Raw genomic sequence first — 243,793 nt, 5'->3', positions numbered from 1 at the left:
TGTCTCTTCAAAGGAGGTAGGCTACTGGGGTGGGGGCTGCTCTGTCCTTCTTCCAGCTCCCACAAGGGAACTTCCCCCTCTACTTAGGTAAGGCTCTGCAACTCCCAGTGGATGGAAAAACTTGCTAGGAAGGCTTTGGGGGTGGAAAAAATTATGTTATAAGAAAATTGCTCCATATGCAGCTTATATAAACATCTTTTAAGAAGTAATAAAGGCCTCTGACAAGAGGGATGCAGAAGAACCTTCTTAAAGGATATGGTTTTAAGCTAATTATCTGCCTGTTCTTTTGACCATTGACAAGATGTGCCATGTCCCTGGTGTCTCTTTCCCCTTAGGCAGGTCCATATAATTTCCTCAATGTATTGTGTCTACTTCCTTGTCAGGTGGGGGAATAATGGATCCTATGTTGGAGCCTGAATGCTGGGCAATGTCCCACAAAACAACAATGTCTGGAGACCGTAATGACTTTCTGATTCATGATTTCCCTATCTGGGAAAGATTCATTATTGACCTATCCATGATTTCCCTGTTTTGAAAGCTACACTCCCAAAACTTTACAGAGACCATGGCTGCTCTGATTTTTTTTTTTTTTTCAGTTTATTCAATTATTTAAGTGGGGCTTAAACTTTAACAAGATTTAGAACTCACTGACCCAAAGCAGTTTCCTGACCTTTGCTGCTAGAAATGTTAAAGCTCTTATGTTGTTTTTTTTGCTTTTTTGCTTTGTTGTGTGCTGAAAAATGACTTAATATTTCCATTGTTTTGGGTTAATAAAATAATTCTTGGTATTGTAATCATGGTAGGGATTAACTAGATACCTTTATCCTAAATTATTCTTTTTTATATTTGCATTTATAATGACCCTAATTGTTTTAATGAGTCATGTATGTGGTCTGTTTCTAGGTCTGAAATTTCATTGTGTTCAACAGCAGGGTGAATGGCACCTACAAAAGATGCTGTATGTGCCTTTGGAAAAAGTGGTAAACACTTGGAAAATGTGTAGAGATGTTTTCTAAGTATTGGAAATACAAATAAACATGTTTTCTTTTCTTTCCTTGATTTTGTAAAAGTAGAGCCATATGTTATCCATTTTCTGCCTCCTACAAATTAATTAGAGCATGACAGTGTTTCCTGACTAATGGAGCAAACACCTTCATTTAGGTTCTTATGTGGAAAGGTTTCTATCACTGTACAAATTTTTACATGGCAGCAATAGCAGTTGCTGCACTGTGATCAATAGAAGAAGCTGCATTAACATCAAAAAGTAATGCACAGTGCTAAAAAGACCTAATTGAGCATTAGAGGTTTTGTAAACACAAGCTCACTTACCTGGTGGTGCACTTCTGTTGTTACTGGAATGAGCTGTGGTGTTGGGTTTTGGGTTTTGTTGTTTGGTTGCTTTGTTTGTTTGTTTGTTTGTTTGAAATGAGGAATCATAATGCATTTTTCTCTTACTTTCTGTCCAGGATCTGCTAAAGTTTGCTCTGAGGGGCAGCCCTGATATACAGTCAGTCTTAATACCTGTGGATTCAGGTTAAAAAGATTGCAGAATATTTCTTTCCTTTACTACCTGCCTTTTTTAGTAGTCTTGAGCTTCTTGGGAAGGGAGGCTTTTGTCTTAGTTTCATAAATGGAGATCAGTTGCATTGGTCCTAAAGCTGGCAGTTCGGGGATGTTCTCAGTTGTGGCAGACTGATATTGTTTGGTTTGCAAAGGCCACACTGCATTTCCCTTATGTAAGGTAGTGACATGTGGTGCATTTTTGGAGGACATCTGGTGTATTTTGTTGTGTTTTTTTTCTTTTTTTTTTTTTTTTTTACTTTCCACAACGTTACCCAGTAGTTCGGCCTGGGACAATAGCCTTTGGAAAATGACTTTGTTTTTCTTTTACAGTAGCAAAATTTTCTTTTTAAATGTCTCTGTGAAATATTTTATTTATGCTTTTATGGTTGTATCTGTGGGACAGTGTAATGCTGTTCTCTGTGTTCTTAGCCAGCATAGGTGCTAACAGCTTCTAGTTCCAAAAGACACTGTCCCATGGAAATGGCCTCACGTAGCACCACGTTGTACACCTCTGAATTATGTCAGGTCCAAGAGAGTTGCCTGATACTTGAGCATCACTTCCTCCAAGGTCAGGATTGCTTGATTCCTTACTCAAGGTACTTATGCCCAAGGTGGGTAGAAAGCCTGCATGGCTTAGCAACGAGATCATGGCAAAGGAAGTTTACAAAATGTGGAAAAAGAGGCAAACCCTTAGGATAAATAAGTCATGCTAGTAGTCATGTAGGATGTTGTCAGGGTATGCAGGGATGTGACAAGGACAACAAGAGGAGCTCCTTTAAGTTCATTGGTGGCAAAATGAAGACTAGGTAAAATGAGAACTTCCTGCTTAATGAGGTGAGTGCCCTGGCAACAAAGGAGATAGGGCAGACAGAGTTACTGAATGCCTTTGCCTATGTCTTTACTACTAAGGCCAGCCCTTGTGAATCCCAGACCCTGGAGGGAAGGGAGAAAGTCTGGAGAAAAGAAGACCTTCCCTTGGTTGAGGAGAATCGGGTTAGAGGTTATTTAGGCAGACCTGGCAACCACAAATCTAGGGGCCCAAATGGGACACACCCACAAATCCATAGGCCACAATGGGATATACCCATGAGTACTGAGGGAATAGCAGATGTTACTGCTAAGCCACACTATTATCTTTCAAAGGTCATGGAGAGCTGAAGAGGTGTCTGAGGACTGGAGAAAAGCCAGTGTCACTCCAGTCTTCAAAAACAAGAAGGAGGACTCAGGAAGCTATATGTCAGTCAGCCTCACCTTTGTTATGGCCAGGAAAGGTGATGGAGCAGCTAATTATGGATGTAATCTCTAAACATGTAGAGGAGAAGATTATTAGGAATAGTCAGCATGGATCCACCAGAAGTCATGCTTGACTGCTCTGATACCCTTCTGCAAATGACTGGCTGGGTAGATGGGGGAGAGCAGTGGGTGTTTACCTTAACTTCAGCAAGGCTTTCCACACTGTCTCCTGTGACATCCTCATAGGCAAGCTGAGGAAGTGTGGGATGGGTTAGTGGACAGCGAGGTGGGTTGAGAACTGGCTGAATGGCAGAGCTCAGAGGGTTGTGAGCAGAGGTGCTGCTGATGCGAAAGTGGGGGGAATGTATGATACATCAGAGTGCTGTGCTGTCATTCAGTGAGACCTGGACAGGCTGGAGAGTTGGGTGGAGAGAAACTGAATTAAGTTCAACAAAGGCAAGTGCAGGGTCCTGCATCTGAGGGACAGCAACCTCAGGTATCATGACAGGCTGGGAACTGACCTGTTAGAAAATAGCTCTGTGGAGAAGGACCTGGGGGTCCCAGTGGACAGCTAGCTGTCCATGAGCCAGTATTCTCCTGGTGGCCAAGAAGTCCAATGGTATCCTGGGGTAGACATTTGCCAGCATGATGGGAGAGGTGATCCTGACCCTCTCCTTAGCCCTAGAGAGGCCAAATCTAAGTTCTGTGTCCAGTTCTGGACTCCCAGTTCAGGGAAGAGAAGAAACTACTGGAGCAGGTCCAGCAGAGGGCTGCAAAGATGGGTGAGGGACTGGAGCATCACTCTTACAAGGAAAGGCTGAAGGAGCTGGGCCAGTTTGCCTGAAGAAGAGATGACCAGAAGGGGATCTTATCAGTACTTATAAATATCCTAAGGGTGGGTTTCAAGGAAAGGGAATCAGGGTCTTTTCAGTGGTGCCCAGTGACAGGACAAGGGACAATGGGCACAAACTGAAACCCACTTTCCTATGAGAGTGACAGAGTCTGGAACAGGCTGCCCAGAGAGGTGGTAGTCTCCTCTGGATATATTAAAACCTCACCTGGATGTGAAGCTGTTTTAGCAGGGGGTTGGACTAGATGATCTCCAGAGGTTCCTTCCAACCTCGACCGTTCCATGTTTCTATACTCACACTTGGTTAGCCAACATGGTCTTTCAGCTGGCTCTGATTTTACAGTGTGTCTGGCAATACCCCAGCTTGCCTCATCCAATTTAGGATGATAGCTTATGACATTTGTCTTTCAAGAAACACAGTGATCTCTTCAGATACTGTTCTTTTTTTTTTTCCATACTCTTGGCTTCTGTTTCTCCCTCTTTGTGACTTTTTCAGATGTCTCTTTAATATCTCCTATTTAGCAGTTATTTTCAGCTACCCTCTTAACATATTAAAAGGGAATAAACCCATCTATATAGCAGAGAGAAAAGTTACATTTAATGCTCCTGACTGGTGTACTTGCTTTTTCCTCTAGCTACCTCACCTGGCACCCTCAATCACCGTGTGACACTGTTTTCTAGGACAAACCCTGACTGGGTTCCCTGAAACCTTTGATTAGTAAAAGAATAATCCAGGGAGAAGTGTGCAAAGTGCTCCTGTGAGAGAATCCTTTGGTGCTGTGTTTTTAGTGGTGCTGCCACAGAGGTTCCTTATGGAGGGTGGGAAATGCATCACAGAGGCTTTTGGCTGACTGAAAACCTTTTCACCTGATGGCAGTGAAGAGTACTGGGCTTTGATGTGCCATTTGACTCAGATCTGTCAAAGAGAAGTATAGTCAGAGAGAGTTTCTGTATCCCTTTCCAGTACAGCAAGTGGAAAGCAACTTCCACAGAGGTCTCAACCTTTTCTGCACTCTCTGGGAGATTAGGATTGTCAAATTGAACAGAAGACTCATAAACTAGTAGAGAATACAGTTAATTGGGAAGATTTATAGGCTTGTTAGCTGAAATGTTTCTTAATTTAAAATGTCATGTATTCCCTGAAGGGAGACATTACTTCTAGTTGAAGCCTTAATTGGAACGGACTAATTTTCAGTGCTGGGACTTCTACTAGTACTGAAAAAAATCCTTTAATCTTGAACAGAGAGAGAGCTATTTAAATCTCACAAGCTGTAAATGTGTCAAGAACACTGGTTTTAGCTTTCTCTCCTGAGGTCACAGAGGAGACTAAAAGGTGAATAACACTGGGCAGTTGTGAGAAGGTGTTCAAATTTTTTTTTTGCCTAGAGCTGACTTGAAAATGTGACAACTTTTCTTTGCCTCTTTCTTGATGATCCTCATGGTCTCATACTGAAATTGCTTCAAATAGGTATACCTTGATAGGTTGCAGTTCTAATGCTTACAGGCTGGGTAAAATTGAGATATCTTTCTGAAAATGGAACTGTCTACTTATATGAAGAATAATCACTATTATTATTATTTTTTAATGTTTTCAGATATCATCTAGGGTCAATGTCTGCAACCAGGTCATGCCAAGGGAAGTGCTCTATACAACTTTAACGCCCTGTGTTTGTTGGGATGGTATAATGTACTCTTGTCTTGTAGTTCTTCCAAGAAATTTTCAGATTCTTATATTATCTAACTTATTTTAGGCACTTGTTTCTGTCTGCTCTGTTGGGAAAGAGCACTAATTTTTATATGCAAATAGATGTATGATCCTGAAGTGCAGAGTCTAAAGTAGAAGCATTGGTACAACAGACAAAAAAAAAAAAAAATAAAAAAGAATAATTGTTGCCCATTACGCAGAGATTTTCAGCTGCAGAGATTTTGGAAAAACATCTAAAGCCACATGGATTAGTTTTAGGTAGTCCTGAAAAAGGCAGGGAGTTTGACTCTGATCTTTATGGGTCCCTTCAAACTCAAGAGGTTCTGTGATTGTGTGTTCAGGTGGACTGTATGCTTCCCTGTGCCCCTCAACATTTTGGGGGGGTTGGTGTAGTGGGGGTCTTTTGGGGATTTTATATTGCTTTGTTCTGGATGCACCTTATGAGCTGTCACTAAATTGTCTCAGTGATTTGCTCTCCCATGAGAATGAGTAGTCATTGGATATTATTTTTCTTTCCTTTCTCCAGAAACAAATAATTGTAAATTGGTTGTGGCTTCCTTGCCAGCAGCATGGGAGGACACCAGTTTCTCTGTTTAATTCTTTGAAATTAAGCAATAAGACACAACTTTGGAGATCTGAGTGCATGAGAATGTAAGGCGGCAGAAGACGATCAGTCAAGTATCACAGTTCTAAAAAAATCACTTTTTTTGACCTTCCTATGACTTGGAAGTGACAGACAGGGTTAAATGTGCTCTAGTCCTGCTAGCAGCTGCTGCCTGCCCAAAATGAGGGACCCAGGGAAGCTGTGACAAGCAGGGATCACCAGGGATGCAAAGAAGAATCTTGGATAGGAGCAAGGCAGAGAGTGGTGTTGTGAGATTTCCATGGCAACAAGGTGTCTGACTATGGGTCATCTGTGACTTCAGTGCAGAAATAACTCCTCAAGCCTTCTGTAAATAAATAAGTGCCTGGAGCTTGATCCTTCACTGGTATAAGTTCAGACTTGTGTGGTTGCTTTTGATAGATGACTCATGCTGTGAACATATAGCTTGTGGAAGAAGAAAAAAATAACTTATAGTTCCCTGGTGCTTTTTTTAATGCTTTTAGAAAGTCTGTCTCTTTTTAATGGAGACTTTTTTTTTTTAAATATAAACATAGGTTTCTGAGAATATAATAATTTGTAACATAGCAGTTTGGTTGTGAGATCTGCTGCATCTGTTATGAAAATCTTCCATAACTGACAGTCGATAAGAGCAAAGGTAGAAGCATATCAAATCCAGTGTTTTTGATTCAAAAATTCTGTCCTCTGGACAGCATTCCCAAAGTCAAATCCTATTTTGCATCATGTGTGATGTTTTAAAAAAATCCTGGACTCCACTGCTTAGAATTAGAATGAGTGTGTTTGAGCTAACTCCTGTGTTTTGAAATAGAGCTAGAAAAATGACTATAAAGTGGTGCTACAGTAAAAGCAAGCATAAAGCTGTAAGTATCTGATAAAAAACAAAATGTCAGAGGGAAGACAGAAAGGATCCTATCTGGTTCTCTTTTCTGTGCTAAGACTCAATGTAGATTTTAACTAACTTGTGACACCATCTTTTCATGGCAGATGTTTTCTAAGGTTCCCAGTGTCATAAATAGTATCCATTAGCATCATCCCTTTGGTTCCCTTAGCAACTGATACAATCAATTCAATGATAGTTTCATCGGCACAGAAAAGCATCAGCTACCAGAGTTATGGACAAAAAGCAGGTAGGCTGGAATCTATTTGTCTACAGACAAGCTTTATTTCTTTCTCTCCTCCTTTCTATTTTGAGTTGCAAGCCTTTAATCACAAATTAAGCACAAATCTCTTCAAACTATGCCGTGCTTGTGCATCAGTGATGGTTGATGCTGACTCTAAGGGATTCTCAAATCCACTCAGCCCAGCTGCAAGAAGCTTGATATTTCAGCTTTACAGCCTGAAAACCTTCTTCATTTTCAAATTTTGGATTGGGTGTGAATGTATCACTTTATTTTTTTTGAGTATTAATTAGAAATTTGCAACATGAAGGTCATGCTGGGACTTGTTTCACTGGGTAGAGGAAAGGGGCCTGATTGCTGCTGCTTTCTTCATTCCTTTCCAGTGCAAAGGGGTCGCATGCAGTTTGTGTTTTCTGTCACTCAGATCCACTCTGAAGGAGAAATTCAGAAAGCAAGTAGGAATTGCAAAAGGCTAGTGTTCATAAATTGTTCTGCAGACTCCACTTGTGGAGGAAGATGATATGGCTAGGAGGTGTATGACTTTCAAATCTATATTATGTGTATATATATATTTTCTAGATTAGCTTCTTCTGCTGAAGCTCTAGTCCAACTCTGTATGATTCTTTCTGCAGAAAGGCTTTCTTCTCTAATTTGCACTACATTTTCAGTACCAAGTATCAATAAGGAGGGAAGTAGTGCTATCATAGTGAGTTGTCAGAAAAGCTCTATACTGTTTAAAGAAAAAGTAATTTTTTTTCTCTTTATTTAATTTTTCTTCATTTCTTCAGCGTCTGACAACTGCATGTATTCTGAAGAAATGCAACACATAAGATGAAAACATGACTGTCAACTGCTACTCCTGAAACAGACAAAATTGTTCTTACTTTTGTTCATTTAGGTACTTTAAAAGAATTATTAAAAACAAAGTTAATATCAAGCCTCTTGAAGTCGGTGCAGAAGGTCCCTTAGGTTCCTGTGGGGACTTCCCAAGCTAACCATGGAACGTAAAAATTTATTAAACAATAAATTCACTGCATATTTTACTTGGTTCTAATGACTGCTGTTCCTAAACTTCCAATGGTTTCCGTATCAGTTCTACCAGTCCTGAAGCCCACTGTCATGAGTAAGATTTCTTGCAGGTTTCAGAGTTCAGTGTTGGAAAAAATCAGGTGGACGAGTCAGGCTTGCTCACTGTCATGAGTACTGGGAATAGTGCTCACCCCCTGAAGTAACGGGACACAGTAGGATGACTCACTGGCTTTTTTGGGATTCTGCTTTCCCCCAGACACTTTGTGATTCAGTTCCTATAGTTGCCATGAAGGAGCTGTGACAAGTTCAGACTGATGGCCACAGAGAACTATATTCCAACTTAACTGAGGCCACAAACCTTTTTAGAATGTAAGAATGTCTTCATAGTTTCATTAATGTAGGAGTTGGAAGCTGTTCAACAGTCTTCCAGCACCATTACCTTAGTTCAGGTGGAACTTTGATGTGGCACTTGCCTGTTGGGATTCCAGTAAGGATGTAAGCTCATTTGATGTGAGGTGGAGGATGAAAAAGGCATGGCCTCTTCAGCATTTTAGAGCTGTTGCTCGATATCTCATGTGAGTGCTGGCATTTGTCATCAGTTTTGGTTTGGCCATGTTGTAAGGTAGAAGTATTCAATGTGCATGCAGATATTTTTTTTCTCTCCCTCAGTGTAGCAGACTAACTAATTTGCATCTAGCTGGAGGCATGTGGGTCACCTGTCATGACTACGTGTCCCTCCTGGGCCTGTGTAAAAATTTTTCTTCCCCAGCCCCCCCCCAACCTTTTTTTCTTCCTCCCCCACTTTTTTTTTAACCACCTTGATGTTTTTGGCAGAACTCAGCACAACAGATCCGAGTTCACTCCTTCCTACTCGTCAGCACTGGGATGAGCAGCAGTTGCTCAGGGAATTGCATGTTATGGATTTGATGTTTGTATGTTCAATGAAGATGTGAAGTTGTGAAGATGTGAGATGTGAAGTGCAGTTGCAAACAGGTTAATAGTGTGAATGCTTGGCTGACAAATACAGATATCCACCATTAATTAACCTTCCCAGAATTAGATTTTTTGCTTTTGCAAAATCTCAGGATGTATTTGTAGAGCTGAAACTTAAAAGTGCTGTTCTTTACTCAGTTCACGGTGTTTGGTGGGGGATGTGGAGAGGATGCAGTTTCTGCACTAACTGGGCTATGAACACAGCATTTTAGATATGTGGAAACATTTGGAAATTTGTTCATGGACAGACTTCCAGGTAATTGAAAGACGCCAAATAATATTTGGCTGAGCCACTTTGTGAGTGATCTCTCAAAATTCAGGAAAACTGCCAAAACCTAGTAATTATTTTGAAGTGAGATGTACTTATCTCCATGAGCTTTAACCAAAACCAAGTTACCACCACTGACACTCTGGGATTCTGCACTGTCCCTCTTCCATGGTGACAGGAAAGTGCAGTTTATAGACAGTCGATGCAATAATATTGATGAAAACAGTCAATATATGATTTCCCTAGACATACAGATACCATAATGATGGTACAATTCAGTGGTTGCTCCTAACAAACTGTTAGGTATGAGTTAAAACAGGTCTTGACCTTCAGTGCAATCCATAATGCTCAGTTAATACTTTTTAATTGCTAATGCAAGTAGAGGGTGAAAATGTGAGCAGCACAAAGCAAGCAAGTCATTCTCTATTGACCAAGTGACATGGGGCTGTGTGTGTATATCTTTGTGAAAATAAAGGCTACAGAAAGAACTTACAACCAAATTAATTGAACTAATTTTTTTTTCATTCTTTTAAAGAAGTGCCTCATGAATCATAGATCACAATACTCAGGACTCAGGACTTCTGACAATTAGGACAAACCACATATTATGGGAGTCCTGCTATGTTTAGATATACCTAGTGGCCTGGAAAAGAATTCAAAGGATTCAAGCAGAAATGAAGTTTAAAGGACCTTCAGGGCAGGAGAAAGAGGAAATTTTCCAGAAATGATTGTGAAAACAAGCCAGGACAATTTCAAATGTGGTTGTCCCAAGTCAAAAGCACTTTTGGAAAACAGGAGGAAAAATTTCTGTTGGAGAATTGTTTGAACTCTTTGACTTTCATCATTAATGCTTGAAAATATCTTCTCTGTAGAAACTTTGTATAATATTTAATTTCCCTACATTATAAATATTTATTATACAAACAATTACACACCACATAAAACCAGGACATATATAATAAATTGGTCGTATCAAGGGAGTTATTTTCCCCTTTTCAGGTGTTTTTTTCTCAAGGAAATAAAGTGCAATAATATTATACCACATAAATGTTACTGAGAGTACGTTAGGTATGCAAGGGCTTCAAGAATTTAAAGAATACTTTCAAAGTGAAATCTTTACCCAGCAAATTGATCTGCAATCATAGTTACATGTGCTGTTACCAAAGTGCTGTGTTAAAGCATCGTATTTAAAATACCCACAGCATCAGAGATGTCATTGGCATTTCAGAGACAGACCAATGTTGATATTAGGTTTCTTGTCTTGTTCCACTCCACCAGCCTTTGTAAGCTACTTTGTATGGCACTACTTGTGTCAACCACCTCAATATAGATTTGGTATTAAAACAACATCAGCCTAAGTGCTTTGAGCAGTCATCCTTATCATGAGAGGATCTGTTAACTATCCCGTGAAATGGACTTGTTGGAAGCAAACAGCCTGGAATAGGGAATGAATTACTTGCTGCCATCAGCCCTTCTCTGAAAGTGTACTCAGATTGAATTCTAGTCTGGCAAAGTGTGATAGAAATATACAGCTTGCTCATGTAAAAGTGTTCACAGCCTGCAAACAGCTCTGGTGGGGAAGAGCAGAGCAATGATCCTGCAAACACCTCTTTCTTGTAAGGCATCTCCCATGTTCATCCATAAAACATTTTTACTAAAAAAAGTAAAAGAAGTGGAGTGCATTTAAAAATAACAGGAAACAACCCCTTTCTTTTCCCTAATAGGAAGCCATTACCTGGCAAAAATTGGAGTCTCTGCATTCCTACTGTGTCTCTGCATTCCTACTGTTAAGAGCCTGAAACACGTTCTGCTGCCAGGTGAATGAGCTGTGCCCAGATACCAGCAGACATATCTTGTTCCTGTGCTCTCCAGGAGTGGCTGACTTGCAGTAAGAGTGATGTGCTGGGATGTGTCTACTTTTAGCTTTCATGACTTCCTTTCTATTCATCCTGAGCCTGGGTAAAGATTTCCATGTACTACCCTGATGTGCTTGGGCAAGGAAAAACTTTTGATCTCTTCCTGCCTCCCTCCCCTCCTTGTGGAACATGGTCACTGACACTTTTACAAGCACAGAGAAAACAGAGCCAGGACAGTCCCTTGTTTCAACTTGTCTTGCTGTCAAAATGGGTTTTAAAATACCCTGTCAATTAATCTCACTGAAATGACTAGCGGAGATTCTGCTAAGTCTATCCTTGCATCTCTGTGGTTAATTCATTTCTGATTTAGAGACAGGCTAGTAGAAATGGTAGTGGAAAGTGCCCCTATCACTGCAACAGAAAAATTAAAATTGGGTGATGCCCCATATACTGCAAGCTAAGTAGCCTCCTGCTAAAAAGAAAATAGGATACTTTAAATTGCTATTTTATCCCTTGAAATCTGCATGCTGTATTAATAAGGTGATTTCATTGCTATCTATGCACTACTGGCCTGGTCTGGAGTTGATTGCTCAGCACCTATTTGACTGGCAGGAACTGAGCAGGGAGACTTTCCTTATATAATACTGGTAAAAAAGCTGAAATTGATGAAGCATTCAGGCTGCTAATCCAATATTTAGTCATTGCAAGATTCATCTGTTTTGGTTTCAGATACCCTGGTTTCCTATGATACTGCTGAATTTAGCATTCAGCTTAATTCCATTTTCATTCACCTTCAGCCCCCAGTGAAATATCATTGCCCTCCTACAGGTTCATTTGACAGCATGAAACAGCAAAATGATCCCTTTTCAAAATAAGTATTTTAATTTTGGATTGCTAATAACCATAGCACAGTCATGATGAGGTGATGTGGAAGTGGCTGTGGTCTCAGCAAGCCACAGAAACCATCAGTGTTTTATGAGTTTACCAGAGTGCTAACCTTTCTGCAGGAATTTCCTGCTTCCTTCTTAGAAGGGGATTTCAAAGAGGGCAGGTACATATATTTAGAAAGTGCCTGAGAATGAAATGTTCTTACTTGGCCTATATCAGGTTCATTCATGCTTGTGAACATCAGGGACTTGGTTTGCAGAATAACTTGAAGGAAATGAGGCATTTTCCAACAGAGGTTCCTAACAGCCCTTTCTGAAATGAATGGAGTGGCTGATGGCTCTCAGAGCTGCAGGTGGTGAGATACAGTGTGTTGTTTTAGCAAATGTAGTGATGGGGTTTGCCTTTTTTTTCTACCACAAATTATCATCACAGTGAAGTATTTTGTCAAGAAATACTTAACAAGTATCATAAATACTGTTTAATTTCCCCACCTTTTTAAAGAAGCTTGTATTTGTTGTGGCTGTAAAGACTGGCAACTAAACTGGCTGATATACATAGATTTTTTTTTGGCTAACAGAAGAAACTTTTTTTTATTGGCCATTCTTCATTAGCTTTCTCCACAACAGAACCTATGATGTGTCTACATAGAAACTTTCTCTGTGGGTAATACACACTTTTAGAAGAAAGAACTGCTAGACACTTCTCGGAAATTGCCTTTTTTAGTGTTTAATTAATTATCTAACCTCAAGTCAATATCAGAGCATTTGTTCAAGACTGGTAAACCTTATAGCTGCAAGCAGTTGCATAAGTGTACCCACTGAATGTACCCACTGAATGACAGCATCTGTTGGTTGCCCTTTGTTTTGTTTCCTGTACATCTGTGGTACTCAAGAGGCAAAGATGTCTCCTGAGGGCTATCTGACAGTGCACTGTCACAGGCATGCATAAACACATTTCCTCATGGCATTAGACACAACACCAGAGCATGAACAATGAAGACACTTCTAATAAGATAACATCAGATTTTCTTCTTTTTTTTTTTTTTTCTTTTTTTTTGGTGAGAGATGTGGGAGATGGTCTGTACTCTTCTGTTAACTTCTGGTATATTCTTGATAGAGAACTTTATATTATTTCCGTGAAATAATCTAGAAAACTCGGTTCCAAAAGGCTCTGATTCCACTGCACCACAGATTTGAGTTACAGTTGGCTTCCATATAATTCCTGAATGCATTACCTCTATTCATGCATTTGATATCAAGTTTGTAGCCAGGAAAGCAAACCAAGAAAAAGTACAACATGGTAAGCTGTATAGGAAGTGCCTTAATGTATGGGAGGGCCAAACCATATCCTGCTGGACAAAACTGTATTTAAGTGTTAATCTCTTTCCCCACCTGGAATTTGAGGTTAAGAAGACTGATCTCTTTTGTGAAGTATGTTAATATCTACTAATGAAACAAATAGGATAACACATGGGCTGCTATAAAACTTTGGAGTGAAATTCTGCCTCACATTAGAAATGTTTCTATTGTCTTACTTTCCTAAGTATTTCAGTTCTGCTGAGGCATAGGCATCTTTCAAAGAATAGATATGATAGATCATTAATTGCAAAATTGAATTTCACTGTTCCAAACTTATTTTTCCATTAGCTCAAGCCCCTAATAAACACCCAAAATGTGTTCTTGAACAAATGAGTTCTTGGAAATTTTCATGTTGCAGTCAGTGGACATGTACTTTATTTCAGAAAGGAACATCAAATTGCATCTCCTGAGGCTAAAAAAAAAAAAAAAAAAAAAAAAGCAGGAAAAAACCCTTTTAATTGTTTGTTTGGTGTTGCATTTTGGTCTTTTTTCATGATGTAAAAAATGCCCCTAAATATTCTTTAAGAAAATTTTTACTTTGTGTCAGAATAAACAGATCTCCTATATATTTGTAGGGATTTTGTTAGTTAGTTTGTTTGTTTGTTTGTTTTATTTGTGGGTTTTCTGTCTGTAGTTGGGAGTTTTTTAGTTGTTCTATTTTTCTAAGCCTACAAGAATTAGAGTAAATGATATTTCAACACACAGAAATCAGAATTGTTAATACTAGATACTCATAAACAAATAATATGAAAAGGGAGTCCTCTTGTTTCCATCAGAAATCTTGACTGACCTAAGCCATTATTTCTTTAGAGATATTAAAAATTAAGTGCACTCATAACATTATGTCTGTGAATTGTATCTGTTGAAATAATTTACAGGAGAACAGTCTTTTAGCAAGTATAGCTACAGAGAAATGTAGTTAGAGTAGATGAGAGTTAAGAATCTTGTCTACTAGAGCTGTTAGGGACAAAAAGAAATCAGATTAAACATATTTATAATAGGACTTTCATCAGTGCTTTTATAAAGCCACAGCAAACAATATAAGTGTGGCAATAAATCACAGCCTTTTCAGATTATTTATGCAGGAGCTCTGAGCAAATGCAAACCTTGAAATACCCATGGATATTTAAGAAACCAACATATTGACCTGCAAGTGTTGCTTCTATGTAACATTACATGTTACATTAGGCTTAAATTAATTGGCTTGCAAATGAGGACATTCAAGTAGATTTTGTAACTGCTCAGATAGGTTCTATGGTATGAAGACCATATTCAAAAGAGTCTTATTGAAAGGGGGACCAGAACTTGGGAGAAGAGGGTGACCCTGCCTATGGGAAAGGAAGCAAAATGGAAATCTACCATGGATATGTATCAAGGCTAATTAGAGGTTAGTTAATGTTAAAGTAGATGGGGGACTTGTTTTTCTTTTGTACATTAAATATGTACAAATACTGACTTAGGTCTTACTGCAACATTAGAACTTTGGGTGTTGTTGCTGATCTGGTTTTCTGTATCAAGATAAGTATGATGTTAAGAATAAGTCTCACCAATTTCCCAATTTGACCTACAAGAGTATTTGGAGGATATGTAAATTCTGATGCCCTTAATGAGATGTGTTTAGCCCCCCACCTCTGATAAATCAGGTCCAGAAGATTGCCTCATCTAACCACAGTCTGAACTGAACTTTAATCAGTCAATGCCTGATAAAAGTTGACAGTATGTTGGAAGGTTTTTCTTTGAGTTTTCGTGTTATTACTTAGTAAAGTGTTCATTTCTCTTTGCTGTTAAGCACTGGTAATAGTAGAAGACTTGAAGTTAAGAAACTGCTCCAATTATTTTTGGAGCATTCTGGGTCCATTATAAGTAGAGGATATAAGATTGTTAGATTCATTATAGCATAATATCTTTTCCCATCAGAAGCCCTGGAAAACAGGATTGTTCTGGCAGTGCACATCTTGCACTGAGAAACTGTCAGGATATAGAATAGGATTGTTTGGAAAATGGTACCTAATTTTAAAAAATGTAATATTTTTCCCCTAGGCACTTGTGAATAGTATCTCCAAGAACCAGATTCTTTTCTTAACCATTTTATTTCTCTTTTCTTTTTTTACTTTGGTGTTTTCTGCAAGGGCTGCTTTAGACAGAGTTCTGAATCATAAACAACTCTCTGATTTAATGTGTTCTTGCTATATAGGTTTCCAAAAGTGATTCATTTTTGTCAAGACCCCATATATTCTCCCTATCTCAGAGGGCTTGCATGCTAGATTTTTTTCTTTGTTCTGGTTTTTTATTTTTTGGGGTTTTTTTTGGTTTTGTTTCTTTGGGTTTTGTTTTTTTTCTTGATCTTTGGGGTTTTTTGAGAGGCTGGGGTAGGGGGAGGAACTTCATTAAGCTCTTGCTTCAGATGAATCAGGGAGAAAGAGAGAATCTTATAATGTTGCCTAACAAAATGGGATCTGGATGTTCCAACTCATTTTGAACCATTAATTAGCAGTAATTTGATGAGGATTAGTTGCCATAAACAGACTTTAGGATTTTCTTATTTATCTTTTCTTTGGGTAGTATCTTTTCAAACATATTAGTCAGAACTGATTTCTATTAAATGTACCCAGTTGTCCCAAACATTTGGCCCCATCCTAATCTATGACCATTATTACACTAACAAAATCATAATTAATTTTGGTTACTATCTCTATGGGATAACTGGTAAAATATTCTCATGCCCATTTAGTAAATGACAGCACAAAGATAGTAGCATAAATGTAGTACCAGCATAAATATGGTGATAACTGTGATGTGTGGGATACCTTGAATGGGTAGAGGATACCACTGAAGAGGTATATCTTGGCTTAAATCAGGTCTCTGCATGTTTAGTTCACAATGCCATGACTCTAACTTTACCTTCTGGATTTTGAATGTCTTACTAGGTAGAATTCGTTAGTCCTTTATATCCAAATGTGAAATATTTATGGGTTTTTTTTTGTTTTTTGTTTGGGGTTTTTTGGTGTGTGTGGTTTTGTTTTTTTGGTTTTTTTTGGTTTTTTTTGTGTATGTGGCTGTTTTGCTTTTATTTTTCTTAGGACAATTTTTTCCTTGTGACATAATCTTCCAAAGATTCTACCCTTTCCAGCTAGGAGGATGAAATGTTATGGGGTGGGGTGCTACTCTTAATAAACATTTTTAGGCTGCTGGCATGGAAACAGTTAATTATTCAAAACCAGAATTTCACAGAAGAAATTCAGATGGGATATTTTATTTAATAACCCACATTTTCATAGCTCTGACTTTTTTGGTGTTAAAGTAAGAAACAAGCGTAAAACAAGAAGCCAAGGTTTGAGAACAAGCAATGATAGTGCAGGATCATCCTTGGTACCTTATTTTTTTTTTTTTTTTTGTGCTGGGAACAATCTGTTCAGTTACCAGCATCAGGGTGGCTGTGATCTGACATGAAAGTAAAATTGGTGCTGCTGATATGACACCTCTGTGCTTCAGAGTTAGAGACATGCACAGCTTGGTGCTGAGCATATGCTGGTCTGCTTTTGTGACCTGAGCTAGAAGTTCTGCCCCTTGATCTGGTGGGTCCTCTAGAACAACTTGCTCCCAGAGAATCCCCAAAGACAGGGTATTGTGATGCAGCAGGATTAATCCAGTGTTTAAATGCAATTAAAAAAAAAAAAAGAAGTGGTCACTTGTGGTTTTTTACACCAAACTGGCTGCAGTAAGCCTGCTAAACAGAGAAAACTTAAGATTTGTATGCATGAGCAGTATCTGCCATTTAGCTTCCAGCCTGCAGAAAGGAGATAATGAGAATCCATGGCTGGGAGGGAAGATGGGAGAGCGAGGCCCCTTTTCATGGCTTACTGCAACTAGACTGTCAGGTAGAGGTAAAATTGCAGCTTGACTTCTTATCTTGGTGCTTTCTCCTTCCTCTGTCTCTTAGCAGCTCTGACACAGACCTCCAAGAAGGTCACAGAATGAAGAACTGGCCTTGGAGCAGGGCTTTGTTGTTTGGAATTTTTTTATTATTATATTTATTATTACAATGCCAATTTTATCCTCATATAATTCTTGCATGATTTAGGGGTGTGTGTATCAGAACAGTATGATAAAGTACAAGCTGTGGAACTACATGAGTGCTGTCTTCCTGGTAGCAGGCTTTGTCAGGGAGAGTTACAGTACACACGTAGATATGTCGTAGTTCAGGAATGGTATTGCCTAATTTAGTGTTCCTGCTGAAACCATTCCAAATTACACACCACTCTCTCACTCCCCACTTCCTCTCCCTCCTCTCTCTGGAGAGGAGAATTGGAGGCACAAAAGGTAAAAATCATGAGTTGCTGTAAGAACAATTTACTGGAAGCAGCAATGAGATAAGAACATGAGCAGCAACAGTGACAGTATTAATGACCAAAGTGTACAAAATGCAAATGCTCACCACAATACCATGCAGAACCCAACAATTCCTGACTGCTTCCATGTGCCCCCACCTGTGCTCCCAGAAAATGATAGCTGTGTTGAAATCCACTGGTTCTTAGCCATGCACCCTCCTGGCTACTGCAAAAGCCAATGGTCCTGGCTGAAACCAGGATATTATATTTCTGCAAATAGGTACATAAACTTGTCTGATCTACTAGGCTGTCTGAAATCATCATATCTAGTGTCACTTAAGGCCAGGTTACACTAGAAAAGGTTGGCTGGTAGACTTCTGTTCACAGAATGATAGAATATTCTTAGTTGGAAGGGACCCATAATGATCATCAAGTCCAACTCATACATGAATGGCCCATATGGAGATCAAACCTTTGATCTTGGTGTTATTAACACTATGCTATGACCAGTTGAGCTGATCTAGGGTGAACTTTCTCCTTTCCAGCCCAAACCATTATGCGAATCTATGATTCTGTAGCACAACTTGGACTTAAGAAACTCTGGGCTTCTCTTAACCAGAGCTTTAATGTCTTAAAAAAAAAATAAATCTATTTTCCACTATTTCCTAGTGATGAATGCTCAGAAATCTTTCTCAGAAATGCTCTGCACTGGGGTTGCTGAGCAGTGACCCCCACAGCTCAGCAATGACCACCCTCTCACTTTGGGGAGATAGAGGAGCTGATTTAGTTTCTTTTATGATTTAACCAGTAAAAACCTTTCAGTATGTGCAGCATAGGGGTAAAATCACCCACCCCCTCCCCCCCCCAAAAAAAAGTGAATACAGAATTTATGCTCACAATCAGGGAAGAGAACTCTGTTTGCTACAGTGCCAAGATCTGTAGTTGTTCTGTATTCCTGGGTGTATCCCAGGTGCAATGCTGTTGACTTTATGGTCCTGGTCTGGGAGCTGGCCTTTCTTTTTGGAACAGCTGTTTGTTTCCCTCACCTACATGAGAGCTGTAGGTGTGTAGAGAAAGTTTTGACTAGAACTGTGGAAACTAGAGAAGGAAAATGGGAAGATGTCTAAAGAGGGGGTTAAAAGGCTCAACCCCACTTCCCCCCCCACAACTTCTTGTCAGATTTTCCTTGAATTGTTTGTTTTTCTCATTGTCTTCAGCCAGAATGGAAAAAAAAGCCTCCAGTTGCAGGAAGAACTGGGGATTTCTAGGCATTTTATACCATCTGAGCTCATGATGCTGTTTTAATAGCCTATTGGAGATGAGTCAGCCAGCTCAGGCTGTATAAAATCATCAATTATTTATTTCTCAGTTTCGTGCATTGCTGGTCTGTGGAGATCATTAATGTCTGGATAAAAAATTACTGGAGAGAGATGGTGCCTTGCTCTCTTGCAACACCACTAAAATTTTCAAGTAAAGGCTGTAAACAAGGATGCTGCTATAGAGCAATTGCAATCTGAGTGTTTAAGGGACTATTCCTAATTTAGTAGTCTGTGTTCTTTCTCTCTGCTTACCTAGCCAAACAGTGATGCTTGCTGTTGCAGTTAAAAGACCTAAATTCATCCACATGTAAATTTTTGTGTTGCTTATTACGGTGCCTTGGTTTCCTTAATAATTCTTCCGCGCTGTTGCACAAAATCATGTTACTCAGCTATGACTCACTGGATATCTGTTCACGTGTCATTTTCCTATTAGAACTTAATTGAGATAAAATGGGGCATCCTCTCTTCTGTCCTCTGGTCTAGGCACTGTTGTGATTTGCAGTTTTTAAGAGATCCAGGTTTTTTTTTTCTAATTTGTTAGAGATTTTGAAGTTGCAGCTGTGATGTGTTTAAGTAGAGGTTTGTAAAAGTGTTACACTTTCATTTAGCTAACTGATGAAGTTGCAGAAACCAGTACTCTGTTTTCTGGGTGCAGTGAATCTTTCTACAGCATCCACAAAAGCCACAATGTAGATGATAGTAGGAGCAGAGAGTCTTCTTATGCTGAGAAAATTCAAGCCTAGATCCTCTAAAGTAAAATCCATATATGCAGGAAATATATGTAGCACCTGTCCTTGTGTTCTTATCTGCAGCTCTTTTTCTATGTACTTTCACTTTTAACAGAGCATCTCCTGTGTAAATACAGGTAGAAATTTGATTTTAATCTAGTTAAATGGGGAGCAATCTATTTAGTGATGCCCAGACTGTGCCAGATCTTGTCATTACAGCTAGATCTTCAGAAACATTGTCTGCAGTCCTTCACAGAACTGTTTTAACTTTAGTTCTTCCACCCCTACCAAAGATTTTAGTTTTTCAATAAAACTTATATTGTAGCAAGCAAAAATACAACAGTACCCAAAAATTATTCTCATGGTTTCAGAATGGTATAGAATTTAAAGCTATGCTTCAGTAATATCACCATATGGAACAAAAGGCAAATAAATAATTTTTAAAAATCCTAAATAGAGGATCTGGCTTATTTTCAACTATATCCAAGATGAGTAGTAGACAACTCAGCCATCAGAATGTATTTTATTAATTTTGGGACTAAATTCAGTTCGCATTGTATAGCATTAAAACGATACTTTACATATGCTGCTTGTGGTTGTTTGTCAAAAAGCAGCTGTCAAGAGGATGTTTTAGATAAGAGTACTATTTTACAGTACCCTGAGAAGTGTCTAAAAAGGGTTACGTGACTGATGGGTATGAAATATGAAGATATCTGAGTTGTAAACTGGTAATTCTAATGCCTGGAGTGATTTCTCAGGTACTCTTAGTCTGCTCCTAAAGGGAGAAGTCTCTGCTCTCCAGCAACTTTATAGCTTCAGTCAGGCTTTGCCGCTTTGCCAGGAATGCATCTTGGTATTGCCCTAGGTTGGTGAACTTTATAAGAGATTTCAACCTTACCTCTGGATTTTGACATTGGGAGTTTGACTTTCCAAATTTGATTTTGGATACTGTGAGGCTTTTTCACGTAGAATAAATCTCACTGTTCACTACCCCCCTTCCCCCACCCTCCTTAATTTACACTATTGAACCTAAAAGCAATTCATATTTGGCAGAAGCTGAAAGACAGTAATAAAAAACTGATCATCCTAAAATGAATGGAGTGACTTGTGAAAGTTAGAACAACAATGTCTTTCAACAAGAGCCAGAGGAGATATTTACTTTCTGTGTGTGTGCTTTTTCCCCTAGCTTCCACAGTGAAAAAAAGCTCATCAAAATGTGCATAATCAAGCACTTCCAATGAATCATCAAATGCCATGAAATGTCATAGTAAAATTTATTTTTGGGCCACTTGCTGAAAGCACTATGCCTACTGATTTCCATGGGTAGGCATGTGACAGGACAGAAACATGATATGGAACTGCAGAAAATGGATTACCACCTTGTGTGACTTCTGCTTCTCCTCACTTATATCTTCCAAGGCATTACTGTCCACCATGAAGAGGGTTGTATTGTTGTAACTTGTTCTTTCACTCTGCATCACTGACAGTCCAGGAAGGTAGAGAAAAATCCCAGAACTGGTCCTCTTAAACTGATTTGTAGGGAGAAGTTGACCATTAATACTTTTAATACTTTACTTACACTGATGTAAGATTGATGTTTCATGTCATGGTTCAGATGCATAGGTTGTTGCTGATAAGTCACAAAAGCATCACTTATTAGCAAAGCAAAATATTTTGTCAGTGACTTACAAAAAGCTTCCTGTCATTACTTGCTATAATGCTCCAAATGTCATATTTAAAATCAAAGTAATTTCAGTAGAATGTACTATGTATCTGATTTTAAGGTCTCTCCATTTAAGTCACATTTTTCTTGATAATAAGTAAGACTTACCCTATTACACAATTCCTTATTTGCTTTCCTTTTATTAGAAAAATAAAACAACGCTAAATGTAACTAAGCCAAAAGGTCAAAGATCAGGAGCACCAAGGAAGAATATAGAGGGGACAAACTATGATGATGGTTTGTTGGTCTAGCATGTACAAAATTGATTTTCATGTGGCTTTGCTGCTGGAATTCCTCATCTTGTTCTCTCTGTCCTTTTGTGCTTAAACTGGCTCTCAAAAACCTGTGTACTTGTACAGTGGCACATTTCTTGTGATCTCCAATGTTGTCAAGCTTTTTGTAGTGCTGTGTATTTAAAGAATGCAGTTTTCTATAAGTGCTGTAGTGTGGCAAAGAAACAGGCTGTGAAGGGAGAGTGGAAACCATGAGAGTGGAAAGCAGAAGAGTGACATTTTTCATTTTCATCATCTTTGACAGCTGCTTCATACTGAGAGCTAATAAGAGTACCAATGACAGTATTTCTAGCTAATCCAAGTATGGCAGCTGCTTTGGCGGGAATTCTGCATCACAATTGTTCTTCTGCAAGTTTTCCCACCTCAGACAGTCAGTAGACAAGTGATACAGAGGGAGGTGCCTTGTACCTTTCTTAATCTGACACCCTTACAAATGTAAAACAACACTTGTGTGTTCGAAGGAATCGTACACAACCCCAAAGCTTTCTGAGATCCAGGCCATGTATAGAAATGCCCAGGAAAAATGCCAGTGCCTTCAGTGTCCAAACCTCCCTGTGTCTGTGCCCTCTCTGACCATTAGTGCCTGACCCTGCTGCCTGAGGCAGAGGCTGTCAGAGGAGCTGACTGGGCAGCCTGGAGCCTGGTGGAGAGTGGCTGCATTTTATCTTCTCTGCCTTGCCTCTTGCTTCAGCTGCTGCAGCATTTCAAAAGGGCAGGCTTAATGAGCTCTGTGTGTGCATGTGGGGGGGTGATATTCAGACAAATCTTGATAATACGCTTGGATTAATTCAAGAGCTGAAGATAGCTGAAAAACCTTTTTTTTAAATTTTTTTTTCTTAAATCTAGGGTATTACTTTATTGCTTTACATTACCTGTAATAGCACATTTTATGTAAACACCTTTCAGCAGTACACAAAATAAAATAATTAACAGGGATTATATCTTTTCACTAACTTAAAATATGTGTTAGGCTTTCATGTAAAATCTGGTTTTCCTTCCCTCAGAGTGGGTATAAAAACAAACAAGCAAAACCCCCGGCATAAACCAGTCAATTTCCTGTTATAATCAGTTTGGGAACTGGGTATTTTCCTGAGATTTACAAGGTCAAAGGGAATTCAATTGTGCTAAGTATTTCTTTCCATGTAATGATAAAAAGTACATTAACCACCCTCACCAAAATCCAGTAGGAAATGAACTGTTACCTTCATTTTCTATTTCCTATTCCATCTTCCATTATTATCTTGCTTATTTCTTTGAAGTGTTGAAGTTTTCTCTCTTTTCAGTGGGCCAGATCCACAGAGGAATGGGAAAAAATGAGCTCACCTTGCTTTGTGAAATTATACTTTTTTTTTTTTTTTTACCCTGGGATGACTTCTTTTCAAGCCTGGTCTGACACAGATGTGTTTTTACTGCTCTTATACTGTGACTGGAACCATATAGTTCTGGATCTATATGTCGAAGCCTTGTTTATAGGGTCAATGTTTTTAGTGATTTTTTGTTTGAGGGTGGCTGGGTGTCTGTTTGTTTCTCTTGGATGGTGGGCAGTACTCTTCTGCTTCCAGTAGTAATAGAAAAGCAGAAGATGCCTCCTGCAATCTGAATGTCACCACAGTGGCCTTCATTTGTTTGCCTCTTGCTCAGTTTTCTCCCCCTCATTTCTGTTGGGTTTTTTGGCTTATTCTACTGGTCTTTTCGGTGCTGCTTCAGACAGAAACTTTTTATAATCTGAGCAAGCCTTCCATTTTTTGTTGTTTTAAAATACTAAATATTATGTAGATTGGAAAGAAAGCTGCAAAGATCTATCTTAAGGTACTTATAAGCTGTGGCGCGGTGTGATGTCAGCTTGCACATGCTGGCCAATTGGCAAGCTGCTGATTTTTGTCTCTGAGCAGTCATTGCCTTCTAAGCAATTATTGCCAATATAAATGCTGACCCTTGCTGCTCTCATTCTGCATGACCATGTATAATTCTACGTTTTCTTTGAGAGCTCTGCTGGAGAGAGGGATATGTGAACATAGAAATTGTGTTAAAGGCTCAGATGATGTTATTTCTGAAAAAGCTTGATGCTTTAGTGGAATTAAGTGTTGCCAATTATGAGAGAGTGACCTGAATTTTTTCTGGATTTTTTTCAGAGGTTCACTCATGCCCTGAATAATATGAGCATTTCTATACTTTTCCCCTGCTACTGAATGCAGTTTTATGTATTCTTATTAGGATGAAGTAGTTATATAACTTATCTGAAATCTTCTAACTCTTGACTTAATTTATATTTTTTATCACCATTTTTATAGACAAATTGCACAACTTTCCACCTTGAAAAAATCAGAGATACACAGTTGTTGTATTTCAGCAAGCTTATTCTTCATGCCTGCTTGAATCCTGTAATGCCTTCTTTTTGGTACTGCATCATGTCTGTTTTCTATCAATATTTAGAAAGCCATATTTTTTCTCCTTTATGTGTTTGTGGAGCATGTGTTCTTTTAGTGTTGAACTCCATACTCTGAAGAGAATTTGTGTAGAAACAACTTCAGCTGTAAGGGATAAACAATGTGTTTCTAGCTGATTGCAAGGCCAGGCACAAGATGTTGCATTCACCTTCAGTCAGTAGCTTAATGTGTGTCCTGGCAGTGTCTCAATCTGTCTATACCCAAATAACACAAGCATCTTTAATGTGTATTTATATTCAGTCCCTTGGGAGGGAGCTTTAAAGCACGTATTTTGATTAACAAAAAGGTGTATGTGCTATATGGGTCCTGTGGAAGGATGATTTAACTTTTGAACTCGAAGGAAACATTAGTACACCAGAAAAAGTGGGTCCAAAATCGACACATCTGGGTTTGAATCCCAACAAATAAGGCTGAATTAATGTATTCGAGTCTGCAAACTGATTCAGCACTCCACTCTCCAGCTGGTGGCAATGCTATATGGAAAAATTTAAGCCTACCTTCAAGCTGCTGTAAAAATCTGAGGATGGAGGTACCATGAGAGTTTAGTTGAGCTACATTGGCTGTTTTTAGAGCTCATAATATCTCATGGGTAGAATTGTTGAACAGAGTATCCATAGCAGAGATTGTGGCAACATGCATCTGGAAAAACAGGAGGTGGGGAGAGGGAGGAATGCATCCCTCAGTTCTGATTTTCTCCTCAGATTTGCAGTTACCTTTACTGTAGGGATGTTCTTTACTTCATAATAAAGTAGCATTCCAGAATGAAATGCAATGTGGATTTTTAAAAATTGACTGTAATGATCCATAGCTGCTGTCTTTGGGTAGAATACTTTCAGGTACAGTGAGAGACTCTATACCCTGTTTCGCATAGTTAAAAGGAAACAGCAAATTTCATGGCAGGTGCCTGTCAAGTTTCTCGTCCATATTTATTGAAATATCAGAACTCATTACAATTAACTCAGGTTATGGTTTTCAAGTAAATATTTACAGATAAATCATGGTATGGTTTTATGTTATGCCACTGAAGGGTAATGTGGTTGTCTGGTTTCTGTACTAGTGCCATCTGGTGACTAAAAGTTATGAAGCCTTCCCTCCTGAAGCTGGAAGGCTACAGGATGGGTTTGGCCAAGGACTGAATTTGAGAATCAGGAGAAACTCCTCAAGAATGTGCCTTGGATCTTTGCATGGGGGTTATTGTCCACTTCCAGTAAAAGCAGTGCTGAGACTGACACTTTAGAGAGGGTGTGAATTAATTTTAATGCTTGAATGATTAGCTGAACTACTGTAGTTCATAATTTGTCATAACTGAATAAGCTGGCTTTAAGGTAATTTGGCTGAAGCAGCAATACAGTTTTGGAATCAGTGGTCATCTCCTTGAATTTCAGCTTTTGCTGTCAGGCACCAGGTTCAAAGAATGGACTCCTTGCTACACATTTGCAGTATTTTTTTGCCATAGGAGACAACTCTAAGCCCTTTCAGACTCCTTCCTTCACTCATCAGTTATTAATGTACTGTCCTTTTAGACAATAGCACATAGATGTGTTGTGCTCACTAGATCTTTTCTAAAGTAATTTTAGGATTTCTAAGAGGAACAGGATTTTGAAGAAGAGCTCATTCCAGAACATGGTCCAGGAATGGTTTGAAATAGTTTTAAAACAGGAAGCAAACAAAATCTCCAGTTTCCCATCCTCAGTACTAAAATGCTGTCTTATATTTTTTAGTGTTTATCATGTTGCATGATAGTTTGGCTTATGGCACTTCAGCATGCCCAGTAATTGAACCTGTGATTCCTCAGTATTGTTCTTCTTGTCTCTTCCTGCATTTTCCTGCATAAAGTCAGGGGAGAAGATAAGGTACTTGGTAAAGTACAAGTCTAGCAGGAGATGAAGAACATTATACAGTGAGAGTGGAAACAATAACTTCTTCCTTCATTTCCAGTGGTGGAGTTTCATGCTAAACTCTTTGTCACAATGCTCAACAGATCTGGTGGTCAGTTCCCACACTCCTGAAATGCAAAATTTCCCCTTCAAAGGTGCAAAGAGAACTCACCCTTTGGTTAGTTTTACCAGTTTTGGGTCTGGGGTTGAAACTGCGTGCAAAAAACCAAATCAGCCTGTTCTCACAGCATAATTGAAACCCTGCAGGCTTTGCTGAACAAATGAGATTTATGGGGTATATTCCAACTGCTTTGTTAATCCCTGATTGTCAGGGAACATAACTGATTTTGACAGCTCCAGGAAAATAAAATATATGTGTGGAAGGTAGACTGGTAGATAGATAGATAGATAGATAGATAGATAGATAGATAGATAGATAGATAGATAGATAGATAGATAGATAGATAAATATTAGTGTATGTGATAAAATGATGATAACAACTACTATGAAACTTAACAATATATTGTAAGAAGTGTCATTTTTCTCCATTAAAATTTTGAGAATAGCAATTTCTTCCTGAAAAAATACTTGTGAGTTTATGGGTGTGTATTGTGCAAGTCGATACACTACTATGTCCATACACACACAGACTCCTAGAGGAGGCCCAGAGTTTCTTAGAATACTGACACCTGGCCTGAGGTGTCAGGTGCAGATTCTCACTGTTTTTTGTAAACTGCTTCTTCAAATCCCTCAAGCTAAAGAGTCTTGTTCTGCAAACTCTCAAAATCAGTGTGCATCTGTGGAAATTCATGGCCATGTATCCATAGGGTCTGTGCCTGAAGAGAAATTTTGAAGACCAGATATATAGAATCTTGTATGAGTAGTTATGTTTTGCTTCAGCGATATGGAATCAAAATGGAGCCTGGAAAAGGTGTTAAGAGGATACTCCCTTGCATACTGAGTTCAAAATTAGAAATGTTAATTTCCAGATCTAATTGACTGTAGCCTGGAATAATGCTATGGCTGCACTAAGTTTCCTGACTTTTAAATTAATTTTATGCTAAAATTCAAAAGGGGTTTCTATTAGTTTTGTATAATGTTTTTGGTAAATCTTAGAAAACTAATGAGAATGCCACTTACCCAAGAGTAACAGACTAAGTTTCTTAGTTACAAAACTTCTCTTCAGAAGTATGTCATCTTCCATAGACAAGACTTACTGGATTTAATCAAAAAGCATGATTTAAAAAATGCATTCAAGTGTGCTGCTTAAGGCATTACAATGGGACTTTTAATTGTACACTGTCTATCTCAGCTTAGTCTGATCTTAATTTCTTTGTCCTTCTGGCTTATTTGGATTGAAGAGAGACAGAGTCATCAGGGATTGAATTTTGGGGGTTATTAACTGTTGTGTTAGCTATACATGACATTTATTTTTCAAACATAGCTCAGTTCATCTTCATAGAGGCAAAGAAGATGTGAAAGTGTGGGGGAGAAAGGCTGTTGTTCCTCTAGAGGCAGCCACCCCTGAAGCAGCATTAATCATTCCCACTATCTCCCAGTGATGGCAAAAGCCATGGCTCCAGCTCTCCATGCCAGTCCTGATGGGCAGAAACCGTTCCAGGGCTTGTTCTTTTTCATCCTTCTGCTTCTTCCCTTAGACAGTAGCCCAGGGAGAAGATTAAAGCTGCTTCCGGAGCAGAGGAATTATTGTGGAGGCAAGCCTGTGCAGAAGCACGGTCCTTAAGATAAAGTCAGCTACAGCTAAATAAGGTTAATGAAGGGAAGAGGGAAGAAAAATGCATGTATAGCCTTACTGTGATGCCCGAGACCTCCCTCATACTCCCATACCCTGAGCATTTAGACCATGGAGACTCCAAATTCACAGGATTTTTTTAAATTGAAGTCATTAGGCAGAGGCTGGACTGTCTGAATTTGGGGTTTTGTGCATCTGTATCTGTTCCCTTCAAAAAATACAGTAATTTCTTGCCTGATGGCCAGAGTTGAAGGCAATGAATAGCACCAAGTACCTGTGACATTTTTGATTCACCTGCCAGCCTTTGGACAGGGATCAGTGTAAATGCTGCTGAAGTCCACAGCTGCTCCCTTTCTTAGTCATTGCATCTGGACCATGGTGTTCTCGAGTGTAGGTACCTGTTTGTACAAATACCAACTCTCCAAGCTAGTGTGTGAAAATGGTCGTGAGCAACACTTCCTCGTGTGTTTTGAAAGAGGAGGGGGAAAAATCAAATTGCTTTTATCCAGACTGTTTGAACCCTACTAGTGGGAAAAACCCAAGCGAACAAATTTTAAAAAAGGCAGCTTTCTCAGCATGGTTAACTTTTTAAAATGTCTTTGTCAGGCTGACAAATACCTGTGACTACCATAAGTATGAGTGCAAAGGAGTGACTCATTAGACCCCAACATCTTGTGGGTCAGAGTAGATGAGTTGTATTTTCAGAGCATTTTCTTAGAGCTGCCTTTTTTTCTTATATAGGCCTATCTAAGGCTTGAAAACTCATACATTGAATCAGAGGATGCTTTGTGTTCCAAGGGACCTTAAAGATCATCTAGAAAATTTTTGTTTTGTTTGTATTTATTTATTTCTAGTTTAGTGCTTGATATCTTCATTCAGACACGCTTGAACTTTACTTTTGTGTTGTAGGTGTGAATGGAGTTGCTGAAAATGACTGTCAGGAACAAGAGAGAGTGCTGCAACTATGAACTTTTCTTAGCTGGCAGATCTAATGAGGGGGGAAATTCTTTGCTCAGAGTTTGCCCAGCTGTTTGTAATTTATTTTCCATATCCCTCATGGTTCCAAAGGTTCTTTGGGAGGAAAGGAAGGTGCTTGGCTATGCAATCACACAGTTGTAGACTCAAGATCTGTATTTTAACCCAGCAAACTAGGAGGTAGGATGTGATTTCAAACCATATGTGGATAGGATGTTGCATACTGGAGTGACCATTCTTCTGACAGTCACTTTATACATAAAAATAATTTTCTTCTTGCACAAATGAAGAATGTGTCTTTTATACAGAATGTGTCTTCCTTTTGCTGTGGATCACCTTGTTCCTATCTTCAACTGCCTAAAAATAGATAAAGCACAGAACTCTTTACATAAAAAATGAGTTGCTCATGAAAGGAAATAGACTGAAGATATACAGAAAGCTGTACCTGATTACTGGTAGAGGCTAATTATGTATAAGGTGCTTTCCTTTTTTTTTTTTTTTCCTTTTCCCCTCTCCAACCCCTTCCCACTGCAGGATTTACAGTCGTTCTTACTGACCGTGGATGAATGCAGAGGATGTCCTTTCCATTGTGCATCTCTCAGTCACTACATTCAGCTGCCTGCTTTTATTAGGCTGTGTTTGCTGTGGCAATGTGGGACACAGCCTGTGTCTGTCAGATGAATTTCCTTCATGGTTCCCTGAGGAATCATCAGGCCACAGTGAGCATCTGTAACACGGCCCTCCCTGCTGTGCTGACTCACCCCCACTGCTTATCAATGGAGAGCTTCTATGACAGTTAAAGGGGCATGGGGAGCTTTGGCTATTTTTAAATATTTGCAGTATAAGTGAAATGTATAAATAAATCAACATTTATACAAAGAAAGATTGAGAGCAAGAGTTTTAACCCCAGTATTATATGTATGTCCCATTCTAGATTTATTCCTCCTTTTATCCATGCATAGCCAAATAATAAGAGGAGAAGCTCCAACAGACAGGAATGAAAGACAGACACTTTGTGCATATCTGACTTTGTGCAGATATGGAGAACCCTTTTCTATGGTGGAAATGCTGAAGTTTAATTCTTTAAAGGATTAAAGTTGTCTTTATCTTGCAGGCCAAGGGAGTAGAATTTCCTTCTTTGGTAAATATCTTTATCCCAATGCTTATTGGTGTTTCTCCTGTGTTACTAGGTGTAGGACTGCCTCTCACACCTGATATGATATTTTGACCCCAAATTCCTTTAAATCCAGAACACAGGAGACTTTTGTTTTTGGCTGAAGCCTTCAGTGGGTTTCAGCAAAATGTGTAGCTGGATAGGATCCGCCAGCATTTATGGATGGATAACTAGATCTGTAAGTCTACTGACAAATTCTGCATTCTCATAAAAGAGCAAGTTTCAGCTTAAATTCAGAAATATGTTGTTTGAAAGGGCTGTTTTTTAATCAGTTAAAAAAGTACAGTTTTATGATGATTAACTCCTAGATCTACTTCACAGCAATTTCAAAAGAGGCAGAATGTGGGCAGGTACCAATTACCTGTCACAATTAGTGTGCATCTTATTGTACATATTTAAGAAATTAATGACAGTAAGTGGTTAGAACTGTCTCATTACTACTAATTAATATGATAAGTCTTCAGTAGGCCATTGGCAAAATAAGAATACCAATTAAATGTGATGTCAATAATTATTAATTATAGGAGAACAGATATACTTGAAGTCCAGTAACAATAGTGGGAAGCTGTGCTTTCTTTCAGAGACATTTCAGTGCATCTACTACACTTGAGAAGCAAGTGTATATTTTATCTTAAATATTTATTTGATGGAAATCATGACTAAGAAGTGCATTCAGTCGTCCTTGAATAGCAGAAAATGTTGAAATTTTGTGGCTGCTCAATAACTTTCTCATCATTCTTCTTATATTTGCACCCTTTTAATGTTGTTTCCAATAAGATGGAATAGCACATATGGAGAGTTTATCTGCCTAAGTCTACTTAATACAGACTCAAGATAATGTTTCTCAGTGTATCTTCACTTATGATCTCATCTTAGTATTTATCTCCTCTTTCTCTAGAGTGACAGCTTTTCAGGGTGGAAGGTACACACAGTTCTTCATGTGGATTTCTGGTAGAGCATACCTGCAGATTACATAAACGGACCAAATATGACAAAATTACTACAGAAAAATTAAAAATCAGACTAAGAAGAAGGATGCTAGGGGGAAAAAAAATCTGCCTGATCTGCCTGATGCTTACTGTTGGCTCCAGTTTGCACTTGGTTAACCAAACCTGGTGGTTTGACTCTGCTTGACTCCATGGGACTCAGCAAGGTGTCAAGCTCCCCTACAGAGGAGGAGTGTCACAGGGTAAAATTTCCAGTGTTTGCTAGAGCACTTCAGCTAGGGCATGAAGCCTGAGGGAGCTCCAAAGGAAGGACATGGCCCTACAGGGCTAGGGACAGAGAGCTGCCCAGGGCCTCTTGCTGAAGTTAGGGCAGAAGGAGATGCTGTCCCTGCTTGCACAAGGTGTGCACTGATAGAAGACCTGTGTCACTACACTGAAGTCAGTCTGGGGAGGTCAGCTAGTGTGCACCATCAGGGAAGAAGCAAAAAGCAATTGAGAGGATCTTCAGAGACCCTGTGGAGATGAGAGCCTAAACTCCCAACTGCACAGAGGAGTGTGAACAGCCAGAAACCATTTGGTTTGATGGAGAAGACAGGAAGCTTAGTCCTTTTTTTTTTTTTTTTATCAGGAGCACAGCTGGTTGTTCCAGCTACAGGTCTACAAGTGCAGGGTGGTTCCCTTGTCCTACTAGCTAACAGAGGGCAGAAAGTCACATCTCAGTAAGTACTGAAGTCAGCTGAGATTGGGCCAGGAAAAGAGGCAAGCACTGCCAGTAGATTGAGGGAAGTGATTACCCCTCTCTTATCAGCATTTGTTAGGCAAAACCTAGAGTCCGATTTTCCTGCTGCACCTCAAATATAAGAAATATCTTGATGTCTTGACGAACTGGGGCAAGTTTAGCAGGTGGCCCTTAAGATGCTGTAGCACTTGTCCTGTGTAGCCTGTTAAACAGATGACTTCACAAGGACCTCATAGCAGCCTGTCAATATATCTGAGGAGCTCATCAAAAGGATGGACATGGGATCTTCTGTAGTGAGTCATAGAAGCAAAATAAAAAAGGATGTAAACTGTCTGGAGACCTCCTGCTGTCTCTTCTGATTTTAATTTCCACACAATTCATTTTCTGTGATCATAATGAGCTTCCCTTTACCACAGTGACCCATCCTTGATGTGCTGTGAACTTTTAACTGAGCCTTGTGCTGATGTACAGTGAGCAATGGTGGCTTTGACAGTGTATAGGTAACTGCTGGCTTAGGGCAAAGGAGGAAAAATGTCAAGGCAAGCAATGGAAGGGTGAACTATGATGTTACACAGAAAGAACTTTCAAAGTGTTCAGGATTCTGGAGTTAGAAATGGAGTAGATGAAAGCCATCCTACAAGGGAAGTGTTCACAAGATTCTAGGGATTGGAAGGGATTCACAAGGATCATCAAATGCAACTCTGAACTGAATGGCCTATATAGGGATTGAACCCACAACCTTGGCTTTATTAGCACCATGCTTTAACCAACTGAGATAATCCAAATGTTTCCTTTTGAGGAATAAATATTGCCAAGAAATCCTTTGGTCTCTGTGAGGGTCATAATAATATCAATTTTAATATGTGAGACTGCATTATTAGTATTCTGCTGGATGCAAGTGATTGAACATGTGAGAAATAACTGCAAATAATGTTTCCTGATGGAGGTGGAGAGGCTGCCTGTAAAGCTGCATTCTGGATGGCCTTCCAGATTTTATGAGAGTGTCATTTCACAGAATGGGGAGGCTTTGGGATTTTGTCAGCTTACTTTGTAATTTTGTTTTCATGCAAGAACTTTCCATTTAGCTTGGTAGCAGACTAACCACATCTCCACTTGGGTTTCTTACTGCATGTGGTCTTGAATGCTGCTGCTCAAATGCTGCTGTCTCTTGTATAGAAGAGGTTTCTGCTGTGAGGGCAGTCAAGGTGCTTTTTAGCATTTTATTAATTGTCAGTCAGGACAAAAGTCAGAGTTTTTCCAAGGGAGTCAATGTATCATTCCTCTTCTGTTTTAAATTACAGCATGAAGCCATTGTTATTGGAAGAGGATCATCACTCTCCTCCCAGCATCTCAAAAACTTTTTTTTACTGCTCTGACCTCAACTACCACCCTCCATTTGACAGATTTTAAATGATCAAGTGCTGCACACTTTGACTTCTGCTGTGCTGTCTAAAATCTGATGGCTGCAAATATTCCCAAACCCTTGCAAGACAGCTGAATAGTTCCATGCAAGTGGTTTCAAGTGAGAGAAACAGTGAAAACAAGACATGATTAATTTAAGGTACAAATTAGAGAAAAAGATGGATTATCTTTTATTCCTGTGGCTGCCCTTCTGTCTGTCTGAACCTTTGAATAGGTTCAGTTCAAACAATGATATCAAAGGTGGAAAAATATGGCATAGCAGCTGTATCTTTTGTGATCACTGTGGAACTTCTTTTGTAATGCAAATAGTGGGGTAGTATCAGGAAGCAAAGCTGGATGCACAGAATTTCAAGAAAGTCAAACTCAGCTGAAATTATATCTTAATGAAGACAGAAGCCACTGGACAGCAGGAGATGAACAGACTGAGACAGTATCTCAAAAATATTCTGCTGTTGCTGCTCTCTGGATCAGCTAGAAACCATACAATGTTTGCTGAAGTCTTTTGACTTTTTTCCTTACTTCCTCTCTTCTCTTATACACGCTTTTCTCCACCTTTAACTAATCTGGTATTTTGAATTTCATATCCAAACAACATTTGGGTATGATTTTGCATAATTTAAGAGATCACTTTTGGGGTAATGTATTACCAAATGTTGTTATTTTATCATTAGAAATTTATTTTCTTGACAGCTCAACCTCAAATACTTAGACTGAGCTTTAGACTGGGACTGAACTAGAAAGATGATGGCAAAAAACAAATTGGGTAAGATCTTGGGCATGGTGAGTTGTCTTTTCTCTTGGGCTTCTTTGTTTTGGTGATTTTCTTTGGTTGATTTGGTTTAGGTTGGTTTTATTTTTTCCCCCATACCAGAGATTTGTGTTTGGAAATTTTGTCTTAAAACTATATAAATGACATTTGATTTTTGTTTAAATAGTCTCAAATAGTTTCTTCAGAGATTATATATCTCTGAACAATTATATAGTATAGGATTAATCTATTCTATACAATTCTAGTGTATGTTTTTCTTCAACTCTTGTCTTATGAGTCTGCAATGACACCTCTTCATGGTGTTCTTCATTTAACCCTTCCTCCACTTTTTCCTTACAGCTCAATGCATTTTCCAATCATACTAGTTACTTAGGTAAACAACAACATATTTGGGAAAGGGCATTTTCATGTCAAGATTGTCAAATGCATTCTTTATGACAACATAAGATGTTTCTGTGCAGTAATTCTTCAGCAGCATTATTTTGCAGTAATTGTGCAGTAATTTGGATGGGCAGCATAATTATTTTAATTTTTTAAATAATATCTAATCACAGAAAATACCCAGTAATACAAAGTCAGAGACAGTGGTACAAGTGAAATGTGAAAGAGGCCTTGCTTGTCTCTTGGAATCTTTTTTCAGCTTTCTGGACAATAGTATTTGGACTTTATGGCTCTTTTAAAAAAAGAAAAAAATCATTAGGGAATTTAGCACCAGATGCAGTTACACAGGCCCAGCAATTATCTGGTCTTACGTTAATTCACTACCAGTGGGAGGAGAGGAGCTGGTAGCTTCTATACTCTTTAAATATCAGACTTACTCAAGAAAGTGGAATTGTGACTGTGACAACTGAGTCAGAAGAGGAACAGCCTCCTCTGGGTTTGAAGGGAGCCAAATCTACAGATGTTACCAGTCAACATGTACCAAGCACAGCTGCAAGGGTGGCAGTCAGGTTTTTATGTCCCTTTCCCTGTCCAGGGAAAGATGAGAGGAGCTTGTACTGAAGCCAGAGGAGAGGGAGGGTTGGTGAGTGACATGTGAACTTGTATTACTACAGGTATGGAGACACTGTATGTATTATCACTCTGTAGAGCTGGCTTAACAGGATTTATTTTCTGGAGGGGAAAGGGGAGAATGTTTTCAGCAAGTGATTTCCTGTCTGGGAAGGTGAATGTGTGAGAAGCATGTCTTGGTATGTTCAAGGCCATACCTGGAGAAGTGAGAGAGATGCTTAGTGACGGGACAGACTAGCAAAACATCTTTTCTGCTTGAGGAGAAAGAAGGGGATCAGCTTCTCCTAGCAGATGGCAAGCTTGAGATCTTGAAAAATGATGGGGAGTCTGGTAAAGACACAGGTGCAGCTAAAATTTGAGGAAACAGTTTGCATATTGATGCCCCTCACAACTCTATCCCAATTCACTGCAGATGGCTCTGATTTGAAACTGTTTTATGCTTTCCTTCTTTGTCATTTAACAGATACTCAGGATGAACTTGTAGGATAGTTACTTTAAGTAGAACTGTTCCTTCCCTGTTTTCAGCTCAGAGTGAGAGATCTGCCAGTCTGTTGTATGAATGCATCTGCAGCCTCTAAAGAGTGTTTGTCATGCTGTATGAGAACTGTACCAGAACAACCTTGGTACCACCAAGCTTCTCTGAGCAACTCTGCTCTGTGCCACACTTGTCACTCTACTCCATTTGGCACTCTGCTCCATAGTCACAGGTTGGCTTTGTCTCCCTGCATTTTTCCTGCCTTTCAATTCTCACTGTACCTGCTTGAGCTACAGACTGCAGACACAGCAATGCTACAGGCTACTTAATCCTTCCTGTTGCCTGCAGCACCAGAATTTTCCCTCACAGCTTTAAAAAAATCATATCTGTGTGTGTACAACCTAGACAAGTAATGTCTAGTGCTGGCAGAAGCTTGACCCCCCTGTCAGGACATGTGTGCACAGAATCTCTGGGTCAATTGTAAGCCACTCCTGGAGACATCCTTCTATGAGGACTTCATTATATTTAATGCAACTTTTTCTAGCACTACAGAGTATTTTCCCTTATTCATTAATTAAATACTTGCTGCCATCTGCCTTTCATCACTGGATTTCTTAATTTCCTAGTATTTGATTATAGAAGTCAATCTGTGTTCTGTTCTGTTGTGTGAATTATCTTCAAATTATTGTTAAGCCTTTCCTATGTCTATGTTTTTTTCTGCTTTCTCAGAAGGTTATTCTGTTTATAGGCTGAGTTCTTAGAAGTTGCTAATGCTCAGCTGACCTGAGCTTTCAGTATTTTGATTCTTATTAAAGTCAAGCCAACACTAAATGTCTAGCTACCTTGTCCAGTGATTCATTATGGTTTCCATTTTATAATGTAATCCAGAAGCCTTTAATCTATTTAGCTATCTGTACTGATAGCCAGTAAAAGATATCCCTGGTTTGCCTTTTTCTCAGTCTTTGCCTCTCTACATGGTCTCATTATGCTCACTGAATTGCAGTGCCGAGACTGTGAACGCTTTTGATCTTTGCATCCTATTATTTTGTGCTTGGGTGAAGCCATTTATGTATAATATAGGAGCACCTATTATGGATAAGCGGAAAAACAAATCTTGGACTTCTCGTAAATTTTTTATATAAATGAAGTAATTTAGAAGTTGTTTCCCATGTCCTCTAGAGAAGGATTTTTTCTCTAGATCTGTATCACATTTGTCCAAATCATGCCTGATGCTTCTGCCCATGTAGGGTGGGGGAGCCTCACTGGCACAGTGACACAAATCTTTGGCAGGTGGCTCTGACAAGGTTTCTTGGCGTGCTTGGTATTTGTTCCCCAATCCAAATTAGGATGGGGGCAAGGCAGCCCAGCTCAGGGTGAGCTATCCAAGACTGTAACCACCTCTTTGCAGTGAGACCATGAGAACTTTTTCTTCTTTCCATGCACTCCTGACCCATTCAGTTTTACAGTGTTCCCTGCTCTAAAATGAAAGACTCTTTTGAGTTTTCTTTTTCTTCCCATCATCAACCAAAAAAAAAAAAAATAATCACAAGAAAGTAAAATAGTATTAGGTAATGTGCTTGTCTAGTGGACTAAACTTCGTAAATAGTTAAGGGTGGCATAGTATTTTATTTAATTTCTACATCCAGTGTCATATGTTTATCATTTAACTGATGGACAAAAATAGCTTTACTAAATTCTCCGTGATGTTCTGTCTTTGATAAGTGTGGGAGTTTTTAATGAGGGTGAGTTCTCTTGTGAAGATATTTTTCTAATATTAGGCTAGGAAAAAATGGGATAATTATGTTAATATTAGCAATGAAAAATCAGTTTTTAAACAGCTTTAGAATACCTAGTGAGCTTGACTGCAGGGAAGCTGATGATGTTATCGTCTAAAACTTGAAAACTTCAAGTGCCTTACCTGTGGTCTGCACATCTAGTGCTAGCTTGAAATTCCTGAGTAGCTGATAGGACATAAGAGGTTGAATCCACTATAGTCCCTTTTCAACAGCACTGTACTCTAAGTGTTGGAATAAAATTGAAGATTAATATAGAAAGCAATAGTATTCTGCATGATATTAGCTAGTTATTGTTGTTATCAGATCTTTCTGTATCTGTTCTTTTGTTTTCTGTCCAGAAGCTCTTTCAACTTCTCCCAACTCAAAATGTTCTGTGAAGGGCAAAAGCTTTCATAACCTGGGCTCAACACTCCCCTCAGCAATGATTCACTGAGTAACTCTTGTGATGGGGTTTGGGGTTAAAAAAGCACTTAAACATTATTCATATGCTTGAATACTTTCCAAAACAAAAATGCTCATCATGAGCATCTGAACTGAGAAGATAATCTTTGGTTTGCTGTCGAGCTGTCAGCACTTCATCAGCACCCCGGGTGTGAGGGGTGTAGCTGGATGCACGGGGTACGTGCTGCTGGCTGGGGAAGGTGCAGCCTGGCAGCTGCCTCGTTTCACTCACTAGGCTCACAAATATTCTCTTTAGAGTTAACTTGAATGACGGCAGACATGGCAGACATAGAGAGCTTGGCCTTCTGCTTGCTTGCTGCTGGGAATTCACCGAGACAAAACTGAATTCAGTGGTGACTGATTTGCCCAACTGATCCTGCTGATCAGGCGAGAGGTGGAGGTGTTATCTCCACGCTGACAACACTGAAGCAAGAACCAAGTGTGTATAACTGGTTATTGGATTTGTATGGGTGCTGAATACAGTGCTTGACAAGATTAAAGTGCTCTGTTCCTGGAAAGCAGCTGCTCTTAGTGCAGATGTCAGAAAGCAGCCAATTGAACCTTTTCTTAGGGAGTAAGATCTGCAAACGTGGACAACAGTCAACTAGTAATGCACTTCACAGGCATTTACATATTTGTCATTGTGAATCATCGGTATTTGTGGCTTCCTGAAATGATAGAGGATTACTGGAGTCACTGTATCATTGCCAACCATTTTTAGGAATTCTACTGTAGATATACATATATTTAAATTCAATGTGTATATTATCTTCATCTGGTTCTGTTACTTTTTTCCTTCCTTTTTCCTTTTATTTTCTTCTTAAGGAAGAAGTATGAAGTTCCAAGAAAAGTAGAATGAGATCTGGGTTGTGGCAAATCACAGTCTTTTAATCAGTGGATGTCAGTCACTTCTGTATAATGTTCTCTGTTTTTAAAGCTCAGATTATTAAGTGCTAAAGTCTTCTTGACTGTCCTAACCTTACTTGGTGCATACTCTTCCTAGACTTCAAATAAATAACAGACTAAGAACACGGTCTACACACACATAATTAACCTCTGTCTGGTGTTAATTAACACTGGTGACTGAGCTATTGAAATACTATAGCTTATAGAATTCACATTAATCTGTTTACACTAATAGCTTTGACTTCTATACTCATAAGAGGGCAGAAGCAATTAAACCTTTGCATAAATAGTAACAATTTCTATGTGAGTACATAGAATAGATACATTAAACAGTAATGTAAAATAAAATATAACATTTATATACAAATTGTGTAATAGATGTGTTAATTCTGTGTGCCTTAAAAAATTCTCAGCCTTAGAAACTTTGGACAACATGACTTGTAACTGAATGGGTTTCACCTTTACTGTGGCATCCACAGATACCTATTCCTCATAATATTAGTGTCTCTTGCACAATATTCCTGATATATATTCAAAAGTACTAAAGGAAAAATGATTGATTGTTAAACATGTCAACATTAAGTCATTATTAAAAGTTGAAAAAAAAGAGGAGGGAGAGAAAAAACTACCCTATAGTGACATGTCTGGTTAAAGGTAGATGGAAACATGATCTGCTTTCAGAATAAAAATTAGAGCGCTCATAACCTTTCCAAATGAAATTACGTTCCTTGTTCTGGTATATTGCTCCCAACTTGACTCACAAAGGAATTTGAAGAAAGTCTTGGCAAACATTTTTAAGATGGCTGGGGAGGCATGATAGAAAATGGTGACTTGCTGTTGCTACTTTGACAGTAGGAGCTTAATATTAACCAAAATCCATGGCAGCTCTAGGCTGGGAATGGCTTAATGGCAGTACGAGTAGTTTTGCTGAAGGTCTCTTTGTTATTGCCATGTATGCACATACTGAAAAAATAGTCAGAATTAAATTTCAAGGGAGCTTTTAGCTCTGACTCTGCAGTTCTTTTTCCTTACTAAATGCACAGAGGAGAAGAGGTGGAAAGAAGTCTCCAGGCATTTGCGAAAAGTATCCTTTGGCTCATCCTCCTGTAGAGGATATCAGTGTTCAGAAGTATTGCTGTCTATGACTTTCATGGAGTTGTCCTTGAGCAATCCAAATGCAGCTTTCTGTTATTTGAAGTACTGCAGAAAAGTGTTTAAAGTATACTTTTAGACCCAAAAAATGTTATTCTACCAGGGCATATAGTCTTTTATTTGGTCTCTGTTTGTAAGTCACTTAAGGCATTAGTTTTTACTGGTGGCATCCAGAACATGCATCTACTCCTGTAACAGTAACTCCCCTGTGTGCAGTATAGTTCTTTTATTTAGGAGATGGAAAGAATGTAAGGGCATTACCATGGCAGAGAAAGCCCAGCCTTTCCTTTGATCATACGGGATGTGTTCATTCATCATGTGCTGCTGCTTGGGATAGATCTTGCTGGATCTTCAATGGATGCATGTTCGTGGCTGCCTCCCACATCTTTGTCCCTAAAAGGCTGCTTCCTTTGCGTGGTGAGGGGGGAACTAAAGTTTAATAACTTCTGTTTCCCAGATTTTGAAAACTGTGTGTTATTGCTCCAGGGAGTGAGCTTCTCCAGAGGCCAAGCCTGAAGAAACAGCAACTTGATTTGCAGCATAAATTGGAGAGAACTAGTTTTGTTCTCATGCCTCAGTGTACTTTTTTTTTTTTTTTTAATTTCACTTTTCCTCAGATTGTACATCTTCTACTCTGCAATTCTCTGTTCTGTTCTTTCATATGGCCTCATGCCTCCTTCTTACACAAACAGTTTATCTCACCCTTTAACATTAGAAAGAGGATACATATTGTTTGGGTATATTTGAGCATGTATGAAAACAATAGATGTCTGCAGAGACAGACTCTGTCATATGGGATAACTTCTTATCAGAGCATCACATTCACCCCCCAGCTTTTCTTGCCCACCCTTGTCTTCCCTTTCAGTGTCAATGCTACTGCTGGTGGTACTTGTCCACACATTTGTGATTAACTAAAACCTTTTGTTCTACTTTAAGGTTTTACCACAAGCCACTTCCATTGTAGTGGTGTAAAGGTTCTTTAATCTGGCATATTCTCTGAGCACACCATGTATGCTGAGAGCTAGTGGAATAACTCAGACTTTATTATTTTTCTTTCTTGTATCAGATATGATGTAAGCTTGTTTGACTTGCTTTGTCATGCCCAGGTCTAATTCAATGCCACTTTGAAGTCCTCCAGCTTCAGTACAGACTGTGGCTTCTGTTATTCAAATTCAAGTTGTGTGGTCATGTGTTAAAGTTGGAGCTTGGGAGTGATCTGCCTGCCAGGTCTGCTGTGATGGGGTTTCCCCTGAGCATGCTCATCCCTTTTTTTCACTTCCTTTTGCATTTTTGAGATAGGCTTCCAAGCTCTACAACACTTTGTCCCTGTTTTGCTCTTATCTGCTTTGTGTCTCCTCCAAAATGATTTGTTTTCCGGTAGCATGTAGTACTCTTCAAATTCCTGTAATTCTGCTGCATAGTTTTACCTCTTGCCTGACTTGAAAAGCTATTGAGATAAACAAGACAGAGCAAGCTTTATGCACCAGCTAGTATCAGAAATTAATTTATCTTGTTTTTGTTTTTCTTCCTGCTTAAGAACACAGCACTACTCTGAATCTGTTTCTGTTGTCCTGCATGCTTTCAGAGACCTCTGACTCCCATGAAGCATTTTACTGCTCAATTACTCTAATCAAGCTGTTTCCCTGGCTATGTCTAGACTCTGCAGCAGGGATATGCCTCAGAGTCTGCCTCTCAGAGTGAGACTGGTGACATGGCATGCAGCATGTCTCTTGCTTGGCATAGGAACAGGTGCTTTTCCCATCTTCAAAAATAAAGGAGCGGGGGGAGGAAGATACCACCCACTCTTCAAGGTGAGGGTAACTGAGGTTGTTGTTAATAGATCCCTTGGGGGGCAGATTAGAATGAACTGACACTGAATGACCAGTGTTTGTATGTATATATATATATTTATATATGTGTGTGTGTGTGTATATATATGTATATATATGTGTGTGTGTGTATGTATGTATATATATATATATATACAGAAAGAAGGAAAAGAATAGATAGCAGAGAGGAAAGATATCACCAAGTGGACCAAGTGAGGAGACGATGGTTGGGATTTTGATGACTGTTGGTTGAAATGATGCTTGCTGTCTCCATCCTTCTCAGGTGAGGGAGGCCCATGAAACACAGAATTCGATAGGTTAATATAGATTCAGGTTCAGGTGGGAATGCCTAGGTACCACCCCTGGGAGGGGCGTGTGTGTTTAACAGTGTTGCAATTGTGGCTCATGCACAGTTCTCTGACAGAAGGCCCCAGAAATGAGTCTGGGTGCACTTTGGAGGTTTTTGATGGCTTATGAAAACTTCTAAGTTGTCTGGCTACCTCCTAGGATGTGCAATGTACCCCCATCCTTCCTGCAACAGCCCCTGTGCTCCCTGGATCCTTTGCTGACCTAATTTGACTCACTGAAAGGGCAGAAAAATACCTCTATTTCCTTTTCCTCCCAGCTCAGTTGTAATTAAACCAATTACTTTATGGGAAGAGATGAGAGGATGAGTAATGCCCTATCACCATATCTCACATCCTCTGCAGAGGATTTAATTTCCAAAGAAGTGAAGAACAGTGAGAAAGCATATGCATATAATGCATATAGCAAAGGAAAAATTTTTTAGGTTATGAGACCAGTTTTCCAGGATTTATGGAATACCATAAAGCAGTTTAGCCTAAATTTCAAAACCTTTCTTACTTGTGTGTTTGCAGTGATAAAATTTTGTGGTCATGCACCTTATATTCTGAAGTCTCATTCAGTGCATGGAACAGGCTGGGTGAAAAAGAACCATGGTACTGCTGAACTACTCTTCCTACTGTAGCAGCTGTATCCTGACAGGAAAAATGTCAGTTAAAACACATGCTGTCCTTCCCAAATCTGAGTTTGTTTGTGCCTGAGTTTGCTGGAAAATTTAGCTAACCTTTATCACATTGTTTACCAGCTAAAAGTGGGTAAAGGCCTTATTTTACTGGCTGCTCATTGTGTTATTTTATATCTTTAATGGAAGAGATCTGCTGCTTAAATGTAACAATTAATTTTATTCCGATGGATCATAAAAAGCACTTTTGGGGAAATCTCAACTATAAGCCAAGTTTATAATTCAAGGGTATATTTTTTCAGACAAATGTAGATTCAGTGCTGTGTGCACACAGAAAATATTACCAATTTTTCTTACTTGCATATAATTTGCTAATGTATAATTGTGTTAATAAATTAATCATGTGTTAGAAATGATCAAAAGCAAACTTGACATTTGAAGGATAAAGGCCTTTTACAGATGTTTTGTATTTCTTATTTTTCATAAGATCATTTTCACATGAAAGTGGTATGTGTAAGTATTTCAAAATTCTTGAGTAAGGTTCATTCAATATCTCTGCTGTTTTTAATTTTTATGCAGTTTTTCAAAAGCAATGAACATTTGGCGTTGTGTTGTATTCAGGCTTGATTCTTCTGCTGTTCTCTTATATTCATGGTTTGGCTTTTAGGTGTCTGCCTTCAGGAATCCTGGCACAATGCCATATGTCTGTTTTTGCTGCTTCCCCACTGCTCCTGTGGACCCTTTTGCTGGCAGTGACAGAATCAGGCAGGGAGGTTGCATCACATCTGCCCTGTAGGTCTGGTCATTTCCATTGTCTGTAAATGCTTACTGGATGGGAGCTGCTCTGAGCCATGTGTTATGCTGATGTCTAGAGTAACTCTACCAGAGCACACCTTTAAAATTTAGGTGTAAAAGTTGCCTGAATTGAGAAGATGGGAAAGAGACAAGTTCTCTCTCTCTCTCTCCCTAACTCTCTGACTTGATGCTCTTTCTTATTCTTTACTCCTCACCAAAAAATTCTGGCCCTGTTCTTCCTATATCCAAAGCAACAGGAGGAGGAACAGGTCAGGCCTTGATCTCCCATGATCACCTCTTTGCTTTTCCCTCCCCAGCCTCCCAACAATGTGCTGTTGCTGTGCCTGAATCACCAGCAAAGTCACAATCTGATGTTTTAATTGAGTCAGGGATGGTGTGATTGTCACTGTCTGCTTCCAAACCATGGGGGATCGCTGGGGAGTTTATTACTTCTTTTTGTTAAGCAGAAGCTCCTGGTGCCAGAGACTCCATCGTTTCCTCACTGAGCTCCTGCAATGCATCCATGGATGTTGCATACTTCTATTTGAATGGGGCAGCAGGTGGTGAATTAAAGGATTCAGCTGCCAAGAAGAAAATGAATGTTTGAGGGTTTTTTTTTTCTTTTCCCTATTGCTTTGTGTTTGGTGAGGAGAGAAGATGCAGCAGGTGCTGCAACCACTACTGCTGCCTTGGGGCTCTTGTCCTGCTTCTGTTACTGCCTCTCTGCTGTTGCCTTGTTCCTGCTGCTAATACAGAAGGGTCTTGTGCTTTGCTAGGAAACAGTCTAACATATTTTTGGGGTTGGAGAGCTGACAGTATTTTGGAGCTGACTAAAAGGCAAGAAGGGTAGTAGCCTTCTCTTGTTTCTGTTTGGGTTTTTTTGGGTTTTTTGTCTTTCTTTTCACCCATATGTTTCCTCTTTTTGTTTTTGTTGTCACTAGACTGTCTCACGCTGTCCCTAGCCAAATTCATGTTAAGATTTATCCATAGTAATGCAACTGAGAAAGCATTCTTTATAGTTCTGCTTTCCCTCTGAATGAAAGTCCAATTGCTATTATCAATGGTGATGCTAAATTAAAAAATTAAATTCTATTTTTCACTTCCTCTTCAACGCATGTTTCTGCAATGTTCCCCAATATTCTAAGCAAACACTGTCTCTCTTTTCCTTTCTCCTCTCTGATTAAGCTAATTGTTAAATTTTTGAATTCCTTCCTATCCAAGCATCCCAGTCAGGTAAGAAGACCTTTTTTTTTAAGAACAGCTGTCCAATTATTTTGGCTGGTGATAGCTATAATTATATTCTGTGATCACAGAGACAAGTAAGTGCAATTAGGTTTCTGTTTTCATGGTATAAGTTCATCACCACAGAAATCAGGGAAGACTTCCTATGTGTAAGATGCTATGACATTGATTAGTGTAGTATTTTATTAAATATTTAAATGTTGCAATTCCTGTCCTGTTGTTATAGCTGGTGCACACATTTATGTTACATCATCAGATGCTATACATGTTTGTGTATATTCTCCAGCACCCTTCTGGAACCCTTTTATAAGCCACCAATCATTTTGGATTGGGATTTTAGGCTTTGCATTAATTGATATTTTTCTAACATTATCTTTCACAGGAAATGATGTCTGATTATTAGCTGGTTTAAGTCCATAGAGAAAAAAGAAATGATATGTGTGGATCTGGAGCAGAGAGATGGAAAATGCAGGAACTTACATATCCTTTGTACTGTACAAGCATAATTCTTCCCTTGTGCAAAGACAGTATGGACTTGACATAGCCCTGTAGGCTCCAAGAATATAATGCAGAATTTAGTCAAACCTTCAAATAACTCAGTAGTTCTGGGATTGTTCTAGATTTGCATATCAAAATCCCAGTGATAATCAGGTGATGGATTCAGCCTTTTGTGTCTATGGACAGCACTCAAAAGCACTTGGTCAAGTTATTTTTGAAATTGAAAAGTAATAACGCTATTTTTTCACTAGCTCTGTACTAAGCACACCATTGCACAACATAGCCTTTGCTTTACTTCCAATACTACACTAATTTGAGACTAAAATATCCTTTGAAACATCAGGGGAACTTTTCTAGTCTTCATCCAATGAAAAGAGAGAGGAAGGATTTCTGAGCCCTCTATTTTAAATGCAAGGCAGTCTAAAAAGAGGAAATATATACAAAATATTTAGTTTATTTTAGATTTGTTCATGTTTAGTGATTGAAGTTTTCAGTCTTTTAATAGAGTGTAAAATTAGCCCTGAGAAAAATAAGAACTCTGTTTTTTGGGTGGGTTGAAATGTCATGTGTTTTTTGGCATTGGTTTTACCAAGGTAATAGTTCTCTGTGTAGCTGAATTTGCCATTTGTGACAGCAAAATGAGGAACCTGAAACCCTGCCTCCAGAGATGCTCCAAGCTGGTGAGTCTGGGGAGTTCCTCCTGCTGCAGTGATACTGTTTCTTATCTATTCCGGGTATAATTCTTCAGAGCTTTAGCATGCTGGTGGTAGTGAAATTAATGGTTAATGACAAATTGTATGCATGAAGGATTTGTAAAGCCCTAGAGCATGATTAGACAGATTGTTAATTTTAAGAATACAAAGTGATCTCTTGATATAAACTTACCTTCCACTGAGAGTATCAGTGAAAGTAAAATACCTTTTGGCTTAATTGTAACCTGTTATACCCAGAGGAAATTAAAATTAAAAAAAAAGAAAAAGAAAAAGAAAAAGAAAAAGAAAAAGAAAAAGAAAAAGAAAAAGAAAAAGAAAAAGAAAAAGAAAAAGAAAAAGAAAAAGAAAAAGAAAAAGAAAAAGAAAAAGAAAAAGAAAAAGACATGATGAGAGTCCCTGGGGATCTGTGCCTGAATACTGAGGTCTGCTTCAGCATTGCTCTTTGCTTTGAGAAAGTGATAGATGCCAAGACATGGGGACAATGGCAAGAACTTGTCCTCCTTCCCTTGCTCTGAGCTACCTTGACCAACTTTGCTTTAGTGAACGGCAGGGACCTGTGAATGAAAGTTGGTATCTGGTTAGTGAGGATTCAGGGAAAGGGCTCCTGAACTTGGCTTAGCAGGTCTGCTCCTCAGCTGTGTGCACTTGTAGTCTCTAGTGGAGAAAGGGAATCGTTGATCCTCATCTTTCCTCCTGATGCTTGCATTTGTGCAAGTTATAGGGTGCTGCTGGTACCTGGAGACCCGTTTCTGTGGGCACTGGCTGTGGTGAAGGTCAGCTTGAGGGAACTCCTCCTGCGTGAAGAGAGAGCACAGAGCGAAACAGTGCTAAAGGCAGCCACAAAGAAATCACTTCATTGGAAAAGGACATTTTGATTGAAGAGTTTTCAATGGTCTCCAACAATACTGAGCTCATCCACACTTGTTGAGGATGGTATTTATCCTCAAGAATCAAAACCTAAAATGTATTTTAGCCATGTCAGTCCAAAGTATGGGGATCTATGACAAGTTCTTGGAAAAAATGTCTTTTATTGTAGGCTTAATATTTTTAAACAGTTTCTAGGGAGATTTTTTAATTTTATATTCTTATTGAGAGTGGAAAGATAAAGGTCTTTCAGGCTACTCAGCTGCAGACCTGTGACTAGGAGATATCAATGAAAGCTAATTCATTCAAACATGGTGGTGATGTGGGATAAATAAACAAGAGAATCATCCCACTACAGGAAGACTTGTTTGGTTTTGTAGTAAATATTCAGTGGTTTGTCCTGATTAAATCAGTTATTCTTCCTTATAAACAATAAGCTGGAGTTAGCCCTATGTTAAATAAACCAAACTACAGAGTCAAAGTGAAACAAATCAAATATAAAAGATCTAAAAAGGACTTTAGCCGCTTCTCACTAGCGGTAAGTTTATCATCAAGGAATAAAACTCCTTCAGAAATCACTTTTGATTGATTAAGACACAATTTAATGTGCTACTGTAGCAAAATATAAGAGCACAATAGATTGTAAGGAACAGATTGTTGTTCAGCTTGTTGGCAGTTCTGAAAAAGAGAAAAAATCATTTCAGAAATGAACATTTCAAGTTCATTGCAATTTTTTTCGGGTCCATCACCACTTCTTTTGATCTGACATAAATTTTTTGATTCTGATTTTTCTCTTGAGTACTTTTAAAAACAAAAACTGAGGTGCCTGATGTGAAGAAACTTATTTTTTGACTGCTTTTTTTTTATGGATGATTCAACAGAATGCTTGAATTGTTTAGCTTTCTCTATTCAGTTGTATGCATGTATTCTCTGCTCATTTGCTTCTGTGAAAGAAAAAGGTGAAGTCAAAGTGGAAGTGATATACTGGTGCTTCATAGCAAGTGTTCATGGAGGATTAATTTATTCTGTGCTGGCTGTGTAAAAAAAAAAAAGAAAGATATCAAACAAACAAGAAAAAAGTATTCTTGTTAGATTTTTTTCACTTGTATGAAGGCTGTTAAACAATGTCACATTAAAATACATTGAAAGGATCAAAGTGAGGAAGATAGAAAAAGATGACTACTGAAAGGACTCAAGGGTTTTAAGGCCAGAGGGATATCCTCTCCCTAGGACAGTGGTCACTAGTGTTAGGTTTGCAGGTCCACTCAAACTCAGGGAGTTCGGGGTTTGCTCCTGAAATGATTTGGGACAGCAGTCTTTTACCCATGAATGGAACAGCAGTGATCATATTTGTGTATATGTAACAAATCAGCTTATTTATACTGCTTTGGTTTTACTTCTGCTTAAAAACACCCCAAACAAACCATTAATTTTCTTGGCTTAAACCCTTTTTACTTACAGATGTTCAGATTCCCAGCTAGACTGCCCAGGTTAACTGTTCCTGAGCTGTGAGTGCCATGTATGTACTTGTAACAAATGGACTTTAGAGCTAGAAGGGTACACAAAATAATGTCAGTAACATTCACCAAAGTATCTATAACCTTTTGGAAAGAAAATTGTCTGTAGTTTGTAAGATACAAAATGCATTCCTACAGGGGGTTGTGAGAAGGACATGTTGATAACCAGTTCATGTGATTTTCCTGTTTTGCTCATGCCTGTAGCACTTGTGACTTATTAAGAGATGGTGAGTCATCTTTTTCCACATGGCCATAAATTACACCTTTGGATTGCTGTGCTCTGTTACAAGAGCCAGCTTAAATATGAACAGCTGTATGACTCTTTCACAGAGCCTACCTTAGAAGCAAAAATTGTCAGATTTAAGCACAGATTAGCATAAGTTATGTAAAAAGAAAAAAAAAAATGTGGAATTTGGTGAAAACTTTGGTGAGGCTAAGTGGTCTTTATATCACTTGACACATCCATTTGGATAAACTGAAATCTCAGTGAAATATCTGTCCAGGTTGCTCTGGGTATTCAAGACAGAGGAGGAGGAGAAAGTCATCTTCCAGAATGTCTGGGCTGAATAAAGAAGGAGAGGGAGGATTTGGTGGGTTTGTAATGGTCCTATCCCAAAATGGTGCTCATATGCTCATATTGGATGAGTAAGCCTGCATATGCACACTTAAACATATATACACACAGTCACACTTTATATATATATATAAATATACTTCAATTTATTCCATTAAAAAAGAAACCATTTTTATAGCATAGTCTCAATCAGGTTAATTATACTTCACTGTATTTAGAGTGTCAAGTGAAAAATTATGAAAGTCTTCTGATATGTCAAGTTACCAGTAGTGGATAATTTATTCAAAGGATTTGTGATTTCAGATGCTGGGGTTGGGAAGAGGAGGATTTTTTACTGGGATTCTAGAGACAATCTTGAGCAACACTTTTAGAAGAGGAGTAAAAAAGATCATCCCACTGGGTTTTCTCCACTATTCTTTCTTTAAATGTACCTGCAGATAGTTAATCATTGTTACATATTGTTTTAAAACAATATGTAATTCATGTACTGAAGGCTGGTTTTTTCAACTATATTCTGTGACATTTAATTTAAAAACAATTTCAGTATAATTATTACAGATGTTTAAAGTATATCCCTTGCAAAATTGAGAACAGATACAAGAAAATGAAGTTAAGTGCTGCTATTGCATTTTCCATTTGGTTGAAACTTAGCTGTGTGCATTACTCCCATGGGAGCACAGTAAATGGAGTGGAATTTTCATTTCATTTGTTATGAAAGACAGTCAGTTCCTCAAATACTTCTCAGTCTACAATGTCTTTTGTTTTACCAGTTGGAGCTACTTCATTGCTAGAAATAGTGTATTTCTTTAGTACTCTGCAATGCAAAAATCATACTTGAGGTCAAACACACCACTGCTGAAATTATTTTTCTCTTAAAATCCATTGTCATAATGAATCCTCTTTCTCCCACAGGATTATAAACAAAAGCTTGAAAACACTTGTGCCCTCAAAGTTGAGGAATTTCCTTACTTGTCTTTTGCCCTGACAGCCTCAATTCCGAAGACAACTTCTGTATTAGCAGGATGAGTATTTGTCCTCTTTGGTCAGGTTTTAGGTTGAAATTGTGAAGTTAAATGAGTGTCTTGGTCCATTGGGAAGAAATGCTGGCAGTTACAGAATTTATTACCTTTATTCTTCTAAGTGGTACATAGCCTTATTCCACATTCACATTCCAACTACCTTCGTGTGCTCTAATGGCTCAGATGAAGAGGCATTGTGTAGATGCTGTACCATTGCAAGAACAAAGCACTTGCCAGCGACAATATTATTCTGTACTAATGAAAAAGTTCTCAAAATTCAATGGGAAACCTTTATGAAAAGTTATTTTGTAACCACTCTTTTAACTGAGCAGAGGATTTTATCTCTTCCGTGGAAGGCCTCCAAAGATTTTTTAAAAGGAATGAATTCTGCATAAAATTCTTAACCCTTGGTTAATGCTTTTATCCCAATGGAACTTTATTGTCTTCAGTGGATTTATTTGTATTTATGTTATGATAGGGATAACTTCCTCAGAAACCTTTCATTTCTGTGCAAGGTGATTAGTTACCTCTTTGTTAAATCTGCAGGGCTTTTCCCTAAGGTGTGGAGAAAAGGAGGAAAGGACATTAGTAACTCTATTTCACACTTGCAGTATTAAGATATGATGCTCTGGAGAATATATGTTCTGCATGTCTTCTCTGCCTCAGAAAGGAATAACTTCTTCTGCCTGGCTGACTGTGACCTGTCAGGTACCTGCCTGGATCAACAACAACAAGAAAGGACTGATGGGTTTGGATAGATAGACAGACAGACAGACTGCAGTGATGTCATTTGACTGCCTTGAAATATAGACATTTTATTTCCATTTTGTGTAGAGATTTTCTGGATGCAACGTAAAAATTATTTGGCTGATGCCTCTTTGTGTTCTGGTATGTCAGTGGTCTTAGTTTTTAATGTGAGAATGAAAAAGATTGTGACCACAGGAAATGGATGCAACTTGATAGAGTCTCACACTATCCATCTGACAGACAGTGCAGGAGAGTTTTCTGTCTTGCAATGTGCTTCTTTGGCTCAGGTTTGTTTCTGATCAGTCACTAACCTCTCCCATCATTTTTCTTGTGAAGAATAATTTAACGAGCTGGAATCAGTGGGAGCAAAGGGAGGAAATAGGCTGGAAGGTTGGTTGCATCCCAGTGGCTCCTGTGTAGGATTCCTGAATAAAAAATTTGCCAACTACGTGCTTTTAATCTCTCCCTTTCTGCATTTGCTCTCTTTCCTATGCCTTAACCTCACTGGTGTCACCACAAGCCAGGCAAAATAACAAAACTTACTAGCACAGAGTGGTGTAGTTCTGGGTTTTGATAAAGAAAAGATGATGATGATGTGTACTCCTTTAGTGTCCTGGAAGCTACCTGCTGTCTCCTTTTCCTCACAGCTTTCGTGCTGTTCTTACATATGAGAAAGGATCCTTCATGGCATTGCAATGTGTTCTGCTGACCATTAGCAGCTAAGGTAAGCTGTGAGGAGGGGAGGGAAGGCGATGAAAAGCTTAAAAGGACATTTTTTTCTGGGACAGTTGCATCCACAAGTGAAGAAGATAAAGGGAGAACAAATGGCAGAGATTTTGTGGCCCAGGTGTGACAGTTATTGTTGAGGATGGGAAATACGCTTCTATTGGGAATCCATAAATTAACATGCTTCTCATTGAGAAACAGCACTCGTGATGGAGGCAATTGAGTCAGGAAACAGCACTTAATATGGATGCCTTGAGCAAGATGCCCTTTAAAAGAGGAACTTCTGAAGCCTGAGCCCAGGCACCTGTTACTGTAAACATCTTCCAGTGCTTTATTGCAAGGACTAATGACAGCATGGTAACATGATGCAAATACAAATCTTTGTGAAATAATTTTAAAATGTTTTGTTCTAATGTGGGAACTAGCAAAAATAGTAAGGTGTTAAGAAACTGTGGCCTCATAGGAAAGATGAAGAGAATGGGGTATGTTACCTAATAGCTCCTTAGCTTTTTCTAGCTATTTATATAGCCTATATAACAAGATGCAATGCTCAGTCTTTCTTGCTGCTTATGAGAGGGAGAAATTAACTTATGTTTATACAGTGGAAAGTCATAAGCTTCCATTTAGTTCTGATATTAGGAAAGAAGACTTTTTGTTAGCCTGATGAAACACTTGGGCTACATGGGGAGTGTTTGGTGGATGCCAAAAAAAATTAAGGATCGGCTCAGACAAATATTTTCTGTGTGTCGGATGCTCCCTCAGAGCAGGTGGTGGCTTGGGTCATGCTTGAAAGCTTTTCCATTTCACTGAGTCTTTCTTTGCCATCTTCTTTGCTAGCTTGAAGTGGTTAAATCATACTTACTTGACAGCTGTGGCTTTTACCTCCCATAACAATTTGGCTGAAGGCAGAATGGGCTGTGTAGAAAGTTTTATAGACAAGACATGAAATGAATTCAAACCACAAAACCTGAATAATCCAGCAGCATCTCAAGATCAAACTTCTCCATCTGAACTGCTGTTTTGTTTGGGATACACTACTGCCAGATAAAACATAATTAGTGACATTTTCCTCACAAAGTTAAGTAAAAAAACAGGGTCTGTGTAACATTTTTTTTTCCTTTCCAACAAAATTTAAATGAAATTTGGATTAGTCTTCATTTCTAGTCTTTCTCTGTATCCAACTAATTGGGCTATCTGACTTGTTTGCCAGATGGTGAAAAAGAGGCAGATTGTGTGCTTAAACTCATCTATTAAAAAAAAAAACAAACCCGTAGAAAGAGAAAGGACATTATCTGGTCACTCAAGAAGACAAAGTAATATAAAAAAATGCCACTTGCCTATTAGTTTTGAAAGGTGAGTGCCTCACAGCTTCCTGGCAGATGATGTTTGATAATGAGCTGTATCTAAGGTAATCTTGGAAAGATTATCCCCATGTATCAGATAGTTTGCACATTCAGTATTGTGCAGATCCCTGGGGCACGGAGTCCGACACCTGGAAATGCAGTGTGTGCATTGCCCATGCTGGCAGAAGAAGGGGTGGGAGAGGGGTTACAGGCAGGAATGGTGCGAAAAAGAACATAATAATAAATCTGTGCAGAAGCTTCAGGTAACTCAGCAGAGTTTAGATAAAAACTGAAGGAGGAAAATTGCCACTTCTCTGGAAGCAAAACAACATTTTGAAGAGGCTGCTGGGATATGGTCTGACACGAGTAAATTGCAAGCTGAGATAAATATGCCTGGAACTATCAAAAAAGAGTGCTGTACAACATGCAGAAGGTATGATTAGCCATCCATTACAATTCATGACAGTCCTGCTGGTGTAAGTACTGGAGCAGCAAGAAGGGCATGCTGCTTTTGCAGTCAGTCTTGTTATGGGGAACAAAATGAAAGCAAATGCTTAGTTAGTAATTTTAGCCTCTGTCCATGTTAAAAAATACAAGGGTTTCCTACAGTGTTGGCAATAAGGCAATACTTATTCAGGAAAACACAAGTGGCTTTTGTCCACAATGTTGAAAACAGCAAGAGAATATAGTTCACACCTTGATTCAAAATGCCTGTGCCCTGACAGGGCCAGATTAAACAGATGCACTTTTAGAGCAGCACATAAAGCTTGTACTGTTTACATAAAATATGACAATTTATTATAGAGAGCGTCATTTAGGCATAAGTATCTGGAAAATGATTTGGATTAAAGTGATGACTTCCACAGCTTTGTAATCAAAAGCAAATGGACTCACAAAAACAAACTGCAGAAAAGTCTTTTACTGTTTCATTATATGCCCAAAAGATCATGGCCCACTCTTCACCATAGTGTGGGTTACGGTGGAAGGAAAATCTTGGAAATTGTTGCTGCAAAAGTGAGTGCTGGAAAAAAAATTAATGGAGTAGAAAAAGCATCAACTGTCTTCTTAAGGGAAACTGAACCTTTTTTCAGCCTGAAATACATTTCTGCCCAGACATGATGCCAGCTAGACTGAGTGAATCATGGCCAGTTGTAGTGTTTTAAACGATCAGACCCTGAGATTCATGTCAGTACAAAAAGACCCAAATTCCACAGCACAGCAATGCTGGGAGCAGGTCTTTCAAACCTCTGGCAGGGGACCCAGAAGATAATTTAATTCCATTGCTCTACAAAGGCTCTCTTGTTTACTACCTCTTTTAAGTACCCAAATCTGTGCTTCAAGCAGGAACTTCAGTTGCTATGCACAGTCAGATTAAATAAATTTCTTTGCTGGGAGTACCAGCAGCTCAGCTAAATGGACAGCAGGACAAATCCAAGGTGAGGATCAAAGATGGCAGACTAGGAATCATATGACTTCAGGAAAAGAGCTGGGTTAATGGTGGGCCACAGATTGACTAGTTGTTACTGAAAGCATTAAATAAAGTTTAAATGTTTGGCAAATAAATCACTGTCTGGAAAATCCTCTTGTAGTGTATTGTTGTTTGTAGAGAATGAAAGGAATCTGAAATAATCTAGACCCAGTGCTTTCTCAGGTTATAAATCTGCTGCTGCCATACAAGGTTTGTCAGGTTCCCTCTGGTACAGTAACTAGATGCTTCAGTCTCTAGACAGAACAACTCAATTTTTATGTTAACAGCATGGGGATATTTGTTTTTCTATTTCATGCAGTAGTTAAATCTGAAGAAAAATGAAGATTATAATTTGTGTGGTAAATATAGTGTTTTTTCTCTTAATTTATGGAAAACCAGATTAATTTTTTTCCAATCTGATGCCTACAAATCTCAGGCTATGTATTCCTTTTGGTGCAGTCTCTTATCTTTTGCTTGACCCTTTGTGGTTGGAAAGTATTGTTTGGAAGAAACTTTAAGAACTTAAATTTCTTTTGCACTAGAAGAATGGTATCTTTGCAGCAGTGGGTAAAAAACCCAATTTCCAAAGGCTTAAGGGATTCTGAGGGTTTTGGGATCACTCCAGAATTTGTACAGTTAACCATCAGTGAAGTAGCAATCACTTCATTTTATACAGGTGCAGATGAGATGCATGTCCTTGCCTCTCAGGAGCTGATATAGGGAGCTATCGACTCTGGCAGAAATACTTTTACATCATCCAAGTGGCTGAGCGCCTTACCATGTTTATCCCATGTTTTAAATGTCTAATGTTTCACAAGTCTTCTTCAGTCTAGTTCATGGAGCTGAAACTGGAATAGCAGGATAAGTGAAATCCAAATATAGTCTCTTTTTGACCTTTCCAGTACATTTATATAAAGTACTGGAAAAGCAATGAGGACTGACACAGTTCTCTTGCTTTGTCATATGGCTGTCCTTAGTCATGTTAGCAGTCAGGCACTGTAGGTGCTACTGTAACCTGTTTTAACACTCTAATCCTGAAATAAGATTTGCCATATGTTGCCTTTCCTTTAAATAGAAACCATTCATAAATGTAAGGCATATTTTTCTCAGCTCACAAAATTCAGTGCTGGCTGATACTCATATCTATGGCCTTTCTGAGAAGTGTTGTCTTTATTTTCAGCAAAATTTTGCAACATTGCTGTTTACTTCCTAGGGCAGGATACAGACTTTTTTCTTCGGTGCCCTGTGCTCTGTTTAGTACAACTTTATATTTAGGAGAGTTGAGCTCTAAGGAACCTCATGTGGTAATTTCACCATCAAGCTGTGAGATCAAATTTTCTACTTTGCAAGACAGGGTCCTGCTTCCTCCTCTGTAATGGTGTTGCAAATGAGTTGCTGACTTTGTGGGCAATCCCCATGGTGGTCTCTAGTAGAGAGGATGAATTCTCTGGTAAGCACAGATTTCTCAGGGCGTCTATGCAATGGTTTTAACTGTAACTGTCTGGTTTTGTTGCAAATGCTACAGGATTCAAGTTATAAATAAAAAAAATCAGGTTTATTCTGTTATAATTGTCGCCATATAACAGGTGCCTGCCATGGGCCATGCAACCAGTGTGCATACCTTCACTTCAGTCTTTTAAAAGCCTGGGGAGTCCTGGAACTCCTTAGTTAGTCACCTGTGCAGATGAGGTAATGGACAAGTCTGGGATACTGAAATGGTTTTAGACACTAAAATGAAACTTAGTCAATTACTGAAATACTAGATGTATTTACAGTTAAGTATTTGAACTATATATTTGACCAATATTTGGGACTTTCCAAGTGGACATTTCAGACTTCCCTGAAGATTTTCCCTAGGTAGCTATTCCTGTGTTTTCACCAGTTTCTTTGTTGAAAGACAGTTATTAACATGCTGAGTGAAGAATCTAAGTGTCCCAGTGACACCAGGTGGCTCCTGATGCAAAACAGATCAAACTGTGTATTTACAAGATGCTTGTGAATCAGTAGAAGTTATTTCCACAGATGCAGAAGTGGTCATTTTTAGGTAGGTAAGATGTGTAGGGGGTGTTTTGAGAAAATAGCAGTTGATCATTCATGTACTGGAGGGGTTATCTAGGCCATGAAGCAGCTGGCTAGAAAGAATCTGTGAACCACAGTCTGGGGAGTCTCACCTTACGCAGGTGGAGGTGTCACTTGCAACAGACTCCAGTCACTGGGACTCCCATCACTGTCCAAAGCAACTGACCAGTAGCTTTGATAAATTCAAATCCCCAGTTGTGGGTTGCCCTATGCCACTAGTAAACTACTTTTTTCCCTTAATGAATCAGGCTATAGGAATATGAGTAATAGTTTATTTTTTTCAGTGTCCTTAAATTTCTGAAATTTGGATCAAATCCACAGTTGACAAATTTGGGATTATTTTTTCATCCTCTGTTCTTAAAGAAAATTTTAATCTGTTTTTCATCAGCTTCAAAGTAGCACTGAATTGTTTTAAGCTTCAGATGGTGAGTAATGTAAGAATCAACATTGTAGAAATATCTCAGAGAAGAGAAGCTATAATAAGAAGATATAATAGTCAGTTTGTTTATAGAAGTGCATGTTTAAGTATTCAAATATATGGGTGGCTTCATAAAAGGCATGAAGAATATAAATCCCATTCATAAGCATGATTATTGTGCTCACTGTTGCAGAGATAGACATGACTGCCTAGAGATAAAAGAGGAATTTTCATATGTACAATGAGTTTTGTATCTAGACTCTAAGGTATATGTTTCACAGTTTTTGTGAAGGGACTTCCTTATTTAATTTATTGCAATATTGCTAAATGCATCTCTGTCCACTTTTAAGATCTTCTATATCTTCCTTATATTCTCAGAGTTTAGCAAAGCTCTGCATTGTTTTAACTAAAGCCCTCCCATTCAAGCCGATTTAGGGGATGTTCTTATTTTGATTTAAACATTGTTTCCATTTGTCCCATTTTAAAATTATAGATACTAAACATTAATTATTTCTAATGACTCTAAACATGACAGAATTAGTCATTACAGTGGAGCTTGGCAAAGTTTTTGGAAGCAGCAATAAGGAAAGTTAGCCACCTGGATTTTAGATGGAGAAATCCTGGAGAATGTGCAATCACATGTTGCTACTCTTCTCATGTGATTTGCTATTCTTGCAGCAAAAAAAAAGAGACCTTTACATTTTTGGCTTTTGCTAACCTCAGATGAATTCACAAGGACAGGCAGAGAGACTCAGAAAACGCTTTTGCTTTCATTTTCAGAGCTATAAACTCCTCAGTGTCTTCAGCTAGAGTAGTCAAGGACTTTATGTAGGGGTAGGAGGTAAGGTCAGGACTGGGCTGGAAACTGTAAATCCTGTTTCTGTATATTTTCTTATTGTTCTTATAGTCAGTTGTTGAGACACTTTCAGTAATGTTCTGATAATAATACTTGTCTCCAGATTGTACACTTATCCTATTATGTTAAGCAAAGTCCTTATAACAAAGGCATTTGAAATAAATTGAAAAGAGATTAAGGTATTTTTAGAATGTTTTCCTATGTGAATTGTTTGTAGACAGACTCCCAGAAATCCTGCACAGCAATCATAAAGAAGAGGTGCACTAGAATTGATAGGTGTAGATCATATTTTTTTAATATTTTTTAGTATTTTTAACCATATCAAATGTCTGCTTATGATTAAAAACTAATCCTCATTTGCAAAATTCTATAAGATGTTTTTTCTCCATAATGTGATTATCTAACTTTTGAAAGAGTACAAATTGATAATCTAATCCAAAACATCTCCACAGTGGTTTAAATGTAAGAAATGGACATATTTCTTTCCTGAATTTGTTGGGTAGGCATGTAGAACATGCAGTTTTTGACCAGATGACTTTTTTATGGGAAAATATTCATATTAATAAAATATTTTTACAGGTGCTATGGCTGCTTCAGTGTTGGTTACTACCCAAGCCAAGAAGTCTTTTCTTATCTGGTAAAGATGGCATCTTTCCAAAGAATCCAGAAGCAAATCAATATCTTTTTGTGGAATTCTTTTATCATGAGGCTGGGATCAAAAACCTACTTCAAGTGCTACCTTTGTCATTGGAATAGGTTGCCTTCCTCTGCCCAGTCCTGCTGAACAATTTATTGGTAGTGTAAGCTGCATCATTTAATGTTCAGACTAGTCAGGAATTCACTCAGGGTGAGCCAAAAATGATCAGATCTGTGTAGCTGATGTCTCACATGGAATGTATTAGTTGCAACTTTTCAAATACAGGAATTTTTGTTAAGTGCTGTCACTTTTTAGTAGTTCCTTAGGGATTCTCATTGTGTAGTATAACCTTATCAACATACAGTGAAATTGCCTAACTCCATATAAAACACACGGACAAGGAAAAAAAACATCATTGTTCCTACATGTAGTTTTGCCTCTCCTAAAATATTTTTATTCCGATAGTGTGGAATCTCAAATCTCTTCTTTTTTAGTAATCTGCAAAGAGCTTATAAATATGAGGTAAAAGGAATTCAGAATAAGAAAATAGTAGTATTGCTCAGACCAAATTATCTGTTTTATATAGAAATTAATGCTGGATGCTTTGGGAAGAGTCTATAAACTGGACCAGTATATGATAATGACTCATTCATTGGTGTAGTCTACCAGTCTCACTTAAGCTCCAGTTCCAGATTTATTTCTGTTATATGTTTTACTATATCTGCTCTGATATCTGATAATCTTGAGAAGGAATGCATCCCCAACCCAATAATATTGCTTGCAATAGTCCATTAGGATTCAGGTTCAATATTTTTTAATCTTTTCCATCCAGTTGAAGTGGATTTTTTTTTTGGTTGGTTATTAATGAATATTTTAAAATAAGAGTCTAAGATGGAAGCATTCTTAAATATAAGGGCATCTGTTGGTGGATTCACTGTTTCCTCTGTGGTACTGTCATAGATCTGAGGTGTTTTTTGAGTCTTCAGTTTGACTATATGATTATCTTGCAGTGCATTGATTTATTGCTTGCAGCCCTGGGCAAAGCATTCCCCTAGATTTGGTCTTCATTCTATTATGCCAGCTCTATTTACTTATTTATTTTTAAATCATTAGTGTTTGCAAAGTTCTTGGAAGGATGAAGTGCTATGAACTGAAAGTGAGAGGCAAGCAAGGGCACTGTTGGTGGTGTGCAGATGCTCTGCTACACGTGAGAGAAGTGCTTATGTGTGTGGTTTGATTTAGTGGTGTCAGAATTGCTCTGAGTCTCATGCTGATTTGCCTTTGCATGTTTCTGCGTAGCTCAGCAAAAGCATCCTGGGAAGGGGGGAGTCCATAGCTTTATTACTCCATCAGTTAGAAAGACTAACTTTCTAAAATGCTGCTTCTACTAGCTATGTCTATGTCCAAAATGTGAGATTTCCATTGCTGGCAGTGCACAGAATTCCCACAGAAAGACTATCCCATGTGAGTGTCTTTTTCTAGTTACTTGATGTGACAGTTACATTTCCTTCATTATTCTTATAAAGGATTTTGGTAAATAACAATTATAAACTCATTAGTCTCATTATTCTAAATGGAGCAGATAAGTGCATATTTCTTCTGACAAGGATGCATGCAGTAAATGACTGATAGATGGAGTTTAGGAGAGGTTTTGGTTGAGATATTTCATAGTAATTAGTCTACTCAAGGAAATAATTTACTCAGTCGTATTGACGGGAAATTGGAAGCTTCCATTCTATTAATCTATTATGTAATACACTTAGACATGTTGATTGTGATATTTTGCTTCAAGTGTTTTCTCTAAGCATCTATGATTAAATTGTGCAGTAATGAGCTTAATGACAGCCATTGAAAGAGATGACCTTTTGCAGGCCAGTAAACAGAATGTTTTAACAATCTGGGTCTCTCAACTCTTGCAAAATTAGCAGAAACTGGCTCATGCAACCTGCATGAGTAAAGGGATGTGTAAAAAACAGGGGGAAAACAGTCTCTTGTGAAATATTAATCTCTCTTTTCTTGAACTGTGATGGATTTTAATGGCTTTGGGTAGGCCTGAAGGACAGTCTTCTCATATTTTGATAATTCTTCATCCTTTTGAAACACACCACAGCGTCACCTCTGGGAAGTGTAAAGTCATGTCTAGTCAAAGAATAGACACACAGTAAACAGGAGTGATAAAGGATTTTGCAAAATATCTAGTCAGTGGGGAGCCAGTTGTTGACAAGGATGGAAAATATTTTTTGAAGGGAAAACAGTAGAGAAACTATTTGAGCAAACAGGCATAGGGAGTGGTCAGCAGTAGATTTAACCCCATTTCCTTCCATTATATGTCATGTATGGAATACACATTCCTTTACCACATATTGTGAGCATGTCCCTGAAGGTCCAGTATGTAGATATATTGACCTTGCTTTTAAGGCCAAGCCTTTTGATTGATGATTTGGTTGATGTAAAATGGAAGTATTTATATAGTCTCTGCATGAATGCAAAATTTAGGCTTCAGTAATAAAAAAATTCTTGAATTTACATGCAGGCCTGCCATTTAATTTAATGGGATTACTGAATATTGTTTGTACTGGGAATGAAGTACATGAAGCAGAAACCAAGATGTGTATTTACACTGAGGCAAGTAGTTTTTTATCTTAGCTTTATTCATGGGTACAAGTGGAGGTAAATGTCTTTTCTATGGTTCAGTGAAACATTTGGGCTTCAGGATGATATGAAACGTGGAATCTGGATATGGCCTTGTCTTGGGTTTCAATGCAAAGATGTAACCAAAAGTATTTATTCTATTACCAGCTGTTAAAACCAGGTTGGGCAGTGTTCTTTATCTGTTCCATGACCCATTCTCCCTCCAGGGGGATATCTCCTGTTAATTGCCCATTGAGTCTCACTGCATGACTGATAAAATTACATCATTCCATTGGGAGATGTTCCACACAGGGGGAGGAGCCAAGCATTCCTACCTGGATATAATCTGTGACCTGGAACACCACAGTCAGCCTACCTCCACTGGATCCCAGAGGAAGACTGGACCATCTACACCAACACTGGACCTTCAGAGGAAAACTACACCCTTCTACAGGATCACTGCTTCAACAGAACCACATCTGTCAGTGCAGGAGGACTGCAGCCACCATTAAATCATACTGCTACCAACACCCTGACCAACAGGGTGTCAGGCTGTATTCTGACTCTGTCAGTGGGTTGTTCTTTTGCTGGTTTCTTTTGTTCTACTGCATTTTTATTTTAATCTCCTTATAAAGAACTGTTATTCCTATTCCCATTCTGCCTGAAAATGCCTTGATTTTCAGATTATAATAATTTGGAGGAGGGAGGGGTTGTTTTCTTTTTTTTCTTCTATTTCAAGGGGGGTTTCTGCCTTCCTTAGCAGACACCTGTCTTTTCAAACCAAGACAGGCCTGTAAATCTAGACTTGGTGCTTTACCCCATAGCTGACAGTCTAACAGAAACCCAGCCAGCCACCCAGTCTGACTCCATCCACTCATACTGGAGAATTCAGTGAATGATCCAGTCAGACTTTTGCTTCCTTTGGTGAGGCTGTTCATTAGTGTAGGACTGGAGCTGTAGTGGGCAATTATGCACTCAGTCTGTAAAGTGACTGAAAAGCTGAACATGTGAGAAGACTTTGCAAAATGGGGAAAAGAATATAAATAATTGAATGTAACCAAAATAAACTCCCCCTGGTTTTATTCCTGATAGATTGCTGTGTCCCAAATGAGGGAGAAAAGGGAGGGTCACTTGTTCCATGGGAGGTAGCCCAAGGGCAGGATATTGGGTGCTGGACATTGGGGAGCACTAGCCCCTGGGAGTGCCATGGAAAGTGTTCCAAATTGACTCCTTGGGGGCAGAGGGCAGGGAGAGAGAGCTGTGCCTACCTCTGGAAGAAGATGCTTAAGTTTACAGCCCTGTCTTGAATAACAGAGGGAAGTTCATGCCAAGCTTGGAATTTCTGGTGGAGGAGATTCCTGGAAAAAGAAGGCAACAAAAACTTAAGCTGCAGACAGAACCTGGATGTGCTGTCTGAGCACGAGCTGCTAAAGGCATGGCCGAAACACAGGCCCACAAACATGCTAATTTTTTATAAACAACTTGGTGCATTTGTCTTGCAGGCATGTGTTTTTGAGTGGCAATATTATGCAACATCACTTTACCCTAAGATAAATAAACTACCACTTTTTTTTTTCTAAAATTTTAATATTGCTGACCTCTGCAAGTGTATGTGCTTGTTTAAAAGGATTAGTTTTGTTCTTCCCATTCCAGCACTGGCTATGTAACTACATGTTTATACACACAGTTCCTTGATATGGAACAGATATTTTCAAGCTTTTAACAAACTGATGGAATGGTCTCCAAAGCCTTAATGGATTGTGAAAACCTAGATAACTCAAACTATAATTCATAGACTATGGACATTTCTCCTCGAGTAAGTTATTGAATAATGTTAAATATTCCTAGGGAGAAAAAAAATCAGCCTTTTATAACATGTGAGCAGACTGCATGTCCTTTGGTCTGAGAAACTTGTAAATTTTGTGTGCTGGGAAAATAATTCTAAATGAAAGAAAAAGAAGTATTTTTCATTAAAAATTGGAGTTTTTTTCCTTTTGAATTACATTTATAAAATTAGATATTTGAATTTTTAGTCAATTTTTTATACAGTTCTGTCTAGATCATTCTAGGAAACTAAAATCAGGGTTTTCAAAGTGCATCAGCTACAGAAAGTCTGCTTGCCTGTGAGCAAACTGGATTCAGTAATGAATAATCAATGTGCTTTGCAGGATCCTTAGAGTCATCATATCTTTGATTTGAGATAATCACGTCTGGCAGTGAAAGTCAGAATGCCAAAAAGGATTAAAACTGAACCCCCTTTTCTGCTTCTCTGCTCTGAGAAGATAAAGTGGGGAGGTCTTGCTCTCTGGACCCTGACAACTCCCAGTCTCTGGAATTCTTTCGGGGAATGCCGCTGGATGGCAGCATTTTTCCGTGCAACTCTGCAGAGAGGCAGGAGGGGAGAGGATCATTAAAGGGAAAAAGCGATTAAAGGGGAAAAAAAAATAAAGTGAGCTGGGAAGGAAGAAGGCACGTTGAAGGTTGCTACTTTGAAGACCAGCATGCATCTCTGCTTCAGTGTAACTTATGCAAATCTCCAGTATTTGCCTCTCTTATTTTAATTCCCTGGCAGATAGGATACATAAATTGAAATGAGGAATTCAAAGGAAGGATCTCACTTTTTTTTTTTTCCCCCTCCTTTGGTACTTTTCTACTGACAGGGATCTATTCTAAAGTGTGCAGCTGGCTCCTGTCTCTGAGAAGATGAGCAGTGTTTGTGAGTTTTCTCCATTCTCTTTATTAACTATCGGAGCCAGTACTTTTTTTTCTTCTATTTAGGCTTGTGCAGAGGCACCTATTTGCACAACCTCCAAACAGGCAACTGAGTTAATTTCCCTTAGCTCTTGGGCTTACCTTGTCAATGGTGCTATACCTTCTCTCCTACTCTTGGCACATATGGAAGGCATGATGGTCCTCTTCTTTCCTTCTCTGTGCTTTGGTAACAAATATCTTCACCTATGTCCTGCTTTCAGCATCCCCTTGGATATATTGCAAGCTGTTACCAAAGATGACCCAAACCCCTGACTTTGGGTCCGTGGTAGCAGTTCCTTTATGGCTGATTCCTGGTTTAGCTTCCAAAGCTGGCCCAGCTTCTGCCCATCTGTGTTTAGCTTTTCTGTAAGCTCCCCATCAGGTTATGAGTTGGAAGGCAGCATACAAACTAGGACAGGGCTCAAGCTAGTAAGCTTAGCAACGGATCAGGGAAATAGCTTGTCATAAACTCTGTAGCATTATATTCCACTGAAGATTTATGGAAAGAGATACATCTAACCTACTGTTGTGTGTGTTATATATATACATATACATGCACACATCTATCTGTCTGTCTAATCTATCTATCTATCTATCTATCTATCTATCTATCTATCTATCTATCTATCTATCTCAAAAACTATGGATCACACATGCTGACCCAGGCAATGGGAAAATAAGTAGCCTCATGAGGAGTTAGCAAAGTTTCATGCCTTTGAGGTTTTATATATATATGTATATATATGTATTTGATTTTTTTCTCTGTATCTTTTTGGAGTTAGGAAAATGACATTTGTATTAGTCCAGAGGGGGAAAAAGGCAACAGTCAGATCAGTTCTACTGGCCATGTCATGAAATGGAAATGTCTGTGCCTAATTATGGGTAAGTATTTCAGTATATATGATTTTCTCTAGCTTAAACCCGAGCTAACTTGCTCACACATGCTTGAACAGAATTCACGTGTTTCTCTTTGAAGAGCTAGAGCTCATGGTCAGTATTACAGAAAAAGCTCTTACACTGTTTTAAGGCTTGATGTTTTTCTTTTGCCATAGCTCCCCCCATTCCTCACCATGGCCTATGCTTGAAAAAAATTTGATACTAGATAATATGGTTTAATTTGGGAAAGGTTAGTGGTTTAGAGGAATGCCACTGTTCATTTCTCCAAGGGGTACTGGAAGGTCAGAGAGGGGAAATAAATTGTCCTTCCATGCAAAGATTTTAATTTGATTTTTATTAATTTTACTGTGTTCCTGTAAGTTAGCTTTACATAGCCAGTCGCTGATACTGCACACTACTGACTGGTGTCTGCCAAATGCTCACTCCTTTGCCATCTCAGAAAGGCTCTGTTTCTTCGTCATGGATACTTACCCTAATTTTAAACAAAGTTCTGCACATATTACTGGTTTCCAGGTTATGCTACTTTATCTCTTGTAGGGAGATCACTGTTAGCATTATTGCTAGCATTTAAGACTGTCAGCTTATATTCTTGAGCTCCTTTTGTTTTCTCCTTCTCATCCTCTGGCATTTGATCTCATTCCTTTTCTGCTCTCCTTGACCTTCCAAAGATATTCATGTTGAGCTGGCCAGATGTTATTCTGCTCTGACCTTATCTGTGCAGCTCTAGAATCACAAATAGCAGAGAAAGATTGTGCTGCAAATACCCTCCACAGAATATCAAGTCTTTTACTTGAACCTTAGCATGAGAGAAGGATGGGTAACATAAGAATATGGGTACCAGCTCTAAAAGGAAGAACAGTGCAATGCATTTCAGGTCTTTTAAAAGTGAAGAACAACCTGGAGGTCTTTTTTTTAAATTTTTAATAGAAATGTCCCTTGAGAGTAGGGCAACCTTTGAATGATGTGTCTGCTGTGCTGCCCAACAACGATAACTGAGAGCTGGATGACACTGTTGGTGGCCCTCAGCTCCTAAAGCACTGCTAGCCATACAAATATCATGTGCAAGGCTGTTCCTGTGCCACAGCTGCACCAACTGTTGCATGGCTTGGCTTGCTTTCTGAGATACCAGCCAGCTAATTTCTGAGGGAAGCAAAGAGAAGCTAACAAATCTGGGGCATTAAGACAGCTTAATAGGTCACTGGCTGTTGCACCCTTAGAGCAGGGTGGGCTGCTGGAGGCAAAATTAATGATATTTTGGCTGGGCCATTTATAGAAGTGTGGTTTGTGGTGAAAATAAAACACCAAATTAGTAATAAAAGTAAAAATGTAGAGTTAAAAACCTCTGCTTGTCTGTGAAAAGGTGGTCTGTGAGGTGAAAATAAAAAGTACCGATACATCCTTGTTGCTGTTGAGGTTGCTGTTGATGTTGAAAGATCAGAATTAAAAACCAGTATACTGGACGTTTTAAGAGAAAAAGAAATTATGTTCTGTGCATTATTTCTATCAGCCATGATGCCTTATAAAATAGGTAAATTTGCTCACAGTTGTTTAAAAATGGCTCCCCCTCTCCTCATCTTCCACCTGCTATTAGCTTCGCTTGCAAGGCTGCTGAGGAGAACTCCAAGTGTAAAAGCAAGTGACTTCCATAAGACTGTAGATTTTAATTATAGCAGCACAGTTTTAGGTCTCAGAGAGCTGTCCCTGGGAGGATGGTCTGTACACGCAGTCAATACTGTCTAGACACTGTACATTAAGTACAAGTGTGGTATGGTTAATATTTTTGAAGCAGACTCCGCTGTTAGTGATCTGCTTTCCACACCATGATTAAGACAGGGTTAGTGGCATGTATTTAATTCACCTGAGTGCTCCTTGCTGAACTGGATTATAATTGTCCAGTGTGGTGTCACATTCATAGCCTGACGGTGTACAACACTTTGGAGCAGGGCAAAACTCTGTCTGTGAGCGGGAGACACTGAGCAATGTCAGAGCCGACCAGTGTAATGCCTTGGCAATTTTGGGTCTATGGCACTGGATACTGTGTAATCTAGACCCTGGTTTGTCAGCCAGGAAAATCATGCATGGGATAATGTCCTCTGTTATGAGGCAGTATGGGGTAGTTCCCTTGCTTTTACCAGATTAATTATCAAGGTTAAGCTGTGTGTGTGTGCTGGTATTTAGGCAGAAACTGGTAAAGCACTTGTATTTCCTTTATTTTTTTGTTTGGTTTTGTTTTGTTTTTCTCAGTTTTGTGCAAGATAGAAGCAGAAGAGACAAATATTCTTAAATGGTAGAAAAATGTAAACAGGAAAGAAATCCAATATAGCCATAACTATACTTCCTATTTGTCTGGTTTTTACATATAAATATTTATCTACATCTAAGCATACACACCTTATAAAGGTTTTCTGGGATAGAAATCATATTTACTGATCTTTAACATATCTCCACTTCTGTTTTAATTAGACAGGTATGCTAGCAAACATCCTAACATGCAAACATTGCAACTAGGAGTCACAAAGTCATTAGCAGAGTAGAGATGAGAAATCTGAGCAGGAAGGCAGTGTCACAGAATTCACAGCTTTCTTCCCCTTATCCTTACTGCTTTATTTTAAATTAAAAACAAAACAAAAATCCAAAGCACAACAAAATAGATAATAAAAAAAAAACCAAACAAAAAAAAGTCCTGATAATTCTGATGAGGCTTGACTCATGACTTTGACTAAGCAAACTACACTGGAGCAAGGAGGAGCTTTTTTCATAGCATCTATATTCCAGGAGCCCAGGTATCCTTGTCTGCCAAGGACACTGCTCTCCCCTTGCAGCCACCTTGAGCCCAGTGGCTCCCAGAACCTTTCACAGTGTGCAGCAGAGGTGATGTTACAAAAACAATGACTTGTGTTCCTGCTCATAGTGCTAGATGGTGCTCTTTGCATCTAACACATTTTTCTAGCCTTTTTGAAAGCATAAACTCAGTCAAAAAAGTACTGAATTGACAGCTGACCTCTGGTTTTATGCAGAGGAAGAGGTGTCTTGTGTAACCCCTTTACAGTCCAGCTGTAGTCTGTGCTGGGGAGTAAATCAATACATGCACAGATGTAGTAGCAGAGCAGACACAAATTCTGACACTTATTTTCAATTTCTGTTTGCAGAAAATTCCTGAAATGGTCAATTTTCCCAGCCCTACTGGCCACCCTCCTTCACTCCCTTTCTGAAAAACTGAAGAAAGGGGTTTGGACCTTGCTGAGAAAGATTTGTTAGAAGAGAACACGTCTGTGGCCAGAAGCAGGTACAAGTGGGGGCTGCCCCTTGTACTGCTCTCCACGCAGAGATGCAGCAGCCAGCCACCGTGCAGCTCTTCAGAAGCTGTCCTGGAGGTAACACTATAAGATGAAATATCTTTCAGCCTCACTTGGTCTCCTAAGCCTGAAATAGCTGTCTGCAACTAGTGAGAGACAAATTACATGTTTTTCCAGTGCTGTCCTTTATAACAATTATGCCTCAACAGTGGGAGGAAAGGGGATAGTTGGAAGTAGGTTTAATCCCAAAGGGATGGTTCATTTCCTCTAACTACCACACTTGCCAGTAGCTCTGTTCTCCTTCCCCTGGCCTCCCTGCCTCCTCCTCCTCCCTCTTTCCCCTCACCCCATTCCCTGGCAAAGTTTCCTTTGCAGTCATGGCCTGCTCATGGCAAGGATTAATGGTTTATTGGAATTTGCACACCTTACAGTAGTGGGGCACATATTCCTATGAATTTTATTGCAATGCACCACAGTATATAATTTCATTAAGCTGCACATGTCATGGTTATTTGCCATTATTCCCAAGACCTTTATGTGCAGTTTTATCAGCCTCAAATGGCAACAAAATAAAAAATGAAATAAAATAGAATAATGCCTAAATACATGCAGAGAGGTCAAGGGACCCTCTATGCTGACTACAACAACAAATTTATCATCTCATTTATGTGTGGGCAGGGGAAGGGAGCAATTTCTTCACTGTATTTTAATTAACTGTGTTTCACTGCGTGGTAGTAAAGATAATAACCATAACATTAGTGCAACTACTACACTATCAAATGCTTGTCACAGCCTAATATTCTCCAACAATATAGCTTCACAATGGAAACATGCACAACAAAAGAGCAGCTTGTTTTGTTAATTTACTGGGGCTCTGTGTTTTTGGAAGGCCTGTATATATTTCTGCGAGACTGATTAAAATAAAAAGAAGTGTACATAGTGGAGAATAATATTTTTACTGGTGTGGGATTCATTTAACAAAAGTGTTCCTTCAGGAAAACAGAACCAAGATGCTAATGTTATACCTCATTTATTGCCAGCATATTCAGTGACATTTCATAATGTACATCTGTCAGCCAGAGATATAAATGAATGAGGTGAACCATGCAATTTACCCTCAGGAAGTTCCATTAGAGCCCCCAAAGTATAATATTTATGAGGTCAGAATCAATTAATCAGATAGCTGTATTTGCTTTTCAGCTCAGCATGCTCTTCTGCACCAAGCTGTTGCATTGAGAAAGTCTTTCCTATTTGATAAGAGGAGTCAGTTTGTATGTGCTGCATGTAGTCTGTTTTGCAAATCAATTGCTTTCCTCACGCAGCTTATACTCCATACAAATACAAACTGTAAATTAAGAGAATGAAAAGCAAGTCTCTCTCAAAATACATACCAGAATAGAAGACTTGTGTTTCCTACTCCTTGCTGTAGCCTCTTTCAAATATGTTGAAAATGAGAAAAAACTGGGAGTAGACGGTGTGCTTTAACCAAACAGGATTCCAGTAAACAAAGTCTTGTGGAGAAAGTAAAAAATAATTAATTTTTAAAACTCTAAAACTGCTGATTTGATCAAAGGAACTCACTCAACTTTATGAGGAAAACTCAGAATATTTTGAGATGCATTATCAAAATGGTTTTCCTTTTCAGCCATGTTCTGAATGCTCATTTCTTTAATTTCCACTTCTTGGTTTGATTGACCATTGGTTTGTCCCTGTGAGAATGTGTGTCCTATCATTTTTGTTATAAATTGCAGTCATTCCCTGGGCTATTTTCAGATGTGCTGGGAACTTTTCCTGGCACTCTGACACCTGTGGAGGAGCAGGCTCATGGCTGCCTGAGCTCCTGGGAGGTGCAGGCTGGTCACCACCCCAGGTGTAGACTCATGCTTCCTAAATGCAGCCTTTCTCGTAAAGAGATTTTTAAAAACTTAAGTGTAGTTTTGATCATATTGTGACTTTCTTTTTTTCCCCCTTCCCTCCCCCCCCCCTTTTATTTTTTGTAGACAACAGATGCAAAATATAATTTTTGGTTTTAAGATCTGTGTCTATATCTGTTACAAATGATGCCAAGATGTGATCCAGCATTTATTTGTTTCTTTGAAAATAAGTTTATTTAAGATGGTTCAAAAATTGCCTGTTATCTAATAGAATTACTTTTCCCTTAGAACATTTCTCAAGGATGAAAGTGAAAGCAGGAAGGGCACATCTGTAATCACTTGTAGAATTATTATGAGGAAAGAATTAACTGGGAAAAAGTCCTAGAACAGTGCTTTGTGTTCACAGTTTATGATTAATATCCATAACAACTAACATTTTGTATTTAAAGCTTCTCATTTTGTTGAGGTTGAATCATTTGTTGGGGGGTTGAATATCTCATACTTTAGAGTTGGTCTTTTGCTCTTGAAGAATGTGGATGGTAAGACAAAATGTTTTTTTTTCCTTCCAAAACTACTGTCAGAAAGTGCTGATACATCCCAAAACCAATAAATACCTCCCAGAGTGGGAGATCAGAGCAACAGAGGAAGGAGGGATGAGGTCCCTGTGTACTACATAACCCTGTGTTTGTAAGTACTCCAGAAATAAAGAGCAGTGCTCAACACCCATCAGAAAGCCAAGAGACCAGTTTGGAAGAGGAGCTCGATCCCAAACATTGTGGATCTAAGGTAAGTACACTCAATTCAGTTCTGGCCAAAGGGAGAATAGGAGGGAAGAAGTTTAACACTTTCAGTAGCTGAATGTGATGGAGAACTATCAGCCATAGAAGAGATCACTGAGCTTAACTTATCAGGAGCATAGAGAAAACAAGTTTGTATACTTGTTTTATAGACATTGGACCCAGTGACTTAAATGTTGCTACTTCCATTCCCAAGTGAGCCTCCCAACTATCCCTTAGGAAGTCTGTTTCTGGGCTCTTGGGCATTGGAATGAAACAAATGACAACAACCTGAGGCCAAAATCTGCCTGCCTGTGTGGCAGCAGAAAGCAGAGCTAGGTGTTCAGGCATTCTCCACTGTGGAAGACGTGACTGTCTTTATGAAACAGCTAGCTTATCAGGAAATGCAGTATTTTTATAAGCATGGTGTGTGCAGAGTCCGATTTGTATATATTTATTCTCAATACCTAGTTGTATCAAGGCACTGTGAACATCATTGTGTTTTTTGTTTGCTTGTTTTTATTGTCTCTGGGCTAGTGAGCATTATTGGTGGGATATCACTGACCAGCTGGAATTCATGATATTTTTCTGCTATGTGATTTTGATACTGAAGCCTTGTAAACAGAGGGCAAACACTTCTGGAACAAGAGTGAATACCCTTGTTTGCATATGAATGAGTATTTGTATGGACCCTTATTCTCAGCATTTATGCAAATGCAAACTCATACATGTGGAGGGGTGTGGAAAAGGGAACAAAAAGCCAGAATCAAAATGAGAGGGTGGATTCATGGAAATGCTTGTTTTCCATTATTTGTCCTGTTCCCTTCATCTTTTCTATTGCACAGGGTTTCAAAAATGGCTCACACCATATGCAAGAGTGTTTTTGGTATAAGGCTTTCTGATTTAAACAGATAGCAGAAGGAAAGAATAGCTCATCTGAATGGAGGAAATGTCAGGCAGTGTTTCCAGTCAATACTCCTAGTTTTCCTAATCTGCTGCCGTTGTAGGGCAACTAGGGGGACCAAGATCAGTGATGATTTTAGAAAAAGATGAGGAGGTAATAGCTTCTTTGTCATGGCAGGTTATTGCAGGCTACTCTATGTTAATAGATAAGGTAGTTTAGATTTTGTCCTCTTTTCCCGGAAGAGGCATAGTAAATAATTTTTTATCTGTGCTGGGAAACTCTTCTGCAAACAGCCAGGGCTATCTCATTTTGCTGCCCATTACAACAGTCCCTGTTGTCCCTACACCATCCTGCTGGGAGCTGCCTGGGATACTGCAGGCTGGCTAAGGTTCAGGCTACATGGTAGCAGTAGGGGGAAATGTGCTTGATAAACAGCTTTTTTGCAGATAACTGTTCTCCCAAAGTAGAGCATGAGTAACAGAATTATCAATTAGCAGAGGAATAAGAGAAGCTACAACTGATTATATCTGGTATTTACACAGTGATTTGTGGCAAGACCTGAAGTGAGGTAAAGTAAGGTGCTTCCTCTTAATTTAGTAGAGTTCATTCATCTCCCACAGGACCACATCTTGGAGACCCCTTTTAGGCTAGTTTATATGTGCCCTCCTTGGGTTTATGCACATTTATTATAGAAACATTTAATTTTTCTAATCCAGGCCTTCCTTTTAGAGTTCTGCTTTTAAAATTTTATCTGGTTTAAGTTTTCCTGTTAACATGTGTTGCAATTATTTACTGAGATACTGTGGGATTCCATCCAGTAAATGAAGTTATGCTTCCTCTGTTTAGATTTATTCCCCTTCACCATGTCAAAATCCCCTGTTAATATCCTGTGACTAGGGATCAGATGTCCATTACTCATGTGTGCCATGACCCCTTTTAACACTTAGAATTGCTGGTTCGAATTGCTGCCTGCGTTACAGCAAAAGTGACACAGTCACCTACCCAAATGTCTTCCAGAATCCCTCTTGCATACTGTGAGCAGCTCCTGGTGTCTCCTGCACATCCACTCAAGCTGTATCTTAAACTAATATTTGACTTATGAATGACAAAGAGGAGAGGCAAAAATGAAACCTCTGTAGAGGGGGTAGAAGAAAAAAATCTGAAGGAAAAAAATGGGAAAATCTGATCATGACACAGTCTTTAGACAAGACCTCAGAAAAGTTAAATGATTGTATTTTGGTTGACTAAGGATTTATGATCTTTGTGTAGAGGGAAATCTGAAGAAGACCTTGGAAGTTAGGTAAGAATAGCATTTCTGGTCATGTTTCACCCTGAAAAAAGAGAATGGTGCTGGAAAGTTTGTGGAGGTAAGAAAAATAAAACAACAGTTATTGCAAATGAACATATTTTTTGGCCATCTGGGATGGGAATGGTATCACAGAAAAGGAGTACCTGAAGATTGAAAATCAAATAGTGTATGACAGCAAGCTGAAAAGAGGAGTCAGGGAATTGTAAAGAATAATGAAGCAAAAGCAGGAAATCTAGTTACTACATGCAGGGAAGCAGACTGAACAAACCAACAAAAAAGATACTACTCAATGGTTCTTTCAAATGAGGGTTTCAAAAAACGTCCTTGCTACATCTAAGGCAGTGTACAGTGAACACTAGAGAGATGAACTTCAATGAATAAATAAAGCAAGATAAACTCGAAAACAGAAAGGTCTGCCGATACTATGTGGGGAAGATAATTAATCTGACTACTCAAAATTCAAACATAATTATAGTTTAAGGGAGTATATCACCTCTTAATGTTACTGAGGATGGTCTAGGGGTTCTAAAAAAACAAAAATGTGGAAAAGAACATATGGTCTATCCAAATTGATGAAGATGAGAGAAGGTGCCCATAGCTTTACTGTTCTCCATGTACTTTGGTAGAGAAGTCAAAAGGCAGAAGAATGCCTTTCCATTTCAGTGACCCTGGGAAAGGCACATGAAACTGCAGAGTGGAAATGAAAGAATTAATGAAAGAAAACACACCCAAATGTTGTTAGCACTGTGCTAAGAACTAGAGGGACATAGCTGGAGAACAATGCTGCGATAACATGGATGTGGGGCTTCTGTACTGCAGGCAATATGTACCTGGCACAGAGTGTACTTAGTCTACATGTACAATCTGCAGAAGACCATATGGATAAATGTACCTCTATTTATCTAAGATAATTCTGAGAGAAAATTACAAGGTAAGGTCTATGGAAGTTTGTGCAGGAGGTTTGTGTCTTTTTTAAGTTAAACTTATTGAAATCTGTCAAAAATCTGCTGAAATAAGATTAATATATTATATGGTGAAACGGAAGTAAATTTCTCCCTTATAATGATTTATTTGAATTGGGATGTAAACAGAGTGATGTGTTTTCTGTACAGGGAGGTGAGTTCAGATTGGCCTGTACTTTGAATTTTTTCCATGTTCTCTACTAATTTGCTAAAATGATGGCCTTATTCCAAACCAGCTTAATTCTGAGGAAATTCCACAGATGAAAAAGCTTATATTTGATTCAGTACTTATTTTTTTTTTAATAATTAAATATATATGAGAATTTCAGTTGTCAGGGATCAGAGCAAGATCATGAACAATGAGCTGATTTATTGCTTCAACTGCTCTTCCAATTTAAGATAATGTGAAAGGATCTTAGTAGCCTAATGAAGTTTTTTATAAAGACACAGTTTAAAGCCCATCAAAAAGAGCCATTATGTGATAGCTGGTTGAATGCATTTAGTGTTCTGTAAATATAATTGTTTGTTGAGCAATCAGCTGGATTTTCTGAGTGCTATCACCAACCACTTTTCCTTGAAATCATGTTTAATTGGTTTAATACATATTCTTATTCCAGATTATGTCTCTTCTAGTTTTTTTAATGTTTACAGCAGCAGAAACTCCACTGAAATCTAAAATGTCTCTGTATTTAATCTGATGCAACTAGCAGAATAGAACTGGGCTTAATATTGTGATATGTGCATCATCCAAGTTCTATACAACTTGCACCATTGTGTAATACATCAAAATTTGTCAGAATGTTGGTACTCTCTCTCACAGTATTTTAAAAGAGAAGTTGATATCTGAGCAATGATGCCTTAATTAAAAGGACAGTTAATTATTCATGACAAGGACAGGGGAATGCAAATGTTTTTTTGCATGTTTGGGTTCTCCTGAAATCGTAAGCTCTCTGTCTATAACACTCCTGACTGAATAATGCAGCTGATTAGTATCAACTCTTACTGGCCACTGAAACTTTTTAAAAAATGTGAACTGCTTAGGAAATTTTGCAGAATAAAGATATTTTGAGAGTTATTGTGTACTAGTCATTAACTGGTTTGGTTTTGATTTCTGGGTTCTTTACTTCTTATCATATTTTAAACCATTTCTTAAATAAACATATCATGCCCTGTACCAGAAACTTCTCCTTTAGCTTGACTTGTAATATATATTTCTATATGCTATTTCACAAACAGAATTTCTATATTTTCTTTCACAAACAGAAACAATTCCTTCGGCTTTCTAATACAAGTGGAGGTTTTAAGTAGATGGAGTTTAGACACTTGAAATCACTAGGACTCTAGGTGTGGATTCTGCCAAGCTGAATCTTCAAATGTTAATTTAAACAGATTATGGCTTTACCTTGAAGCTGAGGTGCAGTGTTTGTAGTCCCTGTCTCCAGTTCATGAATGGAGCCTGGTTCACTCTTCTTTTATTTATATTGAGGTGTGTGCCTTACCTAGGGCGACAACTCCCTGATTTCTAAAGTAACTGCATGAAGAACAAAGCAGATTTTTCTTTCTGCAGTCCAGTGGGATGAGACTGATATGCTTTTTGTGCAGCCTCCAAGAGCACCACCCACCTCCCTCAGGCCCTGGAGCCTGGGATGCCACAGCACGACACAGTTAAACTGAAATGGGACAGACAGTGTTGTGTGTGCTGCAGTGATACCAGTAACTGTGGGCCATTCTTGCTCTCTGTACCTTGAGAAAGCAACATGTTGCCCTGGTTTTTTGAGGAGGAGAGGCACACCTCACAGAAGCTGGGAGGTAATGGGTGTAGGAGGGATTTCCTGCAAGCTTTTAAATCTGGGCTGTGTGCTGAAGCCTGGGAAGAAAAGTAAATTGCCAGATGCTACACTTGTCACCGTCTTGTCCTTCTTACCATCTGACAGGAAGTCTTTGCAGCTCCTGCTTCCTTGATGACATGCTCCTTTGATTTGATCCAGCCTGTTTTAAGGGAGTAGGATATCTGGGAGGTGAGGTGTGCACACCTGTGAGCTGGATTTTAGAGAACCACACACAGCATTATAGGAATACATGTGTGCAGTGCCTTTGCCCCTTGAACAGCAGCTTTGACACGGGTTTGGTCATGCATTGGTTTTATCATCTAGATAGAATCACTTGCAAATATCAGTGTTGCTGTATTTATTCAGTGTAGTTTCTGAACCTTGCTTTCTGGAAATATCCTTTTACCCTCTTGAGCCCTGTAGTGGTTTAGATTTGCCAATTTGAGTTTCCTGGCCAACACACCAAATGTGGAGGGTTTAATGCTGGCTAAAATTACCAGTGCGCTTACTAATTTCTTGCTGTGAGATATGGATTAGGTGAAGGTCAAAAAAGGCTCAAAACTTAAAAGGTATAAAGAAAACTTTATTAACAGGACTAAAAGAAGTATCAGAATAAAACCTTCAGAACCCTTTCCCTCCTCCTGCCTGACTTCTTTCCCAAATGACAATGTAGAGACAAAACTTGGGGTTTTAAATTAGTTACCAACTCTGCAATAGTCTTTTATCAGTTGTAGGGAGAGGAACTTTCACATGCCATGCCATGGACACTTCTCCACAAGAAACAGTTCTCTCGTGGCTTTTCATTTCCACAAATAGCAGCTGCCCGAGAAAAGTTCTGCAATCGTGAAATCCCTCCCATTTTCACAGCCCGCCTCCAGCTGCATTTATGGACCATGTCAAATTATTGGGCATTATTTTAAGGATGAGCTGTTCAAAAACAAAGGTTCTCTTCATCTATCTCTGCGATCATCTTTATCTCTGGGAACTTCTTCTTCTCTCCCTGGGGGAAAAGGGTCTTCATCACTCTCTCTTTCTCTCTGTTCAAGCTTCTCATGGGATCACAGTCTCTTCAGAATCCATCTTGCTTCATCATGGATGCCTCTGCTCAAATCTAGTTTGAATATGCCATCCCCCAATAGTTTCTCATGAATTAAAATTGATATTTTAGTGTATCATAGTCTATCTCCATGCCCTACCAAAAGAACTTTCAGCCTCAATACTAGGCATCTCGTCATTCTTCCATCTGAGACTTGAATCCTTCTTCACTGACCTTGGTGTCTTCATGTTGTCTTCCTATGTGTCATCACTCTCCGTGGCAGCACTGGGGAAGAGCGGTAGGATCTCAGCAGCCAGGCCAGCCCTCAGAGGCAGCACAGTGCGGGCCGATGGCTTCCCCTCCCTCTGCCCGCCAGTTTCTGGTGAAACCCAGCGGCAGCAGAATTTCAGCCGAGCCAGGGACCGGCCTGGCCTGGCGGCACCGCCGGAAAGGGCTCGGCCCCCCTGGGAAGGAGCTGGGAAAGACCCGGAGGGCTTCCCGGGAGGGGCAGCGCTGCAGCAGAGCCCGGCCCAGCCCCGCCGGCCGTGTGGGCTGAGCAGGGGCCGGGCCCCAGCTACTTGTTCAAGGCCAGAAGCCAAGAGAGAGCTTTCCAGGGCTTGTCTGTTTTCAAAATGTGAATCTCACAGAGGTGTATCCATCTTCTAAATGGTTCAGTCAGTTGTCTGTTCTCAGAAGTAGCCAGCTATGGGTTTTTTCCAGGCACAGAGGAAGCTCTCAGCAGCTTCTCTCAGAAAAATAATTTCTGTGGGTGGTTTCTTCCTTCGTACTAAATATCAATTAATGCAAAAACACATATGATTTTAAGAGGAATATTATCCCAAATGGCTCCCTGTCTGAGAGAATTGTGGGGTCTGTTTTGGAGAGGCAAGGCCATAAATTCAAACATTCTTGCTGCTGCTATGAAGCAGATTAAAACTGAATAGAGTTTGAGGCATGATACTTGATTCAGAGGACTGTAGGTGGCATGTAGGTAAATCCATTCTTGTGCAGGGACAAGCTCTGCTGAGGCATACTGTGTGGAGACATGCTGTTGCTGTAAGCCAGCTCTGGAATTCATGGTCAGGAGGTGGTAGCACCTGACAGAAGCTTGCTGGACTTTAGGTGAGGCTGTCATCTCCACATCCTATGGCAGCTGGGGCTCATTGATCCTCCTGTGAATGTCTCAGGCTGGGTACGCAGTGCCCCATCTCCTCCTTCCACTTTCATGGCATTTAGGCTGAATTGGGTAGGTCCTGCTTAATCAGACATGGAGAAGGAAAGGCCTAGAAGCAAGCTTAATGGTGATCAAGCCTTACTGCAGAGGTTCATGGAAGCTTAACATTTAAAATAAGTTATATGGATGTCGTGAGTTTCTCCAGCCTTTCTAAACTTACCGGAATAAAGGTTTGTGCGGGCAGTGGAGGGGAGGGGGTCCTCATTCCTGGCTCAGTCAGCTGTAACGCAAACAAGAGATATTAATCACAGAGAAGCGATACTGGATGTGTTTCAGACACCTGTCTAGCCCATCCCTCACTAACCAGTTCATAAAACTTCTCAGTGATGGGGATTCCACATGTCAGACAGGAGTCTGTAGTCAGGCCCTGGACCATGTGCCATCCTTGCTACTTTACCTTCCCATCTTTTTGCATACCTTCTCATTTTGGCATGTCAGTATTTTTTGAAGATATTGTTGATCTTTCCCATTCACTTACAGGGCTATTTAATCTGTTTCTGATTTAGAAGGAAACCCAGTGTACATGTTTTTTACAGTGCACTTTAGTGGTCGAGATCATATAACTCTTTTGTAAGCAGAGAGAAAAAAAGAAAGAAACAGAATAACCTCACAATTCTTTTTTATTTCCTTGAAATGTGCCCTTAAAAGGATAATAATGCTCTTAATGCATATAGCCACCTTAAAAAAAAAAAAAGTAAAAAGAAAACACATTCTTTTTAATCCCTACTTTATCCTTGGAGTTGGATGATGAGTATTTCAAAGTGTGCTCTGTCAAAGCTTTTCTGACAAGTAGTGATATTTGCTGTGAATCTTAAACTTCAAAAGATAGGAGTATTTAGTAAATGAATTAATTTCAAAGGATTAGACTTTCACTGCAGATGTTTTTGTCTGCCTTATTTCCCTTGAATCTTATAATTGCATCTCTCTCCTGTACCTGCAACACATTAATAATCTTCCTTTGCTTTCATCACACTCCAGTAGCTTTGGTTTGTTTTTATCAGCTGCTTCTAATAGTTTTGATTTTCTTTACTTAAATCTGAAATGGAAGCATCAGTGGCAAAGTAATATAGTAAGTGATAATAACATTCAATGATGCCTTCAATCTCCTTTTTTCTCACCTCCCCCCCTCACTCTAATGACATTCACATGATAGCAAAAGTAAACAAAGAGCACATGTATACAAAAAAAGGAGAAACTTCTTTATATTTTGCTGAGCTTTTGTATTGCTGAAATGGTAAATGCTAAATTGATGCTGGTCTCTCTGTACAGGCCCATGGCATGATATGGAAGAGTCTGTGGATCAAGGGCTGCAATATCATGCTTGCAGTCTGTAGTCTAACTGCAGATATAGCTGAGACTATATTGACATTCTTGCAGGAGCCTGGAGAAGGTGGTAACTGGGAGCATGGTGTTGGAGTCTGGGATACAGAGTATGTGCCCTTGTTTCTGATGCTTAGTTTGAAGATCAAAAAAAACACTGAATTTCATATAAAATGAAATTCATGAGCATGTTTTCATGGTGTTACCTGAGAACAAATGTTAAAGTTAGATAGAAAAAACTGAAAATGTGCGTAGATTAGAAAATTTTCTTAAATAGCTTGGTGAAAAAGTTAGTTTAGAGAGCAGGAGACAAGATGGAAGATTTAGGGTGTTGTCTTTTGTCCCTTCTTTCTTCTTCGTGTTCTTCTCCTAGAGGTTATTGGGTGATAGTAAGTGATTGGACAGAAAATGCCGCAGTGTAGCACATAGGTGAAGGGTCATTGGGTCATTAAGAAAAATAATATACGTGTCTATTGTTAATTGGGTAAAAATAGGTATAAAGATAAAAGAACTGTGTATTTCGGGGCCATTTTGTGCATCAGACACGAAGTGTGCCACAAGGCCTTGTTTGTACCATCAGAAGAAAGAAATGTACCAGATTGCAAAGAATTAACCTTGTGCAGCCAGCCTAGAAAGACCTGTCAAGTTTTGTGATGACCTTTTAATAAACATGAGAAACAAGATTCTAATGAGCTTAGGAGTTTTCTTCAAATCATTGGAACTGAGATAAGCAGGGCACCCCACGAGGGAGGATCCCAAAAGATTTCAGTCCAAAGGAGGCTGAGAAATCCAGGAAGAGAAAGAAAAATTAAGAAGAAATGGAGCAGAATCAGAGAAACAGAAAAAAAGGATTTTTTAGAGAAAAGTTACACATGGGTCACATATTTCAGAGATTTTTTTCCTAGATTCTCATTCTGGAGAGGCCAGATGTACTCACCATCAGGCCACTTGCAGTGCCTCTCACAAACAAACGTGCTGCAGCAGGAGAGTGAAACCCCAGTGAAGGTCGGCTGTGTTTGTGCCAGAGTAAGTGGCACATCTGTGTCACAGAAAGAGCAGCGGCTCCCTTTACCAACGAGCACCTCAGATGGTTCATTGGGCCCGATATGGCCCCAGGACTCCAGGCCACTCCTGGGACCCGGATGGGTCCTTGATTTCTCCGTTGGTTTTGCTGTCATTGCCTTCAGTTTAGTTTCTTCTTTCTGTTCAGCTTTTGTGAGTTCTCTGGTGATTTCAGTGAGTGGGTGTCGCTGTTGGACACGATGTAGAAGTGTGGATTCATTCACAGCACACACCAGCACGAGTTGCTAAGAAAAGAGGCCTTTATTCTCCGAACTTTTCAGCTTTTATAGAGTCATACGCTACAGAGTTAACATGATTAGTCAAAGGAACACCACCTCTTGTCCCATTGGTGGGACAAGAGAAAAACACATTATCTGCAGTCATGCAGCACTGTTTTGAGAAAGCAAGATGATTTACAAATGTTGTCCTTGAGTGCAAGATCTCCCAAGAAACTTTCCGGTAGGAACAGATCAGCCACTGACAGGCTGTAATCATGTCCACAAGTGGGTTTCTTTTCCTTGAGAAAAGGGAACCTGCCTCCCATTTTCCAGCCATTGGGAGATATAAGAGTCATTTGATTGGAACACTGAATAAAGTGTGTTATCACAGAAACCTGGGACTGCTAGTTATAAGCAAGGATGTTACAACCCTTGATCTTATTAGTGGGTGTGTGTTATGGTTTAGGAATGGTGTTCCCATATTTAGTATTCCCATTAAAAAATCTACCCCTCTGCTACTGGATGTTCTTTGAAGCTTTGCTTTGGCAAGTGCTATTACCTGTCTCAGGAATGACAGAATAAAGGCAGACTTCTTTCTACAGACAATTCCAACACTCTTATTTATAAATGGTTCCAGTATTTATTCCTGCCATTTTTATTGCTGCAGTTCCTAGAAGCCTGAGTCATTAAAAAAAAATTTAAATTTAAAGAGAAGTATTTTTACATCTAATCCAAACCCACTGAAATCAATGTAAAAACTGCTAATGATTTGAGTGGGACTTTTATATCTTAAATCCACACTGAATCCAAGCTGAGAGTGGACATGATTTATGTATCCAGGCAGTGCCTTTATCAGCTACTTAAAATTGTGGAGAAGTGGAACATTTTCAGTTTGGGGGGTTCAGAAGAGAATGGAGTTAAATTGTAAATAGCAAATATTATAATCAACTTAACAATGCTCTGACAATGTTTCATAAAAAAAAAATTATGGCCAACACAGAATTTACTTTTTTCTATAGTTTTGTGATGGACTGAAATATTCTGCCTCTGAATGGATTGTTCTCTTTTATTTGGTTGGGTGTTTGTTTTTAAAGCAATACACAGTTTCAGTTCATTTTACGAGGACAGTGTGTTGGATGGTTAAAGTCAGTGTTGGTATAAACTACTTACAATATATCTGAATGGGTTTTAACACTGTTTAAGTAAGGGAGAGATTACTTATCTAAGATACAGGGTGTGCATTGTTCCTATTGCATTGTCAAAGAGTGGATTGGAAGTTTTTATGTGATATCTCAGATATTTTTTTGGCTTTCTCTGGAAAGTGGCCACTCCTCCTCAGAGAGAATAAAGACAAAAAATATATCCCTAAATATTTAACTTGAAGAGAGAGAAAGAGAAACAAAGGTCATTGGTCTTTGAAGACATGTGGAATAAAAAAGGCATGTCTCCTGTGTTGCTGTACAGACAATTTAATCTTGTGGATTTTTCAGTGTTAAATAATGGATGTTATAGTCTGTCGTGGCAGTTTTTATAAGGTTTGTGTGTTACTCAGTGGATTGACTTACACTATTTTTTAGATAATAAGTGGACAGAGAGGACTCATGGGAATATCAGTTTTCATCTTTTTAGTACGCAGCAGGAGGTCTGAAGATGAGCAGGAAGTGGAATGTTATTTTTATTATGATGCTGTTCTCCCAAATATATTGCAACATCAACCACCACAAAATTAAGAAAACTCATTGTGGATATTGATTTTTCTCCATGTTGCCTCTGACTAGGCTCAAACAATCTTTCAAGGCCATGTACAGGAATCTTTCAGAAACACTAGACTAATTTAAAATTCAAACGGGTTTCAAAAGAAGAATAAACACATTTGATTGGATAATCCTGTGCTTCTGAGAGTTCTGTTTTTCTCCCTCAGAACGCTGTAGTCATCCAGTCAGAGGGACAGTCCATACACACCATTAAATGCAGGGAGCTGGGCTGCCTCTGGGGTATTTATGAGTCCACCCATGCATCAGTGTGATGGATCTCCTTGGGCACTGTCTACAGGCAGTTTTCTGCAGTGCTCTAGCACTGTGCTTTGAAAGTCTGGTGCTGTATTGTTTGTAAATGAAGCCTTTTGTTCCATGAGATTTACAGACATGTTTGGGCAAATAAAACATCTAATTTGAGTGATCTAATTGCTGACTCTAAAATGCTGTTTGCACATTACACTGTTTAATTACTTCAGTCTAGTAGTTGTCTAGCAATGTCTCAATCTGTTATATCTGCCAGAATTAAAGGGGGGAAGAAGGAATTTATTTGGGTGTCATTCACTGTGCAACAATTGTACAAAGCCTTAAATGGAGAAGCAGTGTTTGTCCATTATAATACTTTTTGTTACAGTGCCACAATATCCTTAAATAATAGGGGAAAAAAAAAAATCCATGCAGCTTCTCTCCAAGGTTTTGTGGTTCTTGACAGCAGTAAAATGTAGTCTGAGAATGCAGTTCATTAAATAAATGCCAACAAAATACAAACTATCACAGTCACTACATTTTTCCAACACAGCTCTTAAGATGAAATGAAATTGTATGTGAGTATAAAGGGAAGAATAAATGCAATTAGCCACATTGTGTACTCTACTTAATTCAAATTGTGAGAGCACAACTTGTATTAGCTTTATATATAGCCCTATATAACTCACAATTCTTGGCAATCTGTGAGTTATGTACATTCATTACAAGGGATGAAAATGTAACAAGGCTGGCTGTCTTGTCAGGACATCACACTGCCTTCTAAATATGTGTAATCTGTTGTCCTCTTGCTAAAACTTGTCTAAGAAAAGTGCTGGACTGGGAGTGGAGTCTCTATATAAAGCTGCACATCACATTATTTTTAAATCAAGGACTACCTTGCCTTGTGGGAAAAAGTACAGATCATTACTGCAGTATTTTCACTTTTCTATCCTCTTGGTTATGAGTATTGGATGTTCATTTATTAATTGGATCATTTTTAATTGTTTACACTTGTGGGAACCTGTATCTTCTGGAAAGGTTTCATGAGGCATTGTACAGTGCCTCCAAGTACTGTGTTTAGTTAGGAGGGGAAGCACTGATTCTTTAAAGAATGCTTTCTTGGGGAGCAGTATCTCACACAGGCCATGAAGCTATGAAACAATATTTGCCTGGAGTGCCCTTTTGCTGTCTTCTGCTATTTAATGTGATCACCACTGCGAGAAGCACAAAGAGAGCCAAAGAGAAGTAGTTCTTTTTATAATTCTGAGTTGGGCCTTGGTGTCACACCCTTCTCCATACATCTGACTTCCTTGGGGACTGGATATATGGCTATAAATGCTGAGGGAACGCTGCTATTTATATATTTAAGAGTGTCATGTGGCATCGGTTTGTTTTGGAAGAACTGCATGTATAAGGTAAGCATTTGTCTGACCTTTCTGTCATTTCTCAAACCTTGACTTTCCTTCCCTCCTTCCCAAACCTCATCTGTTCACAGCTGAAATCCTAGTCTTTGCTACAAGTCACAGTCTGTGTGTTTGTTTCCGAGGGATCTTTCCTGTGTTGCAAGATGAGAACTAGCAGGATTGTAAGCACTGTAGTATATTCCCTGAAGCTTCTCTAAAATGTTTATGCCAGTGGCAAAGATCCTGTTTGACATTTCAGCACAATAAGGCTGAATGCAAGAGCTTCAGGCGACTGCTGTGCACTCTGCTGACATTCACTTGCCTGTAGTGGTTGGAGGAAAAGTCCCACTGCGCTTGGTTTCTGCTCCTAACTTGCCAGACACTAGTCTCTTGTCTTTGTCTTGTCTTTGTTAGGCTCTGCTCTTAAACTACTTCCTCACATCACTTAGGCTGCACCTCAGGTAGCAGACATATAGGCACATCTGAGTCAATGACCTGACTGCTGCTGGCCCTTTCTGTATAAATATAACTCCCTTCTAACTCTCCCCTGCATGAATCATCTCTTAACCTGTGTTTGGGGGGTATTTTGAGTTTGAGTTGGCTGGTCAGCCCATGGGAACGAAGTAATGTTTGAGTTGGCACTGTTAGCAGCTACTGGTGTGACCACTCCATTCCATATATTATCCATGTTCGTTCCTTCTAAGATGTTTTTGACAGCTGTGAATGGCCTTGGAGCTAAAAGTAAAATATGTGCTGGTCATGTTGCCTCTTCACTTCACCTCTAAATAATTTTTGAAAGCTATAGAAGTTTTTAATTGGCAGTGAAGCTGAAGAAATTAAAATCCCAAATCAGACCAAAACTTTTCAGATGTGTAAATACTGATGTCTTGATTCTTATTCTATTAAAGACTCTGAGTCTTTTTTGCAATATTAATTCTGATAAAGATGTAAATTCCAGTATTGATTTTGGACTTTGTTATTTTTTGTGTGCTTACATATTAGTAGGAATCTGTTTTATTTTCACACTCATAGACTCTTGGTGTTGCAGGGAATTGTGGTCAACTGTATTTATTTTTATTGCAGCATTAGGAATATTGGTTGGCTAAACATACTAAAATAATCCCCTATTGTACTTGAAATGAAAATTAGTTTTGAAGTTTCCTGTTTATGATATACTTTTGCTTTTCTATTGAGCATAATTTTAGTAATTCTCCCCTTTGTCACTTGAGATTTTAAGAAGAACTAAGATATTTTCCAGTCTGACTAGGTTAATTTTGAGGTCTCATATTAATTATTAGCAGTTCTGCTATAACTCTGGTGCTGCACAAAGAAAACAGGTATCAGAAACTCTTTATTTAAGTATTTTTAAGGGGGTACCAGTAATTATGAGTAGAACAGTCTGGACAAAATATGAACTACTTTGTCTTTATGTCTTACTGCCTTTTACCTTCCCCCCAACTATTTTTGAAACTTTAAAACTTGTTGGTCTTTTGATTTTATTCTTTGCTTCTTCTATTCTTTTAGGCCCAAAGAATCCAAGTTCTCTTCAGCAACCACTTTCATAAGCTGAGGATTTGGAGATTTGAGGTAGGTTCTGAAATTGCTTAGATATTTAGTCACATCCATCAAGACAATGAAAGTAACACTAGTAGGAGTGATAGTATTAATGATTTGTCATTCCATGTCGTAGATGAATCAAGTGTGAAAGTGTTTACAACGGATTTATGAAAAAGAAATACTGAACAAAAAAACACATTTCATTGCAAATATGCAAAAAAATTTCAAAAAAATTTAGTGTTTAGTTTTATTTTATTAGACACTGTGGAAACACATATCTCTTATATTTCCTATAAGTAGGTTGTCTTCCTGATTAAATTATTAGTATTGAGCAAACATAGGAGAGAAAGGGGAACAAGCAGTGACTGATAAAAGACAATTCACAGATGTTTATTTAGCTACTTCATGAGGCAGTTTCAATCTGCTGATATATTCTTTGAGAGTTTTGATTGGGTTGTGGGATTATGTGATAAAAAGGACAAAATTCAATAAGCACATTAAAAATAGAGAAGGTTTGATTTGATTTCCTTATTAGCTGTTTTGGTTGGGGGTTTTTGTTGTTGTTTGGGTTTATGACATATGGAATGATGGTGTCTTAGGAATGTTAGATCATAACTTTTTCAATTTTATAGATTTGATAGAATTTTCTATGAATTTAGTTTAACTACCATTACCTGCTGCTTAACATAAAGGTGGAAAAATACACATAGGCTGGGATAAATAAAATAAGTGTTCAAGTATTAATTCTGAAGTTGTGTAACTAATATATTCAGCTGCATAACTACCATACTGTGTTTCATAAGTGTTTTATTACATGGGTAAGGCAAATAATCCACAAGAACTCTCACTCACAAGAACTCAGGGCAGAGGTTACATTTATATCAGGGTTATATGATTTAGGGATTTGGGGATTGAATCTTTTCTATTGAAATCCAGTGCCTTTCTCAGTTTCCTTGAAAGCAGGTCCCAGGTGAACTTATTAAATACTGATACTGGTCATGCACAATGTAGGTTTTTCTGTGGAAAGACAAACCTGGTACTAATAATTGGGCATTTTATATGAAATTATAAATAAATGTGTCCGAGACTGAAATGTCTTGAAAAGGTCTTGTTTTTGACAGCTTGAAATATAATCTCTGTATGCATTTTAAAGTCAGGGAGCAAAAAAGATAGCAACTCTCACCTCTCAGAGCTTCCCTGTGCTGCTCTCTAATCTGTCAGGGGTGTGGTGGTATGAAAATTTACTGTGAGCTGAGGAAATATATGGGGTCAGTACTCCTCAATCAACAGTTGTGCTGTTTGCATATTCCTATTGTCCATCTTGAAGATTCATCAGGATAGGCTGGTATTATTAGAGGGACCTAAAAAGAGGTGAAGGAATGAAAAAGAGAGAGCCATCTAGTTTAGATTTTGAAATTAATACCAAAAAAGAGTTAAAATTTGGTGCTTAAAAATATACACAGCTATTGAATTCCTATATTGAATCGTAGTTGATATTTAGAATGGAAAGAATAATTTGGGGTCTCAAGAGTGAATTAGACTCCGTAAAAGATAATTTTGGGGAAAGAAATTATATTTATAATATTCAATTAGGAAAGATTTTTTTTTTCCCCCACTGATAAAATAGTGATTTCTGAAGTTTTCAATCCAATAACAGAGAAAATTAAAAGCAATTAAAAATTGGAAAATTTGGTGAATGACAGGAGGCTAAAATGCCTTGTGGACAGGACAGAAAGATTAATCTAAGTAATACTGTAATGTTTTTCCATTCTAGTGTATCCAACCACTTTTTTTATTTATCAATAAAAAGTATTTCTGTTAAAGCATAAATTCTCTTTTAGAGAAGAAATGTGAGGTGGACCACAGAGGTACACAGCTCCTGCAAACACCTATAGAATGTGTCTGGAAATAACTGTCCAAAAACTAACCAACCAACTGAACATTTGTTCATTGTGATATTTGTTCTTCTCAAATGAAGAGGGAAATGATTTTTAGAATAATGTTTAAGCTATTGATGTTTATTAAACTCTTTTTAGAATTACTCTATGTTTTAAAATACTTTCAGAAGGGATAAGCACTCATAGTTTCCATATACTATGGTCAAATTCACCATCCCTTTTGATTTTGTGCATTATAATGAGTACATTGTACAAATGAAGGCAGAATCTATTTTCCCAGACTCTGAGTCTTTAACTAAAAGTTTCTTTTACACCAGGATCAGCATTTGGATCCTGTTTAAGTGATATTATCTGACTCTGTGTAAGTCTTCCTTTTAGCTGATAAATTAACAATATAGCCATTTTCAATGTTTTGGGGATCTTTGTGCTTATTTTAGAGATATATCTTAAGGAAAACCCCATACTTAGGCCTTTTATGTACAGTACTACTGCAATTTCTTTCTTATTTCTCAGAGTTAAAAAAAAATACAACAGAATGAACATTCTAAACTTACCTATAGTGTACACTGCATGCTATAGGAACTGTGTTTATTTTTTTCTTTTATGGACTCATTTTATTAAATAACTATTACTACCTGCTTTTTATCCAGATTTTTCTTTAGTTTAGGAGGAAAAACTCAACAGAAATTCTTTTTTTTTTTTTCATTACTTCTGTCACTGGGAGGGTTTCTCCCTTAAGAGTGTGAGGCAATCATTTTAGAGATTGCTTGAAGTTTCAAGGAAATTTTGCCAAGTAGGGTCTGATGTCTTGCAACATGACCTAATTCTAATTATTTTTCTGCATTTGGGACACAGCCTTGGAGGGTGGAGTTGAATCCTGCAGTCATGGGTGTGAGGCATCCATCACCTCTGCAACACAGGTGCAGGAGAGAGGAGTGTTTGCCATGCAGGTTGCTGTGGTGGTGGTTGGCAAACCATTCAGCTTCTAAAGGTCCTGCTCCAGGATGTCTGTGTGCTTTCTCTTGTAGCTGCTCATGTCTGGACTGCTGTGCTCATGCTCCTGCCAGCTATTGATGCTCCTTTAATTGTCCTTACTTACACTTAGTAAAGTGGGTGAGTGAAATGGTTCTGGCTGTGAGAGCCAAGGTCTCACAAATTTCCTGGCCAGCAACACTGGTTTTTACACAGCTGGTTTGTATCCTCAGCTGGTCTGAGCTGCAGAGCTGAGGGAAGGGCTCAGCTTTGCTATCTTTAACCATTCACAAGTTTGCTGACCCAAATACTTCTATATTAAGCGTGGAGAGAGGCACTTCTAGTGCCATGTTAAGAGGAATGAATCACCTTTCAACATACCAGCCTGGTGCTTGATGCACAATCAGCACTGATGTTTAGCTGCTGAATGAATGAAGTTTTGTAGAAGGACTCTTGTAAAGAAGGCTGTGTCTGCAGAAGTGCACAGCAAAGTCAGCATGCAGGTGAGCTCTGGTTTTCTTTTATTCTCCATGCAACTGTGTTCAAGTGGAATGACAACACAAAGAAGTGCAAGTATATCTTGGCATACGGTGATTTAAATGTGCCCCCCCCCTCCCCATCTTTCATACTTTGGTACATAAACAGAAAGAGCAGAGTAATAGGTCAGAAAGTTAACTATTAGCCAAGTTTCAAATCTTGCTGATGAGTGATGGTTGGTATTTCACTGGCCTGGCAGCCTGGCAGCTCTCTTGTGGTGCTGGTGAGGCAGGTGTTTTAAGCCAGTCATCAGTATCAGATACAGCTTTTAAATAAACTCATCTATCATGAGCATTTGTGTTTGGGCAGCAGTTGCCCAGCTGTGCTTAGACTGTGGCACTGAGCATGTCAAGTGTCACCTTGCTCAGACAAGCCCAGGAAAAAAGCTTCCCCAGGGTTGTTAATATCCTCGTCAATGCAAGTCAACAGACATCTTCTGACAAAGTGTGGGCAGAGAGTAGGGGGAGGAAAATGTGCTGTATGAACTAATATAAATTCAGGCTGTGCAAAACCCCTATGGGCTCCCAGGCAGAACCAGTGTTTGAGGAGGATTGCAGGTAGTCTTGTGGTGATGGAAGATGAGAGGGATTCATATCTGACCAGGTATAAAGGGTTTAGCAGATCAAATGCTTTGCTTCTGTCAAACAAAAACAAAACAAAACAGAAAAGGCTTTTAATTAAGAAACTACTTAATGAAGAACTGGAGAGAACAGAAACATTAGCATTGAACCTCTGCCCCCTCACAAGGGGTTTTGAGCTTGTCTGTGTTCTTGCTTTATCTCTTCAGAACAGACACAATTTTTTTTTTTTTTGTAGAAAAACTCTGGAGATGAGCACTGACTGCATTAAAATGTCATCTCACAAAGCAGGGGCTTTAAAATGGGATTTTAACAGAGTATTGCCCAAGCAGGCCATGAATAGTAAGCAGAGATATAATGCAAAAGGAGACCATCTTACTTAAATGGGTTTCATTAGGCAGCCTCTAAACACACTAGATGTGTTTAGAGGTTACATGTGGTATTCACAATTCTCCTAGACGGTAATTTTGAGTTTTCTGCTACAGATTCATACTTAAGGTGAAATCTTCAGAATCACTGTAGCCTTAGAAGATTAAATATTCTTGAAGGGGACATAGTCTTTTAATTTAAAGTATGTCTTATTGCTGTTAAAATATAAACATCAAATTACATGGAGGTGATGAAAGTGGCATCAAAGGAAATAAATGTGGGTCTTCAGTCAAACTTTCATTTAAACCACATGTATCTGGATGAATTTAATTCATGGTACTTCAGATCAGTTTTTGTGATTTTTTTGCATACAAACAGAAATCTCTGCAGTAGTTGCAAAAGCAGATTTCACCTGTACTGCACTGGTTTCCAAACTGTTGCCTCAGAGTTTCACTCTGTGCTCTTCCACAGACCCTATGCCCTGGCTTTATTTGAAGCTTTTGTACTATAGCATTCATGTTGCTAAGGATGTGGAAAATGTGAAGTTCAGGGGAAGGAAGAGAAGCTTTACACTGCTTTACCAAGTGTGCCATGCTGTACAGAGGTAAATGGGCTTAGCTATCATCAGAAAGAGATTCCTCATGTAAAAATTTTTAAGTGAAAATATGAAACTGCAATTTGAACTTGTCTGTCAGTAGTCTTCTATAGCTATTTGTCTGCTTTTCTTCTAGGTGGGTTATTTCTTTAGGATTTAATGGGGTGTTTTGGTGTGGTAGTTTTTTGGTTTTGTTTTTTTTTTCTTTTTTATGTTAGAATATTTTATTTATTATCTCCTTTTCTCATGAGTATTTGCATGTAGTATATGGGCCTGTATCTCTAAAATACACCCATTCTGGGATCATCTAGGTCAGATCACAAGCAGTAAAGGTGTCCCCAGAATTTAAATCCAAATTTGGCATCAGATTGTAAAACATCCCCAGAATAACACTCCCTTGAGTTTAAATAACATGCTAATACATTCAGATATTAATTTGAATGGCAAGCCTTGTTTCTGTCCTTGGGCTGAGCCTTAAGCCAATAGCATGGCTAGGGGATTATTGTTAGTTGAAGAAAAAGTATTAGCTACAGTTACACAGAAGACTGAGAACTGTGAAATTTAGAGGAAAAAGCTCAGTAGAAGTATCATTTTTGAACAAAAGGGGAACAGGAATAATAAAAGCCATCAGCAATTTTCATGTATTCTATGCAAAATGCCACATATTCTGTTGGCTTCTAAAAGCTTTCTCATATTCCAGCTGTTCCATGGCTTTCTCTTACCCATATGGGTGAGATACTCTGATGCTGTCTAACTTCAGCCATCAGTTTTGATTTACTGATTTCACCAGATGTCAGACAGCTGAGAAGTTGGCTCACATTACCTGTCTGAAGGTCCCTGTGGGTGACTGACTTCCATGGACTTGAGAGAAGGTCAGACCTGTCTGTACCTGTGGGAAAGGCTGGAAAGCAGAAGTCCCAGTTCTTCTTCTCTGCTGGTGCAAGCAAGACCTAAATTCATTGAATTAGATAAATGAGCTGTTCTCTGAAGCTGCAAATGAAATGAGACTCAAAAGCAGCTATTTAGTGAAAACACAGATAATGGATAATTCAAAGTATGACAGAGGTCAATAAAGGGTGAATTCTAATTGCACACTCCCATGGAAATAATAACATTTTGTGATAAATGCTCAAAGAAAGCACAGGGAGATAAGTTGCTTGCATGTCTGCTTAGATATTAAGATATTTTATTGAAAGTGTAAACACTGTAGATAGAGTGCAGTTTGCATAATTGAAACTGTAGAGGGGACAAATTTTAAGGAATTGGCAGTGATACAAATTCTTCAACCCTCATTGTTTAGAAGGTCCTGAAATAGGCTTAAAAATGAGACTTGACAAATAATCACTGTTTTCTTACATTTGCTTTCTGAATCATTAGATGTGGGTCACATTTTGTTAGTTATATAATCTCTGGACTCTAGTCCTTGCAGCTTGAAAAATACCTGTAGTTGTCTGCCTGGCAATGAAACCAAGAGCTAACAGTAGCCTAAAAGTGACACTGAGTCTTAAAAAGATAGAATCAAATTTTGTAGTTCATCAAGCAAAACTGTTGTTCAAGTCAATGGGTCTGCAACAGAGCCAATGGTTAAAAAGAGAGAAAAATTGTTTGATAGGTGGAAACTGAATCTGATGCTTAGAAACAGAGGCATAAGGGGTAATTTCAGTTAGCTTTCAGCTGCAGCCTGTCCGCAGCCCATCTAATCCAGTAGCTGCTAATTCATCAGGATAACCTCTAAGAGGATTGGTCTGTATGAGCCTGTACAATGGCCAGGAGTGGCACTTGGTGCCGTGGTGCTGCCTGCCAACGAAGGCAGAGTGACTGCAGCTGGGGCGGGTTTCCAGGCCACCCCGGTGCCGGGGCTGCCGTCTTGGCACGGAGGAGATCAGGCTTCCCTTTGTCTCCACAGGGGCTGCACGCTGCCAGCATCACTCCAGGATGAAAAGCCTGGTACTGGGCCCTCCACAGAATGTGGCAGCAGAGTAAATAGTTGGGACACACCTGCTCACTCCTTTTGCATCCTGGCTCCACTGAGGACGAGTATGTCCTCTCATCCCTCTGTTCCCTCCCATATCTGCCCCCTCTTTTTTTTTCCCCTGTTAAATTTTATTTAATCCTTCCAACATTGTCCCAGCTTTTGGGGATCTGTGATAGAAGGAATGAAAAGATAGCTTTCCAATTGCAGCTAACCCAGGTGGAGAGCAGGGAATGGGTAATTATCTGGGAGCCACTGCGTGAGTGCTGGGCAGGCAGCTGAGAAGCCTCTGTGCATGCACAGACCAAGTCCTGCCTGAACTGTGTGGAAAAGGCAAGGATGTGCATTTGCAGCAGCAATCTCTTGGGCTAGATATTTTGCTCCCTGGGCATGTAGGTGGATTTCTTCTGACATGATTAAAATTTGATCCAACATCTTCAAGCCTAATCCCTTTAACTGTTTGAAGCTGCTGCATTTTGCTCTCCCTGAGTCTGTTCCACACTCTTTTGGATAGATGTAAGCTCACTGCATTTCTGAACAATATTTCTGCTGCTTTGATGTGTCAGAAAGCGGCTGTTAAAGCTGATGAAGTGGCTGACCCAAAGTCACAGGGAGCCTGAGGCTGGGACCCAGTTTTTCTCCAGCTGTATTGCTCTTCTGTTCCCCTTGTACAGGATAGCAGAGGGCCCCGCAGACATGAGGCTCCTTGTGTAGCTCCTATACCAGCAGCACTGCATCCTTGTCTTCAGTCTAGCCAAGTCACTGAGCCAGCCATTGCTCCATCTCCTCCAGGCTGCTCTTGGCTCTATTCTTGGCTATTTAGTGCCTCACCAAGGGTACAGAGACAGCAGTTGGCTACTGGGAGTAAATTTTCAAAACAGATGGAGGAAAATAAAAGACATAGTGGCTTTTCTTAGTCAGTGGCAGCTGACAAACTGTAAGGAGGACTGAGGTTTTGAAGGGCACTCAAATAATTTGATTGTGGTTATCCATTGGGTGATAAAATGAGGAGCAGAGGAAACTCTGATAAACTGGCTTGCATGGGCATCATGGCTGCTCAGCTGTGGGGATGAGAAGCAAATAAGTGCTGAGGGAGAAAAACGGGCAAGGAGACACTCATGAACTCTGAGAAGAAGTGAGAAAGGCAGGCTTTGAAAAGCAAGTATACTGATGGTTTAAATCTGTACAAGCTGAGAGGTAAAGCCCTTTCACAGACATTAACAGCTCTTCCAAAATTCAGTCTACTAGGACAGAAGGGACTTTCATATTCATGTGAAATTAGTGAGTAGCTGAGTAATCCTCTCTTTCCTGTACTTGTCTCTATTTTGAGGCTAACAGTGGTAAAGCTCAAGAGGGAAAGTTTTCAATCAAGTAATTGTTTTATTAATTGAAATGCACATTCAAGTACCAGAGGCTGGTGTTGACTGCATAGAGTTGCAAAAATTCAGGGGCTGAGAGGAACGGTACAGTGAGAGGTAGATGCCTAACGAAAGTGTAACTTTTCGTGTCTTTTGCAGCACCATGTAAATTAGGTATAGCATAACAATATTTCTCATGAAAGATTCCTGTCAAGATATTGCTTCTTGTAAATCATCAGACAAGGAGACAAATGGATGCATCTGTTGCTAAGACAGGCTGCACAGGTCCTGCTTAATGAAAGATTACTCTGAAACATCTTGACATGTTTGGGATGTTTCAGGTTTTTTCATCTTGTGAAGTAAAGGCGTAGTGTGGTTCAATCTTGTCTAAAATCATCAGCCTTCTCAGTTCACTCTGGTGGGGATCCGGTGTTGTCATCTGTATGCTACAGCTGTGCCTTCAGCATGGCTCTGGCAGGAGTCCCTGGCTCTGCTCAGATTCTTGCCATTCACTGATGCCCTTTCCCTGCTCTGGAAGAGGAGGCGTTTGCAGAAACAAGCTCTCTTTTCCTCCAGTCCAGCCTTTCCTTAGTTGTCAGCCCTGTGAAATCCATAAGCAAAACACTGCCTGCTGATTTCAAACCTGCTTTGTGCAGCACAGCAGCAGACACCCTTGGTGCAAGATGTTTTAGCTCCAGCTGATAATTCTGCTCCATTGATTTTTACATTTGATTTGGGGAGAAATACTGGCTGCACTACATGGATCGTCTAGTTCCCATCAAGAGCAGTGAGAGCACTGGTGCACAGCAGTAGTGGTTGTTGTGCCTTGTGCTTTTATGTGTTTATTTAATAATAATAAATTCATTTTCAGTAAAGAAAATAAATCTGGTAGGGCCCTGTTAATGGGTTTTCAATGGCCTTATAAAGCTGGGAATATGCTGCTTGAATTCTTGCCACTCCAGCCCTTTCCAGCTCTTTCCCTAAGCTGTAGTAGTAATTATCTGTTTGGGGTGCCTGTGATATCCATAACACGAAGATTCTTTCAATACAGAAGTGCTCCCTCACTTCTTGGCAGGATAAACCCAGGACCGAAGTGCCTTGACCACTGTCACAAGGTTGACCATCCAAGAACAATTGATTTCTAAATGTGCTTGAACCTTGGGTGACCTGAATTATAGCAGCAAGTATTACAAGCTGGGACATCTGGTGGACAATAAAACTTTTTTTTTATTTTTTTTATTTGTTTTTACATGAAGCAGCTGTACTTGAGCAGATGACCAGGGGCTGTGCAATCAAAGTGTGAATAGCTGAATTAGCAAATTATATTGGGCTTTTTAAGCACTTATTTGAATGCTGCATGCTCTTTTTTTAATTTTGCTTTATTAACATCTACCAAAAACGCAGCAGTGTTGGCATTATGGTTATTAGTGACTTATTTGCTTCATTAAAATTTACGGCACGTTTTACATTCACCATCTGGGAAAGCTTCTCCCATGTTTATGGTTAAAACACAACTTAAACCCAACCCTAATAGTCTAAAATAAAAGATTTTATAGATAAAACTCCTTATTTGGATGCTAGTGTTGCCTCTTTTTGCTAGTGTGCAAAGAGAATTCTCAGTTCTGTGGTACAACTTAGTGCTAGGATACAGAAAAACATTTCTGCTTTCAATAAAGGATGTTGTTGTACATAAGGCAAAGGTCGATTGTGCTATTACTTGGAAAGCTGCAGCTTATGGGGTATGGCTGGGGTGGGAATTAGACAACTCAAAAAGGCTTCAGACTAAAGGACCTTCTGGGTCACTGAGTCTAAACCCCTGCTATTGCAAGTAACTACCTTGGATAATCCCTTTCCAAAGAACTGGAGCAAGAATAAACAGTGCAAGACAAACGCGAATGTGGTGAGAGGCAGCACATAGGAGCACAGCTCTGAACCTGAGCTAATGTTTCCAGATTTGTGCTGCCTTGCTCATAATCATTTCAAAGCATTGCCAGAGTATGTTTTCACTCAATTGCATATGCATAGTTTTTTAATTCTTCCTCCCATTTCCTGTTTTGCTTTACTGTTGAGCAGTGAGGATGGGATACCCATTTTCTTATTTATTCAGGCTGGGAATATGGAAAGGATGTGTACTGAGAGGGCAAAATGGAGGGAGATGGAAAGGAGCATTTGATATACAGTATTATTTTTTTATTGCTTGTTGGGAATCCAAACACTGAAAAATGTATTCACTTTCTTTTCCTCTCCCATCCCTCATCTATTTTATTCTACGAAGAAGACATCTATTCTCCACAAAACAAAAATTTGAAGTAAGCAAAAAGTTTGTAAAAACTGTAGCCCTTAGTAGCTCTGTGAGCACACAGGCCTTCACTGGGTAACAATGTGGGAACTACAGATACGTTTAGGTGTATCAGAATGTTATGGGTTTTTCATGTGCTCTTGTGACTTTTTCCTTATTTCATCTAGTATTTAGAGGTGTAGCTCATGTGCTAGAAGAATGACAGTAACCTGGACATTATGGGCAGTCCATACCCTTGTTTTTTTGATTTCCTGCTGGTGATTTGCAGATCCTTTAGATTTCAGCACTATCTGAGAAATGCAGTTACATGGGTAGGGTTTTCTGCCTCTTCTGCTGTGACCCTCTCTAGGCTTCAGTGGAAATTCCATGCTGTTTCTTTTATTTTTTAAAGCTGTTATATCTAATGGATGGGGGTTTTTTTCATTTTTTTCTGTTTGGCCTTGCATATCTTCAATAATTGTTTACAAGTGGAGCTGCCTGGAACTACCTTAGAAGGGAGATAATGATGAATACAATTAGTTAATAATAATCTGTTCAAAAATCCTGAAGCTTTTGTCTTTGAAGTTATTTCTTGTCTTACTGTCCTTGAAAATTCTCTTGCCAGTATAGCATGAATGAACAAGAATCAAGTGTGGAAAATATATGTAACATTGATTGTGGCGCATAAATTTAAATGGAGAGCATATCAAATGCAACTTCAACTTTTCTACTTGTCTTATAGATTGAATTCAGTTGGAAAATGGATGCTGAGATTTTTGGGGAGTTTTTTTCACCTGTATATGTATTTTCATATATTTAATTTAATTGGTTACTCCTACTACCAACAGACATGTCAGAGCTATTGGTGCTTTTTTATTTCTCTCTAATTTTTCTTGACTCTAAATGATTATAATTCATTATTCTGCTTTTAAAAACTTCTTTTGATGAAATAAATGTCAACACCTTCAGCTTCTTGGTAGATGTGTTATGTCTCTGCTTTTGCTCTCTTTAGACTGCTATAAGTGATTCTCAAGATCCTAAGATGAGTGCAAAGCATTACTAGTTTGGGGGGGTAGGGGGTTGGCCATTCTTGTAATCTTTTGCATGTATTTTTTGCCTTTGTCTTGAAGGTTTCTTGGTTTCTCTCACCTGTGAGTTTCTTGTCTTTCTGTTTAGTGCTTGGTTTTGGAATGCTTTTGGTTTTACCCCTTCCTTTCTCTTTCCGCCTCTACTTACCCGCAGTCTTTTTTCCTTCTCAGTGATTAGAATTAGAGCATGCAAAAGCCACCACTCTTGTTTTCCTATTTCTTTTTTTTTTTGCAGATACTTTAATGCAATAGACTTGGAAAATGAGGCCTGCCTGTTTGTGTGCTGAGTTTGTTTGTGGCTGGGGTTGTTTTCTCTCTCTCATGTTGTGTTAGTCTGTGTGTTAACAGTTTATGGCTGCTCAGGAGGTCTAAGCCCTCTCATAAATAATAAAAACAAAATGAAAATGAGTTGTTATTACAAAATCATCTTTAAAAACCTGATGAACGTTTGACTTTTGGACATGTTAGTACTGAATAATGGACGACAGGTGTGTGAAGAAATGAAATTTTGTTTGTGTACGATGTTAAATACTACAGATTGATAGATCAATATCTAGATGCAGTTACAGGCATAGCTGAATACTAAATTAAATATAGGCTCCTGAGTGCCAAAATATAGACATTGCATTATGGAAATGTAGTTCTAATATTTTGACCTACATTCTGTACTCTTTAAAGTGATATTGCTAAGCATATCTGTTTTTAATGTCTGTCTTTCCCAGGCCTGGGCAACACTCCTATGTCTGTCTTATGCCTCATAATCTGAGCCTCTGCCTTCAGTCATCTAGCACTGAAATTTCTATGACTGCAGTTGAGTTATTCAACATCCTAGTGCACAAGGAGTTGGATAGTTCTCATGTAATACCTGTTTCAAAACAGTTATTAGAAGACTGGAAGCCATGAATAAAGGGGGAAGAACATCCAAAAAAAGGAAGCACATGGATAGTCATAATCATTAGTAAAACTTTTGAAAATATTCTTTTTAAAAGTGAAGTAGTTCCACATGCCTGGTTCATACCTAGTCTTGTCATTCACAGAACAAAAATCAAATGCACTTCCCATCTAGATGATTTTTAAATATGAGTTTAAAGAAAACCCAAATAAAATAAAAAAGAAGACAAAAAACCCCACCAGAAGAAGCATAAAGACTGAAGCTCTCAGCATAAACTGTTGTTCCATCACTGTGATTTCACAAATTAGATACTTGATAGAAGGAATGTAGGTTGGACTGCAGTAAACAGTCATACAGGTGCTATGTTGGCAGGGAGAATGGTCTCATCTAGATTTGTGTTCCTAAAATTCTTATAATAGAGATCAGTGTCAATATACAGTGGTATTTTTATTCATATAAAATTTACAAACATAAAACAATCTGCATGAGAGACTACAGTAAATAAGAATTTTCAGTTTCATATATAAATAATCCCATCTCTTTTGATCAAGAATTTAAGCAAATGTTTAAATTTCACTGTGTGATCCCATTGATCCCCCACTGAAAATTATGCACGTTAGATATTAATAGAATAGTTGATGCTATTTGAGAAACAATTATTTTTATCTTTCTCTTTTAGTATTTATAATCCTATGAACTCTGTCACTGTTTGCAAGTTCTGACTTTGTAAATACCTGCATATGGCAGAAATCTCAAATATGTGCTTTACATCAGAGTATATGGTGTTCACAGGCTCTGACATCCATCTCTCTTTCCTCATGTGTGACTGTTTTGTGTCAAGTTCATCTCCCTTCTCTCTGAAGTAATATGTAATCTTTCCACTCATAACTCACTTTTCAGTGAAAACTTTCTATTTTTTTAGGAAATAAAGCATAAATTGTGTTTGGCCGTACATAAGCATAAAATTGAGGGGAACAAACATTTTATAATTCTTTGATCCCACTTGAGAATTACAGAAAGCATCGACTGGTATGGTTTGCTTTTCTTCAAACAGTGTGATATCTACCTGTTGTGTCCCAACCCCTTAAATTCCATGTTCACATGAGCAGTAATTTTTGGGGTAGGGGAGAAGCAGGAAGGAATGACCATATGGAAGAATATCAGACTAGACCTGACCCCTTCTCTAGGTTTGGTGTAGAATAGAAGCCAGAAGATTTCACATTGATCTTGGACAAATAATTTTCTTTCTCATTGCTTCTTTGTGCTTCCTTTATTTGGACTGTGATTTCTTTGGTGAATAGACATTATGTATTTATTTCAGAATGACATATGCAATGAGGCAAAGGTTGTCCTGACTCACAGGGTCTGCTGAGTGTGCTGTTCTTCTTCCTCTACATGAAAGGTAAATGCATCTTATTCCTGCTACAACCTTCTGGCACACTCCTTCAGCTGTGACTATCTTATTACCTTTAAAAGCTCCAATGTGTTTCTTTTTCATACACGTTTTAAGAAGTCTCTTCAGCTGATATATTAGTTTATAGTTATTATTAGTTTAAATAAATATATTATTAGTTTATTTTCTTTTATGGATATATCAGAGCTGTTCTGGTACTGAGCAGGTTAAGAAGGAAGTTATACATCTATCAAATCCAAATACTGAAGAATTCTAAGAAGCTCATATATTCTACAAAAGATAAACACCTTAGATACTTTTAGAAAGCATCAACAATTTTTAGTGATATTCAGAATTCAAACAAGAAAGCACCAAGACAGAGAAGCTCTTGTGACTGTGTCTAAGACCTTGAGAGAAAGGCTGTTCAGCTTTCAGAAGTTCGAAGGACTCCAGAAAACTGCACAGGTTATGAGGTGAAATTCCAGTTCAGGCCATGTCAATGAGAATTTTGCAGGAAAGAGACAACTAAAAATCATTGTCATCCTTATCCAGGTTTCTTCTTGAAGTATTGGATTTACCAACAGAATATATAGTCTGGCACACAGGGAAAACATATTTGCCTGTTAGACACATTTTTCTTTGCCTTCTTCTCACTGCACCACAGATAACTATTTTCCTGTTACGTTTTTTTCTCCCCCCTTTTTTTTCCCACTTTTGTGTTGCTGTAGGGTCTTTAAAATTGGATGGGGGAAAATAAGGTTCTTTGCCATTGATGTAAAATGAAATATTGGAGAGCTTTATGGTGATTGCCCATAAAAGAGTAGTCCATAAAGGAGCTGTTAATGAGACTTTATTAACCTCAGACTATATAGCATGAAATATTATGGTGTAAATAAATGTGGTGCCAGTGCCAAGTTGCCTAATAAATGGCCTGATAGAGGGGATCATGTGCCTAGGGAGTTATGACATAGGGCATTTCCCCTCCAAGTCACTGTTTTAAATTCACCATGGGTTGGCAGTGACTGAAGGCCATTATTATCCAATGATTCTTAAACAGGCTATGTGAAATAAATTGGAGGTCTTGGTTCATTTCCTTAGGGAAAGAGGTCTATGCTGCAGGTTACAGTAATTGTCATCTTGGTTCAAGTCTCAGCCCAGGAGCTGCACTTGGAAAGGATATGGCCAAGGAATCACTCTTTTGCCTTGTGCCTTGTTCCCTTAGCACTCTATGGCATTGCCATGCTGTGGTGTGAGAGTTAATACTGAAGGTTCTTGCAGAGCTTCATTCTTTGGATAAGCAAAAAGCTTTGTTTCAGACCATTACCAATAATATCCTCTAAGGGCTTCTTTCTGTACCCTGCTCTGATAAATTAATGCTATATTTAATAGTACTCTTGGTACAAATAAATGAGATAACTTATGGAAATATGTATAGCTGTGGTGAATATAATGAAGAATGAAGTCCTTTGTAATTACTAAATTAATTTAAAAGGAATAATGATTTATTATAAAGTCTTGCTTGGCAGTAAGGAAGAAGATAGGCAGTTTGTAAGTCTATTTCTAACTTCTAAGTGGATTCTCATCATCTAGTCTAATTAAATGGCATGCTATTAGTTTTTAATAACCTGGGAAAATGAAATTACAATTGTATAAACCACTGACTAATGATTTCTTCAGCAACACCAAGAGAATTAAATATATAAACCTATAAGAAAACTAGTTTAAATTTAAAAAGGAAGTACACTGTGAGGTAAACTCATGAATGGACTCTGATCAAGAAATTAGAAGTGAAAATGAAAATATTAGAAAGAAAAGGGAGTTTTTTTTCTCTCCAAAATTTGTGATTTCTTCCTTTTCACTTATGCTCACCTCTGTAATTTTGTTTCTTTTCTATTTCCAAGTAGTCTGTCGGTAAATTGAAGAATAAGGAGGAGTGGATTTCCTAACAGGGTCCTTGTGAAGCAAAGTAAACAGAAGCTGGTATAAAACTCTTAGTTTGAAATGTCACTGATTATGTTGATTTAGAAAAAAAAATAAAAAAATTCCCAAATTTGCCTTTGGAGCTTGTTTTTCTTTTTTTTAAACATGGAATAAAGTTTAAAAGTATCAAGCAACAGAAAGTTGTAGAGCACTTTCACCATTAAAAAAAAAAAGAAAAAAAAGAAAGAAAAACAGCACAAGATGTGCAGAATTAGTCACCAAGTTTACATACACCACTCTGGGAATTGGAAATAAAATAGTCATGCAAGATGCCTTGATGCTAAATTCGGTGCCAGGAGTGGGTTGTAATAGTGTTATAGTAATAGTGTTGTAATAGTGTAATAGTGTTGAATATTAGATATCCTTAGTACATGGAGTTGTAGAGCAAGGTTATGGTGGGATTTTTCCTATGCTCTCATTTTTTTGGCAGATCTAGTGTTATAAGGTGATTACTAAGCCTAAGATCTCTCAAGTCCTGGTGGACTTCAAGGTCAGTTAGTTAGGTTCTATGGAGTGAATGTGGTCAATTAATTTCAAAATAGGACAGCAGACAATTACAAAGTAAAAACAATCTACCAACCTCTTCAAACCAAAATACCCATAAATGCCTCCAAATATCTGTCCTTCCTTACTATAGAAACTAAAATGTTTCCATTTATGTATTTGTCTATTTATTTATTTTCCTGTCTCCCTTGAAATCAAGACTATAGACCTGAGCAGGAGACCTCAGCTGGGACTTAATTAGAGGAGTTTGGACTGGGAAAATGACAGTCTCAATACTATTATACTGCTACGCCACAGCCTTACTTCTGTTTCTCCTGTGAATATAATTAATGCCCTGCACCTCTTCTTAATAGCGGCAGTAACTCTAGCGCAGAGACTTTATTGCTCCATGGCCCAAGGAGAATGCCCCTTCATTTCTGGGTGCAGTGTCATCAGTCAGACAGATTGGCCCTGTCTCTGGGAAGGGCCATTACACACTCAGTTAAGGTGTTGTTCCCACCCGTCTTGTGGGAAAGCAATCATTTATCAGACATGTATCAGATGCATGGACTCTTTTTTTTTGTTGTTGTTGTTGTTTTTCAGTGCTCTATTGCTCTTTTTCTCTCCCTGTGTATTAACTAGGGTACCATTATAGCATTCCTTGTTTCCTCAGTAGCCAAGCAGAATCTCTTTCTGTGTCTCATAGGCTACAGTTTCTTTATTTGGAACACAGAAGGGAGGATATTTGTTTCCTGATGTCGAGCAGCAGCACCTGCAGAGCACCTGCCAAGACAGTAAACAGCAGTATGGCAAGGAACGGGATACTAAATGAGGAATGGGTACTAAAAGAGCAGTCTCTGTAAGGCACTTCAACAACCTCAGTGGTAAATTAGCCATGAGGCTCTGAGCTTTCTTGACTGTTGCACCAAAAGCTTGTCCTGAAAATGTCTGGGATTCTTGGTAGAAATGCATGGTCTACATGTAAAACAAAAAAAAAAAGTGTCAAGACTTAAGCTAACTAAAACTTTTTTTTCTCTTACATATATATTTTTTCTGTGGCTTTTGAAATACCTGGGAAGTAGGAACAAAGAAAGAAGTAGTCTGATAAGTCAATACTTTCTTTTTCTGCTGATTTTCCCGGCAGTTTCTGGTAGTATATAAGAATATGCCCTTTTGCTGCTCATCAGAGCAGCATTGATCAATTCCTACTGCATGTATGCTGCATATGCTACTTTAATACTCTATTGCTGGAAACTATTGGAAATCTTATTCAAAAGAATTATCTTTCAAAGAAGCAACATATAGCACCAACTTGTGTTCTTGTTGCCCTCAGTTAATAAGAATGTACAAAATCTGAATTTTGCTCTTGGGATGTGGTTCTTCTTACCCAAACTCCAGGCACGATAACGATGGTGTTTCAAGGCTAATAGTTAAGAAACCAAAGTAGTTTCTCCATCTGTCTTTGAAGCAGAAGCAAGATTTGGTTTTTGCAGTTCTATACCACAATGACCAATATGCCCAAGTATGTACAAGCCAAAGAGACAACAGTTTCACAAAACAACCAAATTTGAGACTGAGATGCTCTCAGAGATTTTTAATCATTAGCCTCTCGGAAGTACTCCTTGATGGATGTGAAGGAATATTTATGTTTCTTTGTCCCTGTACATTCCCTTTACCACACACATGTAAAGCATATTAAAAAGTTACCTCCATGTTCTCATTTAAATTTGAATGTCATATGTTTGCACTGCTAATTCCTTCTTAAAACTGCTTGATCTGCTCATGATGATTTATATATATGTTTAATAAATAGTTTCTTTACATGTTCTCCATTGTTGATTCTCTCAACGAATGATTTTAACAGTACTGGGACTAAGCTAATATGGAAAATTGCTTTTGAGAAAAAGCAGGGGAAAATGGTCAGTAAATTAGTCTTCTGTGATCTCTGGTCAAAACAGAGTTTTGCCAAGTGACATTAAATAGCAACTGGGCAAGACAGAAACCTTGACAAATAAGCTTTCAAAGCCTGTCCAGCTGTAATGCCTCTTCTACTCCATTAATAATGTTTCTAGGGTATTTACTTATATGTTTTTCCTGGTATAATAACAAGATTCCTTTCAGGCTTCTATTAGGCCTGACTCAAAGCAGATTGTCACAAAATGCCTAAATTATTAGGTTTCTTGTCTAGCTGAAAATATGTGGTCAATCTCCTGGTTTTATTCTTTAGCACAGCACAGGAAAGAGCAAGGGGTTTTTTTCTCAGTTGAAGCAGGGGATTTCAGAGGTCTTGTCAAGACTCCTCACTCTGATGAATGTTGTTGCAGCCAGGTTTTTATATTAGTTTTCATCAGTGCCATATCCAGGCATTTTTGTGTTAACTTTGTGTCTGTAGAGCTGATCACTTGAAATACTCTCCACTGCTAACAAGTCAGTCTTTAGGTGAATATATCCAAGTCATAAATCACCGTAAGCTTAGGTAGGAATGACCACAACAATTATTTCCACCTCCTGTTCCTATTCTTCCTATGCCTTACATTCTACCTTACGTTCCTTGCATATTGCAGGAAAAGCATATTTGTACCAGAATGTATGAATCAAATACATCCAGTCTGCCTAGTTACCTGTTAAATGGAATACATAGTGCATTTTTTAAGCTGGTTTCTCTGCTCCTTTTTCGTTTAAATGAAACATAAATTTCAATTGACAGAGTTAGCAGACACACTGCATGTTCTACAATCTCATAGGTCACTGTAAAACTTTTTCAGTTTCCAAATGCAAGTATTATTGGTGCATTCCTGTTGTAACATTATTTACCAGTTGTATGTTGGCCATACAACTATAAATTTAAATTTCTTTTGATGTGATTTGCCATAAAACATTTTATAGACATTTTGTTTCCTTGATACTGATGGTAAATTAAATAGTTATTCATTTCGGCATTCTTTGTGTTGTTGGAGGCCTTTCATTGCAATTTGGAAGAAGGTGTGATCCTCAGTTAATGAGTTTTTAAAACCATGTGGTTTTTTTCAGTGCTTGGCACTTCACCTTGGAAGAAGGATAGGTTTTTTGTGCTAAATGAGAGTGGAAGTACTACAGTTCAAATTAGACATGATGTGCAGATGAGACAAAACTGTAATGTCTGGGAGCACACTTTCAGGGTAGCACTCAGAAAGCTGCTGGAAAACCAAGAGAACAAATGCAGCCAGAAATGTAACCAGCAATATGGTTCCACTGAGCCCTATGGTGTCTGTGCCTATTGCTGCTGCTATAGGAGCACTCCTCTGAGATGTCACTGTCGTTTGGAGGAGCGAATTCCCTTCATCAGCTGCTGCTCCGAAACGATGGGTGCACAGCTCCCCCTGCAGCCCAGCACCTTCTCTCCAAAAACCATTGGGATCACAAGAATGGATGCTTCTGGCTTTTGATGACTTTGTCACTGGAAAAGATGTTTTGCACCAGTGGGGACTTGTTCTTGTCTGTAATAAACTTGCAGGTTGACATTGTTGCTCTCGAGTGCATTAGAGATTCTGATCTCAGTTGAGGTATTTTGTTTTCCTGGTTTTTGGGGTTTTTTGGGTTTTGTTTTGTTTTTTTTTCTTTCATTTTGGTGAGTGTCTCGAGACTGGCTTCCTGCATGTTTCTTCTTGGAACTCTCTGCAGGCCACCCCAGGTTTTCCATAGATGATTATATTTCTTAACTTTAAAAGTAAAAGCCATCCCCCCTCTCCATGGACCCTTCTCTATTTTCTCTCTCTTCCTTCACCACATTGTACCCTCTGGTTAGTTCAGTCTAACTGAAATAACACAGAGAGGGTTATTACTCTTGGTTTTGCTTCCCACTGAAATGACAGTGTATGTCTTTTACCTGTGTTTACTTTCTGGCTGCATTCCACTTTAGTTTTATGCCACCTTTCTCCCCTCCTTTATGAAGATTATTTGTTTTGATATGCAACTTTTTCCAGGAGAAGCTTGTCTTAGAAGGTGGAGGTCAAAGACAGGCATGTAGAATTTGGGAATTCAGTCCTCATACAGTGTAACTGAGGGTCCAGGGAGCCGTATTCAAATGGAAAATTGAAAGCAGTACTTTGGCTGATTAGATTTTTTTCATCAAGCAACCTTCCCTGATCCTGAACTTGCATGCATAGAAAAATTGTCTTGGGTACTAATTCCTGGATCATAAGGATTTGCCTGTGCAGACTAACAAAGGTACAAGCTGATGGTTCCCTTAGGTAAACAATATTACAGCCTTGTGAAAACACATATTTAAAATAACCCAACAAAAACATGGCCTAATTTAATTTTGCTTAGTTTGTTTCTGCAACGTATTAAACTGAACCAAATTTAGGTTGCATTTATGCTAGGCTTTTAATGTGGTTCAACTAATCCTCTTGATAGGATAATTCAGATGAATTTTCCTGAGTGTGCTGTGTGGATGAGACATGACACACAGCACCACGCTGTCCAGTTACATTCTCTCAGGAGACCAAAATGTATAGTCATGGCAATGAACAACAAGTGACTACATACAGAAAAAGAAGGTCAAAAGCAGTAAGAGCACTGGGAGCAAGTCAGAATCAGGAGAGGCAGAGGAAGTGTTGTGGTGGGTGAATCTCCCACATAATGGCCTTTCTTGCCACTTTAAAGCCCACCAAAGGGACCAATTAGTGACCAGATATGTGCTTGCTGAAGGTGGCTCACATGAGAGGAAGAGCCAAGGAAGTAAGGTTTTGGGGACAGATTCTTTGTTGTGATCAAGGGAAATCACTATGCACAGGAGAAGTAAAATTTGGAGGTTGATCCTGAGTCTGCATATGATGTTGGCTCTTCCCAGAGGAAGAAAGCAGTTTGCAGGAGTTTTAATGATTTCCAGCATCTCCACTTCCCATTTATCCTACCAAGCTAGAGCGTGGAGAAGACCTTGGGAGCAACACCTTTTAGTAACAAAGTTCTTGTGCTTTCAGCTAAAGGTACTAAGTGTAAACATCCTATTTGTGGATTGCACACAATGCATTTTGACAGCATGGTTTTATTAATTATTGCACTTGTTTCATATTTATAGATGGTTAACTCTGCTATGGAAAGGGACCTATTTAGCCATCTCCTAGAAGAGGTGGCTGCCATTTCCTGTGGACCTATCAGTGTGGCCTGGAGGAGAATTATGAAAGTCACCCTGAGATACTTTTTCTCATATCTCTGGTAAATTTGCATTTCATCTGCCACTTGGGATACAGTCAGAGGAGAAAAGGAAGGATTGGTGTCAGAGAAGCATCCAGACATGTAGTTAATCTCAGAGATGTGAATGGGTATCTTGCCTTTTTAAACTCCCAGTGAATGTCAGCACAGCAATCTCTATGATGAATGAAAGACCCAATTTTTTTTCCTCTCTCTGTGTAAACTGTATCAATTTTGTGCTTCTTTTACAGCTTCTCCTTTTCTAATAAAGAAAAAAACAACAGAGGACCAGAAGGACCAAACCTGTTGTGACAGCATCCCAGGAAGCTGCCTGCTGGGGAGACACAGGAGTATGGAAAACCCGTCTGACTGTGGGATCTCCTGCTGTAGATCTGCAGAAAGCCATTTCCTGACCACTTGCCTGTCGTGTATGCTGGATTGAAATGGCTTTTATTTTGCACAGGTACGCTGAATGGGAGTAAAAGTCTGCTTTCCAATAACTTTTCCAATAACTATTGGTAATGAATAAAATAGAAAAGCAGGAGTTAGGCATGCTTGCAAATAATGTGTAGCAGATATATCTTAGGAGCTGGATAATGAGTATGCACATGTATAATTCTAAAAATATCAACTTAGAGTCCTCAGGCTTTAGGTCAGCTGTTCAATAGCAGCTGAAAGGAAATCCCCTCTCACTCCCTATCCCATATTCTGTACTCATGGCTACTTATACACATACAGAAAATGTGATGCCATGCCTTTTAGTAAGAGTGTATAAATGAAAGACAGTTGCCTTTCTCCAACCATGTAAATTATTTTCAGTGAAGAATCTATTCAAAGAGGAAGCTACACAGTCCACCCTCCACAACTAAACAGATAAAAGTATAGCAAATAAATGAAATTTTATATGAAAGAGATAGAACTTCCCCCTCTTTGAAGCAAATACATTTTTGTTTTTTTTTCAAAACACTAGAAATAAATTTGAAGATAGGAAAGGCCTCAAGCACTAGGCTAATTGTATTAACCCTTCCAGCTTTTTCCATTTTTTCCATAAAACAAACATCTCTTTTCTTCTCTTTTCATTGGAATAAATAGCTGCATTTCTTTTCTCTACAGGCTGAAGATGGTGAATTGAAACAACCATAATAAGAGTGGCAGCCAAAAACAAGGACATTTACAAAGGATAGTTATTGCTTAGATTATGAATATCAAATTTCTATTGACATGAAAAAATTACATCTTACAGAGATATTATAAATGTTGTCATTCACAATGAAGCATAACAGAAAAGATTTTACTCTCAGCTGCCTGTAGAATTAAGTCACATGAGCCATTCTTCAGAGAAATGTGAAGCTGAAACTTAGAAGGATGCATATTTCTATGTAAAAATAGCGTCATTCCCCTTCCTTGAATTTGGTTCAACACTAGCATGGAGAATTGCTATATAGGAAAGACCAGTGGGGAATGTAAAGTTCTTGGGGCAGAAAGAGTTTCCAGTTCCCCACTCACTTGTTCAGCTTCACTCAATGAAGAATGTCCCTGCCAGGTAAGTGAGTTGGAAACTTCCAAAACACTTCCTTCAATGAGTGACTGAGATCCTAGATCTCTGATAGTATTTCAAGTGACAGCAGCAGTAGCAAACTTGGAGTCTTAAGGACTGAGGAAGCAAAAGATTAGCATGTATAGCCTTACAGTTCAGTTGAAAATAATGGCAGTATAAGTAATATACTACATCTTATATATACAGTGTTTTGGCACTCCTTTTTTTCCTGAAAAGTGAAAAGAATGCATTTTGTCTGCCCAAGGTGTTCTTTAGTCTCACTGTCACTGCTTACATAAATCCAAACTTGTTGCCACAATATAGATGTTTTTAAAGGCTGTTAGTAAGAAAAAATGCTGAGTGTTTTCATCCTTAGCAATTGCATACAAGGTTTGTCAGAAAGTTTATGGCCCCTCTTTGTTTAAAACAGCATTTTTTGTGTGCTGTGGTCCATAAGGCATTGTAACTTGACTGTGATGTCAAGAAAACAATTTCCCAAGAAATAAGCTCATGTATAACCGCAAGTTAAAAATAGAGACAGCAACAATTGAATATTCAAAACAGGGTCCGCTTTTGCTTAGAAATGAGAAGCAATTTAACTGTACTGCTTAAGGTGGGATGTGGTCATTCAAATAAAGATTGAAAAATTTATTTGTATTTTCTGCTCCTGATGTAGCATATTTTAGCATTTCCTGATCTCCAGGAAATTTGATGACTTTTTAATTTTGAAGGCATATCCATTACTGGCAATTTGAAGACATCCAGAAATGGAGGTACAGAAGTTTCTTTCCAGTTTATTTTGTTCCACAGGTTCTGCACTTCCTGTCCACTACTCAGAAGCCTTTGGGAATCTTGGATGCCCAAGGCACAGGAACAACCAAGAATATGTTTGCTTTCTGTGTTTGGTGTGGTCCTGATATTTAAGTTTCATATATTTATCTTAACTAAGCAGGAAATGCTTTTTGCCACCTCTAAACTATTTCAGCTCAGCTGCTATCTATAAAATTCACCTTAGTCCTTCTAGGGATTCCTTCTGTGTCCAACGGGAAGTAGGAGTATTCTGCCTACAACATGCACATAAAGAGCCAATGTCCTGATGGAGGATAGTGGGATCCTCAACATGTGTTGTTTCTTTCCTGGCATAATGTTTTAGAGTGCTGAACACTGGCTTGGAAGAATACAGGAATGGGACTATAATTTTCCTCCTAAAGGCTCCTTGTTGCAACTCTGTTTCATAGATTGGGTTTCCTTTTAATATGAATATTTGGTTATTCTGTGATGCGAATTTCTGTAAAGGTCAGCAAATGCTTTTCCCATCCTATATATGGAGCTAATTTTCTGCAATTCATGGCTATTAGCTGAAATTTCACAGGATGTGATGCTTTAAATGTGGGACAAAGAGGATCTGCTTCATTTGCCATATAATTTATTTCTCTTTCCCTCTTAACCTATGTATCCTTAAATGTGTCCTACCTTCGCATTCTACCTGTCTGAAGTCTTTGGGGAGCAATCACTGTTTATTTGTGAATTTCTTGCAGTGAAGATGTCTCTTCCAGTTTAGAGTTTCATCATAACTTTTTAACCAACATGCCCTAAGCCTGTGTCAACTTTACATTTTACATTCTTTAGGATGTTCACTTTCTTTGTTTTCTCTTGCTTATTTTGTAAGGAAAAAATGAAGAAATTTCTTTCTGTTGGAACATCATAGTATTGGCAATTGTTTTTGATGTTACTGTGCTTTTTTTCTTAGCACAATTTAGCACTGAAGGAATGGAGATTTACTGAATTGCTGGAAGTTTTAAGCATGTTAATAATAGCATAAATTACCTGCCTGAGAAACATCAGTGAGAATGGATGATTAGAGGGAGTAAAAATGTCTGTTTTGATAAATTAAAGTTGAACAACCTCAGAAAAAAAAAAAAAAAAAAGCTGTCTATTTGTATTGCCAGCTGCATGTATAAATCTAGTTGCATTAGTACTGTCAGTGGTATTTACCCACATTTCTGATACATACTAAGGACACTACTGGTCTCTGCCTAATTAAGTACAACAGAACTGAGCCTATGGAAGGTGACCTGTCTACTACTCTGTAACTTTGGTATTTGCCTGGATAATATTTGAAGTAGTTTAGCTCTGAAAAGAGATTTTTCTTGCTAAGATGGGTATTTTTGATAATAAAACAACTGAAGTCAGGTTAAAGAAAATAATTTAATGCTGGAATAGTGCAAGCCAATTGCCATAGGATCTCCCTCATTACTCTTCAATTATAGATTGACAGATTTTTCTTCTAGAAAAGTGATACACTGGAGGTCTTGAAGTATGGGTGTCAAGGTTATTTAAAATGTTCAAAGCACTAAAAATAGAAGCAGTAGTTTTTAAAAATAAAGTTTTATCTTTAGGTACTTAGACTCTTATATGGTTCTAAGAACAGTTGTACAAATAAATTCAATGATGAAATGAAAACAAAATAAAAAGTCAATGCTACTATTATAGGCAAATCAAATACTTTCACCATTAGTTGCAACACTGTCTCCTTTTCTTCTCTTTCCACTGATGGTGTTCCCTGCTGTCTCTCCACTTATTTTCCTGAGATTATCTGATATGAAAAGTGTCTCATACACTTTGTGACAAGAGCCTCCTATATAAAGTTCCTTACTGCACATGTTGTGACCATTGTGTATGCATGCTCTAGCCTCTTTGCTCCTCACTTAGTGAAACTATAGATTTAAACAGATGGGGACAATTGTGTTGCATTATAGCAGTTAGGCTCATAAAATGTCCCTGCTTTCAACTACCTCAGTCTCACTGGAAATGTATTCTAGCTGAGCTGTATCTTCACAAATTATGAAAATGCTGAAATGTTGGATTACGTACAAACTGCTCTACATGAGTCTCCCTTTCAGTTAGCCAAATACATAGACACATACCTTAAGGGAAGGGGGACAGCTCTAATGGAAAGATAGCAGCAGCACTTCTTAAAAGTCATTGGAATATATAAAAATATTCAACACTGAAAAATGTTGCCATGAAGGGCTCTAACTTTAATAATTGACAATGAGAATGAATAGGTAAATTCATCATTTTATATTACCTGAAACTTAGCACAAACTCCTTTCAAGTTTTTTTGTGGGTCGATGAAAGCCTTATATTAGTCATAATCCATATTAATCTATAAAGCAAAAGAGGCTACAATGCTTTTGGTTGCCTGTAGCTTAGGCTCTTGGTTGCTCTTTTTCATTTGTGTTACTTCTTTCAAAAAATTGATTTGTCTGGTTCAGTCTGCTGTTTTGCCCTCAAGACTGTTCTGCAGAGCTTTGGATGGAGCTTCTCGTGCCTGTGCTGTGTGCAACCAGTCATGCATGGTTCAGAAGTAAGAATAATTTTTATATATATATTTTTAGCATTTATTTTAACTTTAAGAATCATGGCTCTAAGGCATACTAGGAACATGCATCCAGAGTCAAAAGTGCAAGTAGCAACAAGAAATATATGTAAATCAAAATACTCATTTTGTTGTACTGCCTTGCAGATTCATGTTCACTAGATCCAGTGCCCAGCATACATTTTCCTTTGATTCATATTGGAGTAATTACTTCAAACCACAACTTTTCAGTAATAAAGTAATGGCTTTAAACTCCAAGTTAGCTTCTGTTGCTTTCATGTGAATTTGAAATATCCTTGTTGCATTGTGCTTGGCATCACAAAACACTCCAGTGAAGAATATAACATACAATAGATTCTTGAAACAAAGAACATCCTAAACTGATCTAGGAGCTTTCAGATCTGCATCAAATGCTTCCTAGAGGATAAAATCAGATGTGAGGAGCAACCTGTGGTACTCTTTTGTTTTTGCCATGGAGAGATGCGCTATTTCTAATAGCTCATTTGTGGTTTCTAGAGAGACATAAAAAATGGGTTGTACCCGATTTTGGTGAGGTTTTTCTCTGATAGGGATCAATGGCTGGCACTCTGTGACTTCAGCCAGTCACTTGTTGAATGCACCATTTGAAGCTTCCTGGGAAAAAAAAAAATCAGAACTGCTTTCTCATTGTTTCATGCTTTCTTTTTTTCTGCCATTACAGAAACTACTGTCACTGTTTCTTTCAAAGTCCTTTCTGAAATACATAACTGAACCTCAGAAGTGTTGTGTTTAGAGAAGTAGACAGGTGGGATTGGCATGGTGTGTCTCCTACTGATGTTACATGAAACAGGATAAAGCTAACTGCAGGAGAAAGATGATAGAGAATAAGGTTGTTCACCAAATGGGTTTCAAAGCTAATTACCTCAAGCCTCTTCACTGAAATCAAACTGCATAAAAAATAAAGGGCTTTCATGACTGAGGAAGGCAAAAAGGTATTGACCCCTTTCTGTGTGTTCCAAGTACCTATAAATCAAGACTTTTCTAAGAATGGAGAGGAAGGTTATTTTAGTTGGATATTTTATTTCTGGAAGATTTGTGTCTAGGCCTATAGCCACTCTAAAGCAGTGAAGTCCTGTTGGAGTGTTTTCAGTAAAATTATGCTGATTTAGAGAAGCTGGGTATCTGACCTGATACCTGAGTCTTTCAATATAGCAGTGACCTAGAAAAGTGTTAAACTTTCCATTACTGCATGTCCACATTAAAGGATTATTTAACTCTACTAGAAAAATCACATCCTGGAAAAAAAAAATGCTATCAGGAGAAATCTCTCTGTGAGAAATTGCATCTGCCCTTTGGGACATGCTTTATTGCATGTATCCTTAAACTCTTCAAAAGAAAAACAAGAAAAAACAAAAACACAAAACCTCTTCACAGCTCCATTATTTTCATCATTTAATAAAAAACACCTCAGTCTTCTTCCTCTTTCTGAGAAAGTAAACATACATTGAACTGCACAGGTTGAGCCTTATTAAAAAAAAAAAAAAAGAGAAAAGAAAAAAAAATACCATGGAGGTTAGAATGGGTTGAGATAATTAAGAAAACAGTTTTCCTTTCACTGGCATAATTTTCCAGACAACAGACTGCTTAATGTAGAGCCTAGATATAAAGGTCTTCTATCAGAATTTGAAATGTTGCTTTCTGCAAAGCTGACATAAATAAAACCCTGCTTTGCAATTAAGTTTTCTGGACTAGATCCCAACCCTCCTGAACTTCAGTATGTTTTGTTGGGTTTTTTTTTTAAACACTGTGGACTGTCTTAAATTTGTGATTAGAATTTTGTCATGCAAAAGGAGCTTCAGTATTGCCAAAGAAATGGAATGGAAATACCAGGCAAATACAGAGTCAAATCCTCCTGACAGAAAATCTGTCAGAGGTGGACAGAATCTGAGGACCTTTGGGAAATTTACTTTGCAGGTTTTCTGATTCTTTTTCTTTTCCCTGGAATGGATTTGAGATTCATTACAGTCTTCAAATGAGAACCTAAAAAAATTAAGATCTAATTCAGGATTTCAGATGTCTGAAAGGCATATTCCCTAAGTCCTACTCAATTGCCTCTTCAGCCAAGGAAGAAAATGTTTTATGTTAGTTATTTTATTTATATTAAGGTAAGCCTTTGCCAACTTAAAATTTGGTTTCCTGTTGTGTCCAGAAACACCTTGATTAAATGCTGCTATTCAGTGTGAGGGAGAGATGGTCCCTCCCACTTTCTGTCCTCCACACTTGTGATCCATTCCTTCATTTTGAGAGCTATACATCAGTTCCCTGGGATAGGGAGGGAGCCTTGTGCCCTGTGTACACCAGGTTAGAGTGTGTTCAGTAAAATAAAATTTATCCTTTTAGGGGAGAAGGGATGTGTGCAAGCACTTCAGTTTGGTAACTTGTTTATGAACTTATTCTTTCTTGTGCTGATATGCTTTGATGGTTTAAAGCAGGGTCTGCTTCCTTCACTGCTGCTGTATTCTGCAAAAAATACACCTGAGGCCTGGACCTGACAGGACCATCAATGAATATGCAAATATATTATACATATACCAATATATAGGTAAATCTAATCACTTAGAAACAGCAGAGAGTGGCTTGTGGTGACATTCTTGCTATTAGTGCTTATGACAAGAAAAGATGTCATGCTCATGTCGCCTTGGAGCAGCATCTCCCAAAATATTCTGCGCCTCAATCTGTTTGCTGTCTTTCATTTGGTCTTGCTCTCCTTTGTCAGGAAGGAGATTTTAACCTCCTACTAAGTAAATGCTCTGGGTCTGATATAATTCAGGAAGTCCTCTGTGTGTTGGATAAACACTGTTGCTGAGCACAGTAGTCAGTTTGGGACCATTTAATTTTGCGTGTGTGGTGCTTTGAGTTTTCCCTCAAGGAGAGAACATTGGAATCCATGCCCCAGAAGCCAAGCATAGTTTGGAAAGAAGCACGAATGGTTGTCTTCTGTTCATAGTGGTTCATCACCTTGTTTTAGAGCTGTTATGAAAGTAGTGCAAGAAGGAAATAATTTCCCCAGAAATATAATAATGAGGAGAAAACCTCCTTAAGCCAATAACCCTTATTTTCTTCTGTTTTCTTGCTTTTTATTATTTGTTGTTTAATTTGGCAGCATCTGCTTTAAAGTTTGTTAGACCAACTGTTGGTAACTGAGATTTTTCTGAAGTTTTGACTTGCAATATTACAGTGTTAAATGCATCGTAAGGGTGAATATTAAATTAATTGAAAAATCTGTTTCTGACTCCCAAGGTCTCCTCACCTCAAGAGCTCACAGCCTTGCTTTCCAGATCTGAGTAACGTTTGTTAACATTAGAAGAAGAAGCAGGATACCACCTTATATAAAAATTCTCTTTTTGCTTCCATCTTCATTGTACTGAATAAAGCTGTCTAAGCATAAATGAACACTGATACTTTTTGTCCAGTACCTGCTACTGTTTTATGTCCATTTTGATAGGAAGCTTTTCAAAAATTGTATTTTCAGTCTTACTTTTAAAGGACTTTGTGTGACACACTTAAAGGTCAGATACATAAAATGCAAGTGTAAAGTCAAATTCTTTTACAGTTACTCTAGCTGTTAGACTTAATGCTAATTTAAATAGTTGTTTGGTTTTTTTTTTTCAGTTTTACATAGTGGAATTAAAATATTACTGTAAGAAATGAAGAAACATTGGAAACCACTTAGTGTAGAAAGTTTTGAACTGTCTATTAGGTATCTCTACTGAGTAATTTTTAGAAAAGCAGACATTGGATTTAGTGTTTCACTTACTGCTATTCTGAGGGGGTATATAAACCTGGCAATTGGCATGATGACCTCTTTACGTTCTCTAACAGGAATGAATTCAGTAGCATTATAAAGGTCATTTTGGCAACAATCCTGTGATTTAGAAACAGTATTAAATTCTCTGCTGGAATTATTTCATGCTATGATATAACTTTGTAACTATTTGGAATATTTATCTTAAATTCTTTCATGAAAGTGGCCCATATATAGTACTTATATAATTTCCATTTTATAGACAGCAGCCATGAAACATTAACAGAAGAAAAAACAAATCCTGCTAGTTTTTGTGTCTTTTTTTTTTTTAACCAAAATAAGAGTGGAGTGGAATCTCTGAGAGAGAAAATCCCCATTTCAAGTCAAGAACAAAAATGTTCAAGACAGTTTTTGGTGGAGAAATATTTCCTCCTTCCACCTCTCATTAGGTTAATTTTCCCCTTTCCTCCCCCAATTAAAACAAATCCAGGAAAAGAAAAAATAATTAAAAAATAGGTCTTTAACAGCCATAGAAAATAAACCATTGTTAAGACTTCTGATTATTTTTGTAGGGATTTTTGTCTGTGTCTCATAAAGGATGATACTGTACATTCACAGTGATGAACTGTTCTTTCTGATAAAGGCTAGAGCCCTGTTAGGTCATGCTGCTGCTTTACATGCAGTGGCAATGACGATGGCTGTGGTACTCATTGTTCCCACTGCTGTGCACCACCGCATCTAATACTCAGAAATTATGTGGGCCCTGATTTATAACTGCTCTCAATCGTTATTAGTCCCAGTTGCTTCACAGTGACTCTTCAGTGTGTAAAAATAAACACTTGGATTTCTGCAGAATGAGGGTCTTAATATGTAGCTGCATATGACTGAGTCTGGCCCTGACCTCATGAAGGAAAATAAACCATATGCAAGCACAGAGCTTGTTAATATTTTCTTGAGTCCTTTCACCCGGCTTCAGTCACTGTCACTAATTTGTTTTGATTACGGTAAAATTTCAAGAGTTTGCATACTTTTATTTAGTCTGAATGACTCCGTGGGGTCTTGGTTATTTTATATTACCTTGACTGTCAGAAGCAAAATCAGACACTGATGTAAATGTAAATGTCAATAAAAGAAATTGTTCTATTTTTGCAGATGTTCTTCATCTGGATTGAATTTGATTGTAGATGCTTGTCTTCATGCATAATGATCCAAAGCTAAAGGATGAAAGTGTTCGTGGAGCAAAGAAAACACATTCTGAATCTTTACTGTAAATTATACACTATACAAAATCAGTCCAAATTGTTCAAACCCTTGGACAATTACAATGTTATTCTACTCACCATGCTGAGTACTGTGTAATTATCATGGTTAGCAGCAGTTTGCTTGCTCTTAGTCCTGAAGGGAGATGCAAGCTTTACTGAACAAGAAATAAAAGCAGATGTTAGGCCTTATTTTGTTTTCTGACTCAGCAACTGAAAATACCCACAAAATTTGAAGGATTTTTTTTTCCCCAATTATTTAGTTCATATAGCATTAACAAAAACAGTGCTATTGATCAAATATGCACTGTGCTGTACATAATGGATAGTGTGGTTAGTTGCATGATTAAAGAATTTGCTAAGTTGCAACCCCCAGCTTCATTTGTAAAAAGAAAGAAAAAAAATCAGAGATATTGTTCCCAGAAAAGGAAGATCCAATTAACAAGAAACATTTCATTGGTTTTCTAGTTTACAGGCTCACCCTTCTGCTATTAAGTCAGTAATAGATTTGTTTGCATAGCTAATCATGCAGGAAACATACCTCACATTAAGTCCGTTTGTTTTGTAAGGTTAGTTTACCCATCCTCTTCACAAAGCTGACCAGTCTTCCAGTCTTCCTTACTAAAAGTTTTCCAGTTGATTAAATTCCAAGAACTTGCTTGGCTTATGGGCCAAGCTTTTGAACCTCAACAACTTTTGTGTGATTGTTGTAAGCCTTTAACCTAAATGCCAGATAATTCTGCAAACTTTGGGTGGGCATAGTGTCCACTTAATGTCAAAACTTGGAGCAAATAGATCAGGAAACCAGTAATAGGAGACAACTTTGGCTTGACCAATTAAAGGAAGGTGTAAGATTCCTGTTGCAATCAGGCTGTTTTGTTTAGAAGACAGTAATTAATATTTTTTTTTGCCTCCATGTAATTTCTACCTAATAAAATCTAAATCTGCCCACAGATATGCTATAAAAATATTAAGGAACAGTCTGAAAAGTAGCAATTGTTTGTGTGCTTGGATGTCCTGTTAGATATTATAAAGTCTTTTTTTCCCTGGAGAGTTAATCACTGAAATGGAAACTCCCCAATGGAAGTGTTAGCTAAATTTAGTCTCAGCTAAGTTATTAAAGTCAGTTATTGAGTCTTCTGGAATAGGTTACTGGTCAGAGCATACTGCCATAGCTAGACACCTGGAATTCTAGAGCACAAGTCACTGTGCACGTGCCCTCGTCTGAAGGTAGCAGCTGAAGAAGGCAGAAAATAGGATTAGTTGCAGTCTTTCCTTTCCTTTGCATGGTAAAATACGTGGGATCTTGTACAAATTGGAACTGCTTCTTGCTATAGACTGACCCTCAAAGGTATGTGAGGTTTGTAGTGGACCTTTTATTTATCAGTATTTAGATTGCTGTGATTCCTCTTTAAAGTGTTTTCTTCTGCTTAAAGAACTTGTGGCTTTGACTCTTTATTGACACAGACATGCTCACCTTTCCCATCTTGTCCTTGTCTTGAAACTGTTCAGTAGCTCTTGGTGCTGACTTCAAATCCCATAATCAAAAGATCTTTTTTCTGTATGGAAGTTTTATTAATTCTAGGGATCTGATTGCTTCTTTTCTATGTCTGTCTTCTTAACTTCTAAACATGTGCAATAGTAGAGATTTCTCCTCAGGGATATTGTGTGTTCCCAACACCAATTGTTTCGGTAGGTATTTCACCTTCTCATCTAGGGTGGGAATAAAAAGGAGAGCTTTCTATTAATTTCCATATACTTGGGCCAGCTTTTTGATTCCTTATCCTTTTAATGTTCTCTATAAATGTGATTGGGCTGTTCAGTTGTTTTGGTTCACTTGAAGTCTCTGTGGCATTAATTTGAGCAAATCTTACATATGTCAGTGCAAGCAAGAGACAATTTAGACCTTGTGGGTCACATTTTTATCTAAGTGTGTTTAAAAGGATAAGGAACATGCTTAAAAATAGTATTTTATAACCAGGCTTTGTGCACTTTGTAACTGTTGAACAACCCTTATGTGCGTTTACTATAAGCAGCCTTGAGACCTAAAGATAAAAAAACTGTATAAGAGTGTAACATTACTATTGTAATAACTTTTTCTGTGAAGCCAAGTATCATTTTGGTTTATGATACTTAATTTTAGTTCACAAAAATGGAGCTTTTCCTACGTTTGATACATTCTTGTGCCTAGCCAGTGAATAGGGCTGACTTAAATTACATCCTCTACTGATCTGCTTTTGTTTTATCCTTCTTTTTGACTGAGGTTATAATTTTCTTCAGCTCAAAATTTTAAATTCTTTTTTTACTGTAGAATACTCTGTAAGTGCCAGAAGAACAACCATGCAAAGTTGTTTTCTCACTATTGTATTTTGATTAGTTGAAAATTCAGTCTCCAAGATAATAAATACATTTTGTAGAAGACAAAAAAGGGTTGATCAGTACCTTCCTGACATATTCACTGTATTCTCTTTTGAACTTCATGTTGCTTGGAATGGAGCACTCAAACTTCTTAAATGGATTTGTTTTTACAAAAAACCCCAAACAAACAAACAAAAACAAAACAAAAAGCTAACATGCCTGTGCTTATGTATGTCTCAGAAATAAATGGCCTGAACACACACTGCCACACACACTGAGTTGCTATTGTATAGGATGTTTTCTTTACAGTGCTTCAATTAATCCTGCTGAACTGAAAAATTAGCTCACGAAGTGCATGCTAATAATGGACAGAAAAAAATAAATTCACTTATAAGTGGCTTTATTGCAAGGCTTTACAAGTGCAGTGAACAAAATCAGCCACCACTGCCACAGTTCAATACTTCTTATTTAAAGTAAATTATCAGGAAACCTCTTAGAGTACTTTTTTTTCATGCAAAGTTCTTGAGTGATAACTTGAAAACCAGTCACTAGTCATGGGCCATCTGTGGAAGAAGCCAGCCCCAAAGAGAACCAGAAGAAGATCAGGTGGGAGTCCTTGCTTCTGTGAGGACTAACCCTGGAGCTGAAGACTGCTAGGGTAGCAAAATAGCTCCTGTTAGCCACCTGAGTGTATTTTGTGTCTGAGAGGGGAGAAGGTCCTGGACTCACAGCCTCTTTTCATTCAGCACTCCTCTGGTCAACACCATCACTCACTGTAAGCAGCTCTTCTCTCTCACTTTTGGCAAAATTTACTCATGTAAGTCAAAAAGAAAAGTGCAGAGAGCCTCACGCACGCAGGGAAGATTTTGTCTAGGCTATTAGCTCCTGCACAGCTGCCCAGAGCTGAGTGGCATCCTGTACTTCAGATATTCAAAATACACAATATCTTGGCTACCACTGGGCCTGGTGCCCATCTCCAACTTTTTAACCTAGAGTAGTGTCACTGAGGAGTTCACAGTAGAGCAGAGTGTTCTGAAATGTAGGATGGAAAATTGCACTTCCTGTTGCATATTTTGGTTTTCTCTGGATGTGTCACCAGCCAGTTGCTTTTGATATGGATTTTGGGAGTCCTGTTGAAAGGTTTGGTTGAGTCTAAGCATTCACTGCTATGTAATCATGGAGGTGGCTGAAGAACCAAGGCCCACAGGTACTGAGTTCTTTATTTTTTCTGGTTTGGAAGCTTTTGTCCATCTTCAAAATCAGAAACCTGTAGATGTAGCAGCCAACATGATCTTCTGCTTTACTGTTGGCATACCTGTTGGTGTCAAGTGGAGCTCAGCTGACCAAGCTGTGGTGAAGTCTGGTACTGGTTTGCCATCTCAATAACTCAGTTTTAGTTCTACTCACTTGAAGCCAGCTTTAATAAATTTGCCCAAACTCTACCTTCTGAGATTTGTCATGGGTACTGCACTGCAACCCCTGTGCTGCTCAGCAAACATGTTTTCTGAGCCTTCTTATGGCATCTAGGACTGGAAATTTCAAACTGAACAAACTGCTTGTGCTTGAGCAACAAAGCTGAAATTCAAATCACTTTTGAAGTCCCCTTTTCAACTGCTTGGTGCCTTCTCAAGTTGTCTATGTGGAGTAAAGCTGATTCCTGCAGAGGTGTGGTTCTAAACCCAGAGATCTGATCTACAGCCATACTGAGGTCTTACTGTAATGACATTAAAGTAGATTCTGTACTGGAACACTGAAAAGCTGACATTCAAGCATCTGCTGTTGCTAAGTAAATATTATTAATGAATAAGTAGTTCCTCAAAGGCTTGTCAGTGCTTATTCTTTGTACTTCTATCAAACTTCTGTATATTTGTTTTCCATTCTTTCCTCCAATGAGAGGAAAATATCTTCCTTCCCTGAACTGTGGGTAAGAGAAAAGCTCTGAGAAATCACATTAATAACTTTGCTCCCTGCATTGAACAGACAAGAACCTCTCTGTGGTCCACAGTTTTCCCAAGATAATTTTGTGTTTGTTTTCCACAGTACTATCTGGTGAATAAACATGACTGTTCCCCACTTCCCATCTCTCACGGTTCGCTGTAGGTGACCAGTCAGCCAGTTGATGCCAGATTAATGACAGAAAACAGATTTTATTGTCCAAGTCATCTGTGAATGATGGGACTCTCTGTTAATTCCCATGAAAGCTAGCTAATCTTCCAATTGAAATACTGCGCAAAATAAACCACACACAGAATCTTTTTATTGATGGAGGGAAGGAGGGGGAAATGTCACCTCTTTTCTTGAATTCTATTCCACTGAGGTCACTTATATTCCACTGGAAATGCAAAAGCCCAGGGTGAGCCTGTCTTCTCATGGTCATGGTTACATAGCAGTCTCTGCTTTCTCCTTGTCATCTTCAGCAACAGGAAATTTAAAGCTTAGGGAGAGACTGTGCAAAACTTACTCAAATGTTGGACTCAAAGTTGGAATTAAGTGTTATATGCTTGGCAAAATGTATTACAAAATAATCTGCAAAAATTTCTAAAAAATTACCAAGCCATCAATCCAGTGACCTGCTACTATTTATCTTTGTATTATGTATTACTTTTGTGAGATGAAATTAGAGATATGTATGCAAAAATACACCTTTAGGAATATTACCCTGTTTCAAGGGTGAATGTTTGAAAGAAAGAAAATGCTGGCCCACTATTAATGCAACTCAGACTTAAGGGAAATATTATTTGTCTGTATCCCTTTTTTTCTATAATGTCATCTTTGGGCATTTTGTTTTAATTTAAAGCAAATCAAAATCATAGTTTCCAACAGGCGTGAGAGGGGAACTCAGGAAAACTGGTCGAATTGTTAGCCTTTTAAAATTTTTTTTTTAACATTTTTTGGAGAAGCTAAAATCCTTTATAACCTGTAAAGCAAAAATACAAAGATCAGTGACAGTGGAGTTTATTTGTCTTCCATGAGAATGGTTCTAGCCACAGGGCTATAACAGAGTCCAGCTGTTTTCTCTGAACACATCCATCAGCAGCACAAGAAGGTGAAGAAGGCAAATGGCAAATGCCTGAGAGGAGAAGGTGGGCAGCAGAGTGAGGGACAGCAGCTTGCCATGAAGGATCAGAAGCAGGAGCAGGGAAATATGGCTCCCAGAGATGGCCAAGGTCAAGCTCAGCAGAAGGCTCAAGTACTACAAAAGACATCAGCAGAATACAAAAGGCTCTTCTAACAAGCCAGATCAGTTCATCAGGTTAATATGTGAGAGAAAGTTATTTTCTGTGTAATAACTTCAAAGCACAATGTTGATAAATTTTTAATTAATCTATTATTAATGACTGAAGATTTTGTAGAACACTTACATATTTAACAAGCTGCAGATAATCAGCTCATAGAGATATACATATATAGATAATTAGATGGTAATAATTTAAATATAATATAACTATAATTTAGGGAGACTGCTAATTGTCATGTAACTTTGTAAGCTATTATTTTAACTGCCAATATCATTTATTTATATTTCTCAACACTTCACTTTATTCTATTAAAATAACTATAGGGAAAATTAATCTATAAACAAATGCAATACAATGATCCTTTTATCTTTAGGTTACATCTTGCTGATCCAAACCCAACTCAGTTGTGGCTGCAATTTGTTGCTGCAAGACAATACTGGCAGAAGAACAAATGTATCCCATGAATAAATTCAGGCTGATAATTAGAAGAGAGTTTTTAACCATCTGGAAAAGAAGGCAGCCTGCAGAAGGTTGTGGAACCACCTTCAGAAAAATAATGGAATGGTTGAATTTTTTTTTTAAGATGGAGCTTGACAGTCTTCTCCATTAAATTGTTCAGGACAATCATCTGCAACAATGAGGGTGGGGGTAGAAATAAAAAAGTTTGTGCTCTGGTGTTCTTCCCTTTGTGCAATAGAAAGGCATGAGATGCTGGTGCAAAAGGATGAACATCTGTGTTATGGAATGCAGATGATGAATGTGAAGGCCAGGAACAGGCTGGACATGGATCACTTCTCCTTACAAAGCAGAGGTGAGCAGTTACCAATCCCAGTCCTGCTTTGCTGCAGTTGCATGGAATTTCTGCTGACATTAGTGGAAAAAAGAAGACATTGTTAGCCAAGAAGTGGCTTCTAAGAGTGTCTTTAGAGACACTTTTGAGAGTCCTTTCTAATGATTATACTGGAACTGCTAGATGCAAATGGCTATTAGATTAACAGAGCAAACAGGAGTCTCTTTAGTCTCCTGGAGAGGAAGGCTATGTTTCCCAAGAAGAGGGCTGGTAGACTGGGGGGCTGTACTGAGTTAAGAGAAATTGCAAGGGTTGGCATTTGCTACGCTGCCCCAAATAGTACTCACTGCTTATTGGTTTGGCTGCACGATTCCTTCCTCAAAATTTCAAAAGATGGCAGGCAAGTTCATGGCAACTCCATACACTGACAGCTGCTGTTCATTGCCCTGAGCACAACTTTTGGCTCAGGAACACTTAACGTGCTGATTAGCAAAATTTAGGGGACAGGCAAGGCATGGATATGCTCACTTGTACGGCACTGTACTGTCTAAAGATTCACTGCTACCACTTATCAGAACGGGGGCTCTGAAACTGCTAGTCTACAAGCCTCCCTCACTATGAAGACCCTATTTGTTCCTGCTCTTCAAATGCATCTTTCTCTCTGACTTTCTGCTCCAAAAGAAACAGATTTGGAGAGTTTTGAAAGGTCAGTGTATCAATTTACGTTTTCAAAACTATAGTTTGTATTACCAAGAGCCATAAAGGAATATAGATGATTATTCATCTTCCTCGAGAGCTTTTGCAGGAAACCTCCCAAGAAAAGTAATCCAATGGAAAAATCTATTAATATTTTTGTTGTTTATACAATTCATTTGTTCCCTGGAATATACTGAGTTGCTAAGAGTTTATGAAGTGTACTTTTCCTGTGATTTTGCCATACAAAATGGAGCAGTCCACCATAATTTTAGTTATGCTAATTCAACAAGGTATTAAACTCACTGATTTTAGCAACATCAGCATATTGTAAACCTGAATCTTTCATTTACCTAACAATCTTGATTGTTGACTATCATTAGATCACTAAGTATACTTAAAATATTGTGACTAGTACCATTTCTATGATATTTTTAATAACAGTGAAATGCTACTGAATCAGCTAGTCTCTTGAACTCCTACATATAACAGACTATTACTTTTAACTAGAACTTCAAAAAGCTTGTGGTAGGTCCAAATGTTTTTGTTCCTTCTCCCCTTCCTGACTGCTTGAAGCTCCTTAGGTGATAGAAAACAGTGTAATATTTGTTCACACTCTTAAACCATTATTTGCTTCTGCTTTCACCTACTTTCTAGAACAATTTCCTTAATATATATTGCCTTTCCAAGCTAAGAGATATATTTAAATTGATTTGTTCATGTGAAGGGGATGCCTTTTTTGTAAAGAAAGGTCTTTATGTGGAGAATTGCAGTGTGGGACTACGTGTTTTTTTTTACAGCAGCATAAACTTGGAGGGGAAAATCCTGAGAGCAGTCATTTGTTTTCTCTGGGTTAATGGCTTTCAGCTGGATGTCTGTCTGCTGAATAATGACTGTACTGCTACATCAACCAGTCTCTTCCACTGCAAAACATGTGTTCACTTAATGGCATTGACATATTGGAAGCTGGAATGAGCCTCCCCACTTGAGTTGTTCAAACATGATACATCCTTCTAGAATGAAATTAAATAAGGAGATGTGACAAAAGAGGAGGATTCAAGGGAGATTATATTGTTCTGAAAGTGCAGCATCAAAGACACTTTGGTTTTTGACATCTCTTGTTCTGCTCGTTATTTAATCATTCCCATCCTGAGTATTTATTTTCTAAAGGGAAAAATTGGTTTTCATATTTCAAGTCTTATGTTTTTGATCTTTAGTGTATGCTTGTACTACTGAGTGATGTGGAAAAATAATAAACAGTAGAAAGCTTGAAGTACTCTCTAGAAATGCTGAGAGCAAAATTTGAAAAGTACTCAAGCGGCCATAAAATGTCATGTCCCTTTCCCATTTAGTCAAAGGATTAAGTTATCCAAGTCAAAGATACAATTATAGAAAATATCCTGAGTTTTCTATAGCAGGGATCACACATGGGTGTAAAATAAGTACCCTGGCTGTGTCATAAAGTACATAGGTTTGTAAAATCGTTTTGATTTTTTTGTGATTACAGGTGGGAAAATGCATTGTAAGCAAATAAAAAGGAAACAAATTGCCTATAACAATTCAAGGGTTGATTTGAATAGTTATTGATTTGATTTTGCCTTTCACCTGCATGAGGGAAGCTGATTATAATTTGAAGACTGAAACTGGTTTGTTTTGGCATGGCAGATTTCCATTTAGGCAGGCTGGCTTTTCCTTTTGTTTCACCCCCATCTGGCAGCCTCCTAGGTGGGCAGAGGTGCTCCAAATAATGTGAGCAGGGGCACTAAACATGCAGAAAGTGGCAGTGGGAATTGGTGAGGTCTCATGTGAAAGTTCATTGGCCTCCCAGACCTGCATTCCAGAAATGACAAAAGCCATCCATCTTGTGGGTGCAGACCCTTTGGGTTTGCTGACAGTAATAATTCCACCACTAGCTCTCCAGTAACACATTAGCATTAACAGTAATTTCTGCCTCTAGACAGGCTCTGCAGTACAGCATGACGGTTCCTACCCTGTAATTGTAGGATCCTCATTAATCAGAAAGAATATTATGACATTGTGAGCTCACAAGAAAGACAATTCATGACTGACATAATAAAGGCCTAAATTATGCTGCTTTGATGACTGGAGGTGCAATTTTTTTTTTCTCTTGTGAAAATAGGATTTAGCAGCTGTATGAAAAAAAATCTGTATAATGAAAGTAGGGAGCATTGAGAGGCAAGCAACACCAGCTTTATCTAGATGAGACCTTTATTTCAAAAGGAAATTAAAATTTCAAAGCTGGTAGTCTTTTGGTTTTTTTTTATAGATAAACCAGAATTTAAATCAGGATCTTGAGGAAGAACTATGTGAGAAGCTCATTGCTACAACACTGTATTTAGTATTTTGCTGCTATTACTCTTTAAAATTATAGAAATTTATATATATTTTTGGCCAGCTTCCAAAATATGTTTTGACATATATGAAATAATTAATACTGAAACACATCTCATAAATTTAATGCAATTATATATAGACATATATTCATTAGGAGCCAAGGATTGTAAATGATAAAAGAAGAAGAGCGAAAAAAAAAATAAATTGTTAAATCTAAGTTTCTTCTTCCACTGAAGGTATGTGAACAAACTCATTCAGTTCCTAGAGTAAACCTGAAGGCTCTTTCAATTAGCACTGCTTTAACTGAAACCAATCCAATGGGAAGCCAACATCCCTGAAAGACAGAGGGCTGGAGACTGAGGAGGTGGTGGGCCCCAGAGGAGGGCCTTGTCTTGGGTGGCTGTATGTGATGGGCTCTGTGTGCTCTGTGTCCTGCGATTAACAGGGAAATTCATCAAAACTGTGCTTTCTCTTCAGGGATTCCTTCCTCCAGAGCAGGCTGACTGCAGTACTCATGATCCAAGTAACTAATAACTTAAACAAGCATTTAAGATTCTGGGAGAGCCCCCAAAAGTCCCTTCTGAGCTGGGATCCTCTCATGCTCTGGCATTAAATGACTTATTCCAGGTGCTCATGTCTATCCATAGATATTTTCATATGTTTTTAAGTATAGCCCTGACTGCTCAAACAGATTTCTTCTGAGCGGATTAAAAATTACTCTCTTTTCTGGAAAAATGATAGCTGAGGAGAAACAAGGGAAAAAAGTCATTTCTGAGTATTACACTATCTTTGCCCCAGATGAAATATTCTGCATGCTGCCCCCTTGACCATTGTTTTTGTTTGCTTGAGATTGTGACATTATAGAAGAGTCAAAATTAGCCATTGAGCATAACTGATGAGGAAAATAGCAATTTTAGTTAAAAAATATTTCCTGTAATATTTTTGATGGTGTTGGTGGCACATAAATGACTTAAAACAAGTGTGTATACAGTCTGTTTCAGGAGTGATTCCAGGATAGTTCATATAATTCTTGTTTTCTTCATGGCTCATCCCATGATTTAATGATTCTGTGCACACTCTGGCACTACCTAGGATGCAATCTGAGAGGATACCTAAAATTTCAATTTTCTTTAAGACTAGACTGGGATTCAGGGATAAATCCACCATGGCATTTTGTCTTCCTATGGCCACAGAGGAGTGATTATGTAGGAACAGCTTAGCAGTGCCAGAGCAAGTTAGATGTGTCCACTTTAGGAGTTGCTGGCTTTGCTCTGACTCTGCTTTTGAAGCCAATCTCCCAGCTGCCCACCTTGCTGTGTTGGGCTTGCACTGGGGAGCAGCCCCAGAGAGTGCAGAACCTTCCCACAACCTTCACCCAGAAGTGGAGTTTCCAATACTCGGGGGCCAGAATGGTGTTAAATTGATCTAAACTTTCCCTAAAATTCATGCAGTGGGAATGTCAGGTTTTCAGCATCAGAGATTTTAGACTATAAATCTGTTCCTCTGGGGATGTGCAGCTTCTATCAAAGATACAAGATTCTACCTACAAAGATACTGCCTTGGATGCTACTTTCCACTGAAATCCAGTGGCATGTAGCAGTATCTCAAATCCTGCTGGGTGTCTTTGTAAATAACATTAAGAAAATATACTCAATATCTGAGTTTATTTTTTTAAAATACAACTGACATCTATTTATATCTCAAATTCTTGCAGTTGTATTTTTGCTGCCTTCAGGACTCTACCATCTGTAGTGATCTTCAGTCTCAGCCATTTCTTTAGCTCAAACATTAGCTCATTCTTGGGGGAGAGCTCCAGAAGTGCGCAGCACTCAGGCCGTGGGACTTCTGTGCCTGTTTCAGTGACCACATAGAGATGGTATGAAAACACAGGGATCCAGCTGGTTCCCATGGCATCAAGACAAAATGACATGGAGTGGAGAATTCCTTCTGAGAGACTAAGAAACAGGAAGATGTCTCTATTAAAATCTCAGTCACTCACTTTTTTGTTACACTGGGCCTATCCTAGAAATACATGAATCTGAGTCTTGTGAGAGGCGGCCACTGTTGCTTTTTCCAGTTCTTCTTGGAGGCAGCTGCCACGTTTCATCACACTGACCTGGGGTCAAAGAAATATAGGACATAAAAATGGTCATATTCAGCTTCACCTTGAAGAGTCTCATGGCAGAGGCCTCTTATTCAAAACTTTATCTAGAAAAGTGGATCTAATGAAATACCATAGAAACAGAAAAATCTATTTTGAAGTTTTCTTTAAAATCACAACATATGTTTATTCATTTGAAAGATACTTAAAATTAAATATGTATAGATATTTAAAATAATTAAATCTCCAAAATGAAAAATTATTTCTGTTATTGGAAATGATTAATTTTTCTTCTTGACCAACTCTGCAGACTTGCATAATGTGACTAAAGTAGCCCAAATGAAGACTTACAATGATACAGTTGTGCTGGTTTGGCTTTTTTTTCTCTGTTAGTGAAAATTAATCTTCCCTGATCTCTTCAACTATATTGTATGCTGCTTAATGACCAGTATTACTGATGTCAGGGAGAGGTTCACCAAACTGCTAAAACAGCTAAATACAAAGAGTGTAAGAATTCAAGCAGGCATGATTCATATTGCTTGGTGGTATCCGCAACGGTGCATATACCTGTTCTTCCTAATTGCCCTTCCAAAAACTGAAGTTCAAGCTATATTAATAAAACATGGGTTTTAATTATCATCTCGTTTTTAGGGATTGTGCCTGTAAATGATCATGCTTTAGTAATATGATTATTTCATTTTATCTAAGTATTGTGATGTGTGATATTAATTTATTAAGTTTTATTGTGTACTAATAAATGTGCTAACAATAATCATACACTTAAAATAATAGCTACTGCAATAAAAGTAACAATTAAAAAACTACCAGAAAGACAGGCCAACAGTTTTTCTGAGCAGCTGGACAAGTTCTCTTCTTCTAGGTCTTATCAACAGTAAAAAGAAGTTAATGAAAACTTTTGCAGACTTACTGGTTGCAGGGAAGGAATTATTTCCATTATACACAGAAGAATGAAATCCATTTAATCTCTTTTAACTCCTGACTCCTCAGCAACTTGGATGGCTTGAAGATTTCAATCTACAAACACAGTACAGGTACTGTTCTTGGTTTCATTAAATGTTTCTGCTTTTCAATAGACTGTCTACTTGCCCAAAATTTAAAATTGGCTTTATGAAAACCACTGCCCTGATAGATATGCATCTGACAGGAAAGGGCATCATTTAACAATAATTTCCAATGATGTAAGTCTAGAAATACTAATGGAGGTAATTATTTGCCAATAGACTTTATTAAAGCTTTAGTATATCAGTCTCCATAATTAGTCTGTATGAGGACAGCATCTGGCTCTTCAAATCTCTCTCCAAGAAAGGCATTGAAGTAGAAGCTCAGGTTTCTACAGACTCAGTTTTTTATGCTGTACATACTTTTTTGAAATCACAGTAGGACAAGTTTTTTTCTTGTTGTTTTTTAGATTTTTGGGTTTGTATGGATCTCCAGATCATTTAAATATGATATATTAGATACTCTTGCCTATTCTTACTTTTGTTTTTATGCCCAGCTCTTCCTTGTTGCCTGTCACAGTAGGCTTTATGACACAGATCCCAATTACAGCTAATCCTATTAAAAGCTCCAGTTATTTGAAAACATGTTCATTGGCAAGGACTTAAAAATATAGAAAGTGCTATCAGAACGCTGTGAAGTCCTTGCAGAAATTTTTGCTCATTGGTCTATCATTAACAAAAACAACAAAAAAAGGTATAATCAAGTAGCTTTTGGGATAATTCAACCAAAAGAGCAGATAAATTTTTGGAAATATTTTTTTGTTGTTGTTGTTTTTGAGCTCTATAAAGGCCAATATCTGGCAACAGCAACTGGACAGATGGGTCAAGCCTGACTGGCCTGTTCATCACACTAAAGCAATACAGAAATATTCAAGCCCTTCTTCTTTCAGCACAAGAATGGGTTCCTATATTTTCATAACTCAGCAGACGGGTGGAGTTTGTTTGCAAATCCAGACTCCTGCATTGTGTATTTTATCTTTCCACAGCATTGCTAAGGACAAGAAAATTATCAATTTTCTTGTCCTTAGAAATGGCAGAATTGGCAGTGAATTTAGCACAAAACGTTGCAATACGGATCTCGCTTGCAAAAATCTGCCTTAGAAGCACTGTGGGACAATCACAGCCTTTTAGCCACATAATTACTGATCCAGAAGCTTCATCATCTTGTTAACAGTTTCTATTGTCCTTCTATTGCAAATATATATTTTTTTGATGTGATAAATGTATTTTATGAAATTTCATAATGGAGATGGCACTTCATCATGCAATAAAAGGTTTGGTAATATCAGGTCTTGCTGAAATAGCTAATTGTGTTGCATTATCATATTACATTAACAGCACTTGGGAATTTAAATAAAGAACTCTTGTCCATACAGCAATGGCTGTTATTCAGAATTAGTGTGGTGTCAGCTGGAATGCCTATTTAAATGGTTGAGCATAAATAATTTTATCATTTTTTCTTTGTTTCTTTCCCCCTTCCCTGATGTGATCTGTGTAGTGTCATGAAAGAATGGATTCGAGATCTGTCCTTCTATTGCAGCTTGGAAAAGGAGCAAGATAAAAGTGTTTTTCCATGTTTTCAATTTAAGTTTTACTTCATGATTGTCAATCTGAAAGCACATCACGTTTACTGATGTAGTCTTATCTAAAAGGTAAAATTTAAATGAAACTGCTCCCAAGTTGTCTTTCTTTCTTTTATTCCATATTTTAAGCGTAAAGTGTTTTAAATTAGAAATGTTTTGCATAAACCACTCCCTCCCCTGTTTTCCTCCCCATTTTTTAAATTCAGATCAATTTTGGGACAATGATATATAGAAAAAAATCTTAGATAATGACATCCAAGCTCACTGATAGTGATAAAAATATAGTAATTTTGAAGTTCTGAAACTCATAAAATTTCCACATCTAGTTTATTCTGCATTCCCCGGAGCATTAAGCAGTTTAGCACAAATCTAATTTCCCACCAAACAGCTCAAGGCAGTTAGTGCTCAGTTTGGTTCCAAAGAATTAAACACACTGTTATAAATTGGGATAGTGTGTGCAACTCTGTAGATAAACCCATTTTCCAATACAAGTGTACCAAGCATGAAAAAAATAAGAGGCTGCTGTTGTATGAGGGGTGATAACAATGGAAATAAAGGTGAAATTAAAGGAAAATTTGCTTCAAGGCTAATTAATAACAAGTAGTAGGAAAGGAAGGACTTGTAAAGCCCCATGAGTAAAGGATAAATCAAAGGAATTCTTAGGTAAAGGATATTCAATGTCCTAACCATTTTGAGGTGTAAATCTTACCACAGAGATGCAGCAGACTACCTCTATGTGTCTAAAATTTTCATGTTGCAGTGGAGTGAAATGGATTTTCTGGGCCCCTAATTTGCCACTATGTTAAAGTCAGGAAAGGGGCTGTGGTAGTTGTGACTTCAGTGTATTAGTCTGGACAAAAGAGGATATATGAGCTGAGATACTCAGTTCTGCAGTTCTGCTATGTATACAGCATACAAAAGTGTCAGGGAGTCTGGAATCTGACTCAAATTGTATAGGATATATAGTCAGAGAAATAAGAATTTCAAATTTCTAAATTCAAAGAGAAAATGAGCCCAGGAGAATAGTAAAACATAGTGGTAAAAACATGAAAATTGAAATGGAACTTTTGTCTCCAAACTGCATCCCCTGTACCCTTAAGGAGAGGGGAAAATAGTGAGAATAACACACCAGTATATGATAACCAGCTACTGTATGTATTTTATAGGTCACAAGTAATTGTAGCCAGCTTCACAGATACTTTCAAACCGACATTTCAGAAGAAAAAGTTAAAAAAAAACCAACATAAACTTTAAAACCAAAGCTGCAACTTAGAAATGCCTTTGAGAAGCTGAGGAGAGTTTCACCACTGACTTATTAAAACCAGGCTTTTCCCCTTACTATTTATAATTAAAGCACTCTTTCACATTTCTGAACTCTCTGTCTGGGAAGAATAAGCAGATTCTTACATAAGAATAATTTTGGCTGTGGGACCCAGGGACCTTCAAAAGTCAAATGCCTGCTGCCTGCCAGGATGCCCTTTTAAAAGGTCACCTGAGGGAGAGCTTTCTTCCCCCTGTCCCTCACTTAGGGACGCCTCTGGTAAGCTCTACTGGAGAGAACTGTCTCACAACATTCTGTAACCCACCTGTTTCCTCCCAATGACAGCCTGGTATTTCTAGATTTGCTGAAGGTGTATTTTCTTTTTCCTAAAGGAAATGTGTGCTTCACAGCAATAGGATACAGATTAAGAATATCCTGCCTGATGGCAGAGAAGCCATCCTAATCGCAAGAGATTTGGAGATGGCCTTAAAGACTGATTGTACATATCTCCATTTTTATTTATATGACACCAATCCCTTGATATCAGAGCTGAAGTCTGCTAGACATGGGAGGAGGCCATCTTCCTCTGAAGCTCCTAACTCGGGAAGGGTGGGCAAGAAGGCAAATGTCCCTGGGGTGGTATTACATGCCAGTGGTGCAGCTGACAAATGCACCTTGTGCTGTAAACTTCCAGGTTTAGTTCCTGAGTTCACTGCTGTGCCTGCAGTGAAATTCTCCATGCTGCTTTCAGCCCTTGCAGGTTCATGCTAGTTTTCAGCAGGTCCTGTGTTATTTGGTACATGGGTAAAATGCCCTGCAGTGCCGAAGGGCATCTTGAGAAAGAGAGGCCATCAGAATCAACGTGTTTGAGTGTCTAAGTAGATCAAATGTATGTTGGATGCTTTGTTAAAGGGGGAGTTTTTCAAAACCTGTGGGTCATGCTGTGTTCTTCGGATGCATTCTTGTTCTTAACTTGTTTTTCCCCTGAGTTGTTTCCTTTTCTGTGCTGTTCTTCCTTAGTTAACCTGAGATGCCTAATACAACTTCATGGAATTTATTAATCTGACAGGCAGGGAATGCAGAGCTCTGTTTTCTACTATACATTTCATGTTTCTGATGAATCCACTACATTTCAGCTTAATGGAGCTGAATGACTAATATTAGCAACAGTAAGCAGCACTGCTAGCACCTTTCATTGCTACTTCTGCTCCAGTGTCAAATTCCCTTCGAGACCAGATGGCAACATTGCATATAGTTTTGCACCATACAGAGCAGTCAGATAGACAGCTCTTTTTGGGGAATGTAAAATGGAAGGGTGCTGAAATTAGGTCTTTGGACTTTATTTCTATTTGTACAGGAGTTTTCAATGGCAGTGTTCTAGATTTTGCATCAGAAGTGACCTGCCACAGAGAAGAATGTAAGAGAAAGTCAAGATTTTGATGGACACAGATGGACCCAAGCTAATTAGTTTCCTGTTCTTTAGTGTGTTTTTTCTTCACTTTCTTCTAGAAGTTTTTTTCATAAACCAATACTACATAGAAGGGAACCTCTGTGTTGTACTGGAATATATGCTGTCAAATGTCAAAGAAAATAAATATAAATCCCATTTTAAAGCTAACCCAGAATGTCGTCTAAAGTATTCACTTTATGGATTGGCATTGTTGGTGTCTGTATTTTTTCTCAGACTTGCCCTTTGGTAGGAACAAAAAAAATGGTCAAAGGCTGAGTTCTGCTCTTTGCTGGTGTGTTGTTCATAAAGCTAGAAAAGTGGTGAATCTTTCACTAAAAAGAAACTTTTATTTTCTTGGTGATGCATTTACTAAGTTCTTTTTGACAATTATGTCGAAATGTCAATGTCTAATCCATTCTTCTCCTATGAAGATGGAATAAAAGATATAGTGTCAGACTGTCTGATCTCCAAATATTCTGCTTATAATCAGAACTGAGCAGCCCAATTTCTCCTTGAATCCTTGCACTTCTGGGCTTTTACTAGTCAATAGCCTCTGGCATCTTGAAACAGCAATGAAACTCAGGTGGTATTTGGGGAATCTTATCATTACCCCAGTTACATTTCAATGAATATAAGGTTTTCTGAACACTGCCAGGGAGGAGCTGTGCTGGGGTGAAGACAGATGTGCTTGGGCTGGAAGGGTGCTGAGCAGCCAGCTCCAGCCAGGCACCATCAATACAAAATATTTGAGTTTGAAGGGAACATGTCTGCTTCCAACATGTTAGAGTAATGAATTAAGAAAACCAGGCAGCTGGGAAGTATGGCTTAGAAGTGCTCAGAACCCTTATTGTCAGTGTGTATTACAGCTCATTTTTCTTTAAACTGGGCTTCCTGCTAGTACTGCTGCATGCTTGAGGGTGAAGCATGGTTGCATTTTGCTGCCTGCAGCGTTCTGGTTACCTGGCTGAAGGTAGCCTTGTGTCTGCAAAGAGCTATGACTATGAAGAAACGACAGAGAACATTTGTTTTAAATGCATCATTGTGAATATAATTAGGTAAAGAAATATGAAAAGAGACTGCTAAAACCTGCAGTCTATTGTTTTATGGTGTTATAACTAGAATAGAAACTTCTTTCTGGAATGAGGAGGCATTCTGAAAAGTAATTGTATTGGGTGGAAACTGAGAAGAGGCAAGAGGGGGTATTTCGGGGCACTGATGTTCTCTGCATATTAAGAGTACTCTGGAAAATAAATCTCTCAGGTTAGCACATGATAGGCTCTTTGATCTTTCCATTCAAAAGATCAGTAATAATAATAATAATAATAATACTAATACTAATAACAGCAACAATAATAATAATGGCTTTTGGAAACTCTCTTGAATTGCTAACTTTTATTAGCTACGCTTAGATCTAAGTAGTATAATTCTCCCTCAGGGACCACTGCTTTATTCCACTTGATTAACCAGGCTTTGTGCATGCCTCCAAACCGTTCTTTTTTTAAGAAGATATTACACAGTTCTGCTTAACAATATACTGCATGTGTCTTTACAGTAGATAATATTAACTGGCCACAGTATCAGCGATGTTTCTTAACAGTCCCTCTCTTGTGCTGACTCTCCTTCCCTAGCAGGTAAATTTATCATTTCTACCACTCTGACATTTCCAGCTCTGCTTCCCAGGACCAGCTTCTTTCTCTCAGTAGATTAGTTTGCATTCCTCAGGATTAAAAAGGTTTAGAAAGCAACAGGGAGTTGGCAGGAAGAGCATGAGGTTTTAGAAATGTCAAAAAGTGTCAAACTGGCAGGCATGTGGGGGACAGAAGCACTTTTCAATCAGTCTGTTCCAGAAATAGCATCACTAAGAAAGGACCAGGGTGCACCACAGAGATGGTAATAAAACTTTCTTCTGTTCTAAGCTGAGAAGGGAGAGAGATTTTCTCACTCCTTGAGGCAACCAAGGCCCAATAAATCAAGCATCAGGTCTTACAATATAATAAATAGCCAAACTTACTGAAATAGCTCCATAGGGGTGTCTAGAGGGGAGGACAGATATAGCAGGCTAAGATGGCTCTTAGCTGCCTGTTTGTTTCATTGCATTTCTTTTTACTGTCCTACCTTTCTATTTTCCTCTGCTTATTATTTTTTTCTCTCCTCCTTTTAGAAAGCATGTGAGGATCGCTCATAATGTTATAAAATATAATATGTGCCTCCTGTAGCAAAGATTAACAACAGTGCTGCTGCTTGGTGTGGTGCAACAAACAGCAGCAGTATCTTGACAGGCCTCAGAGTTAATCCCTTTGCACTTAGGCTTCAAGTATAAATTATTCCTAGTGGTGAATTACATCCCCTGCCTCTCCTGTGCAATATGTGTGTTGGTTGTGGCTCTTTTGTAGGTGCTAAACTATGCACAAAATAGCTCATGGTTCAGCATAAGTGTGGCTTGGTTGGAAAGAGTGAGAAGGGAAGAAACCAGTGAAGGATCTGTGAAGGTCTCCAGAAAGTCAAATGGCAAATTTGGTTTTGCACTGAGGCTAAACAAGATTCTTTGCTTTTCTGAACCTGATTCCTCACAGCTCGGATGGAAAAAAGCTATTTCTGTCTGACAGTCTGATGATTCCACCTTCTTCACTCACTTTCACTCACTCCAGTACTCTATGAGTTCATCCTCTGCCTGGTAAAAGTTCCATTATAGTAGAGTGATACAACCATTATATGTATTTTGAGGGTAAAGTCTTGCTTTTATTTAATCTCTAATGTGGAGTGACCTATTCCAGGTGTCTGTCAGAAGACCTACCTTAAAACTTTTGCTCTGAAAGCAGTCCCCATTTTTTGTTTTTTAAAAGCATTACAGCTCTGTTCAGGTTTTGGAGTGGTTTTATTCCGGCTGAGTGTCATCTGTTCTCAGCATATTGTTTTAGTTTGATAAAGGTTTGGAAATAGTTTGCTTCAAGTGTTATCATCTTTAGTGTCTTATTCAGACAGGAATGTGATTTCTTATTCATGTTGTATAGAATAGAAACTTTTGCTTGACTGGTTGATTTAGGGGAAACTTGAATATTAAACTATGGATTTTTGTTATATCTTTCCAGGGGAAAAATCTGATTGCTGTCAGTGAAAATGTCATGATTTTCAGACATTTTCTTTGGCCAAAAGGTAGTCAGTACTCACAGATATTTTTCTACAATATCATAGCAACACCGCCTTAGATGTTCAGCAAAATTCAGTGACAAGTCCTGCAAAGATCTGCATAACTGCATAATCATGTCATAAATTTAATAGGTACTAAGCTAAAGCTTCATAAGCTCTTCCAGGACCAGAGCACAAAACTGATTCCACATATTTAAAAAAAAGAGATGGTAAATTCTTGGGCAGTGTAAGAGCACTCTTATCCCCAAAATCTAGATGATCTTTAGAAAAGAGGAATGAAAAAGAATATTTTCTTAGAAGACCAGTTATCCAAGTGCAAACCAAAAGACACACCTCTCTAAAACATCAGTCTCTGCATGGTTCATGGTTCAGACCTGTGAGCAATCGAGTCAGTCAGTGGGGAGTCCATAATGCAAGAACAGAAGGCTGCTGAATGGCTTCACTTTGATACAGGTTACAGAAAGCTCTGGAAGACTGCAAGAAGTCCTGGAAGACTTTAAATCTCAAAGTTGGTGAGTGTTGTGGTTTTACTCCAGTCAGCAACTAGAATCATGCAGCTGCTCACTCTCTTACCACGTGGTGGGAGGGAGGAGAGAATTGAAAGAGTGTAAGTGAGGAAACTCCTGGGTAGAGATAAGGACACTTTAATAGGTAAAACAAAAGCCATGAACACAAGCAAGCTAAACAAGATATAATTCACTGCTTCCCATAGATGGACAGATGTTCAGTCAACCCCAGGGAAGCAGGGTTCCATCATGTGGAACTGTGTCTAGGGAAGACAAACACCATCCCTCTGAGCATCCTCACTTCCTCCTTACTCTCTCAGCTTTACAAACTGGAATGATGCCATATGGGATGGGATCTCCCTTTGGCCAGCTGGGGTCAGCTGTCCTGCCTGTGTCCCTTCCCAGCTCCTTGCACACACCAGCCTCCTCACTGGGGGAGCAGTAGGAGAAGCAGGAAAGGCGTTGATGCTGTGTAAATGCTGCTCAGCAATAGCGAAAGCTTCCCTGTGTAATCAACACTGTTTCTAGTGCAGCTCCAAAACCCAGCCCCATACAAGCTGCTATGGAGAAAATTAACATTCTCACAGTCAAAACCAACACAATGAGACATGGATAGTAATTAAGAAACCACTTTAAGTGCTTTCTTTTTCCATCAGTTCTCAGACAATTTAGCAAACTGCATTTTACAGTATCATCTTTAGGTCTTTCAGCATATTTAGGAAAATATGCCAAATGTCTGCATCATAAGATAAGCATGTGTTTAGGACTCCCTGTGGAGGAACAGATTTGATGTGCTGTGGGTTGAAGCAGAGCTCTCAAACAAACACTTCAAATGCCCAGACCTTTTACTTTATTCTGTAGCTTTATTTCAATAGCTTCAGAACTAACCCACTTCCTGACTTCACACATTGTGATGTCATCCATTCATTCCCTTTCCCACACAGATATATCTGGACTTTTTTCTGGACTCTCCCATCTACCCCTGAAGTGACCCACTGAGTCCAGGAGACAGGCCACAAAGAGGTGGCGTGGATGGGATTGCTTTGCGAGATTACAGTGTTCTCATGTGATATGTATGACATGGAGCCCATCAAGACTGGTGCCTCTCTCCTGGGATATTCTGTTCCTCCAGTGCTGGGATAAGACATATGAATCACAAAGCTTCTTGCAAGTGAAGCTGGTACCTAGTACACTCTGTATTTAGTTGTCTCTTGGTCTGCTTTTTATTCCTGACTGTTGCAGAGTGTTCTAAAATTGTAAGAACCAGCTGTAGGTCAGAAATGACCTGTTTTGTGTGTGGAAAGGCTCTTCCCCCGTAGAAGTGGATTGTGAAGGGAAGCTGCATTTCAGTGCTACCTTTGTCAGACAGCAAGCTGTGTTCACAAGGGTTGGGGTCTTCTGTGACAATTCATACACGTGGCTCTGATCACTGTCATGTTCATAATCCCTAGTAAAATCTGGACTGATGGCTCCAAATATTTTTTTTGAAGTGATAATGTTCAGGCATTAGCAGAATCTGATACAATCTCAGTGAACCATCCTGTAAACTGCTCCCACACCTGGCTGTAGTGCAGGCTTCCCTATGGGAAACAAGCACTTTTGCTGTATGCCATGTTGTCCTACAGCTCAGCTTCCAGACTTCCCCTTTAATCTCAGAGTGGCACAATGCTCCTGGCATTATCTGGAAAAACAAACAGAAAGCTGTCCCCACACCTTGCCGTGTGTGTATGTGTGTGTCCTGGGCAGAGGCACCTCACTAGATGGCAGCAGCACCCCAGCTTTATGAAGTAGACTCTGGGCATCCTTCCCCTCCCCCAAAACTTCCCCTATCTACAGAGGCAAGGTAAAAAAAAACAAAAACAAAAACCAACAACAACCAAAAAAAAAAAACCCCAAAAAACCCCAAACAAACGAATTTAAATAAAGAAATAAATAAAGAAAAATCCAATAAAATCCTTCTGCTGTACACAGCTCAAAGGGAAAAGCTGGCTGTGATATGATGAATTTTGTACAGCTTCATCATATCCCTCTGTCATGCCTATCTATATATAGACACACATATATAGGTATCCACTTGTGAATGTAAATATATATACGCATCTCTATTTGTGTGTGTGCATGTGTGTGTGTTTATATCTAGGCTTTTCTTATAACAAGGAAGCTTTTGGCAAGGACTGACTGCTCTAGAGTCACAGGAAAGGGCAGTCAGAGCTGGGATGGGCCACCTTGTGGGGGCTGTCTCGCCAGTGGTGTCCCCCAGTTTGTCACAAACCACTGCAGAGCAGGCAGGTACGGCTGACTCTCTCATCTCCCACAAATCTGAAGGAACCAGTCAGCCAGGAATGGGGCTCACTGCCTGCTCTGCTGATGACACCATGAGGTAGCAACACCTGGTAAAGGAAAACAACTTATTTGGAAGATGCTAAAATTTGGCGGTGATTTTCTTCCTCAGAAACCCCCAGCCAGTTTCCTGGATGGGTTCACAAGCTGTCACAGCTGCAGCCAACTTCTGCTGCTGTAGGATGGCTCAGCTAGTTAATAAATATCATGCCATACATTTCATTGAGCCCAGGATTAAACGTCACATCAGTGTACAAGAATGTCACTTTTCCTGCCAGCTGCTGGCCATGTCCTCATCATCTCTGTGGGCAGTCACATATGGTGAATGTGATGTCCTGAACCTTCTGCAGCACACAAGCACAGGAGTGGAAGTGTCAGGGCAAACACTGAGGCTTGAAAGAAAAATGTTCTTGGGTGTGCTTGACAGGGGCAGTGCAGGGGCTGGAGGTTGAGCTTGGTAGGAAGGAAAGACAGCAAAATAATTGCTAAAATAATCATCTAAACAAGTTTATTGGCCTCTCTAGCCCAATATAGATAAAAATTATAACTTTGGACTGCTTCAGCTCTCAAGGTTGCATGTAGCCCTCTACTCATGTGTGCCTGTAAGTCTAGTAAGTTTGAGTGAGAGCTACCATGTTCTTGAAACAGCTACACTTGAAATTAGAAAACAGAGATTTTTGGTGACTGCAGTAAGTTACCTGTGTGTTGCAAAGGCTATTTGAAGCTAAGGAGGTGAAGTGCTGGATCAGTGAATCAGGGTTCTTTCCTGTCTTAAACTTAGCACTAAGCCATCCAAGATCTGCCAATCCTGCTTGTGTGAAGGCTGAAAGAAACAAGAAAAGGGCAATAGCCCGGAGAGTACCACCACACAAAGGAAGAAATTTTGGAGGTTTGTAGCCCAGCTGGCCTCTTTTAGAATAAAGCTTCTTTGGAACACTCAGGCTCGGAAGGATTCCTAGTCTGGGTGAAGCTGAGGATGCTTTGCTGAGGGGCAAGGCTCCCTCACTGCCTTCAGTGCCACTGCCCATACTGACCTGCTGCTTGGCACCAGTACCGAGCAGCTGCATCAGGGATGTTTCCCTAGTGCTCCTCAGGGCTCAAATCCAGTGATTTTATATTTGGCTGGGGCTAATTAATTTAATTTGGTAGCTGCAGTAGTGACAGTGCACTTTTATTTGGCTGGGTACAGGCATAGAGAAGAATAAAGCTATTTTTCATAATATAAAAGTATTGTATATTGTATTTTCATATTGTAGAGGTGCTGTCTGGCACACACCACTCATCTTCATGGCCCCTGTTAGACTGTTCAGATGAACATAAATTCTGTCCTCAGAAGATAAGGTGCTCACTGGTGTTTAAACTGGCTTATTTAAAGGTCAGAACTAAGGAACTGCATTCATGCTTCTTCACCATGTGTTAGAAAATTAAATATACTTTACATACACTGTCCATGGGCTCTGTGTCTACTGAAAGCATAATCAGCATTGAAAGAGCAGTGGTATTATAGCTAAAACTGTTCTTGCATTTGTATAGCTTGACATTCCAGCTGAGGTCAAAAAGGTCAAGTTGCTGGAAACATTGGTTATAATTTTTTAAGCTCAGTTCCAAATTAGCATGTTTTGTAATTTTTTTAAAATATCAAATGTTAACATGGTTTAGAAGTAGTGTACTATTGGTTATGACTTCAAATTTATCTTTGACTAAAATTTCTATAATATCTGAGGTATTTTCAGATTCTCTGACAATCAGATTGATTTTGTGTGATTCTTTGGTTATACAAGCATTTGTTTTGCTAAGTGAATATAGTGTACCTTAAATACACTTTCCAGTTTAAGGCTGGGGAAAATTCCTGTTTCTGATAGGGTGTCCCAACAGCAGGTTGAGATTTCTGTTCATGATGCAAGGTAGAGTGTCCCTATCCAAGATAGCAATTTGCTTAAGAACTGTGCTGATAATTATGTCACGTTTTATCAGTACTTCATGATTCCATGTCTACCTGTTGCTACCAACAGATGCACTTGTACCATACAATGAAGAATTCTTCTCTCCTATAGGAAGCAGAGCCTAGAAAAGTCAGTTAATGTATTTGCACTTATCAAAAGATCCTGCTTATAGAGGATGATTAAACACTTGTTAAAATGTCCACAAATTTGAAAAAAAGTACAGATTGCTTAATCTTGAGGCCATCAACTTCCTTACTTAGAATTAGCTCTTGGCTGTCCAGCATTGTCCTGAGTGTTTGTAGAACTTTAAGGGTTATCTACTGCCCCTAAATTAATCCAAATGGTATTTTACTAGCTGAGACTGTGTTTCTTATCATGCTTACACAAAGCTCTCTATTGTGTATAAGACTGCATGGTTTCTCTCACGATTTCACTTTCAATTTCCCAGTGAAGAAGCTGGGACACATGCTGTGTGTTGATAGGCACTGGAAAAAGCAGAGAAGTCTCTCCTGGCAACTTGTGCTGCTGATATGAAAATGGCAAGGAATCCTGGAAACTTTCCCAAAACTTCTTGTTTATAGTTCATGACAACATGGGGATTCCTACAGTCCTGGGCTGTGTCTCTGTCACTTGTCCTTTGCCTGAAGGCACTGGTTAGTGTCTCACTGGAATGACTCTTTCCATGTCTTGGCCCTTGATGACTTTATGCTTCAAAAGACTTTAGCAGGTTGGTGGGAAACACATCCCAGCTGCTAAGACACTCCAAATTTGTCTTGGCTTCTTGACACCAAAAGGATTCTTCTGTAACTGTGTATCATTAAGACTTTTTCTTTGGCATTTCTGGGAAAGAAAGGTGCCTTGTGCTCATGGCATTACTTGAAATCTTGCTCAAAACCAGAAATAGTTTTTGGTTGGGTTTTTTTCTTGGTTGGTTGGTTGGTTGGTTGGTTGGTTGGTTGGGTTTTTTGTTTTGGTTTGGTATGGTTTTGGTTTTGTTTGTTTGTTTGTTTGTTTGAACAAAAAAAAAAACCATGTTCAGCAAATGTGTCAAAGGAGTAAGTTCCTGATTATAAGTTTGGAAACTCATTTATAAGTGAACACTTTTAATAGCAGGCAGGAGAAGACTCAGCAAATGCCTCATGAATCTTCTGTTCTTGCTGACTCCAAGCAATGCTTCAGGAACTCTCTCAGCTGTGGGAGTTGAAGGGACATCCCTGCAATGCTTTTCTCCAGGGACACCTCTTCTTCAAATGTGCTCTCTCAAATATGACAGAAATTTCAAAGCTAAAAGCCAAATTCCCCTAGAATCGTGTTGCTCAGCTTTGAGAGCTTTCTGGAGATGCAATTTGTTTAAAGGTGTTCTTCTTTCTCTGTGTCCCTCAGCCCCGTGGAGGATGCTGTCTGAGACCTGATCTTACGAGGAGGAGGAGGAGGAGGGCATGGAAGTGGAGCTCAGAGGTGGAGATGGCATCACAAGCTCACCAGAAGTCATAGGCAATTTGAGGAAAATCAGGGCCTCAGAGTTCCAATACACAATCCTAGTTAGGTAAAGGCAAACAAAACCAAGCATTAAAATAGAAAACCAGGGTTTGTTTAGCAAGGACAGAACGGCAGTAAAGAGAGAAATGAGATGTGGATAAAAGGATGCCTATACCAAAACAGTCTCAGAAGTGAGGAAAAATTGTCCTCTTGATAGCCTCAAGGTCATTAAAAAAACAGAAAAAAGAAAAAAGGGAGGTTTTACTGAGTAGCTGTCTACCATAAATCTATAATAAAACAAGGGAATTTCTATCACATCAGAAGGATCAGATGGATGCAGATTTAATCTAGCAAAATTATTCAAGATTTTAAGAGGGATCTTTACCTGTCAGGGACTGACTGCAGCTGAACAATAGGGATTGTTGAAAATTTTATCAGACTTGGGATAGGCTTTTTTTTTGTATAGATGGAGAACAAAGGAATTAATGGGGAACTTTACCAAATTTGATTCTGACAAGGAAGTTTTGCAGAGAATCTGAAGGGGAAAAGCAGCAACTAGGAAGGAGTGGTTAAAGAAAATCAGTTCCAAGTAAGAAGACTTCAGTAAGTTGAGGAGTTTGATTTCTCTTAGTTTTTGGGAAAACCCTCTAACAGTGAGCTAGAAGTAGAGTGTCAGGGAGGAGTGTGGAGTGTCCATTGCTGAGAGGTTTGAATTAGTGAGAAAGCTGGGTTAAGGGGCTGGTAATACTGTATTGGAGCAGAGGTTGTCTGCTTGTGGTACCTTCTGTGCCTCTTCTTGATTATCTGATGATAAAGAGGTTACTGAGTTTATGAAGTAAGTCATATCCTTGCTTATGCCTAGTTGCCTATAATGGTATTCTGTATACATGAATGTAACTATCTGCTTTCTAAAATGCTTGGAATGTCATCAAATTACAGGAAAAAAAAACATTAGCATGCAACTTGTTCCCTCACAATAAACACAGTTTTTAAAAGTAGTAGAGATACCAACTTGTTCCCTCACAATAAACACAATTTTAAAAAGTAGTAAAGATACCAACATTTTATGTGATGTCCCTAAACTGTTTTTTTCTTCCCACACTGTACTCACCAACTGTTGTCTTTCAGCCCACATTTGATGACGAGACAAGTCTATATTAATATAATTGTATTTAAGGAAGGGATAAATCCATGTTCAAGCAGCTGAAGAAAAATGCACAGCACGCTAAGAGAACACCATCAAAAGTGGCCCAGAATAGTATGGAAATGCCTGACAAATGTGAGCCTGCTGACATGGAAGGACACTTTTAATGCATTATTTATAGCTATTGCTTTACCACCACAAGCCATCGAGATCAAGGTCACCCAGTGGACTTCTGGGCAATGGGTCAAGACTTGAGAAGCAACATGATAACAGCAGCTGTCAGTTTCTTGGATACAGCTGGTATTTTTCTAAGCAGCAGAGTTTTCTAACTTCTCATGAACAATGGAAATCTGTTTGCTGTGAAACTGCTCATGTCTGTCTTGGTCACAACTCATTAACTGTGGTCAGTCCCAGGCTTGGTGAAACTGCTCTCCCTCCACCCTGCATCTTCCTGTAAATCAGCCAAGTAAATGCAAATACAAACATTCTAGGTGGGGTTGTGGGTTTTTTTGTTTTGTTTTATGTTTCTCAGACCCTGTCTTTACTCTCTGCCACTTTTCTGCCAGGCAAATGTCCTAATATATTGAATTCCCAAAGCTGAACCTTTTCAGTGTACTGGGAACAACAATAATAAAATGTATGCTGTGACTGAAGAAAACATAAACAGTCTTTGTGACTCTTTGAATAAGATTTCTCTGTTTTAAAGGTTTCTAGTTCCTTTATAACCTTTTCTTTATGATTTTCACAAATTATGATGTTTTTGTTTTGGTTTAGTGGCATTTTTTTGGGCTTGGGTTTTTAGTTTTATATGGGGTTTGATTTTTCCTTAATTCTATTAAACATAATTCCTTCTAAGGGTAAGTTGGAAGGAAAAGTCATTTTAATCTCTTTAGCCAAATCACATTCTCGTTTAGTAATCTAAGTCACATCTCAAGGTGAGCTGTGAGATTTTCTCCAAAAATGCTTTTGCCTGACAAGTACTCTTGAACTCCTGTAGAATTTTTCCAGTCTTCTTTCTTGGAGACTCTTAATTTCCTCCTGACCTGCTTCTATTCCTTCAAGTGTTTCTTCCTACTGCTTGTCTGTTTCATTGGTTTACAGTTTAAACCACTTAGCAAACTGTTGATGGAAGGCTTGATTAGTGTTCTATTAAATTCCTTTTATTTTTTTTGGTTGTTTGTTTGTCTTCTCTTTGTTTTTATCTTACAGTTACATTTTCAATGGCATAAAACTAACCATGTTTATATATTCATCTCATATTGGATAATACACCTTCCATTCCAGAACAATCCATCAGCTTTTATCAACATAAATAATGATTTTCATTGCAAAAATGAGCAGCAAACCTAGGTGACCTCTTTTCAAGAAGTGACTTGTGTATATAGAGTTAACTTTTCCCTAAGTGACCAGACTGCAAACTAGATCTCAACATCTAATTGAAGAAAGCAAAAATCTTGAAAATAAATCACCCCTTATAATCCCCATATTTCTTTAAGAGACTTTGGAAGGACTACATTCAAAGTAAGAAATAATCCCTAAGAACAGCCAGAGTGAGGTGAAAATTGATGGATTCTCTCTGTACTTGCTTTAATCACTTGGAAAAAAAAAATACAAGATTATACAGAGAAAGCTGAAAACTGGGCAGTGAATCTGCCAGAATTACTGAGTTTCCATTAACTGCCAGACATTGTGGCATATTTTGCTCCTAGGGATGGTGGTGTAAATTATACTTATTGAAATTGAAGGAGTTGCACTGAAATTAATCTGGCATAATCCAGTGCAGACTTCCTCTCCTTCTTTTTCTGAAACAATTTGGTTCACATTATGTATGTGCAATAATTAATTTAAACTAAGATGAAATAGGCCATTTATCCTTGAAAGGATTTGGGATTTGAAGACTTCTAGTCCAATTTTCAGGAAGATTTCTGTTTATATGGAAAACCGCTTGCAAAAATAAGCTAGGCCAGCGAGAAAAAAAGAAAAAAGCAGAAAGAAAATTCCACCAACTGAACCTTGAATACTTGTTTTGTAGAAGTTTGAGACAGAACCTTTTTTAAAATATTTGATATTGAACCATTTCCTCGTCTTAGTTAAAAAATAAATAAATCTAGTACTCCATGATGAAAGATGTGGCTCTAACTGCCAAAAATTACATGTCTATATAGTCTGCAGGCAGTGGTGTGTGCTGTGCTACTCATTAATCAGTGATTTTGTATTGCTGCAAATCAGATCAATATTTGTCACTGGTAAAATGTGGCTTTTGATCCAATATTTACATCAATTCAATGGCTAGTGGCCATGTGCATGTCTACTGCTTTACTGGAGCAGAGGGGATCTGAGTGGGGAAGCATTGATCATTTTGCTGCCACTGGGATTCCTTGGGGGGTTTAGTGCAGTTCAGTGTCTCTGTGTTCAGACAGGGTGGGTGCAGACAAGGATTTTGGGTCCAGGTCCTTGGTTCTGGCCATGCAGGAACAGGGCTGGCTCCCCTGGAAATTCTTGGCTGCGTCTCTGAGGATCCAGCTCTTGGTAGGCAGGAGTTAATTTCAGGTCCTCATGTGCAAAGGTATAAATGTCCAATCCAGGAATGGCTTCACAAAATGTATTTTAGGTGAGAGGTTATGATGAATATCATAACAGCTGTATCACAGCAACAGCGACTATGTATGGCCTTGGAGAAAAACCTTGGCTTTCCCCACACACCTGTGCCAGGAGACTCCATCATCCGACATCAAGGGTTGTTCCTGAAGTATTTATTTCCTGTATTACATAGAAATCAAGGGTCTGCAAAATTGGTGGAACCTACCCAAATATTTCTCTTCCTGTTGATTTCACAAGTGATTTCCGTCCTAAAATTATGACACTTGAAAGGTTGTTGGCAGATAAAAGCTGAACTTTTTGAGCTGCTTATTTACAACACCAAAGAGGAACATATTCCTTCAACCAGTGTTTAAAATAACCTTGCTCAGTTTAATACTTACTTTTAATTTTGCTCTGACATTTGTATGAATTTTTCAATTTAATTTGGAAAGCCTAGTGATCAATCAGGACTCTATAATGATTTTAGTGACTTTTTATGAGTAGAAGTATTAAAGTCCCTTCATGGTTTGCAAGGCTTTCTTCTTCCTTTACCTGCCTACTCTGAGCTTGCCAAGTATCTCTGCTAAGCACTATGAGAAAAATATCCAGGCTAATTTTTAGTTTGTTTTGCTTTAATTGATTTTGTGCAGTTTGCTGGGTATAATTACTTGTTTATAATCAAGTATTTCTTAAACAAAAATGACATATTAAATAAATAATTTTTTTAAAAAATATAAAAACAAATCTAAATTGTCTACTGAATTATCTACAAAACCTGAAATTTGAATTAACATATCAAAGCTGGAAGTACAAGGCTTTCTTTGCAAAGTCTCTGGAGCTGTGTTCAGCTGTATGTTGCTGTGGGGAGGAAAACTCAGCTTTAAAATGCTTTTCTAATGCCTTTCTAATCCCAAACCAGCTGGGAACCTTGTTGGTCCCTGGCCACTATGCAATAATCTCTGAGCTCTCATTTATGCTGTTATTTATTTGTACTGTTACTTATGATTCCCAGGAGGTTGATGTCTCGGAGAGGGATGTTGTATAACCAAGGTGTGGACTCTGGCTACTCTTTTTTCTGCTTGGTTATGTCTCTTGCAGTAAAGGCTAAAAGAAAAAATTTGTGTTGATGGAAGTCATTCATGTGCAAGGTGAGGTGTTCTCCAGTTCAGCTGGCTGTTTTAAACTCCTGGAGAAGCATAGAGCACCTGGGACGAGGAGATGAGATTAATCCTCTGTGGCACAGCTGGGTGTATTAACTGAACATGAAACGTGTTGCTGGACCAATGTGTTCCATGGGAGAACTCAGCAAGAATTCCTGATAGGGCACATTGTCATTTGAACCTGCAACATGGTGGAATCATTCTTTCTTCCCCTTCTTTTAGATCCATCTTCCAGCATCTTTGTTTCACTGTGTTTCAAATATTCTTGCTGCATCAATGAATTAAAAAGAGGTGAAAAACACAGAAATTAGAAAGGGAAAAAAACTATTAGGTCTAGACTAAGTCTAGAAAACAGAGCTTGGTTTTTTACTTCAAGTTTTAATGTTGCATCACTGGTCAACCTATAGTAGGAGCATGGGATTCATTCCCATGTCGAGGCAGATTTACCCTTGCTATGTGTGTTCTGGTGTGCTTTGTCCTGCCAATGTGCAAATACCTTGAATGATGATATTTCCATCTATACCCTCTAGAGACTATCTTGCAGGCTGACACATTGTATTGTTAATGCGCATTTTTTCCTAAATAATTCTGCATGAGTTTTACTTCCTTTCTTTTATTTTTCTTTCATTGTTGTTGTACCACTCTCAGAATATTTTCCTAGCTTTGTGATTATTCATGCATATATACTATATCAGGAAAGAGATCACTTTGAGAGTGGATTTCCTATACTAACAGAGAGGGCATGTATTTCCTACACTTGTGGTGGGGCAGCTGATCACCATGCACCTGATAAAATGTGTTCTATTCACTACTTATATTGTATCTCTTATATTTACTTTTGAAACATCTCATGACTTTTCTACCAATGATGTTGCTCTTGCAATTCTTATAACTCTTAGGGATCCTGGAAATGAAGATCTTATTCCCTTCCGTTCTTCAAGAGACCTCTGGTACAGGGTACAGGGAACACGGGGAAAACTAGCTATGGCTTTCACTTACTGAGTCTGAGCTCTGATGCTTAGCATCAAAAGTCTGGGTCCAAAACCTTCACCTTAGTGCTCATTAAAGGTGTGACAGCTGGTGGGACTATTGTGCTAACTGTGAGATGCTTCTCCCAGCTGACAAGTCTAAGCTACTGACAAGTCTGGGTGGGGTGCCTTTACCTGCTGAAAAGACTGGCTGTAGATGAATACACATAAAGAACTTCAAAACAGCAAGCTTCTAGAAAAGACAAGTCTGTGTCTCCCTGAAGAACAGTTTCAGTTGGAATGGGACTGAGTGGCACATAGTTTTGCCTGAAGTCTATGTGTGTTTGTGTTGGTCTTGGGTGGATAGGAGAGGATTATGTCTGAAAGAAGATGGTCTCCTTGCAATGCACAAGGACTGAGGCTGAAGTCATTTTATCTGCTGAAGCTTCAGAGGAACAAAACAGGAGTGGGAGACACTGCTGGGTACATTTTCCATCAATGCTTTCAGGTGGAGAATAATGGGATAATTCAGAGACTGGTGACTAAACTCCAGTTAAAAGCAACAGGAACACTTGTTTTTGACTGTTATGCTAACAGTTAAGTTTAAGCCAGCTAAAGAGTAGATGCTTGAGTAGGGACTGATATGATTGGCAGGACAGTTGTGAAGTTAGGACCACCTGACAATGAAAAAAAGCAGTCCACGTTGGGTATGACAGGGGAAGGAAGCTCATAAAGCGGAGGATAGCTAGAAGTGGTCAAAGCTGGTTCAAGGCATAGTGCCTCCAGTAGCATTCTGGAGAGACCCCAGTTGTGCCTGTGCTCATGGTATCATTTTTCAAGGACAGTGCAGGAGCTGGATGTGGTGTGGGAGGAGCTTCACCTCTGCAGCTACATGTGAGAAAAAAAAAAATGCAGATGTTAGCACTAGGATCAAGACTACAATAATCACTGTGAGACAGAGCAGGCTGTTTTCAAAAGGGGCACCATACTTACTGCTTGTTTCTCCCAATTTCATTAGTTTCAATGAAGCCATGCTGGCAGCAGGGTTAGGGGGCTGATCCAGTTTAAACTTCACCCAGGAAAATTGAGTTATGCTTTTTGTGGCTGCTCATGTTTAGGCTGGCTTGAAATGATGGAAGCTGCCAGCTCAGACTGCTCTCCAAAGATGATGTCCATGCTGTGAGCCTGAGTGACAGGCAGAATAATGGCATTGTCTACACAGATCGAGAAACCAAGCTGGGGAGGGGTAATCACAGTTCTGTTTTAACCACCCTGAACTTCAGCTGACAGCTAAACACCCATGAGGAGATGTCAGAGAGACAGACACAGATTTTATCTTGTAAAGAAGGAGACAAGTCTGGAGCAGAGAGATGTGTCTATAGGTCAGCAGGCTAGAGAGAGCAGATGAGTTTGGATTGGTGGATAAAATTACTTGCATATTTTTCTTGCCTCTATCAGAATTCTTTCCAATATGTCAGTTGATACATTTCTGTTAGAGAATGGCTTCACACTCAGCATATTGCAGCAGATTGATCTTCATCAAGATCGTGATGTGATGTCCTGTATCTGGAGATCTCAACTGTGCTGGCCCCTCCTCTGAGTTTGGGCTATTGTAAATTCATGCTCTTTTCCACACTTCTGCTCTGTGATTTTATATTTTGGATTGTTTCTCTTCTACAAAACTGGCTGATCATTTTCCAGGGTATGTTTTTTAAATGCTCCAGAAGCTCTGAATTATTTCTTGTTATCCTTGCAGTGATGTGCACAGAGCTCCTCATTGTGTGAGTGAAAGGAGGTTTGTAGAACCTCATGGTGTGTACACCTTGCAGCACAACCCTTGTGACACATGTAACCTGAATAAAGATAGAAGATGAAATGTTCCTTTTCAGCAATTATGACCATCTGAGTATTTTAGGTTATATAATTTGCTGTTTAGCTTGCCTGCCTTTCCTAGTCTTTGTTTCCTTCCCATGTATTTCTATATAATATTATATAATTATAATATAATCTCATATTGAGACATTGTAAGTATTTAGTTTCTATTTCCTTGGTGGTAACAAACCTCACAGATTTTTGTATAAAAGTTGTGGGGAGTCAGTGATATGTTTAAAAACACGCTGCCAGTATTACACAGAGACTTAAATGTCTTCCAATGCATTTACAATACATTTAGAGGACATGACAATTATATTATCAAGCACCACAGATTACTGCAAAGATAGACAGTATAATACGTTATAAAAATTGTCCTTTTCTATAAATGGCTTAGACATGCTTTGAAAACATATTAAATGGAATGAGTAGCCTTTATCATTGAGTAAAAGTAATTTTGTTGACTATTGACAAGTTATAACTATTTAAAAAGACATTCAAAATAAATTAAGCCATTTGTGGATAAACAGTGAACAACACAGTAGAATGTTTATAAAATGCCATGCATTTGAGAGGATATTTTGTCTAATCAAATTAAAAATTGCAATCTAATATGAAAGTTTCATCCTCATCTAAAAATTATTTTGAAAAAAAAGAATTACCTTGAAATTTGTATATTACTTTGATCATACTTAAATATGTTACAAACATATAGAACTACTTGTAAATTATCTATGTGTTTGCAAACACTTCAGTAAAATATGAACATTTAAAAAGTATAGATATGCTAGGGGAATAGTATTTAATAAAATATCCCCAAGCTTCCCATAAGGTTTTCAGTAGGGAAAACTACTGTAATTTACTCCACTGGAATAAGATAGTGTTATTTTATGAAATTAACTGAAATTTTATATAATAAAATACTGTCAGAAATAAAATATTGGAAGTAGAGGAGTAATTTTTCTATTACACTGGAAGAAGGGTTAAAAAGTCAATGAATGGAAGTTCTCCTCAGAAAAACTGAGGAGTGAAAAACACCAAGGGAGAGAAGAGGGAAAGAGAGAGAGAATTTTTACATCTTAATTACAAAAAGTTTCTGTTTTGATTGAGCCCATTTTCCAGTCCAGACTCTTTTACTAGGAAATATTTTAGCTGAAGTTGCAAATGATGGATAGCCATCTTTTCTGAATATTGAGTTAACTATCTGCTATTTATTAATAAATGGAATTGAAAAAAATATAAATGATTTGTCTTTCTTGATTTAATTGTATTTATTAAAGGTATTTATTAGTGTTTCCAGGAAGAAATCAGAGGTGGATTTGGTTCACAGTAATTGTTTTGTGTAGACTGATGAAAAGGACGTTTCTACTGGAGTGGGAGTTTGTGTGATGAAAGTGTCGTCTGCAGCCACACAGAGGAGCACAGACACACAAGGGCAGGCAGGGAAACCTGAATAACACTCTGTCCCAGCTGCTCCTAGAGCTGTTCTCAGGGAGCCTTCAGCCTCATGGTAAAGATGAGTATGTGGACAAGACTCACTGGAATGCAGGCAAGAGCCCTTTGGGATTATATGAGTGATTATGGGATTTTTAGGGGAGTCACCCAAGGCAGAGACAGGAAGGGATTGACAAGGAGGGATGTGGGCATAGCCTGGCTGTCCAGAGTGGCACAGGAGAGGAGCTGTGTGTGTCTGTGCGGGTACTGAGCCTGTCTGTGATGGTTTGTGTGGCCAGCTCTGGGTGTCTGTATTGTATACAGGTATTTGCCTCTGCACCTGTTGGGAATACATGCTCAGCCTGATGGCTGATGTGTGGACCCAGGGTCATGTAGCTGTGGAAGCCTCAATTGGTCTGCTGGACTTGGTGTTCCCTGCACACTGAGTACCCTGAAGAAATCCCTAAATACATACCACACAACATGTCAAACATGCGAGGTTCACTTACTGTGTTCACTTACTTTCTGTGTAAGTGTTCACTAACAATGAAAAGTCCTAGTGTGTTAACTTAGCTGAAGAAGCTGATAATCATACTGGTATTGCTCAATATATTTTACAGATACATGTATATACAGTATTTATATATAGTATATTGTGTATATGAATATTTTGTTTGAATAATGTACTGTCATTCTTTCCATGTTTCTAAATTCTGAGAAGGTTAATATCCCTTTACCCAACAATACATTTAGACTCTTTCCTGTTCCTTTTTGTGTGGAAATTAATTAAAGAATTAAAAGACAGCAATGGTACCTCGCTGAGAGCTCCACTGCTTTAGAGATCTGAGTGTGGGGGTTTCCTCTGTGGAAGGAATACTGCTTTTTTGCCCTCCCAACATACAAATGAGGTGCATGTTTGCAAGCAGACCACACTGGGACAAAAAACCCTCCATTAAATCAATTTATGCTGTTCCACAGGTGCCCACCCATGCTGAGCACTGGGGAACACTGAGCAAACCTCCATGCCCTGAGTACATTTAGACATTCCCAGGGAAAACTGCAGTAGGATTGTATATGTCCAGTGGATTCAAATTTTGACAATTGGTTCCTCTTATTTTCGGTCCTCACACTGCTAAAGTGCCCCAGGAGCACTCAGAAACTGGATCTCTGGGTATGACATTCTTTGCCAAAGTAGACAAATCTGAGGAAAAAAGCAAGATGAGCAGGAGATTGGCATGTAATAGTTTCCCTGCCCACCCTTAACCATGCCTGCTAGGAGCCTGACTAATCTGTCACTGCCTGTTTTTATAATCCAAATTACATAGACTAAATCCTCCTGTTTTTGGTAGGACCCTCACCTCCTGGAGTGTGTGTCATCAAGAGCTGCTAAGAAGTGACTTTTTGCTGCCCTGTGTATGTAAACGCAAATTTCATATGCAGAAAAGCATGACAATACCTTAGAACTGACCTTGGGAATTGCTTTTTTTTCTGTTTGTTTTGTTTTGTTTTGCTCTGCTTGCTTTTTATTCTACGCAGGTTCTGGGAGACAAAGGCAGCTCTCTGTTTTTAATTACTGTAAGTAGCTTGTAAGTAGCTGGAACAGCTTTCTATGCAACCTGATTTGAATATATTCCAGGCTGAAGATAGACACCTATTTTAAAGGCACAGCATGCTCATCGTGGCTCTCTGCCAATCAAGCAGTTGTCACTTGCTAGACAGTCCTAAACAACTTCTGCTCCTTCCTCAATTCGCTGTCTGTCTGACTGATGGGAACGGCAGGGCTTCTCCCCTTCCCCCTCCCCTTTTCTTTTCCCCTGAACCAGTGGCACCACATGGCAGCAGAATTCAGCCACTGCTGCTTAGAACAAGGCAATGTTTGTGCTGCTGGCCCCCAGGGCTTGGGTAAGGACCCCTGAAAGCGAGCAGGGGAGATTATCAGTGTAATTCCTCAAGAATCCTCTGCTTTCCACAGCTCCTTGGGGTGGATATGGAGGTGAAGGGGGTTTAGTTGGTTTTATTTTGCTTTTTAAAATTCTCAAGCTCTCTCAAGACTGAAAGAAATGAAATCCAGATCTGGTTTTTTTTTTTCTCAATGCTGCCCGGCCAGATTATGTATAGATTGTGTGAGTACTGTGGTCTGGCCCTCTAACAATAACACTCAAAGACTTAATCTGAAGCAAAGCTACACATGATAAGTGCATGGAAATATTTATTCTTCTGTTTTATCTCCACAACACAGTTATGGGGAAGCTTTACTACCTTGTCAGATCAACAGCAAAGCAGCCAATGCACCTCAGCAACTCTGCAGAAGAGTCAGCTGAACCTCAGGATCTTTTGCTCCATCTCCTCCCTTATTATTGAACTTCTTGCTTGCTTACTGGGGTGTGGGCTCCAAACACTTTCAAGAAAGTCCTAGAAATGTTCTCTCTGGACTACTGAAAATATTATAACTTCTTGCTCCTGATTTTGAGACCTTGATTCTTGGGGGAACTTTATGGTTTTATGTACATTTTAAAGGCTTTTCTTTAGCCAGTGGCTTTATCTTAATTCCATCAAAACTTGGCTGATGGCCATGTGGGACAAAAGCACATACTGGTGTTAGTCCTGCAGTTTATGGCTCATTATTATTTGTGATTTCTAGAATTTCTTCATTTAAGCTTTGCATAGCCAGCTTTGTTAAACTTTTGACACTGTGATAAATAATAAAAAAAAAATCTTAATTCTGATGGTTGTTATTCTTAGTTGTATCCTTAATATTGTTAAATATAAAATTATTTTTTCTCTTAGAAATAGGAATGTTACATAACTGGTCATAATTTCAGAGACTTTGAGTGCAAGGTTATGTTTCTAATCTCTTCATTTGTCCTTTGCATGGCTTAGGTGACATCACTGCTACTAATTAATGAGAAAAAAATAAAAGAAAAGGAAAGGTTTCCCTTAAAATTTCTTCTCTTTCCAACTAACTTACTGTACATTTTGTTCCTGACTGAGCCCTTTGGCAGAGCCTAAACTGCTGAAGGAGACTGTTCATGGTTTCTCCCACATCCCTTTTCTGGCTTACTGTTGCTGGTTTTAGCTGCCTCTTCCTAGATCTTTATAGTTTTTATTTAAATAATTGTCACCAGTGATGACAGCCTGTCAGCAATGTCCCCTCTGTGTCTATGGTGTCGCATGCGTGGTATTCAGGTTTTTTATAATCTGGTCTCTGGACAGATACAGAAATGAAAAATCTTAAAATTATCTGTTAGGCTGTTGACATTTCCTTACCAATGTGGATGTAGGATATTCTGTACTTTTATTTCCTACCAATTATATTCTTTAACTGTTTCCATTCATTTAATTTGTGTTCTATTCCCTCTCTAGATCCCAAACTGCTGTTAAGGCAGTGTAGTTTAAACTGTTCAGATTTTTCTACTGCTATTAATAAAATCGATATCACCTATTAAAATGTACTATGTGTCTCGATTTCCTGTCTTGTTAGGCTTCCCCTTGACTACAAGTCTCCTTAATCTGTTCTATGAAAGCATGTGTCTAGCTATAGAAATTCACTCTGTGCTCGATGTTTATGCACTTCAAATATGTTTAAACATCTATTTGTCTTTCCATCTTTGTCAAATGTTTGCCCTCAGATTTTTCAATTTTTCCCTTGCAAGGCAAGTTTTCCAGGCTCTATGACTTTGTGTTTGTTTTTGGCTTTTTTTCAGAAGTCACAATCTGTCAATGTTGGAGTTAGTTGGGAATTTTCCAGTAAAAAGGTTTTTCGTTTTGCTTTTTATTGAATTTTTTTCTAAAATAAGAGACAATTCTCCTGAAGAAGGTATTTGCTTCTCCTTCCCTCACACACGTTTTAGGTTGGTATGATCTGAATGGATGCATTTAGTTTTATGAAACTAAATTGCTGCATCTTGCTTCTGGTTAACTGGCCAAAATACCTAAACTACTCCTAAATATGTTTTTTGTGGAAGAATTGAGGCACGTAATCACACAGCAGCCCCCCATCTGGTTGAACCACTATATTGAAAATCCCATCAGGTGAAAACAATGGCAGATCATGGGAGATATAAAATGGCCAAGGCCAGGAAGGAAGAAAGGGATAGTTATCAAACTAAGATGAATATTGTTGATATTGCCTGCCTTTCCCAGTCACAGCCTCACAGATCAGGAAGATTTGGGTGACCCAGAGTTTCAAACTCAGAAGTGTTCTGAAGGACTTCTCGTTGCTGCAGGTCAGCAGCAGGTTCATTCATTACTGTTATTACTGATTTCCCAGAAAGATGCGCTTAATTAAGCTGGCTGCTACCGCCACATGAATTTTAAGGCAAACTGCTAATGTGAGCTATTTATTCCATGCACAATTGAACACGCTGCCAATAGTGCCTATAATAATATAAAAATGTTGTTATGATTACTAGGAGTGTGTGCTAAAAGGCTGAAGTCATTTTGTCACTTGGCATCCATAAGGTTTAAAATATGTTGGCCAGGGTTTAGCAATAAAAAAAAACAAACCTAAAAAAAGAATAATTGTAACTAAAATATCTTGCCACTCCTAAACACATTGTATTGTATGAGAGCAACTGGGTAATTGTTCTGGTAGACCTTAGCACCTCTCTCCAGGCACTGTGTTTTCTGTATGTCCCACTTTTGCTCATACTGGGCTCACATATATGTATTTACTGCAGCACAGGGTATGCTGAGACAAATCAAAGGAAAAAAAATAAAAGTGGGGGATGTAAATTCAAAGCCTTAGGATTAGCAATAACAAATTCTCAATTATATTGTGATGTGTTTCTTCAGAAATCTCTTTTCATGCACAAGACTCCTTGAGTGAGCTCATTATCTCCTGGTATGTAGAAATGTATTTTGCCATTGCTCAGCCAACACTAAGGTATTTATTATTCATCTGATACTAGACCAGGCTATAAGCTGTGTAATGCTTTCCTTACCATTTCTTTGTTTATTTGTTCTAATGAATACCCATGAGCCAGGGTCTGAATGCAGACCTGTTGTTTTACTCATGCTTGGCAGGAAAGACTTCAAAAGAAAATGTCTTTCTTTTTTTTTTTTAGGTGCTAAACTCGTAACTTGAAGTTATGTAAATGACAATATTATTTCTTCTCCTTTTCCAGATATTCATGTGAAAATATACTGTAGCACTTAGCACTTTGTAAAATGGACCCCTTTTAACATTATTATATAGCAAGGTGTTAACACATAACCATTCACCATGACAATCTTAGTTCATGGCTGCTAATGTTCACTCCAGAAAATAAATGCATCTGATCATTGCTAGTGTTTTTTAAATGAACATATTTGAAATTAGTTATTATCTCTAAAAACAAAGCCTCTGAGAATGGTCAGACAAAGACCAAATTGAACAGGATATCCATATATGATGTTAGAACTGCAAGAGCCATTTCAATCCTCAGAAAACAATGTACATAATACCAAAAAAAATGAAAGGAAAGTAATTTTTCCTCTACTTCACTCTAGTGAGACCTAAGTTGGTGCATTTTTTACACCATTCCATAGTCATCCAGTGGGGGGGTGGGGGGAAGGCAGGAAAATAGGTGACTTATTTCCCCATGGTGTACCTAAGCAAATTTATCCTGTTGACTTTTAACAAGAAAATAAGAACTAAAACAATTTATTCTATCATACTTCAATATGCCAAAATAGGAAAAAATATTCTTGCGAAATAGAGGCCTATTAGATTTCAGTATAGGACGGTGTAACAGAAGTGAAGGAATGGCACCATAAAAAAAGCCCTAAACCACAGGACTGTGCCATTCACAGAAGTGACTTAGTGATGCTGACTAATTCAGGCTTTCACCCAGTCTGCCAAAGGCCATTCAAATGACCTCGAATCTGCCTTTTGGTGTTGACTGGTCCGGGCACCATGTCCTGGTAAAGCTGGAGCTCCCTTCATGAGATCAGCCAGAACTCAGCAGGCTCCCTCCCTGCAGAATATACTGTGTCCCCTGGGCAGAAGCATGCCACTGGAAAATTTGGCTCCTTTGCACCTGAAGGTCTTACTGAAAAAATGTACAACCAATTTCTTTTTCCATTTCTTGTGCAATCTGACTGACTTGGGCTCACAGTTGGAGTCGAGTAGATTGTTTCTGTGTGAGCAGATGAAGTATCCCAAGTTTGGCCTATATTCAGCTACAAAAAGCTTAAAATAAAATATTGAGAGAAATCAGCAGGAGAATGGAAAAATCATGTTGTATAAGTCAGAACATGTTCACCCTCTGTGAAGTTCAGGCTAATGATAATAGGCTTGCACATGGGTAAAAACAATAGGGTTTATTTACAGTGTGTTAAGTTTCTGTTATTGTAAGGCTGAAGCGTATACAAGCGTGTAAGTGTGGTAAAGTGACATGAGCCAGGCAAAACCTTGATAGGCATGTGAACTCTGCCAAAATACTTCAGTATGACAACTGGAAAATGTAGAGGATGAGATTGAACTGAGGGAGAAATAAACAGTGGAGAAAGTACTGGAGCTGCACTGGCCGTGTGCTCTGTAAAAAGGAAAAAAAAAAAACCAGCTTGTGCAGGATCTCCCATATTAATGTTCTTGTTGGGTCAATTTCCACTTTGTTTTTGTAAAAGATCATGCCAAAGACAGTCTTTTATTAAGACAAGAGATGCAAGCAATAATAATAATTAATAAAGTATGCTGATGCTGACTAGGTACTCTTAGGACAATGATCTCCCTGACTACGCTTCTACTAATAAATAAAATAAATTGGGAGTTGTTCCCTGGCCTTCAGGCTAGAGAGTGAGTATGACTTGTGTCCAGAGAGCTGGAAGTTTGTTCCTAAAATAGGCTGGATGAATCCAGGCTGCTTGTCTTGGACTTGGGCCAGCCTACGAGCCATCAACAAGCACAGCTCATTTGTGGGATTTCAGTGTGATCTTCTGGTTCACTTGGGCTTTTTGAGGAGCAGCAGAACAGAAGATCTGCTCTCCTTGGAGGGCGTCAAGTGAAAAGTGAAGCAGCTATGCATATTTTTCCAAAAGGTCTACAGGATCTTTAAAAGTACTATTTTCTTAACAATAAAAAAGGAAAGTCTGCAATATCTGATACAAGGGAAACAATGCAAGCATTTCCCCAAGACCATAAGGGAAACTAAGAGACCTGAACATGGTGTCTGGGAGATGTTACCAAAGCTCATCAATGAGAAGAGCAGATGGTGAGGCTGCCACACTTCTTGTCACCGTTCTGTGAAGGGTGACAGACAGAAGGTCCCTCCCAGGCACTTGTTTGGCCCAGGGGGCAGAGCCCAGTGGAGGTGTCTGCTGTGCCCTGACACTCAGCACCCATAAACAAAACACTGCAGTGCACTGTAGCTCTCAGCCCACTCCTGCCTGGCTCCCCATCCTGCTTGGACCACATCAAGCTCCAGGGGAAGACAGTCTTGGATAGTGTCTTCGAGTGCTGCTTCATATAGGGTCAGCAAACTTTGACAAATAGGCTTCCTTAGAATGAGCATACTTAAAAGGGTCCTGTAATTTTACTAAAGAGGCAGGTAATTTTGTGTGAAACGAAGATGGATCATGTAATGTAGATTTTTATCCAAAGCCAAAATGGAGGTTTCAGAAAAATGAAACAGACACCTTTAAATGAGTGCTGGTCATTTTCTACTGACCTCTGGATATATCAGTCCTGCTTTGGAAAAATAATAATTATTTTTTATGATTTTTTTTTTTTCAAGTGGCTTTTTATTTAAACAGATGCTTTCATTTGTAAGATGGAATTTTTTTTATATTTTCTATAAAGTGCCAGGCTCTAGCAAAGAGAAAATGCAAATCTAAAATCACTCATCCCCTCTTTCTTGCAAACACAAAAATCTTTTGTTCCTAAACAGAAATTAAATGGGGGAGAAAAGAAATCCCAACCCCATGTCTTGAAAGAAAATGTAGCAATGCTTATCAAGCTCTCCCTCTCTTTCCTAAGTATTTAGAAGGCTCAGTTCTATTTTCTTTTTTGGCATTAAGGTTGATAATTATGCAGTTGTCTGTTTATTTCAAATAACTGAAAGACTGTGCCAGAGAAAGCAGCAGAGAGGGGAAGAGAGAGGGGGAGAAGGAAAAGATAGAAACTCATTACCTCTTGAAGACTGCTAATCATTGTAAATGGCCACAGAGGCCAGAGATGACTGCAGAAAATTACTATCAAGCAAGAAGGAATAAAAATACCCTAGATTATTTTGCTGAAAAAAAAAAAAAAAAGAAAGAAAAGGAAAAAGTAAAGAAATCTTGATACTAAAGCAACTAAACTGGAAAGAGTAATGGAAATGAAGCACAGTAAGGGGTCCTGGCAAGCCATGCAAGCAAGAAAATAAATAGGGAGGTAGGAAGTAGGGAAAGAAATAGATTTTGTCATTATGTGCAGAACACATTGGCAGAACTCGTCATTATATCAGAGGGTGCTCTAGGTCTTTTATTACCAGGGCTCCACAAAGCCTTGCTCTTATTGGGTTTTTCATGTCATCTCCTTGTCTGTTCCCTCTCTCCTTCCTTCCCTGACGGTGGGGACAGCATCTGTGCTTGCCAGACCCAGCAGCAGCAGGAGCCTGGGCAGAGGCAGAGGGGCAGAGAGCACCCTTCCTTGAAGGGAATGGCAGGTTCTTCTCAGGGCCCAGCGCTGACCTCCAGCTCCAGCTCCTTGCCCACGGCGGTGCTCCTGAGGATTGATCAATATCAAGGATTACAAAAGAGGCTTGGCCAGATGCATCCAGGAAGCTCCAGGCACTGAAAGCAATATCCAAGTAGCAGCCTTTGCAGGCCTGGCTTCATGAATTGTGCACAGCGCTGGCCCCAGTGGTCCCTGAGCCATTTAAAGGGTTTATTGCTTGCTCAGCAGCCCAGGCTAAAGCTGTGCTGCTACCAAGTGAATTCTGTGCTAAATATTAGCACTGGAGCTAAGAAAGCTTTCCCTCTCTGGTCTTACCTCTATCAATATTAAAGAAGGTAAAAATAAATCACAGAAGGGGAGTATTGCTCCAAGAATACAACAAAAATGCCTGATGAACCAGAAAAGCATAATTTAAAAAGCTATATTTCATAAAAAAGAAAAAAAAAAAAAGAAGTATCTGTGCAAACAAAAGAACAGTTTAGAAAAAGAGGCTGAGACTGCAGAAAAATTCTATCCTTCAACCTTGACTTTTTTCCCTAGTATTGTTTATATCTTTTTATAGTTAGAGTGAAGTTACATTCAGAATTTTTTTTGACTAGATTCTCTTTTAGAAAACCCCCAGCTGATATAAAATCATGCAGAAAATGCTTGATGTCCTCACAAAACCAGGAGAAACATTTCCATTATCTAAAACCCCCTGAAAATCTACACATTTTTTTATATTAGCAATCCTCTAAATTTCCAGATTCCAGTTTTATATTCAAGCACTTGCATGTATGGATAAGGTTTATGTGTACAAAAATTTAGAAATGGCCAGTTTGCTAGGCACAGTGAAAAGATATATTAATACTTTGTTTTCATGAAAATTCATTTGAAGAAAGAATATTTTTTATTTTAAAAAAGTGTGTCACATGTTTTCAAGCAAGGTTTCATCCCAGCTAGTGTCTTAACTTTGACTCAGCTTAAGGCAGCAATGGTTTACACAAGACTCTGAGCTCAGCATCTGTTTGGGGTCTTTGTTACCCTCCTAATGGTGCCAAATCATGTGGATTCTGGATAATTCTCTATCTAAAATTCTGGATGAGAAAAGCAGAACTGTGGCCAAAGTGCAAGTCTCTGTAATTCCTTCCTGCTGCCATCCTGAAAGCAGCTTGACTGCTGCTTTCCATGCGGTTGCTGTGGCTGGCACTTGGAGCCTGGGGTGGATGGGTGAGGGGTCTCTCAAGGGGCAGGATGTCATTAATTCTCCAGGGTATTATTTTTAATGGGTGTTAGAGGAATGGGTCCAACATGAGACTAACTTCTCTGAAGTTTTCAGAGGAATTTTTGATTCCATAGCAGATAAGTGTCAAGGTATATCTTTTCAATTTAGTACTGAAAACCAGGATTTCTAAGTTACAGCTTAGCAGTAGAGTTTTCTCATGAAGTTCTTTCCCTTTCCCTATGTTCTGTGTAAGGATGAGCAGGATCCACTCCTGATGTTACACCAGGCTCTAGCCATGTTCAGAAGTCCCTCATGGTGAAGATTCTTCTGAGAGAATATGGAAAATGGATGATATAGCTGAAAATTGTGAGGATCTTGCTTTCTGTACACATGGCAAGCTAAGGTCACATAAGCACATATCATGCATAAATTTTATGTTATTTTTTCATAAAGTAGAAGTCTCCTAGATGCTGGTATCACCTATATGTTTGCTGGATACAGGATCATGTCCAACACCAGGATTTTGCCTAATTTTTTTGTGAAATGTGGATGAAAAATATATTGTTTTAACACTTCATTCTTTATTATCTGATCTGGCACAATGCTAATTATAATTGTGAAATCTCTTGGGAAAAATGTAAAAAAAAAAATAAATGGAAGAATTATTAGTACAGAATAAGGGGAGAGAATAATTTGGATTTCAACTAGTTTTCTATTTTTTGCCTATGGGAAAAGCACATATAAATACTTTGCATGTATGTGATTTGGTGTCACTTTTTATACTGTAGGACAGTTGTTCGTCATTCTTTTAAGAGGCAGTTGATGTATTTTTATAAGAAGAAGAAATGGAAAATGAAACAGCAGGGGAAGCACTGGGTGTCCCTCTGGGGACTGTTGGATCTGCATCACCATTCTAGATTTGGGTAAATGATTCCTTATCAGAACACATATACATTAATCTAATGAAAACCATAAGAGTTTAATTCCTCAACTGATGTGCAGTTTTAGGCCAAGTTTATCAAATGTTGGATCTGATACTCTCCTTTGTCTGATTTTGCTTTTTCTTTAAAGAAACCTACAAGCTCTTCTGCTTATCAGAGCAACAGCACATCAGAAATGACCCTGGACATGTAGATACCCAGATCAGGATCACTAACTATGTGTTTAACTGATCCTGCAGTGCATTTGCTAACCCACATTTCTTTCATCTCCCTTTTTACTGTCTCACCCTATTGTCCCTATTATGTTTTGTGGTTCACTTCAGACGTGTCTGAATTGGAGCACTTTTTGCCAGTCCAAGGAAACAATAAGGAAATGGAAGAAGTACAACTCCACTGTAATTTTCTGATTGTTACTTGATTGTGACTCTAGGGTGTGAAATTTTCTTTCCTTGGAAAAGGTGGAAAAAAAAAATCAGAACATGAGTATTTGCCATCAAGCCATTGCAAATGTACAGTCTGCTGCTTCGTTTTGACTTCTGTAATATCTTTTTTATTATTATTTTTTAATTTTTTTTTAATCTGGCTGAGCTCACCTGGTTATTTTTTTTTTTTATTGCTGGTACAGGTTTTCATTTACATCTTGATATCGCTCTGGCTTCTGCTTTCATGTGCCCCAGGCACTGGTTATTATGTGCTGAGCACAGAATCCCAACCAAAGAAGAAAAACAATGCTACATGGCAACAGTGAGCAAGCAAATAGCTCTTGGCAAAACCCCCTGCCCTCCCTAGCAGGAAAATGTCAGGTAACTACAGTCCCAATGGCAGTGATGAATGGGCTGTTTTCCATTGTGCTGGAAATGAAGTGCCAGGGCTTTCTTTTCGGAGAGCTGAGACACAGGACCTATGCAGCTGATCATCTCAGAGTCACCAAGCATATTTAACTGGAGATATATTAAGACATAGATGATAAAATATGCATCGAGTAGTTCAGATTTACCATTTTATTTTAATAAGCATACAGCTCATTACAGATCATCTCAGATACAACTGATGCTTTCCATGAACCAGTTATTTGACAGTAATCGTTCTTTATTTTACGTTTCTCAAGTTTCAAGACATTTTTTTAAAACTCTGTTTCCCAAGAGAAGTCATGCTGAAGAGATATGCAGCCTTGCCAGAGATCTGCTTTATGTAAATCTTAAACTTGCAGTTCAGCCTCAACATTTCAGATCTGATATCTAATTTCCTTAAAAAAGAAAAAGAAAATTAAAAAGGTATAGGTGGCCTTCAAGAGGTTTCCACTCTGGTATGATGCAGATAACTACAAAGAAGCAACGTGGTCTTTTTTAACCCTTCAAGAAAGTCAGTATTTTCTTTCCATATTGTAAGGTTTCCACCAGTAACCTGAGGTGAGCATGTTTTCTTTAGAACACATGGGAGTCAAACACAATCATTCTGAAAGCAGAAGTGCAGTGGTGTGTTCCTTGGAACAGACACCCAGACATTTATCTGAAGAGCTTAAGGAAGTGCCAGAAGCCTTGTCTGTATTCCAGGAGTCGGTGACTGTGTCACCTGTGAGGGTGACATAAGCCACAGCACTGTCAGGCAGCTCGGGGTGGTGCCCTGAGGCGCGGTGTGACAGTGATGGTGGAACCAGCGGGGTGCAGCGCTCAGAGCACGGCAGGTCCTGTGCTCCCTGGTGCCAGCTTCTGCGCAGATCTCTGGAACTGAACTTTTATCACCAGCTGGAAAACCATGTTCTTTCCTTTCTTCTCCTCTCTAGAGGGTCCTCTGCATGGTTAGACCATTATCACCCCCTCACTACATCTCCCTTTAATTTCATACCCAGCCACCCCTGCACGCAGTGCTGTTTTCCACCAGGCAGACTTGGCTCTGCGCTGTGAAACCCAATGCTTTTTGGTAATCTGGAGAAACAGAGGAATGCCTGAGCTCTCTCACTCTCACTGGTGTGCAGAGAAAGAGAGACTGTAGTCAGCTATCAAACTCATTTGTGCCAAGCAGCAGTTTAGTGCAGCACCATGAGTTTGCCAGACAATTCACACATGCCCTTGTGGGAAAGAAAAAGGCAAAATATGAACTTGTTCAATTTCCAAGACTCTTTGGGAACCAACTGAATGATCTGTAAGAGCTCCAGTAAATCTGAATTTTTGTTTCATCTAATTATTCTGATAAAAAATGAGGAACACGGGGTCCAATGACAACAAAAGAATGGATAAGTCCCAAAAAGATGAAGCAAAATGGATAAAATAGTATAGTCATAAAGTACATAATATTACCCTCCTATATATAGAATTTTCTTAGGAGCTAGCCAAAGGAAAAATGTGTTCCTGATAGACTGAATCCACATCTTAGAAATTAAGGGTGACTTTGCAGAAAGGGTTTTGTTGTGGGGAGAATGGGAAGATTATGGCTTTTTTACCTAATGGTGCTCTAGGTAACTGGTATTTTGATTGCTCATCACGAAACAGCTTATGAAAATATCTGAACCAGAGATTAAAGAGCTCAAATACTTCAGTTAATATCCACCAAGTATTCAGCCTGACTTCTTCACTAGATGCTTCAACAGAATGTCTGTCTCTTCTACAGGATCTGTTGGCAATGGTTGCTGTTATCCTCCTCCATTTTAGAAATATGCTTTAGGCCTCTTTCAAAGACCACCTTCTTCTTCCATCCAGTTTTTTCAAATGCTGGCTTCAAGTCAGCCTAGAGATTTTGTTGTGTGTCTGGTTGATTATTAAGAGAAGATGTTTATTTGCAGGGGATAAGCACAGGCCTCAGTGGAGTTATTCCACAAGTTTAGAACGTGCCTTGTATGACGGCACAGTGTAACCCTGGCTGCGATGTGCTGTGCTGTGATGTGTATGAGAAGGGTGAAGCATTACAGACTCCATGTTCTTCTCTTTTCCCTTATCCTCTTTTACACTGTTGGACTCTTTATGCCTATTCCATTTCACTCCTTTTCACTATCCTAGCATGCAGTCAGAGAGGATCAGAGCTAATATGGTTCAAAGATAGATTGTACATATGGAGAAAAACAGTGTGGGATGGAAAAGGAAGTAAGAGAGCAAAGGAAAACTAGTTCCTTTCAGTTGGTGAAAAGAAAATATTGGCTGTTTCTGGCCTTCTACAGTTTGAAATGCTGGGGCAAATCTTTCCAGAGGAAATTAAATTATGATTTCCGATTCTGTTGTCATAAAATTTTGATATATGTCTGGCAAGGCAGATCGTTTCCTGCACTTTTAGGAAATTAAGACCTACCATACAAGGCATGGTTATGACCCAAATGAAACCAATTGAATGTTATACCATTTTATCCTATAAGAATATGAGGAAAATACATGGTACAAGGCACTGATATTGTCTCTATCAGCATAGTAGATGTGTCAGTGGGGGCAGACTTTCTGAAACAAGGAGAGCTCAAAGTGAATATTATTCTTTGAAAACAGTGGAGCAACACGGTCTGTGAAGGAAGGTGTACAGTGCTTCAAAGACATGGATCAAAGTCTTTCTACACAATAAAAATAATGCTTGTGTAGCTCTGTGGGAGAGGAGTGACCAAAACCTGTAGGATTCTCATTTTTATTTTACATTCTTGTTTTGCTTTTGCCCTTCAGAAACCCCAGCAATTTTCAGAAATGCAGGACTCCACAATACACTACTGAAATATACCATGTGAATTACTCAACTTTGATATCTGTGTATAACATGCCATGACTGAAAGAAATCACAATTTGTGCATGACAAACATGTCTTGATCTATATATGCCACACAATCTCATCTGAAGAGAGCCAGACTTTGTACAAAATGCTCATCAGCATGCCTAAAGGAGTAGGCTGAGAATATAAAGACAGTCTTTTAGGAAAATGTCACCTTACCATTTCATGGCTCACAATGGTTAAACTGACCTTCTGTCCAGTGAGACTCATCTTTTAGTTCCATCCCATCTAGAGATTAAAACATGTTTTGAACTAGTGATGAGTTAAGTATGTGCTTGGCATGTCCCTCTTCTAAGGACACATTGGATGCTGAGGTAATTATACAACTTACAGTACTACAGATTTCTCATGTCTTTCCTTAAGTCTGAGCCACAATGACAGAAATTTTACCATAGATAGTTAGATATATTGCTCTATTTAGGAATAATTATGAAATGGAGCTGGAGGTAGTAAACAAGTATGTGGCAGGCAGATGATGCCTCATGTTCACTGCAAAATAAGATTTTATTTTAAATTATTTTGAACATCAAAAGCCAGGTGTTCAGATAGCAGTCATGAAAAATTAAGCAAGATAGGGTACATCTTAACCACATCTGTAATAGAGATAGTCTGGAAACTAATACACAATTTTCAGCCCCTATAAAATGATAATCATCAGCAAAATTAGGCAAACAATGGCAATAGAATCCATTTCTTGTCCCTCCATTTGCCAAAACCAGCAGGGACCTAGGAAGATAACCTCAGTCTAATAGCTACCACTAAACTAGGTTTTTATTAAATGTTTTCCTGTCTCATTTATTTCTGCTCAGTTAATAATTTAGACTAGATATAGTTGGTAACAAAGTTTAGCCAGTAAAACCAGCAAAGCCAGTCTGATAAACCACATCTCAATTTGTCAGTTCTCAGACCTGTGTCCATCTAACTTGGTGGGGACATTCCACATTCTTTTCTACCCAGGCATAATTTAGAACTAGAGTGGTATCATAGTCTCATCTCTGAACATAATCAAAGGCTTATTTCTCTGATCCCACTTGACAACCTACAGACATAATCAATAGAACTTACACATTGGTGATAACTCATTAGAAGGGATCCATCTGCATTGAGATTTGAACAACTTATAATTTCATTTTCATGCGTGCCTAGAGAAAAACATCTATCTTTCTGAAGCATCATTTTCACAGACAAGGTTTATACTAATTTAATTTACTTTATCAGTAATCTAAATAAAATGTCTTCAAGAAAATGAAGAATTAGAGAGACATGTGATGAAATCCAGTTAGATTCCTGCTGTTTTAGCAGTAGAGCTTTAGCAAATGGTGGGTGGTGAGCGATATTCCTTCCTTCTGTCCATACTGGTAGCTTGGGGAGAACATTACCTTTCTGAGCTGGGCTGAAGTTAATGGAACACTGAGCAAGTATTTGAATTATATGTCTTGGTGCAGTATCCAGGATCTACCCTCATCTGGTTGGGAACAGATAGACTTACACAGATGTAAACACAGATCTATAGATATTTAGTGATATTTATCTGTCTGGATCCATCTAGACGTCTGTCTAGGCAGATATTTGCAGATCTAGATAGGTAATCATATAGATCTAGAGATAGATAGATAGATAGATAGATAGATAGATAGATAGTTTATATCCCAATGACTTTATCTATCTAGATAGACAAATATAGATATCTGTACAGATCCAGCTAGTTAGATACCTGTCTCTCTATCTACAAGGAGGACAAGATCCTTATCTACACCAATATCTATTTACACCTAGACGCAATAGGTAGCTAGGTGGCTGTACATCCACATCACATGTGCATTATCAACACTAATTGGAGATGTACATGCAGATGTGATTGCAGAAGTAACAGCTAGCTGTAAGGGCTGGAAAATATAAGTCCTTGCAACATTCACTGGCACAATGCTGTTTTAATTCTTCTTAAACCAAAAACATCAAAACAGTGGATAATTTATTTAATATGATTTTGTCAAAGATATGGTGACCTTCAGTACACTGAAGGGACAGACTTTCAGTGTAAAAACAGAATACTCTTTAAAGAGTTATTGGTGCAAAACAACCCTAAAGCATATCTAAAATATTATACACAGCTGGCTTAGCAAATGTGCACTCAGATACAATTCATAATGAATTCTGTGGTTTTCTGCACATGTTCCAGGCATGCACTGTCTCCTCCCTCTACTAATTTGCTTGATTGTCCTCTTCTTTTCTCTGTGTAGAAAAACCATCTGATCAACATAAGATTAACATTGGTTTTGTAGCTGAAACCCTCAGGCTTCAGAAAGCAGTTTCTCTGTTTAGCCTGAATACAGTTTTATGTTTTTACTATCATGCTATCATGCTGCAGTGCTCATTTCTTACTGCTGTTTTTCTTCAGTGTTGTAAAGAATAATGTTATACACATTGGATGCTTGTGATGGCACTACAAACAGCTCTCTTAACCTGCTGTTTTCCAAGTCTGAATGGCCTAGGTCCACAAAGAGTGTATGCAAAATAGATACTATCTTTTCTTGAACATTTCTCTGCTGTAAGATTCATCTGTCAGGCACTGGCAAGGAGGAGCAGAGCAGGGGAGCAGGAAGAGCAGAGCAGGAGCAGAGGGTGAGCCAGGCTGGCAGGACTCAGCCCTACCATACCTGAGTGAGGTGAACGCAGGCAGCTGAGCTCCAGGCAGCTCCTGGGAGGCTGGGCAATGTCCCTGCCTTGCAGGGTGGCCACAGAGAACCACATGTATGGTGCACTCAGAAAGCCCACAGGGTGTACAATGCAATCCCTCAGTGACACGTAACAACTTGCTATGGCACACCCTCCAAGAAAATCCCCTTACACTCAGGTCTTGTGCTGTGTACTGCAGTTACAGTAGTTTGAAATATCCTCTGCCTGATGCCTTCTCTTGGAAAGTAAAGCCATTCAATAGAACTGAACTAAGGATAAATCCCTAAACAGTTTTATTACATTTTTATAATCCATCCTTCTTTTTTAGTTTTTATGACACTGGGCAGCTGAAGCGGGCTTGCTCTAAGCCCCAGATGGCCACACTGTGTTCACCTTCCTGCCCCGTAATGGGGTGACTTGGCTTTCCTTCCCAGTCCTCACCTCTCAAATTTATTAGGTCTCCTTTCTTTGAAAATTGCAGTGGTTTGGCCTTGCTTAGCTACCAGAAATAGCAGTGCCTCACTGGGTGACCTTGAGAGGAGCTGGCTGGCTTCTTACCAATACAGAGTCTATTACCTTCCTTGCTTGGACAGTGTGGAAAGTCAGAGGCACTTTTAATTTTGAACTAGTCAACATGATGAGTCAGTTATTACTGCTTGTAATAAAGCTGGTTTTGCAAGGTCATTCTAAAAGGAGGAAAATTAAGTTGTTTATGTCATTAGTACATTTGCACCCATCCCATATTGAACTCAGCTAAACATTTATTTTCATAGCTATAATATTGAACAACTGTGTTATTTTCAGCTCCCCTTTTGTACATTGAAATGTGGCTTTTGGAAAGAAATTGAAGAATAAACATTCTGTGATATGTTGGATTATTTAAAGTGAAAATTAACAAAAGCCTTGGAAAGTTGGGGTTTTTGTGGGGGTCAGATATAATTTCTGATTGTTTGCAAGAAACACTGTGCATGTGGGAATTTTATATCAAGAATACTTACAACATTAGATAACATTTAATATATCAAGTAGCTAAGTGTGGTCCATGTAGTGTCATTTATAAAAAGCCTCTCTTTGCAAATCTATTTCATTGACTGGACAAAAATATTTTTCAACCAATTAAATAAAAAAAATAATAATAATAAAAAAATTCCTCTAGTCCTCCATAGGCATGTTGCATAATAATTGTTAGTGACAGAGGATGTAGGGCAAAGGCTGGACAATCTGCAATATGGGAGTAGTACAAAAGCATCCATCCCTGCCTGTGTAAGAAAGACTGCACACTCATTCTCTAAGGCTGGCTGGAAATGAGTTCTACCCATTTGTTTAATGAAGCCTCAAGAACAAAGTTATTTAAATTTAATTTAACTAATTAAAAACCTCAACAATAAAAAGTACAACAATGATCTAATTTGGAGAGCAGTAATCAATACAAAAGGAGATCAGCTAGAGTGTAGCCAAAGATACCATCAAAACCTACTGAAGATATGAAAACCCCAGGGAATATTTCCAACAGAGTTTGGATAATGCCTTGTGGTATTTGTCTGTAACTTAGGAAAGATTAGTGTGCAATTATCAACAAATTAGTCTTTTATTAATAAATTATGCTTTGGAATTATAAATTCTGTGCTTGACCACTGTGTTTTTTCCCTGGTACAGAGGAAGAAGGAAGGAAAAAACATCCTTTAATGGGCATGGGCTATTGACAAGTCACCCTCTAGGTTATACTTCTCCCCAAAACTTCCACAGTTAAAGCTGAATGTATATGATGGATTGAGGTTAAGTGAATGTGGTATAAATATTTATACTACACATTCACATTATACATTTTTTATATAGTACATGGGCAAAATGTCCTGCTAAGGAGGATTTTGCTATAAGGTGGCATGAAAGACTAAGAAGTTTAACTTTTATTCAAGTTTAAATGTTGCTTTACCTCAGTCAAATGTAAACAATGCATTATGTAATTCTTTAGGGTTATGAAGAGAACTTATTTTAGGGTTGTTAAAAAAAACTACATCAGGCAAAGGCAGAAAACCACTTAACTCTGCACTGAGTCTTCTACTCAAGTAATGGTTGACCGATGGACATTCTAAGCAGAGCTTCATTTTTACTGTGTGGCTTCTACATCTATATAACATCCCCAGTTAAATTCATCCATGTTGATGACCATGACTTTGGACTTGAAAATAAGGTAGAGAAGCTTTGGCAAAGAGAGAAGCAGATTTCATGTGAATGGAGAAATTCATCATAATGTCACTGAATACCTGGGGAGTGGAGTTCAAGCTGATTTATTACAACATTATTTTTCATTTTTACTGGACGCTGATCTGGCTTAGGCTCAAGCAATCTCATTGTGATGTCCATTCAAGCAGTGAGAGTGAAAATGTTACTTTCTCAGGCACATTTTTTATAGATCTTGTGCTGCTGGTTGGTACATGCAGCTTTTTGAGGCTGTCAGCTCTGTTGGTATATATTGCACAGCATCCAGAGCTTTAAGACTGCAGCTGAAGCCACAGCAGAGAGATGTCTTGGGAATTCTAGCACCAGGAAGCATGTGTCTGCTTACAGGGTGATGTAGGCTGCACCATGAGGAGACACTGCCATGCATTCAGAAGTACTGGGGAAGATCCTTTCTGCTGATGAGGTGTGCTTAGAAATTTGAGATTTTTCAACAACAAGTAAGGATCTTTCCCAGCTGTAAAACACCAAAAAGACACACAAGTGGAAAAAATACAATAGAGTAACAAAGCTGCAGACACACAGAACTTGTTCTTTCTGATTAGCTATGCTGGGAAATTCTGTGGCAGGTGTCAAATATGGGGGGCGGGGGGGAAACCCCATCCTTCATGGTAAGAGTCACAGTCTCTCACCCCAGCCACCACTTTGAGTGGGGTTCTGACTGATGGGCAGCAGGGACAAGGGAGAAACAACTGCTGGGCAGGGATGCCACTGAAGGACTCAGGAGTGACTGGGGTGTGACTCCAACTAAGCCACACCACCTGAGCATGGTGGGAGTCAGCAGAAGTGGGTGGTTGAATACTAGTTAATTTTTCTTAGGAGCAATAAAGTAGTATGGAATGATGCTGAATTTTACAGAATAAACTAGAATGAAATTTTAAATGTACGTCAGAGGAGGAGCAGGAATGGAAGTTGCATTTCCAGGAGCATTTAAAAAAAAATTAAGGGAATAAGACCCTAGTTGTACCTTAGGTTTTCTTCCTCATAAATGAAAAGGAAAAAAAACTTCTTGTTTTTTTGGGCTGTTTTTAAACCATGGGAAAGGTGATGGGAGCTAAGTAAGAATGGAGTGTGTCTCCTCCACACCTCCATGCATGACTCCAGAGAGCAACTCCAGCTGGTGACAGGTAATGCTCCTTTTGCATCACAGGATGTGCAGGAGCAAAACTCTTCCATGTAATTTCTGATATTTCCCTCACACAGAGCCCCTTTCTTATCAGAGTGTGCAGTTGCTGTTTTTCTTTCTGATTAAAATATGCTCTTGGGAATACAGGCTATTTGTGCTGTGCTCTTAGTAACCTTTCTGCTGCATGGTGGGGGTGAAATGTCAAGGCTGATAAATACCATGAAGTGAACCCCTGAAAGACAGGTTTGGACATCATTGTTTTTGCCAGTCAGGGTAGGCTGGGAAACCCTCAGAGAATGAGTTCCTACAAATTCACTATAACTTATGTAAGTGTGTTTGTATGCTTGTCCAATGTTAGATCTACTTCTTTTTAAAAAAAATCAGAACTCTAAATGTTCCTTACCTTAAATTAGGTGCATTTATAAGAACTTCAAATTGTAAGGATTTTCTTTCTGTATTGCTTAGATTTTTTTTCTTACTGGCATTGAAAGGGTAATATTTTTTCAATAATTTGACCAGTTTTTCTCAGCACTTTGATTTCCAAATGAATGTGGAGAATAGATTTATTCTAGTAACAAAGGCAAATATTTTATTGCATGCTAAAATGTAGCAATTTTCTGCTTTTGAGTGGGAAAATTAGAGAAGCTAAGAGATGTGGAAGACAGGGAAAAGCTGATGGGTGAAGGAAAAACAATGGAGTGGGAATAAAAAACAAACATAACTTAATTAGGACTTAAAATAGAAAAATAAAAATACTACAGCTTATTGAAATTCAGAGGGCTGTATATACAAGCTGAGAAACCTGGCTGAAATGATGAGTTCGTATCATGCTACTGATTGCATTATAACTGTAAGGCTGTAACACACCTGGGGTTTATTTTGGTTTTGTTTTCTTTGCTTAGCAATGAAATTAAGTGGGTGTGATCACTTGTTGGACCTGGCTTCCCCTTTGTCTGTCTTAGTATATAAAAATAATTTTCAGCAAGAGCCACAGCTTTGGAAAACTTGCAACATTTACCCCTCTCCAGGATATGAATAAAACATTGAGAACAAGCTTTATGGAGCTTAGGCATCACAGTTTAATGTAACAGTCTGGTTGGAAAGTCTTTGAATATAACTGAAGGCTGTTAAGTCAGTTTAGATCATATAGTCCATAAAATATTAGTAAAAACATTGAGACTATGGTCTTTTTGAAAAGGTGCATGGCTTCTTCAAAGGGAAATCCTGACTCAGTAGTCTGATCAAGCTGTTGGAGGGTGTCAGTCATCTTGTTAATGACCACACAGATAAAGGATTTCCCTGGGGCCATAACATTTCCCAAATTCCTGAAGGTTCATAACGAGAAGCTATTAATATCATTTATTGAGCGAAGCCTGGTAAAAGGACAGAAAAGAGATGACTTTTCTACACGGATAAATCAGCAGTTTGTTCCTTCAGAACTGGCACTAAACCCAGCTGTATTCAAGACCTTCATCAGCGATGTGGTGGTGAGACTTCACTGTGCAATCTCCAGGGCTGCAGTTGGCACTAAGTTCTCTCAGACAGCCACATGCCATCCCAATGACAAGGAAATTCACAAGGACTTCAAAAGACTTAGTGTGGGGGTAAAAGAGGGGCAGAGAAGTACCAATCCAGATGAATATGAACAAATGCGTCTGGAAATAAAATAATCTAGATGGGTCTATTGCGTGTGTTTAAACACAGAGATGTCAGTGATGGCTCAGGAAAGAGTTTTTAGTTGCTGCTGAAGTCATCAGCTCAGCATGCAGCAGCCAAGAAAAAGCTGGGTGTTGTCAGGAAGGAAGAAGGAGGGAATTATATAAAACTTGATGGGCTCATGTCTCGATGCAGTGCGTACTTCTGATCACTACTCAAGAAGGATATAGTGCAGCTGCTGTGGAGGAGGACAACAAAATGTTAAAGGTTTCCAGCAGCTACTTTTACCACATCACAGTAAAAAGTTTGGGACTGTCCAGCAGTTAAGTCAGATGCAAAACTTCTCTCTGCCACTCTCTGCAATGACTGGACTTGAGAGTCTTTGAAGTTGATAGGAGATTTGTTTTAAACAGGTGAAAGGGTTTTTCATGCAGAGCATCATGATCTTTCACAACCTTTTGCCATTTGAAGAAGTGGAATAGGTTTAGAAAAGAATTAGAGAAATTAATGGGCAGCAGATCTGCACTAAGACTGGAGTGAAGTAGACATGAATATGTCCTGGAATGTCCTTAAAACTGTCTTTCTAGATGCTTAGGGAGTATGAGAAGAACAGACCACAAAATGTGGCCAAGCTCACGTATTTTTCCCTAAATTGTCCTTGTGATGGTGCTGGATACCATTAACTTTACCCAGCAGGTACTTACATTTTCTTAGAAGTAAAAATTACAACATATAATTGGAATGCAAAAAATTATTCAAAGTTACTCTAATATTCTTATACTCTGCTACTCTTCTGGACTGATGGCCGTGGAAATTGTTGTAGAAAAAAATGTATGTTAACTTGATAATGCTGTGCATTATCAAGAAAGAGTGCTTCGATGTTCCTTCTACCAACAAAACTCTTCCCAGATGTTTCTGTGAGTTTTTTACTATCCAAGGCCACATCAAATTTAATTTGAAACATTAGTCCCTTCTAGTTTTGAATGAAGTCCAGAATTAAAACACAAGGATATTCAATGATTGAACTTTTCCCTCGAACTTGAATTTCAAGGACAAGAGGTATTCAGTTTTAAAGCTATGTTTCAGACTAGTTTCCAATAAACTTCTTCCAGTCCTTTTTAAAAGTGAATCACACATATTTTAACACAAAATCCATTCTCATTTAAAACAGCTTTTACTCATTTATTTTTTCAATTAGAAGAAAGAGAAATATGCAAGCAAATGCAATGATGACATGGCAACCACAACATCAGCTAGAGTTTATTACACTATCCCAGAATTTCATAACAGAGGTTCTCTCTTGCTGCTGTTCATTCTTGCAGCAAAACTCCCAAAGGCATCCACAAGTATAGAACAGGGTCTTGACCCGCTAGTAAAGTTGAGACAACAGGAAAACAGATGTGAAGGAAGGTACCAAGGTGTCTTTGAGAACATTTATTCAGCAGCTCATAGAGAAAGCTCAAATACAAAATCAGCATAGAAAAACTGGCATTAGGGATTAAATGTACCAGAAAATATGATTTCAAGGAGGGGACGGATTGTTGGGCATCTTAGAAGTGTAACCAAGGATATCATGGAGAGAAGAAAGCCACTGGAAGAATGTGAAGAGAGGTTTGTTGCAGTCAACCTCACAAGCTAGGAGAAGGGACAGCCACTTTCTAGGGAGGTGAGATTGCTTTGTTAAGGGAAAGGGAAGGAACACTGAAATATTCAAGATGAGGAATGAGAATTTCTGCTCTGAAGGAAAGGCTTTAAGAGCTTTTAAGCAGAAAATATTAACATTTTTCAATGCAGAGGCTGGAGCTTTGTCAGCAGTAATGAAAGATATCCTGCAGACAGAGGAAACAAAAAAAGACCAGTGATAATGGTGGTTTCTTTAGTGATGAAGGAAGGTGACCTAAGGAGAGCTGGAAGGAGAAATCAGATTCTTGCAGAATGCTGAACTTGGGCTGATGCAGCACATCCTCAAAGAAGAATTAAGGACACCAGCTGAGATGTAGGCTAGCATATTTGAAGTATTTCCTGTTTAAATATGTTTTCTTTTGGCAAACTAAGCTATGTTAACAGACTTGTGCTTCTATGTTTTGCACAAGTCCTTAAATTCCCATCTTCCTATCACTCCCTTTTAACTCTTAGCTGATGTCCTGTATACAGCCCTGACTCTTCAGGATGTTCTCAAAGCTTCAGACCTCAAGGTGTTGGAGATGCAGCTCAGGAAAACAGGTGTTCATAGTTTCCAGACAATTTTAAAAATACCATGCAGATTCTTAATGAACTAAATGTTGAATGTACATAGAAAATATTGTAAATTTCAACATTAAATTGTGTTTTGAATACCCTCAAGAAATTTTAAACAAAATTTACAAGAGCATTTGTTTGTATTCCTTATGCAGTTCAACCCTGTCCACTGCTGCTTTATAACCAAACGTAAGGTTTTGAGCACTTTTTATTGCATACAAAGGCATCTTCTCATCTTGTTCCCAGGGCAGTTCTTGAAATTTATAGCATAACCACAGTATATGTGTGGAAATATCATCCATGCCTAGAGCCTGAGAAGATTGTCCTTGACACAGCATTTCCTTACTGCTCACTGCCTTTCTGAAGTCTGTCAGGAGCTTTCTGGGGTGTCTGACTGTTCTCCAGCAATTTTTGTCTACACTGAAACTGATAATGTTCTGGGACTTGGCCCTGCCAGGAGACATATCTCTTGGTTCTTAATCGGACAGGCACAGGGCAGCCCTTAACTTTCACTTTTACAAAGAATTTCTCATTGAACAGCTATGGATGACCTGCCAGATGGCTTTCCCACAATGGAAAGTTTTTTAAAGCTTCAGAAACAGTTACCAAACATCTGAGCATATTTAGTAAGTGCTATATTCTATGTCTACACATTTCTGTGTAATCTACTCTAGTTGCTCTATCCCACACTTTTCAAATATTTGGAGATCAAATTTGAGTCCATATATTGTTCACTGGCTTGTTTCCATTTTCTTGAGACAGAAGAGCAAGTGTGAAAATGCAGGATATTTCCTCCAGTTTTTCAAAATTTGGCATGTTCATATTTCCTCTACTCTCCGGCAGATGCAGGCCCATGAGCCTTCCACCATCTTACAAGTGTTTTTAGATCTGAAGTTTCATTTCAGTGTAAAAAGAATGATTTTCCCTTGCACTTGCAGTGGGATATATTCACCCCTGAGTGGGAAATAAAATGTTGTCTTCCTTTTCTGCAGTTTTTTGTCTCTTGTTCCAGGTAAGTGAAACTTGGGCTATCAGTGTGTGGAAAAATGGAAAAGTTTCACTACATCCCTGATCTTTTGGTTTTGAATTTGCTTATTAAAATTAACAAAAAGTCAGAGTTAAGATTAAGGGGATAGTCCACACATAAACAGCCTAAAAGAACACATCTATACTCAAACCTTTGTATCAATACAGATTGTCTTACTCTTTCCTACAGATGTAAGGCTACTGCAAAAGGCATGTACTTGAAAATACAGCTTCTTCATGAGGTACTATGCTAGACCACTATCATAATCCCTTTGATCATTATGTGTAGACAGCATGTAGAGAGCAGTCAGACAAATGGAGGTGGAATCAGTACTTGGAATAGAATACTTTAAAATAGCATAATGATAAAATATAAGCGAAGAAGAAAGAGGCTGGTATCTTCAGGAATGGTATCTCTGATTAACAATTTACTATAGTTCTGCCTACCTCAGCCCTTCTCATTTTTGGGGTCAAAGTAAAACAGACCCTTCATCGGCATGGTTAAGACTTGCAACCTTGAAATGACAGGATAAAGCTGTCATTTCTTCTGCCTCTGGGATTCTGCAGCAAGGATGCACGGTGCAAGATATGTGATGGAAAGAGGGAATGGATTGTAGAGGGGACAGTGACATTTTCTCTGCTTCCCACCTGTCTGAGTTATTTCACTATTTCATTTGCTGCCCCAAGTAAGGATGCAGTCAACACTTAGCTAAAGAGGAGTGCTAAAGGAGCTCTTGGGTTAAGTTTTTTGTCTACTAATGAACCTAGCTGTGATGGCTGAGGAAGACTTTGACCTTTCTATGAAAGCCTGTCCAACAATTTAGTTCATCTCTCTGCCTCCCATCATTGATGAGTGTTGCCTATAATTCCTTTAGGCCTGGGATTCCATCCTTTCTGACAATGGGTTGTATTTCATTCATGTACAGTGACAGTTGTCAGAAAACCTAATTTTGCTTATTTAAGAGAATAGAGGGGGGATTTCACACCTTTTTTATTTTTTTTTTCAGTCCTTATCAAAAGAATTGGTGTGAACTGGAGGATTTTTAGGTGTTGGAAAAATGACTGGAGAAGAGCTGTTTGAGGAAATGCTCAGCAACAAGCATTGAAAGGTAGAGGTTGTGCAGGACCATGAGCAGGTATTTGGAAAATGTGGGTCAGAATTACCAGGAAAGAAAGAGAGGCACAAATTATGTGGTATATATGATACCAAAAGGCTGTCTGAACCTCAAATGTTGTCATAATCAGAGTTTAAAAAATCTGACTTCAAAAGAGACTAGGGACTTTTATTTCCCCCCCTTGCTTGTCAAAACTGGAAGCCTACAAAAGACTGTGAGCCCAAAAAGTGCTAGAACAGAGCAGACTGAGATTTTGGAATGATCTGAGAACTTGGGCATCAGATGTGGACATTCAGATGAAGGGTCAAGCAGCTGTTTATAAGCAGCCATAAATCAGACTCTGTCACACATCTACCTACCTATTTAATTGCTCAGAGATACCTAGAGAAGTCTAAGTATTCAAATCCCTATTAATTGGGAAGGCATGTGTGTCTGGCATGCAAATTTACCTTGGCTCTCAGGCCCTGCCATCGCCAGTGGGAGGACAACACCTAGAAAAAATCCTGGTCTTTTAGGAAAGTAGCCAACACAAGTGACTCTGTTAGTGTCATTTCAGACAGATTCTCTGAGATGTTTCTCTTTGCTAAGGGCTTGAAGGTGTATTTATCACAGACTGAGAAGAGCTGTGCACACACCCCCGTCAGGTGAATAGAGTATGTGAGTACCACATGCAACATCAAGAAATTGGAAACAGAAGTTTAATCCCAGGTTAAATGGGATTAAAATTTTTAAAAAAACCTCTCCAATACTGATGATGTTCCCTGTAACCTATTATTTATAGCATCATATTTCACTATTTTTCCTGAGTCATTCAGCATTTTTCACATTCTGTTCTGATTCCCTTTGAAACTCTGAACACACTCTGTCCTCCTTATCTATCTTCCACATTTTGTATGACAAATTCTCTGACTACTGCAGCATGCAAGCCACATTTTGCACATGCACAAAGCTAATTTTGAAGGAGTTTGACAGAAATGAACTGGAAGACCTGGGCTAGTAAATGGATGCAAGAGTTCCACAGATCTGAATGGTGCACAGCCTCGCTTTTCACCATGACTAGCACTGTCCATCCGTACTGGGGAACTTACCCTTGGCAAAGACACACACACAAAGCCCTGTTTGAAAGTTTTAAAATCAGTGCTAGTAGTGTGTGGGCCTCTTCCTAAATCTGCCAAGCATTGCTACTTTGGTTCATAGCAAGGCAGCTTTGCACTTGACATCTGCCCCATTCACTGCGTGACTCAACTTTATTCTTTATTCAGTATTTAAAAAGATGAAATTTGTAACTACACTGGAAATACCCTGGTGCTTTTTGATTTAGAAGAGGAGGAAATTCTGCCATTAGATGCATCATGCAAACTGGGTGACTTCCGAAAATTAGTTTAATCGGCCTCTAGTAACTGTCATCCCATGTGGTTAATGGCAAATTTTGTATAATTAGATTTTAAGAAAGAATATGTTGCTAATTGCTTGTTCTGACCAGGAATGACAGCTTTAGTCAGTTATGCAAGATCCTGAATGATGCCAGGTGGAGCTGTAGTTAACAGGAAGCATGAACATTTACATTGTCTTCACTGTAGCCCACTGTAGATGCATGTGAGTTGAATTTGCAAAATGTGACCAGTTTTTGGTTTCCCAGACTGATGCATCTTTATCTTCCCCAGGGTCTGAGGAAGAATCTGGCTGCTGGGTTGAGAAATCTGTCTGCAGGTGAAGAAAAGTGATGAAGTTGTTTTCCTATGTGGAAAAAAATAACATTTTTTTCATATAAAACTACAATAGCTTATGATATTCTGTGTTATTTAGCTATACCAGAGAGATCAAAGCATTGAAGTATATTTTATCAACTTGCCTGTATTCTGAATCTATGAAATTGTATTTTCTCTTGTTCTTATTCAATTTATGATTTATTTTTCTCCTGGTATAAATCAGTTTCTGTTCTATGGATTCATGGCAGGTATTCCATCTTGTTTTTCAATATGCTATGTCTAGAACAAATATCTAGTCAGTCATGGGCATATAAATTATTAATCATATGTGTTTGAAGGTGTGTTGCTATAGCAATTCCTTTAGTGCAAGAAAAAATCAGCATATAGCAGGCCAGGGATATGAGAACAGTAGGAATTGCAAAGCTATAACAGCACTATTAGCACATTATTGCATTGTAATGATATTATTTTCTAACTATTCCAGTCCCCAGCTGCCTAATTTTTAAGATCGAATTCTCCAGCAGGGATTTCATAAATGGCTCTGACATGAAAGACACTTGCAATATGAAGAAGACATTAAGCTATCTGAAGAAAATATTTTTCAAAAGAGAAAATGGGTAAACAAGCAAAATATCTTCTGTCCATGAAGACCAGACCCCTTGTCTTCCCTCTTCCAGTGTGATCCACCCTGAGGTGCCGAACATGACAAGGCTGAATGGAAAAGATTAGCAAGACCCAGCTTAAAAAGAAATGCTGTGAGTTGAGCATGTAAAGCTGCAGAGCAGGAAAGCTGGGAGAGCTAGCAGAAGGAGATACAGAAATGCAATTTCATCTTGTATTACAAATCTAACTGGAAAATTTTAAAACCAAAGCAGAAAAGACATTGTCTCTGGGAGGATTATAATTATCTGGGGGAGAAAGGAGGCTGTAAGTGGTGGTGCAGCTCAGGTCTGTAAAAAGAATGCAATGGTAAATTGAACTGATTGGGAGTATGGACTGAACCGTAGCATGAAAGACAACTAGTCAGACACAGATACACTTAGCCTGTATTAAGGCTGCTAATCCTCTGGGTGTATTAGCATTGCCTTCCCTGGGGGGAAGGTGGGTCAGCTTCAAGTAATCCCACTCTTGGTATTTAACTCTTTGAGTTTGATGCTTTCCTAATGTAGATGTTTGCATTACACTGCAAAATATGCTGAATTGCCTAACAGATCACACCTTGCTGTGCTCTGTGTTTTAAATATTGAATTCTTAAGGTTCAACCATTGTAATATCTCTCTTTTGACACATTAATTAAAGAAAAGAAAGCAAGAATCCCACAAACAAACAAACACTGCGTAGAGCTTTGGATTTGTTGCATTGATTTACTGTCTGAATGAACAAGAAAGAACATTTATATTCGAGTGGATGGGATCAAATGGTAAAGATCAGAGGGAGCTACGATGTGGATGCTGTGGATGTGTATCATCCACATACCTTCTTTTTAATTAAAGACAAATATACACCTTCAAGAAAAAGAAGCAGCTGTTCAAAGAGGTATTAAGTTTAATAGCAAGCAGCCTTTAGAGATGGATAATTTTCTCACTGTTTTGTTTTACAGAGAAGTGACAGTGAAAAGCAAGAAAGGAAAACTCAGAAAATTTAACCTGTCACAGGGAAAAAAAATTAAAAAGGAAAAAAGAAAAATATTGCTTTTGTTGAGCATGCTTTCCAAGGCAGAGAAAGTTTTCAAAGCAGGAGGGAAGGAAGCAGATGGATTAAAAAAAAAATTAATAGAGTTAAAAGAAATACTTCCTATTTTGGTCTCCTTGGGAAATGTGTGAAAAGAAGTTAAACAAGCTGCTTAATTTAAATAGTGATGGAAAGAACTACATCAGGAAAATAAAAGTACCTGGGCATTTGAAAATGGGAAAGTGTGTTGAAGTCTTTTGGTAAGCTGTAACTTGCTCACAGATTTCATTTTCCAGATACTTAAGAGCCAAAATTTAAATACCTGAAAAATTCATTAGAAGTTTCAACAGTGTTTAATGTTTGTATAGCACAGACTAGGCAGCACTGCAGAGCAAAACTTTTCAACTCTGTATAGTGCCAAGATTGTGGTGAGAAACTGTGATACCACAAATGCATGGTTTTCTGTGAGGGAAAATCTCTCAGCACACAGAAGGTATCATTTACCCTAAAGAGGTTATGTAAGGGCCGAGTGAAATTATTAATAAAGTGGTTGACATCAAGAACTGGAATTTTGCAGGCAATCCTGGCTGGTGAAATATCTGTGGTCAGGGTCTGTAAAATTCGAGAGGTGAGCATGTACAATATATTTGAATTCATGTAAGAACAGTATGGGTGGCTGCATTATGAGTCTCATTATTTTTGTGTACATATATATATATATATATTATTGTTGTTCATTATAGATGAATAGTGACAGCTATGTCTATGAGAACCACCTATACATGGCTATACATTAAACATTATCTGAGATTTTTAATGATGCATTCCTCAATACATTTTCTCAAACTTTGGAAAACATTAGTATTTTCCAAATTTAGAAACAGTAGGCCCTTATAATAATCTTGCATGGAAAGCAGAACCTGTACAAGGGGCTATTCCCACCTCTCTCCTAAAATCAGCTCCAAATGCCTTAGAAATACATCTTTTCCATTTTTATTATAGGGCTATTCCCATTCATCAGGAAACTGACTTTTACTGACATCCTGAATGCTCCTTTAAATCAGGTTTCCACTACTGAGTCTAATCTAATTATGTATTATTTTGAAGTAACACTACTAGAACACAGAATAAAAGTGCAAAACACTGAGGAAGGTGTCGAGCAAAGCATGCCTTGACTGCATGTTGTTGCTCTATTTGGTTTCTGTTTTCCAATGAGCTGCACTGGACTCTGATGGATCAGCTATCTATTCACATTGCACTTTCAAAGGCCACACCCTGTAGGAACCCTGACACTAATTGAGAGAAAAATCTGGTCCCACTGAAATCTTGAGGAATTTTGCTGCTGACTTCACTTAAGCAATGTTTTTGCCTTTTATATTTGTTCAAGGAAGAATGGAGTCCTTTAACCACAATATATCTGTTCTGCCCCTCTGCCACTGCTGTGGGTGACCTCGAACACTCATGCTCAGTGTCAGGCAGTGCAGTTGCTGTTTATTTGCTTCCATTCCCAGCTCAGCTGAGCGTGCTAAGTGAGAGATGCGCCAGCCTGCCTCGTTGCAAATGGCCTTTTAATGAACTAGTCAAGGATTTAAATTATCCAAAAACCTGGGAGAAAGCATTTTAAATTTAAGACCCTTTTAGGCAATTAAAACCTGACATGTTGCCATTGAAAACAGGCCAGGGAAAAAGTGATTCCACCACTTGAGATTTGCCACTTACAGGGAGAATAATGGTATTTCAGGCACCCCAGGTACTGCAGCCTTCAGAGGGTGCTCGTATGTCAGCTTCACGAATTGATTCTCGCTGTGCAGCATCTCGAGTTGATCCTCCAGGCGTGAGAGTGTTTGGTCACTGAACAAACTGGATTACTCTATGCTGGGCCACTGCCATTTCAAAACATGGGGGAGGAGGAGAGAGAGAGAGAGAGAGAGTGAGAGAGAGAGAGGGAGGAAGATTTCCACAACTAAGAAATTTGTTTTTCACTAATTGAGCAGTTTTATTTCTGCTTTTGGATGTGTTAATTTGTTTGCTTGTTTAAATGTGTGATGTGATCAACTTCTGTTTGAGAGCAGTAAGAGTTGTATACCTTAATACTTGAGATATTCGGTGCTTGCAAACTAGTAAGTAATCTGCCATTCAGAATTTGCTAAATAGCCTATCAATAATGTACTTTGGAAAAAAAAAAGTATTTGCTGGGCTGCAATGCTCTGCAGTAGTGGAAAATTTCCATGTCCTGTCCACTTACCTCTTGTGTGGCACTGAAAGGCTAAAACATTAAATAACTACATACATCATACAGAAAAACTCCACGGTGAGGCCCTGAAAAACTAATTTTTCAAATAATCCCCTTAGTAGTTAAAAATGTCACAAAGTCAGCCCCTAACCATAAAATATATCACTCATATTTCAATTCTCAGGTGCTGTGCCAGGGTCATGACTGCTGTTCATGAACCATTCCCACACAAGCCCAGAGAAACCAGGCTGCCCTTGCCTCCAGTGCTTATATCTCAGCATCCTTATGCTGGAGATCACAATCCAGGGTGGTTTTCATCTTAGCTCTGTCTGTTACTGGTGGCCTCAGTTTGTATAACCTTAGCCAAGGTATATGTTTGCTGCTTAGTTCCCTATTGCCATGTGGGAGAATCAATCCTCTCCTTTCCCGAGTTCCTTCGTGTTATGCATGATCAGGCTGCACAGGCTGGGCTGGCCATGTCATGAAATCTTGCAGGCAACAAAGGAGCAAAGCACTGGAGGCAACCACTGGTTTCCTGGAGTGCTGGATCAGAGTAGCTGCAAATGCTGGCACCAGCTACATGGGTGCTGGGGAGGCTGTTTTGTGAAATCTCACAAAGGTTCAGAAGTGAGACCTGTTCTTCATCAAATCCGCTGCTGCTGAGGCAGAGACCCTCTTGCAGTTGTATTTGTTAATGCCTTAAAACTAACTCCACATGTGTATTTCAGATTAGTTAATGGAAAAATGTGAAGTGCTGTGTTTTAGCCAAAGCTTCCCTTTAGGGCAGTGGAGCAGCTTTGTTCTGTAGGGATCTGGAGGAGAAGTGCCTGGCTGTCCAGTGCTGTGAGTCTCCTGAACTTCATCCTCCATCACAGCTCCCTAACACTGCAGAGGGAAACAGGTTTTTCTTGCTTTTCTAGCTGTTAAATGTAGTTCATGAAAAAAATTCAATATGCACAGAGAAAAGGACACCCATGAAAACTGAATTCCTAAAGTTTATAATTTTTTCAGAGAAACACAGTTATTTGTACCACATCCACAAACACAGAAAGATGTGAAGTTGGCTTATAATGTGGTTGGAAAGCCATTGGGACTGGAGCACACTGGTAGCTTGAAGTGATTCACAGTGGCTGTTCAAATGGAGAACTTTTTGCCTCCAGGTGATTAGACAAATACTTGTTTTTAACTGCCTTTGCTTCTTATTCTCTGTTTTTCAATGCAACTCTGTTAAATTGTCTTTTCCACAGCACTCAACTCTTATGCATTACAGTCCTTCTGTGTACTGAATAAACTTTCAGAACTGGAAAGAGCAGTCCCACATGAAACAATGAAAAGGGTTAAAGTCATTAGTTATCTTTTTTTTTATGCTGTCTTTGCCAATGGGTATTAGTTCACCTTACTGTTTCTGATGTATTTCCTACAGAATGCTAGAAAACTACTTTTAAAATAAAGCAATTATTAAAAGCACTTTGCATGTTGTCTCTGAGTCTTAAGCTTTGAATACCAATATCACAGAATCAATCCAAATTGAGAGATGTGAGGAAAACTGATTTCTGCATGACATAATTTTAATTCTTAAATTTGCTATGTGTAATGAACTTTCTTTTCCTTCCTGTAGGAAGGTATATATTTGACTTTCTTCCCAGGAACTAAAGCAGCTATAAACCTAAAAAGCCTAAAGCTGTATTTCATCTTGGTACTATGTAACTTCTGCTATGGGTACAGAAATGGAGAATATGAAATTCATCAAAATAACTATAGCCTTTATATATATATATATATATTTATTTTTTAACCCAGGTCAAAAAACAAAATACCGGCCTTCTTTGTCTCTTTGACTAGGAGTCCCTATTCCCAAAGGCCATTTCTCCACTTTCCAAATGTACATATTTTCTGCCCTAAATTTTGGTGTGCATGACTGTATGAAGGGTATTTCATCTAGGTTCTGTTTTCATCATTCTGTTTATGAATATCCACATTCTAGGAAGAGTTTGAAAGCAAAATAATTAAATTAGAAGAATGGATCTAAAACACTGATTGCAGGTTTTTTAGCATGATATCAGCAATAAACTGGCTTTTAGTGGAAGATTACTCAAAATTTCTGTTGTCTTTGCCATTTTCACTTGAATGTAATGCTTCTAGTCAAGTCTCACTGCTCTGAAACCTACTTATTCCAAATAGCAACGATAAGGTTTATGAGTCTGAAAACAAGCCTGTTTGAACTAAGTTAAATCTGCAGTGGTGCCAGCACTCAGTCTCTGACTGTTAGCTCATGGGGAACAATGAACTTATCTTATGTAACCTCAAAATTAAATAATTAAAAACAATCCTTCTCCCTCCCTGTGTGTAGTTCCCTCCCCCTCCCTTCTTTACGGTTAATAATTATAATAACATACTCAGATGCAGGCAGTGTTATTATCTGATAATGCCTGAAATTTGAAATGGGCCTATTAGCCGCCCGAGGCGAAACATAATTGCCCAGTTTCTGTGCACTATCAGATGGCAGATGATGCTGCTGAATGTTATTACTTAAGTATTTCAATTTTTCATATGGTGGAGAAATTAAATTTCAACTGTGTTCTGCAGCGAAACACTCTGCTTTGAAGTGTGTTACTATTTCCGAAAGGTTGTGATGCTGGTACTGCTACCCCTACAACCTTTGGTAAAATTGGTGCTTTGACAGTATAATTAAAGCTGAAGAGCATTGCTGCTTGGAACATTAATGTGGTATATACTATAGTGAGTATTTGCACATCCAAATAATGGTCATCCCGTGCCAGGTTTCCTAAGTAAGCAAGGCCTGAGCCCACTTCATTGCTGGTAAGTTACACATCCCCAGCTCATAGCCACTTCCCATTGAAATTGCCCTTGGACTGGTGCTGCCAAGTCTGAGTTCTTCTTCACACAAGTTTTAAATGTTAAAATTCAATTCTTATCTCCTGCTCTTTTTTTTTTTTTTTTTTTTTTTGTTTTGTTTGTTTGGGTTTTTTTTACGTTGTGTTTTTTGTTGTTTTTTTTTTATTTGTTTTGGTTTGTTTGGGGCTTTTTTAACCTAAGTAGTTTGTTCAGATCTGCTTTAAAGCTCTGGGGACCCCAGAAGTAGGGAAGGCAGCTCATAGCTCCTTCAGCTGGGAGGTGTTGAGGGGCTGTGGGCCAGGAAGACGGATGTTGCTAATAAGGCCTGGTGGTGTGACTCAGAATTAAAGGTCACTTGCCAAAAATAAAAAGGGGCACAACTTGAATAATTTCATGTTATACTGAAACCTTTGGGAGTCCCTCCCAGAGGAGCAAGTCTAATAACACTGCCTGGGCAGGACAGACTTCAGGGTTTGATATATCAGCCTTACCTACAACTGCAAGAAGAAACTGTGCTTTATTAGAATCAGAATGTTCTGGTATTTAGCATTTTTGTGCTGCTGCCTAAGGCAGGCACAAAACAATAGTTATTCCAATCTGTTGTAAGAATGATGCACTTTCAAAGAATTTCAGAGAGTTAAGTTCTTTAGAGAGCTGACTTTTTAAGAGTTTTCTGGCTTTTAGCTCAGGTTAGGGTCAGTTTGCCTGTACAAAATTTCCAAATGCTGTGATTCCCTCTATAATGTCTTGGTTACACGATTCTCATTCACAGGTGAATAGGTAAGTTTTTAGTGGGGTCTAATTTCCTGCAAAATTATCTCTGTCTTCAGCTCCTCTGCTTTTATTTTCCCTTCAAGGAAAAACAATAAACTTACAGACCAATGACAAAAAAAATCTATTTAAAATGATTTTTTGTCTGAAAAGCTCAGAATATATTCCTCAATTTTCATATTAACAGCCAATTCAGAAAAATACTTCATCATTGAATATGAAAATATTTAAACTTCTTCCCTTCCCAGGTGCTTTTGGAGCATCCTGGCTTTTCTTTGCTTTTTTCTTTTTTTCATTAAAAGAACAATTAATGAAACCATGACTAGGATCAAATGGCATTATTATTCAGCTACAAAAAAGGAAGGTATTTGCTGTTTAATGTGGGAAGAAATGGTGTTACCATATTTCTGTCTCATGAAACTATTTTCATAAACTTTTAAAATAGGGAAGACTTACATTTGTAAGGATTGGAATAGGACATAAAGGAGAACAGAACTCTACAATACTTTGCTGGTTTTTTTAGAGTTAGTGGATTTGTTTTGGTTTTTTTTAGACTTAGTGGATTTGAATTGAAAAAATTCTAAATTACGCAGGATGAATTTTGGAATTGAGCCGAATTTTCAGTTTTAAGAAAAATTCAATGTCTCTAGCAGGTCACAAGTAAATACAGTCTTTTTTGTTTCTTTTTGATTCCTCATTCCATACTGAGGAGATGCTTTAATGGCCTGAGAAGATAAAGTGTGTTCTTAATGAAGTTTTTAATATACACATGCCCTGGACATTGGGAAAATAAGTATAGAGGTCTCAAATCTCTGTAAACACAAGGATGTTGTCCCCAGATACAGGATATGCAGGAGAGAAAGAGCTTTATTTGCTCTTCAGCTCATCAGGATAATGCTGGGGAAAAAAATCCAGCTCAGAGGCCCTAATTCTCTTCTCAGACCATCAATAGAAATGTGAGGAACCTTTCTGAAACACAATTCCTCCAAAAGAAGAGTGTGATATATCTGCTAAGTTCACAGCTCCTGCTAGTCTCTTTCCCCTAGACCTTGTTTCTGGTCTGTGGAAAATGGGCAAGGACAGTACTGCCGAGGCTTGCCTTGGCTCACCCTATCTCAAAGGCAGAGCTTTAGAAATGGAAGAGCACACCAGCTTAGAAGATCTGAACAGATGAATATTAGTAACTCAAATCCCTTTTTAATAGTCATCTCCCAATTGTTCTGGAGAGGCGGTTAGCAAGACAACTCGAAAATTCTGCCTGAATGCTGCATGATCAACTGTGCTTTGGCAAAGTTGCTGCCAAGCCTCCCAGAAGTCCTTCACAGCACATCAAGCTCCCAGAGTCATGTAGCTTCCTCTTGGCAAGGGCATTTGATAATCCACAGACTTTAATGCCAGAACTGGAAAACAATAAACTATAAGCTATGAAGCAAAAAGAAAACAAAACAAAACAAAAAAAAAGAAAATAAAAGAAAAATGATTCTCATTGAAATTGAGTCAGCTTGTTGAGGGACATAAAAATCTAATCAATTTCTTTAGCATAACAATCAGTTGTCACATTGGGCTCTAATTGAGCAGCCAGATGGAGCCTTGTACTTGTAGACTGTAGTAGTAGTATTCCTGGGACACACAAAACTACATGAGGCGATGAACATTAGGTTCATCTTTCTATTAATGTGTAAGGAGAGCTTTGCTTTACAGGCAGAATCAGATTTCCCAAACCAAACATATTCCACTCAATGTGCTCCTCTCCCATATATGGCAGATAGAAACCTTTCTTTTAATGGATCCTTTCCAGGCTTATAGGTATTGCTGAATATACTCTGAAGTTGGGGCATGGGTAACTTCCAATGCCCAAATGACACGGAGTATCTACAGGAACTTCATCTCCTTTCTAATGTTATTTATGTGCTCCATATGCATGGCACATTTAAAAGGACACTGACGAGACATTTTTCATAAACATTCTGTGCCTTAGTGTTTATAAAAGCTTCTTGGGAAAACTGAAGCTGAAATCCATTTCTTGAGTGAATTGTTTTTCTCCTCCATCTGGATACTTTGATTTACTTGGCTGTGAGCTTTCTGGTAGCAGCAGAAGCAAGCAGTAAATAAGGAACTGAGACTATTTAACTATTTATCCCTAAAATTAACCAAAAATAGGCAAGTCCCATTTTGAGTGTGCAAAGCTTGGCCTCATTCTGTCAAATAGGTTATTGAATCAAATATAATCAAGAAATAAAAATGACCAAACAAAGCTTTTTGCCTAAATATAACCTGTGCTTCCTGTCCGTGTTCCTTAAGTTCTTCTTTGTCCAATAAACTTCATTGATTTTGGAAAGGGCTCAACAATAACACACTAATGTCTGGGTCTTTTTAAATGTATCTACTTGATGATGGGTGGACAAGAAGGCAAAAATATTGATTCAGAGATCTGGGGAAAAAATTGAACTTGCTGATTTTTTTCCAAACTCCCAACAATGATTAAGTTAAAATAATTCCTCCAGGATTTAGGGACCCTTTTCCTCAAGAGAGGAGAACTGCTAAGGGTAGCTGTCACTGCTGCACTTCATCAATTTGGCAGGATGCCGGCTGGGATGTGGTGCATGGTGATGACTTTGCAGGGACTGTGTGCATTGCCATGGGCAGCCACCCTTGTGCTGAGGCCTTGGTTGGCCTGCCACATCAACCTCTGATGGGCAGATTGTTGATTTATTTAATCACAATTATGATTTATTACCTTAATTGTGTAAACTCTTTTTTTTTTTTTTTTTTGCTGTCTCCCTCTCAAACAATCTTTGGACAGCATTTTTTCCTGCTTCTCTCTTATTTTCACAGTTCTCTCTAATTTCCTCTCCTGTCTTCTAATCTGACTCCTAATTTCACAGCTGTGCAGGCTGCTTATATGTGTCATAGGTGTCATATTCTTTCTCCTTCTACACCTTCTTGAGGCTGAAAATTTCAGGTAAAAATAGGTAGGATAAGCTCTGGAGAGTTCACAACAACTCTTAAGGAACAGTACGCAGGTTGCTTTCATTGCTGTAAATCACTATTTTACAACTAAACACAAAAACAAAGTTCTTCTAAAGATTCATTTCTCACCAGAAGACACCTTAATTTCAGTTCTTGGGAAGGTCTCTGTTACCTTTCACTTCAATTTGTTAAAAAAATTGATTAATTAGATTTTTTTTCTATTTTATATAACTATTTATATATATATATAATGTATGTATTATATATTACTGTATTGAAATATCTTATGTATTACCATTTTTTAGTCATGCTAATGTAATACTACATTAAAACAATGCATTGATAAGAGAAAGTAATACTTAGAACATTTTCAATTAATAGCCTGTCTGAAAATGGATTTTTGTCAAAGAGATGAAACCTTATTATTATCTAGTCATTTCTTAATGATTGAACCAAAATGAATGAGTCAGTGCTTTGTTCCTCTGAGAAATCATCAAAAAAAAGAAGTTCTTTCCACAGGTTTCAGCAAAGGACTTCAAAACTTCCACACACCTCAAGAAAGATGCCTCCTTTTCAGGATATAATTCCCCATATGCATTTCTGAAATATCTGAAACTAGACTGGTTAAGCATATTTAATCACAGATACCAGAAACCCAACAATTTGGTTTTATGTCTTGGCCAATGATTTTCAAATGTGAGATGCCACAGTTTGGCTAAAGTACACACAGAGATTATGAGAGAAAATATTCCCTCTTTTGAGAGAGAACTGCTTAATTGTTTCATTAATATTAAAATGTGCACAAAGATTTACTTTCTTATTCTGAGCTGGGACAGCCCTTCAAAGTAACAGTGCTGGTCCATTGCTATTATGCTGTCATGTTAAAAAAAAAAAAAAAAAGAAAAAAAAAGAAGAAAAAAAGTACCTTCCATTTTAACAACTTCTTGGCTTTTTACCTTATAATTATAGATTGATTATGGCTTTTAATCTCACTTTTTAATGTGATTTTTATTGTTAAGGATGATAGGTCCAAAGGGATTTTCAGATATGAGATGACTCCTTTGGGAGTGATATGTATAAGAGCTGCAGGATGCTGCAGATAAGCTTGACACATCTGGGAAGTGATCTGTGTGTGGGTTTTGATGGGATCTGCCTTTAGTGGCTCCAACCACCACCCAGGGACGGTGTGAGCTCAGAGTCTGCTTGGTGCTCTTGACCCTCCCCTGGCGGTGTGTTTCTGTTTGGCTTCCTTGGCCAGGTGCACCACTGAGAGATCACTGCAAGGAAAATTCCCAAGTGACATCTTCACCCTAAAAATCAGTCAGCATTTTAGTGTCTGTAACACTTTAGTGTCTAGTGAAGACACACACCCAGGAACCTCTGCTCTGGTCATATCTGAGAGAGGTGATTCTGCTGTGGCTTTTTAATCCTAGGCATATCAGGGTGGCATTTTAGATTACAAGTAACTATCCAGTGCTGTGCACGGGGAGTGTAGTATTTCTAAAGGGAAGCCTCTGTAAGATAACCAACCTTACCCTGGCTGGCTGGAAGGGTATCTGGAAGGACACACAGTCTGTCAGGTGTCTGATGTCCACATCTAGGCTTGTGGGGCTGTTCCCCCTTTGTCATAACTATACAAGCTTTTTAAAAGGGAAGCTGTAATTGCATCCTAAATTCTTTCTGGAGTAGTCTGATTTGTCAGGATTATGTGTCTGTCCCATGCTCCCACGTGGGCTCTGAACTCACAGCATCAGCCCTGGAGAATCACATAATTCCTTAATTGCCTACTCTGATGAGATCTCAAATTTAAGGTGAAGGCTTATGGCTCACAGGACTTGTTCTGGTATACTGAAAACAGTTTTGTCATGGGTTCAAAGGCAGATTTTTGTCTATGGGCTTTGGAATCACTTTAAAATCCTTGGTTTACATATATTTATATATTAGATTGGTAAAAAAACCCATCCAGAATGCTTTGCTTTTTTGGATGCTGCCTTGCTATACAGAACATTGTAAGAATAAACTTTGTTAATATGACCCAGGCCCTAGACCTTATCATCAGCCTAATCAGGCTGTCTGTGCCTTGCACCAAATTCTGAGTCTCACCAAGCTTGGGATTGGCAGCTGGAGACAACCCATAGAAAAATATTGGTGAAGAAGACTTCTCAGGCAGACATGAAAGATACATTCATAGGAATATCTTGAGCTGTCTGGAGTCGGAAATTTTCCCCTGACACGATTTTTTTCCCAGGAAAATACACAATATTGTAAAAAAAAAATTACTCATGGCAAAAATTTTGTTTGCAGTTTCTCATTTCCTGGATGACAGCCACAGAGAAATTCTGTCTTGGAACAAAGGAAGAAAGCTGTGTATGTGGACACCCAGCTGTTGACCTGCATCTGTCAGATTTCATACACTTTGACAGCCCATAGGGGAAGTGACAAATCTGAAACACCAAATATACATGCCCAAATTACAATGCAGATTTCTTGCTAGATATCTGATAACAATCTTCCCAATTCATTTGGTTCAATGCTTTAAGCATATAACAAATTAAGTGAAACTTCAGTTTTTTGTCAGTGAAGACCAAAAACTGCAACTCACCACTACCAGAAAATGAAACTTGTATGTGCCTGTGTGTGGTCTATCCCTTATTCATCAATTTCCTCTGTTTGGAGCTGGTTTTTTTTTTTTTTTGTTAGGTTTTCATTACAAACTAACTGCAAAACACAGATTTAAATAAAAGGAAAGCTTGTGTGTAGTATTGGCAGTTTTACTACTTGAGGAATATTAACTTGTGAGCATGGATTTACCTGAACTTCAGCTCCTAGACACTTTCTAGAAATCTGTTTTATTGAAAAAACCCTACCATATTGACATGTTTATGTTCTCTCCAATGCTTTTTTTAGAATACTTATGTGCTGTCTACTCCTCAGCCTAGGCTTTAGGATCCAGATTTATTTCACAAGCAAAAATGTTTTTTAAAAAAGATGGCCTTAGGTAGATCAGAAACCTTTGCATCACTTTATTTGTAATATGGTCCTGAAATTATTTTATCCCTAGTGTAACTTTCCAAGAAATTATTTTTACCTAAATGATCTAAATTGCAACAAATACAGATGTCTGTCAGGCAAAATAAAAAGTAATAGTTATGGGTGAGTTTGTATTTCTAGAATATTCCTCATATAAAATTAATGTAGTGCAACACATACACACACAAAGCAGTAAAAAAAAAAACCCAGACCATTGAATTAGTGATTCAGATTCTGTTTCCAATTAAGTTGTTGTATACCCAGAGCAATTCCACAGATTGCTGCATTATTACTTTTGATTTATTTCAGTATAATTAAGAAAAACTTATGTCATCAACTCCAATGGAAGCCACAGTATGAAAATTTAAACTAAAGAGTTTAAACTTTGAGATAGTTTCTGGCTAATGAATTGCAATATAACTCAATATCAAAAGAAGCAATGATTTAATACCCTTCCATTGTCTTACCTAACTTTGTGTTCCAGGTATGCATCCCAGTTAGAAAAAAACCCAAACCAAAGTACTAAGACTCAAACAAAAGCATTTTTAATTTTATTTTTTGCATTATAGGAAATATTTGTCTGCTAAACATCAATAATTAAATATGTGTAACAATCCAAATCTCTAGCAGAACAGAATCAAAGCAGAAAGAATATATTATATTATGACTCACTAAACCTTTTCAGAGTCCAGAATAATCACATTTTGCTCCATTTTTCTTATCCTGTTACTTTTAATTTGTTCTGTGAGTTATGATTCCTTCCAGCTTCTCAGATCATCACTTTATTTGTTGTATATACGAAGTTGCATTTATCTATCCCCCTTTTTGGTAACAATTGATTTTTGCATAGATCCTAACTATCCTAACAATCTTTCAAGGATTACTGCAAATTTTTCAAACTCATAAAAATGATGTCATTTTGCCATTAATTCTTTATCACCTAAGTCAGTTAAACCAGATTTTGAATTATGTCAAACACATGTGCATAATTTCTGAAGAATTACTAAAAACTCTGTCCTGACAGAGGTAACTTTAGATGGCAGTATAAGCATGACCTGGCATGAGATTTTTTTTGGTAGTCCCAGAACCTGTACTGCCTGCACTTCAGTTTTAGAAAAGAAATTAAATATTACTGGCCTCTTAATCAAACACCATGCACCCTCCTACAAAATCTAAACTAGCCAGAAAAGGCTATAATTCTCTATTCAATATATTTTTCTTTTTTTTCCCAGAGAAGAGGGGATAAATGTCAAATTCACAGAGAGACTGCTATTTCACTGCAGAAATAATTAGATGGACCTTTCTTGACTCCAAGACTACAGAATAAAATACTTCTAGATATTAGTGCCCTTTGTGCTGTTTTTAAGAGTCCATGACTGATGCTTCCTCTTGCAAAGGCAAACTTCCCTCTGTGATTAAATATTTACCACAGTGAAAGAGCAGCAGAAGGACTAAGTGCCTCCAATTGACGATTGTGGAGGTCCATAAGGGACTACAGTACATATATAAATATTTTAAAAGATCAGGTCAGAGCAGTGTCCATATCAGGCCATCTCCCTGTAGATCAGGGTGTGCTGTTTGTTGGTAGGCAGATGGATGTTTGCTTACCAACAAACTAAGCCTCCACTTGCTGTGCCTTTGCTATAGATCACTTGTTAAATTATCACATTAATCATGCATATGAAGAGCTCTGCTTTGCCTGGTGATTAAGAAGGGTAAGAAAAACATAATTAAAGGTGCTACAATCTGTTTTGTTTGTCCTGGGTATTGCTATTGTTTCCAGGGTTCCCTCATAGGAAGAAAATTCACATTTAATTCTTTGGACCAAGAGGCCTCTAAATGTATGAGGATCTTGGCCACATGGGAGCCATCTGTCTCTTCTTTCCTTGAGAAAACAAAATACAGGGCATCTTGTCCCAGGTCTGCTACCAAGAGCATTTGGAAGGAGTGGAAGGGAGTCAATAACACTCTCTCAGGATGGCTGCTGATCCAGGGCATAAGTTCATGCTCCAAGAGGAAGGTTGGCCAGTCCTCGGCTTATGTCTTGAGTAAATGGATGATCATTGTGAGGGTTTTTCAGTTCTTGGCTACTCAGGTGTTTTTTCACCGTTCTGTGGAGAGCAACTCTAATTTGGGGTCCTTCTAAAACCGGTGGCTGTGGAATTCACCTGATCTGCCAGTAGCCTCAGGAGAGTCCCTCACAGAACCCAGGGCTTGCAGACTTCTGTTTGCAATTCTCATCCTTCTGGCTACATCTTTTTTGTGGTAGTAGAAGGATCTGAGGGAAAAAAATCCACAAAAAATCCCCAAAAAACACAAAAACAACAACAAAAAAAATTAAAAAACCCCCCCAAAACCCAAAACAAACAAACAAAACCCCAAAACCTGAAGTGTCTCTGTTGCAATAGATTTGTGGAATCAGAATAATTGTTTTATACTGAACTGTGGTGATATAAACAAACAATCCTGGATGTGATGTGGAAACTAATTAATCAACAGTTTATCAAATATATGTGTGAAAATAAAGTATGACACAAGCATTTTTTTATGGAGCCCTCTGAGATTTGAGAATACATATTTACAAGAGGTAAGAAAATCGTACAGAAATTTAAGGTATGTGAGTGAAACAGACTCATTGCTACTAAGACCAGGGCAATGACAGGGGAAAGCTCCAGGAAAGGTATATTGTCTTTGTAGGACACGAAATGATTCACATGGACACGGTTCAATGTATGATAGGGAAAAAGAATGATTTTATTTCTGTGACTCTAGTATTTATAGATTCTTGACAATGACCAGGGATTGGATAGTTAGGTTACCACCTTCTCAATCACACTGGTCATGAGAAACGTCCATCAAAAGATGTTTCTTTAAAAGAATGTATAAACATCTATGTTTATAGTTACTTTCTTGTGAAAGTGGCTAGAAACTATGAAAACAAGATCAGAAGGTTTAATTTCTAGGGTGGCAGTATATCTACTGCTAGGTTTAAATGCATTTCCGTTCATAACTCTATTTTCAGTTTCTCCATACTAGTCACACAGGCATGAGTGACACCCAGACTCTGTGCACAGGATCTCCTCAGGCAGACTTGTGTTTGGGGTACCTCAGAACAGGTTTGAAGCAGCCCAGGTTCCTCTCAGCCGTGCTGGAGCCTAAGCACACTGCTCTTCCAGCCACATATGGGCATTGCGTGGTGCTGTGAAAGGCTCGCTCTGGGCCATCCCTCTCCTCGAGGGGAGCAGAGCCCAGGAGGAATGGAGCTGAGCTGCAGCAAGGCTTTGTTAGCCATCAGCTGTGCTAATGGCCAGCACCAGGAAGAAGCAGGGACTCATTAGCCTTCCTGAAACTTTGTGTGTGTAGGGAGGAGAGGCAACTGCTGTTGGCTTCTGGGAGTCCCTGCCTGTAAGGGTACAAAGGACTGTTGATGCTCACATGAACTTTTGTATGAACCTTTTTGCAACCAGGTGCTGAAAGATGTTTCACACAGTAGGTTGTCTTTTTTGTTTTCAGGCTAAATAAAGAGGAATTTATGGAAGCTTAACAAAAAGATTGTTTGATGAGAAGATGCTACCAACATGAATGAAAGAGGTAAAGAGAGGCATAGTGGAAGGCAGGACTTCCTGAAACAGGAAGGAGGTAACCCTGTTCTGGAGGTTTTGGGCAACATCTTTTGTAAACTGCTCTCCTTGGAGCTGAGGAATGGTGCTCCTGTCTCTCCTCTGCTTGAATGACTCCCAGGGACCCAGCAGTGCAGCTATTGTTGGCAGAGCAACACCCAATACATTTTAGAAAAAAATGAAGCAGGGCTTTTGCCCTAATAAAACACAAGCTGGGATGTAATTTCTCCAATGAAGGGTAGCACTGTATCTCCATATGCAGCCCTGGCTGTGTGATGGAGCTGTGTTCTGGTCAGGCCCTCTGCAAACCATACCCAGTAGTTGTTGAAAAGGCTAACATCTCCCACCTGTGTTATATGGAAGAGCTGAGATTTGTTTCTTTATTTTTAGAATGGAAAATAACCTCAGTTGTGGCAGAAGACTGTGCAACTCCAACATAGAAAAACAGGTTGCAACAATGTGCATGGCTGGTAAATAGACTTCTTTTTCATGTTTAACAGATGTGCTCCTTGCCTCAAGGTTCAGACACACGCACATTTTAGTCAATGCACGCCAGTCAGGATATACCCTCTTCATAGCCAGTGCACTGAAAGAGAGACTGCTTTTGGATCACACTAAAGAAGATGAAACAAAAATTAGGTTGTTATTTCTTTGAATGTGTAGAGATGTATTTAAAATTGTGCTGATCATGTAATTGTGATATTTGTTTTCAGTAGATCTGACTGAGAGGGAAATACACGAAAATACATTTCAGCAACTTGTTTTAAAAAAATTAATGGCTACATACCTATGTGAAACATCTTAGCAGATTAATTTCTGGTGAAATGAATAATTACCAGTACACATCCAACAGGTCATCAAGCCACCTCTGACTGTCTTGGCCAAGAAAAATAAAAGCTTTCCTTCTGATTATGATCACAATAATGTCAGAATAATAATTACTTTTTTTTTTGACACAGGAAGTACACAACACTATTGGAATTCTACCTCTCAACATGTTGGTCACCTCAAAGGAACCATAATTTACCATCAGCTCTATCAAATGTCCAGGACAGTACATGGCTGCTACAACCTGAACATGTTCATTTTAATTTAAAACTGTTTTGACTTCAGCAGTAACCAGAATTCTTATACAGGGCTGGGGTGATAAACATACTCCAAAATCTGGCCAAGGGCCAAGGAAGAGTTGTTTCAGTGCTTCATGCTCTTGTTCTTTGACAGGGTCTTTAATAAAGCTGTGTCTCTCTGAATGGACCACACTGTTGTAAACTAAAAAAGCTCACAGTAGGGGAATTAACCAGGCTGAGAAACCCTGAGGGGACCTGAAAGATTTTTTTTCCATTTACTTGTCTTTTTTTTTTCCTTTTTGATTAGAAGGAAAATATTCCTGTATTAAAGAAAAAGGATTAAAATTCCCTGTCCCTCCTGTTGTTTTTTTCTTCACAGACATAATGTTAATGGGAATTTTCCCAAATATGCTTACATGGATAAAAGAGTCTCCAGTCAACATACCCTATTTTAAACTATGATTACTCTTATCTATAGGATGTGCCACAAATACAATGTAATACAAATACCATGTGCCACAAATACAAATGTAAAAATACATTTTTAAAATAAAAATTAGAAAGGAGATGAAGCTGCAAAACAATGAGTGTTATCCTTTAAAAATTTAGAAGAATGAGCATAATAATTTGCCATAAGAGAGGGAGTGCCCAGAGTTTTCATTCTTATGAGTTTACGGAGAAGAATAAAAGGAAATGCTTGCACTTGCTGAAGAAACTTAGAGGATGCAGAAGTTAAATCCTCCAGCAAATTAAATACATTGCCAGAAATACAGTGAATTCCCTTAGGCCTTACCTACATCTTTCATCTGGAGTTGTTAAAGCATTTCTTAAGGCTTCAGGAACTGCTTTCATGCTGACATCTGGGACAATTACTCCTTAAACTTACCTTCTAGAAATATTTTGGCACAAAACATCACAGAGGATGGGTTTTATAAAAGTGGAGGTGGTGGTGGTGTTTTAATTAGAGGAATGGTAATATTCTACATAAGAAAATCCAGTTGTCTGAAGAGAAAAAATGCATATGACCAAAACTATTCACAAAATTAGGATGAATTCAGGAAATTCTCTTTGCACAAAGCTTTAATAATGATACACGGGGGACAACATAGCTGAGGAAACAGGTGCAGAAAATGATTATTCCATTGAACTGCTTGTAAGTGTGGAACGAGTTCAGACAATGAAAATCTACTTCCTAGCGGAAAGGAGGGCACAGAAATGTTCACGTGACTCAAGTAAAGATAAAGGTAAAGCAGAGACCTGAGTGCATATTTAACACCTCTAACTTCAAACCAAAGTGCCTAATGCTGACAACTCAAGAATGGGTGTATATGCCATGGTATGAAATACTGTGAGATGTGTAAGGTTCTTAACCTGCTTTTCTGATTAATGAGGAGAATTTAAGGACCATTCACATGTTTTAACTCAAAGGGACATATAACTGTATGGCTGTTTTAATTTCAGTGCAACATGTGATTGGGTCAAATAAATTATGCATGCAAAATAAAGACATATTATGCCTTGAATTTTATTTTTATCTCTCCAAATTACAAATGGGTTTCAAAGCAACCACAGATAATGTCATTCATGAGAGGAGTTTGGAGAAACACAGGGACTGTGCCATGGAAGCTCAGTTGCAGCAGACTTCCTCCTCAAACAAGATTAAGGATTACTTCTGAAGTTTTAACTGGTAAACATACATATATTTCAATAGGATATTTTTCCACATGTATCATAGATTCTTGGACTGACAGGTTGAGAGGAGGTACTCAGAGTATTCAATCCTGACTTACAGCCAAAACTAAGAACAATGTCAGTACTTTTACTGGGTATGATAAAAACATGGGACGTTGTACTGGATTTAGAGTGCATTTGGAGGATGACAATGAGAAATCATGAAAATGGCTATGAAAACAATGCTGTTGCATATAAATTTGTACTTTAGTATTCTGAATGTTTATTAGGTATGCTTTCAGTGTTTGTGGGAGTATTCCTGACAGGCAGAAAGAGCAGGTACCTCCACTGTGGTTTGAAGAGAAGCAGTGTCACTGGCGTGTGGAAGACTTTGGGATGACTGAACCTTCATCATCATGAGTCAGAGAGCAAGGATACTGAAATGCCTATGGGAGGACAGCTATATCAATATACAGGATGACATTATTTCCTTACTACAAGAATTTTTTTCCATCTTTTTCATAATGAATACTCCTTGAAATTTCTTCAGAAACAGTGGAGTTTTTGCTTCAGTGGGTTATTTTCTTAAATAATAGTATTTTATATGGATTACAGCAATAAACTATAACTAAAGAACAACATTTTTTAAATTAACACAAGGCTTCAGGCCTCAGTGTTCCTGCAGAGGAATATATCAAGACCTGGACACTTCTTTCTGAGATGGAGTTCTGGGCTAAATACACCTCCAGCACCCAAAATGAGATGCTCTTGCTAGCACTAACAGTAGCAGCTGGAGACACCTGAGCAGCCATGGGTATCCTGAGCATGCTTTGCACAGAGCTTGTGCAGTACAGATGTGGAGTGACTGCCAACCTGGCACAGAAGTTAAAGTAAAGGGAACAAGAGAACTTCCCTAAAAATTCACAAATGTTAATGGTAGCTCAGGAGCAGAAGGGACAATAGGAACAATCTAAAATGAGAGTGGCTCAGACTCCCCATGAGGGTAGCCAGGCAGTCTTAGCGCAGAATGTAGGGCTGGGTGTCCTTCTTCCTACTGATTTATCCTGTGGTAACAAACATGAATGGCACAGGTGCACAAATGTTGCTAAAAAATCCCAACAACAAAAGCAACAACAAAAACAACCTAAAACAAAAAAAATCCCCCCCAAAATCCAACCAAAAAAACCCCAAAAGCACAAAAAGGCTTTTTATGTAATACAGCACTAATCCCTTGATAACTAGAAGGATGGTGGTGAGGAAGGCACAGACAAATATTTGTACAACAGCCATTATATATGATATATGAAGGATAACCAAAGGAAGTTAAATTGCTCTCTCAGCAAGAGATCAGTGAAAACAGAAGGGATTTGGATGAAAAACAGGCTCTGAACTTGCATTGATTAGAACTTCACAAGTTTATTCAGAATGAACTAATGTTAAAAAGTCACCTTGGTCAAGTGAAACGATTAAGTGGAAACATTTTTAAGGCAAGCAAAATGCTTCCAAAAAGAATATGACAGTCTGACAGAAAATAGGCATCTGGTAGCAGACTGAAGTGAGAGCAGCTACACAGGAGAAAGAAAAGAAATTGAATATTTTAGTTTGGATTTCATTACTAGAGATCAATCACAGGGTTTGGGTTGATCTGAAGCCACTTGTTCTACAATTGTACTAGAAAAGGTGCTTAAGCACCCTATAATTTGAGCCCTCCTGTTCTTGCAGCAACACCAGAACAAGGGAACTTAAGCTCTAAGTTTTTTTAAACTCTTTGTGAACTTTAGTATTTAATTGCTTTGTTATGACAGACACAGTTTTCATAAAATTGAAACTTTCCCTAAATGAATCAGAGAATGATATATGAAGTTTGCTCACTTGATTGAACTCAAGGGGCATCTTTTAAGTCAGATGGGCACAGAGCATCCTCATACCTATTGTCAGGATAGGATCCCATCCGCCAAGGAGTGTACGGACCTGGCAATGTAGGCTATGGTTTGCAGAGTTCTCCAGCAGTGCTGGGGAAAATGGATGTGCTGAACATACCCTCATCCCTCCCAAAAGTTCTCATGCTGTTAAGGGAAATGAGAGAAGTTTGCAAATGACAAAATATTTTGACTCGCTTGGCAATGTCAAATTTCATTTTGACATTTCTGAGGCATTTCTATGAAACTGAACCCTTTCATGAATAATTCGAAAGCGTGGATTTTTCATTTTTATTCTGGATGCAAACAAACACTGTAATATTTGAATTATCCATGCGGTGAAAACTGATTTTGGCCAACACTGTTCCATAATCAGTTTAGGCACTGAATGGATTTTAATGATTCACAAACTTCCTGTGATATGCCAAAAATTTTTTCTTTCTCACTTGTACCTTGAGTATGGTAAAAGAATTAATTTCTTTAATCCTGACCTGCAATGGCCCTGTATAACATTGATACCTTTAGCTTTCTTTCCCCTGCATATACATATTTGATCTTGCTTATTAGGAGGGTGAAGCATAGTTGTTAACAAAGTGTAGTTTTTAGTCCTCAGACCATTATTTACTTAACATTAAGAGCAAGGTTTGCATACAGTCTGCCTTATCTGCTGCTAAGGCAAATGCATTTAGATACTTATCCGGAGCACAAAATGAAATTATTCCACTCTTCACTTTTCTTGGTGTCAACCATTTCCTAGGGTGATTTCTTCCTTTGCTGTCAGACCGAACCTCCTCTGGGGGCAAGGAAGGAATCCTGGATGAAATGATCATGTTTAATGAGAATTTTTCCTACATATTAGACTTTTCTCTCTTAATTATCAGCATCAAAATCTCAGGCATTACACATGCTGAGATGTTTCCTGGGTTGTCAGGAACATATATCCTTAGAAACCCGGCCAGCAGTTTCTATAATCTTCACTGGGCTTGAGGCCAGTGTGTGCCCAGACTACGTTCCCTTGACATTAATAACAGTGTAGGGACATGGTTGTTCATGGAAATTCACATCAAGCCTGAAAATCATCTGTTACTTGTGAGTCTGTATACAGCATCAGTGAGCTCTGAAAATTGAAGCTGAGGATCTTGCTGTGAATAATGAAACATGATCAATAGCTGTGTTCCAAGAAGCCTGTGCACAGCTGGTGGCAAAATAGGTACATTTAATTTCCTCATATAGCTGTTTAATTTTAAAACATGTTGTGTATACATACATAGATCAGATTTTGAATTTGGTGCTGCATGTAGCAATTAGAGCTGATCTTCAGAGTGGAATCTCAGAAAAAGAATAAGGAATAAGTAATGTTATTCAAAAATTTATGTATTTCATCTCCTTTGTCTCCTGCAGTGGTAGAATTTAGATTGCTCAAAATCCTTCAACAGATGTTATAAAGGAAACACTTAACTGTTTGGCACAAATCTCGTACAGCATAAGAAAGGTCAGCAGAACATACATATCTATTTTCAATAGGCTGCTCCAGATCTTGCTTCTATTGGTGAATAGCAGAAACATTTGTTTAAAACTCAACTGACACTGTGCAAGTATAAAAGTACAAGATCATAATGAGAGCCAGGGGAAAGATTTGATAAACATTTCTATCTTTACAGAATGGTTTCTCATATTTTCAACCTGTTCTCAAAATATAAATGTAAACTTTAACAGGAAAAATGACCAGAGCAAGAGACTGGACGTAGGTCTGGCAGAAAAACACACAAAATCTTGCAGATATTTTTAGAGAAATGTGAAAAAAGGAAACCATCTCTTCTCTTTTTTGCAGAACAGCTCCAACACTGTGATGAGCCATGGCTGTATTGATGAGACTGTGTTCAAAGTAGTGGCTTAGAACACAGTGGGATCTACTGGTTTTTGTTTTTTTTTGTTTTTCTTTACTTAAGGTTAGGTGCTAATGGAAGGACTCCCAAAGACTAGTGATAAGTTGACCAAAGGCTGGCTCATTCACAAAGATCAATGGTCCAACAGCACTCATCTATTATCTTGGACATGTGGGCATGGTAATCAATGGTCATCCATCTCTTTCCTGGAGGTCGATTAATCTTTTAAATTTTGTATGCTTGGAACCCTGGTGGAAAGCTTTTGATAATACCTACACAAGCTTTTCCTTTTCTATTAATAAATAAAAAAAACCTACTAAATTATCTAAGCTATATAGGATATGGTTCTTCAAAATCTAAAGGGAATAACTGAGGTGTGAAGTCAACTCATGGCCATTTCTTCTTGATGTTTTGAGGCCACACAGTTTTAAATGCTTTTACCCATAATGATTTTTAAATCAGTGAAATAGCAAAGTTTTAGAAATGAGTTTATTGTTTATGAAACTGAGTAACTTTATCTTGCAAGATGGCATAAAAGATAACACTTCTGGATGAGATTGATGCAGTCTTGAACTTGCAATAAGATCTATGTCTTACTGGGAAAGAAACTTAATCTACACTGCATCAGAAATAGGAGACAGAACTATGTTAAATGCATGCACCTCTGAACATTTAACTTGGCAATAGAAATTACCATTCTTCTGGGAATGTAAGATCTCTGTCTTGATCAGATGAGCCTAATCAAATATCTTTCAAGACAGACCTTCAGCTGGGTGGAATAAATAGCCACCTGACAGTTTATAGCATATCTTGACGAGAGAGAAACAAGAGCTGTCCTTGGGATATTCCCTAGTGTGCAAAATACTCAGAGAAAGGCAGAACCTTGCTGATAACACAATCTATGCAGCCTTAATTGAAAGACTTCTCAGCTGGAACACAAGTAGAAAATACCTAGTTAAATTATCATTTTGCATAAAGCAAATGATTCCTCCCACTTTTATATATTTGTTTTGTTTTTCTTGAAAAGGAATTGCATCAAGAGACTTATTATCAGCAGGAAATCTAAATTCAGGTAAAAAATTAACCTTCATTAATATGTCTAATTTTTATTATTTTCTCTTTGACATACATTGCTCTGTTCTAATGCATCAGGTTTTCATAAGAATCTGTCCTTATTTGTGTTTTCTAAGAGTTTAATGCAGAGTGAAGATGGATTAAATGAGATATCCAATGCTGACAAGAAAAAAGAAATGAAATCATAATGTACTGAGTGGTTTACATATGTCTAGTATTCTTGTAGTAATGTATTACTACATTATTTTATATTGATTTTTATTTTTAAAATGTTAAGTTGTTCAAGAAAAAAATTGAAGGAAATTGATCTAAAATTGACCACAGTTGTCTGAATTCTATTGTACTAATATGATGAAGCAAACTGGAAGCAAAACAAAATATGTTTAAATTATGTGAACTGATATCTCCTGAAGAAGATTTTTTTATTCAAATGACTTCTTGCTCTTGAAGAGGAAAACACTGAACCTTCCCTGTAGGTATATTGCCATTTCTCTAGTGCCTAACCTCAGATGTGTCCCTGAATGATCAGTATGATAGCAAAATGTAGACAGCAGGCTGATGCTATTCATCCAACAATTTTTTATCACTTTCTAAACTAAACTCCTCACATAACTGAAGAGTAAGCTAATGCATAAGTAAAAAAAAAAAAAAAAAAAAAAAAAAAAAACCCCACAAAACACACACACACACAAAAATAAGTCTCATCTCTTGGTTAGTATCTCACAGGAAGACTGGCAAAACAAAGAACCCAAATGTTTCAGGTCTTGGTTCTGTTCCATAATAATTTTCACAGAACACAAGTGTCACTATGTAACTGCCATTCAAGTGAAGTGGAGTCTGCATTTCATTTTGACTCTGAGGTGTCGATGTGCTGATTAGTTTTGTGATACAGCTTGGTTGTCAACATTTAAAACATTTCTTGGAAGAAGAAAAATAATTTTGAACAGAAGGCATTCTGTTATACCTATATTTATACATATTTCCCTGCACCCTCAAAACCTAGTTCTAAAGCGGTATTGGAAGAGCTGTCACCATCAGATTGGAAACTGGTCCATTGACAGCATGTATCAATCAGTCCTCTCTCACAAGTATAAAGGTTCTTTTTCTCCCTTTGTTTCTTTTTTTTTTTTTTTTTTTTTTTTAATTTTTTTTAAAACATTTGAATAGTTTAATGCTTTCCCTGAAAAAGAAAAAAACAGACTAAATTCAGCATGGACATTTTCAAAGGTGGCATCTCCCATAAAACAGAATAACTGTCTTTTTTTTTTTTTTTTTTTTTTAATTGAAGCTGATTTAGCTCATAAATTTGTAATCAGGGTGATTGCAGGAGATGAAGAAATTATGTGCTCCAAAGGCTGCTTCACCTATATGTGAAAAATCATTGATGGTTAACCTCTTTACTTGTCAAGGCACTTTACTATCTGCTTTTTTTGCCACAGGATAGGGAAGTACCTTCTTTCCAGTAGAGTTCATTGCTTTAACATGCTCTTGGGAGAGGTGTAGCTGTGAATCCCTCTAGGCTGAGGAATACAGTGAAAGTGACTCCTCTGCATTTTTGAAAGGTGATTTATTTATGTAAAAGGGTGAGGCCATGTCTTACAGTACCTGTGCTCTCCAAGGGAGAAAAAAAGGCAAGTTGTTAATTTTTTTTCTGCAAAAGAAGGCTTTGAAGAGAGCAGGCTGTCCTTAGCTTGCACTGCATGGGGCAGGGAGCACCTGGCAAAGCACGGCGTTTCACTCATGTGCTTGCCCAGAGTGGTCCTGCTGCACTGGACTCCCACCTCTGGGATACCCAGGGAGATCCCCAAGTACCTGTCACAGCAATACAATTTCTGCTTCAGAACCTAGACCCCTCAAGCTCATTATTTCAGTGCTCATTGCAGACTAAAGCCACTTTTGGAACTGGCCTTTATTTTATCAATACCTATGTATACAAGCCCTGATCTCAGATCAGAACCAGCAAATACTGGAAGAAAAGATATTCCCCTATGTTAGAAGGACATCCAGAAGAAGGATATGTTAACTTTCTTGTTAAAATATCCGAACTTTTATTGGCAGAATTAGTACGGACTGAAAGTGGCATAAGGCCTATAATGAGTGAAGTTCATGTCCTGTGTATTTTTCCAGGGATATCATTAACATAAGTTATTTCTGATTTCATTATTGTCTGTTATACCTAGCACCTACAATATCTTCCAGAAAAAGGATTAAAGAAAATATATATTTTTGTCCTTTCTAATTGACAATTGTCTCTTGGCAGTGCTTTGTGCATGGTCAGATTTAGTTTTCACTACAAAGTCAGTTTCTCAATCTATTAATTTATGTGTACTTGTCTTTCAAAAAGCGACAGGGGACACATGAGGATTTTAAAATGTGATTGTAAACATAGACAAATTGTCAAGGGGATTCAGCAACAGGTAAAATTTCCAATCTACTTTTAACTTCCTGTTTTAGATCAGACTCTTCAACTTCGTGGCACCTGTGGGCTGATCCTTGCCTCACTGTCTTAATTTCCTATACAGCCCCTTTCAAAGACACTTATGCATGAATATTTACATGAGTTCAACCACACACTTTCTCAAGCCATGGGACCAAACTGCTTCCGAATAGACAGCTTCTCTCCCTGCCAGGAGATTCTGGTGGCTTTTTTTGGCAATGGCCCTCAGAGAAGGTGAACTGTGAAACTGTCAGTGAAATTAGGCAACTTCATTGTGCTCCAGGGTAGAGATGTCTTCTTTCTAGTGTGGGTGTTCTCAAAGAAGTGTTTAAGGCCCGTATGGATTCAACCACCTATGCTACTGTTTGGGATGACAGGTCAGACAGAAATGGAGTCACAACTGGAAATCACTTGAAGTGCTGGTCTAGGTGTTTAAGTTCCTTCTCTGCAGGTTAGGAGCTCTGTTAGATAAGGTGTTCCACTCAAAATCAGGAATCCCAAACCATTATGCCATAAACTCCTTGAAATGAAGTGATAATGCAGCCCTGAACAAGGGTCTTCCAGTTGCTCTCACTGAGGTGATAAGGAGGATTCCTCCTAGAGGAGTTCAAGGGAAGGAGCTAGTTCTTTCTGACTGGAAAACAAGGTGCACTGGTCCTGCTCAAGGATCCCAGGAGATGGAGGAATTCATTTCCCTATTCTCTTTACTCCCTCCTCCCCATTTCTGGGAAGGACAAAATCCTTCAGACCCCCAGTGTGCCATGCAGCAGACAAGCATTAGCAGATAGCAAGCTTCCTCCACCTCCAAAGTGGACAGTCCCCTTGGATACAGTGCTCCTTTAAGAGTTTTACTAAATGTGCACGTGAGCTCAATCTGCCCGTGGAAGAATTTCCATTTGTGCAGATGGTATCATTTGGCAGATCACTCCGATGTTGGCAGCATCACAGGGGTCATATTTGTGCACAGATGGACTGTTCTTCATCTGTTTCTTTATTGTAATAGACCCAAATAGGTTTTCCCACAATAGTACATATGTGCAGTACAACTCTCCTTGTTCCCTGTCAGACAACTTATTTAGTGAGAGCACACAAAAATTTCTCTCTCTGTCTCCTTCTCTTTGTTCATGTATCAAGTCCTCTTTGTTCTGGGGATGCAGGGTGAAGACAGACTTAGGAGAGCTACCAAGGATCTCTGCATTCCTGAGACAAAAAATCTGGTGGCATCACCAAGATGATATTCAGAGCACTGCTGTGAGTTTAGGGTGTATTCATGCATAGATTTCTTTTTGTGGTAAATATTTTCTGCGTAATGCATGTATTTACCACAGCTCCCTCATAAGGCAAGAGCCCTTACAGCTGACATGTGAATGCACAAGTAGAAGGATTGAAGAGGCTGGGGAATTGATAATTCAAACCTGGAGATTTTGAATCCAGAGCAATGATTTGACTCTAGTAGTAATAAACAAAAGCTGTTACCATTTGACAGATGTTCAGAAAATTATGTTAAATGAACTCATTTTTAGTGGTGAGCCTTTTTTTTTTCCTTGAAACATCTATTGTCACTCTCATTTGCAATCTCAGTGAGGCAGCAATGAACTGGCAGTACAGTTTTCAGGAGCTGCCCCAACAGTGGTGGTTTTTGACACAGCAAAAGCACATTTTGGGAAATTTACACTGTTTCTATTTTACTTACACGATCACCTGCTTTGTTAATAGAAAACTTATGTATCCCTGTATGCCTTACATTCGATTAATGATGAACCTGTCATCTTGTGATGAAACTTAGACATTTCTAGTCTACATATAGATTACAACTTTGGCTTTTTCTTCTCACTTGCTAGTCTAATCAATTTTGTTTAAACTTCTCAGATGTCCCAGATATTGTATGTGTTTTGGTATATGCATTGTTTGCTGTATACAGCCATGACAGAAGTTTTCACTCTGTGTAAATGAGATGGAAATAGCTAGGAAGCTTAGAGAACTCTTGGCATTTATATACCTAGACTCCTAAATACAGTACCCCAGTAACGTCATTTTTATGAATGTTAGACAACATACAGGATACCCTTTTTCTCAAAAAAAGTACTGTTTGAAAGAAAAGTAGTTGCTTGTAATTTAAATATTAATGAAAAGGCAATTCCTTCTACATTTACTTCAAAATGAAAAATACTTATGCTTATTTACAGATTATTTTTAACCTTTTGACAACCTAGTGAAAAAAGGCATGAACTGGGTACCAGATGAAACATTTTGAATCAAATTAGGAAGAATGTGTGAGTGAATTTCCAGTAACAATTGTTAAATAATTTCTTGGCTATACTGGGTAATGGGGAGAATAAATTGCAGCTAAATTCATGTTACTTGGGTAATATATAAAAACTCAAAACCAAAAAAAGAAACCCCAAACTTCGATTTTATACCCATCTGGTAAGTCTTCATAATCAGTTCCTAATTATCTACTTGTTAATGCATTTCTGGTTACTCTGACACCTTAGGAATCTTTCTATGCATAGATTTCTTGCCCAAGGCTATGGAAAATTATACATGCTGCTATACATGCTTGGATACAGCTGATTTCTGCTTTGGGGTCATTTTCTTTTTCCATCACAGTTACTGAACATATCTGCACAAATAGCTGCACTGAATTTTACTTTTTCAGTATGATTCTGGAACTTAAAAAGCAGTTTAAACCAGAATGTTCCTAGCAGAATTGCAGCCTTAGGAAGCAAAATTTAAAAAAAAATAAAAAAGGGGGATGCAAAGTATTGTAGTTCTGTAGCATGTTATCATTAGACAACATATGGAAGGAGAGGTACAGATCAAAAGATAAGATGCTTGTGGTGCTGGAGGTTTTGGCTTGTTTTGAGAACATTTAGTATTTTCTTCTTGAACAAGGGGAAAATCTTTCCTCCTGATTTTGAAAGGCATACGACACGGTGTTTCACTTGCTGGAGGGTTCGCCCCATCCTTAGATCTATCTGATGCAATAAGGCAGGAATTTCAGTCAGCACATTGCTGACTGGTTTCCCCAAATTAAATCTGAACTTCTTTTCCAGAATACAAGGAATAAGCAGTTTGTGAAGCCACAAAGGATAAGACTTTCACAAAGACACTTGTTACAACCTGTCGTGGTGCAGTTCCAAGTCAACAAGACAGCCAACACCAAGGCCTCTCACAGACTTCCTATTTAATGAATATATTTGCAGGAGATATATTCTAGACAAGATTTTATTTTCTTCTTTCATTCCCCAAATATTTAAATAACAGTAGAAGATGCTAATAACTGTTAATCCTAAAACCCAAAGAACATACAGTATGTGAAGTGTACTGGCATAGTAAAATACTTTTCTGCCCACCAGAAGGGGTGGTTGAGAAGAACTTAAGATCTAGGTATCCTTTTCTCTGAAGACAAGTTGCAGCCATGCTGAAAACAAACTGTACAGTAAGTAAGAACAAGCACAGGTTAATGATATTCTTAGCACAAGAATTAGGATGATCAGCAAGGGACAGTTTATAGGTCTGGTTTTATAAAGCCTTTGTGTTTGTCTTCAAAACACATCTGGCAACTAAGCACCACATGGCTGCTTTCTCAGTCCCCTCTATATACTGCAGTAAACAAATCTGGCAATTGAATATTGAGCTGACCCTCTTTGGTCAGCTGGGGTCAGGTGTCCTGGCTGTGTCCCCTCCCCAGTTTTTGTGTGTGCACTCCCTGCCTACTCACTGGTGGGGCAGCGTGAGGAGCAGAAAATGTCTTGTTTGACCACTGCTTACTGCTAAGAAAACCAAATTTACCCCTGGAATAAGGCACATGGAGCAGCTGATGTGGTAGTTGGTCAAAGTATGTCTAGTCTACATGACCTGATCAGGATTTGTAGCTGGTGTGTGCCACATGGTGATGGGAAGGACTGGAGCAAAGGACATTGTTGGGTTAGAGACAGAGCATTCATGGTGGAGAGAGAGAGAGAGAGAGAGAGAGAGAGAAAGAGAGAGAGTGCACCTGAATAGCACATGGAAGTTTTGAAGCATATGCAAGTCCACTCTTGGAAATCATTGCTGGTGAGACGTTTCTGTGGTTCCTATTGGGTGAGCAGAATCTTGCTGCAGTGCGCAAATGTGACTGCTGAGGTTTGTCAGCAGTGGTTGTGCAGCTCCTTCACCGTGCTATTCTCCCCACAAAACATATGTTGCATAACCTGAGAGCAGTGTTACTTGTGCAACTCACAACATGGGTTCATAAGAAGACAAACACACCACTTTTTGTCTCCAAAAAGTGCCTGTATTGCCTATGTTGTCAGTGTTGCACTAGGCAGGGGATGGATGGGCTCTGAAAGGCGGTGGGAAAGAAACCTCCTGCTCTATGGTGGTAGTAGGAGATAGGAAAACCAGCCATATAATACACAAAAAAAGCACTTTTTGATTGCTACACTCCTTGCAAATACGAAGATAATTGTGTGCTTAAATTTTGCCAGTATTAAGTTACTTTGTGAAAGGCTCCAAAATGGAATACAGGCCTGAGTACAAACTGACTTTATACACACTGAGTCAAAGTGAATGTGAAGTGATCCTGTGGATTTTATGATACAAAGGTATGACATATTCTGATAGACACCTAAGACAAGGATTTTAGTCAGCTCTGGATATTTAAGTTTTAGAGAGGAGGGAGAGAAAGAAAAAAAATAAAGGATAAATGTAACTGGCATTATAATGGTGAGATTTGTCAGAATTTCCATTATCAGAGTCTGTTTACAAGTTGTAAATATTCCCTCTGGGCTAAGACTTAATATTCAAGGTCATACGCAGGAAATTATATTTATCTTTGCTAAATTAAAACATTGGTTCAGCAGCTTTAAAAAAACTGCTTTCACAAGAAAATCCTCCAAAGTGCAAGAAGTTCAGACACTTCTGACTTTTTTTTTTTTTTTCAATCTACTTTTTATTTCTGCCTGATAAACATGGCATATGCTGGATATGCCTTGACCTGTTACTCTGACATTAATAGTAGAGATATATTGAAAAGTAATGCACTGAAAGTCTTTCACCTATGAATGCACCTTTTCTTGATGACATTTTCGCTTGTCAAGCTACATAGTGTTCAGTGTTCCTTCTTTATAAGAGGATTTTGTTAAAAATAAATCGTACTGCTATTCAAACAGAGTAATCATTTGGTTCATATTACCATTACCTTTCCTACAGAATAATAAACATATCTTTAAAATTCTCTATTTTTGAAGGTAGAGTAGAAATTAAAATGCACTTAAGGATTCCTTATTTGCATGCAAATGGTCAGGATGAAGAAGAATGTGAGGAAATGCAAAATGGTATGCAATTTTCAATAACAGATATATATGTATATTAATTATAAATATCTTCCAACATTTTTTGACTTCTGATAGCTTGTTCTAATTATTTTTGTGATTTAGAACATGATTTCTGACTTAGATTACCAAGAAGTAGAGAATTTTATGGTGTCCAGTATTTTTTTTCCCTCTGATTCCTAGTTGAGCATGAAAGAATTCGTCTGTATGGGGCCGGTCGAATTGTCTGTGAATAATTTCCTGTTAAATAACATTCTGGCAAAGAGTTCTTAATTTCCCAGAGTATTTTAACTGGTATTTACTGGAGCTGATTGAATACTGTCCATTTACTATATTGGCACATTTTGATGCTGTGACTGAATTCATTATTCAATTAATCATCTCTGTGATATTAGACCAGGCATAGTTTTTGCTCAGAGTAATAGACCTGATGTGAATTCACTTACATAGGAGCTGTGTGTGGTTTGATAAACCCTTTTCTTTGACTTCTTTTGTTCAGATAAATGAACAATAAGTTGTTGTTCAAAACAGGTTGATTTTTGATTTTAGTCCCCTTACACCATGTGTTTAAGAAAAAGATCCTCTTTTCTTATAGGGCTCTAAACACTTGTTCTGGGTAAATACTAGAGATTTCTTCTTTGAAACTGGGGGCAGAGAAATCAGTGCCTGACTCAGCTCTTCCTCTTCATTGGAAATATTCCCTGCTAGAAGCAGATAAATTAGGCCACGAATCAGAGGGCCGTCAAGATCCCCGACACAGCTTATCACGATGGCAATTAAGAATGATGAGACTGAAGTCACTTTAGAAGGCAAAGACCAGACTTAAGGCAGAAGGCTGCAATGAGATCCTTATTTTACATGAGTGTAATAAGTATGTGTTGTCCAAATGCTACGTCACCCAAGCCTGTTTGGGGGCTGGGAGATTTTTCACCAGCTGCACCAGAAGTGGCATTAATACAAGAAAAAAAATAACCCCAAAAACCTGAGTAAAGAGGAATTTGAAGAGTCTGGGAAACTATTTTATAATATTTTATGTGGTGTATTCTGCTCTCATTCTTTAACACGGAATGAAGGAAGTTGCTAAAGGACATGCTGAAATTAGATGCCACACAGCCAATCACTGGATTTGAATGAGGCCCTTCATCTCCTGAAGGCAGTTCAGAGGTGCCACCATCCCACTGGTTCAGTGATAGTCATTGCCTTCAAGATCTCTTTAGGCCATGGAGCTGTGGTGTCTCCTACCTTCAGCTGCTGGCTGATTTTTGCCAAGATGTTATTTCCTCAGCTATAGGTGTACGTGAAAAACACTAAAATGTTGCTAAAGTTTAAAGTGTTGTACTTTTAACAGTATAATTTTTATGGCTATAAATGCTTTTGATTTAGTACCTCTATTTTCCCTCATAGATGCTGAGCTACCTGACTTACCATTGAAACCTCATCCAGCTTTCATGCAGCTTATACAATATCTTGTTTAAAATTAACTCAAATTTCAGTGGCAAGCCCTACAGTGTAGTTATATATTCATATATTTTCCAGGAGGTGGAGAAGATGTATCAGGTACAAGCATGCAATTAATTTATAAGCCTTAGTTGTGAGGTTGGTAGTTTTTGTGTTCATGCTATAATCGATACTGTGTAGGAAAGGCTCCTTAAAGACAGTTTTGTTCCTTCAGGATAAGCTTCTACTCTGAAGTACTATTCAGGGAGTACTATTTCTATTGCAGTAGTTGTCTACAGAGGCTAGCCAATGAACACTGAAATGAAGGTAGATGCTTGAATTTAGGAGAAATTGTCCTCCCTCTGTGAGGGCTGTAAGAATCCATCATAGTGCAAAGGCAAGGCTCCAGCACAGAACAGTGTGTAACATTAGTGCAAACTAAGTTGAAATTTCTTAAATATGAAAGCTCTGGTTCAAAGAGGGTCACTATTCAAATATTATGAGAGTTTTTAATGGAAAGACAAGGAAAAGTTCATAGTAATAACAAAATTTTTCTAGAGAATTCACCTTGAAATTTATGCTGTGAGTGCTGTTAGCCTGCAATACATACTTCAAAAAAATGTGCTATGGAGAAGTGAAGAATTAACAAATTAGTTACTAAAGAGCTGGGGAGAATTGTTTCAGAATTACATAACGAAAACAGTGTGATGGAACAAAGGTCAGCTTAAGTTACATCAGACCTTCAGGTTCTTGTTTCAATTCAAAATCAATTTCAAACAAAACCAAATGAAATCATGCTGAGAGAAAGGCCACAGTAATATTTCAACACTCCACTGTACTGAAACACCATAAAGTGTTATCTGATCTTCCATATCACAGAAAATACTCAGTTAGTTTATTTGGGCATTTTAATACTATTCAATATTTAAAATTGGTGGACTATAATAAGGAAAATCAGCCCCTTTTAATTAAAAATGGTTCATATTAAATCAACATTTCATATTTCCAAGGCAGTTCTTTACAAAAGCAATTAAAATCTCCAGGCATTTTAGTACACTGTAGATTTAAGTGTTTTCTTTTTCATTAAACTTTCTCCCTTCTTAAAAGTGAAAGAATTATCATGGTTTTTTTTATTTTTTTTCCTTTTTCTGTAACAGACCTGTCTTTGGGTGTTTGTGTGGATGCCATGCAAAAACCTCTCAACGAAGACCTACAAGGTAAGGAAATGCAATGGCTTCTTCAGTAAGACACTTCTAAAAGGGTATTAGGGAATTACTAGGTGAAATGAAGTACTACAGAAAAAATCCACTTCAAAGCTCCCATTGAATTCCTCTAAGGCCAAGATTTCATACTTATGCCATTTTATGTCCTTGGCCTGATCAATGTTGGAATGAAGCTCAGTTTGCAAAGCTCTTTTACTGTTCAAACCTTCTCTGGAACTTTTGATATATTTAACAAGAAATGCAGGAATGAGTGAAATAAAGTTCAGAAAAAAATCCACAAAGTTATAGAATTCTCTCCAGCAGCCAAAACTGCTTTGTGTGTGGGCTTTTAAAAAATTGTTATACACACACAGGCAAATTGGCCCAGGGAATATATGACAAATTTTCTAATGATGAATATCTTAGCCCTGGCTCAAATTCTACTGTAGGTTAAAAAACTAAAGTATCCAATGACTGGAATGGTGATTCTTCTGTGCAGAAGGCAGCAGTTTTTAGCCAAGTATTATTACTGTCAAAGCAAAGGGAAAACAATGTGGTTGCTCTAGCCCACCTAGGCCACCTGGTCCTCATGGTTTTATTGGAATAGCCTCACTCACACCTTCCTCAGAAAGAGATCAGTGTGGGTCAGTGAAGCATTTTCTCTTTCTTCCAGCATCTAAATTCATTATCATTTGAAATAATCATAAACCATTCAAAATCTAAAGTCAGTCACTTCCACAGATCATTCTCAGATAAACAAGTTGTCTCTGGTAATTCATAATACAATGTTTCTGGGAGAAACAGAAACTCTATTTTAAAGACAATAACAGACCTTTCCACCTTGTGGGCAGACACCAGTTATTCTGGGAAAGCACTGTGGAGGTTCTATAGATACAGTAATACAGGGGACTCAGTATCCACATGATTGTAAGTGTGGTAGGAGAAACCGTCTGAGGACAATCACTTAGATCAGGAAAACTTGAGGAAAGAAATTTTATAAGAAATAAAACCTGGAAAGATTTGAGATAGTCTTTTGCTTTTCTGCTTTCCCCTCGCTGTTAATAACCTCACATCTCAGAAGAGAAAGTTTAGGCTTTGCTACAACAAAAACTATATTTCTGAGCAGTCCAGTGAGGACATTTGTTTATGATCTTAAAAACAGCTTTGAGAGATGAATCACCAGTTAGTCAGTTTATGTACACAGATACAGTTCCAGAAATCTGAGGAGAAGTAATGCCAGCTGAGAATCTGGATCACTGACTTATGAAGGGTTTTACATGGAAAAAGTAAGTAATCAATGAATGAAATAATAGAAATATAGAATAAATAAATACTAAAAAAAAAAAGTTGGAATAATAGATATAGCAAACAGAAGTAATTTTGTGCTATTATAATGAGATTCTCCACCATTGCCTTTTTTTCTGCATAAGATTTTTCCAGATAGGCTTGCAGTATTTGTGTGTCTGATTTGGTTCACAGACATCTCAACATAGGCCCTCCTTTGCTGTGCTGACACTGACTGTGAAACTGTGGAACAGTAAACACACAAGCCTGGCAGAAAATGTGTTGGTGTGTGGAAGTGTGTGCAGAAGTGTGGTTCTGGCAGCACCAGGAGAGGAAAGTTCAACCCTTCCTAGCCGAGTCAAATTAAGAGGGTAGGGCAGCATATGAAAGCAAGGAGGATATGAAGGAAGAGGAAGATGGAGAACCTGTGGGAAGGGCTGAGGGAGATCTGGTGGAAAGGTTGAGGGAACGACAGAGGTGTTTTGCCTCCTGGCTGAGGATGGGGAAAGGAGCTGAGGGATTCAGCAGCTGACTTCTCTGAACAGGGATGGGAACTTGGATAAAGCATCAGAAGTTGAAGCCAGAGAGATAAAAGACTCTCTTAACTCCTCAACTCTCTAAGTGGGATCTAGTGTGCAAAGAGACAAGTGGAAACGCAGGCAAGCTGATGTTTAGGTGTGGTGGTGGCCTGTGCCGAGAGAAGATGGAGCTGTTGGTGGAAAGTGCTTTTGCTTTGTGGTCTGCATGACTCTGTGGCCTCAGTGCCCTAGGCTAGAGCCCTGGAACCAGCAAGGTGACAGAGGTGCTGGAGTTTTTAAACTGGGCCCAGTGAGCTTTATTTGTGTTGTGTTGTGCAAGGAGTTGAATGTTGTGACTGGGTGGTCCTTTCCAAGGACAAGTTCCCTTGTCTGTTAGGGATTCTGAAGGGTTACACATGTGTTTTATATACATGTATATCTATACACATATGTAGCACATACACACATGGATATGGCGATATCTATATATATCTATATATCTATATATCTATATATCTATATATCTATATATCTATATATCTATATATCTATATATCTATATCTATCTATCTATCTATCTATATATATATATATCCTGTGATACTGAGGAAAGAAAAAAAAATCAGTGGGATGTCATATGAGACGTCTCAGTCTCAGACAGGATAGGTAGACCTGCAAATGACACTTAGGTAGCTCACAAGGGAGCTAATAGTTTTGAGGGAAATCTTAACAAACTAAGAATGGGCAGTTTCAGAAAATTTGCCAACTTTATTGTGAAGTTGTTCTTGTGGTTTCATCAGTCAGTGAAGCATATTCTCCCAGGAAACATCCAGGTTTATTATTTTCTCCATTGCCTCCATTATTTATACTTATCTGATGCCAAAATTTACGCTTTGTGTTCCCCATAGTTATCTTCTGCTTGGTTATGGACCAGCCCAGAGCAAAATGGAGTCCTAGCCCCAAAAAGTTTACAGACTAACTCTGAACAGTGCTAAATATGTTTACTTTTGCATTGTTTACTTTTGTTCCTCTGTTAATTATGAAGAAATGAATGCATTCAGCACCTTAAGCAGCTGCTGGAGGCCAGCAAAAACCTCTTTGTAGGTTTTACAGTGAAGTAGGAATCTGTGTAGGTCTTGAAAGCACAAATGTTAGCTGTTCCCCCACTCTCAACTATTAAAAAATGTTTACAACAATGTTCTAACACAAGAACTACAATAAATAAATATGGGCAAAAGACCACTATCATGTCCTGCTTACCTTAGAGATCCTTTTCAGTAGACACTTTATCTTGCTAGTATTATCCCAAAGGCCTCTGCCTGTTGTTGTTTGTATCTATTCTAGTTTGTTCCTCTAGGTAAAGCCAGTAATGCCAGCAGCACTCTGCATGTGCAGAATACAGGTTTGGAGAATCAGAGCCTGACATCAGCAGGAGGACTCCTTTGCAGGGAAATGAGGAAGGTGAGAGATCAAATTTTACGTTAGATTTTAACATGTATTTCAAAACCTCGCCTGAGGAAATAACGTTGAACCCTATGGTGACTTTTCTTTTGCAGTGGAGGTGAGACTGGTTGAAAGAGAAACCCACTTCCACACTTAGAGGAAATTTCCAAAGGGTACTTGAGCCTTTCCTCTGGCAGAAAGGAAGAGCCATGAACAGTTGAATTTGATATTGGCCTGACAAAATCTAGAAGGGAGGCTGATCTGGTTCAGCATGTGAGATTTTGGCCCTCACCCTGCTGTGAGTGTAAAGCAGGCAGAAGAGACAGTTCATCAGCTGACTGTGGGCAGTCAGAGGTTGTTAGCAAGGTGTTCTTCACTCAGTTGCTAATTTCATGGGATTGCAACCCCCATAGCAAAACACAGTGTTTCAAAGTGTTACACAGTATTACTCTCTGGATTCCTCCTGTCATTGTTCTTTGTTGCATGTACTACATCAGTGCTTGGGTGATAGTGGGTAGTATTTCTGAGAGTTGTAGTAGTGTTTGAGCAAATACCCTGAAAGGTGGCAGTCTGGAAGCTTTCTTGATTGTTTCCCTATGGTCTAACATCTCCCTGGGCTGATGTCGCTCAACAGTGTAGACTTGAATCACCTCATATTTCTGAAGCATTTTTTCTCGCCTTCCTTGAAGCACCTTCTTGCCGTGGTTTTGTGCATGCTGCGTGATTTTGAAATGCTTGATTTAATAGAAGTCACACAGCACAAATAAATAACACACATGAAAGTGTGTGTGAGTAACTGTGCATCGAACTGCTTAATATTCTTCAGCCTGCTGCTGCTGTGAGGCAAGCCAGTCAGAATATATCAAAACCAAACACAGCACTGGCAAGATTAAACAGCAGTGGATTTGCACATGTAATAAACCTGCTACATTGAGTTTAATCCATGTGTAATTGTGAATAGATAAGGCTGGAATTGAATGACTGCACAGGATCTGCCTCAGATGGAGGTGGGGAGAGGGGGAGCAGCCCAGAGCAGGAGGGGAAGGAAGGCACTGTAGCCTCTGGTTTGTCATGCAGATGCCAGAATGAGGAGTGGGTTTATGCAGTTTAAATGTGAAGGACATTAGAAAGGTGGTATGAGGTTGATGAGCTACAAGTACAGTAAAGGGCTTGGCTATTGGAGAGCTTCAAGTGTAAAATGGTTATTTTCCTCCCTGAACTATGGGAGGGACAGTTCTGACTGGGCTTAGTGTCAAGAAATATTGCTGATTGTTTTTAGATGAACTTTATTTGTCCAGTCTGACTTTAATACAGTAAAATCAAACAGAAAGAATAAAATAGCTGCTACTCTATTGTTCTGCCTTTTCCCCATCTCTGTTTTTCAGTTTAGAAAGGAAAGACTCATGAACAGTCCAAACTCCCAGTTCAAAATCATAGTACCTTGGCCAGACTGTGTCTGTGTTGGCTTTTGCTCTATTCCCTGATAACTGTTTGCAAAGGAATGTAATGCTTGCCTCCCTTTCAGCTTCCTTCACAAACCTGTTGGTATTTGAATAACTTTTCATGGGTTTTGAAATACAGAAAGAGATGCATATACAACATTAACAGTACTTTATTCATTCTATGGGATGCATTTTTTATGTGGTTTCTCCCTCCTTGTTCGTCCATAGCCCTAAGTTTCGGATACCTTTTCTGTCCTCCTGCTTTCTCCTCTGTGATTTCCTATGCACTTACCACCAGCCCACAGCAGCTTGAGGGAGGCATTAAATGCATGCACAGCCAATCTTTTCCACTTATACTTGATAGACCCAGTAGGCTTGTGAGGATATTCTTAGGCAGTAATGGAAAGATTTAACAGATCCTTTAATATGTTTAGCTGAAATCCAGCTAAACAGCCCACCCTAATTTTCATCCATTACAGAAGCTAGAGGATCAAAGAACCAACATTTATCACACAAGACTTTGTTTTCCTCGGTTGTTTCTTTTGATTCAATTATTATGGCCCATATTTTTCTGAGGATCAGATTCTGCTGTGATTTTACATGGCTCCACAGAATGTGACTGTGGAGTTGGGACACTTGTTCCAACTTTGTTAGCAGACACCAAAGGAAAAAGACAAAAATTCATTAATTGGTAAAGCTGGAGTCAGACTTGCTTTCCATCTCCTGGACATAGCAAGTATGCCTGGACTGGCACAGGGAAATCTGATGTTGCCTTGACCAAATTCAGAAATAGAGGATTTTCTTAATAGTTTGATTATACATGTGCTTTTCTACGTGATTTTTTTTTTTCTCTGGAGAAGCATTTCTAGCTTGAGCAGTCTGAATCCCAAAACAGTGTTTCTGACAGCCCCTACTCAGCTACTTCTCTCTTCTGCAGGTGCTGTTGACTTATTTCATTTTGATTTGCAGAGGCATGCAGAAGCATGGAGCTGTGCCTCTCTGAATGCAGTGAATTACCTCAGTCCAGACCAGGACTAAGTGGTTCAGTGTCATCACAGTGAGACTCACTAAGGCTGAGAAAGCAAAGTGATTTCTCTGCCTGTGTCTTCTTGGATGTGTTTGTCATTCAAGTAGGCCTTCCTCAACGTTACCCTACACGCGGTGGGAGAATCAATTGGCTTGGAAATGTACTTGGGACCACTATTTGCTTTCAAACTGTAGTTTTTAACAGTGCAGCTTTAGGACCCTTGTTTACTTCTGTGGTGACAAAACTGGTGGGAAAGTATCAGGATGGTGAGTGTGGATGGATGCTCTCCTGACTGACCCTCAATTTGGACAGCTGGGCTGCAACGGCCATATAAAACATTTGAAGTTCTGTTGCAAAATTTTTTGCCTGAAATTTTAGGGTAAGGTTTTTAAAAGATACTCTCTTCTCCTATGGTCTATGTGCTTGCTAAAGGTTTGAGTATGAGAATTGTTCCATCATTTTGCAAATGGGTCGTGCTTAGTAACAATTACAATAAAATGTAATCCAAAGCCCCTGGATATGTCAGTTTATGCCTCTTGCTTTATTATTTTTATTATTTCAGAGCCATATCATTTGTGCATTTTAATTTGAGTGATGAAGGCTCTGTGCTTTTGCCACAGGACTCAAATGAGCAGCTTAATAAATGAATATGGGATTTACATGACTAAATTTGTTTCTTACCTCAGAGTTGCTTGCTTCTCCCTTACCCCTGTTCCCCACTACCCCTTTAGTCTGAATTTCTTCTTCATTTATGCGTTAGTATTGTATGCAACTCTTATTGAGTGTCCATGATGGTGATTTGGCTGTTGGTAATTATGTGGGTATTGTAGGTGAACAGGATGGCAGGGTAACTGAAAATTAAAAGGATGGTTTTGAACAAAGAACAGTGTAGAAGAAAGTGATTGTAAATGCACCATCCTTGGGGCTTGAGGGGAGCAAAACAAAGTCAGCTTTTCATCCGAGGCTGTGTCTCTCTAACACCTGTGCTGGGAAGTACATAGTGTAGCCTAAGCATTTCTTGTCTCTGTCTCTGGCTGGATTGGTGAAGGGCAATGTAAGGGTGGTCCCAAGGCCCCTTCTTTGACTGGTGCTGTGACCATGACATCTACTTAGGCAGCATAGTCCATTACTCAGTATTAAATTCTGTGTTCATACTTCTGCTCTAGATACCACTACTCAATCAACAGTGTTTGTTGAATGAATAGGGTGACAGCACAGTAGAAAGGGCTAGCTCAAGTCAGAGAAAATAATTTTGAAACCTGATTTTGGTTTATAGTGGATTTTTTTTTTTCACCCTAATATACCTGTAATGGTCTAAATATTTCCTTTTTATAAGATCACATAACACTAGCCCCAAAGTAGCTATTTTGTATTTGCCTATATATCAATATCACTTCTTTAACCGTGAAAGCATCTGTTATTTTCTGACAGAACACTCTTGACCAATACAACCTGGGAAAGGTGTTTTACCAAATCAGATAGACTGATGGACTGATACAGCTCAACAGCCCCTATTTATTTACTTGGGTGTGTTCTTCTGGGTTTGTGGGTTTTTTTCCTCCCTTACTTCAACTTCAGTACTGTAAACAGCACTTAAGCAAAGAACTTAGGTCTTCCTGATTGCATTGATTTGGTCCAGACTGGTTTTTGGTAGCAGAGGAGTCACAGAAGTGGTTTCTATGAGAAGTTTACACCTTGTCCAGCAGAGCCAATCCCTGAAGGCTCTGAAGATGGGCATGCTGCTGGTCAAAACTGGGCCAGTGAGAGAGGCTGGTAACCTCTCTGTGATGACATATTTAAGAAGAAAATCAAAACAAAATCATGGGTTTTTCTTATAGTCAGAGAAGAGGAGGAGCTGAGAACACATGAGGGAAACAACATGGCAACACTAAGGTCAGAGGAGAAGGAGAGGGAGGAGCTGCTCCAGGCACCAGAGCTGAGATTCCCCTGCAGGCCATGGTGATGACCATGGTGCAGCTGCTGTGCCCCTGCAGCCCATGGGGATCCATGGGGGATGCACAGATCCACCCACAGCCCATGGGGGAGGTGCTCATGCTGGAGCAGGTGGATGCCTGGAGGAGGCTATGGAGAGAGGGTTCAAGGCTGGATCTCCCTGTCCTTAGAGGACTGCATGCCACAGCAGTTTTGGGAGGACTGTGTGCCCCTGGGAGGAACTCACATTTGCAGCAGATGCAGTTTGGCTGCTGCTCATGAGAGTGGACCCAGGCTGGAGAAGTTCAGGGAGAACTGTCTCCTGTGGGAGGGACCCCATGGCCTCACAGGGGGAGGACTCCTCTCCTGGAGCAGCAGAAGAAAATCTCAGCGATGAACTGACCAAAATCTCCACACTCTGTCTCCCTGCCCTGTCAGTAAGAAGGAGGAAGGGGCTTGAGGGGGACACAGTATTTTACAGGCTTATTTTACTTCTCATTAGCCTCCTCTGATTCTGTTAGTAATAAATTCACTTTGCATCTAAAGCTGAGCCTGCTTTGCCCTTGAAATATTTCTCCCAGTCCTTATCTCACTCATGAAGCCTTCATTAACTTTTGTTTTCCTTTTCCCTCTTCGCCCAGCTGTAGCAGGGGAGGGTAAGCAAGCAGCTCTTGTGGGTGCCTGGTATTTGGGCCAGTGTCATACCATGACACCGATCAAGCTTTCTTCAGCTTCCAGCATAGTTTGGTAATTATAAGAAGCAAATTGTCTGCATTATTTTGAAGCTATCCCTGTTTCTTGAATAAGACAGACCCTGTGTTTCCATTCAGCAGGAATGGAAGGAAGCTGGCAAGTTCTAGGTCTAAAGCTTGAATTCTTCACCAGCTCCTTTGTGGAACTGTCTTTGAAATGGATGGCATTCATAGGGCAAAATGGGTGGGTGTGGCTACAGGAAATTATATATAGTCAATATTTATTTGAACTTTTTTTTTAATGTTTTATTGTTCTTCAGTATCTTTTGCCAGAAGGAGCGACTGCATTGACAGAGATGTGCAGAGCTGAGCTGAGGGCTGAGACTTTTTTGCCAAAGGATGGCTAGGAACAGTACAAAGGTGTTTAATCTGTGGCCTGTGTAATTAATTTTTTCTGGGATAAGCTCTTTGGGTTTTTCTTTGGAAAAAAAAAAATGTATTAACACCTAAAGAGCTTTAGAAAACCTAATGAACTATTTCAAGAGCACAAGGACCATTGGACCCACATCTTTAGATCCTTCAGTGAGGTGAATCAATTTCTTCCTTCCTAAATGCAATTTCAGAAAATAATCCATAGTTCTCTACACTGAATGAAATATATGAAGCTTGTCTCTGTGTGTGGCATGTATGCATATATATATATATATATATATATATATATATATATATCTGTTGTCCCCCTAACCCTGTTATTTTCAATCCATTTCCTTTTTTCATGTTGTTTCTTAGTCTAAAATAGAAAATATAACAGCTTTATTATAAACACTTTTGCAATATAAGACACTGAAACTAGTAAAATATTGTAGTAAAAAAACACCGCAAATTTTCAGCTCCCTGCTGTTGGGTGTATAGTTTTCACTGGTTTTGTCAGCAAAAATTCTGCCAACTGAATTGTGGGTGGAAGGTACAAAATTCGTGCTGGCAAGGGAGGATATTTATTTACTGCTCATATGGATATGGTTTATAAGTTGCTTCTGCAAGCAAGTGCATAATACACTTTTTATTTTTCTGTGTGATGCTTTGCATTCATTATAAGTGAAGGGTTTTTTAAACGTTTGTCACTATGGTTTGGAATTACCACATATCAGTAGTTACTATGGATGATTAAAATTGTTGAGGAAAAACCTACTTAGCATATTTCAGACTTCATGTACGCATTGATCTCTAAGACAGTGAGAGGTGTACTGCATTTTAATCATATTGTGGTGCCTTTGTATCATGCAAAACTATTTCCATTGAAGTCTGAAATGAGTCTGGCATGACCCAGAGTCACTATGATAATATATTCTTGATATCCTTTACATGCTGATAACAGTTCAGCTGCACCAAAGCATTTTGTCAAGTTGTGTTCATTTTCTATAGGTGTTAATGTATTTGGCAATGAGAGTTCAAATTGTTACTCTTAAATTAGTGTTGGATTTGGGTTGTCAGCTCTAAATTGAGCAATTTCACCAACTGTTGCAGGATGCTGTAGCAAACCTTTGAGTTAAACTGTGCTCCTGTGTGTTGAGTGTTGTAATTTAATAAGAGGCATGCTGTAGCTACTTGTCTTTGTCCTGGGAAAAGATGGGAATATGTTCAGTTGATATTGCTATAACTTTAAAAGTTGAAATAGAGATAGGGCAGACTAAAAGGACTGGTTTGTCTCCTGCTTCCTTCCCCTTGTCTATTGAGTCAAATCCTCACAAAGATTTTTCCTGGCCTGTTTTAAGATAATTTAACACAAATTCCATATTCCTAGGTATCTTCATAATTTAAAGACAAATGCAAACCAGCAGTTCTCTGTCAAGGAAACATATTCCTCTGGCTCCACATTAAAGAAATGCCAGTGGTCCCACTAGGTGCTGTCACACAAATAAACCAGATTATTTTAGTCTGAGTTGATGGTTTGAAAGGGAGGGGTGTTTGGTTAAAGAGCTGATTACTGGATAAGCTCTTGTAGGAGCACTCATTGGTTTTTGACTTTTCAGTCTTGGTCTTTAAGAAGATGCATTTGCGGTCTAGAGTCTGCTTTTCTACTTGTTTCAAGATGCTAGTCAAAAGATGAGATCTCCACAAAAGAGGAGTGTGAGAGATTCAATTTTCTTCTGTTTCTTCTTCATGTGGCCAAAACATAGGTTGTTTTCATTTGCAGAGCCTTACAGTACCAATTGCAGGATTGCCATGATGCGTACTGGTTCAGTACAGCAGTTTTGGTTTAAACTTCTGTTTCATTAAATGCTGTTTGTAAACCACTACTCTAGTCATAATTGATATGAAACATGTAGGAATGACAGATGCAGCATCCTGTGGCAATCTTTGCACAAGTTTATGCTGGATACTGTCCGGTCCTGTTGCTTTATTGAAACTCTTTGCTACAACAGCTCTTTCCATTCATACCTTCCAGTCTCACGATCAGCAGGCCAAGGGAAAGACAGTACTTGAAGATCTGATGGTGTGTAACACAGGAATGGCCTAGTAAGACTGCAGGCTTTTACTTCAGTCCCTGAATACACTTCAAATGGGTGAATGAACAATTTAATCACTATGTATGCAGGAGGAGGGAAAAGTAGTAGAAATATGCATGTGTTTTGGAGTCCCTATGTCTCCAAGATCTGCACGGCACTGAATTACATGGCAGCAGTTGATCAGTTTTGATCTTTTCAAATAGAAACTACTGCAGGCAGGTGGAAATGTAGGTAAGGGTCTTCTGAATGCTGCTTCTGCTCAGTATCCTTGCTAATTCTTCTGCCTCCCACCCCAGATTGCAATGTAGGCATACTCAGAATAACAGAGAGAAAATGCAGCTAGGAAACCAAGTCCAGGAGTAAAACATTCTTGCAATTTTAAATAAAAGCCTACAGCAAGATTCTGAATAGGACAGTGTTTGAAAAGATGCTTGGAAGTGGAAGGAAAGGGACTATTTCCTGCTGTGAGTCTTCCTGCTGTGCATGTATTCAGGGCTTTATGTTCATAGATGAGTTGGAAGAACTGGTTGCACCCTTGATTTTCCCTCTCTAGTAGGAGCAGCCTCCAGAATCCTGCAACATGCTGAGGGCAGGAGAGCAAGAACAATCTGCTTTATTCCCCAAATGTGTTTTGGCACAGACATTTTGGTCCATGTTGTTAACTGTGACACCCGTGGTATAGGAGCTCCCATGACAAGCACACTTATATCTAACCCTTAACAACAGGGTTAATCCAAACCCTTCAGGGTTAATTAAGAGGTAATTGCATGGGCCTCAATTAATCCCTGTTTAACTCAGTTGCATGTGATGGAAGGGCACTAGAGATTAATTTGGCATACTGCCTCATCAGATTCATTAATTTCATTAAATGCAAAAAAATATATTAAGTGCGAGGTGACAGCTGGGACTCTTCTGCCCTATGACAACATCTAGCAGCACTGGGCAAGACCTTAAATACTTGTCATAAGGCTATAGATATCAGTATGCTTGGCTCAGTTGGGGAACTGCTGTCTCTTCCTCTCAGAAGAAGGCTACAGAAAATCTTTAAGATACTTAACCACAGAGTAGTAAGGAACTGGTCCAGTGGGGAAGTACCGACTTCTTCAATCCCTGATGATTTTGGTGGGAAGGATAAATGCTTGCTCCCTCTCTGAATCAGGCCCATAATGGCTTACAGAAGAGTGTGCATTCACAGGGTGATATGTTACACAACATACCCTGCTTTGTCTTAATTAAGGTTATAACTGAGAGGATGCAGAAATCTTTTGTCATTACTCTGCAGATTACTGAAATCTTGGCTAATGAGATTTGACTCTAGCATCTGCTGTAATAGTAAATTTAGAGCTAGATGAAAAATTCGTATGCATTAAATGGCTTAGTACTGAAAGTATGGTTAAAGCAGTCCAATGTCAGTCTCTGTAGATGTTACTTGAGTGTTGAGTAAATACCTGGCTGAGTAGGACAGGAGGGATCAGATGGGGAGGTAGGTTACTAAATTCTCACTGTTTGCCTTGGTTGGTTATGCCCCTACAATCCCTGACCTTGCCCAATGCCTGTGCTTGCCACAAAATATTCTGGTTTTGCTGACTTTCTCAGTTAGGTTTCCTCCAAACCACAAAACCTGGGTGTGCTGTAGCTACAGTGTATATTCACTATGAAAGCTGACTTAACTTCTGCTGCAGTACACTGTACCAGGCAGCTCTCAAGTGATGCTGCTGCAATTTATCACCATAAACTGTTTCATATTGGAACAAACAATACTCATGAGGCAATCTGGATTCAAATTAATTCAAAAGCGCCATAACTGAAAAGTGAGCAGTCTCTTTGTGTTGTTTCTTTTAACAAGATTTTATGATATGACTAGACTACAAATAGCTCTATTCATGATAAACTGGCAACTTTGCAAATTGTATATGCTAAAAGCTATTTGTTGTACAAGCTGTTCCGGAAAAAAAAAAAAAAAAAAAAAAAATCTCTTAAATGAAATCTTCTCTGCCAGGGGCATGTGAGGCTTCAATTGCATGGGTCCTGACATGGGTGTCCCATTTCAGGCATCCTATGGCTATGGGGGCAGGGGTGAGAAAAGACCATCTGATCCAAAAACCTTTAATTGCTAAAAGTTAATCACTCCATGGTGTTAGAGGAAAGGACAGGTCCAGTTGGAGACAGTTTTCCAGTCTGATGAGGAAATACCTGAAGGCGAAGGAAAACACAGATGTGGCAGAATTGTTTTTGGTTCTATGCATTTGCATTTGACTCTCTGGAGCTCCTGTTGTATTCTTTCCCTTTGAAGGCACAGCAATATTATCTTCCTCCAAAATACCCCAGAAGCATCTCCACTTTAATGTCCATTAAGACTGCTGCTATTATCCTTCAGAGATATGCTGTGTTTTCAGCATGATCCCAGGACACAGTTGTGGATGGACTTATTTTAAGGATAAATGAACAACTATAAGAGGCCTAATATGGTTTACTACCTCAATCAATGTAATTTATGGTATGGTATGAAACAAGGTATGGTATGTATGGTCCCTGTAGACATTACTACAGCAAATTACACCTGTATTTGGAGACATATATTTCTTGAATACTTGTGTAGTGGACTCAAATAGCAAATGACACATCCTACCATGTGAAGAAATGCTTTTGCCACCAGAAAGGGAGCATAAATTATCCTTCAAGAGTAACTCCTATGAGATGTATAAAGATGCTGACTGCAACCTGCCAATAAAGCTTTAGTAGTAGCTATGGGAGTATCTCAGAGGCAAGAAGAAGAATTATAGTTATGTTTCAATGCACTTATCAAATCATTCCAATTCCTAACTCCAAGTAAAATTATGTTTCTTGGAAAGTGAGCACTATTTGCTCTGGGCCTTTTTTTTCAAATTATTTTTACTTTCGTAGTAATAATTATAAGTACATTGGAGGTTAAGAGCTATCTGAAGAGCAATTAGAAGCTCTTGAGGAGAATTTGGATCTGAATTTGAAGTCATTTATAGGTTCAAATTTCTATTGCACTTATGAGTTACACCTAGAAAATAATAGTACATGTGAAGGTGCAGCTTAAGATGTGAAAACAGCTGGAGAGAGGGAGAGGTTAGGCATCTGAAATTGAAACCTCAAAATTTTCTCAGCTGCCATTTAACTCTACAATGACCTAGATCAGGAGGAAGATTGTGTCAACAGAGATTTGAGGTACATTACATTTTGTTTCTCAGTAACCACAGAAGTTGCCTGCTTTTGGTAGGCATAAATATAATTTGGCATTAAGCACTTCAGGAATCCACAAAATGGACTGTTTTGTGAGACCAGTTCAGTATAGGGAATGTTTTCTGCATGTTTCCACTGTAGTGAGCCCTCAGTCTTGGCATCTGTCTGTCTTATTTTCAAACCCTGATGTAGAGGAGCTGATATTGCTGCCTTCTCTGCCTATCTGGAGAAACAGTATTTAGAGCATGTGTCCAGAGCATGGGAGCTGGAGATTTGGCACTTGTGCAGCAGGAGGTCAAATCTGTATATCTTGTAATAAATGGCCTAATTATTTGGATAAAAAAGTTCAGTGAAACAGAGAGACTCTCTATTCCTGCTGTTACGTGCTTCTAAGTGTGAAAGATTTGAGCAGCCTGAGGTCCTTGTCCTGAGGCTTAATTAGCTCTTTCATTTAAGGATTGATTCCTGTAAGGAAAACAGTCCCTGACAGAGGAATGGAAGTGCAGGCATGTGCCTCCTGGTAAAGTGGTTGTGCTGGCTTGGGGCTGTTTCTCTCCTCACTGGCAAGCCTTGAGGTGCTCTGTGTGATGGAGTCACAGTCAGCAGCACAGAGGCAGCACACAGTTGCCGACAGCTTATTGCTTTCTCTCCAAGGAATGGAAATGCAGCCTGGGTTTGCTGTCTCCCATGTCTGTGTTATCCAGCACTGGGCTGCTGGATAAAATGTGGGAAAACTGAAAGAGGAAACAACCTTGTTCCAACTCATTTTTCTTTTAGGTGCCCTCTGTCTAACAGAGTAGAGCTTGGGCTATGATGCCTAAGCATTACTCCTTGAAGATTATCTGTTCAGCTTTCAAAGGCTGACTGCAGTACCAGATCAAAAGGAAGGATGAAGCCCTCTTCAAGTGCTCAAACAGGCTCTGGGAAGGGTTGGTGTAGAGTAAATTTTATGCTAGGCTTTCACATATAGTTTTATTTGGTAAAGCCAAATCCTTTCCTCTTATCTTCCAGCCTTTAAATCAGAAGGGTCTTTCAAATGGGGAGGTGCAGTGGGGTGCAGGAGTGTTTGGGCTGCAAACGTCAGGGCAAGGAGAGCCAAGGCATAGCAAGAGCTTCCAGGATGACTTGTGTGGCTCATGGAAACTGAGGCAGGCACTAAATGTCCTGAGCAGTACCTACTTGGTCTGTGGTGCAGGCAGGTCTGGGGCTGTGGGTGGGTAATAACAATTTAGAAGTGTCAGTGGAATAGAAGAATGCAGGTGCTGCCCAGAGATTTTGTTTGTTCAGGTTGCAGCATGGTTAGATGCACTTGGAAATCTCACTCTAAACTTGTGCTCACTGTATGGACTACATGAACAACAAAAATGGTATTCATTAAAGCCTAAACTGAAACAACTTAGCTGGAATCTAATTCAGTCCCTCAACTTGGTTTACCAATATATTCTGTGTACTTCATCTGTATGTAGTATGATTATAATTATGATATCTTTGTTAGTCTAACTCCCCAGAACAAAAAAGTGCTTAGACATTAGCTGGCTATCTTCCTGATTTTTAAAGCCAAATGTCTAATTAGAGCACTTCTGTTTCTTACATTTATTTTCAGTTCTAGAGAGTGAAAGACAAGAAATCTCAACACAGCTGTGGCTCTTTTATAAACTTCAGCTTATTAGAGCTTCTGGGTCAAATTCTCTGGTGGTGCAACTCCACAGACTTACTTTCTGCTGGTGTAACTTCAGATATAAATATAATTCTCTGTACATCTGTCCATATGTGTGTTCCTATGTATATACCAAACCCATAGCTGATATAAATCACTGTAGCTCTTTTGGCTTCTGTGAAACTTTAGTGATTTCTTACCAGCTGGGTATCCGGTCCACAGCATCTGGTTTTCCTTTTCCCTCCCTTAATAGCACTGATGAATCAGAATTCCTAAAGGAGGATAATACTAAACATAATTAGACAGGATATGTTCAAGAAGAAAATTTAATTTGAAGAGGTTTGCACAGAATTTTTATTGGCCTCAGGTGGAATGCTGGGACTTTATCTTAATGAATCCTTTCTACAGATCCATTTCAAACACTGCATTATGCCATTATGTGATGGAGTGTACTTTAATGGTGCATTGCACATATGTTTATTCAGTTGGATTTAAAAGTTCTTCTGTAAATTAGTATAATTATTTTGGGCTATAAAAAAAGGTGTAATAACATAACCTGAAATTTTAAAATATTTACACACAGAAGCTTAATACCTACATAAATTTTAAAAAGTCCTGTTAGTAACCCAAATATGAGACTGTGGATTGGAGTTTTCTTCAGAATTTACTTGGTAATTAAGAAATGAACTTTTTTTTTATGTTATTGTGTACATCAGTGTCTCACAATTCAAATACTGATATTTTATTATTGAGTAATATTTTTTACTATTAAAACCATATCCAATTGCTGTCTTTTTAATGTGGTTGTGTAAGTAAAATATATTTTGAGATTATTTAGCTAAATCCTGTTAGATATTGTAAATATGTTCAAGATACTGGGTGAAGTATTTACTTTTCCTTATCCATTTACCTTGTAGCTTTGAAGAGCTTGCTAATTTTTATTATTAATAATAACAGGCAGTAGCTAGCTATCATTTGCCTTTATGATTTTATTTTAGTTCATATGCTATGTTTGGGACACTTGTATCAGAAGCAGTGTATCAGTTAAAGGAAAAAAAACCACCATTTTTTTGGTTGGGTTTTTTTTCCCGCCATGAAGGTTTGTGGGGGTTGTCTTTGAGGCCAGCATTAAGGGGGGAAAGGCAAATAAAAGACAAATTACTTCTGAGCTCAGAGAAGGGGGAGAAGAATTAGTGGAGCTACTAGGTCTGTTTCTCTTCTTCTATAATTGTATTCAAAATGATGGGACCTTAACAAGGAAGTACTGGAGCTGTCATACAAAAGCAAGCTACAAGCTCCCTCTGTCCTGGCACCGCAAAATGAGATTTACAAGGTGATAAAATCATATGGAAATGGAATGTCTTCCATGTCCCTGATATTTTTTTCACTGACTAATTACAGCTAGCATAAGGGTCACTATTTTTTTTTTTTGTAGTTTCTCTGTTAACACTTCTTAAATGAAATTGCTAATCTGCATTGTCTTCTCTATGTGCATAAGACATCCTATCTAGCTGGTGATTGAGTTCTTGATGAATCTAGTATTGCAGTGAAAAATTACTTTTCAGTCATTATGTATTCAGAACATGCAATCAGATAGCAAAATATAACTATTCAAAACATGTAATGAAACTTGCAGAGCCCTGCTGAACACTGCAGACAAACAAAGCAGCAACCCTTACTGCTGTGTGTAGATTTATGGTTTGTTTAAAAAAAAGAAAAAGGAAATAATAATGAGGTATTCTTTATATTAGAGATAATTTTTTAATAGTCCTTCCAAGGAAGCTTCAGGACAGGATTTGAAGAGCCAACAGATGATTGCTATTGACTCGGGATCAGGTGTTCAGAAAACATCTCCCAAGGTCCTGACATGGGAATTAATCACTGCTTTGCAACAAGTTTTATAGCAGTTTGGAGCACCTTTGTCCAGGGTTTGCATGATGAATGAGTGCACCACATACTCTGACGCCATGTATTCTCTTTAATTTAATTGCAATTGTTTTTCTAGTTTGGGTACAAACACAGTGCAATCCAACCACATTGATGAGAGAGGTTCTGTGCTTGCACAGGCAGATATTGTTGCACAGCAAAAATAAATAGTTCACCCAGCAGATGTTGCTTCACGTTGCATGCCTATTCCTTAATTTACATGCAGGTGTAAATCTAATCTCTATTAACCTCCTTTTCCAAATGTTTTGCACCGCTGTGGCCTTGGAACTATTCACATTTTAAAACCAAAAATGGGTCTGAGCACCTGCTGTTTGGAAAGAAGTCTTAATGGAAGTGGGAAGAGGAGGAAGAATATCATGTCCAGAAGCAGTGATTATTAGGTCCTTCTCACAAAGCCTTTTCCTATCACTTGTGAGCACTTCTTTAAGAGTATGTGTCTGGCTTCAGTAAGAATCACTGCTAGACTGAATATTCTACCTTTCTGCTGCTTTTAGTATCCTTCAGGGTGAGAGTGGAGGGAATTTGTTTCCATAAAATTGAAACAAAAACTCTGATGTGTGCTTGTGTAAGCAGGTCTGTATTCTAGCAGTTAGATATCTTATTTTGTAAAGGCAATGAAGACACTGGCTCAAAACTAAGCTTCAGAGAGTCCCTGGTATTTCAGATAACATAATTTTCCTGTCTGTCTGTTACTTGAAAGCATCGAACCTGAAGCTGGAAAGTAAGTAAAATGTAGACAGGAAGCTGAGTTCTTGCTAGGATGAGAAATTCCTTCTTATTTCTTTTGTGCTGTTTGGATAGCAAATATCACAATGGTTGTGGTGTTCAGTGCTTGGGAAAACAGGGCTGAAACTCCAGGGACTGCTGTGGATATTTGCAGCCTTGAACTGCAGGTGCATAACATGAGCTGAAGTGACTGTACCTTGTGTGAGGCTGTGGGTTCTGGAGCAACCAAATAGAGAATAGATCTCTTCTGTGTGATTATAAGGGAGTTGGGAGATGGAGCCTTGTGAGCATCTTCCGCCTCCAAATTGAGTTATGTACATCTTCCTCTGACTATTTGTATGAAATTGAAAGCTCATGGTTAATAGCATCTTGTTTTCTTTCTTTCCCACCAAGATCAAAATAATCTGATATTTTCATTGTGAAGTTCTGTCAGAAAGTGTGCAGGTTCCCTAGCAGCAGAATTGCATGCTAATCTGAGGAATCCTGTCAATCCTTAAGGTTGATCAATCCAGCATTACAGGCATAAAACCATTTTTAGGAAATCAATTTAAATCAAAAGTGATGGAGTAAAATAGACTATGTTCTTGCTACAGCTTCTGTCTAAAGAACTCCAGATTTTCTTGGTTTGAAGAACTCCTATGAGCAACGGGATTATAACCAAAAAGGTGGAATTTTATGGAAAGTAGAGGTGTTTGCAAAGTGTTCCTGAATGGGGCAGAATTCTTCCTCAAGAAATGGTCTCTTCTTCACATTTTAATTAAATTTGATTAACAGCATTCCTGCCACCTGAGCAGCACAACTTATATTTAGAAAGTGGTATGTACAAACCCTGCAGAGTCTACCTAGCAGCACTAATGTAGGACTAGGGTAGATTTTATCCATGTGGCAGGGCTAATGTGATTTTGGCTTATTGTAGTTGTCATGAGTCTTTGAGATGACGCTTCATTCATATTTCCTTTTCTTTTGAATTCTTTTTTGTTAACAAAGCATAAAAAAATTTTTCAATTTAGTAGCCTGGAGTACTCAAAACCTTGACTTTCATGCCTCTTAGGAGGGGCTGGTCTGGTTAGCTTATTAAAACAGAAATTGCCTAACAAAGCATGCAGTAATGTTATTTGTTGTAATTGAGTCTTGAAATAGTATTCTAAATGATACACAAGTCTATCTATTGGGACAATTAGGGTGGGGGGATTTCTTGTTTTGGAAGAACAGGTCAACTCCTAATCCTCTTATTTATTTATAGCCATCAATGTTGCTACATTCATGGAACACCCCCAAGACACATTTCTGAGTATATACTGTAAGTTCAGTTTTATAGCAAGTAACCATGTAGTTTGCTCTGTAAGAGCCATGAAACACCAAACAGAAAATGTTAAGATTATATTTCCCTTAGAAAATTACTGTCTATGATTGAAAACGGCATCATAACCTCCTGGGGTTTGTTATAATTTTTATCTGGAAAGCTCTGGATCTTTTTCTGCTAGATGAGAGTAATTTGCTCTACTAGAATCCTGCTTTTAGAATTGAATTTTTCACAGGGAAAAGCCTCATGTACCGAGGTGACAAGGTACTTTTCACAAATGTATTTGATTTTGATTATAAATTGACACAGAAAATTAGTGCTTCTTTATGATCAAGATGGAGGAGGGAGATATTTTCTTCTACTCAGATTTGCTCCCAAAAGACTGGCCAGTCTGTGCAATGATGCAATCTATACTCACAAATATAGAGGAAAAGACAGACAACTTTCCTAGGAATAATTATTCCAAAACTATCTATTTTAAAAGCAAACCAGTGGAGTTGCAATGACTATTTAGAAATATTGTTCAGTTTAGAATCAAGCTAAGAACACGAAGGAAACACCCACAGCAGGAAACTGGTACACTTAATTAGATCTTGAATTTGCATGCAGTTTTAAGGATGGACTGGGCTAGTTGTTCTCCCTTTTGTGTGCCCTTTTGCAGAGGGTAATTGCTGAGGGGCAATTGAGTTATTTCATTTATCTTCCCAGAATCTGAGTCTGCTGCTACAGGCTGTCAGCTACCAGTAAACAAGCACTTCATTTAAAATACTGTTGAAAAGTTGGGTTCAGTCCTGTTGCATCTGGTATGCAGATGGGATGCTACTTTTTTGTTCAAATAAACAGAAGAAGCAATTAAGCCCCTTTTGGAGTAAGATATCTGAAACAATAGGAGGCACCATCTGAAACACAAGCTCAATCAGATACTGAGCCATGTGGATAGCAGAGTTTTATAAAGTGTTGAATGCAAGCATAGATTGGATAAGTGGGTTTGGAGCTTTTATTTTTCTTTTCCCTTGTTTTTTGGAGTTATCTGGGTATGAACAAAGATATGACCAGGAGGGGTGGCAGCAAGAGAGGAGAGAGAAAAATGTCCTCAAGTTCCCAGTTTGTTATTCCATTTCCTGTACTACTCTGAAACAGCAAAGACATGACAGCAGGCTTTGCCTTCCTCCCTGGCAGTGTTGTGTGGGACCCCAAGGCCCCACAGACTGTCACTGCTGCAGAACAATTGCAGATGATTCCCTCTGCCTATGAAAAACCAGATGACACACAAAGATTTCTGTTTTCTGATTGCAAGCACCCCGCTGACTGAGCCACACAGAAGAATGTTAGCATCTCGAGGTGTGATTACTCTTCTTTTTACACTTGCAATTAGTTTCAAGGCAAAAGGAATCCTATACCTTTTCCTTTTCTTTTTCTTTTTTTTTTTTTTTTCCTTTATGACTGTTGTTGACTGTTTTTGGCAGTATGATTTTTTCCACCAGCAGAAGAGACAGCTTATGCATAGGAATATATGTACAGCACAGAAATAAATACAAAATACTCTTAGGAAAAAAATGGTTTTAAATGATATGTTCGTTGTCCTCAAGAATGCAATACTGGCATGTGAAGTAGCAAACATATGTACTCATAGTTTTGGAATTTGATGTATCTTGTTTTAAAATAACATTTTACATGTGTCCCACTAAGTTACATCTCAGTAACACAGATAAATTAGTCTTCATCTTGCTTTTTCCCTTTTTAAGTGTATGCTATTTGACATGACAGCATAACTTCTCATGTTTTCCTGTGAAATGTGGAAGATTTTTCCCCAACAGCTCCACCTGCCTATCTTGGAAGAGCTGTGTATGAATAAAGAAATGACCAAAAGGAGGGATGGTGGAGAGAGAATAGAGAAAAAAGCTCTGAAGTTCCCAGTTTGTTATGCAGTGTCCTGTACTACTGCTGCATTTAATGGAAGACAAGAAGTTTTCCTGGATGAGGCATTACCACTCATCCTCCAAATTGTAAGCTCATGAAAATGGCAGCGCAAATGATTTGCCACTACTTTTAAGGTCATGCAGAGGCAAACTGTTGATCTTGAAATAAAAATGTTTTGCTATTGTGTTTTGCTATTCTTTCTGAAGGGAAATAGAACAAAGCATTATATATTTTTTTGTAAATGTATCAAAGTGTTTGACATCCACAACTACTATGTACAAAAGTGAAGGAAGTAAATGTAGGGGACAGAAACTATTTACCTAATTCAGCTTCAGTGTGCAAGTACTTTTTGTAGCCCTACAATTGTGTTATAAAAGCAGAAAAAAAAAAATTACCTGAAACAAAGGGGTTTATTATGCAGTAAAATCCCTGTTACTGAATCAGCTTACATACATGGTGGGGAAACATAGGTGACATTTCTGATCTAGCTGCTGCCTGAAGCATGGCCAGAGAAGAATTCTGGGTGTATGTCAGCCTCTCCATCAGTCTAATAATAAGAAGTACTATGTCTGTTCTTATAAATTTTGTTGTGTACAATATAGTGCACAGTTAAAATACATAAATCAAAATCTTTACATATAAAACTCAGTAAATTGAGAAAAGAAAAATCAAGAAAATATTTGCAGTAGCATCAGAAAAAAACATTTTTCATTTCAAAAAAATGAAAATAAAAGTTTTCATTAAGTAAAATTCAACCTGAATTAAAAAAAAATTGTTTTCTTCCAGTTTTTGTAATCTGTTGCTTTATTTCTCTAGGTCCTGGTAAAATTAATTACTCTTTCAAAGTTACAAATCAAGGCTTTTGCAAACAAGTCATATTTCTGACACGAAACATTTTACTTTAATTGTCAAAGAGAAATGTTTCAGCTCCCTTTATGGATGTAACCATTAGGTTTTTTTGGTAGGAAACATACTTCAGACTTGGTACACTTGGAAGTAAGATTTGCCTTCTCCGTCATAACTGTTAAGCAAAGTTGGTGTTCAACTCCCCTCCCCCTAAAACCAGTTCTATTAGTTCAAACTGTGTAGGACTCCAGACTGTTAAATTATGCATAAAATTCAGTGTTTCTGACATGTCTTTGGATTTCTATTTGTTCGTATAATGATTTTGTACTGTACCCTAGTCTATATGTTGCTGCATTTACTTCTGCTTTTGTTAATCTTATAATATGCTGCTGGGATCTGACTTTTGTGAGCTCCAATGAAAATTCTTGTAGGAACAATATTTATCCTAAAATCCATTAATGATGCCTGTATTTTTTTTCTTATCTTAAAATCTTGATGATGCAGCTTTCAGGATGAAGAGAGCAAAAAGACAAATGGACTCAACTGGAACAATGTTTAGGTTGAAAACAGGTGTTATGCAATCTTGTTCAGTATCAATTCCATTGATAAATATTCTACTTCAAAAATGAAGAGAGAGTTGGATAAAGCAGAGGGACCCTTGAACTTCTTTAGTCCATCAAGCTGTTGTTTACTTGGTTGTTTATTAAAACATTCCATGTTTTTAATGTAAATCACAGCAGGTTCCTATAGCAAGTACTCCTAAGCTTACCTCACCTCTTGTGGTAGTTTTCCTGAGGCCAGCAAAATGTTATATGCTTCCAGATGACTCCTGCTCATCCAGCAGTAAGTGTAAGGTTTGTTTTAAATGCTATTGAAACTCATAGCAGAGCAAATTGAAGCATAAGAATCAAGTATAAGTTTGGTATACTGTACTTTCCATGAACCTGTAGAGCAGCAACTGCTAAATTTCAAAATGAATACACAGCAGCTAAGCCTAAGGCTATAAAAACTGACATCACCCCTCCACCCCAGTCCCAAGCCCTGACATGTGCTTCTTTCCAGGCTGTTTTGAGGTAAGCCATCTCCCAGGCAACACACTTCCACTATCTCTCCCTTGCTCTCTTCTTTTCACTTATATATAAACATTGCAGCTGAGTATTGCTGATCTATTTAAGGGTGTCCTGTGGAATGCCTTTTGCAGGCAAGTGTCTAATAAAATATGTCTAATCAAAATTTAAAAAAATTCTTTTGAATTCTGTTGACTTTGTTTAGTTCTTAACACTTATAATTACCCTATCAAAGGTCTTGATTTAGTGAAGGAATATGAAACAAATATTTCATATGAATATAAAGCATTCATGTCAGTTGCTGATTTTTAAATTTTAACAGTCTTTCCTTTTGCCAACACCAGCTACTCTTTTACATATTATATTCCATTGATTTACATAACAGACCACTCATCAAGTTGTTGTTGTTGTATGATATTTTGCTGTTGAAAAAGAATTAGTAAAAACCAGCTTGATCATAGCATGCTATGACTGCTGTAGAACAAGTTACAACAGGCCATAAATCAGAAAAGGATGGAAATGTTGCTCATAGGATGAAGAAGTGAACATCCCATGTTGAGTTGGATTCCTGTTGCAATTATTTATTTGAACTAGCTACAGAGCGCTAAACCCTGCCACCAAAACCCGAAAAATCAGTTCTGCAGTGTTTTGCTTTTATGGTGGGGTTTTTGTCCTTTATGAAAAAAACCCTATTGTTTTTCTAGCAGGAATTTGTGACAAAACAATAAGCTATGAAATTAAGTTTCAGAATGTTTGTAGGATGACAGCTACATGTCAATAACCTTTAATGATGAAGGGGCAGTTACACAAATGACCTCCATGAGCAGTTTAGATCTTAGCAGCCGTTTACAGGAAAGAATGCAGTTTACAGAATGACTTTGAATAACTAATTAATTTTTCCTAAACAGATAGCAAATTAATTTGTGTAGAGAGTGATCTCTATCATGGTTGCATTGACTTTCTGTTCTCCTTTATTTTAAGAGGTTGATTTTCTACCCTGTGTTTTGTTTGCAGTTTTATAATTATGACTCCTACACCTACAGACAATCAAATAAATTGTGACAGAGACCTTCAGTAATTTTAGTAGGAAACTTCAAAATTGAGAAGTGGTGTAATAAAGGAGTGTCAAAATAACTTGATTTACTGATGATATGTAGTAAGATTTTAAAATAAAAGTATATAGGATAAAGTAAAAGAGATGAGTAAGTTGCCTTGTCTGCTCATTGCACTTAAATCTTCTGTTGCAATTAGGAGTGAAGTGCACATTACTAGAAAACCAGTTGTGTTAATGTGTTTGATGTGACAAACTAGCTTGACTGCATCAATGGCCTCATTGAGGAAATGTCTTTTGTCTTCCTTACATAAATGCTTTCCGTCTAGTAAATCTATTTTTTCCTCTCACAGAGTACTCTGAAAAGTTATCTGAAGAGAATGAATGAAAAACTCAAGCCTCAACTGTCTTTGTGTACTTCTTAGCTGATGTCAATCTAAGATCCTCATTTATTGTTTCCAGGAAGAGGTTCAGTGAGCCAATGCCCCTCTTTCAAAGCAAGATCAACTTCGTACTCCTTGTAAATGAGGTGCACTTGCCTCACAACAATGTCGCGTGAGTGCTGGTTGGAGTTCTGGCTGGCAAAAAGTAGTTTGATTAATGATTCTAGATCACATAAGTTTGGTTGTCTTTATCAGATAAACTAGCCATGAAAAATCCCAGTGGTTACCTACATTACCTCATGAGGTGATACATAAAAAAAGATACCTCTCAGGCCAAATGACTAAAAATGAAGAATATCTGTGAGAAAAAACAGCAACAAACTTGAATGTAATGAAATCAGAAAATTGTCGGTTGCTATTTAAACTTTTCATATCAGAATTCTATGTCATTGCATGTCCAAGCTTTTCTAGCCTGTTGAGACATGATCTTTCATCTTAAACCTCCTAATTTTAATCTCAGCACTGTTCACCTGCTAAGTACTAAAGAGGACGATTTTTGAATTTATGTCTTATTGGAGAAAGAAGATATATAATTCAGAGATATTTGGGTGGAGTGAGAAAGGCTAATATGGCAAAGGGGAGGCAGTCACAAAATATGTGCATTGTCAAAATAGAGAAATAGCTGAGTTTTGGAGAGCACTTCTCCTTGACACCTATCCCCACGCTCATGTTCACATTGCCAAATTAAATACTTGGAAATACTGGCCTTTCTAAAACAGAAGAAGCAAGAGGCATAACAGTAAAAACATAAAACTTCAGTGAAATGTTAAAAGGAATGGATTATTTCTTTCCAGTGTAAGAGCACAATGAAGGCATTGCTGTTTCTATGCAATGTCTTGAAAATAATTAGCGGATACTTTTCCCTTTTTTAATGTAAGAGAAGTATTATGAACTACCATGTCAAGCAGCCAACTTCTAGCCTGGTTTAGGCATGTTCCCAGTATAGTATCTGGGTTCATGGATACGTACCAGCAGGTATTAAACCAGCACCTTTTTTACACTAAATAGTGAAAGACTAATAAGTGTATCTTTGTGTTTAACTATTTGCTTAATTCCACTGATATGGTTAAATATAAAGGGATGACTGGGTTAGGTGAGGTTGATGCAATTTAGCTATGCTTCAGTGAGCAAGGTCAGGTTTTCAGAAGTGAGATTATCATTGATTTCCTTTTAAGTTGTCTATGCTCAACCACTGAGTTATTGAAGTAGTTCTGGTTGACTGGTTTTTGGATATGGATTTTTTTTTCTTCTCTTAGCAAAGAAGTATAACATTTTCCAGACATACCTCCTTTTCCTTGATGTATGAGAACAGTGCCTTCTAGATACCATGCTGCAGTAAACAGAGACATCTTTCAACTGAGCAAATATTGAGCAAAAGTGACTTGTCCTGTGAAGGAATAACACTTAACTTTGAGATCCATGTGCTGTTTTCATGATAAGTGTTGCCCACCTTAGGAAAAGATAAGACTATCTATATCATCTGTAAGGGACCTTATTGTGCACAAGCCTATGAGACCTGACAAGATAAATCCAAGGGTCTTGAGGGAAGTGGCAAATGAAGTTGTTCAGCCATTCTATCATGTTTGAAAAGTCGTTGCAGACTAGTGAAGTTCTGTCATGGTTTACCCTCAGCTGACAATTGAGCACCATGCAGACAATTGCTTACCTTCCCCTGGTATGGTAGGGGAAAAGACTGGAAGGGTAAGGGTGAGAAAACTCATGGATTGAGATAAAGGCAGTTAAATCAGGAATGTGAAAGCCACATATACACAAGTAGAGAAAAACAAAGAATTGATTCATCATTTCCCATGGGCAGAGGGCAGATGGTCAGTCACCTTCAGGAAAACAGGATCACATCAGGGATAATGGTTACCAGGGAAGTCAGAATGCCATCATTCCAGCTGTCCTCCCTTTCCTTCTTCTTCACCTTGTTTTTAATTTCTGATCATAGGATATCACAGGAAATATCCTTCTGGCCAGCTGGGATCAGCTGCCCTGGTTTTGTCATCTCCCCACTCCTCATGTCCCCCAGCCTACTTGCTGGTGAGATGGTGTGAGGGGCAGAAAAGGCCTTGGCTCTGTGTAAGCCTGCTCAGCAATAACAAAAGCATCTCTATATTATCAACAAAAAATTAAGCCCAAATCCAAAACACAACATCATACAAGCTACTATGAAGAAAATTAACTCTATGCCAGCCAAAACCAGGAGAAGAATTTTCCCAGGAGTTACAAAAAGGGAAACATAACCCCCAGGGTTAAAAAGGGAAAAAGATTTGTGGCAAATAGGTCAAGGGAGGATTGAGAGAGGATTCTCTCCTCTACTTACTCTTTGTAAGACCATATCTGAGGACGTCTACAAAGATGATCAGAGGACTGAAGCATCTCCTCTGTGAGTTCAGGCCAAGAGAGTTGGGATTGTTCAGCCTGGAGACAAGAAGGTCCCAGAGACACTTCATAACACACTTTAGTACCTGAAGTGAGCCTACAAGACAGCTGGAGAAGGACTTTTTACAAGGACATATAGTGATAGGACAAGGGATAATGGTTTTAAACTGAAAGAGGGTAGATTTAGATTAGGTGTTAGGAAGAAATTCTTTACTGTGAGGGTGGTGAGGCACTGGAACATGCTTCCCTGATTAAGTTGTGGATGATCCATCCCTGGAAGAGTTCAAGGCCAGGTCGGATGGCCTTTGAACAATCTGGTCTAGTGGGAAGTGTCCCTGCCCATGGCAGGGACTGTTAGAACTGGATCTTTAACATCCCTTCCAATCCAAACCTTTCTTTAATTTATCTCAGTAATGAAATCCTGATCTGGAATGTGAAATTATATAAAGTTGACGTTTTTTTCCTTTAAATGCAAGAACTGAGTCAAATTGAAATTACATTGCATTAAGTCAGTGGACTTTCAGTAACTACCAATTTGACATAATTCGTTACATCATTAGTTTCTAAGCAATTTTTTTCAAACTGCAATCCCTCCATGAATATGCAGGTTAAATGGAAGAACAAAGAGCTGGACAATGTACAAGCTGCAATTTTATCCTCCTAACTACAACAGCTGGAAGAGGATACTTCCATTTTTAAAAGTTCATATAGATTTATAAAGGCAACAGTGGAAGTACCGTGCTGTCAGTCCTGACAGGTGTCAAAATTTATTTAACAGCAGCAGCTTTGCACAAATTATATTTGCACACAAAATGAAGCATTTTCTAACATTTAGTGTTTTCACAGATA

General features: G+C 38.5%; 1 protein-coding gene across 15 annotated transcripts; it reads left to right on the top strand.

The window, feature by feature from the left end:
• Positions 1-7,013: 7,013 nt before the first annotated feature.
• Positions 7,014-147,343, top strand: LOC147655747 (uncharacterized). 15 transcript variants are annotated; one of them, XR_015274120.1, is made up of 9 exons: positions 7,017-7,100; positions 11,106-11,198; positions 67,498-67,722; positions 85,096-85,158; positions 98,987-99,067; positions 106,581-106,717; positions 106,945-107,156; positions 107,807-108,236; positions 142,824-147,343. XR_015274120.1 is itself a non-coding variant. In XM_086842778.1 (5 exons), exons 1-4 carry the CDS (start codon positions 7,086-7,088, stop codon positions 107,003-107,005), a joined length of 276 nt encoding a protein of 91 aa, XP_086698904.1. In that variant the 5' UTR covers positions 7,015-7,085; the 3' UTR covers positions 107,006-107,156; positions 107,807-108,887. The 15 variants fall into 15 exon arrangements, 2 of the variants coding, with proteins under 2 accessions (XP_086698904.1, XP_086698899.1); XR_015274119.1 differs by lacking the exon at positions 142,824-147,343 and adding an exon at positions 109,041-126,294; XR_015274092.1 differs by lacking the exon at positions 142,824-147,343 and having other exon boundaries at positions 7,015-7,100; positions 107,807-108,887.
• The last annotated feature ends 96,450 nt before the right edge of the window (positions 147,344-243,793 follow it).

Source organism: Cyanistes caeruleus, chromosome 1, assembly GCF_971803275.1.
Source record: "Cyanistes caeruleus chromosome 1, bCyaCae1.hap1.1, whole genome shotgun sequence".
In the NCBI taxonomy this organism is placed as follows: domain Eukaryota; kingdom Metazoa; phylum Chordata; class Aves; order Passeriformes; family Paridae; genus Cyanistes; species Cyanistes caeruleus.
The sequence above is the reverse complement of the archived record's forward strand: the minus strand, read 5'-3'. Positions and strand labels throughout refer to the sequence as shown.

Coding starts and splice junctions, on each gene's coding strand:
- LOC147655747 (XM_086842773.1), top strand. CDS start 83,494: ATGGCTATAAATGCTGAGGGAACGCTGCTATTTATATATTTAAGAGTG. Junction 85,159..106,580: donor TGAGGATTTGGAGATTTGAG/GTAGGTTCTGAA, acceptor TCATATTTATAG/ATGGTTAACTCTGCTATGGA. Junction 106,718..106,944: donor TACTTTTTCTCATATCTCTG/GTAAATTTGCAT, acceptor CTTCTTTTACAG/CTTCTCCTTTTCTAATAAAG.